General features: G+C 55.4%; 17 protein-coding genes and 2 non-coding genes across 32 annotated transcripts; 7 read left to right on the forward strand and 12 right to left on the reverse strand.

Moving 5' to 3' along the window:
• Positions 1-301: 301 nt before the first annotated feature.
• Positions 302-4,335, reverse strand: SDHD (succinate dehydrogenase complex subunit D). 2 transcript variants are annotated; one of them, XM_029076158.1, is made up of 4 exons: positions 4,249-4,335; positions 3,842-3,943; positions 2,146-2,290; positions 302-802 (listed from the first exon to the last, which is right to left on the reverse strand). In XM_029076158.1, exons 1-4 carry the CDS (start codon positions 4,298-4,300, stop codon positions 637-639), a joined length of 465 nt encoding a protein of 154 aa, XP_028931991.1. In that variant the 5' UTR covers positions 4,301-4,335; the 3' UTR covers positions 302-636. The 2 variants fall into 2 exon arrangements, with proteins under 2 accessions (XP_028931991.1, XP_028931992.1); XM_029076159.2 differs by lacking the exon at positions 3,842-3,943 and having other exon boundaries at positions 4,249-4,327.
• Positions 4,336-4,446: 111 nt separating this feature from the next.
• On the forward strand, positions 4,447-6,090 carry TIMM8B (translocase of inner mitochondrial membrane 8 homolog B). Its single transcript, XM_029076054.1, has 2 exons — positions 4,447-4,559; positions 5,852-6,090. Exons 1-2 carry the CDS (start codon positions 4,479-4,481, stop codon positions 6,017-6,019), a joined length of 249 nt encoding a protein of 82 aa, XP_028931887.1. The 5' UTR covers positions 4,447-4,478; the 3' UTR covers positions 6,020-6,090.
• On the reverse strand, positions 6,063-15,340 carry NKAPD1 (NKAP domain containing 1). Of its 5 annotated transcripts, none has more exons than XM_029076051.1 (6): positions 15,287-15,340; positions 12,685-12,811; positions 10,786-10,886; positions 8,700-8,849; positions 8,482-8,535; positions 6,063-8,177 (listed from the first exon to the last, which is right to left on the reverse strand). In XM_029076051.1, exons 2-6 carry the CDS (start codon positions 12,751-12,753, stop codon positions 7,661-7,663), a joined length of 891 nt encoding a protein of 296 aa, XP_028931884.1. In that variant the 5' UTR covers positions 12,754-12,811; positions 15,287-15,340; the 3' UTR covers positions 6,063-7,660. The 5 variants fall into 5 exon arrangements, with proteins under 5 accessions (XP_028931884.1, XP_028931886.1, XP_028931882.1 ...); XM_029076053.1 differs by lacking the exon at positions 15,287-15,340 and adding an exon at positions 13,552-13,592 and having other exon boundaries at positions 6,063-8,174; XM_029076049.1 differs by lacking the exon at positions 15,287-15,340 and adding an exon at positions 13,552-13,592.
• Positions 15,341-18,053: 2,713 nt separating this feature from the next.
• Positions 18,054-26,530, forward strand: PIH1D2 (PIH1 domain containing 2). The gene is made up of 6 exons (XM_029075246.2): positions 18,054-18,318; positions 20,632-20,755; positions 22,395-22,631; positions 24,759-25,015; positions 25,112-25,246; positions 26,375-26,530. The coding sequence occupies exons 1-5, from the start codon at positions 18,136-18,138 to the stop codon at positions 25,244-25,246; spliced, it is 936 nt and encodes a 311-aa protein (XP_028931079.1). The 5' UTR covers positions 18,054-18,135; the 3' UTR covers positions 26,375-26,530.
• DLAT (dihydrolipoamide S-acetyltransferase) lies at positions 25,865-43,610 on the reverse strand. Its single transcript, XM_029076108.1, is given in 15 exon segments — positions 25,865-27,528; positions 27,686-27,822; positions 28,234-28,396; positions 28,748-28,863; positions 29,702-29,809; positions 30,057-30,149; positions 30,645-30,712; positions 30,926-31,079; positions 31,443-31,630; positions 33,585-33,711; positions 36,001-36,163; positions 36,608-36,732; positions 38,032-38,088; positions 38,090-38,133; positions 43,589-43,610. Coding segments are annotated over 15 exon segments (1,695 nt in total). The 3' UTR covers positions 25,865-27,398.
• DIXDC1 (DIX domain containing 1) lies at positions 42,669-74,232 on the reverse strand. Of its 4 annotated transcripts, none has more exons than XM_029075085.2 (20): positions 74,115-74,232; positions 59,745-59,874; positions 59,456-59,581; positions 58,358-58,580; positions 57,589-57,696; positions 54,917-55,029; positions 54,224-54,357; positions 52,072-52,161; positions 51,754-51,807; positions 50,610-50,660; positions 50,000-50,104; positions 49,730-49,783; positions 48,382-48,474; positions 48,205-48,276; positions 47,995-48,069; positions 47,022-47,207; positions 46,738-46,801; positions 46,266-46,368; positions 45,617-45,725; positions 42,669-45,227 (listed from the first exon to the last, which is right to left on the reverse strand). In XM_029075085.2, the coding sequence occupies exons 1-20, from the start codon at positions 74,169-74,171 to the stop codon at positions 45,147-45,149; spliced, it is 2,028 nt and encodes a 675-aa protein (XP_028930918.1). In that variant the 5' UTR covers positions 74,172-74,232; the 3' UTR covers positions 42,669-45,146. The 4 variants fall into 4 exon arrangements, with proteins under 4 accessions (XP_028930918.1, XP_028930917.1, XP_028930919.1 ...); XM_029075084.1 differs by lacking the exon at positions 74,115-74,232 and adding an exon at positions 67,291-67,441; XM_029075086.2 differs by lacking the exons at positions 48,382-48,474; positions 74,115-74,232 and adding an exon at positions 67,291-67,446.
• Positions 74,233-77,305: 3,073 nt separating this feature from the next.
• On the reverse strand, positions 77,306-79,596 carry LOC114815048 (translation initiation factor IF-2-like). The gene is made up of 4 exons (XM_029075090.1): positions 79,477-79,596; positions 79,168-79,208; positions 78,992-79,053; positions 77,306-77,727 (listed from the first exon to the last, which is right to left on the reverse strand). The coding sequence occupies exons 1-4, from the start codon at positions 79,506-79,508 to the stop codon at positions 77,464-77,466; spliced, it is 399 nt and encodes a 132-aa protein (XP_028930923.1). The 5' UTR covers positions 79,509-79,596; the 3' UTR covers positions 77,306-77,463.
• A 2,032-nt stretch (positions 79,597-81,628) lies between these two features.
• On the reverse strand, positions 81,629-83,698 carry HSPB2 (heat shock protein family B (small) member 2). Its single transcript, XM_029075704.1, is given in 3 exon segments — positions 81,629-82,127; positions 82,129-82,211; positions 83,491-83,698. Coding segments are annotated over 3 exon segments (543 nt in total). The 5' UTR covers positions 83,585-83,698; the 3' UTR covers positions 81,629-81,761.
• Positions 83,699-84,369: 671 nt separating this feature from the next.
• CRYAB (crystallin alpha B) lies at positions 84,370-87,256 on the forward strand. The gene is made up of 3 exons (NM_001242752.1): positions 84,370-84,591; positions 86,355-86,477; positions 87,053-87,256. The coding sequence occupies exons 1-3, from the start codon at positions 84,370-84,372 to the stop codon at positions 87,254-87,256; spliced, it is 549 nt and encodes a 182-aa protein (NP_001229681.1).
• A 1,220-nt stretch (positions 87,257-88,476) lies between these two features.
• Positions 88,477-100,461, reverse strand: C11H11orf1 (chromosome 11 C11orf1 homolog). Of its 4 annotated transcripts, none has more exons than XM_029075170.2 (4): positions 100,364-100,461; positions 90,751-90,984; positions 89,668-89,734; positions 88,477-88,764 (listed from the first exon to the last, which is right to left on the reverse strand). In XM_029075170.2, the coding sequence occupies exons 2-4, from the start codon at positions 90,979-90,981 to the stop codon at positions 88,541-88,543; spliced, it is 522 nt and encodes a 173-aa protein (XP_028931003.1). In that variant the 5' UTR covers positions 90,982-90,984; positions 100,364-100,461; the 3' UTR covers positions 88,477-88,540. The 4 variants fall into 4 exon arrangements, with proteins under 4 accessions (XP_028931003.1, XP_028931002.1, XP_028931001.1 ...); XM_029075169.2 differs by lacking the exon at positions 100,364-100,461 and adding an exon at positions 95,244-95,378; XM_029075168.2 differs by lacking the exon at positions 100,364-100,461 and adding an exon at positions 93,253-93,432.
• Positions 95,417-102,859, forward strand: FDXACB1 (ferredoxin-fold anticodon binding domain containing 1). Its single transcript, XM_039913564.1, has 5 exons — positions 95,417-95,608; positions 98,773-98,932; positions 99,816-100,019; positions 100,412-100,570; positions 101,591-102,859. Exons 1-5 carry the CDS (start codon positions 95,437-95,439, stop codon positions 102,726-102,728), a joined length of 1,833 nt encoding a protein of 610 aa, XP_039769498.1. The 5' UTR covers positions 95,417-95,436; the 3' UTR covers positions 102,729-102,859.
• Positions 102,860-108,291: 5,432 nt separating this feature from the next.
• ALG9 (ALG9 alpha-1,2-mannosyltransferase) lies at positions 108,292-128,346 on the forward strand. The gene is made up of 15 exons (XM_039913491.1): positions 108,292-108,419; positions 110,302-110,440; positions 111,755-111,889; positions 112,669-112,739; positions 114,297-114,385; positions 114,682-114,817; positions 115,304-115,391; positions 115,612-115,717; positions 116,764-116,886; positions 117,547-117,701; positions 119,209-119,338; positions 119,921-120,068; positions 121,498-121,627; positions 124,052-124,182; positions 126,742-128,346. Exons 1-15 carry the CDS (start codon positions 108,298-108,300, stop codon positions 126,863-126,865), a joined length of 1,827 nt encoding a protein of 608 aa, XP_039769425.1. The 5' UTR covers positions 108,292-108,297; the 3' UTR covers positions 126,866-128,346.
• Positions 128,347-130,927: 2,581 nt separating this feature from the next.
• Positions 130,928-142,747, forward strand: PPP2R1B (protein phosphatase 2 scaffold subunit Abeta). 2 transcript variants are annotated; one of them, XM_001519445.3, is made up of 15 exons: positions 130,928-131,093; positions 131,990-132,080; positions 132,864-132,964; positions 134,856-135,088; positions 135,274-135,421; positions 135,776-135,931; positions 136,260-136,374; positions 137,042-137,112; positions 137,534-137,668; positions 138,305-138,478; positions 139,336-139,396; positions 140,659-140,813; positions 141,163-141,305; positions 141,737-141,828; positions 142,211-142,747. In XM_001519445.3, exons 1-15 carry the CDS (start codon positions 131,001-131,003, stop codon positions 142,225-142,227), a joined length of 1,785 nt encoding a protein of 594 aa, XP_001519495.2. In that variant the 5' UTR covers positions 130,928-131,000; the 3' UTR covers positions 142,228-142,747. The 2 variants fall into 2 exon arrangements, with proteins under 2 accessions (XP_001519495.2, XP_028931647.1); XM_029075814.1 differs by lacking the exons at positions 130,928-131,093; positions 134,856-135,088 and having other exon boundaries at positions 131,991-132,080.
• Positions 142,748-143,881: 1,134 nt separating this feature from the next.
• SIK2 (salt inducible kinase 2) lies at positions 143,882-199,800 on the reverse strand. Its single transcript, XM_029075423.1, has 15 exons — positions 199,642-199,800; positions 184,424-184,540; positions 182,668-182,731; positions 158,603-158,764; positions 153,076-153,200; positions 152,602-152,725; positions 151,614-151,834; positions 150,609-150,761; positions 149,843-150,028; positions 148,865-149,093; positions 148,462-148,746; positions 148,154-148,317; positions 147,487-147,615; positions 146,824-146,915; positions 143,882-146,214 (listed from the first exon to the last, which is right to left on the reverse strand). The coding sequence occupies exons 1-15, from the start codon at positions 199,774-199,776 to the stop codon at positions 145,629-145,631; spliced, it is 2,772 nt and encodes a 923-aa protein (XP_028931256.1). The 5' UTR covers positions 199,777-199,800; the 3' UTR covers positions 143,882-145,628.
• Positions 199,801-212,442: 12,642 nt separating this feature from the next.
• Positions 212,443-222,187, reverse strand: LAYN (layilin). Its single transcript, XM_029076109.1, has 7 exons — positions 222,094-222,187; positions 220,899-221,001; positions 217,248-217,405; positions 216,479-216,523; positions 215,807-215,887; positions 215,088-215,190; positions 212,443-213,010 (listed from the first exon to the last, which is right to left on the reverse strand). The coding sequence occupies exons 1-7, from the start codon at positions 222,185-222,187 to the stop codon at positions 212,599-212,601; spliced, it is 996 nt and encodes a 331-aa protein (XP_028931942.1). The 3' UTR covers positions 212,443-212,598.
• A 5,132-nt stretch (positions 222,188-227,319) lies between these two features.
• HOATZ (HOATZ cilia and flagella associated protein) lies at positions 227,320-240,461 on the reverse strand. Of its 2 annotated transcripts, XM_029074489.2 has the most exons (6): positions 240,263-240,461; positions 237,477-237,515; positions 236,010-236,080; positions 229,639-229,698; positions 229,421-229,473; positions 227,320-227,600 (listed from the first exon to the last, which is right to left on the reverse strand). In XM_029074489.2, exons 1-6 carry the CDS (start codon positions 240,444-240,446, stop codon positions 227,549-227,551), a joined length of 459 nt encoding a protein of 152 aa, XP_028930322.1. In that variant the 5' UTR covers positions 240,447-240,461; the 3' UTR covers positions 227,320-227,548. The 2 variants fall into 2 exon arrangements, with proteins under 2 accessions (XP_028930322.1, XP_028930323.1); XM_029074490.2 differs by lacking the exon at positions 237,477-237,515.
• A 3,836-nt stretch (positions 240,462-244,297) lies between these two features.
• On the reverse strand, positions 244,298-244,387 carry MIR34A (microRNA mir-34a). The gene has a single exon (NR_034808.1). It is a non-coding gene; the product is annotated as a microRNA mir-34a (primary transcript).
• A 1,617-nt stretch (positions 244,388-246,004) lies between these two features.
• MIR34B (microRNA mir-34b) lies at positions 246,005-246,063 on the reverse strand. Its single transcript, NR_127406.1, has one exon. It is a non-coding gene; the product is annotated as a microRNA mir-34b (primary transcript).
• Positions 246,064-259,905: 13,842 nt separating this feature from the next.
• On the forward strand, positions 259,906-264,082 carry BTG4 (BTG anti-proliferation factor 4). The gene is made up of 4 exons (XM_029074488.1): positions 259,906-260,166; positions 262,174-262,311; positions 263,379-263,574; positions 263,686-264,082. The coding sequence occupies exons 1-4, from the start codon at positions 259,994-259,996 to the stop codon at positions 263,878-263,880; spliced, it is 702 nt and encodes a 233-aa protein (XP_028930321.1). The 5' UTR covers positions 259,906-259,993; the 3' UTR covers positions 263,881-264,082.
• Positions 264,083-275,169: the final 11,087 nt, after the last annotated feature.

Raw genomic sequence — 275,169 nt, forward strand, 5'->3', positions numbered from 1 at the left:
AGTTCCAGAGTCTCTGTCTCTGGCTTCCTCCTTCCTGTTGCGGGGAGCGGGATGCTGCGAAGAGCCCTCTGAGCCCCAGATGAAGGGGCAGGGCTTTCTCCTGGCTAGAGAAACAGGCCAGGTGAACAGGAGCGAGAACGCTGCTGACGAGGCAACAGGCCAGCAGGAGCCCTCAGGATGACCCGTGCCTGGGAGGGTCCGGTCAACGAGGCCAGAGACCACCACCTCTCCTCCCCCAAAACTGGGTCCAGGGCAGACCCTGGCCAGCTGGGGCACCAAGAGAAAACCCGAAGGCAACACGTGACTGTGGTCTGAAATGTTTTATTGTGCGAATTAAACATTTTCCCCCTTTGTCGTAGGCTGTGGCGCTCAGGTAGCATTACTGGTGCGGGAGGAGCAGACTTGCGAGACACCCCATCCCAAATGCTGAGTCCCATACCCTAAATTCGGGGAAACTGAGGGTTCACACTGGACGGCCTGCAAGCTTGATGGGCCCCCCTCCCGCTCTCCAGCTGTCTCCCTCCAAAGTGGGGGTTTGAAGCCTCCCCCGAGGGGCCCCTTTGCCTTCATCGTTGGATCCCTTGGCCCCGCGGCGGTGGCAGGCGGCTGGGGGTGGGGGTGGGGTCAGGGTGGAGCTCAGAGGCTCCACAGCAGGGCGACGGCTTTGCAGATCCCCACGTCGTGGTAGTTGAAGTAGCAGAGGCCGGCGAAGGTGACGGCCGACAGCGCCAGGAGGCCGGCGTTGGCTCCTTTCACCAGCGCGTCCCCGTGGACGTAGTCGGTCACCACCTGCCCGAGACCCCTGGCGGCGGGGAAACGGACGGGGGGCAGAGGGAGACACAGAGACACAGAGGCGGTGAGAGAACCTGCCGGCTGGAAGGCAGGAAGGAGACGGGGAGAAGCCTGGCCCCCTGGGGTCCAGGGCCGCGCGAGGGGCCCTCTGAACTCCAGGATCCCAGAATCAGGAACCGAACCGCCGCAAGCCACAAAGTGGTTCCGGTCCCCCGGGGGGCCCTCCCCGATGACTCACGCGGCCGCAGCACCGGCCCAGCGGGGCCATCCGGGGCCGGGCGGGATGGGCCGTGGCGAGGAGAGGCGGCCCCGCCTCGGCAGGGGGTCGGACGAGATGCAACGGGCCCAGAGTTCCGCCCTCACCTCTGGCCAGACGAGGACGCCGCCTTCTGCAGCTCGGGACGCCACAGAAGCACTGTTATATCACACTCTCCCAAACGCTCGGTACAGTGCTCTGCACACACTAAGTGCTCAAAAGTTACGATCGGTCCAGCCGCCCCATACACCGTGAAGGCGAAGCGACACTGCCGGAATCCGGGACCATCTGCCGGTGGCACCCTGGCACCCTCACCCACGGGAGAGGGCCGTGGGTACCCGTGGCACTTCAAAGCACAGGTGGGGGCTGCCTGTGAATGCCCTCAGAGCCCCGGCGCCAGGCAGCCGATGGCTTCCGGACTTCCCCGAGTGGTCGGTACGGTGCACCCGGTGGGCCCTGAGTAGATAGCGTCCGCCCCCAACCCCACAGCCCAGTCTGTCCTTCCAAAGGGGAAGGAGCCAGCTGAAAGCAGAAGGAAATGAGCACTCCAGGGCTGAGGCTGCAGTGGCCTGTGGTACCCGGGGACCCAGGCGAGGGGCTGGCGCATCTCCCGACCTGCCCAACCCACACCCCCTCCCCCTCGGCACGAGGCCTCGTTAACCCTGTGAGCGACAGCCCCGAGGAGCCGCTTTACACGGCCCCACCGACGGTCAGCGTCACAGAGCCGCAGCGTTCCGGTCTGCCGGGGGATTGGGGCCTCAGACCGGGACTCGGCCGCTACCAGACAGTGACCCTCCGCCGCCGCCCAGGGGGACGGCTGGACTCTGGAGCCTGGACCCTGACCGGGCCCCTCCAGAGCTGCACGGGACTCCGCATCCCTGAGCACGCTCTCCCACCCCGCCCACCTCTACTGAGATGGCAGAGCGGTGGGCGGTGACACTTGGTGGGTTGCTGAAACTCCCTCTGCCTCTCCTCCGGGCCCAGCGGCCCCCACCTCCGCTCTGGCTTCACCACTCGAGGGCAGAGAAGGTTGAGGCGGGTTGTGGCTTTCCTCCGGAAACCGGGTGATGCCCCGGGGGGATCCCGGCTGAACTCACCAGTGGCCGTGCAGGGTGAGGGCGGCAGCCAGAGAGTAATCCATCACGGAGCTGGGGCTCAGGTAGGCGGCCGGGAGGAGGCCCAGGAGCAGGAGGCTCACGGCCCTCTCCGACGTCCAGTGGATGGACGCGGCCTTGGAGCCGGCTGAAAAGGGGACCAGACCGGTGACGTCGGGGGCTGAGGAGGAGTCCTCCCGTTGGGAAAGTCAGGGATACGGCGGTGAGGGGAGAGGGGGGCCGATGGGCAAGTTAAAGGAGACCGTGGGGAGGGTTCCTTCCAGCAGAGAAGAAACCTGAACCCCCATTCTCCCCTCCCTGCCTGTCTCTGCTGGGAAAGGCAGTGGCCGGAGGCCAGGGTGGGGCCGGGTTGATTTCTGCAGGTTACTGACACTGTTGGTGATTGGAACAGTGGTTAGAACACAGACGCTCCAAGGAGGGTCCTGGCAAGATGCTTTGAAAAACTGAAGCAGAATGGCAAGAGCCCGGGCCTGGAAGTCAGAAGATCTGGGTTCTAAACCCAACTCTGCCACTCACCAGCTAGATGACCTTGGGCACGTCACTTTTCTATGCTTCAGTTATATCATATATAAAATGAGGATTCAATCCCGCTTTCGCCAACTTAGACCGGAAGCCCGTTGTGGGATGTGGACTGTGTTCAACCTGCTCAACCTGTCTCTACCCGCAGTGCTTCGAGCGATGTTTTTACACATAGGAAGCGCTTAAAAATTAATTAATAATAACCGAAAGGTTCCTTCAGGAAGCGAATGGCATTCTTACTGATGGTTTCTCTGGCCCTGCTGGGGAGGTGGGAGATGGGGGAATCTAATTCCAGCGCTATCCAGGAGGATGATGATGATGATGGCATTTAAGTGCTATGTGCCGAGCACTGTTCTAAGCGCTGAGCGCTGTTGGACAAAGCCAACGGATTAGATCCATCGAGAGCCCGCCTGAGGTGGAGGAGGGGGCTCGCTGGAATCTGTAGGGTGGGGGTCCAGTGGGGGTCCGGGGAGGAAGGGGATATAATTCCATCGCTATCTGGGCAGATGATGATGGCATTTCTTAAGTGCTTACTATGTGCCGAGCACTGTTCTAAGCGCTGAGCGCTGTTGGACAAAGCCAAGGGATTTGATCCATCGGGAGCCCACCCGAGGTGGAATCCCTGGACTCCGTAGAGGGCAGGGGGGTCCAGCGGGGGTCCGGGGAGGAGGGGGATCTAATCATCATCCAGGAGGGTGATGATGGCATCTTAAGCGCTTACTATGTGCCGAGCACTGCTCTAAGCGCTGAGCACTGTTGGACAAAGCCAACGGGCTGGATCCACTGTAAGCCCGTCGGACGGCAGGGACTGCCTCTATCTGTTGCCGACTTGTTCATTCCAAGCGCTTAGTCCAGTGCTCTGCACATAGTAAGCGCTCAATAAATACTACTGAATGAATAGATCCAATGGGAGTCCGCCGGAGGTAGAGGAGGGGGCTCCCTGGCTTCCGCAGAGGGCTGGGGGGAGGGTCTGGTGGGGGGTCCGGGGAGGCTCTAATTCCAGAGGATGATGACGGCCTTGGTAAATCGCTTCCTATGTGCTTTGCTCTAAGCGCTGAGCCCTGTCGGACGACGCCAACGGGTTAGATCCGATGAGAGGCCGGCCGAGGGGGAGGAGGGGGCTGGGGGGAGGGTCGGGGGGGTCCGGCGGGGGTCGTACCGCAGCGGCTGGGGGTGAGGTGGGCTGGCTGGAGCCCGGGCCGGTCCTGCCGGGCGATGACGGCCAAGGCGGGTCTGGCCCCGGGGGCGCCGAGGAGGAGAGCTGGAGGCGGGACGGACGGACGGACGGACAGAGACGGAAGGTCAGACAGACGGAGAGGAGGACGGTCAGGGGGTGTCAGTGTCAGAGGGGGTGTCGGTGTCGGGGGGCTCATCCGGCCGCTCCCCCTCCCCCCCGCCCTGTCATGGCGGCCGGCCGGAGCCCCGGAGAGGAGGGGAGGGGAGGGGAGGGATGGGGATGGAGGGGTGGAGGCCGCGGCGCCCGTCCTCCTCCCCCTCGGGCCTCCCCTCGGGCCCCCCCTCGGGCCTCCCCTCGGGCCTCCCCTCGGGCCTCCCCTCGGGCCTCACCTCGGGCCCCGCGGGCCGCCGCCAGCGCGCTCAGCCGCCTCAGGCCCGCCATGGCGCCCCGCTGCCCCCAAGGTCACGGGCCCCACCGGAAGCGCCCGCCTCGCGCCGGAAGTCCCCGAGCCGGAAGAAGGGCGGGAGAGGCCCAGGCCGAGCCGGGCGGAAGCGGAAGCGGGGGGCGCGTGCGGGCGTGCGTGCGCGCGGGCGGGCGGGCGGGCACGCGCGCGCGGGCCATGGGCGAGGCGGAGGCGCCCGAGGCCGAGCTGCAGCGCCTGATGGCGGCCGAGCAGCAGAAGGCGAGGTTCACTGCGCAGGTGCGAACCGCCGGGACCGGACGGGCCGGGACTAAATCTGCTGCTTCTAAATCATCATAATCCTGGGATTTCTTAACGTTTACTAGGTGCTCTAAGCGCTGGGGCGGATACGAGGTCGGCCCACGTGGTCCACCGCTTCTAATCCCGCCTCCGCCCCTTGTCTGCTGGGTGACTTTGGGCAGGTCATTTCTCTGGACCTCAGTGACCTCGTAATAGTAATGTTGGTATTTGTTCAACGCTAGCGGTGTGCGGAGCCCTGTTCTAAGCGCTGGGGGAGATCCGGGGTCATCAGGTGGGCCCACGGGAGGCTCCCAGTTAATCCCCATTTTACAGAGGAGGAAACTGAGGCCCAGGGAAGTGGCAGAGCCGGGAGTCGAACTCTGACTCCAAAGCCCAGGCTGTTTTCCACTGACTCCACGCTGCTCATCTGGAAAATAGGGATTCATTCATTCATTCAATAGTATTTACTGAGCGCTTACTATGTGCGGAGCGTTAAACGCTTGGAATGGACAAATCGGCAACAGATACAGTCCCTGCCCATTGACGGGTTTACAGGGGTTAAGACTGGGAGCCCCACTCTGATCACCTTGTGTGCCCCCCCGCCTCCAGCGCTTAGAACAGTGCTCGGCACATTGTAAGCGCTTAAAAAATTTTATTATTGATGTTGGTATTTGTTAAGCGCTTACTATGTGCAAAGCACTGTTCTAAGCACAGGAGAGGATACAAAGTGATCGGGTTGTCCCACGTGGGGCTCCCAGTCTTAATCCCCATTTTACAGATGAGGTCACTGAAGCACGGAGAAGTGAAATGACTTGCCCAGAGTCACACAGCCGACAGGCGGCTGAGTAGAGATTTGAACCCATGACCTCTGACCCCCCAAGCCCATGCTCTTTCCACGAGCCACGTTGCTTCTAATCCCCATTTTCCAGATGAGATCACTGAGGCCCAGGGAAGTGAAGTGACTTGCCCAAGGTCACACAGCAAAACAAGTGGGAGGGGGGATTAGAACCCACAGCCTCTGACTCCCAAGCCTACACTCTTGCCACTAAACCACAGAGCATGGCGTAGTGGATAGAGCCTGGGCCTGTTAGTCAGAAGGTCATGGGCTCTAATCCCGACTCCACCACTTCTCTGCTGTGTGACACTGGAGAGCCACTTCACTTCTCAGGGCCTCAGTGACCTCATCTGAAAAATGGGGATGAAAACTGGGAGCCCCACGTGGGACAACCTCATTACCCCAGCGCTGAGCAAATACCACAATTATAATCTTCCCCTTCCCTCCACCCGGCCAGGTCCACCACTTCATGGAGCTGTGCTGGGACAAGTGCGTGGAGAAGCCGGGAAACCGGCTGGACTCTCGCGCGGAGGGCTGCCTCGCCAGCTGCGTGGACCGCTTCGTCGACACCACGCTGGCCGTCACCGGACGCTTCGCCCAGCTCATGCAGAAGGGCGGCCACTGAGCCGCCACCCCTCCCTCCGGAGGCCGCCGACGGACGAGACGCATTCAAAATAGAAAGTTATTTATTCGGAACTTCGAGCTTGTCATAATTTACCCTAAAAACCTGGGCTTCCTTCGGCGGCGTCCCCCACCCCACCTGCTTCTGCTAGTAAAAAGAGGAGGCCCGCTAACGCTGGCATGGCGCAGGCCCTGACCATCCCTCGGAGCATTAACTGCTACAGACAATTTAAAAGGACCAGACCCGGGTGGAGTCGTGTTTCTGCCCTGAAGGGGAAGGGGTTCAGGGAAGGGGTTGGACCTTAACCTAAAGACCTCCGCCCCCACCACCACCGACACACCCACACACCTTTTCACACCAAAAAACAAGGGCCCAGCCCCTCCCTCCCTTTACAGTCTCCCCTGTAAAGTTCCCAGCATGAGGCTACCCCTAGTCACCTCGAGGTAACGGTTTCTGGTCATAGGAAAACTGAAATCTGATATCTCAACTGGGGGCAGAGGGCGGGTAGGTGGAGGCAGGGACCGCAAAAGGCCGAGCCTCAGCCCTCAGGACCGAGTGCTCGGCTGGAGGAACTGATTTTAATGCTCGTGACTTCCCTGGGGGCCAGTCGGCCTCTCCCTTCCCCGATAGTCCCAGGGTGGGCATTCGGGAGGAGACGGTCTCCTCCCCAGGTTCAGACTCAGGGAGCAGCCAAGATTCACGCTTAACTTGGTGGCCAGCTCCAAAGGAGCTTTGATCTGCTTCATGTTCTCTTCTCCCCATTCTAGCCCCAGGAGCTCTCTCGTCCCCGTTCTGTAGTCCAAGAGACTGAGGCCAGGGAAGTGACGGGAATTGTCTGAGTTCCTCAGACAATTGTCCTCAGAGGTCTATGTCTCTCAGGGGCTGAGTTGCATCCGGTGGCGCTGACAGACATTGATCGTTTCCTCCCGTAGGCCAGCAGCCCCTTCCCCTTCCTAAACTCCCACCCAGCCGGCTGGGTGTCCTGTCCTGCAGCTGCCAGAGGGGCGGGGGTGGTGGAGAAATCCCTGAGAGGCCCGCCTCGGGGCTGCAGAAGATCCAGGCTCCCCTGGGGCTCAGGGGAGGGAAGACTGGGGATTCCTGGTGGGGGGTGGGTTCTGAGTGCAGAGGGGGCGGGGAGGGGGACCAAGGAACTGGCCATTTGGGGGGCACTTTGCCCCTGGCTGGTGGCAGCTGCTGTCTTTTATTGCAAGGGGGAGAGCCTTGGGGAGTAGGTTTCCCTACCTCGGAGCAGGAGGAGAAGCCTAATCTCGACAGGAGAGCCCCCCGGCCCCTCACCCCTACGGGAGGCGGTCGGGGGTTGAAGGCACCAAGGCTGCGAATGAAAGGCCGGGGGCGAGGACTGGGGGTGGGCGGGGGCTCGTGCTGGCTTCCTATGGAAAGCACCAGGAAAGCACCTCCCCACCCCAATCGCCCTCTTGGGGACAGCCCCCCCTCACCCCCACCCCCAGCTTCTGGCCTCTTTGGCTTCATCGTGCTCAGGGATCGAGGCTTGAACGGAACACGAGTCTCACCCCGAGATCTCGGTCGGCCCGAACCCAGGGCCCGGGAGGTTCTGCCCCAGTATGGCATCTCCCAGCGGGAGCCCGGGGGCCCGGGGCGGGACCGGCTTCCCCCTCACCCCCATCAGTCCTCGGAGCTCTCGTCCGACTCGGCGTCGGCCGTGGCCACTTTCCAGTTCTTGCGTTTGTCTGCCCTCCTCTCGCAAGGCTCGCTCCTCCTCGAACCGGCCGGCCCCCTCCGCTCCCTCTCGCCCCTCTGCCTCCGGGCTCCGCCGGGGACCCCTTCCTGGCCGGCCCTCGAGGAGCGCGCGTCGCCGTCGGGCTCGGAGGAAGAAGAGGAGGATGACGAGGACGAGGCGGGTCTCTTGGACCCCTTTTTCCTGGCCACCTTCTTGCGCGGGCGGTGCCGCTTCTCGGTCCCAGTGTCCCGTGGTTCCCGCCAGCCCTCGCTCGAGGAACTGTCCGCTCCTTCCTCGGGCCCCTTCTTGCTTTTCTTTGGCTTCTTGTGGGACCGTTTTTTCCGCTTCTTCTTGTGCGACTTCTTTGACTTCTTGCGCTTGCAGGCCTGGCGGGTAGAGGCTGCCTCCTGGAGTTCCCTCCCGCCGCCGTTGACCAGGGCTCGTGGCTCCTGCTGATCGCTGCTGCCAAAGAGCCAGAGAGGACCGTCGGGGGATAGGGGGACGGTGGGTCAGGGTTATGGAGTGGAGTGGAGCAGACCGCGTTGGGCCTACCACCTTCTCGTTTAGTTCAGGGGAGCTCAAGCCTGATCCCTCTCTGATGTTCCCGCTGTAGAACTAAATAATTGGAGGCAGGAATCCCAAGGGTGTCCCTCCCTTGGCCCCCCAACCCTCCCGACAGGAGTTGCTACTGTCCCACGTGGGGCAGCAGCCGTTCCCGGGGCAGCGGGCTTTGTCTGCTGGGGGCTCGTTGACCGACCGGCCTCACCTGTCCGTGTCAAACTCCTCGGGGTAGAGCTCCTTGTAGCCGCTGTGACCCCACCTGCAAAACACCAAGCACCACCCGTGAGGGTCCTGATCCCCGGGTCGGCCCAGAGGCGTGGGGCCTTGGACCCCGGCGAACCCCGGAACCCCGCGATTCCCGGCCACCACCCCCCTCCTTCCGTCCCTCCCCTCGAGCCGCTGGGCCCCGGCAGGGCCCCGCACCTGTCCGGCATGGCGGCCTCGCACTCGTACAGCCGCCTGTTCCAGAATCGGGCCCTGAGCGCGTCGTCCTCCGGAGCCCCGGACATCTCCCGTTGGACCCTCCCGTCCGCTCGCCGACTTTCCTCGTCGAAGCCGTCGCTGCGCATCCGGCTGTGGGACAGAACCGGGAAGCACGTGAGGCCGCGCCCAGGGACCCCGGGCCGCCGGGACCGACCGACCTCCGGGGGCCCTGCTGGTGCCGGTCCCGCTGCTGGCTGCCCTGGAAAGGTCCCGGGCCAGGAAGCCACTCGCCCCGAGAAAACCCTCCTCTGCCCATTGTTTGCCCAGTGAGGTCATCTCTGGCCGGGGGCCAGGCCCGCTGGGCCGACACTGACCGGCCGGGCCCCTCTCGGGCTTCCTCCGCTGCTGGCACCCACGAGAACCTCCAGCGGGGAAGCTGTGCCGGGGGCAGGGAGGAGGGCAGTGGGGGGGAGCTTTGGCCTGGACCCAGTCCCTCCAGACCCAAAACCCGGCTGGTACCAGGGACCACAGCACGTCCAGGATCGGCACTGCCCTGTCCTGGGTCCAGGGCAGTGCGTAATCAATGAGCTCTGGGTCTGGGGTGGCAGGTCCTCACCACTGACTTTAAAGCAGTCCCCCTCCTTGCCCCCTCCTACCTGACCTCGCTTCTCTCCTTCTGCAACCCAGCTGGCATACTTCGCTCCCCTAGTGCTGACCCTCTCACTGGGCCGCCATCTCACCTGTCTCGCTGCCGACCCCTGGGCCACATCCTGCCTCTGTCCTGGATCGCCATCCCTCCTCAAATCCGTCAGACAATCTCTCTCCCCACTTTCAAAGTCTTACTGAAGGCCCATCTCCTCCAAGAGGTCTAGCCAGACTAAGCCCCACTTCTCCTCATCTCATTCATTCATTCAATAGTATTTATTGAGCACTTACTATGTGCAGAGCACTATACTAAGCGCTTGGAATGTACAATTCGGCAACAGAGACAATCCCTGCCCATTGACGGGCTTACAGTCTAATGAGGGGGGGGAAACAGACAAAAACAATAGCAATAAATAGAATCAAGGGGATGTACATCTCATTAACAAAGTAAATGGGGTAATGAATTATATACAAATGAGCAGATGAGCACAGTGCTGAGGGGAAGGGAGAAGGGGAGGAGCAGAGGGAAAGGGGGCTTAGCTGAGAGGAGGTGAAGGCGGGGGACAGAGAGGCAGCAGAGGGAGCAGAGGGAAGACCTCTTGGAGGAGGTGAGCTCTCAGTAGGGCTTTGAAAAGGGGAAGAGAGTTAGTTTGGCGGAGGTAAGGAGGGAGGGCATTCCGGGACAGCGGGAGGAAGTGGCCCAGGGATCTACGGCGGGGTAGGCGAGAACAGGGCACGGTGAGGAGGTGGGCGGCAGCGGAGCGTGCAGGGTGGGCAGCAGAAAGAGAGAAGGGAGCAGAGGTAGGAGGGGGCAAGGGGATGGAGAGCCTTGAAGCCTAGAGTGAGAGGTTTTCGTTTCGTGCGGAGGTCGATAGGCAACCACTGGAGGTTTTTAAGAAGGGGAGAACAATGCCCAGAGCGTTTCTGCAGGAAGATGAGCCAGGCAGCAGAATGAAGAATAGACTGGAGCGGGGAGAGACGGGAGGAAGGGAAATCAGAGAGAAGGCTGACACAATAATCCAGCCGGGATATTATGAGAGCCCATACCAGTAAAATAGCCGTTTGGGTGGAGAGGAAAGGGTAGATCTTGGTGATATTATAAAGGTGAGACCGGCAGGTCTTGGTGACGGATTGGATGTTTGAGGTGAATGAGAGAGCTGAGTCAAGCACCCACTCCCTTCTGCATCACCCTGTCTTGCTCCCTCTGCTCTCCCCTCCTTGCAGCCTCACGGCACTTAGGTACCTATCTTTATTTCATTTGTACTGATGTCTGTCTCCCCTCTCTAGACTGTGAGCTCACTCTGAGCAGGGACAGTCACTCTTTATTGTACTATACTATCCCAAGCGCTTAGCACAGTGCTTTGAACACAGTAAACTCTTCATAAATGATTGAATGAATGAATGAATGAATAAGCCCTAGGGGTGGTCCCAGCTCCGGTACCTTGAGCGTCCAGGAGACGGTCGGCGTGGGACCCGCCTAGAAGACTCCTCCATCTGTCGCTCCAGCTCCCTTATCTTCCACATGTCCGATTCCTCTTGAATCTGCAAGGGCACCAGAAAAGGAGGCATCAGAAACAGTCTTTTCCCAACCCCCACCTTATTATTCATTAGTATTTACTGAGCGCTTACTATGTGCAGAGCACTGTACTAAGCGCTTGGAACGTACAATTTGGCAACAGATAGAGACCATCCCAGCCCAGTGATGGGCTCACAGTCTAAATGGGGGAGACAGCAAAGCAAAGGAAACAGAACAACACAAAACAACATCATCAAGATAAATAGAATCAAGGAGATCTACTCATTAACAAAATAAATAGGATAATAAATAATATATACAAATGAGCACAGTGCTGAGGGGAGGGGAAGGGGGAAGAGCAGAGGGTGGGGGGGGAGGGGAGGGCGAAAGGAAAGGAGGGGCTCATTCTGGGAAGGCCTCCTGGAGGAGGTGAGCTCTCAATATCCAGACTGTCCCACTCCCACCTCCACCAGCCCAGCAGTAGTGTTTCTGGGATGCTTCCTGGGTGCAGAACACTGAACCACACGCTTGGAAGAGCACGACCAAGACCCGGAGCCCCACCCTTCAATAGCATTTACTGAGCGCTTACTATGTGCAGAGCATAGAGAGAATTCGACAACAGAAGCTTGCAACCAAACCGGTCTGAGAAGGGATTTTCTACCTTTTCTGTTAAAGGAAGCAGTGTGGCCTAGTGGATGAGAATGCAGGCCTGCGAGTTGGAAGAACCTGGGTTCTAATCCCAGCTCTGCCACTTGTCTGCTGGGTGTCCTAGGGTAAATCACTTGACTTCCCTTAGCCTCAGTGACCTCATCTGTAAAACGGGGATTAATAATAATAGCAATAATAATGATGGTATTTGTTAAGCGCTTACTAGGGGCCAAGCACTGTTCTAAGCACTGGGGGAGATACAAGGTCATCAGCTTGTCCCACGTGGGGGTCACGGTTTTAATCCCCATTTTACAGATAAGGGAACAGGTCCAGAGAAGTGAAGTGACTTGCCTCAAGTCACACAGTGGACATGTGGCGGAGCAGGGATTAGAACCCATGACCTCTGACTCCCAAGCCCGTGGCTCTTTCCACTGAGCCACGCTGCTTCTCTTTAAGACTGTGAGCCCCATGTTGTACAGTGAATGTGTCCAACCTGATTAGTTTATATCCACCCCAGTGCTTAGTACAGTGCCTGGCACATAGTAAGCACTTCATACCACAATTCTTATTCTTGCAAAGGACATGGGGTTTCCTGGAGTCACTGGATCAATTAATGGTATTTACTGAGCGTGTCCTGTGTGCAGAGTATTGCATGAAGCCCTTTGGGAGAGTCCAATTCCAATCCAACAGAGTTAGCAGACACGTTCCCTGCCCACAACGAGCTTCCAGTCTGGATATTCCACAAAGTACTCTGCTCAAAAGCCCAGGACACCATCGGGCTTTTAGAGAAGCCGTGTGGTGTAGTGGATAGAGCACGGGCCTGGAAGTCAGAAGGTCGAGGTTTCTAATCCTGGCTCTGCGTCCTTGGGTGACCTTGGGCAAGTCTCTTCACTTCTCTGGGCCTCAGTTACCTCATCTGTAAAGGAGGGTTGAGACTGAGCCCCACATGGGACAGGGACTGTGTCGAAACCTATTAGCTTGTATCCACCCCAGGGTTTAGTACAGCGCCTGGCACATAGTAAACGCTCAACAAATGCCACAACAAGCACCGATTGAGCCACAGCGGCGCTCCCGCTCCCCACTCCCAGCCCCCCACGACCCCTGGGGAAAGGAGAGGAAAGCGAAGGGGGAAGGAAGAGGGGGTCGGACAGCCGGGGGCAGAGACGTGACCCTCACCTTGTTGTGGGCGTCCGTGTGCCGGATGACATTCCTCAGGAGGACCTTGCCCAGCGGCACCCGGGTCATCCTCGCCTCCGAGTTCCCGCACGATCACCGGGCCTCGTCCTCCAGCTCCAAGGGAAGGCTGCAGCCAAGAGAATGAGCGTCTTTGAGAATTTCCTCACCAGCTCGGTCTGCGACAAGGCAGCGAGAGCAGCAGCGGCGGCGGCAGCGTGTCTCTGCCGGTTGAAAGCACTTAACGAAACGCAACTATACACGGGGGTCAAATTAAAAGCGACAGCGAGGAGGGAATTTACCTGTTTGCTGCCCTTCTGCCTAATCCTGGGTCTGGATCCAAAGAGGGCTCTCCTCCCTCTCTTAACCAGACCCACCCCTCCTCCTGCCATTCCCCTCCCTGGTGACAACTCGCTGGTGGAGCCAGTGTGAATGCAGACACTTCACACCTAGTCAGGAGCGTGGGGTGGGGGAAGCTTGGATTTCTCAGTCGGTCTAGGTCTCCCTCTGTATGAGAAGCGGCATGGTGAAGCAGTGTGGCTCAGTGGAAAGAGCACGGGCTTTGGAGTCAGAGGTCATGAGTTCGAATCCCGGCTCGGCCACTTGCCAGCTGTGTGACTGTGGGCGAGTCACTTCACTTCTCGGTGCCTCAGTTACCTCATCTGTAAAATGGGGATGAAGACTGTGAGCCCCACGTGGGACAACCTGATTCCCCTGTGTCTACCCCAGCGCTTAGAACAGTGCTCAGCACATAGTAAGCGCTTAACAAATACCGACATTATTATTATTATAGAGCCTGAGCCTGGGAGGCAGAAAGCCATGGGTTCTAATCCCGCCTCCTGCTGTGTGAGCTTGGGCAAGTCACTTTACCTTTCTGTGCCTCAGTCGCCTCATCTGTTGTGACGTTGGGCAAGTCGCTCTACTTTTCTGTGCCTCAGTCACCTCAACTGTAAAATGAGGATTGAGACTGTGAGCCCCAAGTAGGACAGGGACTGTGTCCAACCCGAGTTTCTTGTATCCACCCCAGCGCTTTAGTACAGTGCTTGGCACATAGTAAGCACCTAACAAATGCCATCGTTATTATTATTACTGTGTGTGTGTGTGTGTGTGTGTGTGTGTGTGTCTCTCTCTTTCCCTAGAGCCCACCAAAGAAGCAGCGTGGCTCAGTGGAAAGAGCCCGGGCTTGGGAGTCAGAAATTGTGGGCTTTAATCCTGGCTCCGCCACTTGTCGTTACTATTATTGTTGACCGCTGGGCAAGTCACTTCATTTCTCTGTGCCTCAGTTCCCTCATCTGTAAAATGGGGATTAAGACTCTGAGCCCCACGTGGGACAGCCTGATTACCCTGTATAATAATGACGGTATTTGTTAAGTGCTTACTATGTGCCAGGCACTGTTCTAAGCGCTAAGGTAGATACAAGGTCATCAGGTTGTTCCACGTGGGGCTCACAGGCTTAACTTCCATTTTACAGATGAGGGAGCTGAGGCACAGAGAAGTTAAGTGGCTTGCCCAAGGTCACACAGCTGACAAGTGGCAGAGGCGGGATTAGTAGAACCCACGTCCTCTGACTCCCAAGCCCGGACTCTTTCCATTGAGCCATGCTGCTTCTCTATGATACCCTGTATCTACCCCAGCGCTTAGAATGGTCCTTGGCATATAGTAAGCGCTTAAGAAATATGACAATAATAATGATAACAACCGGGGGGAAGGGACAAGGAGGAGGTTTACTCTGCTGGCTGCCCCACTGCTGCCTAATCCCGGGTCTCGGCAGGACCGGCCTCGGGATGTGGGACACCCTAATTCCCTTGTATTCATCCCAGCGCTTAGAACGGTGCTTGGCACATGGTAAGCACTTAACAAATATGATAATAATAATGATAATACCCGGGGGAACTCTGCTGGCTGCCCCACTGCTGCCTAATCCCGGGTCTCGGCAGGACCGGCCTCGGGACGTGGGACACCCTACTTCCCTTGTATCCACCCCATAAACGCTTAACAAATATGACAATAATAATGCTAACAACCGGTGGAAGGACCAAGGAGCGGCTTACTCTGCTGGCTGCCCCACTGCTGCCTAATCCCGGGTCCCGGCAGCTGGAGGGAAGAGACGGAAAGTGAAATTACGGTGGAGTCCCGGGCCGGCGGGCTCCTGGGGGGGACCCTTTATTGCTATTGTTCTTGTGTGTGCGTCTCCCCCGATTAGACTGTAAACCCATCAGAGGGCAGGGACTGTCTCTATCTGTTACCGATTTGTCCATTCCAAGCGCTTAGTCCAGCACATAGTAAACGCTCAATAAATACTAATGAATGAATGAGTGGTCCCTTGGTGGCCCCCGAGGAGTCTCCCCCGGGCCGGTGGGGCGTCGCGGGGTCGGGGTGGCGCAGGAGGCCTGAGGGGGTCTCCGAGGAGAGGGATTTGAGCCCCCCCCCACCAACACCCCCCCATCTACACACCATATATCCCCTCATAACCATACAGCTACACAGATACACCCCATCCACATCTCTGCACACACACACACACAGAGCTGTGTACAGACACACGTGCATCCCGATGGGGCCAGGCCCGGCGCCCCCTCCCTCCCCTCCCTTCCCCCCGCAGTACCGAGGATCCGGAGGCCGGCGTGGCGGAGGCGACCAGCCCAGGGCGGGGGGGGCGGGGCCGCCCCCACAACCCGGAACTGGTGTCTCTCCCAAACCCTTCCCCCTGGAAACGCCGCCCTCCCCTTCCCTTCCTCCCCCCCCCCCCAACGGCGGCCGGTCCTTCCTGCCACCCTGCTGATTGAGGGCCCACTACTACCAAGCAGGAGGGCATTTGTTAAACCCTTACTAGGTGCCGAACACTGCTCTAAGCGCTGGGGGAGGATATAAGGGGATCAGGTTGCCTCACGGTCTTAATCCCCATTTTAATAATAATAATGCTAGTGTTTGTTAAGCCCTTACTATGCGCCAAGCACTGCTCTAAGCGCTGGGGGCGGGGGGGGTGTAAGGGAATCAGGTTGTCTCACGGTCTTAATCCCCATTTTAATAATAATGTTAGTATTTGTTAAACCCTTACTAGGTGCCATGCAGTGCTCTAAACGCTGGGGGGAGGATATAAGGGGATCAGGTTGTCTCTCGGACTTAATCCCCATTTTAATAATAATGTTGGTATTTGTTAAGCCCTTACTATGCGCCAAGCACTGCTCTAAACTCTGGGAGAGGATATAACTCAGTGGAAAGAGCATGGGCTTTGGAGTCAGGGCTCATGAGTTCGAATCCCGGCTCTGCCACTTGTCGGCTGTGTGACTGTGGGCAAGTCACTTAACTTCTCTGTGCCTCAGTTCCCTCATCTGTAAAATGGGGATTAAGACTGTGAGCCCCACGTGGGACAACCTGATTCCCCTAGGTCTGCCCCAGCGCTTAGAACAGTGCTCGGCACATAGTAAGCGCTTAACAAATACCAACATTCCAGCGCTTAGAACAGTGCTCGGCACATAGTAAGCGCTTAACAAATACCAACATTATTATATAACGGAATCAGGCTGCCTCACGGTCTTAATCCCCATTTTAATAATAATAATGCTGGTGTTTGTTAAGCCCTTACTATGCGCCAAGCACTGCTCTAAACGCTGGGGGGGAGGATATAAGGGGATCAGGTTGCCTCACGGTCTTAATCCCCATTTTAATAATAATAATAATAATGCTGGTGTTTGTTAAGCCCTTACTATGCGCCAAGCACTACTATAAGCGCTGGGGGGGTATAAAGGAATCAGGTTGCCTCACAGTCTTAATCCCCATTTTAATAATAATAATATGTTGGTATTTGTTAAGCGCTTACTATGTGCAGAGCACTGTTTTAAACTCTGGGGGAGATACAGGATAATCAGGCTGTCCCACGTGAGGCTCACAGTCTTCATCCCCATTTTCCAGATGAGGGAACTGAAGCACAGAGAAGTGAAGTGACTTGCCCAAGGTCACACAAGCGGCAGAACCGGGATTCGAACCCTCGACCTCTGACTCCCAAGCCCGGGCTCTTCCCACTAAGCCACGCTGCTTCTCTAATGATTCATCCATTCATCCATTCATTCAATCGTATTGATTGAGCGCTTACTATGTGCGGAGCGCTGGATTTAGAGCTTGGAATGGACACTTGGGCAACATATAGAGACCGTCCCGGCCCAATGACGGGCTCACAGTCTAAACGGGGCAGCAAAACAAAACAGAAGAAAACAAGCAGACTGGCATAGATATCATCAGGATAAATTCATTCAATAGTATTTCATTCAATAGTATTTATTGAGCTCTTACTATGTGCAGAGCACTGGACTAAGGGCTTGGAATGGACAATTTGGCCACCGATAGAGACCATCCCTGCCCAGTGACGGGCTCACAGTCTAAACGGGGAAGACAGACAGCAAAGCCAAACAGAACAAAACAAAAACGAGATCACAACACCAAGATAAAATTATTAAACAACGACTTTGATTCTATTTAATGCTATAGTTCTTGTCTGTCCGTCTCCCCCGATTAGACTGTAAACCCGTCAAAGGGCAGGGATTGTTTTTATCTGTTACCAATTTGTCCATTCCGAGCGCTTAGTACCGTGCTCTGCACATAGTAAGCGCTCAATAAATACTATTGAAGGAATGAATGACTCTCCCAAAGAGCGCGGGCTGAGGAGTCACGGTACCTGGGTTCGAATTCCCCTCTGCCACTTGTCAGCTGTGTTACCTCATCTGTAAAAAAGGGGATTAAAAAATGTGAGCCCCATGTGGGACAATCTGACTACCCTGTATCTCCTCAGTGCTTAGAACAGTGCTCTGCATATAGTAAATGCTTAAAAAATACTATAATAATAATTATTATTATGAATGGATGGATGGGTGAATGAATGGATGGATGGATGGATGGATGGATGGATGGATGGATGGATGGATGGATGGATGGATGGATGGATGGATGGATGGATGGATGGGTGGGTGGGTGGATGGATGGGTGGGTGGATGGGTGGGTGGATGGGTGGGTGGGTGGATGGATGGGTGGATGGATGGATGGATGGATGGATGGATGGATGGATGGATGGATGGATGGATGGATGGATGGATGGATGGATGGATGGATGGATGGATGGATGATTGGATGGATGAATGATTGGATGAATGATTAGATGAATGATTGGATGGATGGATGGATGAATGATTGGATGGATGGATGGATGGATGGATGGATGGGTGAACGATTGGACGGATGGAAGGATGAATGAATGGATGGAGGGGTGAGTGAATGAGGCCGGGCGGGGCCCAGGCGGGGCGGGGAGAAGACGGGTCCGGAACCACAGGTGAAGGTTTCGGGGGCGGCGGGCGGCGTTGAGCGGTGCACCGCGTCCTGTTGCCGTGGTAACGCGGCCGGCGGCGGGGACGGAGCGGCTCCTCCCTCCTCCGCCGCCAGGACCGGCCCGACCCGGGCCCGGCCATGGGGTCCCCGGCGGCGGCGGCGGCGGCGGCGACGGCGGTGAGGCAGATGTGGGCCCTGCTGGACGAGCTGGCCGACAGCCATCCCCGCCGCTACCACCGCTTCGTCCAACGACAGCTGGCCCAAGCCCGCGGACTTGGCTCCCCGCCGCGCCCAAACCTCCGTCTGCGGGCCACCGTCCTGGTCCGTGCCGCCCCCGCCCCCCGCCCTCCTTTCTGCCCTGCTGCTGCCTCGGGGGGCGGGGAGGAGGGGCGGGCAGAGAATAACAATACTAGTAATCATAATAAGGGAAGCAGCGCGGCTCAGTGGAAATAATAATAATAATGTTGGTATTTGTTAAGCGCTTACTGTGTGCAGAGCACTGTTCGAAGCGCTGGGGGAGATACAGGGTCATCAGGTGGTCCCATGTGAGGCTCACAGTTAATCCCCATTTGACAGAGGAGGGAACTGAGGCCCAGAGAAGTGAAGTGACTTGCCCACAGTCACCCAGCTGACAAGGGACAGAGCCGGGAATCGAACCCATGACCCCTGACTCCCAAGCCCGGGCTCTTTCCACTGAGCCACGCTGGCTTGGGAGTCAGAGGTCATGGGTTCCAATCCCCACTCTGCCCCTTGTCATCTGGGTGACTGTGGGCAAGTCACTTCTTGGGGCCTCAGTTCCCTCCTCTGTAAAACGGGGATGAAGACTGGGAGCCCCACGTGGGACCACCTGATGACCCTGTATCTCCCCCGGCACTTAGAACGGTGCTAGGCACAGAGTAAGCGCTTAACAAATATCAACATTATTATAATAATAATAATAATACTTGGTAAGCACTTACTCTGTGCCGAGCTCTGTTCTAAGCGCTGGAGGGGGCTACAAGGTCATCAGGTGGTTCCATGTAAGGCTCCCAGTCTTCATGAAGTCACTGAGGCCCAGAGAAGTGAAGTGACTGGCCCAAAGTCACCCAGCGGCCAAGTGGCAGAGCTGGGATTAGAATCCATGACCTCCAACTCCCAAGCCCGGGCTCTTTCCACTGAGCCGTGCTGAATAATAATAATAGGATTTGTTAAGCACTTCTTATGTGCCAAGCACTCTTCTAAGTGCTGGGGTAAATACAAGGTCATCACGTGGTCCCACGTGGGGGGTCACAGTCTTCATCCCCATTTGACAGAGGAGGGAACTGAGGCTCAGAGAAGTGAAGTGACTTGCCCAAAGTCACACAGCCCAGTGTCAGAGTTGGGATTAGAAGCCACGACCTCTGACTCCCAAGCCCGGGGTCTTTCCACTGAGCCACGCTGAGTAATAATAGTACTTTTTAAGCACTTACTAGGTGCCAAGCACTAGTTCTAAGTGTTGGGGTAAATACCAGGTCATCAGGTTGTCCCACGTGAGGCTCACAGTCTTCATCCCCATTTTACAGATGAGGGACCTGAGGCTCAGAGAATTTAAGTGACTTGCCCAAGGTCACACAGCAGACAAGTGGCAGAGCTGGGATTAGAACCCATGACCTCTGACCCCCTAGCCTGGGCGAGAGAGAGAGATTGTTTCATTCATTCAATCATCTTTATTGAGCGCCTACTGTGTGCAGAGCACTGTACTAAACGCTTGGAAAGTACTATTCGGCAACAGATAGAGACAATCTCTACCCAAGAACGGGCTCACAGTCTAGAAGGGGGAGACAGACAACAAAACAAAGCAAGTAGACAGGCATCTATACCATCAAAATAGAGAAATAGAATCATAGGTATATACACATCATTAATAAAATTCACTTCTCTGGGGCTCAATGACCTCATCTGTAAAATGGGGATTGAGACCATGAGCCCAGTGTGGGACAGGGACGGTGTCCAAACCGATTTGCTTGTAACTTTGCTTGTAACTACCCCAGCACTTAGAATGGTGCCTGCAAATACCGACAAATACCATTATTATTATTATTGTTGGAGCCTAAGGCCGCCAACCCCTTTGCCTCTTAGGAAAATGCCTCATCAATCAATGGTATTTATTGAGCATTTAGTGTGGGCACAGCACCAGTACCAAATGCTTGGGAGAGCATTCATTCATTCGATCAATCATATTTATTGTGCGCTCCCTGTGTGCAAAACCACTGTAACTAAGTGCTTGGGAGAGGACGATATAAGAATAAACAGACACAGTCCCCACCCACAATGAGCTTACAGCCTAGAAAGGGAGATGGACATTAGCCTCAATAAATTACCAATACGGATGTAAGTGCTGTGAACTTCCTTCACCCCCAGGTCCTTTATATATCTGTAACTAATTAATCAATCTATTAATTTACTTATATTAACGTCCATCTCCTCCTCTAGACTGTGAGCTTGTCTTGGGCAGGAATGTGTCCATTTGTTGTTACGCTGTACTCTCCCAAGCGCTTAGTACAGTGCTCTGCACAGAGTAAGCGCTCAATTGAATGAGGTCCCTTCTCTTCTCCCAGGACCCCGGGACACCCAGCCCCAGGCTCTCCCTAAAAGCAAGGGATTTCCTCCCCACAGAAACCACGAGAAGAAACGTTATTCATCAACCTGTGCGGGTGGGACCGAGTCCCCGCTCCGAAGTCGGCCGCGGACCCGGTACCTCTGAGGGCCGGGGAGCTGGAGGAGGCCTCTGACCCAGCAGGTACTGGGGAGGGTCCCGGGGGACCCCCGGGGAGTGGACGGGCAGGGTTTACTCTGGCCCGGAACCCGGCCCTGGTTTCGGACATTTGAGGAACCAGAGGCAACCGGAAGAGATCGGAGAAGGGGAGCAGCGGGGCCTAGTAGACAGAGCACGGCTCCAGGAATAGGTGCACCTGGGTTCATTCATTCCGTCGTATTTATCGAGCGCTTACTGCGTGCAGAGCACTGTTCTAGGCACTTGGGAGACTACACTATAACACACACATTCTCTGCCCACACCAAGCTTACAGTTTAGAAGGGGAGGCAGGCATTAATAGAAATAAATTACAGATCTGGACGTAAGTGCTCCAATCCTGGCTCCATCCCTTGCCCGCTGTGTCACCTTGAGCGAGCGTCTTAACTTCTCTGGGCCTTGGTTTACTCGTGCAGGAAACAAGTGAGGTAGAGAAGTAACTCTGGTGGGTGTCCGCGACAGCCAGAGGGCCGTTGGAGGAGCTTGAGAGCGGACAGTCAATGAGGCGGTCCTGGTCTGCAAGGAGCTTAGAAGCTAATGGTGTTGATATGGAATGGTGGGCAGGGAATACATCTACCAACTCCTTTGTATTGTACTCTCCCAAGTGCTCAGTTCAGTGTTCTGCACACAATAAGTGCTTAATCAACCCCATTGATTGAATGGATGGGAAATTGTGGGCCCTTCACAATAATAATAATAATTGTATTTAGTAAGTGCTTAGTATGGGGCCGGGGCAGATACAAAATAAGCAGACCAATTCCAGTTCCTGTCCCTCATGAGACATTCCACAAGCAATCACATTCCCCAACTTCAAACCCTTATTGGAGGTACGCCTCTTCCTAGAGGCCTTCCCTGACTAGGCCGTCCCGGACTCTGCCCATTTCCATCTGTGTCTCCCTTGCATTCGCACCCTATATTCACCCCTCCCTCAGTCCCGCAACACATATCCATATCCATTATTTATATTTCATGTCCATCTCCCCGTCTAGACTGCAAGTTCACTGGGGTCAGGGAACGGGTCTACCAACTCTGTGATATTGTACTTTTCTAAACATTTAGTTCAGTGCTCGGCACACATTAAGCGCTCAGTAAATACGAGTGATGGGCCTCACAGTCTAAGGAGGAGGAGAATCCTTATCTTACAGATGAGAAAACTGAGGCCCAGAGAAATTCAGTGACTTGCCCGGGGAAACCCAGCTGGCGAGGGTGGGGGGAGCCACCCTTTCACTCCAGGACTCCCGAGCCCCAGTCCCTACCCTCTAATCATAATAATATGGGATTTGTTAAGCACTTCCTATGTACTAGGCACTGTACTGAGCACGGGGTGGGGGATACAAGCTGATCAGGTTGGACCAGTCCCTGTCCCGTATGGGGCTCAAACTCTCAATCCCCATTTTACAGATGAGGTAACTGAGGCATAGAGAAGTGAAGTGACCTACCCAAGATCACACAGCAGACATGTGGCAGAGCTGGGATTAGAACCCATGACCTTCTAACTCCCAGGCCCGTGCTTCATCCACTACACCACGCCGCTAGGCCACGCTTAACGCGATTTCCCCATTTCCCACCCCGAGATGCAGCGAGCACTCATTAACCCCCTGCCCCCGACTGCCCCCGCTCTGGCCAGGTTCGCACCGGGAGGTGGTCGTGGCCTACAACGCGGACCTGCTGCGGGCCGCCGCCGAGGACCAGGCCGAGCTGGACCAGCTGATCCGCCTGGCGATGCGCTACGTGGAGGAGCGGTTCCAGCTGACCCTGGGCCCCTCCTACGGGCTGGTCCCCTTTCCAAAGTGGGGAAACCCCCAGAGGCTGGAAGAGAGTCTGATGGGCATCCAGGAGGGCGACACCCAGGCAACGGACACAGGTGAGAGGGCCGCGGGCGGGCGGAAATGGCCGCTCGACCCGAGTTCCGGGACCATCTCATCAGGACCTGGAGGGAGACAGGGGACTTGAGAACGGATCCAAGCCTTCTCCTCCTCCCCCCACCCCCCTTTTTTTGGAATGGTATTTGTTAAGTGCTTACTATGTACCGGGCCCTGTGCCAAGCACTGGGGTAGATACAAGCTAATTCATTCAATAGTATTTATTGAGCGCTTTCTATGTGCAGAGCACTGTACTAAGCGCTTGGAATGTACAAATCGGCAACAGATACAGTCCCTGCCTATTGACGGGCTTACAGTCTAATCAATCGATCGTATTTATTGAGCATTCACGTCCTAGGGGAAGCAGAATGGCGTAATGGATGGAGCAAGGGCTTGGGAGCCCGGCTCTGCCACTTGTCTGCTGTGTGGCCTTGGGCAAGTCACTTCACCTCTCTGTGCCTCAGTCACCTCAACCATAAAATTCATTCATTCATTCGTATTTACTGAGCCCTTACTGTGAGCCCCCCGTGGGCCAGGGGCTGTGTCCAGTCTGATTAGCTTCTATCTACCCCAGTGCTTAGAACAAGTGCTTGTTCAGAGCAGTGTTTATTAAGCACTTACTAAGGCACTGTTCTAAGCACTGCAGTTCTGTTCTGAGCACTGTGAGCACATGGGCTCACAGTCTTAATATATAATAACACAGAGTTGGTAGGCGGGATCTCTGCCCAGAGGGAGCTTGCAGGCTACAGGGGGAGAAGGATGAAAATAGATTATGGCTAGGGGGACTAGTAGATGCAGCGTGGCTCAGTGGAAAGAGCACGGGCTTGGAGTCAGAGATCATGGGTTCAAATCCCAGCTCTGCCACTTGTCAGCTGTGTGACTTTGGGCAAGTCACTTCACTTCTCTGTGCCTCAGTTACCTCATCTGTAAAATGGGGATTAAGACTGTGAGCCCCACGTGGGACAACCTGATTCCCTTGTGTCTACCCCAGCACTTAGAACAGTGCTCTGCACATAGTAAGCGCTTAACAAATACCAACATCATTATTAGTAGAGTATAAGGACATGTGCATAAATGCTTGGGGGCTGGGGTGGAAGTGCAAAGTCTTTAAGGGGTACACAGCCAAGGCACAGTCGATACAGAGTGCTCTGCACACAGTAAGTGCTCAATAAATACAACTGAATTCATTCGATCATGTGAGATTGAATCTCATATGAATTCTCATGAATTCATCAAATGAATCTCATTGAATGAATTCAATCGTATGAGACCTCGAATGAAATGAGAGTGCGCCTGGCACATAGTTAAGCACTTTACAAATACCATAATAATAATCATAATTATTAAATGAGGGCTTAGTCAGGGAAGGCCACTGGGAAATGTGATTCTGTTGGGTTTGAAAGCTAGGAAGAGTAGAGGACTGTCAGATATGAAGAGGCAGGGAGTTCCAGGTCTGAGGGAAGAGGTGGGCCAAGGTTTGGTGGTGGGATAGAGGAGGTGGAGGTACAGAGACAAGGCTGGTGTTAGAGGACTGAAGCGATCGGGAGGAAATCAGTGACGTCAGATAGGAAGGGTGAGCAGACTGAGTGGCTTAAAGCCGATGGCAAGGCGGCTGATGCTGAGGTGGATGGGCAACCACCAAGAGGTTTTTGAGGCGTGGGGAGACGTGAACCGAATACTTTTTTCAGAAAAAAGATCACGGCAGCAGTGTGAAGTAAGGAGAGGTGGGAGGCAGGGAGGTCAGTGGAACTTGTTAAGTGCTTATTTGTGTGCCGAGCACTGGGGGAGTTACGGTCCAATCAGATTCAGTGCTTAGAACAGTGTTTGGCAAATAGTAAGCGCTTAAGAAATACCATTATTATTAGACAGGATTTTCTTTTCCAACCCAACTCAGGGAGTGACTATCATTAGAAAGTCATGCTAATGTCCATCTCCCCCTCTAGACTGTGAGCACATTACGGGCAGGGAACAGGTCCGCTAATTCTCTTGTATTGTCCTCTCCCTGGTGCTTAGTACAGTGTTCTGTACCTAGAAAGCGCTCAGTAAATACCATGGATCGAGGGAAACAGGGTACATTTCCCTGCTGGTTGTGACAAGGGGGGCCCAAAGGTGTCTTTTCTTACCCCCAGAACCTGAGCCCTGGCAGCTGCCGAACAGCGGGGTGAGCCCCAACCTCGAGCTCCTGCTGCCGCAGGGCAGGACCCCCACCCGGCGCGGGGGGCTGATCGAGGAGATCCCCGGCTCCGAGCTCCCCGCGGCGCCCCAGATCCCGGCCTACGAACTGACGGTCGTCAAGGATCAGGATGGGAGATCGGTCCGGATCGACGTCAAAGTGGAACTGGCCCAAGTCAGCTCGGCGTCCGAGTGTGACCTCAGCGTGTCTGAGGTGAGTCGGGCCGGCCGGGCCCACCGGGTCGGGCCCCACCACCTGCCTCCCACGGCCCACGTGGGAGCCCCTCTTCGGACACACGTTTCTCCACAGGATGACCTGGTGGTCGAGGTCCCGGACAGATACAGGCTCCAGGTGGACCTGCCCGAGCCCGTGGACAACGACGCCACCACTGCCACGTTCGTCCCCGAGAAAGCCACCTTGCTCATCACCATGCCCATAGCTTAGGTAGGCGCTGCCCGCTGCCGGGGGAGCCCAGCCTCTGCGGGAGGGGGCTCGGTTCGTCAGCCGGAGCGTGGCCAGAGAAATGACCACCCCCATCTCCTCTTCCGTCGGCTAAGCCCCTCCCGTGGCTGATGGCTCAGAACGGTGGGAAAAATGGGCCTTCCGAGGTTGCCCATTCTCTCTCTGGGAACCCGACCCCTGCAGACCCCGGACGAGTCAGAAACCATCGGTCCTCGCTTCCGGTCAGGGGCGGCGCCGGCGACCACGGGACCTTTACCTCTGGGGAATCGTGGGGATGCCACCATCTGCCCCGGGAAAGCAGGGCCGGGGGCGGAGGAAAGGGCCTTTCCCGGATCTGCGCCGGACACATCCCATTTCCCCGGAGACCACGGGCCGCCCTGACAGTGGAGCGGACGGGCCCGGGAACCACCGAGATTCCAAGGCCGATAATATGGGCTCTGGCTCAGCTATCCCAAGGTCGAGTCTGGAGACATAAACAGATCAGGATGTAGCCTCAGGGAACCTTCTTAACCTTTGTCATCATTTAATCAGCTGCGCCCACAAACACACAAGACGCCCACGCCGACACACCGATAAGATCAAAAACCGGACCAGACACCCTGAAAATGGACGGCTGTCTTTAATCTTTAACAGACCGATTCTAATCCAGGAGTGTCCCTACTTTCTTTTTTTTTCAGCCTGGGGGTGGGAGGGGGAAGAGAACAGTAAAAGGACCGACTCCCGGCCCGTCACCCAGGTGCAGACTAGATGGAAGTGGCCCTCTGGGCGGCTTGCTCTAGTCACAGGGGTGAAAGGCCGGGGCGGGGCAGGACGGGACAGGCCTCTCGCAGTAGCAACAGCGGAAACAAAAAAGCCAACGAATATCGGTAAAGGTTCCAGTCACCTCTGCCCCTCTGTGATGGTCCCTTGTAACAGGCCGGAACCCCCCGGGGTATGCGGGGGGCTTGGGGAGGAGGGAGGGGGATGACCTCTCTGCTCGACCTTGACAAGGTCGGGCCGACTGGGGGACCGGGCCTGGCCCCAGTGGGCCGGAGGAGGGTGGAGGGAGGGGCACCGGGTTTCAGAGCTGTCCGTGGGCACCGCCTAAACTCCCGACTCGCCCTTGCGCAGGGTGTTTTACAACAGGCCGAGGCAGAGGCCACCTGGGAGCTGGGGCCCAACCACAGAGGAGGAGGAGGCAGCTGCAAGAAAGCACCCACCGCTCACGTTCATTTTCAAGTCGTGAACAATCCCATAGGTTTATTAAAATGCTGCCATTCAACAGAAGGCCTGGAGTTGGGGTGGAACTCTGGGGCAATTCATTCTACCACCCTGTGGGGAACGGGAGGAGCCCGGCAAAGACTTCCACGGCCCCCCTCCTCCTCTCCCCACCACCACCATCCCCCCTTGCTGCCGGGTGGCCCCACCCAGAGGCCCAGTGACCGGTGCGTCACTGAGGTACATGCTCAGCCCGGGGGGGCAGGAGGCGGTCAGTGCATTGTCCAAGTGGCTCCGGGAGTGCTTTCAGGGGAGCAGTCTTGGACGAGGAAGCTCCCCGTGCTGCCTGGGGGCCACGGGAGCAGGGCAGGGCCCGAGGGGGGTGGGTGGGAGACAGGGCAAGTACTCCTCGGAGGTGACCACTCAATTCCATCTGAACAAATGCCCGGCCCACCTCAGGCCAGCTGGCCTCTGGATGGTGCCTAATAATAATAATGATAATTACTATCATTATTATTATTACATCTTCCTGCAGCCCGTGGGGCCTTGGTGCTCACGGGAAGCTGGGAGAGCATGTCTGTCTAACAAGTTTACTGGACAAACCCGGGCTGGGCCGGGTCGGGGAAGGCAGAGGGTGCTGCTTTGCCCACCCAGCCAAAACCGGTGGGGTGGCCACGATCTCAACGGAGACCAGTTCCAAAGCCAGGGTGGGATGAAGACGCTGCCTTCGCCCACCTTCCCCCGGCCACCCTCCCCGCATGTCCCGGGCGCCCACCCGTTCTCGCTCCCCCGCCGCCCCCACGGCCCGCTGGTCTGGACAGCCAAAATAACGGGCGAACTTTAAAATAAAAAAGGGGGCCCCTCCAACAACTGAGACGAATAAATACCCGGTGCGGCCCCGAGGAGCGGCCGGTCCCCCACCCCCGGCGGGGGGGAATCATAGCAGCATGTTGATGGGCTTCTCCAAAAACTTCCGGAACTCCGCCAGCCACTGGGCTCCCACGGCCCCGTCCACCACCCGGTGGTCACAGCTCAGCGTGACGGACATCATGCTGGCCACGTCGAACCTGCAACGGGACCCCGCCCGTGAGGGGGTCCGGCCCCGCCCCATCGGTCCAGCCCCTCATCGCCGGTGGCTCCATCTAGAGCGCAGATCTGCCACCCCCCAGGCCCTGTGGGCCGGGGCTGGGGTGGGCATTGGGGGTGGGCCCTGTGGCTTCTTACCCCCTCTCGTTCTCTGCTGGCACCAGCCTGTCCTCGGAAGCCCCGATCGCCAAGATGCAGGCCTGAGGCGGGTTGATGATGGCAGAGAAGTTCTTTATCCCAAACATGCCTAAATTGGAGATGGTGAAGGTGCCGCCCTGCACAGAGAGGTTGGGGAGGAGAGAGAGACCCGGGGGGGGTAGAGGAGTGGGGCATGAGGACAGAGATCGGGTTCTTCCATCCAGGTTCCCAGCCCCTACTTAAATTACCAGGTGAAGACGTACTCCCCGACCCAGAGAATGCAGGGTCCCTGTTAATTCCTATCCCGTGCTCCAACAAATCCCCACCAGCCCCACACCTACCCCATTAGACCATGCCGTTAACCCCACCCCCGACCCCACCCACCCCATTTAACCCCCGGCCCTTCTACCCCATTACCGCCAGCCCCCCCACCAGCCGCCCACGCCCCATCAACCCCACTCACCCTAACCCCACTGACCGAGACCAAACCCTCAGTGCACTGGGGGGCAACGTGCACGACTCGTTCCTCCCAGGGGGCCGACGGGTACCTGGAACTCATGGGGCTGGAGTTTCCCCTCTCGAGCCTTGGCTGCCAAGGAGACGACGTCGTTGGCGATGGATTCCAACCCTTTGATGTGCGCGTTGAAGACGATGGGCGTGATGAGTCCCGCGGGGGTGCTCACGGCCACGCTCACGTCAACCACGTGGTTCCTGGAAGTCACGAGGGTGAGAGGGTGGACTGAGGGATGCACATGCCCACGGGGTGCTGGACAGTTCTTTACATCCCCCGACCTGTGCCAGGCTCTCCCCTTCCTCCTCCCACCCACAGTCACACATCCTCTCAGTGTCAGTCACACCCTCTGTGTCAGCTACACCTACCAAACATCCACACAGTCGCAGTCTCTCTCTCCCCTTTCCCTCTGAGAAGGTTCCCCACCCACCCACCGGTCAGCCCCCATTTGTCCCCTCAGGGAGAGGGAGAGCTCCTGCTTGGCAAGGGCCTTGTGCCACGGCTCCATGCCAGTGCCCTGTGCCAGGGCTCCCCACGGGGTCAGCACTTACTGCCGGATGACGGTGTCCAGCCAAGAGGAATTTGCTTCGGGCACCTTCAGGCAGGCCAGGGCCGAAGCCTTGATGATGAAGTCGTTGACCGAAATCTTACTGCTCCCCGCCAGCATCTGGAGAGACGCAGGCGTGCACACGCACACCCCCCGTTAGTTGCGTCAACCGCCCCCACAGCCTTGAAGCCCCTTGATCCCTGAACCGAATGGGGAACGGGGACACCCCCGGGGGGTGGAGACCTCGGGACACCCAACTCTATCGGGAATTCCGCCCCCGCCCTCACCCAGCCCATTCATGGAAGACTCCTTTCCGAGCTCCAGCTCAAATTCACGTCAGAGTCGCTTCTCCCGCCAGGAACAGAGCTCGGGGAGGCTCGGGTCGGGGAGGAGGGACACAATCTATCCCCCCGTCCGGAGTTAGTTAAGAGCAAGGGAGCAGAGAGAGAATGGGGGCAAGGATCAGCTCCTCCACCAACGCTATTGCACTGTCTTCTCTCGAGTGGTCAGTACACTGCTTTTATACAGTAAGAGCTCAATAAGGGAAGCAGCTTGGACTAGAGGAGAGAGCACGGGCCTGGGAGTGAGGAGGACCTAGGTTCTAATTCCGGCTTCACCATTTGTCTCCTCTGTGACCTTGGACAAGTCACTTCTCTGGGCCTCAAGAGTTCCCTCATCTGCAAAATGGGAATTACGACGGTGAGCCCCATATGGGCCGCGGGCCGTGTCCAACCTGATTTCTCTGTAACTACCCCAGGGCTTAGAACAGCGCCTGGCACATAGTAAGCACTTAAACACCAAATTAAATATAAGTAAAAAAATAAATATGCTGACTGACTGCTCTCGCTGTGCTCGCTGATGGCAGCGCCCGAGAGCTCCTGCCCTTCCAACGTGGCAGGCAGGGCCCGGCAAGTAGAGAACCCGCTTCGCCGACCCAACAGCGCCGACCTCCCGTCACCTTGTTGAGCTCCTTCCGGACCAGCAAAACTTCTCCCATGTTCACGTCCACGGAGAGGTAGTAGTGAGGGATGGTCTGCTTGGACTGCATCAGCCGCTGAGCGATCACCTGCCGCCGGACCCCGGGATCCCGTCTGACCCTCGGGCCGGGACCCCGGGATCCACATCCCCCAGCCCGCCTCCCAAATCGGGCAGCCCGGGTGGCCGACGGCAAAGCAGGAGAGGAGGGGCTCTCCTCGTTCCCTACCCGTCAGGCCTGTGAGTCTCTGGCCTGGCCTGCCCTAATCCAGCCCCTCCCCTCACCGCCCCCACCCCCTCCGCGGCTCCTCGACCCCATCGGGCATGGCGGCCCTTACTCGGCGAATGTTGCTGACCGGGATGTCGGTGAAGACGCCGGCGGGCGCGACCGCCACCTCGGGAGTCAAGCTGGGCACCGCCGCAGCTGGAGCCTGTGCCGAGGGAGGGAGAGAAGGGAGTCGTGACCCGGGTGGCGGGGAAAGGGGCGAGCTGTTGGCCGGCTATTCGGTCGGCCAGTCCGCCCGCTCACGGGCTCTCACCAGACGGTTCCCGTCCCCAGCTCACAGTCCGGGGCAGCGGGGCTCCCTGGACCAGGAAAGCACAATCCGTTAAGAGTTTCCACTACGTCCCGATCCAACACATCCCTCTTCCCTGCCTTCGACCGGGAGGAGACAACACCGTTTTCAATCCAAGGTCTGGGCTTTCTCCCGCACACCCAGGATCCCCAGCTCCGGTGGTATCTCCACCCCCGTCTCTGCCCCGGTCCAGCCTCTTGGAAAAACTGTAGCAGCCTCATTCCCAGCCCTAGGTGACCCCCGGGGACTCAGGTCCACCTGAGAGGCCGTGGGGGCCCCCCACCCCCACCGAGATGATGGCGAGGGTGGAAACGCCAGCCCCGTGCGCCCGCAGAAGCTAGCTGTACTCACGGGCGCGGCCCTGGAAGGCACGAATGAGTCGATGTCTTTCTTGGTGATCCTGCCATCCGGTCCGGTCCCTGGGGGGCATGGGAGAGAGGGGGTCACTGGCAGCGCATCACCCAGATGGGAATGCGAGTTTTTGGGGGGAGGGGGAGCTACCGCTGCAGCCTGGAAAAAAGGGCCTGCCCCATCCCACCCTGCTCCCCCTGGCTGGGGGCCGGAGTCCCTCCCCTCCCTTGGGGGCTCAGTCCTGGGCAGAGGGGTGGCGGGCAGGCCGTCCAGGCGCTTACCTTTCACCTGGGCCAGGTCGATGCCCTTCTCGGTGGCCAGTTTCCTGGCGAGGGGGCTGACGTAGAGCCTCGCCTTTGACCCAGCAGGGGCGGCGGGGCGGGCGGCCGGGGGGGCAGGCGAAGCGGGCTGCGGAGAAGCAGCGAAGGCTGCCGCCTGGAGAGAAGGCCCCGGAAGAGTCGGTGCCCTCCATCAAGTGCCCAGTTGGACGGCAGCGGGCCTCAATCTACCCCCATCGAAAGCCCATATCGTCCCTCCGGGCACTGGCAGCGGCCACGGCCACCGGCCGGTCTCCTGATGTCCCACAGGCCAACCAGCTGGCTCTGCACCAGCCCCGGGCGGCCGGGGGCCGAAGATGCAGGGCCGGGGTGGGACAAAGCCCATCTTGTCCCGAGGACCGCTCAGCCCCCGTGGGCCGAACTCAGAGGGTCAAACTGGCCGCCCGGAGGGACGAGACCAGACCTAAGGTCTCAGCCACCCCCGCTCCACCCCGCCCAAATGCCCGGGAGGGGCTCCTACCGAGGCCGGGGTGGATGGCGAGGGCTGGGGTTTCATGTCCACCACCGCCGTCGGCTGGTAGTCCGCGAACGCAGGAATGTCCGCCTCCTTCTCCACGATGATACACAGCGGGGTGCCCAGGGGCACGTCCCTCGTGCCTTCTGCCACCAGGATCTTCGCCAGGTAACCTTCCTCCTGAACCTCAAAGCCTCAAATGGGAAGAGAACGGGGCCGGTCGAACTCAGGGTAGGGGGAGGGGCAGGAATTTCGGCAGCCGGGCCGTCAACGACACCCTCGCCCGAGACGGCAGCTGCGGCGGGCACGGCAGAGCCACCGGGCTTGGGTTTCAGCTCCCGGGCTGGGGGCGGGCCTGGATACTCCGGGCCACCGGAGGCCTGACGCCCCCGCTCGGCTTCCCTCAGTCCCCCCCGGTAGCCCCACGGCAGCCGGGTTCAGGGTCCTGGATCGAGCCCGGCCCCGGGCTGAAACATCACAAACCTCAACGGTTTCAAGGAGTGGCCTCTGGTTGTCTTTTTTTTAAATGGTATCTGTTAGGCGCTTACTATGTGTCAGGCACTGTATTAAGCGCCGGGGTCGATACGAGCTAATCAGGACGCGTGTCCATGTCCCACGTGGAGCTCCTAGTCTTAACCCCCATTTTGCAGATGAGGGAACTGAGGCATGGGGATGTGCCTGGTCCAAGGTCAGAGAGGAACACAACGGGGTGGAACCAGAACTAGACCCAGGCCCTTCTGACTAGGCCAGACTGCGGCTGCCAGAGCTTCTGACCGTGGTGTCGGCTGCAATAGCAGCAGCCGTGCCTTCTCTAAGGAGGGGAAATACAGATCTAACCTGGTCCTCGGGCACTTCTTCTTTCAACCACCATCATTACCGCTGAGATACTATAATAACAGTAGTAAACATGGCATTTAAGAGCCTACTGTGTGGCCAGCACTGAGCTAAACACCGTGCTATATACATACAGGATAATCAGCCTCGACACAGTCCCCGACCCATATGGGGAAGGGAGAACAGGGTGGCTCAGTGGAAGGAGACCGGGTAAGGGAGTCAGAGGTCGTGGGTTCTAATCCCAGGCTCTGCCGCTTGTTCCAGCTGGGTGACTTGGGGCAAGTCACTTCACTTCTCTGTGCCTCAGTTACCTCATCTGTAAAATGGGATTAGACTCTGAGCCCCATGTGGGACAACTTCATTACCTTGTATCCACCCCCACCGCTCGGAACGGTGCTTTGCACATAGTAATTGCTCAACAAATACCAATAATTATTAATTATTATTATTAACAGGGTTCGAATCCCGTTTTACAGCTGAGGAAACAGGGGCCCAGAGTTGTGAAGCGACTTAGGCGAGGTGTCACGACAGCAGGCTGGTGGCAGAACAGAGATTGAACCTCCAGACCCTCTGTTCCCAGGTCCAGGGTCAATCCACCAGGCCACGTTGCTTTGTCAGTGTGAGTCTGTATACTTATTTGTTCAATTTTTCATTAGGCCATTTCATCCTGAAATGTCTGCTTCTGTTCTAATCTTGTTCTTCCTCCTGGCTCCCTCTGGGGGTAAATCGGGTTTGTCCATTAGTAAGCTCCTTATACATTTATTTATATTAGAGGTATTTGTTAAATGCATACTGTGTGCCAGGTGCTGCACTAAGCACTGGGACAGATACAAAGTAATCAGGTTGGACACAGTTCCTGACCCTCCTGGGGCTCACAGTCTTAATCGCCATTTAATGGATGAGGTCATTGAGGCACAGAAGTGAAGCCACTTGCCCAAGATCACGCAGCAGACGAGTGACAGAGCTGGGATTAGAAGCCAGGTCCTTCTGACTCCCCGGTCCGGGCTCTATCCACGAGGCCGAGCTGCCTCTTTTGAGGGTAGGGAATGGATGCCCGGCTTCAGTTGTACTTTCCCAAGTGCCCAATGCCCAGCACTCAGATGTTCAACAGACGTCGGCGACTGACCGATCGATCGCCTGAGGTTTTCCCTCCTCTCAGGGAAAACAGAAGCCAAAGCCCAGGGAACAGAGGAGCTTTTCCCCCTCCCTCCCGGGCTAGTCAGAGTGCCCGAACGGACTCGAGCAGCAGGAGGTCGGCAGAAGGCTGCCCGCGTCCTCCGGGCCTGCGTCAAATGCGGGAGGGTGAATTCTTACCGATGGTGGCCTTGTCGGTCTCGATCTCAGCCAGCAGATCCCCTTCGCTCAGCTTCTCGCCCACCTTCTTCTCCCACCTCTGCACGGTGCCCATGGTCATGGTCGGGGACAGGGCCGGGAGTTGGACCTGCCGAATTCACCAGTCTCGGGCCCACGGTTCCGGCAGGCCCGCCTTCCCCCATCACCTCCCCGGGAGCCCCTGGGGGAGCGAGGGGCTCGGCCGGGACGCTCGCGTGAGAGGCTCCGCTCCGGAAGCACCCGGAATCAGGACGTGACTCCATCCCGGGCTGGACCGAAGTGGCAACGGGGCTCCCGGAGGATGTGTGTTGGTTGCCCTCCTGGACACTCATCCTGGGGGTCAGGGATGGACCATCCAACACCCCGACTCTCCCTTCGCCATCCCTGCTTCTCCACCCCTTTCGTCCCTCCCTCTCCCTTCAGTGAGCCTCCGCCGAATGCTTCCCCGGTGGTTCTAGCGAAATCCCCTGGGATGCTGCTGGGGTGTCTGGCTGTTCAGCTGCTTCAGAAGAGTCTCCTACTCCCTCTCGCCCCTGCTGGGAAATAAGTGTCTCTTGCTGTTTGTTCTGTGCCCGCCATCCTCGAGTCAATGCGTGGAACCCTCTTCCCCTGCAGCAGGGGTGATCTGGGAGACACCACCGTTCTTCACCCTACCCACAGACTTCGAGATTCTGTTCACGCCAGTCCAGCCTCTTGGCCTCCCCTCACGGCCCAGAATGTTTCCACCACCTCTCCCGGGTCTTCCCCAGCTTGTCCGAGAGTGGAGTGTCTTGCCCAACATTTCCGGCAAGACATTCCTCTTTTCCTCCAACAGGCTGTCCCTCTAAAGTCCCGGCAGGGCCCACCAGAGAAGCAGCACTGACACCTTGGTCCCTCCCACCCCGCTCACTCCCTCCCGGGCCGACGTGCCCATCGACATCTAGCTCAGGGAGGGAACATGCCTGCTGATTCTCTCGCACTGTGCTGCCCACAGCGCTTAGTACAGTGCTCTGCACACAGTAAGCACTCAATAAATGCTTCTGACTGGGAGACACTATCTGGAGGGTGCAGGCTGGTGCCTGTGGGTGCCGGATGAGACAAGGCCGGATCCATCGGCTACCCTGGGCCACACCGAGCCCCACCCCGGGCTCGTGCCCGGCTTTTGGAGCCGATCCAGCCCGGTCACAGATCTCTGGACAGGTAGGAGAGCCAGTAGGAGGGGTGGAATGGAATCGGGGAAGCTCCAGCTCCCGCTCACCCTGACGCCTCGGCTGTGGAGCCTACTGACTGGGCCGACGCGAGAGCAGAGAGGAGGGAGCGCTCAGAACAGTGTTAGACACATAGTAAGTGTTTCACAGTCGCTGTTAAAAAAAAAAGGGAGTGGGGGAGTGGGCCTGCTGGAATGCTGAACCCTGCAGGGCAGACCTCGTCACCTGGGTCACGGGGCTCTACTTGTTTTGTTGTCTGTCTCCCCCTCCTAGACTGTGAGCCCGTTATTGGGTAGGGATTATCTCTATTTGTTGCTGAATTGTACTTTCCAAGCGCTTAGTACAGTGCTCTGCACACAGTAAGCGCTCAATAAATATGACTGAATGACTGAATGAATGCCAGGGCCAGCAGCTGGGAGTCGGCCCATGGCTTCCTTTGGGGCCTTCCGTCTCCCCGCTAAACCAGTCGAGGCCTGCTCCCCCCCCCCGCACCGCCCACCCCTACAGTATCTTCTCCTGTCACGGCCGGAGCGGGGAACAGAACAGTTTTACAAGGAGAAAATAAAATACACCCCACGGTCTCCATGTCCACAACACTTCTGTATAGGCCCCATAATTTATTTATTGACTTATTGTATTAACTTCTGCCTCCCCCTCGAGACTGTGAGCTCGTTGTGGGCCGGGAATATGTCTGTCAGCTCTGCTGAACCGGACTCTCCCGAGCACTCAGTACAGCGCTCTGCACGGAGGAAGCGCTCGAAAAATACCAGTGATTGGGGGATCCAGCACCAACGCCCCCGCATGCCGAATCCACCCCATTGAAAGCCAGCTCTGCAGCCAGGGAACAAGGACCCTTCTGTTTTAGGCCCAGACGGGACCCCCCCCCACCTCTTCTCCCCTCAGATGCTAGTTGAGTCCCGGCAGCAGGAGTTGCTGTCCCTATTCCACAGGTGGAGACAAGAAGACTCAGAAAGGGGAAGCAACCAAGGTCACACAGTGCCACGGAAATCCCAGGAGTTCCTCCCTCCCCGTGCGATTCCTCACACGGTCCTCCCGCCTCAGGACGGTCCAGGCAGTTTCGGGGGCCTGGCTTCCGGATCATCGCTCCCCCACCCCCGCTGCAAAAGGGGACCCCCTCCCGGGGCATGGTGCCGGCCCTGGGCTCCAAGGGTAAACCTCTTTGGGGGCAAAGCTCCGCGGCCGGGCCTTACCTGCAAATGAGGCGGGTAGGAGCTCCCTGGAGGCTGAGCGGAGGGTGGTGGGGCAGCTGCAGACGGGGGAGGAGGAGCGGGAGGAGCGGGAGGAGCCGCGGCCGCCGCTGGGGGCCCCGCCGAATCCAGAGTGTAGTTTTTAAAGGCTTCGATGTACTCGGGCCTGAAGGACACAAAAAGTAGCCTGCGCAAAGGGCTTCTCTGGGGCACTGGCACTCCAGGCCCTCCTTTTTCTCACGGTATTTATTAATAATAGCCATAATGATAGTGGTATCTGTTAAGCGCTCGCTACGTGCCAAGCACTGGGGAAGATACAAGTTAACCAGGTTGGATTGTGTTAAGCGCTTACTATGTGCGAGGCACTAAGGTAGATGGAAGTTAATCAGGTTGGAGACAGTCCCTGTCCCACATGGGTCCCCAGGCTCAGTCCCCATTTTTCAGGTGAGGGAACTGTGGCTCAGAGAAGCGAGGTGACCTGCCCAAGGTGACACAGAGGGCAAACGACGGAGACGGGATTGGAAGATTAGGTTCCTCTGCCTCCCGGGGCCGTGCTCTTGCTCCGTCCGCCCTCGCAAGGCAAGCTCCCGCCCGCCGACGGGGAACTGACTTTTCCACGGTGATGCAGATGATGGCCCCGATGGGCACGTCCCTGGTTCCCTCGGCGACGAGGATCTTGGCTAAGTAACACTCCTCCATGCTCTCAAACCCCACGGTGGCCTTGTCCGTCTCCACCTGCGAAGGGCATTCATTCGCTCGTTCATCCGATCGCATTGGAATCAACAGAGAAGCAACGTGGCTTAGTGGAAAGAGCGCGGGCTTGGGAGTCAGAGGTCGTGGGTTCTAATCCCGCCTCCGCCACTTGTCAGCTGTCTTTGGGCGAGTCACTTCACTGTGCCTCAGAGACCTCATCTGGAAAATGGGAGCTGTGAGCCACACGTGGGACAACCCGATGACTTTGTATCTACCCCAGCGCTTGGAATAGTGCTTGGCACATAGCAAGCGCGTAGTGAATACCGTTATTATTTAGGGAGTGCTTACTGTGTGCAGAGCAATACACTAAGCGCTTGGAATAGTGCTTGGCACATAGTAAGCGCTTAATGAATACTGTTATTATTTATGGAGCGCTTACTATGTGCAGAGCAATGTGCTAAGCGCTTGGAATAGTGCTTGGCACATAGTAAGCGCTTAATGAATACCGTTATTATTTATGGAGCGCTTACTACGTGCAGAGCAATGTGCTAAGCGCTTGGAATAGTGCTTGGCGCATAGCAAGCGCTTAATGAATACCGTTATTATCTACGGAGCGCTTACTGTGTGCAGAGCAACGCGCTAAGCGCTTGGAAAGTACAGTACGGCAATAAAGAGAAGCAGCGTGGCTCAGCGGAAAGTGCAAGGCCTGGGAGTCAGAGGTCGTGGGTTCTAATCCCGGCTTCACCACCTGTCCCGCGCGTGACCTGGGCAGGTCACTGGACTTCTCGGTGCCTCGGCGACCTCCTCTGCCGATTTAAATGGGGGTGAAGCCTCAAGTGGGACCAGCCCGGGGCAGGGAGGGTCTCCGTCACGCCGAGCGCTTAATGCAGTGCTCTGCACGTAGTAAGCGCTCCAGAGATACGATCGAGCGAATGAATGACAACGTGGTGACCCCCGCGTCTACCGCACCGCTTGGAAGAGTGCTCGGCGCTGAATAAAGAGGATTATTCTTAAAGAGAAGCAGCGTGGCTCGGTGGCAAGAGCCCGGGCTCGGGAGCCGGAGGTCGGGGGTTCGAATCCCGGCTCTGTCACTTGTCAGCCGTGGGGCTGTGGGCAAGTCACTGCACTGTGCCTCAGTGGCCTCATCTGGAAAATGGGGATGAAGACTGGGAGCCTCACGTGGGACAACCTGATGACCCTGGATCTCCCCCGGCGCTGAGAACAGTGCTCGACACATAGGAAGCGCTTAACAAAGCCCAACATTCCTCAAGCGGGGCGGCGGCGGGCGGGGTGGAAGGGGGGGGGTGAGGGAGGTGACCCCCCCCCCCCCGGTGTCCTCACCTCCGCAATGAGGTCTCCCTCGCGGATCCGCTCCCCTTCCTTCTTCTCCCAGCGGGCCGATGGTGCCCGCCCTGCATGGTGGCGACAGCGAGGGCAGGGCACCTGCGGGGACGGAAGGGGAGAGTGAAGGCCAGGCCGGGGGGTGACGGGGACGGGGGACGGGGCGCTGCGGGGGCTCACCTGCTGGTGCGGGGGGAGGCCTGTAGCGCCGCCGGGCCCTGGAGGCCGAGCAGGCGGAGCAGCAGGAAGCGGCGCCGCGGGCCGGAGCCCAGGCTGGCCCCCCCGCCCCCGCCCCGGACCCCCAAGGAGCGGAGCGGGGGCGGAGGCCGAGCCCGGGCCCCGGGCCCGGGACGCGCGGCGGGGGCGCGCTCCAGCCCCCGACCCCCGCCGCCGGGGCCGCGCCCGCGCCCGACGCGCGCACAACGCGCCAACATGGGACCGGACAGGACCGGCCCGGCCCGGCCGACCGCGTCTCCTCGGTGACCTCCCCGGCAGCCGCGTTGCCCCGCGCGCCCGTCAAGCGCCGCCGCGCCGTCCGCGCCGTCGCAAACTGTCGTAAACGCGCTCCGCGGAGCCCCGCCCCCCATTCATTCATTCATTCATTCATTCATTCAGCATCGTCATAATGTTGGTGGTTGTCAAGCGCTTACTGTGCCTGGGGGCCAGTCCCTAAACTTCTCTGGGCCTCAGTGACCTCCTCTGTCAAATGGGGATGAAGGCTGTGAGCCTCACGTGCGACCACCTGATTGCCCTGTAATAATAATAATAATGTTGGTATTTGCTAAGCGCTTTCCTGTGTGCAGAGCCACTGTTCGAAGCGCTGGGGAGAGCCCGACTCCGTCACTTGTCTGCTGGGTGACTGTGGGCAAGTCACTTCACTTCTCTGGGCCTCAGTTCCCTCCTCTGTCAAATGGGGATGAAGACTGTGAGCCTCACGTGGGACAACCTGATTGCCCTGTAATAATAATAATAATGTTGGTATTTGCTAAGCGCTTCCTGTGTGCAGAGCACTGTTCGAAGCGCTGGGGAGAGCCCGACTCCGTCACTTGTCTGCTGGGTGACTGTGGGCAAGTCACTTCACTTCTCTGGGCCTCAGTTCCCTCCTCTGTCAAATGGGGATGAAGACTGTGAGCCTCACGTGGGACAACCTGATTGCCCTGTAATAATAATAATAATAATGTTGGTATTTGTTAAGCGCCTTCCTATGTGCAGAGCACTGTTCGAAGCGCTGGGGAGATCCCAACTCCACCACTTGTCAGCTGGGTGACTGTGGGGCAAGTTCACTTCACTTCTCTGGGCCTCAGTGACCTCATCTGGAAAATGGGGATAATAATGTTGGTATTTGTGAAGCGCTTACTATGTGCCGAGCACTGTACTAAGCGCTTGGAATGGACAAATCGGCAACAGATAGAGACAATCCCTGCCCATTGACGGGTTTACAGTCTAATCGGGGGAGACAGACAGATAAAAACAATGGCAATGAATAGAATCGAGGGGATGAACATCTCATTGAAACAATAGCAATAAATAGAATCAGAGTGATGTACACCTCATTAACAAAATAAATGGGATAATGAAAATATATACAAATGAGCGGACGAGTACAGTGCTGAGGGGAAGGGAGATGGGGGAGAAGCAGGGGGAAGGTGGGGAAAGGGGGCTTAGCTGAGGGGAGGTGAAGGGGGGAAGAGAGGGAGCAGAGGGAGCAGAGGGAAAAGGGGAAGCTCAGTCTGGGAAGGCCTCTTGGAGAAGGTGAGCTCTAAGTAGGGTTTTGAAGAGGGGAAGAGAATCAGTTTGGCGGAGATGAGGAGGGAGGGCGTTCCGGGACCGCGGGAGGACGTGGCCCGGGGGTCGACGGCGGGATGGGCGAGACCGAGGGACGATGAGGAGGCGGGCGGCGGAGGAGCGGAGCGTGCGGGCTGGGCCGTGGAAAGAGAGAAGGGAGGAGGGGCCGAGGTGATGGAGAGCCTCGAAGCTTAGAGTGAGAAGTTTTTGTTTCGTGCGGCGGTCGATGGGCAACCACTGGAGGTTTTTAAGGAGGGGAGTGACAGGCCCAGAGCGCTTCTGCAGGAAGATGAGCCGGGCAGCGGAGTGAAGAATAGACGGGAGCGGGGAGAGACGGGAGGAAGGGAGAGCAGAGAGAAGGCTGACACGGTATCCAGCCGGGATTTTAGGAGAGCCCGTAACAGTAAAATAGCCGTTCGGGTGGAGAGGAAAGGGGTCGCCCCCACCCTGACCCTCTCTCCCCCTCACTGACCACGGCCCCTTCATTCCCTCCTTGGCCTCGTCCCTTCCCCCACCCTGACCCCCCTTCTCCCCCTTCCTGACCACGCCCTCTTCCCCTATCCCCCCTCATTGAATAATGTTGGTATTTGTCAAGAGCTTACTATGTGCAGAGCACTGTTCTAAGCGCTGGGGGAGATAGAAGATAATCAAGTGGTCCCCCGTAGGGCTCACAGTCTTCATCCCCATTTTACAGATGAGGTCACTGAGACCCAGAGAAGTGAAGGGACTTGCCCACTATCACACAGCTGACAAGGGGCAGAGCCTGAATTCGAACCCACGACCTCTGACTCCCAAGCCCGGGCTCTTTCCACTGAGTCACGCTGCTTCTCTAATAACTGACCTCCCCCCCTTTGTCCACCCCCTTTCTGACCACGCCCCCTTCTAAACACCCTCCCCGACCAGCCCCCCTCAGCCCAGCAGGCCGCCTTTAAAGAACCCGGATCTCGGTTAATTAACTAATGATGGCATTCGTTAAGCGCCTACTCTGTGCCAGGCACTGATCTAAGCGCTGAGGTAAATACGAGGTCATCGGGTCATCCCACTTGGGACTCACAGGCTTCATCCCCATTTTACAGATGAGGTCACTGAGGCCCGGAGAAGCGAAGCGGTTTGCCCAAAGTCACACAGCTGACGAGGGGCGGAGGCGGGATTAGAACTCACGACCTCTGACTCCCAAGCCCCGGCTCTTTCCGCTAAGCCTCGGTTCTAATCCCAACTGTGCCATTTGCCCGCTGTGAGACTCTGGGCAAGTCACTTACCTTTTCTGTTGCCTCAGTTATTTATTTTTTTATTACGTGCCACCGAGTCGTTTCCGATTCACAGCGACTCGGCGGATATGCCTTCTCCAGAACCTCCCATCCTCGGCCGTAATCTGCAACCTCCCTAACGGTTCTTCCGTCATGGTTGTTATGGCTTTTATCCATCTACCTCCGGTCAACTTCTTCCACATTTTCCCTGGACTTTTCTTAGCCTTAGTGTCTTCTCCAGAGAATCAGTCTATCAGTCCTCCCAATGATTTGTCCAAAATACGCTCAACTAAGTCACCTCACCCGTAAAATGAGCTCCACATGCCCCCACTTCCACCCCCCCATCCCTGGACTGTAGCTCCTTACGGGCAGGGAACGTCACCTTGTATTGTTGTACTTTTCAAGTGCTCAGTACATGGCCTTACACACAGTAAGCACTCAATAAATGTGACTGTATGATTGACATAAACCGTGTCTGAGAGACTTTGGGCCAATCTCACAGTCACTGCTTAAGAAGCAGCATGGCCTACTGCGTAGAGGATGGGCTTGGGAGTCAGAGGGAGGTGGGTTTTAATCCCAGCTCCGCCACATGACCGCTGTGTGACCTTGGGGAAGTCACTTCACTTCTCTGTACCTCGGTTACCTCATCTGTACAATGGGGATTCAGCGTTTGTTCTCTCTCCCCCTTAGATTGTTGAGCCGTGTGGGATGGAGGGTGGGTTGTTCCGATTAACTTGTACACACCTCGGCACTTGGGGGGGTGGTGCTTGACACCTTTCCAAATACCTATTATTATTTTATTATATGGTATTTAAGTGCTTACTATCTTCCAGGCACTATCCCAAGCACTGTGCGCTTAGTATAGTGCCTGGCACATACTATCAACAAATACCATTATTATTATTACACAAGATAATTAGGTTGGACACAGTCCATTTTCCACATGGGCTCATTTTACAGATGAGGTAACTGAGGCAGAGAAGTGGAGCGACTTGTCCACGGTCACACAGCTGACTAGTCACAGATCCAGGCTTAGAGGCTAGGTCCTTCTGAGTCCCAGGCCCGAAGGCCATGCTGCTTCTAGTACATCTCGTTGCTCATTACTCTTATTAGTGGAGCTACGCTTGGGTGCTGTGGGTGAGTCCGCGCTACCCAAACACGGGTAAACAGAGTCTTGGCCCCAAATCCATCCCTATGACCAGGTGGGAGTAAAGTTAGGGGCCGCTGTGCTGTGGATAGATGGGGGGAAGGGATGGTGTTTCAACATCTGCTGCAGACCCCACGCCCAGCTGGCCGGGCCTGAACTTCGACCTCAGCAGCCCGGTCTTGGCTAAGTCCCCTGAGGTCCAGGAATCAGGTCTAATTCTTTTGCGGTGCAGAGGCACCTAATAAATACAATTACCTCTACCTAGTCCTGTAGACCGCAGGCTTCTCCTGTACAAGAAGTTCCTTGTAGGTGGGGATCGCATCTACCCTCTCTACTGTACTCTACTTTCCCAAGGGCTTAGTACAGCGCTCTGCCCATAGTAAGCGCTCGATAAATACCATTGACAGAGATACTACCTGGAGAATCTGGGCCAGTGCCTCTGAAACAAAGGCCAGACAAAGGTTCCAGATTCCATTTTATTCAGGGTTACACAGGCAGAGGACCCCCACGATCTCATCAGAAATTCAATCGGAACGCGGACTCTGACTTGGACGGAGCAGCCTCGGGGCAGGAGGGTGGTCAACTTCTGTTTCTGAGAAAATTAAACCTCACGCGATGGGGCAACCAGCCTTCACAAGGCCCCCCCGCCCCCTTTGCAGGCCAACACTGCCGGGTGCAGATGAACTGTATGAATACTTGGTGAAACAACGTGGCACTGGGCTATGTGCTTTCTCGGGGCCGAAGTGGCCCCTGACTCCTGGAGCAGAGTGGGGAGCCATGATCGGGGCTGGACTCACCTCTAGAATCGGCCCTTGCCTAAGAGCCGCTGGGGCGGGGTAGTGTCTTGCTGGAAAGAGTTTCCCACTGACCCAGTGGCTCCTTAAAGCAATTTTTCTCATGGAGAAAATCGGGGGGTGGGGTGGCGGGGAGGGAGAGAGGGAGGACAGCCAGTGTCCATCTTGACCACTTAAACTTGCCTCCCCTAGAACGAGCTCCTTCTGGCTCCCCATGAACCCCATGACCCTGTGACCACCGAGCACTCCCCCCCCCAAGGCAGTGTGTTTCCTCTCCAGGCTTCTCCCACAGGGTCCACTAGACAGGCGGTCCCCACCCCAGAGAGACAGGGGTATGGGGCCTTACCCTGTGGACTCTGAGGAAACATTCTAAGAGAAGCAAGCATTCTTCCTCCCATCCAGCTTGACTTTTCTGAAACCCCCTTGGCTACCTGGGAGAGATGCTCCAGCTACACTGGAAGAGAGGGCAGAGGGAAATGTGGGCTTTTCCACTGACTTCCTGAATGGAGAAGGCCCAGCGCTGCCTCCCGTAGCTTTCCCTGAGCAAAGAGCTGCCCCACTCGCTCCTACATGCCCCTGCCCACTGCTGTATACTTCGACAGCCATTGCTCCCACACACCCCTTCTCTTCACGCACCAGGATTAGGGAATTGAGGTAGGGTGCGGGGTTGGGAGCCACGGCATCCGGACCCCCCAACACCCACCCACCAACGTAAGGCCATTACCTCCAGTTAGTCGGGGGGAGACGGTGTCCCGCCACCCCTCAACTCAACAATTAGGTCCCCCCTCGCAGACCTGTTCCCCTTTCTTCTTCTCCCAGAGGGTGATGGGGCCCGCCTACAAGACCCTGCCTGACCTCATGACCCTGTGACCTACCAGAGCCCCCCAGGTCAGTGATGCTGCTTCCCTCGCCAGCTTCCCAGGGCCTCTCCCTCAGGGTCCAGTAGACGGACGCCAAGAATCAGCCCCTAGAATCAGGCCGATTCCAGAGATGAGTAGACAAGAACCGAAACCGAGTGGGACCTTAGGGGAGTTTCCGAGCCCTCGTGTTTCCCGATGAGGTGGGGAGCGGCTCACCGGCAAGGCCCAGTGGTCCCGACGACTGGCAGGGCGGGGGCGGTTGAGGCCCCGGGATGGACTGGTAATCGGGCAATTTGGTAACCAAACCGCGCGCACCTGAAACTCATAGAAAAGCTGTCCGGATTCTTTAGAAAACGAGGCTGGCCTGGATGGGAGGAGAGAGGAAAACTCCCTGCCTGCCCGACCTCGGGGTTATAAAAATAGATGTGGACTGCAGCCAACCAAGCCAGCCCACACCCCGGGGAACGCGGTACAAAAGGGACAGACGGCGATCAAACGGTAAAACGTCGGGCCCCGCTGCTGCCCGCGGCGGCACCGGATCGAGGCGGGCAGGTCTTCCGACTGGCAGTGGACGTCGGCAGTGGTAGCAGGCTGGGTTGGTAGGAGGGAAGGGTGCCCGGCGCCTGGCTGTGCGAGTCCAGGTCTCTGAGCCCGGCGGCTCGCCCAGCCCGGTCCCATCCCGGCCCGCCGGGAGCGTGCGGTAGGAGGCTAGGGCGGGCCGGGATGTGCCGTCTCGGGGTGGGTCAGCGGCCTGGCCCTGTCCCGCCGGACAGGGAACCCTGGGAACCTGACGGCTGCTGGTAAAGCAAAGTCAAGGGAGGGTGGTGAGGGACCCCTCGCCGACCCCCGGGACCAAGGAGCCGCCCTAGCTCCTTCCGTATGCCAAGGCCACGGTCCGGGAGAGGAGAGTTGGAGGCCCCCACCAGCAGCAAGTCCGAGGGGCTTTGGAGAGCTGCGTTCTGCTCCCCCGCCCGGAGGCGGGGGTGCGAGTGCCGGGGAGGGGAGGACAGGGGAGACCCGCCCTCCTCGGTCACTCAGCCCCACTGGGGATCTCAGCACCGTGTCTGCTTGTCGCCAGCAGAGAAACAAAACCGTGTCCCTGCCATGCGGTGCCAGGCAAGTCCCCGGCCCCGGGCCGGGACTGCGTGCCAGGTGTCGGAGGCCAGGCGGAGGCGCCCAGGCCCAGGTCGCCGCCTTCAGAGACGCCCCTTCGGGCGGCTGGAGCCGGACCCCGCCGGGGCCTCGGGTCGGTCCTCGATGGCGAGGGGCGAGGGGAGGAGCCTCAGTTCTCTCCATGGTCTTCTTCCACCCAAGCCACGATTTTCCCTTCCCAGCCGGGAATGAGGTCGTTGTCGTGGAAAACCTGGGCCGGGAGGGGTGGGCTGAGTTGTTGGGGGGCTCTGAGCGTCACCCCAGCAGCCCTTGTTCAAAGTATTGAGGGGTGGGAGGAGAGACAGCCTCTGGGTGCTGAGGGAGAGAGGAAAGGCTGGGAGGGAGAAGAGGGTGAGGCTGTGGTTCTGGACCGAGCCTGCAGGCTCACTGGCAAACCCAGACGCAGCAGTGACGACCGGCTAGCTGGCTGACCAGGCACTGGCCCCCCACGCTGACTCCGGGCCAGCTGCCCACCTGGCCGGGACAGCCGACTGGGCCATTCCTGACCTGATTTTGGGCTGGAGGGGTGGGCGGGACAGGAGATCCTCCAGGGGAGGCTCTAAGGTGGCAGAGAGAGATGTCGGGCCCGGGGATGCTCACCTCCTCCTTGACGGTGCCAAACTCGGGGTCCAAGGCCTTGAAGTGATAGCGGAGATTCCCGCCCCGGTCAATGGCTGCTCGGAAGTCCCGGAGGGTCACCTCCCCCAGCCTGCAGTCCGGGGAGGAAAGGGGTGGGGTTCCGACCACAGAGCGGAGGGATGGGGCGGGCGCGCGGGCCACTGTGCCCCAAATCCCACCACACTTGGACCAGGACCGGCTCCTGGAGCTTCAGAACAACCCGGAGGCAGCGACGTGAACCCCATGGGGGTAAGGGGGCTTCCGTTCCTTTGGCAAGCCGGGGATACCGGCGAGGCGCAGAAGGGCTTGGGTCAATCTATAAGGGAGGAGGCAGGCAGCTGCTGGCCATCCCTGCCCGGTCGGTCCTGGCGCTGCCAACTGCTGTGGTTTCCCCGGCTGGGCCTGGTCATTCTCGAGCCTCCCTGAGCTTCGGTCCCGAAGCTCGTGCCCAGCGACGTGGGGGGTGGGGTGGCGGGAGGGGATGGGAGCAAATTCAGTGGAGAATTTGCCTCCAGACCGGGTCCCACCGCTCCCCTCACACCGACGCCCCACACCGGCATAGGCATCAGGTCCCCCTTCCCCGCCCGGCAAGAGGAGTGTGAGTCACGTAGCAGTCACGTGACCGACTCACCTCTTTGGTATGTTGACCGTGAAGGGCGTGAGCGAGCGGTCAGTGAAGTAGAGCACTTTGGTGCCGCTGCCGCTGGCCGGAGAGCTCGGCTCCGGGGGCAGGTCTGCGGACGGAGATCACCCCACGGGGCGTCAGCACTGACCTCGCGGTTCGCTCCCTGCCCCAAGGTCCCAGTGGCCCACGGGGTCAGCAGTGGGAGTGACCCCTTTGGTGCAGCGAAGGGATGGAGGGGAGTAGGCCGGAAAAGTGCGACCTCCTACTGAGCTGCCATAGAGCCGCAAGGCCAGAGAGCTGGAGTCCACCCACACCATCAGCCTCCTCAGGGAGGCCGGGAGCAGGCCGAAGGGCTTGGCGGTTGCGGCGGGTGGCCGAGAAAGGCATGAGCGCGGTGGGTAAGGGGACCGCGGATAAGGCGGGCCCTGTGGGTGAGGCGAACCAAGGCGGGGCCGGATGGGAACCAAGAGGCACTCACCGGGACAGGGAGGCCACGACTCCCGGGCTTCGCCCGCTGCTCGCCCCGGTGACCTCCCGCGAACCTGGGGAGCGAGCCCGACGCCGTCAGCCCTTCCGAGCTGCCCTCCCCCAGAGCACCCCCTGCGCCCCCAGCCCGTGGCCACATCCTGGGAGGGAAGGGGGGAACCTGGAGGCCCGGTGCTGAGCCCGAGGCTCTGGGGAGATCGTAGAGTCGGCTCCTGTGGCCCCTGCAGGCCCTCCCCCCTCCCCCTCCCCACCCCCGCCTCCGGAACCGCGAGTCACCCGTCTCTCGGGGCGTATGGGCAGCATCTCGGCGAGGTGCAGCCGCTCGACGAGGCTGGAGATGCCCTGCTCCAGGCTGTCGATGGTGTGGTGCTGCGGGTCGTGGTCGCCGAAGCTGTCGCGCAGGCTACGCAGGGCGTCGCGCACCAGCTGCAGGTCGCCACGCTGGCGCAGCGGGGGCGGGACCTGGGTGGGGCGGGGAGAAGCAGGTAGGGGGGCCTGAGAACAGGGTCGGGCCCGCGGTCGGCCACGGGGTCCTGGCCCGGATGGGGACGGAACGTGTCCGCTAAATTCTATCGTGGCGTACTCTCCCAAGAGTTTAGTACAGCATTCTGCACATAATTGGCACTCAAATACCGCCGATTGATTGGCTGGTTGGGGAGAGGGGAGAGGGCAGAGGGCAGAAGGGTAGCTTCCTGGGGAGGAATCCCAGAGCATTTATGTACATACCTGCAAATTATATATTATAAATCATTCATGCATTCATTCGTATTTATTGAACACATTGTGTGCAAACCACTGCACTAAGCACTTGGGAGAGTACGATATAGCAATAAACAGGCACATTCCCTCCCCCCAGTTTATTTATATTAATGTCAGTCACCATCTCTATACTGTAAGCTTGTTGTGGGCAGGGAACGCGTCTGCCGACTCTGTTGTATTGGACTCTCCAAAACACTTAGGATGGCACGCTACACACAGTAAGCGCTCAATAAATACCATGGATTTCTAGGGCTCACGCCTCCGGCCTCTGGGCCTGCACAAGGGTGAGCACGTGCGTGCAGCACCTTTGTTCACGAATGTCGGGACCCAGGAAGGGCTGGAGAACCCCACCGTTCCCCCTCTCAGAGAAACGTCTTCTGCCCTTCTCCCACGCTCCCCTGGCAGCTCGGGGTTGGGGTGAGGGATCAGGAGTCACGTGGTGAGGGACCCTCCCCCCGGCACCCAAGAAGTGGCCCGGGCCGGCACCTACCCCATGGGCCGCCGCTGCGGTGGAGGGGGCGGGGAGACCATTGCTCTGGAAACCGAGGTCGGGGCAGTGGGCGACCTGTGTGAGGAGGAGGCCGGTCCGGATGGGGATGGACAGGCACAGCGGCAACCGCCCCATCCTCATCCCGGGAGGCCCGGCCTGAGGCTCAGCTTGGCCCGGCCCCTCCCTCGTGCCCCGAGGGGCCGCCCCCACCTCATCAGAGTCTCTCTTTATGCTCCGGGACAGGAGAGCGTCCTTGTGCTCCAGTGCCCGCTTCAGCTCCGCCTGCGGGGTGGAAGGGCGGAACCGGTCGGTGGAGGGGCTGCGGGGAGGGGAGTGGCGGGGAGCCGCAGGGGGCCGTACGAGGGGAGTGGGGGGCCGAGGTCCCACCTGCTGGGTGTTGGCCTGGGCGAGTTTGCGCTGCAGGTGGTCCAGCCTGGCCTGGTGCTGCTGGAGGCAGCGATCCCGCTGACCCAAGTCTCTCTGCGACTCACAAAGGTGGATGGAGCCTCAGCCTCTGGGCCTGAGAGGAGGAGGGGGTGCTCCCCCCACAACCCCCCAACCTGCCCCACCCTTCCCCTCGACCACCGCCACGCCCCCACCTCACCGAGACATGGGGGGAGGGGGGCAGGGAGACCCGGGGGGGGCAGCTACCCTTCCCCCAGCCACCTGGGCCCCTCCTAAGCCAGGTCAGGTAATCACAGGTGACCGGATAGACACAGTCCCTGTCCCACATGGGATATGTGTGGGTCTGTGTGTGTTTGTGTAACTGTGCCAGGTTAGACTGGGTAACAATCATAATCATAATAAGTTGGATATTTGATAAGCACTTACACCATACCAGGCATCGGAGCAGATACAATACTAGCAGATCGGACACAGTCCCTGTCTCCCAAAGGACTCCCAGTCCGAGGGGGAAATGAGAGTTTCTCATCGCCATTTTTATAGATGAGGGGACTGAGGCTCAGAGGAGGGGAGTGACTTGCCCGGGGTTACACAGCAGGCAAATGGCAGAGCCGGAATTAGAACTTGGTTTTCCTGGCTCCCAGACCGGTGGTCTTTCCACTGGGCCACATTGCTGCACGGTGTGTATCTATGCTGGGTGGGACGTACATGAGTGCTTTTGTGTGTGTGATGGGGTGTGACTATGTTTCCAGGACCCCACTGGGCCTCTCAAGGGTGCAGGCTGCTTCTTCTAACATCCCAGTGCCCAGTGGAGGGCCAAGCTCCATGCTACGCTCGCTAAACTACGCTGGACGGGCAGAAGGACCGAGCTGGGTCGGTCCAGTGGGCACGATTCCCTGGCCAGAGGTGGCTATTTCGGGGGGTGGACTTGATGAAAGCCAGGGCCGGACGGAGGGGGGAGAGGTAGGAGAGGGAGGGGGCTGAGGTAATAATAATAATAATGTTGGTATTTGTTAAGCGCTTACTATGTGCCAAACACTGTTCTAAGCGCTGGGGTAGACAGAGGGGAATCAGGTTGTCCCACGTAGGGCTCACAGTCTTAATCCCCATTTTACAGATGAGGTAACTGAGGCACCGAGAAGTTAAGTGACTTGCCCAAACTCACACAGCGGACAAGTGGCCGAGCCAGGATTTGAACCCATGACCTCTGACTCCAAAGCCCGTGCTCTTTCCACTGAGCCAAGGTCAGACGGGGGAGAACAGGGAAGGGGGCAGGAGGGAAGGGGGCAGACGGAACAGCTGGACGCCGTGTCCCCATGGCCCTGGCTCTCACCTTGACCTCTCCCAAGAGCCGGTCCCTCTCGTCCACTTTCCTCTGCAGGTCCATCTGTGGAGGAGGGGGCGGGAGGAGGCAGGCTGGGCTGTTGATGTCTCCCTCTTCCCGGCCCCACTTCTCCCCATCACTTCCCACCTCCAAGGCCAGGCTGGCCCCGTGGACTGGTTCCCACCCTGGGGAGAGGGGGAGCCCAACTTACGCACGTGCATGTGCACGTTTTCTCTCTCTCTCTCTCTCTCTCTCTCACACACACACGCACACACTCACGTTCTGGTTTTGCAACTCATCCCTGTCCATGCTGGTCCTGAGCAGCTCTTGCTTGAGCTGCAGAACTGACGCGTCCTGCTGGGCCAGCCTCTGTTGCAAGGCATCCTGAGAAACAAACGTCAATAACTACCGCAGCAGAGCTAGCGACAGAGACACGGCTCAGTGCACTGGGGGCCGAGGGGAAGGGGCGGGGGAGGGGGGAGGCCGAGGAGGGCGGGGAAGGGGCACGGACCCCCCGAGACCAATCTGTCTCCCCTCCAACCTCAGGCCGGAGGGGCGGCTCCAGGCCACAGGGTCCCTTGTCCCGTGAGGCCCAGCTGACAGAGCGCCCGCTGGCCCCCGGGGAAGTGTCTCCACACCCTCAAGCCTGGAGCTGATGAGACGACTCCTCTCATCCTGGCACGACTGAGTCACAGCCGCCAGTGATAAACCTTGTGTGAGCGGAGATTCTCCCCGCCCGAGGTCCTTCCCCGTGACTTGAGGTCACCCAGCCAGCCGAGAAATAAGCTCAGAACCCAGGCGTTCCCTATCCCACCCCCATGGACACCCAAAGGGTCTCTGGTGCCCAGGGCCTTGGGGAAGGACTGGGGGGGTAGTCTCCTCTTTTTACCTTTATGCCCTGTAAAGTTCTGGCCTCCTGCTTGCACTTCAACAGCTCCTTCTGAAACCCAAAAACCCGTCAGCCAGATGGGCAGTCTGGTAGCCAGGGGAGGGGTAAGGGTGGGGGCGGGGGCATTCCCTTGCCGGTCCAAACCTCACCCGGCGGATGTAGGATCAGAGAATTTGACCTGGGCTGCCAAAGGTCAATCTATCCCTCCCCCTACCTCCAGAAAGGGCTGCATCCCCCTACTCCCTCCTACGTAAATTGGGAGCCCCATCTGGGACAAGGACTGTGTCCAACCTGATCTTTTTTTTTATGGTATTTAAGCTCCTACTTTATACCAGACACTATACTAAGCGCTGGGGTAGATACAAACTAATCAGGTTGGACACAATCCCTGTCCCACGTGGGGGCTCACAATCTTAATCCCCATTTTACAGCTGAGGTATCTGAGGCACAGAGAACTGGCTGCCCAAGGACACACAGCAGAAAACTCTGTATCTACTTCAGTGTTTGGTATAGTGCTTGGCACAAAGTAAGCATTTAACAAGTATGGTGACAATAACAATGTGAATAAGTTGAAAATAATAACAACAGTAATAATAATGATAAGAACAAATACCTGGCAGGGCAGACAGGCTCTGCTGCTTCTTCACTGGCCCCTAGTCAGTGACCTGAGCTTTCCAGGGCCCCATCCCATCCTACACTTCTCCTGACTTGCTCTAGGGCAGTTGGCCGTCCAGTCCTCCCCGCATTGGCCCTGGGATCCCTGGGCGCCCTCCCTGGAAGAACCGGCTTGGCCCGGTAGGGGCTACTTGGGGGATGGGGAAGGGAGCAAAGAGCCAGAGACCAGGCCTGGTGCCAGCAGGGCCAGCTTCCCCTGAGCCCCTGGCTTTGTTCCCTGGCCCGCAGGGAGTTTCCACCTCCGAGCCAGCCGCCAGTCGGCCCCAGCTCCCGGGCTTCCTGGGAAAGGCCGCGGGGCACCTCGGTGCAGGGATCAGCGGGACAGGCCGCAGAGCGAGGAGAGCCCGACGCTGGGCTTCCTTCCCGCTGGCTGAGGGGCCACACCCAGTGTGTCCGGGGAGCCAGAGAGAGGAGCTCCCTCCCTCCCCGGGCCCCGTGGGCGGGTGCCTCCCCATATCAGCGGACTCACCTTCAGCCCTTGGTTTTCCTCCGTGCTGAGGTCCAGGCGGCTGCGGACGATGACCTGGAGGGACAGTGGACGGCGGTTTTGCCCTGTGGCCAGGGCTGGGCCTCTAGACTGTGAGCTCATTCGTTCATTCATTCAATCGTATTTATTGAGCACTTAATGTGTGCAGAGCACTGTATTAAGCGCCTGGGAGAGTACAATACAACAGGGAACATACACTCTTCCCAGTGCTCTGCACACAGTAAGCGCTCAATAAATACCATTGATTGGTTGGGCCAAACTGGGGGTTGGGGCCAGGCGGAGGCGTGGGAATCTGCTCACCAGCTGCTCCTCGGGGTTTGCTCCGTGGTCGCCGATGGCCAGTGACCTCTCCTGGTCGTCCTCTGGCAACGAGCCGTGGAGCAGCAGGGCCTGCCAGGGAGAAAGGTTGGAAAGAGGCCCAGTTGGACAGGGGCCCAGGCTGACCTGGGCTCTGCCCCTCCCTGGCCCACAGCTGTTGAGGCCCTCGGGGTCACCTGGACCCCTCCAGCAGTGACCCGGTCCCCCGGTATCCGCTAGCCAGGATAGTCTGGAAGCCCTAGAGGTGCCCTGGCATCAGCGGCCGAGAGCAGGATGTTGCCTGCTCCTGGGGAGACGATTCGGGAATCGTGAGGAACGGGCCTGGGAGCCCCCCCTCCACATCCCTCTTCCCGCCCTCAAGGCTCGTTTTCCTGCCTAAGGGGACCCGGAGGAGGAAGCGTAGGCTAGATGGCAAGCTCCTCGTTGGCAGAAGGCATGTCATCTTCTTTGATTCTGCTCACCCACACACTTGGTGTGATGCTCAGTATATACTCTTAGCTGATTGATCATAGTAACGATAATAACAATAATAATTGGGGTATTTGTTAAGCACTATGCTAAGCACTGAGTTAGATGCAAGACAATCAGGGAGGACAAAGAACCTGTCCCACATGGAGTCCACAGTCTAAAGGAGAGGGAGAACAGGTACTACATTCCCATTTGGCAGATGAGAAAATTGAGGCACGGCAAAATGAAGTGACTTGCCCTAGGTCAAGTAGCAGACAAGTGGAGGAGTCGGGATTAGAATCTAGATCTCCTGACTCCCAGATCTGTGGTCTTTCCACTAGGCCATGCTGCTTCCAGACTGTAAGCTCGTTGTGGGCAGGGAATGGGTCTGTTACAGTGTCCTCTCCTAAACGCTTAGGACAGTGTTCTGCACGCAGTAAGCGCGCAATAAACACAGTTGCCTGACTGAGAAAGGAAACTGGGAGTTCCCCGCCCCACTCCAGTTGAGAGTCAGCCAATCGCTAGCTGGGCTCTCAGCCAGGGACTTAGTGGGTCTAACTCTGTGCCAGGCCAGGCCGGGCTGAGGCAATGCTGACCGGGAGAGGTCAGCTCCGTGGCCACTGAGGACGGGTGCAGGACCTCGTCCAGGATTCGCAGTGACCCCCATTCTTAATTGCCTCAGCGGGGAGAAGGGCCCAGGACTTGGGGACAACCCGGCTCTGGCCTAGACCTGACCGGTCATCGCTCTTTCTGTCCCGACCTGGGGAGCTGGGAAGCTCTGGGGCATCAGGACCCTGCCTGGACCTGGATCTCCCTTTGCTGTCAGGCTGATGCAGCCTGGGGGATCTCGGTTCCCCACAGCCTTTGCCCTGGGCAGGGGGGGCTTTGGGGGCCCCGAGGTTGGTGGCACATGGGTGGCCACTGCCATAGCCCCATGCTCCATTTCCTTAAGTGCTGCGGACTGGCAGAGCACCCTTGCCCGCCTGCCGCCCCTCGGGCCGGCCGGCTGCTAGTCGCCCCCACAATGGGGCCTTTGTGCCGGTCCACAGACTCTTGGCCATTCACAGGCCGACAGTTCCCAGAGAGCACAGAAAGGAAGACCAGGGGACAACTTCAGGGTCGTTGGAGCCCAGCTCGGGGACCCTCCCGGGCCAGGCCGACACACAAAAGCCAGGATGGGGGGAGGGGACGGGTCACACGGAGAGGGTCAGAGAGAGGGAGGGGCCAGGCTGGCCCTGGAGGGAGGGGCTGGGCATGAGAAAGGCGAAGGGGGGTGGAGAGCAGGCGGGGAGGGGGGTGGTTACCTGGCCTCTGACTAACATGGAGGCCTCTAAGCGGGGGTCCCGCAGCTGTGGGGGATCCGAGCCATGGTCCCCCAAACACCCATTTAGGGAGGGGTGAGGGAAGTTGGGACGACAACACTGCAGCTTATTCCCACCAGAAGGGAGCCGTGGGCACTGGGGAGGGGACCTGAGGCAGCGGGAGCCCAAAAAGTCCCTGGAGAAATTCCTGGGCATCAGTGATTTCCTGGCATCTCCACTCTGTGCGTGCCCCGTGTCCTTCCCTTTCAATGTTAACCTCCCACACGGCCTCCCACACTGGGGGATGTCCAGATGGGTGGGGGAGGGCCCGGCAGGTGGGCGAGGGCCCGGCAGGTGGGCTGGGGCGCCTTGAGAGGAAAAGCTACCTGTAGGCCGGAGATGAGCGATTTGGCCTCCTCCATCTCCTTCTCCAAGTGGTCCTGCTGCTCCAGCAGCTGCTCCTCCCACGTCCCCGAGCGCCCCACGTGCCAGTCCCGAGAAAACGGGGCGTCTGCCTCTTCTGCAAAAAGCAAACAGGGGTTACTGCCGTAGCTGGGAAGAAGGGAGGGGCCGGGGCACTGAGAAGCCACCTCCTCCTCCTCCTCCTCCTCCCAATTTAGGCATCATCTCTGCAGGGCAACCAGGCCCTTCCGGAGGGCAAAATCCCTTCTCTCTAGAGGAAGCAGCCGGGCCCAGGGTCCCCTCCCGGCTCCCCTGAACACCCAGAACTGGACGTCACCAGGTTTGGCCCGAGGAGCCTGGGGACCGTTTAGCCACCTTCTCCCAGAGAAAGCATCAGTCCCCACCCTCGAGGGGCACATTTCTCTAAGACGCCGGGGCCGGTTGCCCACCACATCACCCAGGTTTGAAGCAAGCACGTGAGGCTGCCCCTTTAGCCCGACGGCGGTGCCCGGGCCACGTCCTCACTGCCTCTCCAGGTTCCGACGCCTCCTTGGGGCCCTCTGAGGATCCTGGCTATGAGGGACGGTCCCAGAATCGCTGTCCTGTTATTTGTCCGTCCATCCATCCCCCGATCAACCGATGGCAAGTACTGACGGACAGCTGTCCATTTATGTTACCTGTCCTGTTCTCCGCTGCCTCACAGGGGACTATCACGAAGCTGGCTCGTTCCTCTGCCTGAGGGGAGGCCGACTCACTCTTGGCACTGTGGAGCGGACTGGAGGAGGTCAGGCTGCCGTGGAGGAGAGGTAGTTACTGTGCTGTGGGGAGGGGAGACTCCTCTTCCCCAGGGTGTCTGAGGGAGGGGGCCAGTCGGGGCTATGGCCAGGAAGAGGGAATGGCTCATCCCTGTTGAGGATCTGGGAGCCCTCCCCCTGGCTGGAGTCAGTCCCAGGCCATGGGTTAGCGGGGGGATGTGGATGGGAGGGAGAGGAGACAGCAGGAGACCTGGGGTAGGGGCAGGGGCAGGTATCGACCTGGCTCTGATCAGCCCTGATCTCTGTTGAAGAAGGAGGCCGCTCGGGGGCCAGAGACTGAGGAGAAGGGAGCCAGAGATTGAGGAGAAGGGAGCCTAGGGATTGGGCAGAAGGGGGGGGCACAGATTAGGGAAAGGAGGCCCAGAGACTGGGGAGAAGGGGCCCGAGAGCTCTCCCTCCTTCTGCGGAAATTGAGCAACGGGCCCGAGATGCTTGGGTCAGGAGCTGTCACCTCTGTGGCCTTCCTGGGGGCCACCGGCTGGGGTACCGGAGACCCTCTCCCTCTCCCGGTGCCGCCGGAGCCTCCCAACCCCAGCCCGTCCTCCCCCACAGTCCCTCCCTCCCTCCGCCTGCCCAGATGGGCACCGGGCCAGCCCAAGAGAATAACATCGGTGGTTCCTGGATTGAGACTGCGGGGGCGGGGCGGGAGCAGCCACAGGGCAAGGGGAGAGGGGGTGAGTCCGAGGCGACCCGGGGTTGGGGGGCCCGAGGGCAGTGCCGGGGAGCAGGTCGAGGCCAAGCCGTCCAGACGGCCCTCGGCCCCCCGTGCGGGGTGGACGCAGGAGCGTCTACATCGGATAAACGGGCTCAGTGCCCATCCGAAGCCCTCCCGGCCACAATCCCCGACGACCGGTGGAGTCAAAGGTCAGGACTATCCCTTGTTTTCCTCCCCAGTCCCTGGAGGAGGGAGGGGAGAGGACAAATTTCCCAGGGACCTGCCCGGCTCCCCGAATTCCCTACCGGATGGGGTCGGCCTGCTGCTTCTGTCGGGGGGGGGGGGGGGGGGGGGGGCGAGAGGAAGATGAATGGGGGAAGGGGCTCCGTGGGAGAGACCCCCCCCCCGCGGACGCGACGGACCGCCCGCCCAACCCACCGCCGGGTCCCGCTCGGCTGTCGGGCCCCCCCGGGGAGTGTCTTCTGGTGCGGCCGGCCCCCGGGGCCCCCTCCTCACCATTTGACCTGTCTGCCGCCCATGGTCTGCCGCAGGGTCGGTCCTCGGGGAGCCCGGGGGCGGGGGCTGGGGCTGGGGGGTCCCGCGGCCCGGCCCCGCCGCCCTGCCGCATCGCCACCGATGGAGCGGGGGCCGCGGGGGGCCGGGCCGGGCCGGGCCGGGGGGGCGGGGCCCGGGAAAGGAGGGGGTGGGGCAGGGGACCCCGCCCCCCTGTCACTCACACGCGCGCGTGCGCACACGCACCAACCCGCCCCCCGCCCTAATAGACAGGAGGAGGAGGAGGAAGGAGGACAGAGAGAGGGTGGGGGCAGGGATCCCTTTAGGTCGGCCGATCCGCGGCATTTATTGAGCGCTCGCCTTGCGCGGGGCCCCGCTGTACTGAGCGCCGGGGAGGAGTTAGCAGGGCCTCGACCTGCCCTTGCGGAGGCCCGCGGACGTCGGGCGAGGGGCGAGGAAAGGGAGCGGGAGCGGCGCCGCATGCCCCTTCCTCCCTCGTAGACGCCCCCGGGGTGGGGGTGGGGGTCTCCTTGCCGCTAGAACAGCCCCCGCTCCCTGCCGACACCGGACACCCAAGTGCCCCTGCCCGGCTCCCTGGACGACGACCCCCTCCCGCCCTCCCCCGCGGGGGTCCCAGCCTGGTCCCGACAACAGATTGAACGCCTTTCGTGATGGCGAAATGGTCACTTCCTCCGAGGGCCATCACTTAGGGCTGACCCAGTGGGGTGGGCGCCGCCCTTGGGGGACACAGGCAGGAGAGTGATTGGGGCGAAGACGAGCGCTTGGTACAGGGCTCTGCACACCGGAAGCGCTCGATAAATACAATTGAATGAAGAGTAATAATAATGATGGTATTTAAGCGCTTACTCTGTGCCAAGCACCATTCTCAGCACTGGGGGAGATACAAGGTCATCAGGTTGTCCCACGTGGGGCTCCCAGTCTTCACCCCCATGTGACAGATGAGGGCACTGAGGCCCAGAGAAGTGACTCGCCCAAAGTCACCCGGTTGACAAATGGCAGAGCCGGAATTAGAACCCACGACCTCTGACTCCCAAGCGCACGCTCTTTCCATTGAGCCACGCTGTTTCTGTCATTGTGGATGGAGTGTCATAGTGGACCACAGCAGAAGGAGCATTGGACCGCAGGAGGCTATTAAACTGTAAGCACGCTGAAGGCGGGGAATGTGCCTGTTATATTGTTACGCTGTACTCTCCCAAGTGTTTAGTACAGTGCTCTGCACCTGGTAAGCACTCAATAGATACGACTGATTGGGAGAGGGGAGCCGAAAGGCCGAGGGGGGACGGGGAGAGGTCCTGGCGGGGCTGAGTTGGGGTGCGTGGGGGGGCTGGGGAGGGGCTGCGTTTACCTGGGGGCGCTTCCCTCGGGCGGGACCCCCTGCTGCCCCTCGTACTGCTGCACCAACGCCCGCACGCTCCAGCACGGGTTCTCGATCTCCTCGTCCAGGCTGCTGCTCCTGGGAGGGGTTGGGAGGAGTAAGAGTAATATCAGTAATGATGATAATGATGTTGCTGTTTCCTAATCGCTGAGATAGATACAAGATAATAGGGTCAGACAGAGTCCCATGTGGGGCCCACACCCTAAGGGAAAGGGAGAACGGATATTTGAGCCCCATTTTCCAGTTGAGGAAACAGAGGCACAGCCAACTGGACATGCCCAAAGTCACACGGCAGGCAAGAGGAGTTGGAATTTATATTTTTTATGGTATTTGTTAGGCGTTTATTACGTGCCAAGCACCTTATTAAGCGCTGGGGTTACATGATAATCGGGTGGGACATGATCCCTGACCCTCACAGGGCTCCCAGTCTCAATCCCCATTTTATAGATTAGGTAACTGAGGCACAAAAGTGAAGCGGCTTGCCCAAGTTCACACAGCTGACAGATGGCAAGAGTCGGGATTGGTACCCAGGTCTCCTGGCTCCCAGGCCTGTGTTCATTCCACCAGGCTGTGTCAACCTTCTGGATTGACAGCCCCATCCCCCATCCGAGTTCTCCTTCCCTCCCATCCTGTACCCCCTTCCCCCCGACTTCTGGCTTGGGCCGCCCCAGGGCCAGGGGCTACCAGGGAAAGGAGCCCCCACCCTGGGTTGGTCAGGCCAGCCAGCGACGACGCTTACCTCTGGCGGAAGCGGAAGACCTCTCGCCCGGACCGCGACACATCGTGACACACCTCGGCCAGGGCGGCGGCGGCGGTCTGGGCCACGGCGGCAGCGCAGGGGGGCCGATAGCCGGGCTGGGGGGCCGGGCCACGCGCTGGCCCTTGGCCGGAGCCGGGCTTGAAGTGGGCCGCCAGAGCCAGGACCAGACGCATGATCGACTTGAGGTTCCCATCCACGATGTCTGGGACAGAGCAGAGGGCAAGCCGGGGTAGGGGTGTGTGGGGGGGGGGCCGGTGGGAGGGAAACACTCGGGCTCCCCCAGTCTCAGCAGTAGCCGAGACAAAGGGTCAGGCGGGCTGAAGGAGCGGCTCCCCAGATCCCCCTCGCGCTCCTGCTCTGGACAGAGAGAGGGGGACAGGGAGACGACTTTTGGGGAACCCTTGGTGGGGGAGGGGGGTCCATCAGAGTGGGCAATGCAGAGATCAAACTGGTCAGGGTCAAACGGGTCCAAGGGCTAGGGCCTCAAGGCACCCCCACACCAGCAAAGAAAGGAGCCCCAATTCCCCCAGCTCCACCCTCCCAGGCTGGACTCCGGGAGGCCATCCTTTGTTCGTCTCCCTCTCCCTTCTGCGTCGCCCTGACTCGCTCCCTTTCTTCATCTCCCCTCCCAGCCCCACAGCACTTATGTCCCTATCTGTCATTTTATTTATTTCTATTCATGTCTGTCTGCCCCTCTAGTCTGTAAGCTCGTTGTGGGCAGTGAATGTGTCTTAGCACAGGGCTTAGTGTAGTGCCCTGCTCACAGGAAGCGCTCATGTAGATGGACTGACTGCCTGACCGGGGGCCTAGGCCAGAGCAGAGACACCTGGGAAGACCCCCCTCCCCAATGCCAGCAGCCAAGCTCCGGTCCCCACGGACCCCCGGAAAGCCAGGCCAGACAGATACCGTCCTAAAACCGGAATGAATCCCTGCCGGGCCCTGCCCTCCAGCTCTCTGCGGTCGGGGCTCGGAACACGCCTTCTTCAGGCCATGAGATCTTGCGGCGGGATTTCTCCATTTGCCTTCGTACCCCTCCCTGCGCCCCCATATCCACCCCCGGCCGGGAGCCCCGCCGACCTTTGGCCGAGGTCTGGTGCATGCGGATCTTCCTGGAGGCCACGAACTGCAGCACCTTGTCCACGTTGGCCCGCATCTCCTGCTGGCTGCTGGGGCTTGCCTGGATGCCGCTCAGCTTCTCCCCGGCTGCGGGAAACACATCGTGGCTGGTGGGCGGGGGGGGGGGGGGGTCCGGGGCCCGGCGGGGATGGGGCGGGATCTGGGAGCCGGACCATCGGGCGCGGAGGGCAAGGGAGGGGGTTCTGGGGCGGGGTGTGACGGGGCGGCGGTCTTCCCCTCGGGTACCGACCCACAATCTCGATGAGACACGCCAGGACGACGCCACTGCGCAGGTCCTGCCGCAGGTCCTGCACGGGCCGCACCGCCGGCCTCTTCTTCAGCTGGCCGTTCACCCAGGCCACGTACGTCTGCAGCTGGTTCTGAAAAACGCCCAGAGGAGGGTTCAGTCCGACCTATTTATTTAGTCCTTACTCTGTGTGAAGCACTGTACTAAGAGCCAGGGAAAGGACAATACAGCAATAAACAGATACATTCCCTGCTCGCGACCAACCAACGGTCTAGAGTCGGAGGGAGGCTGGGAGGGCAGGAGTCCCCAAAGCCAGTATGGATCCGGGGTCTACCGGGATCTGGGTTCTTCCCGGTAGTGGTGGGGGGCGGGGGAGCTCCTCAGTTGTCTTCCCTCCTCCCTCGCTCCCTCCCAGACCAGACCCTCACCCCATTGGCTGCCCTCCAGGGTCTCTGTTAGTGATTCTCCCGGGCAATGGATCTGATTTAGGCTCAGCAGCCCCTGGGCACAGGCTTCGCTCTCCATTAGCTCCTATCAACTCCTCCTCCTCCTCTTCTTAATCATTGTTTATTGAACCCTTAATGCCTGGAGAGCCCTGTACCGGCTGCCTACTGTGTGCAGAGCACTGTACTGGGCACCTACTCTTTGCAGAGCACTGTCCTGGGCACCTACCGTGTGCAGAGCACTGTACTGGTTGCCTACTGTGTGCGGAGCACTAAACTGGGCACCAACTGGGTGCAGTGCTGAGTGGAGAGTCCTGTACTAAGCACCTACTGGATGCAGAGTGCTGAATTGGACTTTTGGAATATACAGAAGAAGCAGGAGACACAGAACCTGTCCTCGAAGAGCTTGCAGTCCAATAGAGGAGGCGAGCAGACACCAACTGCCGACGCACAATAGAGGAGAGATAGTCTGCGTGCGGTGACCCAGTGCAAACCCAGAAGCGCTAGGCTAAGAGCATCCAGCTGGATGTGATCACAACATATTCAATCCTGTCGGTCCAGCCTTCACAACATCACTATAATCGGCCCTTTCCTCTCCATCCAAACTGCTTCCATGTTAATCCAAGCACTTCTCCTTTCCCGCCTCGGTTACGTATCAGCCTCCTCGCTGACCTCCCTGCCTCCTTTCTCTCCCCTGCTCCAGTTCATACTTCACTCTGCTGCCCGGGTCCTTTTTCTACAGAAATGTTCAGGCCATGTTTCCTCATCCCTCAAGAACCTCCGGTGGTTGCCCAACCACTTCCGTATCAAACAGAAACTCCTCACCATCAGCTTTAAAGTCCTCGATTACCTTGCCCCCTCCTACCTCACCTCACTGCTCGCCTACTACAGCCTAGTTCACACACACCTTGCTCCCCTAATGCCAACCTACTCACTTTACCTTGAGCTCCTCTATTTGGCCACACCTTGCTCTCCCACACCTTGCTTAGGACCTGGAATGCTCTCCCCTTCTATTGGACAATGACTCTCCCCACCTCTGAAGCCTTATTGAAGACACCTCCTCTAAGAGGCCTTCCCTGACTAAGCCCTCATTTCCTCTTTTCCCACTCTGTCACCCTGACTTGCTCCTTTTATTCACCCCCCTCCCCCATCCACATGACACTTATGTACACATCTGTAATTTATTTATCATAATGTCTTTCTCCCCCTCTAGACTGTAAGCTTGTCATGGGCAGGGAATGTGTCTATTGTTGTGTTATACTGTTATACTCTCCCAAGTGTACAGCACTCTGCACATAGTAAGCGCTCAATAAATATGATTGACTGATTTGTCCTATGGAGACTGGTGACTGGGCAGGGTGGGAGGGCAGGGTGACAAGGGGCCAGCTTTGTCTCCTTTGGACCTGGACAGGACTGGAGGTGGGTGGGCTGAAGCAGGGGCTGGGGCAGGGCCTGGGGCAAGTGTTGGGCAGTCTGGGCAGAGGCTGACTGGGGAGAGACAGACAAGGCATGGTGGAGGCTGGGGCAGGGTTTGGGTTGGGGCAAGCTGCATCCCTCACCAGTGCCTGGCTCCTCTGCGGCCCAAGGCTGAGGGGCAGTGCAGTGGGCATCTGTGAAGAGCCCCCCAAGATGGCCCCAGGGGAGCCCTAATGGATCCAGTGACTGCCTCAAGGAAACCAGACACTCGGCAGAGTTCTCCAGAGCTCCCCGGGGAGGGCCAGACGTGTGTGTGTGTGTGTGTGTGTGTGTGTGTGTGTGTAAGGCACCTTGACCCCCAGGGTCACCTCTCCCAGCCCCTGAGGTCTGGCAGGCTGTTGCCCGCCTCCTCCCTGGGGAAGGGGCTCCACCAGCCAGACTCAGGGCAACAGCCATCCCTGAGGAGGAGCTGGGGTTGAGCAGGGAGAATTTCCTCCAGTTCGGTCCGGTGCCTGCAGCCCCTCGGGCTTGGGGGGCGACCAGGGGTCCCCCAGAGGTCACGGTCAAACCTGACACCTTGGAGCCCCGCAGCTTCCTGGAGGCAGTGTGGGCTGTGTGTGGGGCCTTCTGGGTGCAGTGAGGTTTCCTGAGTGCACAGAAATGCGCCGGGTGTCATGGTATTCACCATGTACAGTTTATTGTGGGCAGTTTACTATATGCAGGGAACTTTTTCATGTGCTGGGGTATATTCCCTGGGTGCACAGAGGCTTAAGTTGTGTGCGGCAAGGGTAACATGGACAGCCAAGTTTATCGTGTGAATTGTTTACTGTGTGTAGCAAAGTTGACTGTGTGTAGCACCATGTTTACTGTGTACAGCACAGTGTGCAGCGCAGGAGAAGCAGCAACCTTCTTCATGGCCAGAACCATGGTGTAGTGGATAAAGCATGGACCTTCCAGAGTTAGGAGGTCATGGGTTCTATTCCCGGCTCCGCCACTTGCCTGCTGTGTGACCTTGGGCAAGTCACTTGACATCTCTGTGCTTCAGTGACCTCATCTGGAATATGGGGATTGAGACTGTGAGCCCCACGTCTCAAGGGACTACGTCCAACTCGATTTGGTTGTATTCACTCCAGAGCTTAGTACAGTGCCTGGCACATAGTAAATGCTTAACAAATACCATCATTATAATTATTATTATTATTACTGTGTGCAGCACAGCTGACTGTGTGCAGTTGACTGCGTGGAGCGAGGTTAACTGTGTGACGTATTTCCTGTGGGCAGCTAAGTTGCCTGTGCAAAGCGAGCGGGGTTTTCCGCATGACGGGTTTGCTCTGCCCAGCAATGTCCACTGTGTCAAACGTTTTCTGCGTGCAGAGTCCGGCCCAGGGAATGAGCTCCATCCCCTCACCGGTCTTCCGGATCAGCTGTCCGATCCAGGTCCGGATCCCGGGGCGGCGAGTCAAGAAGCCGGGCCTGAGCTCATGGGGACCCCCAGAGTTGGGGGGCAGGGGAAAGAAAAGGGTGGGTGGGGCCCCAGCCCAACCCCATCTGGTTGGCTGCGTCCACCTTCCTGTGTCCCCCCTCCCCACGAAAGCGGCCACCGGGAACCGCTTGGGCTCCCACCCTCCAGAGCGAGGCCACGGCGAGGCTGCTCGGTCTGTGGCCCCTCTGGAAAGCGGGGGGCCGGAACCACGAGCCCGCTCTGCCTTCATCCCGGCCCAACAGAAGGCGGTGGCCTCCGGCCCGACAGCTTCCATCCAGACCACCTGCTCCGCTGTTCTGGCCGCAGCCCCCGTGGGCACGGAGCCAGGGAAGAGTCTGCTGAGGCGGCTGGCTGGGGAGGGGGAGGTGGGGCGGAGACCCTTTGTCCCCGCACAAGCCTAAACCGGCTGTCTGGCTCTTTAGCAGCAGCAGCAACAACACGGCCAGAGGGCAGATCTGGGTCTGGGCTGGAAGAGGCTCCCTGTTCCTCTCTATCTCGGGAGAGAGGCCTGGGGATGGGGGGTGGGGGTAAGGGCCCCCCGCAACTAAGTGTCCCCCAATAACCACCAACCCCCCTAGACCCGCTCCTTTTCCCGCTGCCCTGGCCTGGCCCTCATGGGCTGGGACTGCTTCCCAGAGGAAAGAGCTGGCCATGTTCATCAGGGTTGGACGGACTGCGGGGGTCGGGTGGAGTGGAGGAGAGATTGAAGGGGCCGGTCAACTAATCAGATCAATCAATCATATTTACTGAACACTTACTGGGGACGAAGCACTGTTCTCAACGCTTGGGAGAGTACAGTGCTTGTTGTGGGCCGGGAAGGTGTCCGCTTATTGTTGCACGGCACTCTCCCAAGCGCTTAGTGCTCTGCACACAGTAAGTATTCAATAAATACGATTGAATGAACGAATGAATACAGTACAACTGAGTCGGTAGGCACTTTCCCTGCCCACAGTAAGCTTTCAGTCTAGAGGAGGAGTCTGCTCCATTCATTCATTCAATCAATCGTATTTACTGAATGCTTACTGGGTGCAGAGCTCTACTAAGCACTTAGAAATAATTATACCAATGTTTCTGGGTGGTGCTTTTATTACCAAAGCATCTTACATTATTTATTTATTATCACCCCTCCCCCAGCCTCAGGGGCCCTTATGTCATCTCCATCTGTAATTTATTTTAATGCCCGTCTCCCCCTCTAGTCTGTTGAGCTCTCTGTGGGCAGGGACGGTCTCTACCTACTCTTTTGTGCTGTGCTCTCCCAAGTGCTTCGTACGATGCTCTGTGCAAAGTAAGCGCTCGATAAATACAATTGATCGATCGATCGACAAATATCAGTGATTGATTAAGACTACAGGCCTCCCTCTATCCCATGGGCCATCCCCCATCCCCCACCATCCACAGTTGGAGCCAGAGAACTTCTGACTTCCAATGCGACTGACCTCACCGCCCTCTCCTACTACAACCCAGCCCACACACTTCACTCCTCTAATGCTAAATTTCTCACCGTACCTCGACCTCGCCTATCTCGCCGCCGATCTCTCGCCCACATCCTGCCCCTGCCCTGGAACGCCCTCCCTCTTCGGATCCGACTGACAATTTACTCTCTCCCTCCCTGCAAAGCCTTATTGAAGGCACATCTCCTCCAAGAGGCCTTCCCTGATTAAGCCCTCTTTTCCTTTTTTTCCCACTCCCTTCTGCGTCACCCTGACTTGCTTCTTTTATTCATCCCCCCCCCAGCTCCACGGCAGTTATGTACATATGCCATTTTTATTTATTTATACTATTGTCTGTCTCCCCCTCTAAACTGTAAGCTTGCTGTGGACAGAGAATGTGTTTGTTATATTGTGCTCTCCCAAGAGCTTAGTTTAATGCTCTGCACACAGTAAGCGCTCAACAAATGAGATTGACTGGTTGACTACCCTTCTGTCTTCAGGGGACAAAATACCCTTGCAGTTGGTTACCCGGGGCCTGGAGAATTCTAAGGTTTGGGGTCTTTTTCCCGGCAGAGCAGACCGGGAGCCCCTCAGGGGACAGGGATTGGGTCTGGTCTGATTGTCTTCCATCTACTCCAGTGCTTTGCAGAGCATTTAGCACAGAGTAAGTGCTTAGTAAAGATCCCAGTTATTATGATTATTACCAGGCTGCTATATACTGGGGCAGGGGAGGAGGGCGTGTTGGCTGATCAGCCCTTTGTCCTCTCCAGGGGGGCAGGAGGGCTGTGTGGTTAAGGCTGGGCCGTGGGAGACCCAAACAGGAGAAACAGCCCGGGCTGACCCGGGTGATGGCAGAGCGGCCAATGTTCTCAAGGATGTCCCGGTGCGCCCCACGCAGGGAGGTCAGGGTCGGCCGGCCGGTCCGCCCGCCTGCTGTTTGCTTTGTCCCACGCTGGACACTGGGGAGGAAGGACAAATCTTATCTTTCTTCTCCCCCGCCTCCGTTTCGCCCACGGCACCGGCCACAAACGGGCCTGGGAACAGATGGGAAGCCGGGCTGCCCTCCCGCAGCCTTTGGGGAGGGGCCCTCTGGTCATCCTAGAAGGAAGGCCAGGTCCCTTCGACGCCCACCCCCCCCAGTCCCAATCCGCTCCACTGAAGGGGGGTGGGGAGGATTCTGCAGCTAGGCTGCACAGCCAAAACCCAGAGGCCGGCTGACCCAACAGACCCACCACGGCCAGAATTATCTGGGTAATTCACTGTGTGAGTCTCGCGCTCGATGTTGCTCAATCCTGTCGGTTCTACCGGCGCAACGGTTCTAGAATCCAGCCTTTCTTCTCCGTCCACCCCGATCCAAGCACTTATTCTATCCCGCTCAACTACTGCATCAGCCTCCTCGCCAACCTCCCTGCCTCCTGTCTCTCTCCGCTCGGGTCCATACCTCACCCGGCTGCCCGGATCATTTTTCAGAAAAACCATTCGGTCCATATCTCCTCTCTGCTCAAAAACCTCATCCATCCCCCACGACAAACAAAAACTCCTCACCATGGACTTTAAGGCACCCAATCAGGTCGCTCCCTCCTCTATCACTCGCAGATCTCCGACTAAACCCAATCCTCACATTTCACTCCTCTAATGCCAACCTACTCTCTGTACTGCCCTCTCATCTATCTCACCACCGACCCTTGCTCAAATCGCCCCTCAGGCCTGGAACCCCCTCCCCCTCCACATTTGATGACTAGTCCGCTGCTCTCCCCACCTTCAAAGCCCTCCTAAAATTACATCTCCTTCAAGAAGCCTTCCCCGACTACGTCCTCATTTTCCCTCTCCGTCCTTCCCTACTGCATCGCCTATGCACTGGGATCTATATCCCTTAAGGACTTGCTATAATAATGTGAATCATGTTGGTATTTGTTAAGCGACACCCTTAGTCCCACAGCGCTTATGCACAATACCATACCTTCCTCATCTGTAAAATGGACATTACATACCTATTCTCCCGCCTGCTTAGACTGTGAACCCCGTGTGGGACAGGGACTGCGTCTGGCCAGCGCTTGGTACAGGGCTTGGCACGGAACAGATACCACCATCATGGTTATTCTTATTTAAGCTGCGGGCCTGATGGCCCCGGGTGCCCCGAGGCGTCCCCGAGACCGGAGTGTCTCATCCTCTCCTTCTCGGCCTGCTGCTCGCTGACCACCGGCCCGTGGGAGCAGCAAACCGGCCCACAGAGGAGTTCACGCCCGACTAGCCTGACTGATTAGCAGCTCTGGTCGACGTGTCCAGAGTCGGGCAGGAAGGGGCCTGAGGCTCTGCAGGCAGGAATCCTTAATTGGAAACAGGAATTAAGGGGTGGGGGGGAGACAAGGCCTGGGCCGGGGCCGGTCCCGCAGCGGCAGGGGGAAGGAAAGGGGTCTCAGAACACCCTCCCCTAGAGGGGTTCGAGGAAGGAGAAGGCAGGGAGGAATCTCTCCCCTCCCACCCCGGTCCATCTGGGCTGGAATTTCGCGGCTCAAGGCGCCCCCTCCCCACAGCACCGTCCCTGAGGGCTCGGTCTGGGGTGGGAAGGGAGGAAAGGGGCTCGGGACCCCGGGGGCTGAGGGCGTGTACTGCCTAGGGGTTGGAAGGACCGGCCCTTCGGCGGTTTCCTCCCGCCCTCTGCCTCCCGCCGATGCTCCCCCCGGCAGCCGCCCAGCCCCCGACCCCCCACCCCGGCCCGCGGGGATCCTCGGGGAGAGTTGAGCCCAGTTTGCAGCCCCCGGGGTCCGGGGGGTTACCTCGGTTAAGCCCTCCTGCGGGGTGTCCAGGCCGCTCCCCCGGGTCAGGCAGGTCAGCATCGCTCCGACTCCCCCAGACCGGGCTGGGCCGGTCGCCTCCTCCTGCTCCTCCTCCAGCCCTCCTCCCGGTCCTCCCGGCGGCGGTGCCGGGCCCGGGGCGCTCCCTCCGCCCGGCCGGTGGCCGCGGGCCCCCAGACAAAGGCCGGGGCCTGGGTGGGCCGGCGGGGACCCCCCGGAGCCCCCGGCCCTCCGCCCGCCCCCTCCTCGGGCCGGAGCCCGGGCCTGGGCGGAGCGAGCACTGGGCATGCTCACCGGCGCCGGGACCCGCCGGACCCACCCGCGGGGGGGACCGCACCGGCAACGGGGCACGGGGGGAGGGACCGGCCCGGCCCGGGCACAGCCGCACGTTTCTATGGAAACAAGCCGGCTTGGGGGGGGGCGGGAGGGGGAGGCGTGCGCGCGCACACACACACACACTCTCTTACACACACTCATTCATTCATTCATTCATTCATTCGTCTTGATTGAGCCGCTTACGCGAATAATGTTAGCATTTGATAAGCGCCTGCTCTGTGCCGAGCACTGTTCAGAGCGCTGGGGGAGATCCAGGGTCAGCAGGTGGGTCCCACGGGAGGCTCCCAGGCGTCCTCCCCATTTGACAGATGAGGGAACTGAGGCACAGAGAAGTGAAGTGACCGGCCCACCGTCACGATGTGCAGAGCACTGGGCTAAGCGCTCGGAATGGACAATTCGGCAACAGAGGGAGGCCATCGCTGCCCAGCCACGGGCTCACAGGCTAAAGCGGGGAGACGGAGGGCAAAACGAAAGAAAACAAAGCAAAAACAAGACATTATCAAGATAAATCGAATCCAGGACATCTCTCTCTCTCGCAGATTCAAGACCACCAACCCCCGTCGGACCTATGGACCCACCCGGGCACACACACATTCCACGTGCGCTTCTCCCGCCCCCCTTTTCTTTCATTCCTTCCTTCGATCGTATTTATTGAGCGCCCCCCGTGTGCACAGCACCCAACGAAGCGCTCTGGAGAGCTCGATAGAACAATAAGCAGACGCCTTCCCTGCCCGCAACGAGCTGACAAGTCGCGGGCGGGGCGGGGGGGAGCACAAGCAGTGGCATTTATCGAGCCCTTACGATGCGCAGAGGACTGTAGTAAGCGCTCGGGAGGGTACGATAGGACACAGCGTGGCGTCGTGGAAAGCGCGCGGGTTTGGGAGTCGGAGGTCGTGGGTTCTAATCCCGCCTCCGCCACTTGTCAGCTTTGGGCAAGTCATTTCACTTCTCTGCGCCTCAGTGACCTCATCTGGAAAAGGGGGGTAAAGACTGTGAGCCCCAGGTGGGACAATCTGATTACCTTGTATCTACCCCAGCGCTGAGAATAGGGCTTGGCACATAGTAAGCGCTTAACAAATACCATCATTATTATTATTATTTCCCCATCTGAATCGTCCTCTTCCTCAGCTTCACCACACCACGTTCCTCCCCCTCGAGCAAAGCCCACCCAAAAAGCCACTTCCTTCCCACCCGCCAAGAGGCTTTCCCCAACCCCGAGCCCCTTCTGCCCTCCTCCCCCAGCTCTCAAGCAGCATGGCCGAGTGGATAGAGCACAGGCCTGGGAGGCAGAAGGTCGTGAGTTCTAATCCCGACTCCACCACTTGTCTGTTGTGTGACCGTGGGCAGGTCACTTCTGTGCCTCAGTTCCCTCGTCTGTAAAATAAGGACTAAGATAGTGAGGGCCATGTGGGGCAGGGACTATATCCAACCCAATTTGCTTGTATCCACCCCAGTACTTTGTGCAGTGCCTGGCACACAGTAAGCACTTAACAAATACCACAGTTATTATTTATTATGATTATTTATCCAGGGATTTATTGGGGAGAAGCCAGTCCACCCCTGCCCGTGGGGTTCAGATGGGAACACAAGAGAAGCAGTGTGGTTCAGTGGAAGGACCTTGGGCTTAGGGGTCATGGGTTCTAATCCCTGCTCCACCACCTATCAGCTGGGTGACTTTGGGAAGTCACTTCACTTCTCGGTGCTTCAGTGACCTCATCTGTAAAATGGGGATGAAGACTATGAGCCTCATGTGGGACAACCTGATTACCCTGTATCTACCCCAGTGCTTAGAACAGTGCTCGGCACATAGTAATCGCTAACAAATACCAACATTATTATTATTAACACAAACGGGCAGTAGTGAGTATCGGGCTTAGAGGCTACACTTGGGTACGGGGTTCGGGTTTGAGTCAGGGCCAGGGTCCGGGATCCTGCCCGAGTCTGTGGCAGAGGGGTCCAGAGAGGAGCCGGGGCCTGAGGGGCCGTGCGTTCCCCTGCCTGTCAGCCCAAGTGCTTAGTACAGTGCTCTGCACATAGTAAGCGCTCAATAAATATTATTAAACCAATGAAGCCCAGCGTCAGTCAGTCTGTCTGCCCCTCAAGACAGAGACAGGCCCCCTGAAGCTCGTCGTGGGCAGGGAATGTTCCTGTTTATCGTTATAATGCACTCTCTCAAGCGCTTAGCAGTGCTTTGCACACATTAAGTGCTTATTAATACTACTACTAATAATAGTATTTGTCAAGCACTGTACTAAGCAATAAATTAAATAATTTAAAAGTGATTTTAAATAATTATCAAATACGATTGACTGACTAAATAAATGAATGAACAAAATGGACGAGACGAATTGCCAGCTGCCCTCTTTCCCCGGGGACGGGTCTGTCTGGTCCGCTGGCCGGGAAACCGGCTGTTGGATCCTGATTCGTCAGGCTTGACGCGTTCACGTCACTGGGTTTATTATATTTTCCAGGCCACAAATGAGCCGCCGGCCGGCCCGCCTTTGCTTTTTGTCCTTCCGTCTCCCCTGATTAGACTGTAAGCCCGTCCATGGACAGGGACTGTCTTATCTGTTGCCGAATTGTCCATTCCTAGCGCTTAGTACAGTGCTGTGCACATAGTAAGCGCCTGCTAGGCTGCCGCCCCCAGCGCCATCTTCTGGACGACCTGGGTCCCTGCAGCCCGATGGTGCGCGCAGCCGGACCCGCCCCGCCCGCGGGGCGGCCAGATGAGGGCTGCTGCGACCAGCGACACCTGCTGGGCGGTCTGAGCCTCTGCCCCCTGAGCCTGCTCTCCTCCGCCGGGACCAGCGCCATCTGCTGGGCAACTCGTGTCCCTGCACCCTGATCCTGCCCGCCGCCGGGACCAGCGCCATCTTCCGGGCGGCCTGAGCCTCTGCAGCCTGAGCCTGTCCGCCGTCGGGACCAGCGCCATCTGCTGGGCACCCTGGGTCCCTGCAGCCTGAGCCTGCCCGCCGCCGGGACCAGCGCCATCTGCTGGGCGGCTGGGGCCTTCAGGCCTGATCCTGCCTGCTGCCGGCGCCATCTGCTGGGCGGCCTGAGCCTCTGCAGCCTGAGCCTGCCCGCCGTCGGGACCAGCGCCATCTGCTGGGCGACCTGAGCCTCTGCAGCCTGATCCTGCCCGCCGCCGGAACCGGCGCCATCTGCTGGGCGACCTGGGTCCCTGCAGCCTGAAATTGCCCGCCGCCGGGACCAGCGCCATCACGGAGGAACGGCCGTGAAACACGATGCAATAATGGGGGACTTTCCAGAAGCCCATTTCCACGGAGGAATTCCAACTGTAGCTAATGTTGGTATTTGTTAAGCGCTTACTATGTGCAGAGCACTGTTCTAAGCGCCGGGGTAGATACAGGGGAATCAGGTTGTCCCATGTGAGGCTCACAGTTAATCCCCATTTTACAGATGAGGCCCAGAGAATAATAATGTTGATATTTGTTAAGCGCTTACTATGTGCAGAGCACTGTTCTAAGCGCTGGGGTAGACACAGGGGAATCAGGTTGTCCCACGTGGGGCTCACAGTCTTAATCCCCATTTTACAGATGAGGTAACTGGGGCACAGAGAAGTTAAGTGACTTGCCCACAGTCACACAGCTGACAAGTGGCAGAGCTGGGATTTGAACTCATGATCTCTGACTCCAAAGCCCGTGCCCTTTCCACTGTGCCACACTGCTTCTCTTAACTGCATAACTACTTCTCTTAACTGGGGCACAGAGAAGTGAAGTGACTTGCCCACAGTCACACACACAGTCACACAGTCACACAGCTGACAAGTGGCAGAGCCGGGAGTCGAACCCATGACCTCCGACTCCGAAGCCCAGGCTCTTGCCACTGAGCCACGCTGCTTCCCCTATACGTAGCTTCCTCTCTCCCCCCAAGAAGCCCGTCTTGAAGATCAAAGTTGGAACCAGGGAATTAGCAGGGACTATGTCTACCATCTACCATGTCTACCATCTCCCAAGCACTTAGTCCAGTCCTCTGCACACCGGAAAATGCTCAGTAAACACCACAGATTAATTCATTGATTTCCCACAGTTAGCCTTGGACTTGTGAGCCTCATGTGGGATAGGGACCGACCTGATTATCTTGTATATATCCCAGTGGTTCAGTATAGTGCAAGGCACAGAGTGCTTAACAAATAACATTATCATTATTAATAACAATAATAAATGAACACTTTCAACCTGTGGTTAAGGATCCAGGACCTGAGGGGATGTTAGTGGGTGGGGGGAAGGAATGAAGTAGCATGGCATAATGGATAGAGCACAGGCCTGGGAGTCAGAAGGTCACGAGTTCTAATCCCAGCTCCACCACTTGTCTGTTGTAAGACCTTGGACAAGTCACTTCTGTGCCTCAGTTCCCTCATTTGTAAAAATGGGGATTGGGACTGTGAGCCCCACGTGGGACGGCGACTGTATCCAACCCAATTTGCTTGTTTCTACCCCAGTGCTTAGTATTCGTTCGTTCGTTCAATCGTATTTATTGAGTGCTTACTGTGTGCAGGGCACTGTACTAAATGCTTGGAAAGTACAATTCAGTCATGAAGTAGTGTACAGTTGTGAAGGTGGGACCAATAGGATTTGGTGACAGACTGAAGATGGTGCCTGGCCTATAGTAAGTGCTTAACAAATATCATTATTATTAGGATCTGGAGGAGGAAGAATTCCTGGACCAAAGTGGAAGCAGGAGCTCTCCCTGGTCCAGATCTGTCCAGTGCTGACCCCAGAGGCCCTAGGGCTGGCCGCACAAGCAGATGTGACTTAGAGAAACAGTGTGGCTCAGTGGAAAGAGTCCGGGCTTGAGAGTCAGAGGTCGTGGGTTCTAATCCCGGCTCCGCCGCTTGTCAGCTGTGTGATTTTGGGCAAAGTCACTGAACTTCTCTGTGCTTCACTTACCTCATCTGGAAAATGGGGATTAAAACTGTGAGCCCTTCGGGGGACAACCTGATTACTTGAATTGCCCCCAGTGCTTAGAACAGTGCTTTGCACATAGGAAGTGCTTAACAAATACCATCATCATTATCATTATTCCCAGACTGCGCCCCCCGCTTCCCTCTGCTCCTCTTCCTCCCCTCCCCCCTACCCTCTGGTCAGCACTGTGCTCATTTGTATATATTATTCATTACGCTATTTACTTTGTTAATGAGGTATATATCTCCTTGATTCTATTTATCTTGATGATGTTGTCTTGTTTTGTTTTGTTCTGTTTTGCTTTGCTGTCTGTCTCCCCCGTTTAGACTGTGATCCCATTATTGGGCAGGGATTGTCTCTATCTGTTGCCAAACTGTACATTCCGAGCACTTTGATGACAGTGCTCTGCACATAGTAGGCGCTCAATAAATACGATTGAATTAATCATCTTCCCTCCCAAACCCGGTCCTCTCCCAGACTTCCCTATCACCGTGGATGGCACGACCATCCTTCCCATCTCTCAGGCCCGCAATCTCGGTGTCCTCCTTGACTCGTCTCTCTTGTTCACCCCACGTATCCTATCCGTTACCGAGACCTGCCGGTTTCACCTCTACAATATCGCCAAGATCCGCCCTTTCCTCTCCACCCAAACGGCTACCTTACTGCTACGGGCTCTCGTTATATCCCCGCTAGACTACCGGGGATCGCCTTCTCTCTGATCTCCCTTCCTCCTCTCTCACCCCGCTCCGGTCTATTCTTCATTCCGCTGCCCGGCTCATCTTCCTGCAGAAACGATCTGGGCATGTCACTCCCCTTCTTAAACAACTCCAGTGGTTGCCTATCGACCTCCGCTCCAAACAAAAACTCCTCACTCTAGGCTTCGAGGCTCTACATCACCTTGCCCCTTCCTACCTCTCCTCCCTTCTCTCTTTCTACCGCCCAGCCCGCACGCTCCGCTCCTCCGCCGCCCACCTCCTCGCCGTCCCTCGGTCTCGCCCATCCCGCCGTCGACCCCGGGCCGCGTCCTCCCGCGGTCCCGGAACGCCCTCCCTCCTCAAATCGCCAAACCGATTCTCTTCCCCTCTTCGAAACCCTACTTAAAACTCACCTCCTCCGAGAGGCCTTCCCAGACTGAGCTCCTCTTCTCCCTCTACTCCCTCTACCACCACCCCCTTCACCTCTCCGCAGCTTAACCCTCTTTTCCCCCCATTTTCCTCTGCTCCTCCCCCTCTCCCTTCCCATCCCCTCAGCACCGTACTCGTCCGCTCAACTGTATATATTTTCATCACCCTATTTATTTTGTTAATGAAATGTACATCGCCTCGATTCTATTTAGTCGCCATTGTTTTTACGAGATGTCCTTCCCCTCGACTCTATCCATCGCCATCGTTCTCGTCCGTCCGTCTCCCCCGATTAGACCATAAGCCCGTCAAACGGCAGGGACCGTCTCTATCTGTTGCCGACTTGTTCATTCCAAGCGCTTAGTACAGTGCTCTGCACATAGTAAGCGCTCAATAAATACTATTGAATGAATGAATGACTTACCGATGGTTGGCCTGGCCGTGGAGGGCTAGTGGGCCCCATGACCACAGGGGTGGCCATCCCCAGGGGGCCAGACCCACGAAGTCACTCTTGGGACGCAGAGCTGAAGGAGACCCAGGGCCTGTGGAGATAGAGGGAGGGGAGGAAGGAAAGAGGTAGAGAAGAAGAGGGGAAGGAAAGGGAGAGATCCTTAGGAGAGACCGAGGACCTGACCCTGCAACTGGCGTAAGGGATGGGAGCAGGACTGTCCCACCCCCTAGGCCTGCAAGTCGATGGGCACAGGCCTCTACCAGTTGCCACCAGTCACAGGAGCAGATCTGTGGCTCAGGGAAGGTTCCCAGGTGAGTCAAGACAGACCCTAGCAGGCAAAGCTCCCTCAGTTTCTCCCCTTCACTGGGCCTCCCAATCTTTTCTTAACTCAGGAAAGTGATTTCCATTGTCCCTTAAATTGTAAGACCTTGTGCTCTGCCCTTTTTCAGATACTGACCCACCAGTGCTCAGGGCTCGGTGGGGTATGGACCACCGTGACCCCTCCACCCCCGTTGGGGGGAAAAAGCTTCTGGGTTGGTAGGGTGGGGCAGGGCCAAGTCTTGAGAGAAGCTAGGGCGACTTTACTAATTAGGTATGCTCAGGGCCATTCCACAAGGTCTGGGGCGGGACGGGCAGGACCCGGGTCTGGGAGTCGGGAAGGGAGCTGGGTTCTAGACCTGCTCCTGCTGGGTGACCTCAGGCAAGTGACTGAATGTGGGATTGCGTCTAAGGACTCCACTATATTGTGCTTTCCCAAGACGTTAGTGCAGTGCTCTGCAACACAATAAGCGCTCAACAAACACCACTGATTGATTGATTTACTCCCGGCTGTAATGATGATGGCATTTGTTAAGTGCTTACAATATGCAAAGCACTGTTCTAAGCACTGGGGGGGGGGGGATACAAGGTGATCAGGTTGTCCCACATGGGGCTCACAGTCTCCACCCCCATTTTACAGATGAGGTAACTGAGGCCCAGGGAAGTGAAGTGATTTGCCCAAAGTCACACCGCCGACAAGCAGCAGAGCCGGGATTAGAACCCATGACCTCTGCTTCCGAAGCCCATGCTCTTTCCACCGAACCACGCTGCTGATGCCTGGCCTCTCTCCTCCCTTCCCAGGACGATGGGAAGCAGTGTGGCCTAGTGGAAAGAGCACAGGCCTGGGAGGCCCTGGGTTCTAATCTTGAGCATGCTTGCTATGTGATCTTGAGCAAGCCGCTTAACTTCTCTGTGCCTCAGTTACCTTCTGTATGACAATGGGGATTCGATATCTGTTCTCCCTCCCTCTTAGATTGTGAGTGTGAAGAGAGATGAGGGACCGCGTGTGACCTGACTAGAAGCAGCGTGGCTCAGTGGAAAGAGCCTGGGCTTCGGAGTCAGAGGTCATGAGTTCGACTCCCGGCTCTGCCACTTGTCAGCTGTGTGACTGTGGGCAAGTCACTTCACTTCTCTGGGCCTCAGTTCCCTCATCTGTAAAATGGGGATTAAAAGTGTGTGAGCCCCATGTGGGACAACCTGATTCCCCTGTATCCCCCCCCCCCAGCGCTTAGAACAGTGCTTGGCACCTAGTAAGCGCTTAACAAATACCAACATTATTATTATATCTTTCCCCATGTTTGGTACAGTGCTTGATACATAGAAAGCACTCAAGAAACAGCACCATTACTACAAGTAATTATTACTTGTTGTTGTTATTATTAAAAATTGTGGGGAGCAGTGAGGGGGAGGCACAAGGCGCCCTGCTCTGGCCCCTTGGGGCCATATCCCAGCATGCTTTGCCCTATAGAGCAGGAGTGTGGCTCAGTGGAAAGAGCCCGGGCTTGGGAGTCAGAGGTCATGGGTTCGAATCCCGGCTCTGCCCCTTGTCAGCTGGGTGACTGTGGGCAAGCCACTCCGCTTCTCTGTGCCTCAGTTCCCTCATCTGTCAAATGGGGAGGAAGACTGTGACCACCTGATGACCCTGTATCTCCCCCGGCGCTTAGAACAGTGCTCTGCACCCAGTAAGCGCTTAACAGATACCGACATCATTATTATTATTGTCGGCTGCGTGACTTTGGGTGAGTCACTTCACTCCTCTGGGCCTCAGTGACCTCATCTGGAAAATGGGGAGGAAGACCGGGAGCCCCACGTGGGACCACCTGATGACCTTGGATCTCCCCCAGCGCTGAGGACAGCGCTTAACAAATACCATGGCCCTCATCACTTCACTGAGCCCGAGCGCGGTGGGCGTGGCTCGGCCCGGTACCTCCGCCGCCTCCTCCTCCGCCGCCGCCGCCGCCGGCCCTCACACTGCGCGTTGCGGTGCGTCCTCTTCCTTGGGTCTCCTCGGGCCTGGGCGGCGCCGCGTTGCCGTCGCCATGGAGACGCCGAGGCCGCCTTCCGGTCCCGCCCCTTCTCTTCACGCGACGGCCCCGCCCCCATCGGCCTCCGCCCTCGAGGCCCCGCCCCACCCCCATCGCCCCTCACCCCCGCCCTCTGACCACGCCCCTACACCGAGACCCCGCCCTCCCTCGCGCGTTGATCACGCCCCACATCGAGGCCCCGCCCCACATCGAGGCCCCGCCCATCACTCGCGCGCTGACCACGCCTTCATACCGAGACCCCGCCCCTTCCCTCGCGCGCGGACCACGCCCCCACCAAGGCTCCGCCCCTCCCGCGCGCTCCGACCACGCCCCCAATCGAGCCCCGCCCCTCCCCCGCGCGCGGACCACTCCCCATCAGGCCCCGCCCCCCACGCCCCGCCCGACTCCACCCCCCCGCATGCTGACCACGCCCCCATCGCGGCTCCGCCCCTTCCATCGCGCGCTGACCACGCCCCCACCCAGGCCCCGCCCCCTCGCTCACCCGAGCTGACCTCGCCCTCCCCCCGGCGCCTCGGTCCCCCTCCCCTCCCCTCCCCCCCCCTTCCGCGCCCTCCCGGACTCCGGCCCCGGGTCCTGCTCCGGGTCCAGGTCCGGGTCCAGGTTCCAGCCGTCGGACCCGCCTCCGCGCCGGTCGAAAAGACGGCAGCCACACCCTCGGGAGGCTCCGAGCCCCGTTTATTGCCCCTCCGCGGGGAGCTCCCCGGCTCCGGACCCTCCGTCCCGGACGGCGGCCGGCCGGTCCTCCCGGACCCCCCTACCGACCCCCCCCCCGGTCACCAGCCCGCGCCGCCGCCCCCCCCCCCGCCCCGAGCTGGACTCCGGGAAGCTCAGCTTCCAGCCGGGGGGTCCCGGGACAGTGCTGCGCCCCCGTCCCCAGGCCTCGGCAGGGGTCCCGTCCCCACCGACCCGCCGGCGGGCGGAGGTCTCGGGCCCGACGTGTCCTTCTCGTCCGTCCGGGCTCAGACCAGAGTCCCGGCGCTGCTGCTGACCGGCCGGGGGGTCCGGGCGGTCCGGGGGTCCGGAGAGCAGCGGATGTGGGCGTACTCGGTCTGGGCGGCATGGGCCGGGCGCGGGGGCTTCTTGGGGTCGGGGTCGGGGTCGGGGTCGGGGTCGGGCCGGTCCCCGCCGCCCAGCCGGATCTCCGCGTAGTGCAGCCCCTCGTCCGGTCCCGGCTCCGGCCCCCGGGGTCCGGTCGCCTCCCCGACCACCTCATAGGTGTGATCCTGCGGACAGCCGGGCGGGGGGCGGGGGTCTCAGCCGGACCCCGGGACGGACGGACCGACCGGGCCCGCCTCCGCCACCCCGGCCTCGCCAGGCTCCGGGGGCAGAGGCCCCTCTAAAATGGGAATTTGAGCCCTGACCCCTACTTAGTCTGCGGGCCTGCCCCTCGAGGAACACGGGCTGGTATCTAACCCAGCGCTTCCAACAGTGTTTGACCCTTTGTAAGCGCCTAATACATACAACATTAAATAACACTAATAGCGGGGGTATTTGTGAAGCGCTTACTGTGTGCCAGACGCTGTACTAAGCGCTGGAGTGGATACAATCGGGTTGGACACAGTCCCTTGCCCCATGTGAGGCTCACGGGCCCAATCCCCCTTTTACGGAGGTAACAGGCCCAGAGAGGGAAAAAAATGTACGGTATTTAAGTGCTTACTACATGCCAAGCACTGTTCTAAGCGCTGGGGTAGCTACAAGGCCAGCAATTGTCCCGCGTGGGGCTCACAGTCTTCATCCCCATTTTACAGAGGAGGGAACTGAGGCCCAGAGAAATGAAGTGACTCGGCCACGGTCGGTCACACAGCAGACTAGGGACAGAGGCGGGATTAGAACCCATGACTCTCCAGCCCCGGCTCTAGCCATTACACCCTGCTGCTTCTCTAATAAGTTATATTTTTATATATTGTTATATCTTGTTACTGATGCCTGATTACTTAGACTGTGAGCCCATTGTTGGGCAGGGATGGTCGCTATCTGTTGCCGAATTGTACATTCCAAGCGCTTAGTCCAGTGCTCTGCACACAGTAAGCACTCAATAAATACGACTGAATGAATGAATGAATATGGTTCTAATGGAGTCCCTTGTTGCAGTGCATTCTCCCAGGTGCTTAGTACAGTGCCCTGCACCCCGTAAACACAGGATTGATTGATTGATTGATTGATTGATTGACTGATGGGTGAATTGGTGAGTGTCCACACGGCCCCAGCGGCCGGTGGCTAGGTGGAAACAGCCCGGGCTTGAGAGTCAGAGGTCATGGGTTCTAATCCCAGCTCCGCCGCTTGTCAGCTGTGTGACTTTGGGCAAGTCACTTCACTTCTCTGGGCCTCACTTCCCTCATCTGTAATATGGGGATGAAGACTGTGAGCTCAGGGTGGGACAACCCGATCACCTTGTATCTCCCCCAGCGCCTAGAACAGTGCTTTGCACCTAGTAAGCGCTTAACAAATACCAACATAATTATTAGTATTATTATTATTAGCACCTACCGTGGCTGTTGTCTTGGGGGGCCGTGGCGGCGGCCGGGCCGGGGTCTCCCGAAAGCGGGTCTCTGCAGGGGGCGGAGGAGGGGGGGGAGAACACACGGAGAGAGATCGACCCCCCACCCCCGGAACCCAGAAGCCTCCCCCGACCCCCCGGCCCAGCCCCCGGCCCCCCGCGGTACCTGCGCTCCCCTTGCCCCTGACACAAGGTACCGGGCAGCACCTGCGGGGGATGGGACGGTCCTGGGTTCATTCATTCATTCATTAGTATTTATTGAGCGCTTACTATGTGCAGAACACTGTAGTAAGCGCTTGGAATGGACAATTCGGCTTGGTCGCCCCCTCCCTCCATCCCGGGGGGCGCGGGGCCGCGGAGAAGCCCCGCCTGCCCCGCTCCAGGCCCAATCCCGGCCAGGAAAAGAGCCCGGCTGGGGCGGTGGACCGATCCCCCCGCCCGCCCCTGCCTCCCCCGGCCCGGGGCCCGCGCTCACCGGCCGCCCCCGCAGCAGAGCCGGCCCCCCATGACCCCGCACCCCCGCCTCCCGACCAGTTGCCCCCGGGTCGAGTTGCCCCCGGGTCGAGTTGCCCCCGGGTCGAGGCGCCCCGCGGGAGGTGCGTTTCCTCGTTCCCGGGCGGGGCGGGACCGGGCGGGACCGGGCAGGGCAGGTCCCCTCCCCCCCCTCCACCTTCTACTTTTCCCCCCCTCCCCTCTGCACTGTGCTCATTTGTACATCTTATTTATTGCCCTATTTATTTTGTTAATGAGCTGTATATCTCCTTGATTCTATTTATCTTGATGATGCGCTCTTGTTTCTGTTTTGTTCTCTTTCGCTTTGCCGTCTCCCCCGTTTAGACTGTGAGCCCGTCGTTGGGCAGGGATGGTCTCTCTGTGTGACCGAATTGTCCAGTCCAAGCGCTTAGTCCAGTGCTGTGCACATAGTAAGCGCTCAATAAATACGATTGACTGTTTCTCCTCCGGCCACCGGCCAGGCCCGGAGAGCACGCCCCCTGCTGGACGAACCGGTCCCGGTCCGGTGAGCCCGACCCGGAGAGCACGCCCCCTGCTGGACAAACCGGACCGTTGAGCCCGACCCGGAGAGCACGCCCCCTGCTGGACAAGCCGGCCCGTTGATCCCGACACGGAGAGCACGCCCCCTGCTGGACGAACCGGCCCGGAGAGCACGCCCCCTGCTGGACGGTCCGGCCCTCCGGTCCGCACCTCCACTGCCGCCCCTGCCCGCTAAGTCCTATCATAAAATCATTTGTTAAGCTCTTACTACGTGCCAAGCACTGTTCTAAGCGCTGGAATCAATCATAACAGTAATAACTGGAGTAGGTGTTGAGCGCTTACTAGGTGCCAGGCACTGTACTAAGCGCTGGGGTGGATACAAGCAAATCGGGCTGGACACAGTCCCTGTCCCACACGGGGCTCATTGTTGGGGGGTCTGCGAGGCGGAGCTGGGGGCAGTGAGCGGGACGGGCAGACAGGGCCCACCAGGCTGCGCCCACCTGACGGCTCTGAAACACTCTCTGGGATCTTCTGGCCCAATTTGGAAGTTCTGGGTCCAGCCCGGACTGCCGTGGGGAATAATAATAATAATAATGGTATTTGTTAAGTGCTTACTATGTGCCAAGCACTATTTTAAGCACTGAATACAGTTCTAAGCACTGGACACTGTTCTTCATCCTCTCAGCCTCCATCACCCCCACAGCTGGACCCAGGGGACCATGGCCCATCACTCCCACAGCTGAAACCAGCGACACTGGCCCCATCGCCCCCACAAAGCTAGCCACTGTGGCCACTCCTACCCCGACCCTTGGAGTTGTCCGGTCTGGGGGGTGTCACGGCCCAGAAGAAGGTCAGAGCTGAGGGCTCTGAGGTTTGGAAGAGGTGGTCGGTGGCCATCTCTTCCGGGCGGTTTATTAAGAGTCAATTCTAAGAGAGATCATTTAGTGCCCGCTTCATCTCCCGCCCTCCAGGAACCTCCCACCCTCTCACTGGAAAATGAGTTTTGTGTTTCAGTGCTCTCGGATGCCGGGGACTTGAAGCAGCACGGCTTAGGGGAAAGAGCCTGGGCTTGGGAGTCTGAGGCGTTGGTTCTAATCCCACCTCCGCCACTTGTCAGTTGTGTGACTCTGGGCACTCTGTGCCCTCAGGTACCTCATCTGTAAAAGACCATAAAGATTAAGACTGTGAGCCTCACCTTGACTCTACTCCAGCACTTAGAACAGTGCTTGGCACATAGTAAGCACTTGAACACCATAATAATAATAATTATTATTATTATTGCTTTGGCTGTTGATGACCAGATGGGCAGGGTCAGAGGATCTCTCGCCCGCACCAAGCAGGCCAGATTTCCCCAGGGGCAGATGCTCCAAGGCCTCCACAGCCCCCCACCTCTCTCCGGACCCCGGCTTCGGCCTCCTCCCCCAGGGTGAGGGGTCGGCGAGGGGTCTGGGTGTCTGGAGGTTACCGCCACGAGGTCCATCCTCCATCTCTCTTGGAGGTCAGGCATGAGGTCCGGCTGAACCCCCATTGCATTGCCCAGCCATCAGGGAGGGGGCGAGCTGACCTTAGGGGAGCCCCTCTAGCATCCGTAGCCTCGACCTCCCCTCCCCGGCCCCCCAACAGAGAGCCGGGCAGGCGGGACCCTCAGAGAGGGGTTTTATTGATGCAGCCGGCCAGACGACGACCCATGACCTCCGACCCCCGACCCCGGCAGATGCGAGGCCGGCGGCAGGTCAGCCCCCCTCCCCGGGAGCCAGCGGGACGGGCTCAGGGCTCTGCCCCTTCCCCATCCTCGTCCGGGTCGGGCGGGGCGGGCAGCAGGGAGACGGGCACCTCGTTGACCTCGGTGTCCAGGCGTCGGCCGCCCCTCGGGGCCTCCAGGTGGAGGACGCCGTCGTGGGAGAGGGCGGCACGGAGCCTCCACGGGTCCACGTCGGGGGGCAGCACGTAGGTCCGGCAGAGCTGGCGGGACACGAAGCCGTGGCGGTCCGGGCGCTGCGGGTGCTGCGCGGACACCTCCAGCAGGTTGTCCACCGTCCGCACGGCCACCTCGTCCGGCGTGAAGTGGCTGACGTCCAGGAAGGCCTGGAACTTGCCCTCGCTGAGCCGCAGCTCCGACACCCCCCCCGCAGCCGCCCACCCCGGCCTGGGCCGCCCGAGGACGCACGTAGTAGCCGTGGAAGAGGGTGGGCGTCAACAGCTCCTCCGGGAACAGGCCTGGACGGACATTGGGGGGAAGGGAGAGAGGGGGACACACCGGTCAGCTCGGGGCAGGGTGAGAGATTGGGGTGTGGAAGGTGGGAGAGAGTGGGGAAGGGTATCCTGGAGGGAGAGATTGAGGAGGGGGACATAGGGGAGGTAAAGTTGTGGAGGAGCCAGGGAGGATATTAAGGGGTGAACACATGGGGGAGGATTTGGGGTGGGGGGCTAGCCAGGCAGGATATTAAGATAAAATAGATGGGGGGAGATTGGGGAGGGGAACATAGAGGGGGTGAGGTTGTGGAGGAGCCAGGGAGGATATTAAGGGGTGGAGAGATGGGGGTGGATTTGGGGCGGGGGGTAGCCAGGGAGGACATTAAGATGAGGTAGATGCGAAGGGATTGGGGAGGGATATACTGGAGGGAGAGATTGGGGAGTGAGACATTGGGGTGGGACAGACAGGAGGGGGAGGTTGTTGTGGAGAAGCCAGGGAAGATATTGGGGGGAGGAAGATGGGGGGAATTTGGGGCGGGGGGTAACCTGGAAGGATATTAAGATGAGGTAGGTGGGGGGAGATTGGGGAGCGGTATCCTGGAGGGAGAGATTGGGGAAGGGGACCTGGGGGGGTGAGGTTGTGGAGGAGCCAGGGAGGATATTAAGGGGTGGACAGTTGGGGGAAGATTTGGGGCGGGAAGTAGCCAGGGAGGAGACTAAGATGAGGTAGATGGGAAGAGATTGGGAAGGGTATCCTGGAGGGAGAGATTGGGGAGGGGGACATTGGGGGGTGTGGCAGAAGGGAGGGGGAGGTTATGGAGGAGCCAGGGAGGATATTGGAGGCGGGGGGAACAGACGGGGGAGGATTTGGGGTGGGGGGTAGCCAGGGAGAATATTGATAATAATAATAATAATAATGATGATATTTGTTAAGCGCTTACTATGTGCCAAGCACTGCTCTAAGCACTGGGGTGTCAATAAGGTCATCAGGTTGTCCCACGTGGGGCTCCCTGTCATAATCCCAATTTTCCAGATGAGGTCACTGAGGTCCAGAGAAGTGAAGTGACTTTCCCAAAGTCACACAGCTGACAAGTGGCAGAGGCGGGATTAGAACCCACGACCTCTGCCTCCCAAGCCCGTGCCCTTTCCTCTGATGGAGCAGATGGGGGGAAGATGGGGGAGGGGGGGAGATCACCCGTCCGTCCCGGGTCCGGGGGGTGGGGGTCAGTCCGGATCGGGGTGTGGAGGCGGAGGGGGGAGGGTCGTTAGAGGGGGTCAGAAAGCCGGGGGGTCTGTGCCCTACCGTCCCCGAAGCGCTGCTCGCCCAGGCGACTGGGGTTGGCGAACTCGTACTCGGCGGCCGCGGGGTGGGCGTGGGGCACCGAGCGGCCCGACATGGTCCCTGCGGGCGCTGCGGACACTGGCCGGACGCCCCTCCCTCCCGGACACTCCGTCGGACCCGGGGCAGGGGCAGGGGCAGGGCCCGGAGCAGGGGCAGGGGCAGGGGCAGGGCCCGGGGGGCGTCCGAAATAGTGCGGGGGAAGGGGGCGGGGTCGCCCCGGGACGGGGAGGGGGAAGGGGAGGGAGGGAACAACTGAGGAGGACCCCCTTTCCCCCCCTGCGACCCCCTGATCTGGGTTTAACTCGGGGCCGCCTCTGCCCCGGGGTGAAGGGTGAAAGGTCACTCCTCCAAGCCAGGCAAGGGGTCCGGCAGGCTGGGGCGGGGGGTCCAGGGGGCAGCCCCCACCCCGGCCCCCCACCCTACTCTCCCGGCCTCCCGCTGACAGTGACGCGAAGCCCCCAGCGCCGGACGCCGCCCCTGCCCGATATAGCCACTGGCACGAGGTCCTGGCACGAGGCCCTGGCACGAGGCCCTGGCACGCGAGCCGGCGGGGGGACGGGGACTCCTGGCTCCGGCCCAGCTGGGAGCGGAGGGGGCGGTCGGCCGGCCGGGGGCGTTCAGACGGACAGACGGACGGACGGACGGACTCCTCTCTTTTCTTAGCTCGGTGAGTCCCCAGGCGGGAATCACGGGCCGACCCAACCCCAGCTGGGCCCGCGGCCCCCGGGGCCCGGACTGACATCACCTTTCCAGAAACTTCACCGGGCGCCCGTATATAAGGATCCGGCCGGGGCCGCGGGCCGGACACGCCGCCCAGCCAGCCAGAGCCCCCCGACCAGCATGGACATCGCCATCCACCACCCCTGGATCCGCCGGCCCTTCTGGCCCTTCCCCACGTCCAGCCGCATCTTCGACCAGGGCTTCGGGGAACACCTCCTGGACTCGGACCTGTTCCCCACTTCTTTCCCGGCCTTCCCCACCTCCTTCCCGGCCCTGAGCTCCTGCTACCTGAGGCCCTCCTTCCTCCGGCCGTCCAGCTGGATCGACACTGGACTCTCCGAGGTCAGCGCCCCCTCCCCGAGCGGGGTCGGTCCTGGGTCGGGTCAGGTACTGGACGGGAGAGGCTCCATCCGAGGAGAGATCCTGATCAGACAGCAGGCCGGGCGGAGGGCGGTCAAAGGGTAGCTAGTGGAAGGACAGAGGTCAGACGGTAGTCAGTGGATAGAGTGGAACGGTGGTGAGATTGCGGACTGACGAGGTTCGGTCAGAGGAAAGACGGTGGTCAGACTGCAGAGCGAACAGAGAGCGGTCAGACAGTAGTCAATGGACAGAGTGGACCATGGTGATAGTGTGCTGGCAAGGGTCAGCCAGGGAAAAAATAACAGGCAGCAGAGTAAACAGAGTGATCAGACAATAGTCAGTGGACAGGGAGTGGACAGTGGTGGGATAGAGGATAGAAAGCACTTAGTGATCACAGAGTAGTCAGTGGACAGAGAGTGGACGGTGGTGACATAGTGGACTGACAAGGATCAGTTAGAGGAAAGATAATGGTCAGCAGACTGAACAGAGAGAGGTCAGGCAGTAGTCAGTGGACAGAGTGGACAGTGGTGACATAGTGGACTGACAAGCATCAGAGGAAAGATAATGATCAACAGAGGGAAGAGAGAGTGGTCAGGCAGTAGTCAGCAATCAGAGTGGACAGTGGTGAGATATTGGACAGACCAGGATCAGTCAGAGAAAAGATAATGGTCAGCAGGGTGAACAGAGAGCAGTCAGACAGTAGTCAATGGACATAGTGGAAGGGAGTCTGACAAGGGGCATTGAGTCAGGGAGACAGAGTAGGTACAGAGTGTTCAGTCAGTGGTTAATGGTCAGTGACTGGTCAGATAGTAGACAGCCAAAGGTCAGAGACCCTCCGCCATCCTCTCCTCCAGCATCTTCCTCTGGCCCTGGGGCTGGGGGGGTGGAAGGTCCAGGGTGAAGCTCCCAGGTGGTAGAAGGTAGAGGCCGAGTGCTACTGTCCCCCTGGACAATGGTATTTATTGAGTGAGCACTCCCTGTGTGCAGAGCACTGGACTAAGCCCTCAGGAGAGTACAAGACAATAGAATTGGTGGGCATGCTTCCTGTCCACAAGGAGCAGATAAGTTTCTTTTGCTTTCCAACCCTGTCAGGCTGTTCCCGGGATACCTCCCGCCGTCCTTTCTGGCTCTTTGCTCTCCCTCTCAACTTCCCATTATCCCCCTCCCCAATTCCCCCACCTGGGGAGACTGGGAGGGGCTGGGCTGGAAGCCTCAAGGCCCAGAGGAGGTCTGGGGTGGTCTCTGCCCCTCCTCCTCCAACCCTCAGCCATGCCAGGGGCTGGGGCTGGCAGAGGAGCCAGGTTAAAAATATCCACGGAAGCAAACAGAGGGCCTGCAAGGGCGTTGGAAGGGCAGGCTGGAAAACTTGTCGCCCGAGGAGGCCGGTGTGGGGGGGGGGGGGAAAGTGAGGGATGTCCCTTCCCTCTGGGTGGGGGTGGGGGGTTGTGATCACGTCATGGGCCATCTGGGCTCCCTCCCATCCCACCCCAGCTGATCAGGACAGGTTGAGTCAGGGGCCCTGTACCATCCCCCACACTCCCACCAGGGACCCCAAGAGTTATTTAAAGATTTCTGCAGCTGTAGTGGGGGATGACGGGTCCCAGGTGGGTGGGCCAGACTAGCTGATTTCAGGACACTCTGGGACCACCCCTCAGGCCTCGGGCTGGGTAGGGACAGGGTAGGGGGCAGAGCCCTGTGATCTTCCTCCTGACCCTGTGACACTCTTTTCCCTTGGCTCCCACAAGATGCGACTGGAGAAGGACAAGTTCTCCGTGAACCTGGACGTGAAACACTTCTCCCCGGAGGACCTCAAAGTCAAGGTGCTGGGGGACGTGATTGAGGTGCACGGCCAGCACGAGGAGCGCCAGGTAACTGCCCGCTTTTTGCCGCCCGCCTCGCCCCGTCCCCCGACCCCCTTGGGGTCCACTGGAAGCCGAGGGGATGGCAGGGGGAGGGAGATGGGGCTGGGACAGGAAGCTGGACACGGGCGCTTGTGGTGTGAGGTTCTGTCCGAGTTTCAGGGTGTTGGTATTTGTTAAGTGCTTACTATGTGCAGAGCACTGTTCTAAGCACTGGGGTAGATACAGGGTAATCGGGTTGTCCCAGGTGAGGCTCACAATCTTAATCCCCATTTTACAGATGAGGTAACAGGCACAGAGAAGTGAAGTGACTTGCCCACAGTCACACAGCTGACAAGTGGCAGAGCCGGGATTCAAACCCATGACCTCTGACTCCCAAGCCCGTGCTCTTTCCACTGAGCCACGCTGCTTCTCATGGGGATCGCGCTTCCCTGGTGACCCTCCCTCAGGGCCACCAGTGGGAGCGGACCACCTGGCCAGGCTCCTGGCCCCTGGATCTGCCCTGGGCTGAGGTGCTGGGTGGGGAGGCCGGAAGTGAAGGAGGGCCTGCCTCACCTCCTGCCTCCATCTGCTTCCCTCCCTAGGACGAGCACGGCTTCATCTCCCGCGAGTTCCACCGGAAGTACCGGCTCCCGGCCGACGTGGACGCCCTCGCCATCACCTCGTCCCTGTCATCCGACGGGGTGCTGAGCGTGACCGGCCCCCGGAAGCAGGCCGCCGGCCCCGAGCGCACCATCCCCATCAAGCGGGAGGAGAAGCCCGCCGTGACCGCGGCCCCCCGCAAGTAGGCCGACCTCCTCCAGCCCCGCCGTCCCTCCTCAGCCCAGGTCCGGCGGGAGGACGCAGGCCCCGACCCGGCTGGTGCCGGTGCCGAGGGCAGGTCCAGGGGACCGAACCAATAAAGCATCAGTTGTCAGCGGTGTCTGTGCCTGGTCTTTCCGGGGGTCCCGGGGGGCTGCCAGCCGTCTGGAGACATGGGAGGGGTGGGCGGGAGGGCGGGGGATAGAGCAGAAATCTATGTGCCAGGCACTGTACTAAGTGCTGAGATAGTTACAAGCTAATCGGGTTGGACACCGTCCCTGTCCCATATAGGGCTCACAGCCTTAATATAAGCCTCACAGTCTAGCAATGGAGGAGGGAGAGGGGCCAAGCCTGGAGTTGACATTTGTTTCTTAACGGTATTTGTTAAGCGCTTACTATGTTCCAGGTACTAAGGTCTGGGGTAAATACGAGTTAATCCAGTTGAACCTAGTCCATGTCCCACGTGGGGCTCAGGGTCTTAATCCCCCTTTTATAGAGGAGGGAACTGTGGCACGGATAAGTGAGGTGACTTACCCAAGATCACGAAGCTTTCAAATGATGGAGCCGGTATTAGAACCCAGGTCCTTCCGACCCCCAGGCCCGTGTTCTAGCCGCTAGGCCACCACCGTGTCCGCTGTGGGAGTGTGCGAGAGGGTGTGTGTTTGCGGGTATGTGTGCATACAAATGAGATGGGGAACAACACGACCACAGACACACAGTCACCGGCAGGTCAGGCAGGGCCTGTTTCTTATCTGTTTCCCATATGGGTCAGGAATAAATAATTAATAATTATGGTACTTGTTGAGTGCTTACTACGTGCCAAGCACTGTTCTAAGTGCTGAAGTAAATACAAGCTAATCAGGTTGGACACAGTCCCTACCCCACATGGGGCTCACATTCTTAATCCCCAATTTACAGATGAGGTAACCGAGACCCAGAGAAGTTAAGTGACTGGCCCGAGGTCACACAACAGACATGTGGCGGAGTCAGGATTAGAACCCAAGTCCTTCTGACTCCCAGGCCTGTGCTCTTTCCGCTAAGCCACGCTACCCAGCCCCAGAGCCCCTGTGGGGCAAGTGTGTGTGTGTGGGGGGGCCCGCCTGGACAGCTCTCCTGACCTGAGACCCCTCCCTCATTTCCAGGGTCTCGCTCTGCACTCTCTCGGCCCTGACTTCCAGGACCTAGAGGAGGAGGAATGGCAACTGAGAAGGCGGGACCGTCTGCCTTTATTTACCTTTGGTGACGGGGAAGGAGGAGAGCGAAGGCGGCAATCACAAGCCCACTCTCATGCCCGCCAGGGAGGAGCAGTCCCTCTGGGCCCTGGATCCCCGGGAGTTGGGGGGCCCCAGATCCGGGCTGCTGGCCGCCCCCGAGGGTGGGCTGTCTTGGGGTGCCGCGTAGTCCAGCATGTAACACGAGCGTGCGGTGGCCTTGTAGCGTGGGGGATCCAACTCGGGCTGGTGGGCCGGGAAACAGTGTGGCTCACGTTGAAACCCTGAAGGAGATGGGGGAGGGGACAGGCCCGCCGTGGGTCAGGGGCCTGCTGCGGCCGGACTCGGGGGGTTCAGGGACATGGGGCCCGGTCAGGGCCGGCCAGGGGGCTGTCAGGTGGGGCTGGGGGAGCGAGAGCCTCCAACCAGACAGTCGAACCCCGTCCACCCCCCAGATCCTAATGGTGATCATGATGATGATGGTATTTGTTCAGCACTTAATATGTGCCAGGCACTGTACTAAGCACTGGGGTGGATACAAGCCAATCAAGGTGGACACAGGCCCTGAGCCATTTCGGGCTCACAGTTTCAATCCCCGGTTTACACATGCGGTAAATGAGGAACAGAAAAGTGACTTAGCATGCCCTGGGTCATATAGAAGATGAGTGGCAGAGCCAGAATTAGAACTCATGACCTTCTGACTCCAGTGCTTAAAACAGTGCTTGGCATATAGAAAGCCCTTAAAAAATACCATCATTATCATTATTATTACCAGGCCCAACCGCTACCCATTACGCCACACTGCTTCTCTAGTAATAATGATAATAATAATAGTAATAATTGTTGTATTTATTACTATGTGCCAGGCACTGTACAAAGCATGGGGGGAAAATACATGTTTATCAAGTTGAACACAGTCCCTGTCCCACATGGGGCTCGGAGTTTCAATCCCCATTTTACAGATGAGGGAACTGAGGCTCAGAGAAGTGAAGTGACTCACCCAAGGTCACCCAGCAGACAAGTGGCAGAGCTGGGATTAGGACCTATGACCCTTTGACTCCCAGGCCCGCGCTCTATCCACTAGGCCAGCTGACCCCCAGGCCTGAAGGCTCCCGGGAAGGATGTGCCCCGTGTCCTGCTCGGGCAGCCCTTCCCACCCCCGCCCCTCGCCCTGCCCCGGCACCTACTCCGCGGGCTGGAAGTGGGAGGTCTGGAGTAGCTGGCAGCGTAGGTTGTCTCGAAGTAGTGAGCCAACTAGGAGGGAAACAGACACAGAAGGTGGCGGCGGGGATTGGGGCGGTGCCTGCAACAGCCGCGGGCCGGATGCCAGGACCGTTTTGGGGAAGAGACGCTGTGGGGTTGGCAGGGCCACCTGGATCTCACTGACCTCTGGCATGGCTGCCAGGGTGGGGAGGGGCTGGGGGGTGGAGATTGGTGGGGCTTGGGGGGATGGCGGGGCTGGGGGTAGATGGCAAGGATGGCAAGGTTCAGGGGGAGATCAGAGCTTGGGGGGAGATTCTTTTCCTCGCTAGGAGACGGTCAGGGGAGGAGCAGGAGAGCCCCGGCCGCCTGGCATGAGGCAGCGGGTGTCTGGACATTCTGTTCCTTAGAGGGTCTCCTGGGAGAGATTGCCAGTCACACGGGCCGAGATGGGGAAAGGGGGCTGGTGCTGGGGCAGTCAGTCAATCGTATTCATTGAGTGCTTACTGTGTGCATGGCACTGTACTAAGCACTTGGGAGAATGTGAGCCCCATGTGGGACAGAGCCTGCATCCAAACTGATTAACTTGTCTTTACCCCAGTGCTTAGAACAGTGATAGGCACCTGATAAGCACATAATGATAAGAGTAACGATATTTCTGAAGCGCTTACTATGTGTCAAGCACCGTTTTAAGCGCTGGAGTAGATACAAGCTTATCAAGTTGGACATAGTCCCTGTCCCACATGGGGCTCACATTCCTTATCCCCATTTTACAGATGAGTTAACTGAGGCACAGAGAAGTGCCAAGGTCACCCAGCGGATGGGTGGGGGAGCTGGGATTAGAACCCAAGTCCTTCCGACTCCCGGGCCTGTATTCTATCCACTAGGCCATGCTGCTTCCCACAAATACACCGTAATTATTATTATTATAGTATAACAATATAAGTACAATACAACAATATATAGGAACAGGGATGGGGGCTGGGGCCGGGGCCGAGGGTCGGAACTGGAACCAGGATGGAGGCCGGGGCTGGGACCGGGGCCAGGGTCCCGGGGGAGCGGGTGGCTACCTGGGAAGGGAGGGGCTGAGGCTTGACGATCTCCCGGAGGTCATAGCGCTCCTGGTTCCAGTTGCCCATTAGGGTACGGAGGGAATACGTGTCCTCGTTAGTGCCACATCTCCATCCGTACTGAGAGAACTTGGACATGGCGTTCCAATCCGTCCACACCTCAGCGTGGCCATCCGCATGAAGCAGGCCATCGCCCCAGTGCGGGTTCAGGCGGAGGCAGGAGAGGGACATTGTCTGGTTGGGAAGAAAATCCCATATGAGAGCATACAAATATAGAGAAGCAGCGTGGTGTAGAGGATAGAGCACGGGCCCGGGAGTCAGAAAGTCGTGGGTTCCAATCCCGGATCCACCACTTGTCTGCTGTGTGACCCCGGGCAAGTCATTTCACTTTCTCTGGGTCTCAGTTCCCTCATCTGTAAAACGGGGATCAAGACTGTGAGCCCTACCTGGGACAGGGACAGTGTCCAACTTGATTTGCTTGTATCCACCCCAGCGGTTAGTACAGTGGCCGGCACGTAGTAAGTGCTTAACAAATACCATCACTATTAAACAACCGCTACCTCTCCTCCTCAACTCCCTCCTTGACCCTCTACAATTTGGCTTCTACCCCCTTAACTCCACTGCCCCGCTCTCGTTTTTTGCCAATGGCCTCCTTTTTGCCAAATCTAATGGACACTATTCTAACCCTTCTTGAGTTCTTGGCTGCCTTTAACACCGTTGGGCCACTCCCTTCTCCTGAAAACTCCATCTAACCTTAGTTTTCCCAACTCAGTTCTCTCTCCAGTCTCCTCTTGCCTCTCTGGCCGAATCTTCTCCGTCTTTTTTTACAGCTGTTCCTCTGCCTCCCACCCTAAACTGGATATTCCATAGGCTCCATTCTGGAACCTCTTTCCTCCTCACTTGGCATTTATTTTCTTGGGGCGCTCATAGCTTCAGCTACCACCTATCTGAGAATGACTCCTAAATCTTTCTCCCAAACCCTGACCTCACCCTTCCTCAGCAATCTCACATTTCCGCTTCTTTCCCGGACATTTATGAGTGGAAGGTAACAATGGTAATTGTGGTATTTGGTAAGCGCTTACTCTGTGCCAAGCTCTAAACTTAGCACTGGGGTGGATATGAGAAAATTGGGTTGTTGGGTACAGTCCCTGTCCCGTGTGGGGCTCACAGTCTTAATTCCCATTTTATAGAAGTAACTGAGGCCCAGAGAAGTGAAGTGATTTGTCTAAGGTCACCCAGCAGACACGTGGCAGAGCCGGGATTACCTTAAGTGCAATGTGTCTAAAACTGAACTCCTCCCCTTCCCTCTCAAATTCTCTCTAGACTCTAAGCTCCTTGTGGGCAGGGGCTGTGTCTATTATATTGCTAGACTGTACTCTCGCAAATGCTTAGTACAGTCCTCTGTACACAGTAAGCACTCAATAAATATGATTGACTGGTCTTCCTTGTCCTCTCCCCTTTCTGTCAATCTATCTTTCCTATCACAGTTGACAACACTACCATCCTCCCTGCCTTTGAAACCAGCAGCCTCTGAATTTTCCTCTACAGTTCTTTCTTTCAACGCTCACTTTGTCTGTCGCTTTTTCCTCCACATCTCTTGGATCCTTCCCATCCTCTCCATCCATGGCAAGGGCCTGGTCCAGGCACTTATATCCTGGATAGACCTCTTTATTAGCCTCCTTGCTGATCTCCCTACCTCCAGTCTCTCCCCTGTCCAGTTCATTCTTGGAACAGTTGCCTGGACCATTTTTCTGAAATGTTGTTTTGCATAAATATCCCCCCATCCTTGGAAACCTCCCGTGGTTCCCCATTCCCTCCACATCAAGCAGAAACTTCTGGTCACTGGCTTTAAGGTACTCCATCAACTCTCTCCTTCTTAGTTACCCACTCTCTTCTCCCACCGGAGCCCAGCTCACCTCTTGTTACTGTCAAGCTAACCTACTCGATGGGCCTCATACTCGACCCTCCACCTACGACCACTTACTCATGTCTTCCCCCTGGCCTGGAATGTTGTGGGCAACTCTTGTTGTATTGTACTCTCCCAAATGCTTAATACAGTGCTCTGCACACAGTAAGTGCTCAATTAATACCACTGATGATGATGGAACTCTTTCCAATCTTCCAGACTTAATTTTTCCATCTTCAAAGCCTTGATGAACATCCACCTCCTCCACGAGGCTTTCTCCAGTTGATTTTTCTTCTCCCCAAGTCACACCCTCTGAAATTCCAGCTCAGTACTTTTGCGGCTTCTCCCCACTTACATCCCCCATAGCGTCTCTACACAGAGACTTAACGCATTTTATCTAGGCACCTACTTACTCATCCACATATCCAGTTTTCGATTCTCACTTTTCTATGTGTAATTCTTTTGTGTCTATCTCCCCCACAAAATTGTAATTTACTAATTAGCCTACTTATTCTCTGATGCCCTCCCCGAGTATGGTGTTTGGCACAGAGTGGGGGCTTACTTAATCAATAGTATTAATTGAATGATTGAGATACCGTCTTCAAGGAGTCACTCCCCTCATCCTCCAACCACTGGGGAGAGTCTTCTATTGGGGTGGCCTGGCAGGACTTAGTACAGAATTCATCCATCATGGCCCTCTTGTCTTGGTCTTCTGGCTTCTCAAACCCTGTTATCACGGGGGCCCCTGGGTTTATGGCAAGGCTTCAGCGGAGAGGCAGGGGACTTGCAAGGGAGACCTTTGCTTTGTGATGTCGGTAGCCCTGTGGGGGACTCGGGGTTTGGCTCGTAACTGGGGCAACAGCCCTGCCCTCACTCTGGGGCTGGCTGAAAGAAAGGTCTGAGGGGACCAGTGGAAGGGGGTGCCAGCATGGTGGTTCTTTAGCCGGGGAACCCTGCAAACTAGGAGGAAGTGCTTTTTTATGGTATTTGTTAAACACTTACTCTGTACTGGGCACTCTACTGAAGGAGTGTGGCTTGGTGAAGCAGCGTGGCTTAGTGGACAGGGCCCAGGCTTGGGAGTCAGAGGACATGGGTTCTTATCAGCTGTGTCAGAAAAGTCACTTCACTTCTCTGGGCCTCAGTTCCCTCATCTGTAAAATGGGATTAACTCTGTGAGCCCCACGTGGGACAACTTGATTACCTTGTACCTCCCCTAGCACTTACAGCAGTGCTTGGCACAGAGTAAGTGCTTAACAAATACCATCATTATTATTATTACTACTAAGCGCTGGGGTAGATACATGGTTGTCAGGTTGGACACAGTCCCTGTCCCGCATGGGGCTCACACTCTTAATCTCCCTTTTACAGATGAGGTAACTGAGGCCAGAGGAGTGACATCACCTGCCCTACATCATAAAGTAATAGTGGCTTCTCATTGGAAAGAGCTCGGGTTTGGGAGTCAGAGGTCGTGGTTTCTAATCCGGACTCCGTCACTTGCCAGCTGTGTGAATTTGGGCAAGTTACTTCACTTCTCTGGGCCTCAGTGACTTCATCTGGAAAATGGGGATTAAAGCTGTGAGCCTCACGTGGGACAACCTGATCACCTTGTATCCCCCCGGCGCTTAGAACAGTGCTTTGCACATAGTAAGCACTTAACAAATACCACCATTATTATTAAATTTTTCAAGCGCTTAGTACAGTACCCTGCACATAAGTGCTTGATAAATTCAACTGAATGAATGCTTCTTCGTGTAAGAATAATGAGGGTATCTGTTAAGCGCTTACTATGTGCAGAGCACTGTTCTAAGCGCTGGGGGAGATACAGACTAATCAGATTGCCCCACGTGGGACTCACATTTTTTTTAATCCCCATTTTTACAGTAATAATACTAATGTTGGTATTTGTTAAGTGCTTACTATGTGCAGAGCATGCTTCTAAGCGCTGGGGTAGATGCAGGGTAATCAAGTTGTCCCACCTGAGGCTCACAGTCTTAATCCCCATTTTACAGATGAGGTCACTGAGGCCCAGAGAAGTGAAGTGACTTGCCTGAAGTCACCCACCTGACAAGTGGCAGAGTCAGGAGTCGAACCCGTGACCTCTGACCCCCAAGCCTGGGGCACTTTCCATTGAGCCACGCTGCTTCTCAACTGTAGACCCACTGTAGACCACTGGGGGGCGTCGGGATTAGAACCCAGATCCTCCTGACTCCCAGGCCCTACCCACTGGACCCCACTAATAATAATAATGATAATAATGGTGATATTTGTTAAGCGCTTACTATGTGCAAAGCACTGTTCTCAGCGTTGGGGGGAATACAAGGTGATTGGGTTGTCCCACGTGGAGCTCACAGTTTTAATCCCCATTTTACAGATGAGGTAACTGAGGCACAGAGAAGTTAAGTGACTTGCCCAAAGTCACACAGCGATTCGAACCCATGACCTCTGACTCCCAAGCCCGGGCTCTTGCCACCGAGCCACGCTGCTTCGGGAGGCCGCCTCAAGCCCAGGCCGTCCTGGTGACGTCAGGGCCCCCCGGTGACGAAATCAACGTGCGCCCCCCGGAGGCGATTTTCTTTTTTTTTTTTACCTTCCCGGAGCCGTGACTCAGCGCGGCGCCACCAGCCATCGCGGCCCGCTGGGGAGCGACGCTTCTCTGGTTGCCAAGGAGACCGCGGGGGCCGTCGGCGTCATCACCGCGCGACGCGAGAGGGGCCGGCGCACGCGACGAGGGGACGTGATCGACTGAGCCGTCGCCAGTGGGGAGGGTCGGATCGAGCCTTATGGCCCCGCGGCGCCTCCTGCTGGTCGGGGAGGGGAACTTCTCTTTCGCCGCGGCCCTCGGCGCGCGCTGCGGCCCCGACGCCCACGTGACCGCCACCTGCCTCCAGGCGCCGGAGGCTTTAGCCGACCACCCGCTCGCGCAGGAGAACGTACGGCGCCTGCGCCACAGAGGTGCTCACCGGCCCCGCCCACCCCGTGACCTCTGACCCCTCCCTGCCCTAGGCCTCTGGTGGGGCGGGGGAGGGGGTTGGGGCATAATAATTATTATAATGATGACATTTATCAAGCGCTTACTATGTGCCGAGCACTGTTCTAAGCGCTGGGGGAGATGCAAGGTCATGAGGTTGTCCCATGTGGGGCTCACAGACTCCATCCCCATAATAATAATAATAATGATGGTATGTAAGTGCTTACTATGTGCAGAGCACTGCTCTAAGCGCTGGGGGAGATACAAGGTCATCAGGTTGTCCTATTTGAGGCTCACAGTCTCCATCCCCATAAAAATAATAATAATGGTATTTGTTAATAATAATGTTGGTATTTGTTAAGCGCTTACTATGTGCAGAGCACTGTTGTAAACGCTAGGGTAGATACAGGGTCATCAGATTGTCCCACGTGAGGCTCACAGTTAATCCCCACTTTACAGATGAGGTAACTGAGGCACAGAGAAGTTAAGTGACTTGCTCACAGTCACACAAGTGACAAGTCGCAGAACAGGGATTCGAACCCATGATCTCTGACTCCCAAGCCCGGCCACTGAGCCACGCTGCTTCTCTAAGCGCTTTGTTAAGTGCCAAGTCCTGTTCTAAGCGCTGGGGGAGATACAAGGTCATGAGGTTCCATGTGGCTCTCACAGTCTCCAACCCCATAATAATAATAATAATAATGATATTGGTATTTGTTAATAATAATGTTGGTATTTGTTAAGTGCTTACTATGCGCAGAGCACTGTTCTAAGCGCTGGGGTAGATATAGGGTCATCAGGTTGTCCCACGTGAGTCTCACAGTTAATCCCCATTTTATAGATGAGGTAACTGAGGCAAAGAGAAGTTAAATGACTTGCCCACAGTCACACAAGTGACAAGTGGCAGAGCAGGGATTCAAACCCATGACCTCTGACTCCCAAGCCCGGTCTCTTTCCACTGAGCCACGCTACTTCTCTAAGCACTTTGTTAAGTGCCAAGCACTGTTCTAAGCACTGGGGGGTTACAAAGTCATGAGGCTGTCCTATGTGGGGCTCACAGTCTCCATCCCCATAATAATAATAATAATGTATTCATTCATTCAATAGTATTTATTGAGCGCTTACTATGTGCAGAGCACTGTACTAAGCGCTTGGGATGAACAAGTCGGCAACAGATAGAGACAGTCCCTGCCGTTTGACGGGCTTACGGTCTAATCGGGGGAGACGGACAGACAAGAACAATGGCAATAAACAGCGTCAAGAGGAAGAACATCTCGTAAAAACAATGGCAACTAAATAGAATCGAGGCGATGTACAATTCATTAACAAAATAAATAGGGTAACGAAAATATATACAGTTGAGCGGACGAGTACAGTGCTGTGGGGATGGGAAGGGAGAGGTGGAGGAGCAGAGGGAAAAGGGGAAAATGAGGCTTTAGCTGCGGAGAGGTAAAGGGGGGATGGCAGAGGGAGTAGAGGGGGAAGAGGAGCTCAGTCTGGGAACGCCTCTAATGTAATAATGATAGTATTTGTTAAGCGCTTACTCTGTGCTGAGCACTGTTCTAAGCGCCAGGGGAGGTACAGGGTAATCAGATTGTCCCATGTGGGGCTCACATTTTTTTAATCCCCATTTTTACAGATGAGGTAACCGAGAAGTTAAGTGACTTGCCCAAGGTCACACAGCAGACAAGTGGCAGAGACAGGATTGGAACCCACGACCTCTGATTCCCAAGCCCCTGCTCTTTCCACTAAGTCACGCTGCTTTTTTACAGATGAGAGAACTGAGGCCCAGAGAAGTGAAGTGACTGGCCCAAAGTCACACAGCTGACAAGGAGCGGAGCCGGGATTAATAATAATAATAATGTCGGTATTTATTAAGCACTTAGTATGTGCCAAGCACTGTTCTAAGTGCTGGGGGAGATAGAAGGTCATCAGGTTGTCCCACGTGGGGCTCACAGCTTTAATCCCTATTTTACAGATGAGGGAACTGAGGCCTGGAGAAGTGAAGTGATTTACCCAAAGTCACACAGCTGACAAGTGGCAGAGCCGGGATTAAAACCCACGACCTCTGACTCCCAAGCCCGCACTCTTTCCACTAAGCCAGGCGCGTTGCCATCGTTATGATGGGATGGCTTTGTTGCCATGGTCATGCTGCCCCGCCGATGTTCTAGTCTCATTCATTCAATCGTATTTATTAATAATGTTGGTTTTTGTTAAGCGCTTACTATGTGCCGAGCATTGTTCTAAGCACTGGGGTAGATAAAGGGTAATCTGGTTGTCCCACGTGAGGCTCAATCTTAATCCCCATTTGACAGATGAGGTAACTGAGGCATTGAGAAGTTAAGTGACTTGCCCAAAGTCACACAGCTGACAGGTGGCGGAATCAGGATTAGAACCCATGACCTCTGACTCCTAAACCCGGGCTCTTTCCACTGAGCCACATTTCCGACCCACAATTAATTGTGCTTATATAGAGAGCGCGTACTGCGTACAGAGCATTGTATTGAGTGCTTGGGGAAGGATAGAAGCAGCGTGGTTTAGTGGCAGGAACACGGGCTTAGGAGTCAGAGATCGTGGGTTCTAATTTCGACTCTGCCACTTGCCTGCTGTGTGACTTTGGACAAGTCACTTCACTTCCCTGGGCCTCAGTGACCTCATCTGTAAAATGGGGATGAAGACTGTGAGCGCCACATGGGACAACTGGATTACCTTGTATCCACCCCAGCGCCTAGAAAAGTGCTTGGCACATAGTAAGCACTTAAGAAATGCCATCATTATTACTACAACAATAAAACAGGAATATTCCCTGACCACAACGAGTTTACAGTCTAGATGAGAGGAGGCTGACTAGTAAACTCTTTGTGGGCAGAGAACGTGTATACCATCGCCTTTGGATCGTACTCTCACAAGTGCTTAATAAAGTGCCATGTACCTAGTAAGGGCTCAATAAAAATACCTTTGGCTGTGGAACAAGTCTACCAACTCTATTAGATTGTACTCTTCAAAGTGCTCAGTACAGTGCTCTGCACACAGTAAGCACCGAATAAATACAAAACCGACTCCTCTGTACTGTACTCTCCCAAAAGCTTAGTCCAGTGCTCTGCACGCATTGGTCAGTAATTATGATGGATTGATTGATTGTCTTTTCCAGGGGCAGATGTGCGCTTTTCTGTGGACTGTACCCGCCTGGCGGACATCCTGGACCCGGATGATTCCTCTCCTTTCGATCGCATCTATTTCAACTTCCCCCACTGTGGGCGCAAGGCCGGCGTGGCCAGGAACCGGGAACTGCTGGCTGGGTTTTTCCGGAGGTGAGGATGCGCCCAGCCCTGCCTCCCACCACCCCAGCCCCTCCCCCACACTGCCCCTCAGCCCCTTGGGTCAGGAACTACATGGCTAGGTTTGTTTTGCCTTTTTTAATGGTACTTGTTAGCGCTTTCTATATGCCAGGCACTGCTGTACGCACTGGGGTAGATACAAGCTAATTTGGTTGGACACAATCCACGTCCCACATGGGGCTTACAGTCTTCATTCCCATTTTACAGATGAGGAACTGAGGCCCAGAGAAGGGAAGCGACTTGCCCGAGGTCACACAGAAGCAGACTAGTGGCAGATTCGGGATTAGAACCCAGATCCTTCTGGCTCCCAGGCCCAGGTTCTATCCACCAGGCCTCGATGCTTCTCACCGGCCAGTCACAAAGTTCCTGGTGCACAGCGCCGTTCAATTTCCCCGGCCAAAGGCCCTCCAGTCCCTGAGCCATCTTGCACACGCCCAGTCAATCAATTGTATTTACTGAGTGTTTACTGTGTGCAGAGCCCCGTACTAAGCGCTTGAGAGAGGACAATAAAATAGAGTTGGTTGCCACGTTCCCGGCTGACAAGGTGCCGACTATTGCCGTCACTTTGGATGATAATGATAATTGTGGCATTTTTTAAGTGCTTCCTATGTGCCGGGCACTATACTATGCCCTGGAGAAGATATCAGATAATCAGATCAGTCACAATCCCCGTCCCACAGTCTAAATAGGAGGGAGAACAGTTTTCCAATCCCCCTTTTACAGTTGAGGACACTGAGAAGTTAAGTGGCTCAGCCGAGGCCCCTGGCAGAGCCGGGATTAGAACCCAAGTCCTCTGACCCTCAGGCCGGTGACCTGCCCTCGGGGTGGGCCGGGGGGTGTCTGATCTCTTCCCCAGCTGTGTCGACGTCCTTGCCGAACAAGGCGAAGTGCACGTGGCGCTGTGCAGGGGGCAGGGCGGGACGCCCGCCGACCAGCCCCAGAGAGAGTGGCACAACAGCTGGCAGGTCGTGGCCATGGCGGCCGAAGCGGGACTCATCCTCAGCCAAGTCCAGCCCTTTCGCCCCGAGGCCATGCCCGGGTACAAGTGCACCGGCTACAGGTAGACACATAACGGCTAATGCCTCACCCTCCTTCCTCCTTGGCACCCTTCCTCTCCCTCCTCTGATGCTCCTGATAATAATAATAATAATAATAATTATGGTATTTGTTAAGCACTACTACTAAGCCCTGGGTGGATATAAGCAAATCGGGTTGGACACAGTCCACATGGGTTTCAGAGTCCCAATCCTCATTTTCCGGATGAGGTAACTAAGGCCCAAAGAAGTGAAGTGGCTTGTCCAGAGTCACACAGCAGACACGTGGCAGAGCCGGGATTAGAACTCATGACCTCCTCACTCCCAGGCCCCCTGTCCCTGCCAAAGATGCTTTCCGATGCAGCGTTACCTCAGACTTCAGCTCAGCGGGGGCCCTGTCTGGTGTGTGTTTTTCCAGGAGTCAGGACAAGTTGTTCGTCATCGAAGGGGCTTTGAACCACATCTTCATTCGAGGCCCGGCCTTCGGGAGTCCCCGGCCCACCTTCTTCAGAGTCAGAGTGGACGGGCAGTGGCTTGTCTTTCCAGTGCCAGAGGCTCTGGTGGACAAAATGGACAGGTAACCGGCCCGTGGTTGTTATGGCGACAGCCACCAGGTCGAGGGCTGGGGGCTGGGGAGGGGGCGTAGTCTGACCAGCTCCTGCAGTCACTTCATGAGGGTTTGATGACGAGCCCAGGATGGAGAAGAATCCCAGAGCGGGAGAATGGCAGAGAGAGTCAGAAATGGGAAGGGACAGTTGGATGGTCCATGCTCGATCACGGGAGGGAGAGGTGGGGATGTCTGGCGGTCCGTCTCTCAGTGTGTGTGTCCAGGAGACTAACCAATCTCCCGCTCCGCCAAGCATCCTGGGCCCCCTCTCAGAAATCGATCGATGGATTGCATCGAGCACCTAACCTATAAAGAGAGCTGCACTGAGCTCTGGGGAGAATATAAGAGAGCTAGTTGATGTGATCCCTGGCCTCAAGGAGTTTGCGGTCTACTCTGGGGAGATGAGCACCATAAGGTAGAGGGACACAGTAGAGCCTGAAGACAGGGACGTAAGCGCAATGGGACTGGGAGCAGAGCGGATAGAGTGAGGGGAGACCGGCGACCCCAGCTGAGATGGATTCAGCAGTTGGCATTCTGCTTTCTGAGCTACCAAGTTTCTTCTCCCTGAAGGACCCCAAGGCTGGCAAGGGTGGAGCTCCGTGTAATGTGTTCGCTCTTCCTTCCAGGAGCAGGTTTGGGCAGGGAGAGTTAATAATAATAATAATGATACTTGTGGTATTTGTTAAGCACTTACTATGTGCCAGGCACTGTAGTAAGCACTGGGGTGGATACAATCAAATTGGGCTGGACACAGTCTCTGTCCCACATGGGGCTTCCCATCTCAATCCCCATTTTACAAATGAGGTAACTGAGGCCCAAGGAACTGAAGTGACTTGCCCTAGGCCACACGGCAGACAAGTGGTGGTGCTGAGATTAGAACCCACGACCTTATGACTCCTGGGCCTGTGCTCTACCCGGCCAGGCTGGGCGGGTGGGATTCAAGGCCCAGCAGGGCAGGACCCCGTTCTGAGCCGGGTTTGTGTTGGACAGGGGTTTCCTCGCTGAGGATTCAAGCCATCCCATCAAGTCCATGAAGGAGCGGCTCATGGCCGAACTGGGCCGGGCCTTCCCCCTGCGCCAAGTGGAATGCCCTGCCCCGGTCACTGCGGGGGAGCCTCCCATCTGGAACGCAGACACCCCCTCGGCCGCCTTCTGGCTCTGGCCCATCCAGGGGAGAAGTCCCAGCCCTGAGCCAACGGCCGGCGGAAGGACCCTTGAGCCGGAAGAGTTCCCGGCTTCCAGCCTTCCCCTCCCCACTCAGGAAGGAGGCGGGAAGCCGGGGCCGTTCCTCTTGAGACCTTCCCTCACGGTCCACGTCCGGGCCGTCGCCCGCGGGCCGGGGTTCCTCCCCGGGGTCCTGCACGAACTCAGCGGGCCCGTCTTCAGAAAGTCCCTCGTGGCTCCTCTCACGCCGCCGGTGTTTCACCAAACTCTGCTGGTGCTTGGCTTCCCCTGGGAGGAGAGGGACGCCCGGCTCCGGGCCCTCAGGGCCCACCTCAGCGACTCCCTCGACCGCCTCTTCGGCCCCAGCGGTCCGGGGAACGCCAGGGTGAAGGGCTCGGTGACGTGGCAGCCCCAGCCCGAGGCCCGGGAGGCAGCGATCTGCGTGGTGTCTCCGGCCGATGACCCGGAGGGCACCAGGAGTGTTGTTATCGGGGCCATGGGCGTGGCCGCAGGGAACCTCGGGCCCGGGGACCTGGGTTTGGCATTGGTGACTCTGAACGTGGACCTAATGGTCATGCAGGCGTGGGGCGTCCCCGACTGGCGGGCGCTGTGGCCCTGGGATGGCCGTTTCCTGTCCCGGGGCGGCCCCGGGCAGGCAGATCCCTTCAGGAGCCCCTCCCTCTACCCACCGTCCTACGACCACGACGTCAGCTTCTGGCTGGACGGGGAGCGGGAGTTCGACGAACTGGAGTTCCACACGCTCGCCCGGGCCGTGTCCCAGGACACGGTCACGTCCATCCGGCTCCTTGGGCGTTTCCAGCCGCCCGGGAGCAGCCGGGTCAGCCTGTGCTACAGACTGACCTACCAGGCCTGGGACAGAGCCCTCTCTCGTCAGCGGGCGGCGGCCATGCAGGCCCGGTTGCGAGAGGAGATTGGGCTGCACCTGCATGTGAAGGTGCGCTAGTGCACCGGAGTGTGTGGGTGAGAGTGAGTTTAATGTGTGTGTGTGGGAGCACTGTTTGGGGGACACTTTCCTATATGTATTGATGTCTGTCTCCCCCTCTCTAGACTGTGAGCTTGTTGTGGGCAGGGACTGTCACCATTTATTGTTGCATTGTCCTCTCCCAAGCGCTTAGTACAGTCCTCTGCACACAGTAAGCGCTTAATAAATAATAATAATGTTGGTATTTGTTAAGCGCTTACTATGTGCAGAGCACCATTCTAAGCGCTGGGGTAGATACAGGGGAATGAGGTTGTCCCACGTGAGGATCACAGTTTTCATCCCCATTTTACAGATGAGGGAACTGAGGCACAGACAAGTGATTTAATGATAATAATTGTAATATTTATTGCATTTGTTAAGTGCTTATTATGGGCCTGGCACTGTACTGAGCACTGGGGTGGATACAAACGAATTGGGTTGGACACAGTCCCTGGCCCGCAGAGGGCTCACAGTCTTCATCCCCATTTTACAGATGAGGGAACTGAGGCTCAGAGGAGTGAAGCGACTTGCCCAGGGTCACAGAGCAGACAAGAAACAGAGCCGGGATTAGAACCCAGGTCCTTCTGAGCCCCATGTCCGTGCTTTATCCACCAGGCTGTGCTGTTTTTCAAGTCCGAGGCTCATTGGGTGACCTCGGGCAAGTCGTTTGATCTCCCTGGGCCTTAGTTTTCCTCAAAATGAGGATCCATCAGTCAATCAGTGGTAGTTATTGAGCTCTTCCTGTGGGCAGAGCACTGTACTGAGCATTGAGGAGAGGATGCTAGAGCAAGTAGACCCAGTCTCTGCCCTTAGGGAGCCCCTTCCTATCTCACAGGACTTGGGTTCTACTCCTGGCTCTACCACTTGTCTGCTGTGTGACCCTGGGGAAGCCACTTCATTTCTGTGGTCCTCAGTTTCCTCATTTATAAAGTGGGGATTAAGACTGAGCTCCATGTGGAACAGGGACTTTGTCCAACCTGATGATCTTCTATCCACCCCAGTGCATAGTACAGTGCCTGCTGCATAAGTGCTTAACAAATACCATTAAAAAAAATGGCTATGGAAGTGGTTTGGGAAAATAAAGCACACTGTTACAAATCCGAGGTGCTCTGATTAGTGTTATCATCAATCGATCAGTGGTATTTATTGAGAACTTTACTGCTTGCTGGTTTGGACAATGGAAAGAAGCAGCGTGGCTCAGGGGAAAGAGCACAGGCTTTGGAGTTAGAGGTCATGGGTTTGAACCCTGGCTCGGCCACTTGTCAGCTGTGTGACTTTGGGCAAGTCACTTAGCTTCTCGGTGCCTCAGTTACCTCATCTGTAAAATGAGGATTAAGACTGTGAGCCCTACGTGGGGCAACCTGATTCCCCTGTGTCTACCCCAGCGCTTAGAACAGTGCTCGGCACATAGTAAGCGCTTAACAAATACCAACATTATTATTATTATTAAGAAATTCAGTAAGTGCCTGGCTGAGAGCCAAACCCCAGCTGTTCTGCCAGGTGAACTTATTTTTTTAATATTGTGTTATATAAAAAATACTTTTATATTGTACTTTGGTATTGTTATATTGTACTTTTCCAGGTGCTTAATAAAGAGCTCTGCAGACAGTAATTGCTCAATAAATACGATTGATTGATTAATACTGGCTCCCCCTTGCCTACTGGGAGACCTTGGGCAAGTCGCTTCACTTCTCTAGGCCTCAGTTTCTGCCTCTGTAAAATGGGAATGGAATACTTGTTCACCCTCCCAGCTAGACTGTGGAGCCCCATGTGGGTCAGGGACTGTGTCCAAGCTAATTGATATTTCATCAACTTGAGGGCTTACTAGAGGGCTTGATATCCAATAAGTGCTTAACCAATAATAATAATGATGGTATTTGTTAGGCGCTTACTATGTGTCAAGCACTGTTCTAAGTGCTGGGGTAGATATGAGCTAATCAGGTTGGACACAGTCTCTGTCCATATGGGGCTCACAGTCTTTATCCTCATTTTACAAATGAGGTCACTGTGGCACAGAGAGGTTTAGTGACTTGCCCAAGGTCACACTGCAGACAAGTGGTGGAGCTGGGATTAGAATCCAGGTCCTGACTCCCAGGCCCGGGCTCTAGCCACTGGGCAACACTGCTTCTTATCTCACCACCACTGCTTCAATACCATACTATTATCATTAAGTGAGATAATAAAAAGGGTGAGATGGTGTGGGCCGCCTCTCACAACCTGTTCCTTTCTCTTCCCCCTTGGTCAGACACTTGGGGCTGGTGTGGCGAAAATCCCAGCACGGGCCGTCCGCGTGGCCAGAGGATAGTGGACGTGGCCAGAGCCACCGCCCTCTTCCAAGCCGAAACCTCAGCTTCTCCGGCCACGGGCGCTTGTTTCCGCCTCCTGCGTGTTCAGAGCTGGGCCCGAAACCCAGCGGGAAGGCCACGCTCCCGAAGGAGGAAGCGGCAGACAGAGGGCAGCCCATCCTGGGGGAGTCCGAAAAGCGGAGCTCCGCGTGCTGGGCCCGCGGTCGGTCTTTCCGGCCACCTGTGGCCAGGGCGTGTCCCAGCCTGGGGCCTCTGTCCTGTCCCAGTAATCCCCAGCACACACAGGGGACGTCCGGCTGTGGGGGGGCCACATGGCTTTACTCGGGACGGGCCTTAGTCTGGGATAGCAGTCATTTGCTCCGGAGAGACACTCCCATCCTCCTTTCTGCATCCAGCCCACAGTGAGCCCGGGCCTGAGGGAAACAGCAGCTGTGGCACTAGGCCGATTATCCACCTTCCTCCACTGGCGACCTTTCCCATCCCTTTTCCCCCTCACGGTGCCGTGGAGCCACATCTGCCTCAACCCATCCAGGTCACCTTCTATACTGAAAGCTCAATCACCTTGCCTTCTCTTACCTCACCTTGCTATTCTCTTACCATAACCCAGCCCCACCCTCGTGCCTCTAATGCTAACCTCACTGTACCTCGATGTCATCTATCTCACCGCCGACCCCTCACCCACGTCCTGCAACACCCTCCCTCTTCACAGCCGACAATTACACTCCCCACCTTCAAAGCCTTATCGAAGGCCCATTCCTTCCAAGAGGCCTTCCCTGGCTTAGCCTTTCTTTCCTTTTCTCCTACCCTCTTCTGCACTGTCCTGATCTGCTCCCTTTATTCAACCCTTGCCCCAGCCTTGAAGTATTTACATCCATATCTGTAATATATTTATTTCTATTGAGATCTGTCTCCCCATTTAAATTGTAAACTCGATGTGGACAGGGCATCCGTTAAACTGTTACACTGCACTCTCCCTAGCACCTAGTACAGGGCTCAGCACACAGTTAGTTCTTAATAAATACCACCGCGTGGAGTAGTGTATAGAGCATGGGCCCGAGATAAAATAGTGAGGGTATTTGTTGAGCGCTAACTATGTGCCAAGCAAAGTTCTAAGTGCTGGGGTAGAGACAGGTTATCAAGTTGTCCATGTGGGGCTCATAGTCTTAATCCCCATTTTCTAAATGAGGTAACTGAGGCACGGAGACTTGCCCAAAGCCACACAGCTGACAAGTGGAGGAGCCAGGATTACAACCCACAACTCCTGATTCCCAAACCCCTGCTCTTTCCACTAAGCCACACTGCTTCTCACACTGCTTCTGAGAGTCAGGGGTTCTAATCCTGCCTCCACTTGTCTTCTGGGTGACCTTGGGCAAGTTACTTCACTTCAATCTGCCTCAGTTCCCTCATTTGTAAAACTGGGATTGAAACTGGGAGCCCCACTTGGGACAGGGACTGTCGCTAACCCACTTAACTCGTATCCACTCCAGTGCTAAGTACAGTGCCTTGCACGAAGTAAGTGCTTAACAAATATCATAACAATAATAAATAATTGATACAATGTGCTTAAATATCATTTTAAAGGGGGGGTAATTATTAACAATAAATAATGATAATAATTGATACTTAAGTGCTTAACAAATACCATTAGAAAGGGGGCTATTTATTAACAATAAATAATGATAATAATTGATACAAAGCACTTAACAAATACCATTTAAAAGGGAGGTAATTCTTAACAATAATGATAATAATTGATACTAAATGCAGCGTGGCGCAGTGGAAAGAGCACGGGCTTTGGAGTCAGGGCTCATGAGTTCGAATCCCAGCTCTGCCACTTGTCAGCTGTGTGACTGTGGGCAAGTCACTTAATTTCTCTGTGCCTCAGTTCCCTCATCTGTAAAATGGGGATTAAGACTGTGAGCCCCACGTGGGACAACCTGATTCCCCTGTGTTTACCCCAGCGCTTAGAACAGTGCTCTGCACATAGTAAGCGCTTAACAAATACCAACATTATTAACCAATATCATTAAAAAGGGGGCTATGTATTAACAATGAATAAAAATTGATACTAAGCGCTTAACAAATACCATTAAAAGGGAGGTAACTATTAAAAATTTAAATAATTAAATAATTGGTACTAAGCGCTGAACAAATACCATTAAAAGGGGGCTATTTATTAAAAATAAATAATTGATACTAAGTGCTTAAAAAATACCATTAAAAGGGGGTTGTTTATTAACAATAAATAAGCAGCATGGCTCAGTGGAAAGAGCCCGGGCTTGGGAGTCAGAGATTATGGGTTCTAATCCCGGCTCCGACACTTGTCAGCTGTGTGACATTGGGCAAGTCACTTCACTTCTCTGTGCCTCAGTTACCTCATCCGTAAAATGGGGATGAAGACTGTGAGCCTCAGGTGGGGCAACCCGATGACCCTGTGTCTACCCCAGCGCTTAGAACAGTGCTCTGCCCAGAGTAAGCGCTTAACAAACACCAGCATTATTACCCCAGCGCTTAGAACAGTGCTCTGCCCAGACTACGCGCTTAACAAATACCAACATTATTACCCCAGCGCTTAGAACAGTGCTCTGCCCAGAGTAAGCGCTTAACAAACACCAGCATTATTACCCCAGCGCTTAGAACAGTGCTCTGCCCAGACTACGCGCTTAACAAATACCAACATTATTACCCCAGCGCTTAGAACAGTGCTCTGCCCAGAGTAAGCGCTTAACAAACACCAACATTATTACCCCAGCGCTTAGAACAGTGCTCTGCCCAGAGTAAGCGCTTAACAAATACCAACATTATTACCCCAGCGCCTAGAACAGTGCTCTGCCCAGAGTAAGCGCTTAACAAATACCAACATTATTACCCCAGCGCTTAGAACAGTGCTCTGCCCAGAGTAAGCGCTTAACAAATACCAACATCATTATTATTATAACGATGATGATGATGATCATCAATAGAAAGCGCTTGACAAGTGCCATTAATAAGGGAGGGCAGGGTGCGGGAGCGCCCGGCGCCTCCAGGGGGCGCCGCCCCCTTCTCTTCCTCGCGCCCCCCACCCCGTCCCCGCTGCTCGCGCGTGCGCCGACGGCGTGGGCTGAGGAGGTTTGTCCTCGCTCGGCCGCCGTCCTCCAGCAGCGCGCGGGAAGGGAGGGGTGTCGCGCGCCGGGCCGTGGGCGGGAAGGACCGGCGCGCCCCTCCCCCCCCTCCCCGCCCCTCAGCCGCCGGGGCCCGCGGCAGCCATGGCCGCCAGGGCCGCCCGGCAGCGGCCGAGGCCCGGCGGGGAGGCGGCCAGGCCGCGCGACGAGCCCCCGACCCCGCCACACGCGCCGGAGGCCGAGGCGGAGGCCGAGCCGCGGGCTGAGTAAGGCTGGCCCGCCCCGCCCCGCCCCGCCCCGCCCCCCAGGACCGGCTCCAAGCCCTCCCTCCCCCCTTCCTCCTGACGAGGAAGAAGAAGAAGAATAGCGCTATCGGTGAAGCGCTTACTCTGTGCCGAGCACTGGTCTAAGCGCTGGGAGAGATCCAGGGTCATCAGGGGGTCCCCCGTGAGGCGCCCGGTCACTTCACTTCTCGGTGCCTCAGTTCCCTCATCTGTAAAATGGGGATGAAGACTGTGAGCCTCACGGGGGACAACCTGATTCCCCTCTGTCAACCCCAGCGCTTAGACCAGTGCTCGGCACATAGTAAGCGCTTAACAAATACCAACATTATTATTATTCCCATTTGACAGATGAGGTCACTGAGGCACCGAGAAGTGAAGGGACTCACCCAGAGTCACGCAGCTGACAGGTGGTGGAGTCGGGATTAGAACCCGTGACCCCTGACTCCTAAACCCCGGTTCTTTGCACTGAGCCACGCTGCTTCTCTAAGGACCGGGGGTCCCAGCACTCTGAAAAGGAAAGGGGAGAATAATAATAATAATAATAGTTGGTATTTGATAAGCGCTTACTGTGTGCCGAGCACTGTTCTAAGCGCTGGGGGAGACATAGGGGAATCAGGTTGTCCCACGTGGGGCTCCCCATCTTCATCCCCATTTCACAGATGAGGGAACTGAGGCACAGAGAAGTGAAGTGACTTGCCCAAAGTCACACAGCTGACAAGGGGCCGAGTCGGGATTCGAACCCATGAACTCTGACTCCAAAGCCCGGGCTCTTTCCACTGAGCCACGCTGAAGGGGCAAGGGGGGGTAGAAAGCCAGGCAGTCCACGTGGAGTACCCGGGTTTTGTGGCCTGGTGGAAAGAACAAGCCTGAGTGCAACACAACCCTCTAGGCTTTAAGCTCATTATTTGCAGGGAATGTCTCTTTTGACTGTCCTGTTGTCCTCTACCAAGCCCTAAGTATAATCTTCTGCAAACAGTAAGTGCTCAATAAATAATAATAATAGTGTTGGTATTTGTTAAGCGCTTACTATGTGCAGAGCACTGTTCTAAGCGCTGGGGTAGATACAGGGTCATCAGGTTGTCCCACGGGAGGCTCACAGTTAATCCCCATTTTACAGATGAGGTCACTGAGGCACAGAGAAGTGAAGTGACTTGCCCACAGTCACACAGCTGACAAGTGGCAGAGCCAAGAGTCGAACCCATGACCTCTGACTCCGAAGTCCAGGCTCTTTCCACTGAGCACTTGACTGAGGCCGGGGACCTGGGCTCAAATGCCGGCTCTGCACTGTCCACACTTTGAGCAAGTCACTTCGCTTCTCTATGCCTCAATTACCTCTTCTGTAAAATGGGGATTCAATATCTGCTCCACCTCCTACTTCGACTGTGAGTTCTGTGTGGGACAGGGACCGTGTCCGACCTGATAATCGTGTATTTTTCCCAGTCCTCAGCACAGTGCTCGGCACATAGTAAGTGCTTAAAAAATACCGTAATTATTATTTTTATGAATCTTTCGACCTTCATTTCACCACGGTCTTCAGGTGATTAATTTGGGGGTGAATTCCTCAGTATTTCTTGGTGCGGCTAGCTGGCCCACCCCCTTGACCTGTTAGAGGACACCCTGAAACCAGGAAGTGAAAGAGCTTTTGGGCTCCAGATGTCCGCTTTACCTTTCTGTTTTTCATTATTGGAGCAGACTTCTGGTTCTTGCTTAGTTGGGGATAATTTTTACCCATTTTCTTCTCTTGATTTTTGACTTAGGAGCCGTGGGCTTTCATTACACGCACACTTCCCCTCTCCCACCCCTCGCCCCCCTCCTCTACCTTGCTAGACAGGTCATCCCTAAAACCGCTCCTTCTCCCCGGCAGGTTTCCCGGAAATAAAGCCGGACAGGTCTGGGCCCCCGAGGGCTCCACCGCTTTCAAGTGTCTGATCTCCGCCAGGTTCTGCGCTGCCCTCTTAAGTAACATCTCCGACTGCGATGAAACCTTCAATTACTGGGAACCGGTGAGTGACCTTGTGGCTCTGTCCAGAAAGGACAGGCGGCCGCTTCTCATAGAGGAGCTGCGTTGCCTAATAGATAGAGCACAGGCCTGAGAATCAGAAGGACCTGACTTGACTTGCCCAAAGTCACACAGCTGATAAGTGGCAGAGTCGGGATTAGAACCCACGACCTCTGACTCCCAAACTCGTGCTCTTTCCACTAAGCCACTCTGCAATGGGAATTAAGATTGTGAGCCCTATGTGGGACATGGCCTGGGTCCAACCCGATTAGCCTGTATCTAAACCAGCGCTTGATAGGGTGCTTGGCACATAGTAAGGGCGTACCAAATACCGTTTAAAAAAATACCATTGATCGATTCTCCTCCTGACTGGTTCAGGTGCCTGCCCGGATCTGGGTGTTACTCAAACAACTTAATTGTCTCTGCTGTATTTTTAGACTGTTGGTTTCTTGCCAGTGGGAGAGTTGGTTTGGCATGGCAGATGTCACCAGAGTGCAGTTTCTGCCCAGACGGGCACGTGTCTTGGATGGGGGGAATTGGCAGAGGGTCGAAACCCAGGAGGGTCAGATTGGAGTTTCTTGGAGGAGTCTTGCCAGGGCAGGCCAGTTCCACAGAGGGGAGGGAGGGGACCCAGCTGGGCCCGGATGGAGAAGGGACTGGCTGTTGCCAAGGTCGTGCCAAGGCGGGGGTGGGTCCTGGGCCATAGGAGTCGGGAAGTTCCAGAGCATGGTTTGCCACACCCTCTGGCCCCTCATGAAACCATCTGGGCCCTGTCACTCTGCCCTTCCCCTCCTGCTTCCACCCCTGCCCCACTCTTCCCGCCCCAGCCCTGTTCCTCTGCTCCTTCATGCTCCTCCCGCCGCAGCCCTGCCAGGCTCTTTTAATCTGGGACCGGTGGCTGAGGATCTTAGGGAGGAGCAAAGGCCTCAGTTGCCCCCTGACAACCACTGGAGACCCCTGACTCTCTATGGGGCGTTTGAAGCCAGGGGTCCCAGAGGGCAGCGGGTCCCCAAAACTCACCTATGCCGCACCTCAGGCGTCTCCGCGGGGCCAAATGGCCGCAGAGGGATACAGCTGTGGATAAGATGTGGGACTTCCTTAGGCCCCGAGGACCCAAAACGGGGTTACTTGAACTGAGGAGGGGAAGGGTACTCCTGCTGCCCCCTGCCCCGGCCAAGTCACACCCAGAGCCAATTCCCTTTCCCGTTGGTTCCATCTCTGTGCCCTCTCCTCCCCTCTGCGTCCACCCACCCAAAAACCATCACTTTTCAAAGGCAAAGCTGAACGCGTTTCTCCCCTCCGGCCCTGGGCCTGTCAGGTGCACTACCTCGTCTATGGGAAGGGGTTCCAGACATGGGAGTACTCTCCAGCCTACGCCATCCGCTCCTACGCTTACCTGTGGCTTCATGCCTTGCCCGGCGCCTTTCATGCCAAAGTCTTACAAACCAACAAGGTAAGGGGCGGGCCCAGCCCGCCATCTCTCTCCTTTGGGAGAAATGCTGAGCCCGGGGTGGGGACCGGTGGGTGACACTTCCTAGTCATGTAGGGAAAGGTGGAGCCAAGGCCAATGGGAATCAATCAGTTAATTTTAAGGGTCTAGGAGAAGAAGTCCAGTGTAACGGGGAAAGGGGAGGAGAGTTTTTGTCAGAGTGTTACAAACTGTGGATCCTCCCAAGCCTGGGGACGGTTTCCCATTTTCTTCCTAGATCCAACGGGTGGGTGGGAGAAGGTGGGGTGGAGATTTGTGGGGAGAGGAGCTCCCCTGCCCTCCTCAGCTTTAGAATCCAGTAGCGATGGGAGCGGGTGGGGTGGCAGCGGGGAAGTCCGTATTCAGACTCCTGTCTTCCTGCGGGACCAGCATGCCAAACTGGTCCGGAAAAGAGCCCTGGAGGAGGGGAGGGGAGATGAGGCGAGGCTGTGGGGACAGCGAGGTGGGGGGAGCCCCTTCCCGCCTCCACCATCCTGAACCGTGACCTGCCTCACTGGCCGAACAAAAACCAAAGGTGTTCCCGGCCTGTTCACCCCAGCCCACGGTAGCCCCCCGGGAATGCTAGCCAGAGCCCTACTTGGTTCAGCACCTTGTCTAACTCCCCCGTGTTGCCCGTAATCTCAAGTGTCCTCTGGGTTTCCACGGTTTCTTTCCTTCAATTGTGTGAGTTCGTGTTTCTCACTCTGATCTCTTGGGTTTTGCGGGGGTTGGGGGTTTGTTTTTTTTTGTTTTATTTCTTTCAGGTGCTTGTCTTTTACTTTTTACGCTGCCTCCTGGCTTTTGTGAGCTGTGTCTGTGAACTTTACTTTTATAAGTGAGTATCCAAAATGCTCAGCCTCTAGGGCTGCCCTGAATAGACGTCATCTGTGGGGCCTGGAACTGCCCCAATTTGCCTGGTCTCCCCCTCCACCCCGGGGATCGCCACGCCCTCGATAGAGACGTCTCAAGGGTCGCGGTTCATGCTGCCCGAGCAGGTTGTTGATCCTGGGTCTCTCTGGGTCTTTCCTGGGTGGGATCTCTTCCCCCTTATTTGGGTCCCCAAGATTCCCCCCGTGGGAGTCTTCTCCTGCCCCAGGACTCAGCAGGGAAACAGTCTCAGGATGGTGCTTTCTTCTCCTTCTCTTGCCACCTGTCTGCTGTGTGGCCTTGGGCAAGTCACTTCATTTCTCTGGGCCTCAGTTCTCTGTAAAATCTCTGTAAAATAGGGATTGTGACTGTGAGCCCCGCATGGGATAGGGACTGTGTCCAACTCGATTTGCTTATATCCACCCCAGTGCTTAAATACAGTGCCCGGCAGGTAGTAAGCACTTAACAAAGGCCTCAATTATTATTGTTATTATTTTCTTCCCCTTCTGCCCCCTCCCATCTCCTCCTCTCCTTCTTCTTTCTTATCGTTGTCCCTCCGCTTCTCTCCTCTCTTTTCTCCTCCCCTCCTCTCTCCTTCCTTTACTTCCCCCTTTGTCCCCTCCCACCTCTCCCCTCCCCTTCTCTTTCCTCCTCTCCCCTTCTCCCCCTCCTTCCTCCCCTCCTCTCCCTTTCCTTCTCATCCTTTCCCCTCCCCTCCCTTTCTTTCCTTCCCCTCCTTTCTCCAACCCATCCATCCCATCTAGAGGCCTGGCCGAGAGGCAACAGACCTCTTTCTGGCCACCTTCCCTGTAGCCCCTCCTCTAGATCCCTGGATTGACCAGGCCACAACCCTAGAGCATTTCTTAGAGTATGGGCTTGGGACTCAGAGGTCATGGGTTCTAATCCCAGCTCTGCCATTTATCAGCTGTGTGACTTTGGGCAAGTTACTTCTCTCTGCCTCAGTTGCCTCATCTGTTGAATAGGGATTAAGACTGTGAGCCCCATGTGGGACAACCTGATTACCTTATATCTCCCCAGTGCTTGACACATAGTAAGCGCTTAACAAATACCATTGTTATTATTATTATTATTCCTTGCTGCTGCTAGACTATAAACTCCTTGAGGGCAGGAGTCAGTCAGTCATATATATGGAAAGCTTATTGTGTGCAGAACTCTGTACTAAGCGCTTGGGAAAGTGCAACACATAGTGTGACACACACACTGCCGGTTGAGCCCATGGAGAGAATGCTAGAGAGATCGTATTTACTGAATGGAATGTATTTTCCCCCAGTGCTTAACACAGTGCTTGGCACCTAGTACGCGCTTCACAACTGTTGTCAGTATTAGAGAAAGAAGGTGGGCAGAGATGAGTCAGTCAGTAACAGTGGGAGGAAGAGGAGGCAGCTCCATTCCTCTGAGGCTCGGCGGCGGGCGGGGAGGTCGGGGGAGCCCATCGCAGTTGGCAGGTGGCTGGCCCTCGCTGGGCCGGGGGTCCCAGGTGATGTTCTCTCCCCCTCTCTCCTAGGGCCGTGTGCAAGAAGTTTGGGCTGCATGTGAGTCGGCTGATGTTGGCTTTCTTAGTGCTCAGCACCGGGATGTTCTGCTCAGCAGCGGGTAGGCAGAAGCTGGGTGGGCATCCAGACCATGGGGGATGTCTGACGGGACTCTGGTCGGGGCAGGGTGGATATGAGGGAAGAGACAAAGAGAGAGAGTGTTGAGCCCCTCTGCCCAGGTGTGGGTTTGGAAGCGTGTTAATTCCCAAGTGGTCGGTCTGGCGCTCTACACAGGGTAGGCACACAGTTCATCCTGTGAGTGGTGACGGCGATGACCCCCTGCCCGCGGCTGGGGTCGGGGAGCGTCTGCCGCCGGCCTCTGCTCATCACCACGTCTGCTTCTCCTGGTCTCTGCAGCCTTCTTGCCCAGCAGCTTCTGTATGTACACCACAGTGGTCGCGATGGCCGGCTGGTTCATGGACAAGACCCCCGTGGCCGTGCTGGCCGTGGCGGCCGGGGCCATCCTGGGTTGGCCCTTCAGCGCGGCTCTCGGGTGAGGAGTCGCGTCCGGGTCCCTCCAGCTCCTGCCTGCCCGGGAGAGCTGGGGGGCCAGAGGGATTGGATGCCCTTAGCGGTAGGGCGAGGGCTAGGCTGGGCAGCCTCTTACAGAGAGCCTGAAGTGGTGGAATAGCTCGGGGCGCCTGTAGTCTCCCCTTTTTGCCGGTGTTAGGGGTAAACTGCAGTGGGTGGACTGATTGGAGAGAGCACTGGGGTGGGTAGCAGGGAACATGGGGGCCTGGGAGGAAAGCCCTTACCTCTTCTTACCTCTTATCTTACCTTGCACCCGTTGCAAGGTGCGAGGAGCAGTGACCCGAATCCAAAAGCCACCCTTGCCCACGTTCCACCCCACCTCTTCCTGGCTCCACCCTCCTAGTTTGGGGTGAGGTCCCCGCCGGAGACCCCGGCTCCTCCCATCCAGGGCTGGCAGGGTCAGGGACCCCCCCCCGGCCATTCTCTGTCTCCCTGGTCCGGTTCCCAGGATACCCATTGCCTTTGATCTGCTGATCCTGAAACGTGAATGGAAAAGCTTCCTCTACTGGTCTGTGGTGGCCCTCATACTCTTCCTGGTGAGTTTTCCTTAGGCGAACCCGGAGGGCGTGAAGCTGGTCGGTGGAGGGGTGGGAGGGGTGGGGTGCTCCAAGGCTCTCAGTACAGTGTTCTGCCCACAGTCAGGGCTGGGAGGAGGTAGAGGGGAGGCGGAAGAAGGCAGGCAGAGGAGCGCCTTCTTTTGGAGCGGGGGGCGTGGTGATCCCCAGAGTGGGTTCCTGAGGGTCGGGCCACTCCTAGGTCCCTATGGTGATTGTCGACAGCTATTACTACGGGAAGCTGGTCATCGCTCCTCTGAACATCGTCCTGTATAACGTCTTCACATCCCACGGGCCGGACCTTTACGGTAAAGCGGCGTCGGTTCGGGGGCGGCTCCGGCATCGTTTTCGGGCCCCGTGGGGACGAGGGTTCTTCAGGATGGCAGCTTCTCGGTGGGTGCCAGCTGCTGGTTCCCTAAGGGGCTCTACCCCTTCCCGGCACCCGCCTCGGGAAAGGGCTTGGCCAAACCTGCCTCCCTCCCGCTCCCCGCCCAGTGCCACCCTCTTGCCAAGCTGGAGGCTTTGCATCCCTTTTCATCCTGCAAGGTGGCAGATGAGTAAGGAAAGTACTTTGTGTCACTGGGCCTGGCAGCGGTGTCCCGGTCCAGGAGAGGTGGGCCCGTACTGGGTGGAGGGGTATGTGGGGGTGAGTACGCGTCCTTGGAAGCTTGGGACCCCCGTGGATCGATCCCAGGAGTCCCCAGGCCTCACTTGGAGAGGGGACTTCTCCCCGACAATCCAGGCCACCTTCCTCTAGATTGTAAGCTTGTTGTGGGCAGGGAACTTGCCTGCCCTTAGACGTCTCTGAGTCCCGATAGCTGAACCCTGCCCCTTACTGGGTTCTGCGTTTGGTTTTCCCCTGTGCGCTGAGGACCAACAGTCTAGTCCGGCGGCGGGGCGGGGACATGGGAAGCAGCGTGGCCTAGTGGATAGAGCAGGGCCTGGGAGTCAGAAGGTCACAGGTTCTAATCTCGACTCCATCACTTGTCTGCTGGGTAGCTTTGGGCAAGTCACTTCACTTCTCTGGGCCTCAGTGACCTTATCTGTAAAATGGGGATTAAGACTGTGAACCCCATGTGGGACAGGGACTGTGTCCAACCCAATTAGCTTGTATTCACCTCAGTGCCTGGCACATAGGGGTTAACAAATGCCATCATTATTTCCTGGGCACCCCACCGTGGGCAGGGCAGGGTCCCGAGGCCTTGAGCTGGCCCATTGGCTTTATACAGGGCAGTATCCTAGGGTCATCAGCTGTGCCCGGCACAGTGGATAGAGCAGTGCACTGAAGGTGTGAGCTGTTCCCGGCCCTTGAAGTACGTACCCTAATTTCCATTTGCTTCCCTCTGTCCCACAGGCACCGAGCCCTGGTACTTCTATCTAATTAATGGGTTTCTGAATTTCAACGTGGCTTTTGTATTGGCCCTCCTGGCCCTGCCCCTGACCTCGCTCATGGAGTTCCTGCTGCAGAGGTTTCACGGTGAGGGGCCCCGCCGGGAATGAGGGGCTTGCCTCCCGACGGCGGGGGGCTGGGTCCCAGGGCTGAGGTGAGAGTAGGTAAGCAGTGCAATCTAGTGGAAAGAGCTCGGCCCTGGGAGTCAGAGGACCTGGGTTTTCATCTCGGGTCTGCACGTGCCTGCTGTGGGACCGTAGACAAGTCATTACACTTCTCTGGGTCTCATCTGTCAAGTAGCCAACGGGACTCAGCAGCTCCATTGGGCTGGATCTGGGGGTGTTGGGCGTCAGTTTGGGCATCCGCGGAGGCTTGGAACACCCATGGGACCGATCCCAGGAATCCCCAGGTCTCGCTTGGGGAGAGGACTTCTCCCCGACCATCCGGACCACCTTCCTCTAGACCGTAAGCTTGTAGTGGGCGGGGAATGTGCCAGCTCACTGTTGTATTGCAGTGTCCCAAGCGCTTAGTATGGTGCTGTATACACGGTAAGCTCTTAATAAGTATCACTGACTGACTGGCTTCCGGGCCTTTGGCCCTCCACCCCTGGTGCCCCCGATGCTGGAGAGGAGCCGGCATGGGTCAAGGGAGCTGGTGGGGTCAACGGTCCCTGCCCCTGCCCCATCCCCCACCAGTCCGGCCGTGGGTGGCATCTTCCTGATGTCGACTGTCTTCCCGGTCTTTCAGTCCAGAATTTGGGCCGCCCCTACTGGCTGACCCTGGCCCCCATGTACATCTGGATGGCGGTTTTCGTGGCTCAGCCTCACAAAGAGGAGAGGTTCCTGTTCCCCGTCTACCCCCTCATCTGCCTCTGCGGCGCCTTGGCTCTCTCAGCGCTTCAGGTGAGCGGCAGGGCCACAGCCGGTCTGGCTGTCCATCCGTCCTTTTGCCTGCCTAGGACGGTGGCTAGGGGTGTGTGTGTGTGTGTGTGTATGTCCGCACGTATGTTTCTGTGTGTTCTCATTGGGACTGTGTGTGTCAATCTGTGATTTTCTCTGACTCGGTGTGTGTTCACTGTCATATTTATTGAACTCTCACTATGTGCAGAACACTGTACTAAGTGTTTGGGAGAGGACAATGGAGCAATAAACAAACATATTCCCTACCCACAATGAGCTTATAGTCTAGAGGGAGAGACAGACGTTAATAGAAATAAATAAACGATGGATATGGACATAAGTGCTCTGGGGCTGGTAGAGGGGATGAATAAAGGAAGCAAGTCAGGGTGATGCAGAAGGGAGTGTGTGTGTGTGAGTGAGGGTTATTGATTGACTGACTGACTGATTGACTTATGAATTGACTGAGTGCCGGGGCCCTTCCTCCTCCCTCATCTACCTCCTCTTCCCTCCCCTCCTCCTGCCAGGCACCGAGTCTGAACAGATGAGCGGGTGGAGCATGGCAGGGTGCCCCAGCCCACCTGGTGCCGGGGGTGGCCACGGGGCTAGCAGGACCCGCTTGGGCGCGTCTGTCGGATTATCGGAAGCCCCGTTACCCAGAGCGCCTTGGGGATTTGTTTGCCGGGGAGCTAAGAGCCTGGCCCTGGTTCTGGTCAGAAGTCTCCCCTTCCTGCTGGAGCAGCAAGTGCTCTTGATGTCCACCCCCCACCCCCATCTCAACCTGGGCAGGAGGAGGTGGGGTGGGGTGCCACACTGCCGACCGCCCCCCCAGGTCCCCACACCACCACCAAGATGCCCCGAGCCTTCTAGCTAAGGGCAGAGGTTAAGCCTGTGGGCTCTGGACAAGATCAGAGAGGGATGGTGGACACATCATGGGGAAGACTGAGAAGCGGAGAGGTTAGCATAGGCAGAGAAAGGATCAAAGTCCTAGACATTTAGGGAGATTTACTGAGCACCTTCTGAGTGCTAGCCACCATACTACATTTATGGGAGAGCATCTCTGCCCCCAAACCCATCTTATCTGCACCCCCTGGGGGCTTTCCAGCCTAAAGGGGGAGGCAGGCCAACATTATTTCCAGATACCCTAAGCCAAAGGAAGAGCCAGGAGAAATCAGGAAGCAGTTTGAACTGATAAAGACTAAATAGCCCAACAGATCGTTGACCGTGCACACGAGCAAAGACATAAGCTACGAAATAAAAGCCAACGTGCACGTATGCAGGAGGCCCGGCTCGGACCCCCACTCCGGGGACGGGGAGAGGGGCCGACGGGGGGTTCCCGGAACCCGCCCGAGGTAGGTCCTGCCCCTGCCGGCTTCTCCCGTCCGGGTAGAGGGGTACCACGCCCACGTGCCGATCCGTCCGGCCCCTGCGGGGCAGCAGCACAGGCTCATGTGACCCGCGCTCGATCCCGGCCGGCGGTCACCTGGGCCCCTCCTCCGTTCTGTCTCCACAGAAATGCTACCACTTTGCGTTTCGGCGCTACCGCCTGGAGCATTACACCGTGTCCTCCAATTGGCTGGCCCTGGGGACCGTGCTCCTCTTCGGGCTCCTGTCCTTGTCTCGCTCGGTGGCGCTCTTCAGAGGTGGGTCAGCCGGGGCTGAGGAGGGGGTTCGGTGCTTTCTACCACCTCTCCTCCCTCCCCAAGGGGCCAAAAGCCCAGGCCGGTGGTGTCTGGATCCTCTCGAGGCCTTCGCTTCCCCTGTAATTGGAGGGAGAATTGGGAATTCCTTTTCAGGCCCAGCGGTAAATGGTTTCCCTCCCTCATGCCATTATCTGTAAATGGAAAGTTCTAATGAGGTCAGGAGTCCCTCCCTCAGGACCGTCAGTTGGGGCTAGGGAGAACTCTGGAGGCCTTTCTCGAAATCCCCTCTGAAACGGGGGCTGGGGAACAGGGGCGGGCTCTGAAGCAAGGCCAGAGGGCCGTGGGCACGGAGCAAGTCTGGGTCGAAGCTGGCGAGACCCCAGGGGCGGGAGTGAAACGGGGATGGGATCGAAGGCTGTCGGGACTGTGGGGTGGGAGCTCGGGCTGGGCCTAGAGCAGGATGGGGTCGAGGCTGGCCGGAGGCGAGGGCGAGGGTGGAATAGGATGGGTCAAGGCTGGCGGAGGCCCCGGGGCTCGGGGTGAGCGTGGGGCCCCGGGGCTCAGACTCTTCGTCTCCGCTAGGTTACCACGGGCCCCTGGACCTATACCCCGAATTCCACCACATCGCGACGGACCCGGCCGTCCACACGGTCCCCGAGGGCAGGCCGGTGAACGTCTGCGTGGGGAAAGAGTGGTACCGCTTTCCCAGCAGCTTCCTCTTGCCCGAGAAGTGAGTGGCCCCTGTCCACCCTGGGCTGTGAGGGGTTGCGGGTAGTGGGGACTGCCTTTTTGGGTCATGTGGGTCTGTGGCTGCCAAGTCCCTGGCCGGCCGGAGGGTGGATGTCCCAGGGCCCCCACCAGGGCCAGCCGGGGCATCCTGCCCTGAAATGTAGCTCTTGGCTGGGGCCGAGCCTCGGAGCCTGGGAGGGGGCGTTCGGCGCCTGGGTACTTGTGTTCAGGAATGGGCGGGGCAGCGCAGCCTGTGTCTTCGGCTGGGAGAGGGGCTGGATCGGGGTCTGGTTGCCAGTGGTGCTGGCCTGGGTAAGCATTTTGGGGTGAAGCCGGAGGCCTGGGCCTTTGGCAGTGCCCTGTGTTGAACGCCCCTGTGCCCTACTCCTTCACCGATCGCCCTCAGACCCTGGCCCGGATCAGACTCGTTACCCAGAACCCTCCCCGAAGAAGCCACGGCCTCGGGCCCTCCTGCTGGGCTCCCCCTGCCCGGCCTCCCTGCCCTCCCCACCCACCCCCAGAGCGGCCTGGATTTGCTATGTGGAATTCCCGGCAGGTTCCCGGAAGGACTGGTTGGTCCGTTCAGCTGGCCGTGGTGCCCCAGAGGGGAGAGAATCACACTCATTCAATTCATAAGTCAATCAGTCAGTCAATAGTATTAATAATTATAATAATAATAATGATGGTATTTGTTAAGCGCTTACTATGTGCCAAGCACCATTCTACACGTTGGGGTAGATACAAGGTCATCAGGTTATCCCACGTGAGGCTCACCGTCTTAATCCCCATTTTACAGATGAGGAAACTGAGGCACAGAGAAGTTAAGTGACTTGCCTTACAGCTGACAAGTGGCGGGGCCAGGATTAGAACCCATGACCTCTGACTCCCAAGCCCATGCACTTTCCACTAAGACATACTGTTTTTCAGTTGAATGCCTGTTGGGTGCAGAACACTGCACTAGGTGCTTGGGAGACTACAATAGAATTAGTAGACACAATCCCTGCCGTAGAGGAGCTTCTGAAATCCCCTCGCCTCTGGGTGGGCTTCCCCAATTAATCTCCCTGCTTTCTCTCCCCGACAACCCAACTGCCACTCTAGCATTTCTGGACCCCCGAAGGACTTGCCGTAGCCCCCGCCCCATAGCACTAACGTACACATCCATATATTCAATTATCTCTCCTCTCTGACATTTATTTTAGTGTCCGTCTCCCCTGCCGAATCGTAATCAGTCAGTGGTATTCTTGGAGTGTTTATTCTGTCAGAGCAGTGTACTAAGCACTTGGGAGAATACACTATAATCAAGTATATCCCTGCCCACGGGACACTTCCAGTCTAGCGAGGGAGGCGGTGAACTGAATGACAGGCCGGGGAAAGGTGTAGAGGGTAAGGCTTGGTTCGATGTTTTTTTTCCACATCTGTGCTCCCCACAGCTGGCACCTGCAGTTCATCCCGTCGGAGTTCAGGGGCCAGTTACCGAAACCGTTCGCCGAGGGGCCCCTGGCCACGCGAACCGTCCCCGCCGACATGAACGACCAGAACCGAGAAGAGCCATCCCGATATGTAAGGGCCGCGCTGTTGATTCCGGCCCCCAAGTCTGGTGGGGGTGGCGGGGGGAGAAGAGGGCCTCGGGGCCGGGATGAGGGGGGATCGTTGACCTTCAGCTAGAGATGCTCTCGGTTTGGTTTCCAGCCACCTTGCGTGGTTCGGCCTGTGGATTTCCCCAAGCACCTGCCCCCCGAGCCTTCGTGGGGCGAGGGCTGCCCCCCCGTCACCCGCCCCCCCAGGGACCACTGACCGGAGACTTCGGGGACTCCGGCCTGCTCCTTCCATCTCCGGCGCTGCCTTTCCTCGCTCTCTCAGCCACCGCTCCTCCCCCCAGCCCCCTGACCCCGAAGAGGGGTCTCTGGGCTCTTGCTCCCTGGGGAGGATCGGTGGGTGTAGCCGGGACCCCCAGGGTGGGCCTGACAGGCTCATCCTGAGGTTGGTGAGGTGTCGATGTGCCGGGCGGAAGGCCCGATGCCAAGGCTGAGTAGCCCAAGAGCTTGTTGGAACCGCGACCGGCAATTGGAGCAGCCTTTCAACCTTGCTCTTGATGATGGGAAATTGAAAGGTCCGTTTCTCGTAATAATAATAATTGTGGCGTCTAACCTAGACTGTGAGCCCCATGTGGGACGGGAATGCTGTCTGACCTGATCAACTTGTATCTGCCACAGTGCTTAGAATGGTGCTCAACACATAGTGCTCACCAGAGACCATATTATTATTGAAGCCCTTATCCTGTGCCAAGCTTCTAAGCACTGGGGTAAATACAAGATGATCAGGTCGGCTACCGACCCTGTCCCACACGGGCACACATTCTCAGGGGAGGGAGAACGGGTACTGAATCCCCATTTTACTTATGAGTTAAACCGAGGCCCAGAGAAGTAAAGTGACTCACCCGAGGTCACCCAGCAGGCAAGTGGCCGAGCCGGGATGTGAATCCAGGTCCTCCAACTCGACTCCTAGACCCGAGCTCTTTCCATTAGGCCGCCATCCCGCTTCTCTATTGACATGTCATGCATCCTGTGACATATATGGAGTATGGCTTTGACAGCTGTTTGATCCATAACCTGGGGCTGATGAAGCAAAGCCCAATCGGCCTTTAATGTGCCCCGACAATTTGGGGTTGCCCGATAGCAGGAGAAACCCTGAGAGGAGTAGTTTGGTGCAGTTGGAGGGTCACGTTGCCATCTGGACCAGCTCGTTTTCTGACTCGGGAGCTGCTGGCGTTCCCGGAAATGAAGGGGAGAAGACCTTTTCCAGGACTGTGACTCAAGCTTCTGGAAGAGTCATATGACCACAATCCCCTACTGGCTGGGCCCAAGGCTGACCTTAATGTGAGGGATTTACCTGGTGGAGTCGGTCAGTCAGTTGTACTTTTTGAGCGCTTACTGTTCATTCAATAGTATTTATTGAGTGCTTACTTTGTGCAGAGCACTGTACTAAGCGCTTGGAATGAACAAGTCGGCAACAGATAGAGACAGTCCCTGCCGTTTGACGGGCTTACGTGCAGGACACTGTACTGAGTGCTTGGGAGAGTACAAAATGACAATTTAACAGACACATTTCCTGCCCAGACAAGCTTACAAGTCTAGAGGGAGAAGGTGGAGCTGCCTAGAATGGCTCATTTTAGAAACTTTATTTCCCAGACCTTCTTCAGGAATAGGGGCCGGGAGTGTAGAATCTCTGGGCGTCCTTTAAATGACGGTTCTGGGCCCAATTCCTCCTCCTCCTCCTCTTCAGGCTATGGCAGGGACTGAGCATATAAGGTGTGCAGAGCTCTGTGCTCACTGAATTCAGGTTGGACATGGTCTGAACCCCTCCTTCTCTACCTCCTCCTCTTCTTTCTCCTGGTAGAATGGGGAAAGGAGAGGGATGAACAGATGGAAAGGTAGATGGGGAAAAGGAGAGGGAGAAGGAAAATGAGAAGTGGGGGGAGGAGGATCACCTCAGTAAGTCTAAAACATTGAGGCCTAGAGGAAAAAAGCCGAACCTGGGAGTCAGGCACCCTGGGTCTAATCCTGATTCTGCCTCTTGCCTGATAGGTGACCTTGGCCATGTCACTTCACTTCTCCGGACCTCAGTTTCCCATTTTCTGGTGGTAAAATCTTGGGAGCCCAGGAGCTTGGGGGCTCAGGCGGCAGTGGCTGACCCTGGGGATATCACACCCCTTGACCATTTTTTGAAAGTCAGTTTTTCAGACCCTACCGGTGGGCTGCCCTACCTCCCTGGTCCCCACTCCCTCCCCCGGCCCTCTCCCTTTGTAATGCCTGTCGGGGCAGGGGCCTGTGGCAATCCCCTCCCAAACCTCGGCCCCCCAGGCACCCATCGGGCCACGCCCGGGGGCCTGCCGGGGGCTGGCGGGACCATTGCTTCCCTCGGCCGTGGCCGTGAATGCCGACCCCCGGCCCACCCCCGACAAGGCCTCTCACCCCGGCCCTCTAGGTCGACCTGAGCAAGTGCCACTACGTGGTGGATCTGGACAGGGTCACGGAGACGGCCCGTGAGCCCAGGTTCTCGGCCCACCGGGAGGACTGGCTCAGCCTCGCCCACAGACCGTTCCTGGACGCTTCCAGGTAGGAGGACCCCCGCCTCAGCCAGCTCCCCACTCGTCCAAGAGCCCCAAAGTGGTTATAGTTCCCGCACCTCACCTGTTCGGACCTGCCCTTTCCTTCCCCTCCTCATCCCCCTCCCATTTCGAGCCCTGGAGCTACCCTGAGGGTTGCCAGGCTCTGCCCCCATCCAGTCGGCCCGTCCTGAGCCCCACAATTGGCCAGTGCTGGTCATTGAGAGTGACCGGCAACGGAAGATGGGCAGTACCTGGGCTAGTTGGTGCGGGGCAATAGCGGAGGACTGGGGAGGGGGTTCAGACTCAAGCTGCAGCCCACACTCGGGGCCTTGGATTGAACTTTGATCCTGCCTCCCCACCCCACCCAGCCCAAGCCCTGGAAGCCCCGTAAGGCTCTGTCCCATAGCAGAAGGGGCCAGCAGTCTTTTGGGAGTGGTTGGGAGCCCTTGGCCCGGAGTCTATCCTTCCCCCCCACCCCCGGCCCCCAACCCCGGTCATTGCCTGTGCCCTGGGGGTTGCTGTCACTGCTTGCGGGGCTGGCCCTGGGCTCACATCAATCAATCATTCAGTGCTACTTATTGAGTACTTAACTGTGTGTGAGCACGTACTATGTGCAGAGCACTTGGAAAAGGACAACACAGGAGAAATAAACAGATGTGTTCCCCGCCCGTAATGAGCAGACAGTCTAGAGAGGTGCATCCTTGCCACCTTGGTGCCCACTGCACACGCCTGTGCTCACGTGGGTGACCGCAGGCCCACGGAGCTGCTCGGGGGGGAAGGGCACCGGCAGGGAGGGGAGCTGGTTCCATCCCAGGCCCATGGCCGAGGGAGGCTCGGGCCGCTCCTGCCACCTCTGAGCCTCGGCTTCGCCTTCCCTCCCTAGAGAGGCCCTGCCACCCCAGCCCCCCGCCCACCGGGGCCCTTCCCGGTCCCCCGCCGGCCCTGCCGGCATCCTGGGAATCCGCCTCCCTCTCCAGCAAGGGAGACTCAGGAGATCTGATGAAAACAGGCCACCCGTCACCCTGGCTGCCGCAGGCCCAGCCTTTCTGTGAGGAGCCCAGGCGGGGGGGTGGGTGGAGGAGCAGGGCGGGGTGTTTGGAAACCAGCTGAAGGTGCCCTGATAAAGAGCTGGCACTGATGGGGGCCGGAGAGAGGAGGCTAATTCCCACCCGTTGACCGAGACCGCCCCGTCCCACCTATGGGAACACCCATGAGAAGCAGTGTGGCCTAGTGGATAGAGCACAGGTCTGGGAGTCAGGTGGACTTGGGTTCTAATCTGGGTTCTGCCACTTGCCTGCTGTGTGACCTTGGGAAAGTCACTTCACTTTTCTGAACCTCAGTTACCTCATCTAGAAAATGGGGAAGCTGCACGGCGCAGTGGATAGAGCTCAGGCCTGGGAGTCAGAAGGTCATGGGCTCTAATCCCGGCTCTGTCGCTTGTCTGCTGTGTGACCTTGGGGCGGTCACTTCACTTCTCCGTGCCTCAGTTACCTCATCTGTAAAATGGACTGTGAGGTCCATGTGGGACAGGGACTGTGTCCACCCCAATTTGCTTATATCCACCCCAATGCTTAGTAGGGTGCCTGACACCTAGTAAGTGCTTAACAAATACCACAGTCATTATTAAGACTGTGAGTCCCATGTGGGACAGGGATTGTTTCCAACCTGACCACCCCGACTGCTTAGTACAGTGCCAGCTCACAGTAAGCCCTTAACAAATACCAAAACTCCCTCTAAAAACAAAAAAGAACCTGCCTCAGGGATGAGGAGCCAGGGGTCCCAGAAATGGGGACGTGGGCTGGGATCCTGCTGCTCTGAGCCGGATCCAACTTCGCTCAGCTGCGTAGCCGATCTCTGCCCGGGCCCGGGCCCAGGTGCCAGCCTTGACCCGAACTCCCGGACCATCTGGCCTGTGAGTTTGGTGGCTGGACCTCGTGGAGCGAGCCAGCGGCCTTGTCCAAGCTGGATGGTTACTGGGCCCTCCTCGCTCCTCTCCCCTCTCCTGCCTCGGTGGGCCACGACTGGCCCCCAGGGCCTGGCCCCTGTCTGGAGGATGAGGAGTGAGGGGCTCGAAGACAGGTGGGTGGCGGGCGGGCGGCGCTCTAGCGGGGCCCAGTCACCCCTTTTGTTTGTTATTCGCAGCAGCGACTCCCAAAGGGTTAACCTGTTCCTATCTCCGAGCACTCGATCCGAGAGGGGTCTCGGACCTGAGGGACAGGATGCATACTGACATTGTGCTGTTCCTCATGACGCTGATCTGGGCCCCTCCCCTGCCCTGGGCCAGGGAGCAAGGAGCTGGGCATCGCCGCAGGGTCCTGCCGGGAACGGGCCGCCGTTAGAGGCTTCTTGGTGTGGCGGCTGTGGGGCTGCGGGCAGAGGGGCTCTCCCAGAGGTCGGTCAGCCCTCTTACAACCCACAGCCTTGGGGCAGTGGGTTTCTGCGGCTCTTGTCCATCTGGAGTACCGGCCGGCTGTCCCACGGTCTTTCGGCGCCCGAGGGAGAAGCTTGGGGTGGCGTCTGGGCGGCCTGTTGGTTCTAGAAACCCGTTTCCCTCTTTGCCTGTCAGGTCTTCCAGGTTCCTGCGGGCGTTCTACGTACCCTTCCTGTCAGAGAGGCACACGGTGTTCACCAACTACACCATCTTCAAGCCGCGCCGGGCCAAGCAGGCCCGCAGGAGAGCCTCAGGGTAGCGGCCCTGGGCCCCGGGGCCCCGCTAGTCGCCACCTGGCACTTCCCTCCCCGGTCCCGGTGCCCAGCTACCCCGGCCCTCAGGAAGTCCATTCCCCACTCTGTTTTCGTGGGCCTGCGCCTCCTCTGCTGGAAGAGCGGGCTGGTCCCGGGCAGGAAGGGGCAGGGGGAGCTGGTCTCCGGGAGAAGGAAGAAGAGCAAGAGGACACAAGGCAACAGAGACTCTCCTTGGTCCAGACATCGCTCCCTCCCAGCTGGGCCCCAGGGAATGGCCAGCTCCCCCCTGGCTGCCCCTTCCGCCGCCTCCTTCCAGACCGGACCGGTGGGGCCGGCGGGGCGATCCACCCTCTCATCCCACCGCCGCCTGAGGGACCAAGACCGGACCCGGCCAGTAGTGGCATTGTGGCTTCCAGTTCCGCTCTCTCTCACCCTGGCAGTACCTCCCCTTCCACCCCCACCACAGACACACCGTCTTGGGAATCTCACGCTCTCCAGATTCCTGATGGACGTTTCCTCCGAGTCTGGGCCCGGCCGCTTCCGGAGCGGCAGCGGGGCCCCTCGAGTGCTGGATTTGCTCCGTACCCCTGGGGCGCATCGGAGGACGTCAGGGTAGCGCCAGCGGTCACGTGGGCCAAAACGGCCTCTCGCCAACCTCCTGAACAATTGTTGGGGCAGGGGAAGCACGGCGAGCAGACCTGCTGCCCCCCTGCCACCCATCTCCCGCCTTCCCGCTCGAGTGTGGAGGGCTCCGACACTAAGATTGGTCCCCGCCCCGGCTATGGCCTCGGAAAGCACAAGGTGACTTTTGCGCCAAGGTGTCCGATGCCCCATTGACACCTGTGCCGGATGGGCTCCGGGGCAGGTGATCCGAAACCCAGGGTCCCTCATTCCCGCTCTCAAAAAGGAGCTGGGACCCTGTGGTCCTGGCCAGGCACCCCCTGGGCCGACCTCAGACTCCCCACGTGGCAGTCTGGGCCTCCCCTCGGACGCCCATCTTGTCTGCCGGGAAGATCTGCTCCGTCTTTTGAAGGAGGCTGAGAGTCTTTAGGCAGGTGGGGGTCGCCCGGGGCTTTGGCCTCTGGGAATGGGAATGGCAGGGCGGCGACTCCTTCTGAGAGAAAGGTTCGAGTGTCTGCCGTATGTCCATCTGTGTGCAGGTGAGTGCCGGTGTGTGTGTCTGGGCCCTGCCCGCCTTCAGGGCCCGGGGCCGGTGTGTTGCGTGGACTCGCCTGGGGCTGGCCAACGGGGAACTGCCTCGGGCCAGTCGGCGAATCTCGCCGGCCTCCCCTGGGTGAGGCACGGGTCAAGCCGCCGGGCAAGAGCGGATGGGCGGCAGTGAAGCCGGGAAGCTGCTCTGGGCTGTCGTGCCCGGCCTGGCCCGGGCTTTGATGGCAGCCTGCCCCCCGACTCAGCGCGGTGTTTACATTCCCGGGTGTTTACTGTGCGGGGAAGCCCAATAAAAGCTATTTGGCTTTAGACGTGACTCTACCGTGTTTGTGGTCTTAGGCTCCCCTCCGGCCCCTCTCAGCCGGCTGCCTGGCACCTGGGGGGCCTCGTGGCGGCAGGAGGGGTCTGCCGGGCACGCTGAGAGAAAAGACGCAGCAATGGCTACCACGGCCACCAGCCTCAGGGCCTGAGAGGGCTTTTTTTTTTGTGTGTGGTATTCGTTCGGCACTTACAATGTGTCGTATGCTATTTTTTTCTTCTTATGATATTTAAGCGCTTACTATGTGCCGTGCACCATTCTAAGCACTGGGGTAGATACAGGTTTATCGGGTCAGACACGGTCCCCGTCCCACGTGGGGCTCGCGCTCTAAGATGAAGGAAGGAGGATTTAATGCCCATTTTACAGCTGAGGAAACTGAGGCACATAGAAGTTAAGTGACTTGCCCGAGGTCACACAGCAAGCAATTGGCAGAGTCAGAATTAAAATCCAGGTCCTCCGAGTCTCAGGCCTAGGCTCTTTTCACTAGGCCACACTGCTTCCCCCAGCTTCAGGGGGTTATACGGGGCTGCTCTGCCCTGCCTTGCCCTGCCAGTTGGCTCAGAACCCCAATTCGTATTCTGCCCCGTGGGAAAGAGCAAGTCTTCCGTCCCATTTGGGTACGGAGTCCCCTCAGCTCCCAGGATGGGACCAGAAAGTTTCTGCCACCTTGCCACTTGAGCACTTTTTTTTTTTAATGGTATTTGTGAAGATCTACTTTCTGCCAAGCACTGAACTAGGAGCTGGGGGTGGGGCACCCCCAGCATCCCCCCTGATATTAGAGAAGCAGCATGGCACAGTAGATAGAACCCGGGCCTGGAAGTCAGAAGATCATGGGTTCTCTTCCAGCTCCGCCACCTGTCTGCTGTGTGATCTTGGGCCAGTCACTTCACTTCTCTTGGCCTCAGTTCCCTCAACTGTAAAACAGAGATTAAGACTGTGAGCCCTCTGCGGGACAGGGACTGTGTCCAACCTGATTAATTGTATCTACCTGAGCATTTAGAACAGTGCTTGGCACATAGTAAGCACTTAACAAGTACCATAATTATTATTACCAGCAGCCCTCTTGGCTCTGACTTGGGTCTTCAGCTTGTTGGATAGCAGACGGGCTCCAGGGCCGGATCGAGGCGGTCGGCGATCTCGTCGCCTCTTGGGGGACCCTTCACTTCTCACCGGTTCTGAGCTGTATCCTGGCCACAAGGGGTGGAGGAAGGGATTCGGAGAGCTGACCAGAGTCCGTTGCAGCTCCCAGGGTCCCAACAGCATCGTGAGAAGCAGCGTGGCTTAGTGGAAAGAACATGGACTTGGGATTTGGAGGTTGTGGGTTCTAATTCCGGCTCCGCCACTTCTCAGCTCTGTGACTTTGGGCAAGTCACTTAACTTCTCTGTGCCTCAGTTCCCTCATCTGTGAGCCTCATGTGGGACAATCCGATTACCTTGTGTCTATCCCAGCACTTAGAACAGTGCTTGGCACATAAGTGCTTAACAAATACCATCAATATCGGGCCTTGGGGACTCCAGGTGGGGGCCGGAGGAGCTGACCAGTTACCCCAGATCCATCCAGGCCCACAGTGTGGTTTGTTCTGGCCCAGGGAGGAGGCCCCAGGTGTGGCTGGCCCGGGGCCTCACTCCAGGTCAGGCTGAGGCTCGACCCCAGAAAGAAGTGGCTACCGGGCCCTGTCCGCCACCTGGCCCTGGCAGGTTGGAAACAGTCCGTGGCTCACATGGGGCTTGTTGTTAAAATAATAATAATAACGGTGGTGGTATTTAGCACTTACTGTGCATCAAACACTGTTCTAAGCGCTGGAGAAGATTTGAGATCACTAGGTCGGACACAGTCCCTGTCCCAAGCAGGCTCCACGATCTAAGAAAGAAGAACAGGAATTGAATCCCCATTTTCAGATGAGGGAACCGAAGCACGGAGAAGTGAAGTGATTTGCCCAAGTTCACACGGCAGGCACGTTGCGGAGGTGCAATTAGAACCCAGGTCCCGCCTCCCCAAGCCGGGCTCTTTCCACTAGACCTTGCTGCTCCTTAAGGAGGGAGAACAGGTCTGGATCCCCCTTTTCCAGGTGAGGAAACCAAGCCACGGAGAAGTGAGGTGACTTGCCCAGGGTCCCCCAGCAGGCCCTTTTCGGGGCCCGGACGAGAAGCCAGGGCCTCCGGCTCCCGGGCCTCGGCCGCTGCCCACCTTAGGGGGCTGCGGGAGGCAAGGGTGGCCTCCCCTGGGGTGCGAGGGCCTGGGTGGGAAACATTCATTCGTTCAATCGTATTTACTGAGCGCTTAGGATGGTGCAGGGCACCGAACCAGATGCTTGGAAAGTACAATTCGGCCACAGAGCGAGATAATGAGGGCGGGTCAAGCCGAGGGCCCGGGGGCTGACCAGCCACCGGCAACTGGCCGCTGGGGTTCGGACACTGGAGACGGGGCCCGGGCTGCGCGCGCATGCGCCAAGGGCGGGGGGGGGAGGGAAGGGGGGCTGTGTGCGCCTGCGCCAAGGGTGGGGGCGGGAAGAAGAGGGGGAGCTGTGTGCGCCTGCGCCTGAGCGGCGGGGGCGGGGGAGAGGGAGAAGGGAGGTGTCTGCGCGCATGCGTGGGGCGGTCGGAGGAGCAGCAGCAGCAGCAGCCGGAGGAAGAGGAGGTGTAGGAGGAAGATGGCGATGGCGAGCGTCGCGGCCGGCGAGGGAGACGATTCTCTTTACCCCATCGCCCTTCTCATCGACGAGCTCCGCACCGAGGACGTGCAGGTCCGGGGTGGGCCGGGAGGGCCCCGCCCCCTCTCGATCCCCGGCCTCGGACGGAGGGAGGCGGGGCGGGGCGGCGGAGGGAGGCACCGGCTTGTCCCCGCCGAACCCCGGCGCCTCCGGCCTCAAAGCCGCCCTCTCACGGGACCCCTCTCCCACACGCCCTCCCTCTCTGCCCGGCCCGCCTTTCACCTGCCCCTCCGTCCTTCCCCCCGTCTGTCCCTCCTTCCACCTCCCCCTCCGTGCGTCCCTCCCTTCTCTCCGTCCATTCCTTTCCCCTGCCCGGCCCTCCTTCCACCCGCCCCTCTGTCCTTCCCCCTTTCTGTCCCTCTTTCCACCTGCCCCTCCGTCCTTCCCCCTCTCTGTCCCTCCTTCCACCTGCACCTCCGTCCGCCCCTCCCTTCCCCTCTCCGTCCATTCCTTCCCCCTTTCTGTCCCTCCTTCCACCTGCCCCTCTGTCCTTCCCCCTTTCTGTCCCTCCTTCCACCTGCCCCTCCGTCCTTCCCCTTCTCTGTCCCTCCTTCCACCTGCCCCTCCGCCCGCCCCTCCCTTCCCCTCTCCGTCCATTCCTTCCCCCTGCCCGGCCCTCCTCCCACCTGCCCCTCTTTCCGCCCCTCCCTTCCTCTCTCCGTCCCTTCCTCCCGGTCTGTCCTGCCCCTCCCTCCCTCCTGCCCGGCCCTCCCTCCTGCCCGTCCCTCCTTCCACCTGCTCCTCTTTCCGCCCCTCCCTTCCTCTCTCCGTCCATACCTCCCCCCGTCCGTCTGTCCCCCTCTCCGACCTTCCCCCTCGTCCATCCCTTTCAAACCTCAGTTTTCCCCTCCTTCTCTCCTTCCCTCCCCGGCCTCAGGCCCCTTCCCACCTCCACGCCAAACTTTCCCTTCGCCCTTGTGTCTTTCCAGCTGCGTCTCAACAGCATTAAGAAGTTGTCCACCATTGCGTTAGCCCTCGGAGCGGAACGGACTCGAACCGAACTGCTCCCATTCCTCACTGGTGCGTCCCCACCCCATGGCCTACAACAAACAGGCTTTGTGCCCGTGACATTAATGAGGAGGGTGGTACTTTGTAAACACTTACCCTGTGCCAGGCACCGTGCTATAAGTGTCAGTCAACCGTATGTACCGAGCGCTTACTGTGTGCGGAGCACTGTATTAAAGGCCCGGGACAGTGCCGTACAACAGAGTTGGTAGATTCGATCCCTGGCTCACGTGGGGCTCGCGATCTGAGAGAAAAGGAGAACAGGCAATACATCCCCATTTAACAGAGGAGGAAACTGTGGTCCAGAGAAGATAAGTAACTTGTCCAAGGTCACATAGCATACCCTTTTGGGAGCGGGGTTCCTGCCCCGGTCCAGGTAATAGATCTGTGAGAGGTCCGTTTGTGGTTTTCCCAATGTCCGTGTCATGTGCTCGTCACATTTGCGTTCGGGGGTTTTTCAGGAAAGCTGTTCCAGCTTCTTTTTTTTTAAATGCTATCTGTTAAACGCTTACTTTGCGCCAGGCACTGTACTAAGAGCTGGAGTAGATACAGGCTAATCAGGTTGGACGCAAGCCCTGTCCCACATGGGGCTCACACTCGTAATCCCCGTTTTAACAGTTGAGGTCACCGAGGCACTGAGAAGTGAAGTGACTTGCCTGTGGTCACACAGCAGACGAGTGACAGAGCGGGATTAGAACGCAGATCTTCTGGCACCCAGGCCCGAGCTCTTTCCACTAGGCTACACCGCTTCTTGTCGGCCCACCCCTAATGGAGAATACTCCGTTGCTGCGATTTCAGATACGATATATGATGAAGACGAGGTGCTCTTGGCCCTTGCTGAGCAGCTGGGAAACTTCACCTTGCTGGTGGGAGGCCCCGACTACGCCCACTGCCTTCTGGTGAGTGGTCCTGGCCGCGGACCCTCCTCCGCACCGGGCTTGGGGGTGGGCTCTGCCCAGACCGACAGGTGGGTCCCCCTACCGAGTTACGCTTGAGCTCGATGTTTGCCCAAGAGACTTTGGGACCGATTGGAGGTCAGAAAAGAAGTCCTTGGGGGCCATCTCACAGTTCAAAAAATAATTTAAATTTTCCTCTCAGGATCGGGGTCTTTTCTCCCCCTCACCCCAGGTAGCGCTGTGGTTTCCCACAGAAAATAGTTTCAACTCAGTTCCCTCTAAGTCTCAGTGGAGGAAACAGAATTGATTAGTTTATTTTGATGAGCCTTTACGCTTGATTTCCTCACGTTAAAACGTCAGGGCCACCAGCCCCCCTTCTTATTTAAGCTTGGAGAAAGTTTGCCCGGATATGTGTTCTTTGGGTATGGCCTGTCGTGAGTAAAAAGTGTGAACGGGGTCATTTTGCAAAGCAGGATCCTGGTGAAATTCTCTCTTGAGACACACCGAGCGCCTCTTGGGGCTTCCCATTTTGGCCCTCTGCTTTACCTTCCCCCTCACGGCCCGTCTGTGGCCGGGGCCACTGGGGGGGTGGGGGGTTCTGGGGACGGCGATGAAGAAGCCCCCCGGCTGCCTTGCAGAAGTTGCAACTCTAAGAGGACCCGCCGTTTGCTTTCAGGGTGCCGGAAGTTGGAATTATTTGGCTCGTCCCCCCTTCAGGTCAATCAACCGTTTGTACTGGGAAGAGGCTATTGGGTGTCCTCACCGCTTTCAGGGCCCTCAGAAAACTCCCCTCCCATTCCCTGTGACCCAAGTCACATCAGCTTGCCAGACACCTCTAGCACAAGTGGTTTTTTATTTATACCCTCCCCCAGCGGGAGGGTTGTGTTTGTGTGTGTGTGTGGCTATTTATTATCCTTTTTCTCAGTGGAAAGAGCACGGGCTTTGGAGTCAGGGCTCATGAGTTCGAATCCCAGCTCTGCCACTTGTCGGCTGTGTGACTGTGGGCAAGTCACTTAACTTCTCTGCGCCTCAGTTCCCTCATCTGTAAAATGGGGATGAAAACTGTGAGCCCCACGTGGGACAACCTGATTCCCCTATGTCTACCCCAGTGCTTAGAACAGTGCTCGGCACATAGTAAGCGCTTAACAAATACCAACATTATTATTATTATTATTACTTTTTAAAAAATATGGTATCTGTTAAGTGCTTACTGTGTATCAAGCATTGGTCTAAGTGCTGGGGTAGATGCACGCGTTTCAGGTTGGACACTGTCCCTGTCCCACATAGGGCTCACAGCAATCCGTTTATTTCAGTGACCCTACTTGTAAATATTTTCTGTCCACTAATTGAATGTGGTATTTAAGTTCTTACTGTGTGTCAAATACTGTTCTAAGCGCTGGGATGGGTTTAGGTTAATTAGGTCAGACACAGTCCCTGTCCCACATGGGGCTCACAGTCTAAGTAGGAGGGAAAACAGGTATCCCCATTTTACAGCTGAGTAACCTGAGGTACAGAGAAGTGAAGTGACCTGCCCAAGTTCACACAGCCAGCGATTGGCAGAGCCACGATTAGAACCCAGGTCCTTCTGACTCCCAGTTCTGTGCTGTCTCCACTAGGCCACCTGCTTCTCTCCCCTGTTAGAACAGATGCTCCTTGTGGGCAGGGAAAGCATCATGTGGTTCCGTGGTCCTCTCCCAAGCGCTTAGAGCAGTGTGTTGTCACCGATCCCTTGACAGGGAGAGCTCCGCAGGGGTAGAAGGCACCATCCCCTGCCCGCAGGGAGCTTGTGGCGTGGAGCCAGGTTGGGGAAGGGGTGGCTTCCGCTTCCAGTTTTTTCTAGTTGAGCGGCTCCCCACCCTTCCATCCCCCCTCGGTCGGGATTCCCTCCTTCCAGCCTCCCCTGGAAAGCCTGGCGACGGTGGAGGAGACGGTGGTCCGCGACAAGGCGGTAGAGTCGCTGAGGCAGATCTCGGAGGAGCACACGCCGGGGGCCCTGGAGGCCCACTTCGTGCCGCTGCTGAAGCGTCTGGCCGGCGGCGACTGGTTCACTTCACGCGCCTCGGCCTGCGGCCTGTTCGGCGCCTGCTACCCTAGGGCCTCGAGCCCCGTCAGGGCCGAGATCCGGCAGTGAGTGGCGCCTTCTGGACTCCTCTTGGGCGGCTGGCGGCGACTCCTGCCTGACCCCTCGCCCGGGGCCGGCGGGGGGCGGCGGGGAAGGATAGTGACGGGCGGTCGGAGAGGGGACTGGAGGGTCAGAGTCGCTCATCTGCTGCCCTGGGCCCCCCGCCCTCCACCCGTCCCACCCCGTGCAGGCACTTCCGTTCCCTGTGCGCCGACGACACGCCCATGGTCCGGCGCGCTGCCGCTTCCAAACTCGGAGAATTCGCCAAAGTCCTGGAGAGCGAAAACATCAAAAGCGAAATTGTCCCCCTGTTCACCAGTCTGGCTTCAGACGAGCAGGTAAACAAACTCTCCGCTGGTGCCCGGGGAGAGGGCGTGGGGACCCCTTCCCCTCCTCCTCTTCTGAAGAGAGAGGCATATAGGCCGGGAGGAGGGGGGAGAGAAACAAGAACTCCGATTTTGAGGGCGGATTAAAGCCTCGGTGTGGAGCCGTGAAGCCACAGCAGGGCCAGTGGCTCCTGCAGATCTCTTGAGGGGGCTGATTTGGGGCAGGAAACCTGCCCCGGCCGGCACTTCGGGTGGGGAGACCCCGAAGTCTTGTGGCTAGAGCAGCTTCCCTGAGATTGTCTGGAGATGCGGGGGGCGGCGGGGGGAGCCCTCTGCACTCGTTCAGAGCCCCCGTCTGTTGGCCAGGATTCGGTGCGCCTCCTGGCAGTGGAAGCCGGCGTGAACATCGCCCGGCTGCTGGGCCGGGAGGACTTGGAGGCGCTGGTGATGCCCACGCTGCGGCAGGCCGCGGAGGACAAGTCCTGGCGGGTGCGCTACATGGTGGCCGACAAGTTTTCGGAGGTGAGGACACGGCGGGCGGGCGGAACCCAGGGACGCTGGGCCTCTGGGCCGGGGGAGCCGGCGCCTCACGGAGACCGCCCCGACGCTGACTGCTCTCCAAGTTCCTATCTGGATTCCCGGAGCCGGAGACCCCCTCCCCGCCCCAACCGCGGCCAGGCGCCCGAGAGACCGGGACCGCACGAGTTTCTCTTCCGCTCGTGGCCGCCTCCGCCTCTCAGCAGGGCCGGGGGGTTATCAATCGAACGGCCGACACAAAACCTTCCCCCGCTGGGCTCTGAGCCCCCGCCGAAGCGGCAACCCACTCCTCCCCGCCCCCTGGCTCTTTCAGCTCCAGAAAGCGGTAGGTCCAGAGATCACCCAGAGCGACCTGATCCCGGCTTTCCAGAATCTCCTGAAGGACTGCGAGGCCGAGGTCCGTGCCGTCGCCGCCCACAAGGTCAAAGGTCAGTGCGGGTGCCCGGGGCTCAGCCGTCGGGGGCCCTGTCTCGCTGGCCGTCGGTAACGGAAGGCACGGAGCCTTCCCGAGGGTCTGCGGGGATAGACGCCGTCTTCCTTGACCGGGCTGGGGAAGGACCCCCCGGAGCCAGACACCTTGACCGGCAGAAACCCGGAGAGTCGACAAGAGGCCCCTCCCCGCCTCTGGACAATGCTCCCTTTTGGTTCCTGTTCAGAGGCGAAAGAGGTTTGAGGGCCAAAGTCAAACACATTTGGACTAGCGAGAATCGTGCCTGTGGTGTCGTGACGCGCTCCCTGTGTGCCACGCACCGTACCCGGCGCCGGGGCAGATACAAGATCATTACATCGGGCACAGTCCCGCATGGGGCTTGCCGTCTCAGAGGGAGGAATTGAATCCCCAGTTTACAGATGAGGAAACTGAGGCCCAGCAAGGTCAAGTGACCTACCCAAGGCTAGTGGTGGAGCCGGGTTCCGAGCCCAGCAGCTTTCCTCCGAGGTCCTGCTCGCTAGGATGCCCGATATTTTCTAGCTGGGCTTTTTCCTCAGAGGCCGAGGAGGATCGCCCCCCGGCCTCCTTCCCTTTCCTCCGACCCCCCGCCCCACCACTCGTATAACTGCCTCGCCATAGGAGCACTCTGTCTCTGTCCCATCTAGAGCTCTGTGAGAACCTGCCGCCTGACGGTAGAGAGACCATCGTGATGAATCACATTCTGCCCTATGTCAAGGTAAGCCCACCTTCTGTCCCCTGGGGCTCAGAAACCGACTGACTCTTGAAGAGGGGAGGGAACGTCGAGGTCATGTAGTGTGTCCTAGTGGATGGAGCCTGGGCCTGGGAGTCAGACGACCTGGGTTCTAATCCCTTCCCTGCCATATGTCTGTTGTGACCTTGGGCAAGTCACTTCTCTGGGCCTCAGTTTCTTCATCTGGAAAATGGAGATTACGACTGTGAGCTCCTTGTGGGACAGGGAGTGTCCAACCCGACTACCTTGTATCTATCCCAGCGCTTGGCACATCATAAGCACTTAACAAGTATTATTATTATTACCATCTCTCGATTGGGTGGGAGAGGCCAGGTGGGCGGGACAGGGGGCTGCTGGGGCCAGCCGAGGGGAGAGGGCATTGGCCGGCAGGCATTGTCTTTCTCAGGAATTGGTATCCGACACCAATGAGCACGTCAAATCTGCCCTGGCCTCAGTTATCATGGGCCTGTCGACCATCATAGGCAAAGAGAACACCATCGAGCATCTCCTCCCCCTCTTCTTAGCGCAGCTGAAGGACGAGGTAAGCCGCTATGGGCTTATGCTAATGATGATGATAATTGTGGTGGTTTTTCTATAGCCCGCCCAGGCCAAACCGGGGTTGCAGGGGGGCAGGTGGACAGGGCCTCTGCCCCGGGGCCAGGCTGCAGTGGTGGAGTCGGTGTGGGAAATGGAGGGCCGAGGGGGAAGGGGAAAGCAAAGGGAGGTGCCCCAGCCTAGGGATGGCCCCTTCCCGCCCCCTTCCCTCCCCTGACAGAGTGAACTCTCCCGAAACCTGTTGTGGGGCGTGCCTAGACCAACACTCTCTTTGCCGATTCCCCCTTGCCCCTCCCTGTCCCCATCTCCCCACCCCAGGCCCTTCGGAGAATCAGTCTAGCGGGAGCCCCGCGCCCGATGGCAGAGAGGCCGGCCCTCTTGCGCCCAGGCCACCTTCGTTCCATGCGCGCCTCTTGCGCAGGCCTGGGGGCCCGCCTCGGGCTCTGCCCGTCTCGCAGCTTCCCTTCACCGCCTTTGCGGCCGCCAAGTTCTCCCTCCCCCCCGCCAGGGGTAGTTCCTTAGGATTCCGCTCCTCCTTCCCCCCGCCCTCCGGTAGGGAAGCCTGGGTCAGTCCCGGGGGTCTTCCCGCGGCGACGGGGTTCTGGACGGTTGGGTCTTGCAGTGCCCCGAGGTGCGGCTGAACATCATCTCGAACCTGGACTGCGTGAACGAGGTGATTGGCATCGGCCAGCTGTCGCAGTCGCTGCTCCCTGCCATCGTGGAGCTGGCCGAGGACGCCAAGTGGCGCGTGCGCCTGGCCATCATCGAGTACATGCCCCTGCTGGCCGGTCAGCTGGTGAGCCGGGGGGTCGGGGGACGGCGCTGGGGCCCCCGGGGCTTCCTCTCCGATTCCGGCGACCCGATTCCGGCGTCGGGCGCTTCGGCTCGACGGGCGACCGAGGGTGGTGTCGGGAGAGGGGAAGGGACGTGACGCTTCTGACGGACGGTATCGTGCCCGGGTGACGGGCCAGGGTTCCCGTGGTAACCGACAGTTGGGCCTCGGGGGGCAAGTCCCCGTGCTCCCTGGTGGCCTCATCCGTGGGTCTCTGCTCGGCCTGGGGCGGTGGGGTGGGCGGACCGCGTTTGCTGTCGGTCTCCCCCTTCGGCTTCGGGGCCTGGAGCGATCACCGTCCCCCCTGACAGAACCATGGAATTTTTGCCTCTCCTCCGAACTCCGGGTCGGGCACCGGGACTCTCCTCCAAGCTTCCTTGCCCCCGGAAGGGTTTTCTAGGCATACTCCCCGGCCTGCTCCGAACCAGGGCTCAGGAAACCTGAGGAAAATCTCAGAAGACATCTGCCCATTTTGGGTGGGAGCCATTTGACCCCCGAGAGCAGTGCGGGCGAGGCGCACGGTTCAGACTGTGAGCCGGGTGTCCGGTGCCGTAGTGCGGGAGCACCGGACTCTAGCGTGGCCAAGGGCGGCTCGGGTTGGCCGGAGGGCCGGGCGTGGGGGCACAGCGTGTGGATGTGGGTGGGTGTTGGGGCGGGGGGGGGGGGCGTTCCCAGAGGCCCACGATTCTCCCATCAGCAGGGAAGGGGACGAGGGGGTTCCAAGGGCTCAGTTGGGTGCAGGAGGTGCGGAGCGGCCGGGGCTGGCCGAGGGACGGCCGGGGGCGTGGGCACTGACTTGGCCGGGCCCTCTCCGTCCCCAGGGGGTGGAGTTGTTTGAGGAGAAGCTGAACGCGCTGTGCATGGCCTGGCTGGTGGACCACGGTACGTGACTTTGACACTGGGGCCGGCGGGTTTCTCCACTTTCCCGTGGCTTAAAACGAACGCAGACGCCACTGTCCCCGCCCGCTTGGCGTGCAGGTGTGTCCCCTGAGGGAGACGCAGCCCGAGCCTTCCTCCCGCGCCCCGCGGGGGACGGGCGCTGGCGCCCGGCCTTTCTGCGGGCAGGTCGTGGGTACCGGCGTGGGGACGGGCTGGCCCTGCCCTCTGCTGACCTGTGGCTCCCTTCACATCTGGTGACCGCCGGTGGTGGGGCGGGGGGCCGGGCTAGGCCATTGGGGACCCTGTTTGAATGTGGGGTTTTTTTTGTTGTTTTAATGGTATTTGTTAAGCGCTTACTAAAGTGCCGGGCACTGTACTAAGCTCCAGAGTTAGTACAAGCTAATCAGGTTTAACACAGTGCCCGTCCCACATGGGGTTTACAGTTTTAATCCCCATTTTGCAGATGAGGGAACCGAGGCCCAAAGAAGTGAAGCGATCGCCCAAGGTCACACAACAGACAAGTGGCGGAGTTGCGATTATGACCCGGGCCGTTCCGTCTCCCAGGCCTGAGGTGTAGCCACCAGGGCGCACGCTTGTCCATACTTGTCCAGGCTTGCACATCCACCCACCCCACCTGCCACTTGCCCCTGCCTTTGGAAATGGAGGACCCTGAGCCTCAGGCTTCTTGGTGCGCCTGGGGCAGCCCAGAGGTTATGACGGCGGGCGTTCAGCCGGGAACTGGGGATACGCCACGGCTTCCAGAAGGACCCCCGCCCCCAGGCACTCCGAAGCCCGAGGGTCAGGGGCTCACCGAGTTGGGCGTGACCAAGTGGGGCCGGGTGGTCTCCTCATGCCACGGCCCCCAGGAGAGCACCGGATTCTTTCCAGAGCTGAGATTCTGGGTCGGTGGTGGTGAGCTCCCAGGCGCTGGCCCTGGTCAGAGGGACACGGGGAGAGCAGAGTCCTAGGGGGCCCCAGCTGCCGGTTCGCCCCGGGAACCCCCCTCCAGGCAGTGACGTCCAGCGGCCGGACCTGGGCGCGGGGACCTTCGTTCCCCGGCCCGGGCGCACGTGCCGGGCCGTCTGCGGGCCTGGAGCCCAGAGATGGCTCGGCGGGCTGGAGCAGCGGTGTAGCCTCTTGGTGGGGGCGGGCTCCCCTCGTCACCACTCTGGAGGGGTGGGGCTCGGACCCCCGGGGAGAGACCCCCGGCCGGAAGCCGCCATCCGGACCTGCCCCCCAACGCTGCTTGCCCGCCTGCGTTCCAGTGTTCGCCATTCGAGAAGCGGCCACGAGCAACCTGATGCGGCTGGTGGAGAAGTTCGGGGCCGACTGGGCCCAGAGGGTCATCGTGCCCAAGGTGCTGGTGATGGCCGACGACACCAACTACCTGCACAGGATGACCACGCTCTTCTGCGTCAACGTACGTCCGCCGGGGGCCCGGCCCACTCGCCGGCTTCTGCCGCCCGGACCCGGGCCGGGGGGGGTATCCGGGGTAGACGGCCGGCTCCGGCTGGGGGTTCGGGTTTGGAAATCGGCGTCTCCCTGGGTTAGTCGGTGTGCCCCAGGGCCAAGCCTCTCCCGCGGGTATCTCTCTTCTCGGTAGGGTCAGACCCCCACCCCCAACTCCGCCCAGAAATTGGACCGGCCCGGTCTGTGACTATTTTTAGAAGCGGTCAGACCCCGAGGGGCTCACGCTGCCTGTCCCACCCGCCCCTCTGTACCATCCTGCCGGCAGGCCCGTCTGCTGACGCTTTCCTCCTTTCCCCCAGGCTCTCTCTGAAGCCTGTGGTCGGGAAATAACCACCAAGCAGATGCTGCCCATTGTATTAAAGATGGCAGGGGACCAAGTAGCGAACGTTCGCTTCAACGTGGCCAAATCTCTCCAGAAAATCGGACCGATCCTGGACAGCGGGTAAGCCGCGGGCGGGCGGCGGGGCTGGGTGTCTCCCGAGCTCTTGTAATTACGTCGCTCCTTTATTGTGGTGAATCTGGGGAGATTGACCCCCGAGGGTGGCTTTAGTCCCCGGTTCCAGCCTCCTGGGCACCCACGCTCTCCTAGCGTACGTCCGTCCAGCCTCGGCGGCGGGCGCAGAGCGTGCCCGGAGTCAGAGTTTGGCATCGGGTTGGTGGTGGGGTGCAGAAGGGTCTGACCGGTGGCTGGGGACAGGGGTGGACGGGTTCACTCCGGTCTGGCCTCCGGGGTCCGTGGCCCGACCGACTTTGTCGGCCACGGTCCGGGGCCGCGGCGGACGGGTCCGGGGTCGTTTTTGCGAAGGGTAGCCCCCTTGTCCGGCCAGGCCCCAGGCTGGGCCGGCCAGGCTCGACAGGAGTCCCGTGTTTCAGAGCGCTGCAGGGGGAGGTGAAGCCGGTGCTGCACAAGTTGGGGCAGGATGAGGACATGGACGTCAAGTATTTTGCTCAGGAAGCCATAAGTGGTGAGTGTTCCTCTCTCTCTCCCTCCCGTGCCGCCGACTGAGCCTAACTGAGAGAGAGGCTGGGGTGGCCCGGCGGAGCCGCCTCTGGAAGGCCGCACGGGCCAAGGTGCCCGGCGTGGGCACGGGGAGAGGCCGCAACTGCCCCGTTGACCCCGAGAACCTCCAGGTGGCAGGATGGACCCAGGCCAGCCTTCCCGGGGGGAGGCGGAGGGCGACCTGGCCCGGCCAGGCGGAACCGGGCGGCCTCTGCATCTCTCGGTTCGGACGGCACGTTCTCTTCAGGGGGGAACCGGGAAGAGAGAGATGGTGGGGTGATACGGAGAGATGTCTTGGGCCCGGAGGACGTCCTGAACCCTAACCCGCTTCTCTTTGGCTGTTTCAGTTCTCGCCTTGGCATGAGCCGGACCAGAGGCACAGACCCGGACCGAGTCCTCAGACGGGGCCGGGGGCCGCGGCCTCGGGAAGCCCGGTCGGGACGCCGCCCTCTTCCCCGGGACCCGTTTTGCCACATCGGGGACTCTGAGCCCGCCGACCCCACACCCCTTCCACGCCGGACCGCGCTCGTTCCCATCAGGGGCTCTGGGGTTCGGGCCTTCGGCGCTTTGGTTTTTCCGTTGCTCCATCTGGGTGATGACTGTGTCCCTCAGTCCACGGTCGCCCTCGGCTGGGTGTGAGGCCTCTGCCCAAGAGGGCCACAGCCTCCAGACTCCCGAGTGTGAGCTGGTCTGTTTGAGGTCAGGGGCCCGGAGCTCTGTAGGGTCAGAGACTTTGGTTTATCTTGCGGTGGAGCTGGCTAGGGTTGGTTTGTTCTGGACGGCGGCTTATTGAATGTAGGAGTTTGGGGCCCAATAGATCCTGTCTTTGTCTTTGAAGGAACTGAAAAATGACTTTATGCATTAAAGAAAGAGAAAAAGCTGGATTTTGACCCCGGGCCAGTCTTTCAGCCACAGAAGGGTGTAGACCGTTGTAGGACAGGCTGATGTCCCCAGCGCGTCATGGGGCATCGAGCCCCATTTTCCTCTGGTCTTTTCTGAAGCAGAGGTGTCCGCTTCATCCTCATCCGGGGCCCACGTCCCTCCCCTCCTCCCTGACAAGGTTTTCTGCCTCAGCTCATCCTTACCCACCTCCGTGGGGCCCAAAATGAAGCCGGAAATGGGACCGTGAAAGGCGAGTGCTGGGATCTGGCTGCGAGTGAGGTAGCGAGCAGTTCACGGGGGCCAGCTGCTTCTCGGCGGGACCATCGCACGTCCCCGCGGCTCTGAGAGACCCTTTGACGTTCCCCCTTAATCCCGGCTCTGCCACTTGTACGTTGCGCTACCTCGGGCGAGTCACTTCTCTGCACCTCAGTTTCCTCATCTGTAAAAGGGGGACTAAGTCCTACTCCCTCCTACTTAACCTGTGAGCCTCACGTGAGACAGGGACTGCGTGCAACCTGATGATCTTCTACCTGACCCAGTGCCGAGAACACATGGTAAGCATTTAACAAGTAGCCCGATTAATCACCTTGTAGGAAGCTGGCTGAGGATGCTTCTGGCTTCTCCCCCCGGGGGCCTGGCTCCGCAGTGGATCGGGGGAGGCGGAGTCCGTGTTGGCTGCCCTCTCCGGCCCCCCGTCCCAGCCGCCCCCAGCCTCTCCCCTCTCCGGTCTGTTCTTCCACCCTGCTGCCTGGCTTGTTCTGAAACGAAGCTCTGCCCACGTCCGCCCCAACACGCCAGCCTCCAGTGGTGGTCGTCCTTTCCTCCCTGCTTGCTGCGTGTTGGCTTTAAGGCACCCCTCCCTCAGCCTTCTCCCTCCCAGCTGCCCCCCTTCCCCCGGCTCTCGTCCTTTGCTTCGCCGCGCCTCTCTCTCTCTCACCCTCTACCGCCGGGGCTCCGGCCACTGGGCCACGCTGCCGCCGGAGTGCCCGCGGGCCGGGCGCGGGGCCGACGGCCGGGGCGGGGCACCGTCGTGGCGGCGGTGGTTTGCGGTGCCCCCGCCCGGCACTCCAGGCGATTCATCCCAGGGACTCCCCGCCCGCCACTCGACGCGCATCGGGGCGAAGCTGGGGCAGGGCGGCGTTTGAAAAAGGGGAACGACCTCCACTTTATTGAACCGACACCCCGTGACTGCCACCGTCCTACCCCCCGGCAAAGCCGGGGGTCGGCCCCGGACCCCTCCCAACCCGTCGGCGCGCACCCCCCGGCCCCGACCCCCCCCGACCACCGTCCCACCCGCGTATTGCACTTCTCTCCTCGGGTTGCTCCTCCTCCCCGCTCCCGGTCCCTTGGCACGTGTCCGGCGCCGAGCCTCCGAGCCCGTGGCCGCAGTAGTGTAGAGGGCGTTGCGCTCCCGGCCCCCGGGAAGGGTGGCGGGAGCGGCCGCCGGTCCCGGCAGGCCCGGAGGTGTCCTGGCCGCTTGTAGTGTTGTGCCCGCCCCGCCCGGGGCCCCGCCTTCAGTTCCCCAAGGGGGAGGTCGGGATCCGCGGCAGTCGGGGACCCCGACCCGAGGCCGGCCGGCAGCCCCACGGCTCCGACGGCCGCCCGCCGGACCCCCGGCCTTCCGCCCGGAGCCCCGCGAGGCGGCCGGCAGGGGCGTCGGGGTGGGCCTCTCGTGAGGTCTCGGGCCGGGGCGACCCGCCGCCTTCGGGCCCGATCTTCTCCCTCCCCTCTCCCTCCTCGGCGGCCGGGAGGGGCCGGCCCCTTAGCGTTCCCGGCTCCGCCGGTGCCGGGGTGGCCCGGGGGGTCACGGGGGACCGTCGGGGGCGAGAGGGAGGGAAACCGGAGCGGGGCAGGCCTCCTCCCCCGTGGCCCACTGGCCGGTGGAAGTCACTGCCGGAGTCCGGAGCCGCCCTTCTCCTTCGCCCAGGGAGGGGGGTGGGGGCAGGGGATGAGGGGGTGGTGCCTTGTGCTTTAACGGAGCTGCATTGTGCTTGGCACACTGGGCTGTGCTGCCCTCAGGAGGGATCTCCCCCCGCCCGGGGCCACCGCTACGGCGCCGGCCACGGCCGGGCCCTCCGGGCGGAGCAGGAAGACGCCGGCGCTACCTCTTGGCGGGGGGAGGGGGCGGGGACTGTGTTCTAACACTGGGTCTGCCGGGGCCGGGCAGAGACTATTGCTGTAATACTGGCAAGGCCCCAGGCGCGGGGAGCTGGGGGCCGGGGTGGAGGACGGGGGCCGGGCCCCGGCTCACCTTCCACACGGGTGACAGCAAACCCTCGAGCCGCCGAGGCCCCGGTGGCGGCGAAGGTTCGGAGGCCCGGCCCCCGGCCCCCAGGCCGGCCCCGCTCGGCCTGGGGACGGACGGAAGAAAGGGACGGCGTCGGTTCTCACGCTTCTCCCACGCCGCCGGCCCGTCGGCCCGGCCCACGACGGCTCAGACCGTGGCACCGAGGCCGGGATGACGGCGGAGGCCCGCGGTCTCCGTCTCCGCCCCACGCGTCCAGCCCCGTGGGTTTGGGGGCCGCCGCCGGGGCGGGGATCCTGAACGTCCGTGCCGGCAGGCGCGCTCCGAGGGGTGGGCGGCCCCAGGGCGGCGGGCGCCCACGGCAGCCCTGGGCCGGCACGGGGCCGGGGGCCCAGGGGCCGGCCGGGCCGGACCCGGTTTGGACGGGAGCAGCGGCCCCGGGCCGGATGGTGACGTGCCGTCCACGAGTCAGGCGGTGCCCCCGGGGTCCGGCCCACTCCGCTCCTAAGGCGGCTCGGCGGGCAGCACAGCCAGGCGGAGCCCCAGAGAGTCTGGGAACGCAACGCTCTTCCGAGTTCAGCTCTCTGCAGTTGCCGTGGGCCGCCCCACCGGTCCCGCCCCGGCCCCGGCCCGCCGGCTCAGTTCACCAAGACGCAGCCGCCGTGCTGCGGGTCCACGGCCTCCAGCATCTCACAGTCCAACAGCGCGGGCAGCTCGGCCAGCGTCAGGGCCTCGTAGCCGGGGGCCGCTTCGTGGGGCGCGGGGCTGGCCTCTGGGGGGCCGGCGGGGGCAGAGTCCAGGGCGTAGGGGCAGGGGGCCGGGTAGGGCAGCAGCTCGCCAGTCTGCAGGGAGAACTGGGCGGGGGGCGGGGCCGCCGGGGGCTGCGACTGCATCGGGGCAGCAGGCGGAGGGGGCGGGGGGCCGGGGCTGGGCCCGGGGGCCGGGGGCTGCAGCTGCAGGGAGCGGTACTGGCCAAGGAAAGGCTCGTACTGCATGGGGGTTGGGGAAGGCTCCAGGGCGGGGCCCAGGCCAAACGACAGCCCGGGCCGGGCCGGGGGCTGGGCCGGGGGCAGGGTCGGGGGCGGGGGCGGTACCGGGGGGTCCTGGCAGGGCAGGCCGTGCGGCTGGCCGGCCAGCGGGAAGGCGCTCTCTGCGATCTGCATCTGGTTGAAGTAGGCCTGCAGCTGCGACTGCTTCTGCAGGAACAACCGCTTTTGATGCAGCCTGGACAAGGAACGCACGCTGTCGGGACCCGGCCCCCGGTCCCCCGGCCCGCCGCGGCAGGAAGGTCCGTCTGGACGGACGGGTGTCCGTCTCTCCCTAGGCTCAAGACGAGATGCCCGTAGCGTTCTCTGGCATCTGGGAGCAGTATCGGGCCCAACGGGGCCCAGCTCCACCCATCTGCTCTCTCTCCCTTTCGACCAGAAGCTCCTCGAAGGCAGGGAGCGTGTCTGCCGACTCTGGGCTACCGTACTCTTCCAACCATTCGGTACAGTGCTCCGCAAACAGTAAGCGCTCGAGAAATACCACTGATTGATCTCCTGTTCTTTCCCGAGGGAGGGCACCGAGCGGGGAGGTCTGCCGGGGCGGCAGGCTCGGCCGGACCGGGGAGCAGCCGCCCTAGCAGAGCCGTGGGGAGACGGCCCCGACCACCTCGGGCAGAGGGGGAACAGGTGGGACTTCTCCGCTCCCTTCGGCCCGCGGACCCTCCGGATCGCGGGTCGGAGGTCGGTCGGGGCCAGAGCCTCGCGTCGGGAGCAGGCGGGACCCCGGGCCGGAGCGGGCCCGGCCCCCGCCTCCCCCTGGCCCGGCCTCCCGCGGGGTTGAGCTCACCTGTGCTCCTGGAGCTGCTGCTCCAGGCTGCGGGGAGACTCCTTGCCGAACATGGGCCGGCCGGTGGTGGGTGGGCCCAGCAGGCTGGGTTTCTGCAATGGCGCCAAGTGGGTTGAGGTGGGCGGGGTATCAGGAACGCGGACCAGCCCGGGGCACCGCCCGCACCTCTCCCGGAGCCCACGAGATTGCCCGCAATTCGGCCGGGGCCCCGGTGAGGCGGGTCTGGAGCTGGGGGACCCGGCAGGCAAAGGTAGGGGCCCCGGGCCTGAGGCTCAGCTCCGTCACGCCCCCCCCCCCCCGCCCTCCGAGACCAGGGGACCTGAGTGGCCCGGCCAGAGCTGACCACCCGGCAGAGCTGGGGGCTCCCGCTCCTCGCGGGGGCTGAGGATTCCAGTCGAGAAAATGTAGTCAAAAGGTACTTCCCTCTGGGGGTCCTCATCACTCCCGACCCCACGCCCCCGGTTACAGCCAGGAGAGTCCCCGGGGCGCTACCACCCAGCTCCCTGAAGGCAGAGGGCAGCAGACCCCTCCGTGGAGCTCGAAGCCGTCACCGCCGCTCCCCACCCGCTGCCCGGACTCGGGCATCCGTTTGGCGGGAGCCGGAGAGGCCTCCCTTGCTCATCCTTGAGGGGCCCCGGGCTCCGGGCGGGGCCGGGCTCTCACCTGGAGCCGGTGCTGCAGGAATGGGGTCTCCACACCTGGGCGCCGGGGCAGCAACCGAGGATGCGTGGGGGTGCCGGGGAAGGCCGGGGCCGCCGCCGCCCCCGCCTCCTGCAGCTGGGCGCTCTCCTCCTGGGGAGCAGGAGGGCGGGAGGGGCCGACTTCACTCCCAGGTCCGGCGGGTGGCCACCCCCACCCCCGATGGGCGGCACCGTCAGGGAGGGAATCCAGCCTCCTCCTCCCGCCTCGTGGAGACCCGAAGAGGCCGGGCCCCGGGGAGGCCGGGAGGCTGCAGAGCCGGCGCCGTTCCCGGCCCGGGGATGCCCCGGCGGGGAACAGAGCTCGGGGCCCGGTGGAGAGACCGGGCCCGGACATCGGGGACCTGGGTTCTCACCCTGGCTCTGCCACCTGCCTGGGACCACGGGCGAGTCGCTTCCGTGGGCCTCAGTTTCCTCATCTGTAAAACGGGGACTCGATACCTGTCCTCCCTCCCTTCAACCTGGGAGCCCCAGGTGGGGCAAGGACCACGACCAACTCGACGATCCCATTTCAACCGCCGCACTCGGTCCAGCACGAGGCGCGGCGGAAGCGCTTAGTGCCCCGCTTGTTATCGCTAGCCTGAGGAGCAGGCCCGCCTCCGAGCGCCCTGGGCTCTCCGGCCCTCTCTCACCTGGGCGGGGCTGCCGGCGAGGTCCGGGAGCGGGGGCGCGGCCGGCTCCGGGCCGGGCTCCGTCTCGGGTCCCAGCTGCCCGTAGAGCAGCTGCACCTTGTTCAGTTCCAGGATTCCCTTGGTGCGGGCCAGATGCTGCAGGTGCTGCCTGAAGGCCACGATCCCTGCCGGACGGGGAACATCCACAGGCCCCCGTGAGTCAGTCTCCAAGAGCGAGACCCCCGTGAGACCCTCCCCTCCCGCCGAGACTGCGCCTCGACCTCTGGGGACCCTGCCGGGGCCGGGCGGGCGGGATGGGGAGCGGGCACCTTGGGTGAGGGAGGTGTCCGACGCCCGGCGGCCCTCCCGGAAGCTGACCGGCGACCTGTTGTGGGCCTCTCTCTTCTGCGAGCTCAAGGCCTGCATGGCCGGGTTGGCGGGCGTCAGGCCGACGTACGGAGGCGTCGGACGGGGGCCCGGCTGGTTGGCCAACACCAGGTCCTTCAGGGAGAGGGAGTCCTCCAGGAAGGTCAAGCCGGGCTGGCCGCTCGCCAAGCCGCACTCGGTGTCCACGCTGCCCGGGGTCGGCTCGTCGCCGGCCGAGTATACGTTCCCTGGGGGAGAGACCGTGGCGCGGTAAGCCCCGGCGTCCCCGGCCGCCCCTCCCGGCCGCCCCGCGGGGCGTCGGCCGGGGGTCCCGGCCCACCTGAGGGCCCCCGGCCCGTCACCCACCTGCGGCTGGCCCCAGCCCCAGCTGGTTGGTCACTTCGGCCAGCGTGTGGCGCCTCTGGCCGCCGCGCGTCGCCTGGAAGGCGGCGAAAGCCCCCGTAGGATCCTCTTCCGCTTCCCCTCCAGCCTCGATCCCCTCGTCGATGGACGCCGCCATCACCGGGCCGGGCTGCGGCGGACACCCCATCCTCCCCGCCACGGGGGGGGCCGGGTCCCGCAAGCAGCCGTTCACCTGGTGGCAGGGGCAGGGCCGGGTGGGCCGTGAGGGTCCCTGCCGGCCCCGAGCCAGGACTGCGGGGCCAGGCCGGGGCTCGCAGGGGCGCCGGTGAGGGTGGGGAGCTGGGGCAGGGAAGAGGGTGGCACTCCCTCGCGTGGTTCACTTGAGTCCGAGGGCTCTCTTGGGTTTTCAACGCCCCCTCTAAGCTGACCGACTGAGTCAAGAAGCGGTCGGATTTCTGTCTTGATTCAACCCCCCTGCCAACCTGAGCGAGCTGCCAAGGGCCCGGGGCCGGAGGGCTGGCCTTGGGTTCCCACAACGGGGAGGCAAGGACCACCAACCTGTTCGAGACAGCGGCCGCTGAGATTCTGGTCGGGAGAGACTACCCACCCGAAAATACACTGGGCCGAGGAAGGGCGGAGCCCCGGAGGCAGGGGTGGTGAGGTCGGGGCGGGGCTTCCGGCCGGGGCGTGGGTGGCATCTCTACCCGGGCCGTCCCCGGAGGGCCAGGCACCCAGCGGGGAGCGGGAGGGCTGGCCGGGTGCCCGGCAGGGCGGGTGACTGAATACGGAAGGCCCGACGACGATCTGTCCCAGCCCGGTGTCACACCGGCCTCTCTGCGGCAGGGCGGCTTCCCCTCCCCCGGCCCCGGGTCCCGGGTCCCAAGGAGCCGACCCCGACCCCAGGGGCTGAGAGAGGGCAGCTGGGAGGGGAGCACCCGGCCCCTCCCCTCCCCTCCAGCCCCCCGCGGCTCCGAGCTGTACCTTTGGGGTGTCGACGTGCTCCTCGATGAACGCCGCCTCCGCCTGGCAGGCGGCCCCGGGGAAGGCGAAGCTGTCCCTGGGAGAAGAAGGCGGCGGCGGTGGAGGAGGAGGCTGGGGGAGGTCCGGGGCCGGCCCTAACCTCAGGGCCTGGGAGCTCAGAGGCGCCGGGGGCCCCGCCGGCAAGGCCTGGGGACACAAAGGGCAAGTCGGTCTTCAGAACCTTCCAAGGAAGGATCCCACGGCAGGGCCGACTCTGGGAATGTGGCCAAAGCCCCACCCTCGGGGCCCCCCAAAGGGGATGGGGCAACGCGCGGGATGGCCTAGAGATGCCTTCCAAGACCCTCCAGCCTGCGAAGGTCTGCTTTCACCTCGACCCCCACTCTGAGGGCTCAACCGTCAGCGGTGGGAAGCAGGAGGGAAGCCCCGCCCTACGTTTTGCAGGCTCTCCCTTTCACTTCTCCCCTCGGGGACGGGGGTGGAGGCGGAAATGGAACCCAGTGATCACTGGCTCCCAGCTGGGACACGGGTGCTCCAACTTGGGGGAGTCGGCTAGCCAGCTCGTGAAGAATTTCACAGTCTGGTTGGTAGGGTACCGGCCCTCCCCGACTGCCGGTGCCCCCTCCGGCGGCCTCCGGCGGGGTGAGGGAGGCGCACACTCAGGATCCACCAACAGAGGCCTCTGAGCCCGGCGCCGCCTCCCTGCCCTTTCACGAGTAAGGCGAGGGGGCCGCCAGGCGGCCGGGATCAGAGGCGAGCCGGACGTCACCTTGGCGACCGTCTGCTCGGCGACGGTGCTGGGCCGGCGCTGGCGGGAGCTGAGGCTCGGCTCCACGGGGAAGCTGCTCCGGTGGGATTTCAGCCTGTCCACCAGCAGGTAGTAGATAGCGGCGAAGTGGTTATAGCTCTTGTCCTGCAGAGACTGGAAGGGAACAGACGAGCTGGATGCGGAGACGCACTCTGCCCGGACTCCCCACTCCCCGCTTGGATAGAGGCTGGGGAGGACTCCCTCTCCAACTCAGTCAATTGCATTTATTGAGCGCTTACTGTGTGCAGAGCACTGTACTAAGCACTCGGGAAAGTACGATATAACAATATAATAGACGCATTCCCTGCCAACAACAAGATTACAGTCTCGAAGGGGAGACTCCTTCCCCTACTTCTTCCCCCGACCCCTCGTCCCCGGCCTGGGAGCGGGAGTTCCCAAAGCGGGGACCCATCGAGAAAGCCGGGGACTGGGCGGTCTTGGGACCGGGAAGGCCCGAAGGGCCCGGGGCCCCGTCTGGAAAGCCCACCCCCAAGAACGGGACGGCTCCGGTGGCAGACGGAGTAGGCTCCTCTGTGGTCTGGGAGTCAGTTCCCTCTCTCTGCCAATTAACGGGGAGCCCCCTCAGCACTCCATCCCTCAGACGCCGTGACCCGCACTCTCCGCGTCTCTGAGCCCCTCGGCCCTCTGTCCCTCAGGCACCGTGACCCACGCTCTTTGCATCTCAGAGCCCCCCGGCTTCCTGACCTCAGACACCATGACCCATATTTTCCGCATCGCCGGGTCTCCCGAGGGGGCTTCACTTACCTCCCACAGGTCCCTCCTTCGGTCCAATGGGATGGAACCTGTCGCCCTCCCTGTGACCCAGAGACCCCACCCCTTGGGGAGCCGGGGTCGGAGGTGGGGAGGGGCAAACATAGTCACAGAGGGTGGGTCTGGACCGAAAGCCCCATCCCGCCGCCCCACGCTCCGCAGACCCCTGAGGCTCGGCCGCGAGCTCCGCTTTACCTCGATGGTCTTCTGCTGGTCTATACCCAGGCCGTGCATGAGCCGCAGAACCTGCTCGTTATATTCCCCTAGGGTGGGGCCGTTCCCACGGCTCTGGGCGTACAGGGTCGGCCGCTGGACGGGCACTTCCGCCAGCATCCACTTGTGCTGCCTGATCTGCGCGATGGTCAGTCGCCGGGAGGGGTCGAGGACCAGCATCCTCCGGATCAGGTGCTCACACTCTAGGGGGAGCCGAGCGTCAGAGGGGCGCGTGACCCCCAAATTCGATGGGGGACACAGACGGGATGCCCAGAACCACCGGGCACTAGCCGCGCCTGTCAGCGGAGCCAATCTGGCCCCTACAGTAGCCCCCTTGGGGCTCACCCCGCCCCGCTGATACCCTGTCTCCTAATAATAATAACCATAACTGGCATTTGTTGTTTTTTATTATTAGTAGTAGTAGTAATAATAATAATAACTTAAGTGCTTACTATGTGCCAAGCACCGTTCTTAGCACTGGGGTAGATACAAGTTAATCGGTCCCTGTCCCACATTGGGCTCACACTCTTGATATTTGGGATTTGTTTAGTGCTTCCTCTGCACCTGGAATGGAAGCTGGTTATGGGCAGGAAACACGTCTACCAACTCTGTTGTACTGTATTCTCCCAAGCGCTTAGGACAATGCTCTGCACAAGGTAAGCACTTAATAAATACCACTGATGATGATGACAAACACTAGGAAAAACACAAGACAATCAGGACAGATACAGTCTCTGTCCCGCACGAGGCTCCCAGTCCAAGGGCAAGGGAGAACACGTATCGAAGCCACATCGGACAGATGAGGAAACTGAGGCCCCGAGAAGTGATGTGACTTGCCCAAGGTCCCCAGCAGACAAACGGTGGATCTGGGATTAGAACCCAGGTCCTCCAACTCTCAAGCCTGGGCTCTTTCCGGGCCGTGCCGCTTCTCCAGCTCTCCCCGCCGCCCCCCCGGCTTGCCGGGACTCACCTTCCGACATGAAGTACGGGATGCGGAAGCGGCCCTCCAGGACCCGCTGCCTCAGGATGGGGAGGGTGGGGCCGTCGAAAGGCAGAGCGCCACAGACCAGCACGTAGAGCACCACGCCCATGCTCTGAGGGAGACACGGCCGTCAGTCCTTGTCCCGGCCCTTCTCCAGGCTCCCCGCTGCCCCCCCCACCCCCCAAGCCAACTGGGATGACAGCTCTCCGTCCCGCATTTTGTGGAGACGAAAATGTAATTGGCAGAACAAAGGAGGCCAGGGAAACACCCTAAATAATGCAAGAGCCCCAGCGGGCTGGAAGGAGCTTGGCGGGGCGTGGACACAGGTCTGGATCAGGTCCCTCTGGTCGGCGTGGGGCTCCCCGGGGGCACCTCCCACACCAAAAAACCCAGTCCATGGGCCGGGGAAGACACGGGGTTCTAGGAACTCAGGGCCCAGTTACCCGGCAGCCCGCGGCTTACCCAGATATCCAGTTGGGGTCCTTCGTACTGCTGCCCTTCGAACACCTCCGGGGCGGCGTAGGGCGGGCTGCCGCACCACGTGGCCAGCGGCTCGCCGCTCTTGAAGAAATTGCCAAACCCGAAATCTGCCCAGACACAGAGATGCAGTTGCTGGGCACGATCAGGGCCTGATCGATCCTTCTGCCCCCAGAGCCCCCAAGGTGGAAAACCGGAGGGTGCCCGTGGGGCCGGCCCAGGGCACGAAACAGTTTGTGCAGAGTCCACCTGCAGGCAGAGGTGGGCACCAATGCCCGTGCCACATCCCTGATGCCCGCAGGGCCAGGGCCACAGCAAGTCCAGGGCAGTGGTCCCGGCACAACCCCCACGGGGGCTGGGCTTCTGCCCGGCAAGTAACCGGTAGCTGGAGGTCCGGGGTTTCCTTGGGCTTTTCCCCCTTCTCCGTCCCCGAGAGTGGACAGGGACGGGACCACTGCTCCCCGCGAGGCCTCGCTGGGTCCCCCGGCCGAAGACAACCACCTCATTCGTCGCTCCCTGCCCCACCTCCTTTCATTCATTCGGTCGTAATTGTTGGGTGCTTAATGTGTGTAGAACACTGTATGAAGTGCTTGGTACAGTACAGTATAACAGAGTAAGCAGACATATTCCCTGTCTACAACAAGCTTACAGTCTAGAGGGGCAGACAGACATTAATATAAAAAAGTAAATTACAGATATGTACATATGTGCTGTGGGGCTGGGGCGGGGAGATCAAAGGGGGTTAGTCCTTCCCCGCTGCGGGAGGGTGAGAGGCCGCCCGCAACTCACCGCGACCCCGTTTCCATCCGCACTGCCCAGTCTGGGCCACAGGGCCAACCTCCAGTCGGGCCGGGAGTTAACTTTGAGCCGCCCGTCGGCACGAACCTCTGGTCTGGTGGAGCCATTAAGAGCTCCGAGATTCCTGGAGCCCGGCGGAGGCGCCCGCCTCTCTCGAGGACTGTCCCAGCTATTCCGGGCCTGACCTTGGAGGGCTCTCACATGAGGTCACGAGCAGAACGGACACGGCTCCGCTGTCGGCCCCGCCGGCCCCGGGGACAAGCCCCCGACCCCACAGGTTAGGTCCCCGGCAGCAGAGCCGAAGCCCTATCCTTCTCGCCGTCCGTGGTGCCTGTTTTCTCTCAAATACTAGACGCTTGGGAGAGTACAATATAAACGACAGACACATTCCCTGCCCACAGACAGCTTACAGTCTAGAGGGGAAGACAAACACTAATATAAATAAATAAATTACAGATCTGTACAGAAGTGCTGTAGGGCTGGGAGGAGGGATGAATAAAGGGAGCAAGTCAAGACAGCGCAGAAGGGAGCGGGAGGAGAGGAAAGGAGGGCTTAGTCAGGGAAGGTCTCTTGGAGGAAATGGGCCTTCAATAAGGCTTTGAAGGAGGGACAGTCTCCATCTGTCAGATATGAAGAGGGAGCGTATTCCAGGACAGAGGCAGATTGTGGGTGAGAGGTCAACGGTGAGAAAGACGAAATTGAGGTACAGTGAGCAGGTCGGCATTAGAGAAGCCAAGTGTGCGGGCTGGGTTGTAGCAAGAGAGTGGTGAGGGGAGATAGGAGGGGATATCTGTAATTAAATTTATATCAGTCTCTCTCACCCTTTACACTGTAATGCCAACAGTTCTCTGCTCCTAGCTGGTCCGCAAATGCCCAGAGCCAGGCTTGTGGCTGCCACACCCCAGTGGCCTGCAGCTGCCCCCGGCTCGGGTCCGCCATACCCCAGGGGTGCCCGCCTGGGGTGGAAGATACCCAGCCTCCCCAGCCCCTGCCGGCGGGCACATCACTGACGGGATTTAATAATAATAATAATAATAATGATGATGATGTTGGTATTTGTTAAGGGCTTACTACGTGCAGAGCACTGTTCTAAGTGCTGGGGTAGATACAGGATAATCAGGTTGTCCCACGTGGGGCTCACAGTCTTAATCCCCATTTTACAGATGAGGGAACTGAGGCACAGAGAAGTTAAGTGACTTGCCACAGTCACACAGCTGACAAATGTCAGAGCCAGGATTCGAACCTGTGACCTCTGACTTCCAAGCCCGGGGTCTTTCCATTGAGCCACGCTGCTTCTCAAACCTCCGAGTGGCTTACGGGGCATCGAGACCTTTTCCACCTGCCGCATCCACCTTTTTTGTACACATCCTTCTTTAGCGAGTCACGCCAAAGCCTGACTGTAGGCGCTGGTGCCTTCACGCTTTTTTGGGGACTGGGGGAGTGGGGGAAATAAAGTAAAAACCAGCCAAGCAGACCCTGGATCGTTTTTCAGGCTGAGCTATGAATGCTATTTCAAAGATCCCAAACGGCCTCTGGAGGGACTGGGGGGCGTCCAAAAGGATGACCCGCTCGCTAATTTAGAATCTGAAAATCCTCCTCTCGGACCGAATACGGCCGGGTTGGATGGGGGCCCGGGAGTCCGGAGGGGGCGGACGTATCGTCAGGAGGGCGCCGGGAGTAGAGCGGGGGGTGGGCGGAGAAGAGGTGGGCCGGGGAACGAAGCTCGCCCTGGCGTTCAGGCAGCTCTGACGTCCAGGCCCGCTGGGCGCTCTGACCGCCAGGAGAGGAACGCGCCCCATCTCTGCCAAACAGCCACCCTCCTTGCTAGGCGGGGCTTTAGCCTCCGCTGGGACGGGGGAAATAGGCTTCCGGATGGGGCTGGGGGGGGCCGCTCCTCCCTGCAGCCGGAGCCCGGGGTGCTGGAAGCCAATATAATCGTCGCCTCGAGCCCCCGGGAGCTGCTGGGGACAGAAGCTGGCAGGGCCTGCTGACGCACCGGCCAAGAAAACCCCCAGGATGGAGCCCCCCCACCTCAGGCACCCTGATCCTCGTCCACTTTATCCGTATCCGATCCCCTGGTTCCTCCTCGCATTCGGCCCCCGAGCGGTGGAGCCCGGCTCACCACGTGGATAATCTGAGCGGTGCCCACGGCTCGACTGGATCATCGGGTCCAGACCTCTTGGGGGCCCGAGTGACATCAGCATTGATAATACTGATGGTGATGATGATAATAATAATAATTGTGGTATTTGTTAAGTGCTTACTTTGTGCCAGTCTTAATCCCCATTTTGTTATGAGAAGCAGCGTGGCTCAGTGGAAAGAGCATGGGCTTTGGAGTCAGGGCTCATGAGTTCGAATCCCAGCTCTGCCACTTGTCAGTTGTGTGACCGTGGGCAAGTCACTTAACTTCTCTGTGCCTCAGTTCCCTCATCTGTAAAATGGGGATTAAGACTGTGAGCCCCACGTAGGACAACCTGATTCCCCTGTGTCTACCCCAGCGCTTAGAACAGTGCTCTGCACATAATAAGCGCTTAACAAATACCAACATTAGATGCGGTAACTGAGGCATGGAGAAGTGAGGTGAGAAACAAGGTGGTCTAGTAGATAGAGCACGCGTTTGGGAGTCAGAAGGACCTGGGTTCTAATCCCGGCTCTACCACATGTCTGCTGTGGCACCCTGGGCAAGTCATTTGACTTCTCTGTGCCTCAGTTACCTCATCTGCAAAAGGGGGATTAGAGTGTAAACCCCATATGGTAACGGACTATATCTAACCTGATTAATAATAATAATAATAATGTTGGTATTTGTTAAGCGCTTACTATGTGCCGAGCACTGTTCTAAGCGCTGGGGTAGACACAGGGGAATCATTATTAATTAACATATGCCTCACAGGGGAATTAACACACAGGGGAATTAACATTTGCCTCAGTCCTGAGAACAGTGCTTGGCACATAGTAAACATGTAACAAGGGCCAATATGATTATTATTGACTTACCCGAGGTCACCCAGCAGATAAGCGGCAGCGCTGGGATTAGAACCCAGGTCCTTAGGACTCCCAAGCCTGTGCTCTATCCACTAGACCCCGCTGCTTCTCTTTGATCCAACTGACGGGCCGACTGACCCAGCAACCTTCGGCCAAGCCGGGCTGACCCACCCCAGGTTGGAGACGCTTGCCGGCCCCGAAACAGTCGATGTCTGAAGGAGGGCGGTGGGCAGAACCACCGCCCCATCCCCAAGCCACGCCCCCTCTCTGCCCTCCGTGCCAACGATTCCGAGACGGACTGTTGTGTTTCAGCTCAATGTTCACCCACTGGGCAGGGAGCCACGGGCCTCCAGGGGCTTGAAGTGACGGACAGTTCGGCTCTCACCCTTCCGTTCCCGAGCATGGTGCTTAACGAGAATCATCGCCACGGTATTTGTTACGCTCTGACTTCGGGCCACGCACCGTACTAAGCGAAGGGGTAGAACCAAGATAATCAGTTCGGACACAGTCCCCGTCTGCCATGGGGCTCAAAGTCACTGGAGGAGGAAGAATAGCTATCTTCTCCCCACTGGTTTAGTGACTTGCCCAAGGTCACACTGCAGGCAAGAGGCAGGTGTGGAGGAAAGGAAAATCACACGCGGCTCTGAAAACCCGGCTCCGAGCGAGGCTGCAACGCTGTGAACGGGAACCTCGAGCTAGGTCACCTGAGGGATTCTCTCCGGCCCCTCCGGCCACGTGTGGGATCCACGGTGTCCGGGAGTCCCCACCAGGAGGCCGGAGTTCCGGCTCGGAAGTTCCCCGCTGGCCCGGCTCAGTGGGGGCAAAGGCTGGTCTCTGCATGGCTAGAGAGATTTTCTGGCCACCCACCAGCTTCGAGGAGGTACAGAAATCCATCTCACCCCGAAGGTGGGCCCAAGGGAGTCTAAGAAATGTGAGCCGACGGGCACGGGTTTTAATCCCAGCTCTGCCACTTGTCTGCTGTGTGACCTTGGGCAAGTCACTTCTCGGGGCCTCAGTGACCTCATCTGTAAAATGGGAATCGAGACTGTGAGCCCCATGTGGGACGGGGATTGTCCAGCCCGATCTGCTTGTATGCATCCCAGAGCTTAGTAAAGTGGTTGGCACATACTAAGTGCTTAACTAATACTACTACTTTATTATTAGTAGTAATAATAACAATGATTATAGTGGAAAACCAATACACACCACCCGGCACGGAGGAACCCAACGGCCCCCTCGAGCCAGACCAGAGACCCTCCGCTCTGAGCCCGGACTTGCGTCTGGCACTTTTGGCTCCGAGCCACGGCCTCTGAAACGCCTCTCGAAGGAGGCAGGAGAAGTTCCCGCTTCCCCACACTCCTCCTTTGGCCTGAGGTGGTTCTGGATCCTTTCTAAACCTGCCACCAAAGACCAGTAGAGGGGAAAGACAGGGGCCGAGGTGGGGAATGTGGAGGCACACCAGGCAACGTGGGAAAACCGCTGAGGAAGAGTTAGCAGAGTCAAGTCTTGGGCTTTGCTTCCCGCACCTCCACCGGAATGGACACAGCCAGCGCAACTTCCCCGTGCCCACGCAACCCGCTACCGCACCCGGGGTCACACCAACTCCTCCTCTGGGAAGGGCCCCCGGATGCAGAGGGTCTGACGGACACGGGGAGTCTCGGTGCTCCTAATCGCCATGCCGCTGGGGGAGGAAGGGGCGCCACTCGGGACGGAGGCCGTGGCCGATTACCTGCTATTTTGATGTTCATGTTGTTATCGAGCAGGAGGTTTTCGGCCTTAAGGTCCCGATGCACGATCTTCTGGCTGTGACAGTAATCGACCGCGGACAGGATCTGCCAGAACTTGCGCCTGGCCTCGGGCTCGTTCAGCCGGCCGTGGTTGGCCAGGTAGTCTAGGGGGGAGGGAGCGATGGGGCGGGTTAGCTGGTGGGTGGCAGGGTGAGGGGTGGAAACTCCGCCGCCCCTCCCCGCCAATCCCTGCTCCTGGGACTCTCCTCCGGCCTGTGCCCCCAGGCCTGCCGTCGCCTGGGCCGCATGCACCGAGCCCCGCCCGGGCCCGGGTGAGATGGAGACGAAGGTCGGCGTGACCTAGCCGCCTTTCCGCCCAACCATCTTAATCAATCGATCGATGGTATTTACTGATTGCTTACCGTGTGCAGATCACTGACCTATCGGCTTGGAAGAGGACAATACAACAGAGTTGATAAACACGTTCCCTGCCCACAAGGAGCTTACAGTCTAGGAGGTTTAGAACCTGGAAATCCAGCCCGAGGCCACACCGGCCCCATCAGCCTGCAACGATCTGGGCACGTCACTCCCCTTCTTAAACAACTCCAGTGGTTGCCTATCGACCTCCGCTCCAAACAAAAACTCCTCACTCTAGGCTTCGAGGCTCTCCATCACCTTGCCCCTTCCTACCTCTCCTCCCTTCTCTCTTTCTACCGCCCACCCCGCATGCTCCGCTCCTCTGCCGCCCACCTCCTCACCGTCCCTGGGTCTCGCCTATCCCGCCGTCGACCCCCGGGTCACGTCCTCCCACGGTCCTGGAACGCCCTCCCTCCTCACCTCCGCCAAACTGATTCTCTTTCCCTCTTCAAAACCTTACTTAAAAATCACCTCCTCCAAGAGGCGTTCCCAGACTGAGCTCCTCTTCCCCCTCTACTCCCTCTGCCATCCCCCCTTTACCTCTCCGCAGCTAAAGCCTCATTTTCCCCTTTTCCCTCTGCTCCTCCACCTCTCCCTTCCCATCCCCACAGCACTGTACTCGTCCGCTCAACTGTATATATTTTCGTTACCCTATTTATTTTGTTAATGAATTGTACATCGCCTTGATTCTATTCAGTTGCCATTGTTTTTACGAGATGTTCTTCCTCTTGACGCTGTTTAGTGCCATTGTTCTCGTCTGTCCGTCTCCCCCGATTAGACTGTAAGCCCGTCAAACGGCAGGGACTGTCTCTATCTGTTGCCGACTTGTTCATCCCAAGCGCTTAGTACAGTGCTCTGCACATAGTAAGCGCTCAATAAATACTATTGAATGAATGAATGAATGAATGATTCCGATATCACCATGCCTGTCCCGCTCTGGACCCCCCTCAGCCACAGAGAATTCCTTAGCCGGCTCTGCAGATTGGCTGCCGCAACGGGAAACGTCCTTAATTGAGATGTTGTCAAGAGTCTTTTCTGAGTAAAGCTCTCAGTTACAAGCTACTGGGGGACGAAGGGGTGGGTGTGAAGGTCAGGCCCAGCGTGGGTAATAATAATAATAATAATAATAATGTTGGTATTTGTTAAGCGCTTACTACGTGCCGAGCACTGTTCTAAGCGCTGGGGTAGACATAGGGGAATCAGGTTGTCCCACGTGGGGCTCACAGTCTTAATCCCCATTTTACAGATGAGGGAACTGAGGCACAGAGAAGTTAAGTGACTTGCCCACAGTCACAGAGCCGACAAGTGGCAGAGCTGGGATTCGAACTCATGAGCCCTGACTCCAAAGCCCATGCTCTTTCCACTGAGCCACGCTGCTTCTCTAACAATGATTACCATATGGTAATAACAATGATTACCATATGGTAATAACAATGATTACCATATGCCAAGCACAGATTCAATGCCTGTCCCACATGGGGCTCACACTCTAAAGAGACAACAGGAATCTCATCCCCATTCTTACAGAGGAGGAAATGGATGCCCAGAGATACTACTGAAAATAATAATTATGGTATTTGGTAAGCATTTACTATTTGCCAAGCACTGTTCTAAGCACTGGGATAGATACAGGTAATCAGGTTGTCCCACCTGGGGCTCATAGTCTTAATCCTCATTTTACAGACTAGGTAACTGAGGCACAGAGAAGTGAAATGGCTTGCCCAAGGTCACACAGCAGACAAGGGGAGGAGCCGGGATTTGAATCCATGTCCTCTAACTCCCAAGCCCGTGCTAAGGCTAAGCAAAGAGCTCTGCACACAGTAAGCACTTGATAAATACTATTACTACTGCTAGTCAGTCAGCCAGTCAATCGTATTTATTGAGTGCTGACTGTGTGCAGAGCACTGTACTAACCGCTTGGGAGAATACAACAACAAACAGATACATCCCTGCCCACAACGAGCTTACAGTCTAGAGGGGGAGACTGTATTACCACTACTGCTAGGCCACGCTGACAGGAGCGTGGTTTGAAGCTGGGCGAGTAGAGCTTCCCTTCTGCTCCAAGTAGCTCCCCTCGAGGAAAGATGTTTTATCCCCAAATCTGAAACTCTTCAGCCACTCCGCGCGAGGAGTACGACCTTCTTTTCTCTTCCCTCCCTGGGAAACCCTGGGGACTCCCCCACTTGGGCCAGCTCACTGCTTCACTTGTCCGCCTGCCTTGGCCCCCTTCTGATCAATCACTCGATGGCATTGATTGAGTGCTTACTGAGTGCAGAGCCCTGATCGAAGCGCTTGGGAGAGTACACAGAGTAAGTAGACACATTCCCTACCCACAGGGGCACGCTCTCTGCCGCTCAGGAGAAGAAAACCGTCTAACGCCCCACACCTGACTAGAGTCACGTTTTCAGATGGAATCTCCAATCCCGGTCGGTCTAACCCGACGTCGGGATCCAATCCCGCTGCGACGTGATCTCAAGGGGAGGCAGGGGAGAAAGGAAACGGGGTTCCCGAGAGACCACCGTAGGGAGACCGTGGTGTGAGATGGGGGTCCAGAGTGGCCGCTTCAAACACCAAGCTCGCACTTTCCCGGGGAGGAGAAGGGCCGATTCTGGAGAACTAAGGAGAAGCAGCATGGCCTAGTGAATAGATCCCGGGCCTGGGAGTCAGAAGGACCTAGGCTCTAATCCTGGCTCTGCTACTTGTCTGCTCTGTGACCTTGGGGAAGTCAGTTCCTCTCTGGGCCTACCTCATCTGTAAAATGGGGGTCAAGACTGTGAGCCCCATGTGGGGCATGGACTGTGTCAGACCTGATTAGCTTATATCTACCCCAGCGCCTCATACAGTGCCTGGCACATAGGAAGCACTCAACAAATACCATAAAAAACCCCCCAAAAGTAACTGGGAATCAGGCCTGGCACACCAGACGGAATGCCTTGGAAGTCCAGGACTTTGGTGTCTTTGAGTAAGGGGGATCCAGGGGTGGGGATGTATGTGTGTGTGTTTGTTCATTCCACAGGAGCCTGAAAAAATGCCACATCAACTTGAGCTGTGTCCCCTATAATTGACCACGCTGCAGTCAGTCAATCGTACTTATTGAGCACTAACTGTGTGCAGAGAGCTGTACTAAGCACTTGAGAGAGTAGAATATAACAATAAAAAGACCCATTCCCTGCCCACAGTGAGGCACTGCTTTTGCTAACCTTTTCCTCCCTCTTGGCTAGAACCAGCCGGGGCTTCCTCATCAAAGGGAGATAAACGGCTGCCTCAGTGCCACTCGGAGAAGAAAATCGGGCAAGTGCCAAAGATGCTGCAGACAAAGCGGTGGACGTTTGGCTCAAATTCCCATGTTGTGCCTGGAGGGGAAGTTTAGCAAATCAGGAAACCCTTTTCATACTCTGTGGCCTGGTGAGTAAGCTTCTAGACAGCAGGAGACACCACATTGCCAAGGGTTTCCCTTTGGAGAGATGATTTAAAAAAAATGAATTTACAGCCACCGGGAAGTTTAGCTGTTTCCTACCAAGTAAGCTTTGAATGTCATAAATCTCTGGAAAAAAAGATGCCATACTTACCAAGGTACCACCAGCAATTTGATGGAGTCTCAAAGCACTAGACTGTAAACCCAGCGTGGGCAGGGAATGTGCCTGCTGATTCTGTTATACTCTACTCTCCCAAGCACTCAGTACGGTGCTGTACACATAGTAAACACTTAATAAGTAAACCTAGGAGTCATTAGGTCATGGGTTCTAATCCCGGCTCTGCCACTCGTCTGCTGTGTGACCTGGGGCAAGTCAGTTCACTTCCCTGGGCCTCAGTTACCTTATCTGTAATATTCATTCATTCAATCGTATTTATTGAACACTTACCGTGTGCAGAGCACTGTACTAAGTGCTTATGGAGATTGAGACCGTGAGCCCCATGTGGGACAGGGTCTGTGTCCAACCAGATTTGCTTGTATCCATCCTAGCGCTTAGTACAGTGCCTGGCACATAGAAAGCACTTAACGAATACCATAATTATTATTAATAAACACCAGTGACTGAGACAGAATCCATACCCCGATATATTGTGTGAAAATCATGAAAGTCGAGATTATCATCATCCTCATCATCACCATGGATTTGTTAAGCACTTACTACTGTGCCCAGCACTGTTCAAAGCCCTGGGGTAGATAAAAGGTAACTAAGTCGGGCAGTCTCTGTCCCTCAGGGGGCTCACAGTCTAAGTACGAGAGAGAACAGGTAATGAATCTCCTCTCCATTCCCCCTTCTCCCACTCTCTGCTCTTCCCCCTTCCCCTCTCCACAGCATTGTGCATATTTATTACTATATTTATTTTGTTAATGATGTGTACATATCTATGATTCTATTTATCTTGATGATATTGACGCCAGATTACTTGTTTTGTTTTATTGTCTGTCTCCCCCATTTACACTGTGAGCCCGTCGTTGGGCAGGGATTGTCTCTATCTGTTGCCGAATTGTACATTCCAAGCGCTTACTACAGTGTTCTCAATAAATACGACTGAACTGAATGAATGAATCCCCATTTTACAGATGAGGAAACTGGGGGCCCAGAGAAGTTAAGTGACCTGCTCAAGGTTACACAGCAGGCAACTCTCTCAATGAGCTTTCTGTAATTTTAGAAAACTGGCTTGGGTCCGGCTGGCTTCCACAATTTCAACTCGTTCTACATATCAGTCACTCCTTGTTGTCCTCCTTGCTTGAGAAGTGAGTTGGCCTAGTTGACAGAACATGGACCTGGGAGTCAGAAGGTTGGGGGTTCTAATCTCAGCTCCACCACTTGTCTGCTGTGACCTTGGGCAAGTCATTTCACTTCTCTGTGCTTCAGTTCCCTCATCTGTAAAATGGGGATTAAGACTGTAAGCCCTGTGTCCCCAACCCAAATATCTTATATCTACCCCAGCACAGAACAGTGCCGGGCACATAGCGCTTAATACTATTATTATTATTATTGTTATTATGTCCCATCCAAGTTTGGAAGATGGAGCCTTCACCGGGGACCTCGGCCCCACTGCTTGGGTGTGGATGAGGAGACATGATTGGTGTCAGACTGTCTCACCCCAATGGGTTTGCTATCTCAAATCAGTCCATCGATGGTATTTATTGAGCACTTACTATGTGCAGGGCACTGTACTAAGCGCTGAGAAGAGGAAAATACAACAGAATTAGCCAACAAATACCCAGCCCATAACAAATGTCTGTTCCAGTTTGCTTCTTAGACTTCTGAGTTTTCAACCAACAACTTTTCTGACAAACAGGGAGCCTGTGGTGTGGCTTATGTTGGGGACTATATGGGATGGGGAGCCAGAGGACCCGAGTTTGAGTCCCAGGTCTGCCATTGGCCTACTGTGTGATCTTGGGCAAGTCACTGGACCTCTCTGGGACCTCAGTTTTCTCATTTGCAAAATGGAGACGATGATAATAATAATAATAATTCTTATAAGGGATGGAGAAAGGAGCGCGAGGGGTGTTGGGTGGTCCATGCTGGATCACTGGGGGTGAGTTTTGGATGACGAAGGGAGAGTCGTGGGTGTTGAATGGTCCCTAACAGTAACGATAATAATAATAATGATTGTGGTATTTGTTAAGGCTTTACTGTGTGTGAAGCATTGTACTAAGAACTGGGGTACAGACAAGATAATCGGGCCCCACTTAGGGCTCACAATCTAAGTAGGAAGGAGTACAGGGAATTCAATCCCCATTTTGCAGATGAGGGAACTGAGGACCCAAAGTGAAGTGACTTACCCAAGGTCACACAGCAGGTACATGGCAGAACCGGGACTAGAACCTAGGTCCTCCGACTCCCAGGCCTGTGCTCTTTCCACTAGGTCACATGGCTTAATACTGATGTGTGCATTTCTTAAGCACTAGCTTAATAAGTCAGCACAGCAGGGGAGAAGCAGCGAGCAGCGAGCAGCGATGAGCTTGGCCGGCTTTGTGGCTCTGGGCGGTTTGACCTCCAGTGAGTGTGATATTTTTTCTTTCCCCATCCAGGCTGAGGTTCGGATATGCTCACCCACAGAGAGAGCTGTGCCAGGGGCAGAGGGGTACACGGCACCAGGATCGGGGGCCCGAAAAGAGTACACCTAGCAGAAAACCCAGCCTATGGTTTTAATGGTATTTGTAAAGCGCTTACTATGTGCCAGGAACTGTACTAAGCTCTAGGGTAGACACATGCTAATCAGGTTGGACACCTCCTGTTCCACATGGGGTTCACAGTCTTAATTCTCATTTTACAGATGAGGAAACTCAGGCACAGAGTAGTTAATTTGAAAACCTTCCTTAGTCATGAACCCACTGGTTTATTCATACTAATTTATTTGTCTGCATGGTTCTAGATCAATCTTTTGTTTTTAATGGCATTTGTTAAGCGTTTATTATGTGTCCAACACCATTCTAAGTGCTGGGGTGGATACAAATGAATTAGGTTGGACACCGTCCCTTGTCCTGAACGGGGTTCACAGTCTATATAGGAAGGAGAACAGGAGAAGTGAGGCACAGAGAAATTAAGTGACTCGCTCAAGGTCACACAACCAAGCGCTTGGCAGAGCCGGTTTGGATTCTGACTGCGGTAGGGACTTCCTCAAAAGTTGCAGCTCTTGCCAACTAGATATGAATGTCGGCCACAGACCACTGAAATAGTCGGGTTCCCTAGGGAAACCTGCCAACGGTGGGAGCCCCGGGGCCGAGAGGTGGAACAGGCAAGGAGAGTGACGGGTGATGAGCTTGGCCAAGATGGAAATCCTTTGGCTCGCTGGCCTCGAAGCCATCCCAGACTGCCGAGTCTGCCGGCGAAAAGCCTGCCGCTTTGAAAGAAGAAGTGCAGTGACGAATTTGGATCAAGAAATCAAGAGGGGCAGCAGTGTGTGGCCTAAAGGAAAGAACCTGGGAGGTGAAAGACCGTTCTAATCCCGGGCCCTGCAATTTGCCTGTCGGACGATTTGGGGCAAGTCGTTTAACTTCTCTGGGCCTCAGTTTCCTCATCTGTACAGTGGGGATTTAATCCCTGTCCTCCCTCCTCCTTAGACAAAGACTTTTTTTTTTTTATAGTATCTGTTAAGCACTTGCCATGTTAAGTACATTCCAGGCACCATACTAACTGCTGGGGTAGATACAAGATAATCAGGTTGGACACTCCCTGTCCCTCACGGGCCTCACAGTCTTAATCCCCATTTTACAGATGAGATCGCTGAGGCCCAGAGAAGTGAACTGACTTGCCAAGGTCACAAATCAGACAAGTGGCAGAGCCAGGGTGAGAAGCACAATCCGTCTGACACCCAGGCCCAGGTTCTATCTACTAGGCCACGCTGCTTCTCAGCTGGGTGAGGACTGGGTCCGACCCGATTAACCTGTATCCGGCGCTTACAACATCGCTTGACACATAATAAGCGCTTAACCAATACCCTAATGATTATCATCACGCATCTATCTCACATTTGGGAGCCCTGATAAGCGCGCGCGTGTGGACGTACACACGCTCACTCTGCAGGAATCATAATGGGCATCCATCGGCGACAGAGCTCTCCAGATGGTTTAGGCAGTTCCTGCATGGGTTTTTCGGCACTCTGGGCACAGACGTCGCTCTCTCAGCCACGCTGGGCCCTCCCAGACACAATTAGCTGCCCGGGGATTTTCCGACCAAACAAACCCATTGTCGCTGCCCAACCAGCCACGAAAAGGATGTGGGCCTCACCAGAAACAAGCCGGGATTTCCCAGGCAGCCTTTGCCTCCCGCAGTCCTCCCAGAGTTTCGACGATTCTGCCTTTTTCCAGAGGACCCCCTCTCGCCTCTGTCCCTCTGGACTGTCACCTCGTTGTGGGCGGGGAACGTGTCCACCAATTCTGTTGTGCCGCATTCTCCCACGCGCTCAGTACAGTGATCGGCGCACAGGAAGCGCTCAATAAATACAATGGATTGATTGTCCGTTTACAAGACCAGAGCGTTGGTTTCGTGGAGGTGAACCAACAGGGAAGTGGATCTGGGGGTCCAGACTGACCCGAGCCCAAAAGGAAGTAGCCTAGCTTAGTGGCTAGAGTCCGGGCCTGGGAGTCAGAAGGATCTGGGCTCTAATCCCGGCTCTGCCACTTATCTGCTGTGCGACCTTGGCCAAGTCACTTCACTTCTCTGGGCCTCGGTTCCCTCCTCTGTAAAATGGGGATTAAGAGGGTGAGCCCCATGTGGGAAAGGGACGGTGTCCAACCAGATTAACCTGTATCTACCCCAGGGCTTAGAACAGTTCTTGGCACATTAGTCAACGCTTAACAAGAACCATAATTACTATTATTTATTATTATTAACTGAGGAGCAAACACCACCCTGCCCGGTCACCTCACCTACCCGACGGGTGAAAAGTCGAAGCGGGAGGATCAGTGTTCTGGGGCAGTGTGGAGTTTGGACGGGCCCGGGCCGACTGATTCCTGTTCGGTCTCTCCACCTGGTGAAATTCTCCTCATTTTTCAGGTGTGGGACAAGGATGGGGGTCTAACCCCATAGAGGTTTGGGGTCCTGCTCGCCCCGAGGGGGGGTTCCCCCAGCAGAGGGAGATCAAACGGTTGGGCCGGCCTAGACCAGTACTTAGAACAGTGCTTGGCACATAGTAAATGCTTAAAAGTACCATGATGATGATGATATTCTGGGCCTCAGCTATCTCATCTGTCAAATGAGGATTAAAGTTGGGAGTCCTACATGGGACAGGGACTGTGTCTCACACGGTTGCCTTGTCTTCAACCCAGCCCTCAGTACAGTGCTTGGCACAATGTAAGCACTTAACAGACACTACAATTATTACCGATGCCAACCCTGGGAACGTGGCAACCCAGGCTCTGCCTGCATCATTCAATCCATCCATCACTGGTATTTATCGAGCACTTCCGGTGTGCAGAGCACTGTATTAAGCACTGGGGAAAGTACACTGCAGCAGTCGGTAGATGCGATCTCTGCCCACAAGGAGCTGCCGGTCTACACTCCTGCAGGACCCCCCTGCCTCCATCCAGTGCAAATCCCAGCCTGGGATACTTACCCGCTTTTCTCAGAGTAACAATAATGATGATAATAATAACTATGCTATGTGAAAAGCGCTTATTATGTACTAAGCGCTGAGGGGGGAAGGGCGTGTGGACACAAGCAAATCGGATTGGTCACAGTCCCTGTCTTGCACGGGGCTCATTTCCATTTTACGGAGAAGGTAACTGAGGCACAGAGAAGCGAAGTGACTTAATATCAAGGTCACACAGCAGACAAGTGGTGGAGCTGGGATTGGAACCCATGACCTTCTGACTCCCAGGTCCGTGCTCTGTGCAACACTGCCTCCCCTCTACCGCTATCTGTTGCAGGACCCCGTGAAAAAGGAGCTACATAAACCCTCCACTCTCATTACTACTACTAACTTTCCTAATTATCCTAATTACCGCCTGGCCTCTTCTGACATTTTGGGTTTTTGTGTGTGTTCGTCCTCACTCCCAAGATGACATAGTAATTTTTTAAAAATAGTATCAGTTAACTTGTCAGCTGTGTGACTGTGGGCAGGTCACTTCACTTCTCTGCGCCTCAGTTACCTCATCTGTAAAATGGGGATTAAGACAGTGAGCCTCACGTGGGACAATCTGATGACCCTGTATCTACCCCAGCGTTTAGAACAGTGCTCTGCACATAGTAAGCACTTAAATACCAACATTATTATTAATCCCCTACTTCACAGATGAAGGAACTCAGACCCAGAGAAGTGCAGCGACTTCCCCAAGGTCACATAGCAGTCAAGGGGCGGAGCCGGAATTAGAACCCAGGTCCTCTGACTCCCAGGCCCGGGCTCTTTCCATTAGGCCATGCTGCTTCTCATCGTGATTAAGGAATAATCATAATTTATCTTTCCAGGATGGGACTTGGGCCGAGGTGGGCAGTTGGACAGTCCTCGTCCACTGGTCACCAGGGAGGCACCTCGAAACCTGCCGCCAGGTCTCACTGAGGGATTCTTGTCTCTCATTCATCGAAAGGAAAAAAACAAAAAACAAGGACCGAACGAGACCGGCAAGAAGCACGGACGGAAGTGCGGAGAGGAGCAGGGCGGGACCGTGGCATGTGTCTGGGTTTCTTCTCCGGGATAATTCGGGAGACATTGGAAACCACCTTGGATTCAACGGGCGAACAATAGCTGGAATAAACAGGACCTTTCACTTGGGAATGAGGCATTTCCTGTATTCGTTTTCAGCAGCGGATTCCATATTTGGAGACATGAAACAAGTGGGAGTAGTAGAAGAGGCTGATATTTATTCCAAAGCCTGGGATCTCACAGAAACAATGGCAGTTCGACGCTCGCCTTCCCAACAGGGTAGGCTAATGATCATCTCTGTATAAAACACATTTCTAAACAGAGTTTGATTCCGTTTTTTGGGGTTTTTTCAGGTATTTGTTAAGTACTTACTATGTGTCAAGCAGTGTTCTAGGAGCTGGGGGAGAAACAAGTTAATCAGGTCAGATACAGTCCCTGTCCCACATAATAATGACTGTATTGGTTAAGCACTTACTATGTACCAAGCACTGTTCTAAGCACCGGGGTGGATGTAAGTTAATCAGGTTGGACACAGTCCCTGCCCCACATGGGGCTCACACTCTTAATCCTCGTTTTACAGTTGAGGTTAACGGAGGCCCAGAGAAGTGAAGTGACCTGACCAAGGTCATACAGCAGACACGTGATGGAGCCAGGATTAGAACTCAGGTCCTTCTGACTCCCAGGCCTGTGCTATATCCACTAGGCCATTGTGGGCACAGTCACGTAGGAGGGAGAACAGACTCTTAGGTGAGGGAGCCCCTCCCTTGGGTCCCCGGGGAACAAACCAGGCAGTTTATGGAAAAAAATTTACCCAAGGCCTCCCCTTTACGAACATAATCATTTCCTTAGGGTGATGTGTTTTCTTTTCATCTGACCAAGCCCCAAAGAAAATCTTTCTGTTATTGCTCACAGAAGCCAAAAGAATCTCAAACTGAATGCTCTTTTTTATGATATTGGTTACGCATCATTTGCCAGGACCTGTACTAAGCGCTGGGGTAGATACAAGCTAATCAGGTCGGACACAATCCCTATCCCACATGGGGCTCACAGTCTTAATCCCCAGATGAGGGAACGGAGGCACAGAGAAGTCAAGCGACTTGCCTAAGGTCTCACGGCACTCATCTGGCAGAGCCAGGATTAGAACCCAGGTCCTTCTGACTTCCAGGCCGGGGATCTATCCCCTAGGCCAAGCTGCTTCTCAATGGCGCCTCGATTCAGCCGCACCCCGGCCTCTGGATTGGAGATGGTTCTCCTGCTCACAGGTAAAATCCGCTTGGAGATGAAATCGATCCCTCAGTCAGTGGCATTTATTGAGTGTGTGCAGAGCATTGTACTAAGCACTTGGGAGAGTACTATACAACAATACAGAGTTAATTAATGTTGGTATTTCTTAAACGCTTACTATGTGCAGAGCACTATTCTAAGCGCTGGGGTAGATCATAATAATAATAATGTTGGTATCTGTTAAGTGCTTATTATGTGCAGAGCACTGTTCTAAACGCTGGGGTAGATACAGGGTAATCAGGTTGTCCCACATGAGGCTCACAGTCTTCATCCCCATTTTACAGATGAGGTAACTGAGGCACAGAGAGGTGAAGTGACTTGCCCAGAGTCACACAGCAGACAAGTGGCAGAGCCGGCATTCGAACCCGTGACCTCTGACTCCCAAGCCGGGGCTCTTTCCACTGAGCCACGCTGCTTCTCTAGCCACGCTGCTTCTCTCGCAAGATATGTTCCCTGCTCACTAGGAGCTTATGGTCTGGTGGGGTTCTGGACACCGGCATACGATTCTCACCACCTCCTCGAGACCGCTCACCATTCCAAGATGTCTGCCGGACCCAGCGTTCCTCAAAAGAAAGCTTGCTGTCGGGAGAGGTGTCAGCTTTCCATTTTGAGTGCCGGGGTGAAATGGGACTAGATATTTCAGGATTGGGGGGGAGGGAAGGACAGAGATTGTGGGCAGGGAATATGTCTGTTCACTGTTATACTGCACACTCCAAAGCGTTTAATACAGTGCTCTGTACGCAGTAAGTGCTCGACAAATACAACCGACTGGGAGAGGGCAGACTTCCAAGGGCCAACAGGCCAGAAAACCACCACTTTGGCTCTTTTCAGCTCTGACTGGAAGCTCTCAGGTCTCCCCCGGGATGCACAAGTCTAGGAGACCGGCTTAAAGAAGTACCCAATGGAGTGGGCCCCATTGCCAAACAGTCCCCTGCGATCCGCCAACACTGAGCAGACGATTCTTCCACAAAATGTCTTCGCAGAGCTGAGTCTCTCTTTCAGTGGCAGCTGTATTTATCTGGGGCAATGCCCTACCCCAGAGGCAGCTAGGCTGTTCTAGACCTTTCTGGACCCGTCCACCGGTGAAGCGGTCACCCTGTGCCCTCCCTCCCAGTTAGTCCGAGAACCGAGAGGTAACGAAGCAGAGTAGCCTAGTGGAAAGAGCCCGGGCCTGGGAGGCGAAGGACCCGGGTTCTAATCCCGGCTCTGCCTCTTACTTGCTAGGTGACCTTGGGCGAGGCGCTTCATTTCTCTGGGCCTCGGTTTCCTCATCCGTAAAACGGAGACGAGACACCTTCCTTAGACTGCGGATTCCACGTGGGACAGGACCGACCTGATGAACCTGTATGTGCCTCAGCGCTTAGTACGGTGTCCGGCACATAGTAAACGTTTAACGCACACCACAGTGATTATTTTTGTTGTTATCATCATCACCTGGGGGAATCTCTCTGACAGACACCCGGCAGATCAAATCCACGGCCCACAGAGAAAATGGCACATCGGCTGCTAGGATTCTGCCCTCCCTCTCTCCCCGCTGCCATAAAAGTACCGGTAACTTCCGACCGCAGATTCTGCCGCCTGCTTATCTTCCCCAGACTCTGAGACTCGAAATAGCCCGTGTTCTGAATCACGAATCTTTCGAATGCTCTGACGGGTTAGCTGGGCCCTGCCATGAAATTCCTCCCGGCACAATTCCAGCGCTCTCCCGCCGGCCCCCTTGGCCTGTCTCCGAGACTGCTCTCTCCTTGAGGGTCGGAGGAGGAAGACCCCCCAAGACTGAGCCGCACTCCCCTGTTCTGGGTCCGCCTCCGTGTTGCCCGCTATTTCCAGTCCAGGCAGGACACGGGGACCCTCTTGACGCCCCCCTACCCCGCCCCCCCCCGCAACCCCTGGTTCTATCTAGGGAACTTCAGTCCCGATCCCCGGGGACTGGGAGGTCCAGACGGGGTCACCCTGCCAAGTCGGCGTCTCCTGCACGTTGTCGGCAACTATTTTAAGCCCCAACTAGGCTGTTTTGTTTGTTTGTTTTTTAAATGGTATTTGTTAATCGCTTACCACATGCCAGGCACTGGGGTCAATACAGAGTAATCAGGTTGGACACAGTCCCTGTCTCACATGAGGTTAACAAGCTTAATCCCCATTTTAGAGATGAGGTAACTGAGGCACAGAAGTGAAGTGACTTTATAATACTGATAATAATTAATAATTGTGGTATTTTTTAAGCACTTACTATGTGCCAGGCGTTGTTCTAAGCGCTGGGGTAGATAAGAGCAAATCCCTTGTCCCACGTGGGGCTCACGGTCTTAATCCCCATTTTACAGATGAGGTACCTGAGGCACAGAAGTGAAGTGACTAGCCCAAGGGGACCCGGCAGACAAGTGGAGGGGCCGGGATTAGAACCCAGGTCCTTCTGACTCCCAGGCCCGGGCACTAGGCCACACTGCTATTCCAACTATTTGAGGACTCGTGCGAAACAGGGAAGCGGCGTGCCTTAGTGAAAGGAGCTCGGATGTGGGAATCAGAGGACCTGGGTTCTATTTCTGGCTCCGCCACTTGCCTGACTGTGGGACCTTGGGCAAGCTACTTCAGTGTTCTGGGCCTCAGTTTCCTCCTCTGCAAGATGGGGATTCAAAACCCGTTCTTCCTCCCATGGAGACTTTGATCCCCGTGTGGAACAGGAACCGTGTCTGACCTAATTATTGTGTATCTATCAATTAATCAATCATATTTGTGAAGCACTTGCTATGTGCAGAGCACTGTACTAAACACTTGGAAGAGTAAAATACAACAGAATTAGCCGAAATGCTCTCTGCCCATAATGAGCTTACGGTCTAGAGAGGGACGGACAATATTATGAGTAAATGAGTAATTTACAATACTTTTGAATAAATAATTCAGTGCTTAGTAAGGTGCTTGGCACAAAGTGAGCCCTCAAGATAATAATAAAGATGATAATATTCAATATTACTATTATGATTACTATTAATGAATAATAGGCACAGGACAGCCTTAAAACCCAGATTTTTTACCTCTTTGGATGGTTTTGTCAATGTACCAGAAGCGGTGACGATACTTTTAAGTGTTCACTGGGGATATCTGCACCATACTAAGCTCTTGGGAAAGTACAAGACACAGGGAGCTTACGCTCTAACAAGTGAGATGGGAACTCTCCTCATACATTTCAAAATGGTAAATAAAAAATAAAAAACTGCTTTCTCTCCAAATGTCAATCACAGGTATTTATTGAGAGCTACCATGGGCAGGGCACTGTATTAAGCACCGGGGAGAGTGCGATAGAGTAGGAAGAGATGCTCTCTGCCTTCAAGGAACTTACATTCTAAAGGAAATACAAGTATTTCTGAGCTGACCCGAGAAAGCCCGGTGATCAGACTAGCAGCCTGGCTTGGTGGAAAGAGCCCGGGCTTGGGAGTTGGAAGTCGTGGGTTCTAATCCTGGCTCCGCCACTTGTCAGCTGTTTGACTTTGGGCAAGTTGCTTAACTTCTCTGTGCTTCAGTTACCTCATCTGGAAAATGGGGATTAAGACTGAGCCCCATGTGGGACAACCTGAATACTTTGTATCTACCCCAGCGCTTAGTACAGTGCTTAACACAAAGTAAGCGCTTAACGAATACCATCGTTATTATTATTACTTCCTCTTGCAGCAAATTAATGCCTATGTGTCAAAATTAATGCCCGCCTCTCCATCATCCACTTAAACGTGTTGAAGAGATGCTGAACAGACCGAGTAACCCGGGATGATCTTGTATCTACTCCAGCATTTAGTTCATTGCCTGGCACATAGTAAATGTTTAACAAATACCATAATATATATATATAAGATATATAATGCATATCTTATAGATGTGTACATTAAGTGCTATGGGTTGGGGGGATGAATACCAAATGCCCGAAGGTCACAGATCCACATCCTAGACAATGTAGAAGGGAGACAGAACTGGGGAAAAGAAGGTTTAATCGGGGAAGGCCGCTCGGAGAAGGCGTGACCCCCCCTCCATCTTGTGATTGTGCAGGGAGGACAGTAGCCAGCTGGCCAAAAAGCTTTCCCTACTGAAAACTGCCCAGCTGGAGGCCACATGAGGTTGATGAGAACAGGGTTGAGAATCTGAATTCCGACATCAGAAAATGGCCACCCCGGACCATCCAGCACCCCTCCCTTTCCCTTCTCCTTCCGTGACTCTTGCCCTCACCTTCCATTAATAACAAGGGCACTTACTAAGCGCTTACTATGAGTCAAGTACTGTTCTAAGCGCTGGAGTAGATACAAGATAATCAGGTTGAACACAGTCCCTGCTCAAATGGAGCTCACTTTTAATCCCCAATTTACAGATGAGGTAACTTAGATACTGAGAAGTAAAGTGATTTGCACAAGGTCACCCAACAGACAAGTAGCAGAATTGGGCAAAGAACCCAGACCTGTGATTCCCAGGCCCGGATTCTATCCGCTAGGCCAGCTGTTACATAGTGGCCACATTTGTCAGTCAGTTAGTCAATCGTATTTATTGAGCATTTATTTTGTGCAGAGCACCGTACTGAGGGCTCGGGAGAGTACAATATAACAATACAACAGACATATTCTCTGCCCTCAACAAGCTTACAGTCTACATGAATCCTGTGAGCCGTTTCCAAGCCTTAGAAAAATCTCTCTCTCTCATCCTTGAGTTCATCTAAATCTCCTTCCCTAGCAACCCGTCATGGCTCCCCAAGGCTACCACGAAAGGTCCGTCTCGAACGGCTTCACCGGCATTCACAGCTGACACCAATCATTACGGAGAAACCCGGTGCTCCAGAAGCATCAGGTTTCAGACAAGAGGGCAGGCTGAGGGTAGGGAAAAGGCCACTGCAAAAATACCATTCGATGGTCACTATCTTTTTTTTTTTTTAATGGTACTTTTAAGCGCTTACTATGTGTCCGGCATGGTACTGAGAGATATAAGATAATCAGGTTGGATACAGACCCTGCCCCACTGGGATCTCAAAGTCTAAGTCGGAGGGAGGAGGATTTAATCCCCATCTTACGGATGAGGAAACAGGCACAGAGAAATGGAGTGACGTGCTCAGGGTCACATAGAAGACAAGAGGTGGAGTTGGTACTAAGAGCCTGGGCCTCTGACTCCCAGGTCCAGGCTCTTTCCTCTAGGTCACACTGCTTCCCCTTGGTCTCCAGAGCCTTGGATACATCTGGGGAGCAGAAGGGTAAAAGTCTTTTATAATGGTAATAATAATAATGTTAATAATAATAGAATTTGCTAAACAGTATGTGCCCAGCACTTACTAAGCCCTGGGGTAAATACAAAATAATCGCGTCCCATATGGGGCTCACGGTCTAAGTAGGAGGGAGAACAGGACTGAATCCCCATTTTGCAGATGAAGGAACAGAGGTACTGAGAAGTGAAATGACTTGCCTAAGGTCACACAGTAGTTGTTATAATGATAATAATAGTATTAGTTAAGTGCTTACTATGTGTCAAGTGCTGTTCTAAGCACTTGGGGTGATACAAGCTAATCAGGTTGGACAAGGTTCCTGTCCCACATGGAGCTCACAGTCTGAATCTGCATTATACAGATGACGTAACTGAGGTACAGAGAGAGGAAGTGACTTGTTCAAGTCACCCAGGAGAGAAGGGAGGGAAGACTGGGTGTTGGGGTTCCAGAAGGCCACAGGCTAAGTTGAAATGGAGAGGGTGAAGTGGGAGATGAACAGACAGGTAGAGTGGGAGCCAACTGGTTTCCGGAAGACTTTGAAGGCCCCAGGGCGATAGGTAGGTACGTGGTGGAACCAGCATTAGAACCCGGATCCTGTGATTCCCAGGCCCCTGTTCTTTCCACAAGGCCACGCCACCCGCTTTCTCTTCCTCCTCTCCCTTACCCCAGTAAACAACTACCCCCAGGCCAAGGTCGCCACTCAGGCCTTTCCTACAAAGTCACAGCGGCAATCGCTGTGGGGACAAGTTGATTGCCATTTTTTGGGTGCTGCCGGCCTGCTGCCCATTTCCCTTTGCTCTCCCTCAAATTCTCCAAGCGCCCTTTGGGCTCCGGAACATTAAAGAGTTTGGGGAACCTTGGCACCCACGGAGGGCCCCGGAGTTCTGGACATTAAGATCACTGTGGGGAGGGAATGTGTCTGTTTATTGTTATATTCTACTCTCCCAAGCACTTAGGACAGTGCTCTGCATACAGTAAGTGCTCAGTAAATACGAATGACTGGCAAACGTGTCCACGGTGAAACAGTGTGGCCTAGTGGATAGAGCCCAGGCACAAGGCTGGCTCAGATTTTTTTTTAATTTCCAAGCACAATTCTGCCTCTTTCCCTCCTCCAGAAGAGGCCAAACTGCGGCAGCCTTTTAGGAGGTCTTGGCCTGGAGGCAAACAGGAAAGAGTTCTTGCCAAAAAGAAAATGCCCCCAATGGTGAAGGAAAGTGAGATTACAATGAAGCCCACGTGCCCCCGAGGGGCAATCCTCCCTCTTTTCCCCCAGGGCGTGCCCAAATCACTTTCCCGTCTCTAGCCGTCTTCAGGGAGAACAGCGGGCTCCTTGCCATGGGGCACAATGCCCCTCCCCTCCCCCCAACGCATTCTGAGAATTAAATCCAATGGTAGAATTATTATTATTATGGTATTTGTTAAGCGCTTACTATGTACCAGCCACTGTACTTAGCACCGGGGTGGATCCAAGCAAATGGGGTTGGACACAGTCCCTGTCCCACATGGGCTCGCAGTCTCAAACCCCATTTTACAGATGAGGTAACTGAAGCCCAGAGAAGTGAAGTGACTTGCCAAAAGTCATGCCGCAGACAAGTGGTGGGGCCAGGGATTAGAACCCATGACCTTTTGACTTCCAGTGCTTGGGACCCAGTAAGCGCTCAATAAAATAGTTTTGATTGGTCTCTAGCCGTCTTCAGGGAGGACAGTGGGCTCCTTGCCAAGGGACTCGATGACTCCCCCGGCCCTCCCCACCCTCTGAGAGCTAAACCAATGCTGGAATTATGGTACAGTGGTCGGGACACAGTAAGCGCTCAATAAATACCTTTGATTGATGGGGGAAGCAGAAAAAGGAAGTGAGCGCTGACTAAGAGTCCTCATGTGCCGGGAAGGTTTCGGAGAGGCCAAGAGGTGGAAAGGAGCCAGCTTTCATTGACCGCTCCTCTTGGAGAAGCAACGTGGTCTAGTATATAGAACATGGACCAGGGAATCAGAAGGACTTGGGTGCTAATCCCAGCTCCTCCACTCGTCTGGTGGGTGACCTTGGGCAAGTCACTCCACTTCTCTGGGCCTTAGTTACCTCATCTGTTAAACGGGGATTGAGACGGTGAGCTGCAGGTGGGACAAGGGACTGTGTCGAACCCGATTTGCTTGTACCCACTCCGGTGTTCAGTACAGTGCCTGACACATAGTAAATTCTTAACAAATACCACAGATTATTATTATTACAGGCTTAACCGACACCACAGTTATGCTACTATTACTATTATTGAAGTAGCACGGCCTAGTGGATAACGCACAGGCCTGGGAGTCGGAAGGACCTGGGTTCTAATCCCTGCTCCACCACATATCTGCTGCGTTGGGCTACCGGTCACAGACTGAGAGAAGCTAAAACCAGAGATGGGATGCCCTAGGGTCATCTGAAAGCGGCCCTCTGCTCCCCTCCCCATTGCGATCCCCCCCACCCCCAGCACTCGATGCCCAACCCCACCGCCCATGGATGATGGCGATGGTCCCCAGAGCGGGGACCGGCGATTGAGATGCCCACCTGCTTCCAATGTCCACGGGCTTTTGAAAGTGACCCAACCAACTTGGACACCTGGCCCGGGAGTGGGAAGGAACTGGGTTCTAATCCCAGCTCCGCCCATGGTCTGCTATGTGACCTCGGGCAAGTCACTTCACTTCTCTGGGCCTCAGTTCCCTCATCTATAAAAAGGGGATGAAGACTGTGAGCCCCAAGTGGGAGAGGGACTGCGTCCAAACCGATTAACCTATATCTACCCCAATGCTTAGTACAGTGCCTGCCATTTAGTAAGCGCTTAACAGATACCATTATTAAACCTCGGCCCGGTTGCCCGCCGAGGACTCGCCGGGTTTCGAAAGGACTAGCCGGGCCGGGCCCGTCGGCCTCCCCTTCCACACCTTTCCCCACCGGGCGCTGCCGACGTCTTGCATCGGTCTGCCGGACGTGGATCTGCCCAACGTGAGGGTGGCAAGAGCGAGACATGTTCTCTGATCCGGCCCTTCCCCCCGGGAGCCTCCCCCTCTGACCAGAAAGGTTCTTGCTGACACAAAGATCAACTCTGAGTTCTGCTCCCCTGCCTCTCTGAGGCTAAGAAAACATCCTTGTGCCAATCGATCCATCAGGGCTGTTTACCCAGGGCTTACAGCGTGCAGAGCACGGACACTAATGCCTCTTTTATAGCCTCCCAGCCCTTGAGGTTCTCTGATGCCAGCTATCAAAGAAGCCTTGACGACGTGGAAGGGACCCCCTCCATTCGCTCCTGGATTCATTCGATCGTATTTATCATTCATTCATTCATTAGTATTTATTGAGCGCTTACTATGTGCAGAGCACTGGACTAAGCGCTGGGAATGTACAATTTGGCAACAGATAGAGACAGTCCCTGCCCAACAAAGGGCTCCCAGTCTAATCGGGGGAGACGGACAAAAACAAGACAACTTAATCATGATAAATAGAATCAAGGGGATGTACACCTCATTAACAAAAATATATACAAATGAGCACACTGCCGAGGGGAAGGGAGAGGGGGAGGAGCAGAGGGAAAGGGGGGAAAGGGGACTTAGCTGAGGGAAGATGAGCGCTTACTGTGTGCAGAGCACTGTACTAAGCGCTTAGGAGAGTACGATGCAACAATAAACAGACATAATCCCTGCCCGCAATGAGCTTACGGTCTACAGAGTACCGTACTTGTACCCCCTTTGTGGTATTTGTTAAGGGTTTACTATGTGCCAGGTACTATACTGAACGCCGGAGTGGGTACAAGCTGGGGTAGACAGACGTTAATAGAAAAAAATCAATGACATATGTTCATAAGTGCTGCAGGGCTGGGAGGGGGGGATGAATGAAGGGAGCGAGTCAGGGTGAGGCAGAAGGGAGTGGGAGAAGAGGGAAGGGGAGCTTAGGCAGGGGAGGCCTCTTGGAGGGGAGCCCTGGAAATGGATGGTTCAGAGCCCTGGGCGGGCTTGGGAGAGCCTACGGTCAATGAGGTAGACCTGACGCCGCCGCCTTGCCCGTCTCTCAATAAATACTATTGAATGAATGAATGTACTAAGCGCTTGGGAGAATCCAATATAACAGAATAGGTAGACAGGCTCCCTGCCCACCACGAGCTTCCAGTCTCAGCCCAGGTTCTGCCTCCCCTGCCGGGCTTGGCACTATCTCAGTCAACCACTTCCGCTTGGTTGGCAACAGTGGCCGTGTTCCTGCTACTCCAGTGCCACGAGACAGCACCGCGCCATAATAAAATAATGATAATGGCATCTGTTAAGTGCTTACTATGTGCCAGACACTGTACTAAGTACTGGGGTGGATACAATCGGGATGGACAAAGTCCCTATTCCGCATGGGGCTCGCAGTATTAATCCCCATTTTACAGATGAGGTAACTGAGGCCCAGAGCCGTGAAATGACTTGCCCAAGGTCACACGGCTGACACGTTGGCAGTAGTGGGAGGAAAAATACGGTTGTGTTTGTACTGAGCGCTGTACTAACAGCTTGGGGAGATGCAAGATAATAACAGGGTCTCTGTCCCAGATAGGGCTCACTGTCCAAGAGGATCAGAGGACAGGTATTGAGTCCCCATTTTACAGATGAGGAAACTGATGCAAGGAGAAGTGAAGTGACTTGCCCAAGGTCCCACAGCGGACACGTGGCTGGGTCAGGATTAGAACGCAGGTCCTTCTGACCCTCAGGTCCGGGCTCTATCCACTAGGTCACGCTGCTTCTCTGCACACACTAAGCACTTTAATAAATAGTATGACTTCACCCTCGCCCAGCGTGGCACCTCGAGGCAGCGGGGTCAAACGTTCGGTGAGCCTCGCTCTGGGGTGTTCCTCAGCCCGGAACCTGCCAACCGCCTGCCAACATCTTATCGGCCCCGCGGCTGGTCGGGGCCTCTGGCTCTCCAACCGCCGGGCCCATCCGGCCGGGGGCCCGGGGGCTCCCCGAAGTCCTCCTTCGATCTCCCTCGTGGCCACCCCTGTGGAGGGAAGCAGCCTGAGGAGGTTTAACTCCAAAACTTCCCCAACATTGGTTACTTCTATCCACCCTCTGGCGAACTGTGCCTTTCGCCACGGAGACGTGCGGGAATTGGCATCGTGCCCAACCCCTTTTTTTAATGGCATTTATTAAGCACTTACTGTGTGCCAGGCACTGAACTGAGCGCTGGGGTAGATCTAAGCTAATTAGGTTGGACACAGTCCCGGTCCCACACAGGGATCCCGATATTAATCCCCATTTTACAGATGAGGTCAGGTAGTAATCAGCGTTTAGTACAGTGCCTGACACACAGTAAGCGCTTTATAAACTCCATCATTATTATTCTCTCCTCCGTGACTGGCTGCCCGCGTTGAGCCCGGCACAAGCCCTTTTGGATACTCTCTCTCCTCTTCCCAGACACCAAATCCTTCAGCTAAAGGGTTTCCCACTTGGGCTGCAATTTGAGCTTTTCCGGTAAAGTCGCTGTCCGTTGGTGGGACACAAAACACAAAAACCTCAAGCTGAGTCAGGCCGGCCTACGGGGCTGACTCTCCACAGGCACTTGGAAGATATCCTTCCCTCTAGACTGTAAGCTCATTGTGAGCAGGGAATGTGCCTCTTTACTGGTGTATTGTACTTTCCCAAGCGCTTAGTACAGTGCTCTTCACACAGTAAGCTCTCAATAAATGCGACTGACTAAATGAATGAATGACGAGCTTCTTGCACATAGAATTGGCTTCCCAAATCCACTCTCATCACACTCTGGACCGGTTAGCCAGGGCGGGAGGGGAGGGGTGGAGGTGGGAGGGGGTCTACTCAAGCTTCTTTAGCCTTCTTATAATACTAATAATAATAATAATTGTGGTATTTGCTGAGCACTCACCATGTGCCAGGCACTGTTTTCTGAGCACTGGGGTAGATAAAAGATAATTGGCTCTAATTTATTTATATAGCCTTAATTTATTGATTCCTATTAATGTTTGCTTCCCCCTCTAGACTGTAAGCTGGTTGTGGGGAGAGAATATGTCTGTTTAATGGTAAACTGTACTCTCCCAAGAGCTTAGTACAGAGCTCTGCACACAGTAAGCGCTCAGTAAATATGAATGAATGAATCGAATGAATGGGCTGGATCCAGTCCCTGTCCCACGTAGGGCTCACAGTCCTAATCTTATTTTACAGGAAACAGGCTCAGAGAGGCGAAGTGACTTGCCCAAGGTCACAAAGCAGACGAGTGGCAGACCCGGAATTAGAACCCAGTTCCTTCTGACTCTCGGGCCCGTGCACTATCCACTAAGCCGTGCTGCTTCTCCACTGCTCGAACTTTTCCCTCTCATAACCCATTGTGGGAAGTTTTAAAAAGCAATTCTGCTAAAACACCAGATAAAAATAGACAATGGGGAACTTTACAGCTCTAAAATATACCAAAAAGACTCTCTCTCCACAGCTCTCCTTGTGGTTAAAGACAATCGAGACCTCAAGAAGCAAGCTACTTTTTCTTTTAAAATGCCATAACTGGTGTAATTGGGCATTTCATAACAATTCATTATGGAAAATTCCCACATCCCCGAACGAATCTAAAACAACATCACCATGTCTATTGCATAATTACTTTATCGGGATTAAAGAAAACTGATTCCCCTCCCCCCTTACAAGGCCAACAGTCCCAAAAGAAATGAAGTGGAGATGGGGAGGGAAACCAGCCGACTTAACCTCTAACAGAACAGGTCTCCCCCAGCTAGTAGGAAAGGCTAAAGTCTAATTTCCTAAAATACCACTCCGGACATGACAACCTCCACGATCGTATGTGAACATTTAAGATTCAGTTCAAAGCAGCACATTTTCAAAAACACTGCAGCGTACCAGAAAGGCATTCAAATTGACTCTTGAAAATGAAATATATCTTCCTACACATCATTTCCATCGAGCAGATTAAAATGCCTCTTTTAAATCCCAAACCCTCGGTTACGTTCTTCCCCAATGAAGAGACCCAAAATTACAGCCTTACTGGGGGGAAATATGCTCAGAAGGACAGTGACCGATTCAATCTTTTGCAAACGGAGGAACGCAAATACGACTTACCAAAAATCTCTCCATTTTTGGCATATTCGGTCACGAGGTACAACATGCTTTTTGTCTCCATCACCTGTTGAGGGACCAAAAATCGTATGTTAGTTTATTGAACCGTAAACCCTAGACTGTAGACTGTAAGCTCATTGTGGGCAGGGAACGTATCTGCCGATCCTGTTGCATTATACTCTCCCAAGTGCTTAGTTCAGTGCTCTGCAAATACTAAGCACTCAGTAAGTACCACTGACGATGGCACTGGAGAATCATACCTATCGTGGTATCTGTTAAGTGCTTACTACTTTGCCAAGCGCCGTACTAAGCACTGGGGTAAATACAAGATCATCGGGTCCCACATGGAGCTCACAATCTAAGCAGGAGGGAGGACAGGTCTCGAGGATGGGGAGTCAGAAGGACCTGGGTTCTAATCCCTGCTCCACCACTGGTCTGCTGTGTGACCCTGGGCAAATCACTTCGCTGGCCTCAGTTCCCTCATCTGTACAATGGGGATTAAGATTGTGGGCCCCATGGGACAACCTGATTACCTTCTATTTACCCCAGCGCTTAGAACAGTGCTTGGCACATAGTAAGCGTTTAACAAATACCATCGCTATTCTCTGGCCTCAGCTCCCTCATCTGTAAAATTGGGAATAAGACTGTGAGCCCCAAGTGGGATAGGGACTGTGTCCAACCTGATTATCTTGCATCTCCTCCAGTACTTAGAACAGTACTCAACACAGAGTAAGTGCTTAACAAATACCATCACCATCAATATTATTACTAAGCTCTTGGGAGAGTACGATACAACAGAGTTGGTAGAGACGTTCCCTGTCCACAACTCACACAAATCGGTTGCTTCTTTTACCCAGCTCGACTAAATAACTTATTCATTCATATTAATGTGTCTCTTCCTCTAAACTGAAAGCTCATTGTGGGTGGGGAATACGTCTGTTAATTCTGTCGCATTCTCCCAGGCGCTGAGTAAAGTACTCCACACATAGCTAGCGCCCAATAAATACCACCGATGGAGTGATTGAATAAGATCAGGGAAGACACGCCCATCGCTCTGGCTTCGTTCACGACGCTCTTCGGACTACCTCAAGGGTTTCTCATAGTTGTCTCATTTTTTGGAACTCACCCGAAAGCCTAGAAAATCCTTGACAGGAGGTAATAATCTTAATCCCCGAGTTCTCGAGAGAGCCAGTGGCCTGTAAACTCCTTGAGGTAAAGATGTTGTCTACCGACTCTATTGTATCATTCTCTCCCAAGCGTCTACTTTGGTGCTCTGCACATAATAAGCGCTCAATAAGAGCCACTGATTGGCTGACCTGAAGATGTCTGACAACCCCTCGACTGTAAGCTCCTCGAGGGCAGGGTTCGTACTCTCCCAGTTGCAGTAGGTGCTCAAAAAATACCACTGACCACTGCAGGACCTCGGCCCCGCTTCGACCAGTCCAACCTCAAGCCCTCTCTCATTCTCAAAGGGGCGGACGCCAGTCAAACAGCATTCATTCAATCGTATTTATTGGGCACTTACCGTGCGCAAAGCACTGTCCCAAGCCCTTGAGAGAGCCCAGTACAACAACAGACAGATTCCCTTCCCACAGCGAGCTCACCACGGAACGGTTCCTTTCCTGGGGAGCCCACGGTCCCTCTGGAGCCGTAAGGAGAACCCAGGATTTCAAGTCCCGACCCCACGGGACAGCCGAAGAGCCAGTCGACCGACCGCCCCCGTACCGAGCGGCTCAGAGGTGCCCGGGGGGAAACGTACCTGATAGAGCTTGATAATGTGAGGGTGGTCTAGCATCTTCATGATCTGGACCTCGCGGTAGATTTTCTCCAGGTTCACCACATCTAGCTGAGATTTGTCTATGATCTTTATGGCCACCTGCATCCAAAGACCAAGAACACCGCCCGGCCCCGGTCAGACTACGGAACCCGGCTCTCTCTCCGGGCCGCGGCGGAACCGATACCCAGCCGGTTTAAAGGTTGGTTGGTTTGAGTCTGGCAAAGGGTCGTGGCTGTCTTGGGGAGAATCTCGGAGCTGATGGATTTTCCAGGTGCCCGCTTCCTCTTTCATTCAATTGTTATTTATTGAGCGCTTACTGTGTGCAAAGCACTGTACTAAGCGTTCGGGACAGTACGCTACAACAACTGTCACATTCCTGCCCATGACAAGCTCAAAGTCTAGAGGGGGAGACAGACGTTAATATAAATAAATTGATAAATAAATTACAAATAATAATAATTGTGGTATTTGTTTTAAGCACTTACTATGTGCCAGGCACTGTACTAAGCACCGGGGTAGACACAAAAGTTTGGACACAATCCACATGGGGCTTAGGATGGAGTTCAGAAATAATAATGGTGGTATTTGTTAAGCGCTTACTATGTGTCGGGCACTGTACCGAGCACTGATATTGATAAAAGCAAATCCGATTGGACACAGTCCCTGACCCACATGTGGCTCACAGTCTCAATCCCCATTTTACAGATGAGAGAACTGAGACTCGGAGAAGTGAAGGGACCTGCTCGAGGTCACACAGCACACAAGTGGCAGAGCCAGAATTAGAACCCAGGCCCTCTGATTCCCAGGCCCATGCTCTATCGGTGTTCTAGACCTGAGTTCTAGTCCCAGCTCCGTCACTTGTCTGCTGTGTGACCTTGTGCAAGTCACTGAACTTCTCTGTGCCTCCGCTCCCTCAACTGTAAAATGGAGATTGGGACTGTGAGCCCTATGTGGGAAAGGGAATGTGTCCAACCCAATTGGCCTGTATTCACTGCAGCGCTTACTTAGAACAAGACTTGGCACATACTAAGTGTTTAACAAATATAGGTATTTTATCCCAGTTTTAAAGATGAGGAGACCGAGGCTTGGTCCAATCACCTTGTATCAACCCCAGCTCTTAGTTCAGTGCCTGGCACAGAGTGAGCCCTTAAAGACCATTAAAAAAAAAATCAGAATCCTGTAAAAAGCCAACCGAACCACATTCACGTGAGGTAAGCGCTTGGCTATTTTTACATTTATTAAACTTTGAGTGGGATCCATTCTGGGCCAACTTCTCTATTCGGAGCATTTTTCCAATTCATCTTTCAGCTCTCAACACTCATTTCCTCCTTCCAAACCCTAGACTGGTGGAGGTTAAGCGGGGTGATGGAGGCCGTACTTCGGAGGGGCCGAGAGCAGGCGTCGCCGGTGCCCGTCCCAACCAAGCCACTTGGTCGCGAACATTTCTTTAGGATGGAAAAAAAAAAAAAATCGGGAAGATGGCTCTACTGGAGCTCTGGAATCCATTTAACTCCAAAGGAAATCCATCTCTAACCTACGGCCTGCCCCCAAGTCCGATGATTCCGTGTGAACTCAAGGAAAAAAGAGGTAATTCCAATTATTGCTCCATACATGTTTTCTAGTTGCCTGGAGATGGACTCTCCCGAGAGAGGGATTCGCCCTTGGAACATATGAAACTCTCGGCTTCGGACCCCTCGGGCCTGGTCAACGGGAGGGAGTTCAAAATCTCCACCAAATAGCAACGTTTTCCACGACTGCTTGGTTTGCAAATGCATCTCTTTCCTCTGAAAAACATTTCGACTGATATTTAGAACACGGTGTTTTTCTTCATGGTACTTGCAAAGGGCTTACTACGTGTCAAACGCTGTCCTACGCGCTGGGGTAGGTACCACAATTAGGTTGGACACAGTTCCTGTCCCACACGGAGCACCCCTATTTTGCAGATGAGGGAACCGAGGCACAAAGAAGTGAAGCGATTCGCCCAAGCTCACACGGCAAGCAACAGGCAGAGCCGGGACTTATTTATATTGGTGTCTGCCTTCCTGTCTAGACCATAAGCTTGTTGTGGGCAGGGAGTATGTCTGTTTATTGTTATACCGTACTCTTCCAAGTGCTTAGTACAGTGCTCTGTACACAGTAAGCGCTCCATAGATACGACTGAGTGAATTAAAGATTGATTAGAATCCAGGTCCTTCTGACTCCCAGGCCTACGCTCTCTCCGCTGAACTGTCAACTGTCACCGGAAGAGTTAAATACCACCAGCTTGCCCTATGCAGAATGCACCCCTATAATGAGAAACTACAATACCAAATCCCATTGGGGAGTAAACTGGTTGAGGGCAGTCACTTCTCAGTGCCTTGCCTTCCGAGAGCTTAGCACAGTGTGTTGAACGGGGTGGGCACTCGATACATATTCTTACAATCACAACTTCTAAGAGTCTAATTTTGGTGTGACAAGTGAATTTTTAAGCACCCCAGAAATTATTTTGAAGCAGCACTGGAATTCGTCCATAGGCCAGTCCAACAATCAAGATGAGTGTCATCTGGTGAAAATGCCACCGGGGCCTCTCAAACAATCCATCAATGGTATTTACTGAGCCCTCACTGTTTGCAGAGCACCGTACTCTACAATGTGCAATGGAACGACATAACAGATACGATTTCCTGCCCACAGCGAGCTTGCAGTCTAAGTTTACAACTTAAACTTCCCTGTTGGTCTCACACCTTCAAGCCCGTCACCACGTCAATGAGCCCTCCTCCGTCCTTTCCTCCACTGGCCCCTGTTGCATCCATCCATCAATCAGTGGTATTTACTGAACCCTTCCTGTGTGCAGAGCACTTGGGAGAGTACAATGTAACAAAGTTGGCAGACACATTCCCTGCCCACCATGAGCTTTTTTTTCCTCTATTAAATGGTATTTGTTAAGCACTTACTATGTGGCAAAGACTGTTCTAAACAGTGTGGAAGATACAGAGTAATCAGGTTAGGCACAGTCCAGGTCCCACGTGGGGCTCACAGTCTTCATCCCCAATTTACAGATGAAGGAACTGAGGCACAGAGCAGTTTAGTGACTTGCCCAGGGTCACACAGCAGACACATGGCAGAGGCAGAATTAGAACCCAGGTCTTTTGACTCCCAGGCCCATGCTCTATACACCAGGCCATGCTGCTTCTCTAAGCTAGTCTAAGTTTACAGCCTGCTAAGATCCTCCCAGTGCTCAGTACAGTGTTCTGCACACAGTAGGAGCGTAATACCTACAATTACTACTACTGCCGGAGTAGTCCATCCTACTACTACTACTAATAATAATTATGGTACTTGTTAAGCGCCTACTTTGTGCCAGACACTGTTCTAAGCACTGGGATAGATTCAATATTTTCGGGTTGGACACGGTCCCTGTCCCACATAGGGCTCACAGTCTTAATCCCTATTTTACAGATGAGGGAACTGAGGCACAGAGAAATAAAGGGACCTGCCCAAGGTCACACAGCAGACAAGTAGTGGTGCCGGAATTAGAACCCATTACCTTCTGACTTCCACTAGACCACAATTACTTCTCATTAATACTAACATTAGTACTAAAAGAAAACATTTCCACGTTGGAGCAAACTGTGAAACTCAACCTGATCGTAAAAAATAACTGAGGCTGCTGTTTACGTGCCAAGCCCTGTGCTAAACACTGGGGTTGCTACAGCGTAATCGGATCAGACCCAGTCCCTGCCCCACATGGGGTTCGTCCCGAAAACAGAGCCCCCAAACCTCGCTTCGTGGCAAGTAGCTTGTATTTCCCTTCGGTCCTTTATTTTCCTGATGTAGGTCTGCTTTTTCAACCATTTTGGAAGCCATTCTACTTTTATCCTAGGGGTGTGGTTTACGATTATCTTTTAATAAATGCCATATTACTCCAAAACAAGATGGAGCTTTGGAACTATTTTTACTACAGAACCCCAGGTCGTCTGAAGACCGATGTTACATTAAGCAGACGGCTCAAAGCTGTTCTGCCAACCCCTCCCGCAGTGGAAACTTTGGGGTCCACCTCCCCATCGATCGATCAACTCTATTTATTGAGCGCTTATTGTGTGCGGAACACTGTACAAGGCACTTGGGAGAGTACGATATGACAGTTGGTAGATAGGAGCGAGCTGACGGTCTAGAGGGGGAGATGGACGCTCATATAAATAAATGACAGACAGGGATCTAAGAGCTGTGGGGCTGAGGGAGGGGTGAATAAAAGGAGCACCATCAGGGTGATGCGGAAGGGGGTGGGAGAAGAGGAAATGAGGGCTTAGACGCATTCCCTGCCCACAACGAGTTTACAGTCTAGAGGGAGAGACGGGTGTTCATATACATCAAGAAATGATGGATAGGGACATAAGTGTTGTGGGCCTGAGAGAGGGGTCAATAGAGGAGCAAACCAGGGTGATGCAGAAGAGTGGGAGGAGAGGAAATGTGGGTTTAGTCAGAAACAATCCCTGCCCACAATGAGCTTCCAGTCCTCTGGGTCTGCAGTCATGGCTGGCTGCTCCTCGGTAGGCCGAGAAAGTACGTACGTGCTTGCGTATGTGTGAGCTGAAATGAGTGTGACAAAGCCCTAATGAGATCACGAGAGAAAGATTCACCTTGTTTTACACCCATAACCACCTGACTGCATTAGTTACGGCCCCCTTAACAACTGTGCTCTGCGCTTAGTGCTTATTAATTGCCAAGCACTAGACCGAGAACTGGGGTAGACACAAGACCATCATGTCAGACACAGTCCCTGCCCCACACGGGGCTCACAGTCAAAGTGGAAGGGAGAATGGATCACCATTTTAGATGAGGGAACTGAGGCACAGAGGAGTTCAGTGACCTGCCCGAAGTCACCCAAGCAAGCGACTGGCAGAGCCAGGATTAGAACCCAGGTCCTCTGACTCCCAGGCCGGGGCTCTTTCTACTAGGCCACGCTGTTTCCTTTATTACCGCACTACTTCCTCCATCTTGCATTTGGCCAGGTACACTTTTAATCCTTCTTGGCGCTGTCTGAAGTGATTCACTCCCTTCCTCAAACCTCCCCGGTCAGAGTTCCCCATTGCTCCCTGTGTAAAACAAGATATTAATAATAATAATAACAATAACAAGAATAGTAATTGTGGTATTTGTTAAGCGCTTACTATGTGCCAAGCTCACCGTCTAAGTAGGAGGGAGTGCAAGTTTTGAAACTCCCTTTTAGAAATGAGATGAATGAGGCAGAGAAGTGAAGTGACTTGCCCAAGGTCACACAACAGGCAACAGGCAGAGCCGGGATCAGAACTCAGGTCCTCTGACTCTAAGGCCCCTGCTCTTTCCACTGGGTGCCGAAGCCACCTCTTCCAGGAGGCCTTCCCTGGTCGATCCCTTCCTCCCTCAGCCAGACCGTCTCCTCGGCACAAACGTACTTCTCAATCAATCAAGTCTGGAAATGTCGTCGGTCTCCCAGCACCAGAGCTCTGCTCACCTTGATACAGTTCCGCTGGGTGGGTCGGGTGGAAAATAAGTGACAGAGGGAGACCCCTAAGAGTTGCTGGATGGGACGGCTGAGGGGGGAGACCGAGAGAGGGCAGAGGAAACATTTCAAGGACACGGTCCAATAAAACCTCCCACAAGGGCCACATCCCAGGCGAAAACTGGAAGTCGACTGCTGAAGGCGGGTCGGCAGCAGGAACTGCTAGCAATCCATCGGTGGTATTTTTTGAGCGCTTGCTATGTGCGGAGCACTGTTCTGAGCCCTTGGGGAGAGTACAAAGTAATGGAGTTGGCGGACATCAAGAAAGGAGCAGCGCTCTTCGAGCAAAAGCTTTATAGGGAAGGAGAGATGAGGGAGCAAAAGTTTTATAAGAAACAAGAGACGAGGGGGCAAAAGAGAAGACAGCACCAGACGCCGCGGTCATTAAGACTGACAACACGAGGGACGGCTTCACGCAACGTGGCTGGGGCTGTGGGTCCCACCTCGGTTTTTCCGGCCACAATCACTCACAGACGAACTTCATCGTCTTCGAATACGAAGGCCAAATATAGCTTCACTTGGTTTCATGCTCTTAGCTATTGTTCATGTGTCAATGCATGCTTGCTTGTCTTTCCTATCAAAGCTGTAAGATCCTTGAGGGCAGGGTACACGTTCTGGGCTTCTTCTTTACATCTCCCAAGTGACAGCTTCCTCCACAATAGGCGGCCATTCGATATCGTTGACGGCGATCTGACTAAGTGGGAGAAAGTAGAGTGAGGTGAAGTGAAAGAGAGTTAATGAAGAAGAGAGTGAAAGAGAAGGGGTAAAAACTCCTAGAGGGCAGGGAATGTGTCTTGGGTTTCTTAGGAGAAGCAGCATGGCCCAGAGGATACAGTTCAGTCCCAGGAGTCAAAAGATCATGGGTTCTAATCCTAGCTCTGCCACTTCTCTGCTTTGTGACCTTGGCCAAGTCACATCACTTCTCTGAGTTTCAGGTATCTCATCTGTAAAATGGGGATTGAGATTCTGAGTCCCCCACAGGACAGGGACTGTGTCCAACCCGATCTGCTTATATACATAGTGCCTGGCACATAGCAAGCACATAAATATCACTATTATTATGTCTCCCAAGTGACAGCTCCCTCCACAGTAGAGGGTAATTCGATACCACTGATGGCGATCTAAGAGGGAGAGGGTAGAATGAGGTGAAAAAGGGTTAGAGAGGAAAAGAGAATTAAAAGGGTAGAAACTCCTTGAGGGCAGGGATCTGTCTACCAACTCTCTTGTACTGTACTCTCCCAATCGATCAATCATATTTATTAAGCGCTTACTGTGTGCAGAGCACTGTACTATGCGGTCGGGAGAGTTCGATGTAACCATTGGTAAATACATTCCCTGCCAGAAGGAGCCTAAAGGGGAAGCCAGACTTAAATATAAATAAATGACAGATATGCACATAAGTGATGTGGAGCTGAGGGTGGAGTGGATAAATCATTTAGTACAATGTTCTGCATATGGAGAATGCTCATTAAATAGAAGTAGTAATCATTCATTCATTCAAAAGTATTTATTGAGCGCTTCCTATGTGCAGAGCACTGTACTAAGCACTTGGAATGTACAATGCAGCAACAGATAGAGACAATCCCTGCACAATGACGGGTTCACAGTCTAACCAGAGTGACCCAGTAGATAGAGCACAGGTCTGGGAGTCAGAAGGCCCTGGGTTCTAGTCCTGGCTCCGCCACTTGTCTGCTAGGAGACCTTGGACAAGACACTTTATTTCTCTGTGCCTCAGTTCCCTCATCTGTAAAATGGGGGCTAAGAGTGTGAGTTCCATGTGGGTCATGGATTGTGTCCAACCTGATTACCCTATATCTACCTACTCTAGGGCTTAGAACGGTGGCTGGTACGTAGTGCTTTACAAATACCATTAAAAATAAAAAAAAGAGCACTTACTGTGTGCAGAGCACTGTACTAAGCACTGGGAAAGAATACACAGGTGGGAATCAGACTCAGACCCTGTCCTTTGGGGCACTCATGATCTAAAAATAAAAAGGGCGAGAGGGGACTGGTACCTACGGAGAGATGAAACAAAACACAATGACAACATGAGGAGAACGATAGGGTAGGCAGGGAGGGGCAGAATTTCAGGCTCCACGTGGTTGAGAGTGAACAGTCACGACCATAGTGAAAGCTCTGGCCACCACAGTCTCCCCGAGGTTTTTCGGAGGTGGCTACGGGCCGCGCCTGCTCTTCTCCTTCCCGCCGTGTCGGGGGGAGGCAGGTTTGGATGGAGGTTCCTCGGTGATGGGGAGAAGAACCGGAGCGGGGGTCCGGTGGAGGACGCTGACGCCGAGGGCCCTGGGAGCCGCATCGTGCTCGTGGCTGTCCGGTGGAGGGGGCCGGGGCTCTATCTGTGGCCGCTTAAGTCCACTCAGGTGACCGGTTATATACGGGACAATAAATTCCACTGATTGACTGATTGAGCGGAAAGGGGAGGAAGTGAAGGTGTGAGAAGAAAGGAGGGGAATGAGCGGGATTTGTGGGGTAGAATTGTGTTTGCTTTCCAAAGCAATTTGGTGGAGTCCAAACTTGAGTAACGGTTCCAAGAAATCTTGAAAAGAGAGTAAATGGCAGCGGTTCATGACGACAATAGTGCTCTCTGCTTCGGGTCCTCTAGGTCCCAACTTGAAAATGTGCGACTCGGCGAAGGGAAAGTTTCCGTTTTCAGAGTGGGAGCTTCTTCTTGCAATTGGAGACTGTGATGCTGGCTTGTTTTGAACTTCCAAACGCTTAGTACAGAGCCCTGTTGGACAAGTACTCTTGCCATTACTGGTATTTCTACTGTCTGAATGTGTCGGTTTATTGTGATATTGTACTCTCCCACGGGCTTAGTACAGTGTTTTGCATACAGTAAGTGCTCAGTAAATACGACGGAATGAATGAATGAATGAATGATCTGCTAAAACTCAGACCCACCCAAGGAGAATGAGGGCACAAAACCGGACTTGACCAATCCACTTCTCAACAGGACTTTTGTGAGTCAAACGAGAAAGGCCTGGGAAGCAGTGTGGCCCAGTGGATAGTGCCTGGGCCTGGGAGTCAGAAGGACCTGAGTTCTAATCCCAGCTCTGCCCCTTATCTGCCGTGTGACCTTGATCAAGTCCTTTCAACTCTCCGGTCCCCTGTAAAAACTGGAGATTTAGAACTGTGCGCCCCATGTGGGACATAGACTGTCCAACTTGATTATCCCTGCACTTAGTACACTGCCTGGCACCTAGTTAGCTCTTAACAAATACCATTAAAAAAAAAAGGCTGATGAGCATTTAACGGTGCAAACTTCACTCCCTCATTCAAAGGTCTTAAGGCCTCTTATCTCTAGGCCTCAGGAATTTAGTGCTTGGGGTTTTTTTTCCATTTTCTCACCTCCACCTGCCAGCCACCCTCACATTCCTTCTTGGGGCTGGAGCAGAGCCAGAGGATTGGAGGGAGAGGGGAGGGCTGCTCCCCACCCCTCTGCCCCTGGAGACTCAGCATCCACTCTGGCCCTCCTAAACCTTCTATGGTTCTCCCTGTGTGGGGGAGGAGAGCTGGAAACGGTTCTCTCTCAGTAGCCAAAACAAATCCCGCTGCTTCTCTCCCGCTGGGTGCCCCTCGGTCAGTCCGTGCTGCTTTCTTTTCCCCACCCCGGGCTGTTGCCATGGCCTCACAGGAAGCAGTGCTGCCTAGGGGACAGTGCACCGGCCTGGGATTCAGAGGACCTGGGTTCTAATTCTGGGCTCCGCCATTTGTCTGCTGCGTGATCTTGGGCAAATCGCTTCACTTCTCTGAGCCTCAGCTTCCTCATTGGTAAAATAGGGATTCGATCCTGTTCTTCCTCCTCCTGAGACTTCCTCCAGAGACTGTGCCTGACCTGATTATCCTGTATTTATCCCAGTGATCAGTACAGCATTTGGCACAGAGTAGATGCTTAACAAAGACGATGATGGTGATCATTTTGTTGTTATCACCATCATCAACCCCTTGCCCCGATCCTTTTGTTCTCTGGGTTTGGGTCTGGAGATGGAGAGGAAAACTCTTCTCCCCATGAGTTGCCCCGTAAACTTCAACAGCAATGAGACTGAAAAGCAGCATGGTCTAGTGAATAGAGCACAGGCCCGGGAGTCAGAAGGGCCTGGGTTCTAATCCAGGCTCTGCCCCTTGACTGGCATATGATCTTGGGCAAGTCATTTCGCTTCTCTGCGCCTCAGTTCTCTCATCTGTAAAATGGAGGTTAAGACTGAGCCGCATTCTGGGACAGGGACGCATCCACCCTGATTAGGTAAAATTGACCCCAGTACTTAAAATAGTACCTGGCACACATTAAGCACTTAACAAATACCACCTCCAAAAAATTTTTTTAAAGTAGGACAGGTTTTAATGGGGTGCTTGCCAGAGCCTAATAATTATGGTTATTTGTTAGGCACTCACTATGTGCAAAGCACTGTAAAAGCTGTAGAAGCAGCTGTAGAGGTGCTGTAGAAACAGCAGGGCGTAGTGGATAGAGCACGGCTTGGGATGCAGAAGGGCGAGGGTTCTTATCCCGGCTCCGCCACTTGTCTGCTGTGTGATCTTGGGCAAGTCACTTCACTTCTCTGTGCCTCGGTGCCTCATCTGTAAAATGGGGATTGACACTGTGAGCCCCAAGTGGGAACGGGAATGGGGTCCGACCAATTTACTTGTGTCCACCCCAGCGCTTAGTACAGTGCCTGGCATACAGTAAGTGCTTAACAAATGCCACAATTATTATTATTATTATAATCCTGGCTCTGCCACTTGTTGGCTGTGTAAGCTTGGGCAAGTCACTTAAATGCTCTGTGCCTTAGTTACCTCATCTCTAAAATGGGGATTGAGACTGTGAGTCCCACATGGGATAAGGGTCTGTGTCCTACCCGATTTGCTTGTATCCACCCCAGCGTTTAGTACAGTGCCCCGCACATGGTACAGCTTAACAAATACCAAAATTATTATTATTGTTAGTGGATAGAGCAAGGGCCTGGGAGTCAGAAGGTCATGGGTTCTACTCCCGGCTCTGCCACTTGTCTGCTGTGTGATCTTGGGCAAGTCACTTCACTTCTCTGGGCCTCCAGCGTTCCCTCATCTGTAAAATAGGGATAAAAACTGTGAGCCCTATGGGGGGAAGGGACTGTGTACAATCTGATTATCTTGTACCTACCGCGGCGGTTAGAAAGGTGCCTGGCATATAGCATGCGCTTAACAAATACTATTACTATTATTATTATTAACATTATCATTATTATTAAAAGCCTGGGTTAAAGGACCTGGGGTTTGGTCAAACGCAGAGGGAAAAATCGCAGCAGGATCTGCTGTAGCTCCATCCGTCAGCTCAGTACAGGGAGGTATTGACGTGCTTGCCTTGCCTGCCCCAATCCCCGCTCTCCAAGAGGCCCGTAAACACGGGCCGCCCTGGGCCCGTTCTAAATGCCAAGCACCTGACAAGTGGTATCTTTGTTTGACTAGTAAACTCAGCCAGCATCTGTGGAGCCCTGAAAATGGCACCCTAGAAAATCACCGCGGGCCGGAGGAAACAAGAAACCGATTTTATGCCGTTGCCCTTCTCCCTCCAATCCGGGAGCTCCTAAATTTGGCCACCTCGAGTCAATCTGTACATCCCCACAATGGCACGTCAACAGCCCGGGGTCCTTCTGGACCGGGGCAAAAGAGTCCGAACGTTTGGGGTGCCAAATTCTGCACGGGAGAGATGGTGGAGGATAGGGGTTCGGACGTGAGCAGTGCGACTGCTGGGGCTCGGAGTCCCAGCGAGCGGCCGAGGAACGATGCCCGGCCGGGATCTCTGCCCTCTCGTGCATGGTGATAACCACGGCTGTGTTTGCACGCAAGAAGCGTCCACCACTCCATGCCCGCCCTCACTCCCAATGGGGACGGGTGGGTTACACCGGCCTCGACTGACTCTACGCTGGCACTCTGTCAGGGCACCAACCCACCAATCTAATGGGGAAACTAGATTCTTTGGTTCAGTTCAGTGGGGGCAACTGGGATAGCTATAGATTCATACAACACCTTAGAATTCCCCAAAATGTGCACTGAACATTTTCCTCCACACCCATTTTTTTTTTGCTTGGGGAAGGAGAAGAGGAACCAGTTAAAAATAGACACTGTTCAGTGGTTTAGTACAATGCTCAACCACTCGAAAAAGGGCTCAAGCACTCGAAACGGGGCTCAAGCACTCGAAACGGGGCTCAAGCACTCGTAACGGGGCTCAAGCACTCGTAACGGGGCTCGAGCACTCCAAACGGGGCTCAAGCACTCCAAACGGGGCTCAAGCACTCCAAACGGGGCTCAAGCACTCCAAACGGGGCTCGAGCACTCCAAACGGGGCTCGAGCACTCCAAACGGGGTTCGAGCACTCCAAACGGGGTTCGAGCACGCCAAACGGGGCTCGAGCACTCAAAACCAGGCTCAAGCACTCAAAACCAGTACACGGTAAGGGCTCAATAAATATGAGTGATTGACTGATTAACCATGCAGATGCTGGAATGAAGTACTGCTTTGGGTTCAAATGTGAGAAAAGTAAATGTCCCATCTAAGTTCCACACTCCTCTCAGATTCAGAGAAAACAACTTTGTGAGGGAAGTCGGAGTGGTTGCCCCAGAGCCCCCGCTGCCTGGGAGCCCCTTTAGGAGGGCATCGAGCCCCCCGCCCCCTCCCTCAGAGCCAACCGATCCAGCCCTGGCAACACCAGGGATGGGGGAGTGCGAGGGTCAGAAGGACGGCGAGCATGATGACAGTGAAGACAAGAATGAACTCTCTGCATCCTCCTCTCATGACCCACACGAGGGGAAAGGAGGAGGGAGATGGGCTAAAAGAAGAAAAAAAGAGCCCCCAAAGCTGGTCTAAGCCCCAGGGCCATAATTCCACACCTGCTTAAAGCTGCATAATCCAGGATCCCAACCAGAGAAACCTCTTGCATAAAATGTAAATAGCGACGCTCTTCCCAGTTCAGTTACAAATGGAGAACCCAAACCAAGGGTAACTTGCAAAAACCGGTGGCACCGTTTCTCTCTTTAGTAACATTTTCTCCTGGGAGGCCTGTTAAATCCTAAGGCGGTTTGAAAACTGAAAACCTAGGAAGGAAGGGATCTGTCATGGCTGATCCTCACCCCACTCCCACCTATTCTGGTCACAGGTAAACAACACTCTCCTTCGCAGCTCTTAGGTGAGCGTTCCTGAGGCCAGCTGACCCATTCCAATCCTGTCCACCAGAAATCTAACTCTGGAAGTTAACCTATCCTCTTGCATTTCAGGCTTACTAGTCTTCAGGATCAACACCACCATTCCGGATAAGAAAACAGCATCCCTAAGATTTCAAAGCACCTTCACGACACAGGCAGCGTGAACGAAAAGCAACGGGGCCTGAGAGCCCGATGGATCTGGGCCTCTAATCCTGGCTCCCCGAATTGTCTGCTGCTGTGTGACCCTGGGCAAGTCACTTCACTGTGCCTCAATTCCTTCATCTGTAAAATGGGGATTAATCAGGCGTCCAACCCGATTATCTTGTACCTACCCCAGCGTTTTAGTACAATACCTGGCACACATTAAGCGCTAACGAGTAACATAAAAAGAAATCACAAGACCTGATTTATCCTCTAGACTGTATGTTCGCTTTGGACGGGGAACGTGTCTACCGACTCTGTTCTACTGTACTCTCCCAAGCGCTCAGTATAGTGCTCTGCACACAGTAGGTGCTCAATAAATAACCCTGCCTGGCAGCACAGGTACCACCAGTTCTCTCTCTCTCTGCCTCGGGTGGTACAGGACCCAAAGTCGTCACCATCAGGTATCTATCTCGCTTGCGGCAGAGAAGTCTGAGCTGCCCTGGTGAGCTCCTCCTCTCATCTGCTGAGTGACCTTGGGCAAGTCACTTCACTGGGCCTCAGTTCCCTCATCTGTAAAATGGGGATGGAGACTGTGCACCCCACACAAGGGACCGTGTCCGACCCGATTTGCCTGGGCCCATTCCAGTGCCTGGCACATAATAATACTAATTATGGTATTTATTAAGCGCTTACTAAGTGCCAGGCACATAGTATGCGCTTAACAAATACTATAATAATAATAATTATGGTATTTGTTAAGTGCTTCCTATGTGCCAGGTGCATAGTAAGCGCTTAATGAATACTATAATAATAATAATTAGGAGCTGCCAAGAGTGGGCAGCTCCTGGAAGTTGGCAGCTCTCTGCGGGGGGGGAGGGTGTCACCTAATAATTAGATGGCACATAGTAAGCACTTAACAAATACTATAATAATACTAATTAGTAGATGACCCCCCCCAGAGAGCTGCCAACCTCCAGGAGTTGCCCACTCTTGGCAGCTCCTAGGGCAGCGTTGCCCATGTGCCAGGCACACTGTAAGTGCTTAACAAATACTATAATAATAATTAGGAGCTGCCAAGAGTGGAGGTTGGCAGCTCTCTGGGGAGGGGGGGTCATCTAATAATTAGATGGCACAGAGTAAACACTTGAATCCCATAATAATACTAATCTCACCGGAAAAAGTCCGGGCTTGGGAGTTGGAGGTCATGGGTTCGAATCCCAGCTCTGCCACTTGTCAGCTGTGTGACTGTGGGCAAGTCACTTAGCTTCTCTGGGCCTCAGTGACCTCATCTGTAAAATGGGGATTAAGACTGTGAACCTCACGTGGGACAACCTGATGACCTTGGATCTCCCCCAGCGCTTAGAACAGCACTCTGCACATAGTAAGCACTTAACAAATACCAAGATTATTATTATTATTATTATTAGATGACCCCCCCCAGAGAGCTGCCAACCTCTAGGAGTTGCCCACTCTTGGCAGCTCCTAGGGCAGCACCACCCGAGGCCAAGCTGATAAACGTGGCTCGGTGGAAAGAGCCCGGGCTTGGGAGTCAGAGGTCATGGGTTCGACTCCCGGCTCTGCCCCTTGTCAGCTGTGTGACTGTGGGCAAGTCACTTCACTGGGCCTCAGTGACCTCATCTGTCAAATGGGGCTGAAGACCGTGAGCCTCCCGTGGGACCACCTGCTGACCCTGTATCTCCCCCAGCGCTTAGAACAGCGCTCTGCACAGAGTAAGCGCTTAACAAATACCAACATTATCAGGATTATAATGGAGATTAACTGTGAGCCTCCCGTGGGCCCACCTGCTGACCCTGTATCTCCCCCAGCGCTCAGTACAGCGCTCTGCACAAGAGTAAGCGCTTAACAGATACCAACATTATTCTAAACAAAGAAAAAGGTCAACGAGCTGTCAGGCCCCTGCAAAACTTGGGGACCGTGCCCCAGGACGGCGCCTTCTTCTGCATTTCCGACCCCTTCGGGGGCAGGGGGTGGGGAGCCTCCCGTCGGTGCGGGGCCCGTGAGGGAGGCGCCGAGGGGGTGCGGGACACTGTGCGGAGCGCTTGGGAGACCCCACCGACCATCCCCGGTGCCGTTCCCCGCCCGCGAGGACGGGCCGGGGTCGCACGTGGGTTTCCGGCCCCGTCGGGGGGGGGGGGCGGCGGGGCCGGTCCTTGCGGCCCCATGCGGACAAGCGCTTCGGACAGTGCTCCGCACCCCCCGGAGGCAGTGTGCGGGGAGGACCGGGGGTTCGGGGGGGGGCTCCTCGCGGGCGGGGCTGGCGGTCGTGCGGCCCCCCCCTCCGCCCTCTCCCGTCCCTCCCCCCCCCCCCGCCCCCGGCTCGCCTCGCTCTTCGTGATGCGGTGCCGGCCCAGCTTGACGACGGCGAAGTTGCCCTTGCCCAGCGTGCCCTCGATGTCGTAGAAGCCCACCCGGACCGGCCCGCGCTGCGGGAGCCTCGGGACATCGGCCATGACCATGCTGGGCGGCGCTGCGGGGGGCGGGGGGCGGGAGGGGGGGAGGGGACCGGGGAGAGCGGCGGGGCCGCCGCCGGGCCTCAGGAGGCCTCCGCCGGCCGGGCCTCGGCCGCGCGCGCGCCCTCGCGCTCGCCCTCGCGCTCTCCCTCGCGCTCGCCCTCGCGCTCGGCGGGGCCCGCGCCGGCGCGCGCCGCGCCGCTGACGTCGCCGCGCGCCCCCGCCCCTCCCCGTTACCAAGGCGACCCCGGCCCCCGCTGACGTCAGCGCGAGGCGCTGCCCTCAGGGCTCCGCCCCCTGCTCCTCGGGGGCCGGGGTCGAGCGCCCCCTGGCGGCCGGGAGGGGCGTGGCTCCGCCCCCGTTCATGTTAATGTCGGTGTTGGTTAAGCGCTTCCTATGTGCCGAGCGCTGTTCTGAGCGCTGGGGGAGATCCAGGGTCAGCAGGTGGTCCCACGTGAGGCTCACAGCCTTCATCCCCATTTGACAGATGAGGCCACTGAGGCCCAGAGAAGTGAAGTGACTCCCCCACAGTCCCACAGCTGACAAGGGGCAGAGCCGGGATTCGAACCCATGACCTCTGACTCCCAAACCCGGGCTCTTTCCGCTGAGCCACGCTGCTTCTCTAATGGTATTTATTGAGCGCTTACTATAATAATAATAATAATTATCATTATTATGCTGGTATTTGTTAAGCGCTTACTGTGTGCCAAGCACTGTTCTAAGCGCTGGGGGAGACACAGGGGAATCGGGTTGTCCCACGTGGGGCTCACAGTCTTCATTCCCAAGGGATCCACTGTGAGCCTCACGTGGGACAACCTGATGACCCTGGATCTCCCCCAGTGCTTAGAACAGTGCTCTGCACATAGTAAGCCTTAACAAATACCAACATTATTATTATTATTATCCCCATTTTACAGATGAGGTAACTGAGGCGCAGAGAAGTTAAGTGACTTGCCCACAGTCACACAGCTCACAAGTGGCAGAGCTGGGATTCGAACTCATGACCTCTGACTCCAAAGCCTGTGCTCTTTCCGCTGAGCCACGCTGGAGCATTCCTTTATTCAATAGTATTTATTGAGCGCTTATTATGTGCAGAGCACTGTGCTAAGCGCTGGGAATGTACAAATCGGCAACAGATAGAGACAGTCCCTGCCCTTTGACGGGCTTACAGTCTAATCGGGGGAGACGGACAGACAAGAACAATAGCAGTCGTCGTCTTTCCTGAGCGCCCACTGACAATGTTCGTAGTGTGGCTCAGCGCTCGCTGGGGGCCAAGCACTGTTCTAAGCGCTGGGGTGGATACAAGGCCATCAGGTGGTCCCACGTGGGACTCCCAGTCTTCATCCCCATTGTCCAGAGGAGGTCACTGAGGCCCAGAGAAGTGAAGTGACTTGCCCACAGTCACCCATCTGACAAGCTGCGGAGGCGGGATTAGAACCCACGACCTCTGACTCCCAAGCCCGGGCTTTTTCCACTAAGGCACGCTTACTAGGTACAGAGCACTGGACTAAGCGCTTGGAATGGACAATTCGGCAACAGAGAGAGACCATCCCTCCCCAACAAGGGGCTTGCAGTCTAAACGGGGGAGGCAGATGGCATAACAAAACAAGTAGACTGGCATCAATATAATAATAATGTTGGAATTTGTAAAGGGCTTACTATGTGCCAAGCACTGTTCTAAGCGCTGGGGTAGATACAAGGTGATCAGGTTGTCCCACGTGGGGCTCACAATCTTCATCCTCATTTTCCAGATGAGGTCACTGAGGCATAGAGAAGTGAAGTGACTTGCCCAAAGTCACACAGCTGACAAACAGCGGAGCTGGGATTTGAACCCATGACCTCTGACTCCCAAGCCCGTACTCTTTCCACTGAACACATCCCACGGGGTCTCGGCTCTCCTCAGCTGCTCCCCGCGGGGACCCAGAGCTCCCCACCTCCCAGCCTGACACTCCAACAGAACACATGAAGCGCTACTCAATGCAGAAGCGTGGCTCAGTGGAAAGAGCCCAGGCTTGGGAGTCAGAGGTCATGGGTTCTAATCCCGGCTCTGCCGCTTGTCTGCTGTATGACCTTGGACAAGACACTTCACTTCTCTGGGCCTCAGTTACCTCATTTGGAAAATGGGGACAAAGACTGTGCACCCCACGTGGGACTACCTAATTCCTTTGTATCTACCCCAGTGCTTAGAACAGTGCTTGGCACATTGTAAGCGCTTAACAAATACCAACATTATTATTGTTATTATTATTACTCTATGCTCAGAGCTATTCTCTGCCTCCACCCTTTGGCCTTGGGGCCTTTTCGTCCTTGTTGCTTATGGTATTTGTTAAGCTCTTACTATGGGGCCAGACTGTAGCCCTAGTCCCTAATTCTAGTAGGCGGGGAATGTGTTTGTTTTATTGTACTCTCCCAAGCGCTTAGTACAGTGCTCTGCACAGAGTAAGCGCTCAATAAATACAATCGAATGATTGAATGAATGCACTAAACGCTGGGGTAGATATAAGCTAATCAAGTTTGAAACCATCCCTTTCCCACATGGGGCTCTCAGTCTCATACCCCCTTTTGCAGGTGAGGTAACTGAAGCCCAGAGAAGTGAAGTGGCTAGCCCAAGGTCACCAGCAGACAAGTGGCAGAGCCGGGATTAGAACCTATGACCTCCCGATTCTAGCCACTATGCCATGCTGCTTCTCTAAGCACTTGGAAGAGAACTAAGCTGTACTAAGCGCTTGGGAGAGTACGATACAACATAAACAGACACAGTGAGCTTACAGTTTAGAGGGGAGGGAGGCAGAGAGTATGAATAAATGACAAGTTGCCATTGTTTTTATGAGATGTTCTTCCCCTTGACTTTATTTATTGCCATTGTTCTTGTCTGTACGTCTCCGCCCATTAGACCGTAAACCCGTCAAACGGCAGGGACTGTCTCTATCTGTTGCTGACGTGTTCGTTCCAAGCGCTTAGTACAGTGCTCTGCACATAGTAAGCGCTCAATAAATACTATTGAATGAATGAATAAGTGCTGTGGGGCTGGGAGGGGGTAAAAACAGAGGGTGATGCAGAAGGGAGTGGGAGAAGAGGAAAGAGGGGCTTAGTCTGGGAAGGCCTCTAGGAGGAGATGGGCCTTCAGTAAGGCTTGGAAGTAGGGGAGAGTCATTGTCTGTCAGATTTGAGGAGAGAGGGCATTCCAACAACAACAATTTTGGTATTTGTTAAGTGCTTACTATATGCAGAGCACTGTTCTAAGCGCTGGGGTAGATACAGGGTCATCAGGTTGTCCCACGGGAGGCTCACAATCTAAATGCCCATTTTACAGATGAGGTAACTGAGGCAAAGAGAAGTGAAGTGACTTGCCCACAGTCACACAGCTGACAAGTGGCAGAGGCAGGATTTGAACCCATGACCTCTGACTCCCCAGCCTGTGCTCTTTCCACTGAGCCACGCTGATTCCAGGCCAGAGGCAGGATGTGGGTCAGGGGTTGGAGGTGAGACAGGCAAGACCAAAAAACAGTGAAAAAGTCAGCACTAGAGAAGCAAAGTGTGAGGGCTGGGTAGTAGAAAGAGAGTAATGAGGTGAGGTAGGAGGGGGGCAAGGTGGTGGACTGCTTTAGAGAAGCAGCGTGGCTCAGTGGAAAGAGCCCAGACTTGGGAAACAGAGGTCATGGGTTCGAGTCCCAGCTCTGCCACTTGTCATCTGTGTGACTGTAGGCAAGTCACTTAACTTCTCTGTGTCTCAGTTACCTCATCTGTAAAATGGGGATTAACTGTGAGCCTCATGTGGGACAAGCTGATGACCCTGTATCTACCCCAGCGCTTAGAACAGTGCTCGGCACATAGTAAGCGCTTAACAAATACCAACATTATTATTTAAAGTCAATGGTGAGGAGTTTTTGCTTTACACGGAGGCGGATGGGCGACCACTGGAGTTTTTTGAGGAAGGGGGTGACATGGCCTGATCGTTTTTGAAGAAAAATGATCTGGGCAGCAGAGTGAAGTGGGGATTGGTGTGGAGAGAGACAGGAGGCTGGGAAGTCAGCAAGGAAGCTGATGCAGTACTCCAGGCGGGATAGCTTGAGCGATTGTAATAACGGGGTAGTGGTTTGGATGGAGAGGAAAGGGCAGAAATTAGCGCTGTTGTGAATTAAGAGCACTGTACTAAGCACTTGCTAACATAAAATACAACAGAATTAGAGACACTTTTCCTGCCCATAACAAAATCAATCGACCAGTGGTATTTATTAAGTGTTTAGTCTGTGCAGACCACTGTACTCATCACTTGGGAAAGGACAATCGTTCAATCGGTGATATTTATTGAGCTCTTACTACGTGCAGACTACCGCACTGAATTCTTAGGAGAGCACTGTAAAGTAGCTGGTAGACTTGTTCTCTGAAAGTCAGAAAGTCAATCGTATTTACTGACCTGAGGTGAGTGAGATTGGGGATCCAACTCAGGCAGTTTTGGCTTCTCCCCCAAAACTGAAAATGCATAAGAACTCATCAATCAGTCAATCAATAAATCAGTGGAATTTATTGAGCGCTTGCTGCATGCCGAGCACTGTATTAAGAGCTTGGGAGAGTCCAGTATAACTATATAAGAGAGAAACCGAATGTGTGGAGTGCCTGGCTAGAGCTTCTGCAAGAAAAAGCCACTCACCCCCACTTAATAATAACTGTGGCATTTGTTACTACTTACTTTGTGGCTTACTCTGTGCCAAGCACTGTTTTAAGCACAAGAGTAGATACAAGGTAATCAGGTTGGACATAGTCCCTGTCCCACATGGGGCTCAGAATCTTGATCCGAATTTACAGAGGAGGTAAGTGACTTGCCCAAGGTCACATAGCAGACATCCAGACCCAAGCTCTTTCCCTAGGCCACACTGCTCTATCCGTTCAAACCTGAATGGTTCGCCCACTCATTCATTCATTCAATTGTATTTATTGAGCACTTTTTGTGTGCAGAGCACTGTACTAGCGCTTAGGAGAGTCCAGTACATCAATAAATGGACACATTCCCTGCCCACAATCAGCACTCCCTTCTGCAGCACCCTTGGACTGGGATTTGGTCCCTCCATTCACTCCTCCCTCCGCCCCACAGCACTTATGTACGTGCCCGTCATTTATTTATTCATATAAATGTCTGTCTCCCTTTCTAGACTGTAAGCTTATCGTGGGCAGGGAACGTGTCTACCAACTCTGTTATACTGTTATATTGTGCTCTCCTAATCGCTTAGTACAGGGCTCTGCACACAGTAAGTGCTCAGTAAACATGATCGACTGATTGAATGGTCTTGGTCAAATAATTTAGTGCCTGCAAGGGCGTAGACTTGGGGAGCTTTGAGGATTTTTTTCTTCCCTTTTCTGGGTGTGCTTTTTTAAAAAATGGTGTTTGTTAAGCACTTTCAATGTGGTAGGCACTTAACTAAGCACTGGAGTATATATAAGCAAATCAGGTTGGACAGTCCCTGTCCCACATGGGGCTCACAGTTTTAATCCCCATTTCACAGATGAGGTAACTGAGGCACAGAGAAGTGAAGTGACTCACCCAAGGTCACTCAGCAGAGAAGCAGCAGAGCCGGGATGAGAAATCAGGTCCTTCTGACTCTCCGATCTGGGCCCTATCCACTGGGCCATGCTGCTTCTCTAGAGCTCCTGAAAGAAAGAACCACTTACCCTGATCCAAGCCCAAATGGTCATGGTCAATTAGGATTCATTTAGGGTCTGCAAGGGCGTAGTCAGACTATCGTATTTATTGGGCGCCTTCTGCACTGCAGAGCACTGTACTAAGGGGTTGGGAGAGTACAGTCTAACAATATAAGGCATGGGGAACGTGGAGGTTTTTTGTCTTCCCAACCCTGCGTTGTCCTTTTCCTTCCCGGGGCTGTCTGGATCCCTAAAGACCCCAAGGGCCCGGAGAATGTGGCTAATTTTCGTTTCTGTCAAGCCCCAGCTCAGCCCAGGGCCTGAGAGAGTTCGATTCCCAGCTCCGTGACTGAGCGAGCCCTCTTGGAAAGCTGCTTCGGAACTTCCCCGCCCAACTGGCAGAGGAAATCCAAGTCCAAAAGTGAAGGCTGAAATAGGCGAGTCACATGGCAGGGCACGGGTTGCTGGAGAAACGGGTTACAGAGGAATGAGGAAAACCAAGGAACTCGAACACTGCAGCTGAAATAATCATCTGGGGGTGGGGGGGGTGGGGGGGAGGAGAATGGAGATGGCCAAAAGCTTGAGGAGAGAAACGGAGATGAGATTTGTCCTGTGGCGAAAAACGCAGACTTTCCTGGGGTTTAAATTCTAGGTTTTGGTTTTTTTTAATCTTTTTGCATTCATGGGAGGTTTGGGCTGTACTGAATTATGGTCCTGGAGGGTTTCCCAGTGGCTGGAGAGTCTCAAACCTTTAAGGTCACCAGATCCTAAATACAGAAAAAGCCCAGGGGAGGGAAAGATTACTTTTGGAGCCTAGATTTTCACTGTGCTCTTTTGACTTTGCACCCACGATGGCTGATTTTTCAATGTCTACTTGGTAAATGCTTTCTACTCATGGTGGAATCGATCAGTCGATGGTATTTATTGAGCGCCTGCTGCGTGAAGAGCATTTGGGAGAGTACTCTATAGCAGAGTTGGTAGATGTGTTCCCTCGGGGCAGACAGACATTAATATAAATAATCTTGTATCTTCCCCGGTTCCTAGTACAGTTCCTGGCTCATAGTGAGCACTTGACAAATTCCATAAAAAAATGGATTGCGGATATAGAGAGAAGTGCTGCGGGGCTGAGGGAGGGGTGAATAAAATCCAAGAGCAAGGGCGACACAGAAGGGAAAGGGAGTAGGGGAAATGAGGGCTTAACCAGGGAAGACCTCTTGGAGGAGAAGTCAGTGGAAATGTTCTGGGCTTGGTAGCAGTGGGCTGCCAAACAAACAAACAAAAAATTCTAAAATTCCGCCCTGCCCTCTCATCCTTAAAAACGAGACACTGAGAGAGTGTAAACTTCCCGAAACACTGCTTTTGATGGGGAGGGGCCACTCTACGGGTATGTTGGGCAACGGGACCAGGCGTAGGGGAGGCCCTGCCCTAATTCCAGTCCTGCCGCCGGCCCACTGAGTGACCTTGGACTCGTTCCTGAACCTCTCCAGTCCTCTATTTCCTTATCCATAAAATGGGGCTAAAAAGTCAGTTCTCCCTCCTGCCTTAGACGGGGAGCCCCTTGTGGGAGGGCGATTCAGTCAGTCCTGATGAACCTAGCATGGCATAGGGGATAGAGTATGGGCCTAGGAACCAGAAGGTCATGGGTTCTAATCCCGGCTCTGCCACGTGCCTGCTGTGTGACCTTAGGCAAGTCACTTCACTTATCTGTGCCTCTGTTACCTCATCTGTAAAGTGGGGAATAGACTGTGAGCCCTACACGGGACAGGGATGTGACCAACCCGATTTGCTTGTATCCATTCCAGTGCTTAGCAAAGAGTAAGCACTTAACAAATACCATAATTATCATCTCAGTACTTAGCCCAGAAGTGTGTGAGGAGGATAATTTTCGCTATCGCTAATCCCAGCTGCGCTTGGGGAAACAGACCCCACCCAAAGACCCAAGATGCCCTGATTCCTTTGCCAGGGTGGTTTCAGCATTTGTGCCAGTCAGCTTGAACTTTCCATGCCATCCGGCTGTGACTCTGAGCCTGGAATTAAGTGTTCTGCCCACAGTCAAGGCTCAGTAAATACCACTGATTGATTGGTTGAGTTGTTCTGTTTGTTCAATTCAGTGTGTTAAAAAAAATCCATCTTTTGTTGCCCTTTAAGCACTCAAATACACTCCACCCTCAGCCCCACAGCACTTCTGTCCATAACCATCATTTCTTTTAATGTCTGTCTCTCCCTCTAGCCTGTCAGTTCCTCGTGGGCAGGAAGTGTGTTGTATTGCACAGAAAGGGCTCAATAAATACCATTGATTGATATGGTAAGCAGCGTGGCTTAGTGGAAAGAGCCCAGGCTTGGGAGTCAGAGGATGTGGGTTCTAATCCCAGCTCCGCCACTTGTCTGCTGTGTGACCTTGGGCGAGCCACTTAACTTCTCTGGGCCTCAGTGACCTCATCTGTAAAATGGAGATTAAGCCAGTGAGCCCCACGTGGGACAATTTGATTATCTTGTATCTACCCCAGTGCTTAGAACAGTGCTTGGCACATAATAAGCACTTAACAAATTCCATAATTATTATTGCTAGTTTGTCTCAGCCTTTATTAAGCGCTTTAATATGTACCAGGCACTGGACTAACTTCTGGAGTATTCATTCATTCATTTAGTCATATTTATTGAGCACCATCTGTGTGCACAGCACTGCACACAACAATAGAGACAACTCCTGCCCATAATGGGCTTACTGTCTAGACAGGCATGACAGACATCAAAACAAGTAAAAAGGCATCAATATAAATAAATGGAATAATAGATATATACATATATGTACATAAGTGCTGTGGGGCGGGGTGATGGGGGAGAGCAAAGGGAGGGAGTTGAGGTGATGTGGAAGGGAGGGGGAGCTGAGGAAAAGGGGACTTAGTTGGGAAGGCCTCTTGGAGGAGGTCCACCTTCCAGACCCAGTGTCGGACTCACAATCTAAGAGGCAGGAAGACCAGCTATCTTATTCCCACTTTACAGATGGGGAAACTGAGGCTCAAAGCAGTTAAGTGACTTGCCCCAGTTCACACAGCAACAGAAGGACCTGATGTGAAGGACAGAGCACAGCTGTGCTTCTGCTGCCTGAATAATAATAATAATCAAAGCCATAATTGCAGTATTTGTTAAGCGCTTGTTACGTGCCAAACAGAGGTAGATACAAGATAATCAGGTCCTACACGGAGTCACAGTCTAAGTAGGAGGAAGAACAGATGTCTAATCCCCAATTTGTAGATGAGGGAACTGGGGCGCAGAGAAGCGAAGTGACTTGCTCAAGGACACACAGTGGATGAGCAGGGGATCCGGGATTAGAACCCAAGTCCTCTGACTCACAGGCCCAGGCTCTTTCCTGGGGCTTGAGGAGCAGCGTGGTTTAGTGACAAGAGCACAGGCTTGGGAGTCAGAGGTTGTGGGTTCTAATCCCGGCTCCGCCACTTAGCTGTGTGACTTTGGGCAAGTCATTTAACTTCTCTGACTCAGTTACCTCATTTGTAAAATGGGGATTAAGACTATGAGCCCATATGGGACAACCTGATTACCTTACATCTACCCCAGCGCTTAGAACAGTGCTTGGCACTTAGTAAGCGCTTAACAAATACTACCCATCATTATGAGTAGTAGTATTATTATTTCAACTAGGTCACGCCACTTCAAGGGGATGAGCTGGCAGGCAGAGACCAGCGAGGCTCTGCAAGCTTTGTTCCAGCTCAGGAATAGAGCACAGGAACTCCCCGCCCGGCCCCGCCGCCAGCCCTTACCCATGGAAGGTTGGCAGGGGGGCTGAAGGGGCAGGGTGTGCAGGGAAGGATTGGATTTTGGGGTTCCAGCACGGCTATGTCGCTGGGTCATAGCGCCTCATCCGCCACGGCCTCTCGCCCTAGCCTGGCTCCGATGGTCCCTGGGAGGTCTCGGGCGCAGGAGAGGGGCCACCGACCGGCCCGGGGCCCCGAGTTCCAGTTGTGCCCAGTCCCGGGCTCCGCGGGGTGACAAGCGCCGGCCCTGGCCCCGGCAAACGGGCCGCGGAGAGCCAAACTTTCCCCCTTCCACTTTACGAGTAAAAATAGAGCCAAAGAGCTAAAGCGACGGAGAAATATTTTTTTCTCAAACATTTGCGCCAGGCGAGTCCGGCCCGGGCCCGGGGCCTCTCCGGCCCAGGCGGCTCCGGGCCCGCCTCGTCCCGCCAAGGGCCTCTTGGCCCGTTCACCCTTCCCGGTGACTCCCCGGCGTCGGGCGGGGGGCCAGCCAGTCCCATGACTATCTGTTGGATTTTCCCTCGAAGCCCCAGAGGGAAAAGCCGACACCTTAACCGCCGTTGTGGCTCGAGGCGTCCAAAGAGCGCCGTGAGGCCTGGAATCTGGGCAGAGAATTTGGGTTTTTCCCTGTGCCCGTGGGGGCTCGGGGAAGTGCCCCCACCCTCCCAACACCCCGTTGCCCCTTTGGATAGTCCTGGGGCGGACGGGCAGGTTGCCCCTCTCATCCGTTCGAGGCCCAGAGGGGTCCTGGCTCCTGAGGGGTGACCAGACCCCCAGATTTCCTCACTGGGCCCAAATGGCGGCCTGGCCTCGTGGTGGTGGGGGGGGCGCAGGGCCGGGAATCGCCTGGGCTTCCGGACACCGCCACCTAGTGGCCAACACCGCTCAAGACGCCTCCGACCTCCCCTTCGGGACAACGATGATGATGATGTTGCTATTTGTTAAGCGCTTCCTATGTGCAGAGCACTGTTCTAAGCGCTGGGGGAGATACAAGGTCATCAGGTGGTCCCACGTGAGGCTCACAGCCTTCATCCCCATTTTACTGAGGGAACTGAGGCCCAGAGAAGTGAAGTGACTTGCCCACAGTCCCACAGCTGACAAGTGGCAGAGCCTGAATTCGAACCCATGACCTCTGACTCCCAAGCCCGGGCTCTTGCCACGGAGCCACGCTGCTTCAAGGGATGGTCTTTGTGTGAATAAAACGCAATCAGATTTGTGAGTCTGGCCCTGGCCCTGGCCCTAGCCCTGGCCCTGTTTGGACTAGTTTTCCCCAGGCCCAGCTTCTGGGGCTTTGTGTGAAGCTCTCTGCCCAGCCCCGAGAGGAAGAGACAGAGAAGCACAGAGAGAACACACTCTAGCCCACCCCCAAACCCCTCTCCTCATCACTGGTATTTGTCACTCTTAGGCTCTGTCTTGCCCCGTGCGGACCGGTCGGCTCCGACCCATAGTGAAGCCACGGACCCATCTCTTCCAGAATGTCTACTATTAACCAGTCGGTCAGTGATGTTGACTGAGCCCTTACTATTAGCGGATCACTGTACTAAGCGCCAGGGAGCGTGCCATATGACAGAATTAGCAGGCACGTTTCCTGACCGTGATATGCCAAATACACTACCAGCTCTAATCAGATACAACACCCTAATTAGATCACAGTCCCTGCCCCATCTGTGTCTCCCAATCTAGAGGGGAGGGAAAACAGGGATTTACACCTACTGTTACTACTACTACTAATAATGATGATTATTATTATAATTGCACCCTTTTGTCAAGCACTTACTATTTGTCAAGTACTGTGCTATATGCTTGGCGTGGCTTAGCAGAAAGAGCATGATCTTGGGAGTCAGCGGTCGTGGATTCTAATCCCGGCTCCGCCACTTGTCTGCTGTGTGACCGTGGGCAAGTCACTTAACTTCTCTGTGCCTCAGTTACCTCATCTGTAAAAATGGGGATTAAAAAATGTGAACCCCATGTGGGACAATCTGATTACCCTGTATCTACCCCAGCGCTTAGAACGGTGCTCTTCACATAGTAAGTGCTTAACAAATACCATAATTATTATTATTATAGACAGAGGATCATCGGGTCCCACATGGAGCTCACAGTACGTTTTACAGACGAGGAGGTAGGTTATTTACCTTGGGACATATGTATCTTTACAGGAAAAACTGTGTCTGTACGAGGGAGTGTGTAACTTCTCTGGTGAGTGTGTATCTGCCCTGGGGAATGTGTATCTACTCTGAGGAGTGCTTAGGTGCATCTGCTCTGGGGAATGTATATCTACATTTGGAAGTATATAACTGCTCTGGGGAGTATGTATCTGTGCTGGGGATGAATATCTGCACTGGGAAGGGTATATCCACTCGGAAAAGTGTCTCTCTACACTGGGGAGTGTGTATCTGCTCTGAGGAGAGTGTATCTGCCCTGGGAAGTGTGTATGTTCACTGGGGAGTGTGTATCTGCTCTGGGGAGTGTTTACCTCCTCTGTAATTACTCTGGGATGTGTGAAACTGCTCTGGTCGGGGGGACATTTCCTCTGGAGGGTCTGTACATGCTTGGGGAAAGGGACACCTAACTATGTCCCGAGGCCCACGACTGGAGAACAAGAGTAGCTGAAACGGCAAGAACAGAATTTATTATGGCTTGACCCACCTGAGCAATGGCAGGTAAATTCCTTCCTTGATCCCAGCCACTCTCCAGCTTTGCTCTCTCGGCCTTTTGGGAAATGACTTTTGCAAGAATTTTATCAAGTCCCAGATCTGCCCCTCCCTTCCCTGCCCCACCCCCCAGGCCTCAGGCCTATTCCTCCTCAGCCCACCTGTGCCACCATCTCATAGCAGCTTTTCTTCTGGGGGCTTGGGGCCAAAATCCTCCCCCTTCAGGGAGATAGTGGTCAAGTGGGGGGCGGGGTCACTGGAAGAGGTGGAAGAACATGTCCTGGGACAGAGGCCTGGAAGCCAGTGGGTGCTTTTTATTTCCAAAAGCAAAGGTGCTTCGGGAGCACAGGCAGAGGCTGCCAAAGAAGAGAGGCCCAGACCCAGGAATAATAACAATAATATTAATAATTATCATGGTACTTGTTAAACGCTTATTATGTGCCAAGCACTGTTCTAAGCGCTGGGGTAAATACAAGTTAATCGGGTTGGACTCAGTCCCTTTCCCACATGGGGCTCACAGTCTTTAACCCCCATTTTACAGATGAGGTAACTGAGGCCCAGAGAAATGAAACGACTTGCCTAAGGTCACACAGCGGACATATGATGGAGCCGGGATTAGAACCCAGGTCCTTCTGATTTCCAGGCCCTTGCTGTAGGATTCGGGAGGGGATGGGGGGCCGGGGAGTGTCGCTCTCCAGGTCCTTTTCCTTGAGAAATGGGAGCCAGAGATGCCCAGACCTGCAGCCCGTGGGGAGAAAACCCTCTCACTTCTCCTTTCGACTCGGCGGCGGCCTGTTGGAACTCTGCCAGTCTGGCTCGTAACCATAAATATCATTTTCCACCCAGGCGGACTGCTTGCTCCTCCCCCGCTGGTCGTGGGACAGCTCGTAGATGTCATTGGTCACGAATCCACTCTCCGCGCTCACCGGCGTCCCGAGCCCTGCTTCGGACAGGCCCCGGGCCTCGGGGTGGCCAGCCCCTGGAGGACCGAGGCGGGGCCCGGTGCCCGGGCGGGGGAGGAACGAGATGTTCTTGGGGGCCGGGCGCGCCCCGGCCAGGTCGGCTTCGTCCTGTTTCCGGATGACGTTGTACACCTCCAGGTTGGGGCTGCTCGGGGCCGGGAGGGGAGCCCCGGCCCTCTGCTTCTTCGGCCTGGGGCCGGCCCCCTCTCGCCTCCTAACCACACGGAAGCCGGGATGAGTCCTCTAGATGGTAACCCCTTTGTGGGCAGGGAATGGGTCTACCAACTCTGCCGAAGCACACTCTCCCAAGTACTTAGTACAGTGCTCTGCACACAGTCAGCGCTCACTAAATAACCATTGATTGGGACGTTTTGGGTGCAAAGTCAGCCATATGGAAGCCAGGGTGAGTCCTCTAGATTGGAAGCTTTGTTGTGGGCAGGGAATGTGTCTACCGACTCAGATGAATTGTACTCTCCCAAGTGCTTAGAAGAGTGCTCTGCACACAGTAAGCGCACACTAAATACCACTGATTGATTGGGGCGTTCTGGGGGCAAAGTCAACCACACGGAAGCCGGGATGAGTCCTGTAGATGGTTAATCCCACTGCGGGCAGGGAATGGGTCTATCAACTCTGTCAAACTGTACTCCCCCAAGCATTAATACAGTGCTCTGCAAACAGTAAATGCTCAATAAATACCACTGATTGATCGGGGCATTTGGTGGGCAAAGGTGGCCACATAGAAGCCTGGATGAGTCCTCTAGACTGGTAGCTGGTTGGGGGCAGGGAATGTGTCTACCAATTCTGAAGAATTGTATTCTCCCAACCACTTAATACAGTGCTCTGCACACAGTAAGCGCTCACTACGTACCACGGATTGACTGGGGCACTTTGGGGGCAAAGGCGGGCCAGGGCACTGACTCCAGCCCGCATGACTGTCGACCAGGGTTAGGGTTAAGGTGGGGGCCCGAGATGGGGGTAACATTTGCTGTGCTGAGACCTCCTGGGGACCCAGACACTCGGGGTTACCGTGCTGGTCCACTGGGGGAATGGACAGGGAAAGGGTTAGAGGGAAATCAACAGCCAAACCTGAGAACCGACAGCCGGAAGACCGATGGAGCAAAACTAATGGTCTGGGACCAGCCTCTGCCCACCCGCTTCTGCCCTGTGGTCACTCATCTGGAACCTAGGGCAGACCTCTGCCCAAGCCTCAGTTTCCACATCTGGAAAACAGGAATGATAACCCCCGTCCCTGCTCTGAAGAAGGGAGAGCCAGTCACGCTAGGCAAGCTCTGAGCCCTGACACTAAGACTTCTAGTAATAATAACTATTATTATGGTATTTGATAAGCATGCCAGATACTGCATTAAGCACTGGAGTGGATACAAGGAAATCGGGTTGGCCAAGTCCCTTGTTCCACGTGGGGCTCATTGCCTCAATCACCCTTTCACAGATGAGGTAACTGAGGCACAGAGAAGTTAAGTGACTTGCCCAAGGTCACACAGCAGACAGGTGGCAGGGCCAGAATTAGAACCCATGACCTTCTGACTCCCAGGCCCGTGCTCTATCCACTACGCCATGCTGCTTCGCAAATGCTTCTCATTCTAGACTGTAAGCTCACTGTGGGCAGGGAATGTGTCTGTTATAATGTTATATAGTCCTCTCCCAAGCGCTTAGTACAGTGCTGTGCACACAGTAAGCGTTCAGTAAATATGATTAACTGACTGGTGCTGCCCCTAGGAACAGGGCAGGCATCATGGCAAATCTCTTAGGTAGAGAATTGATCACTCTTCAAGCGCCCCACCCAAAAGTCCAGATTTCCCTGAAGTGGACATTGGAGACTTCCCTTTATCCTGACCAAAATTACTCTGAGGACACGGAACTCCCCCTAGGCCTTACCACAATCTACAGACTGCGACTGGGGGAGAGGGGGAGGACGCACAGCCAGGGCTGGGAAGGACACCTGGGTTCTAGCCCCCGTTGTGCCTGGAGCTGGCTAATATGGGCAAAGGTCACACACGCACTTGGTAACGTGCCACATCTCTGCCCACCTCCTCGTTGCACACCATGCCCCAGCGAGGACGCACGACACCACCCAAGCCATTAATATTTTCATCAATTCCTCCATGCAGACCCTTGGCCTTGAGGTGTCAGGATGGAGGTTGAGCTCTTGTTCCTGAAGGGAGAGTCCCCAGAGACAGCCTCGGGATGCCCGCCCCGCTCCCACCCACGTGTGGCTACCCCCGATTCTGAGTTCTCCGCTTTCCCCACGGACGACGGACGCTTTCACCTGCCTCTTCACACCGATCCAAACACAGCCCACGGCTGCGGTGGCAGCCAGGAGGAGGAGCAGGGAGATGCTGGGAATGAGGATGGAGAGGATGTTCAAACCGGCCTCTGGAACCACAAACGCTCGTTTCACTCTGGGCGCCCGCTGATACTTCGGCCGTCGCCAACGAGCCTGTGGTGCCCACCCGACCCAGGGCGTCCCGGGGAGCCGCGGGCGGAGAGACAGAGAGCTCCCGTCTACCCCTGCCCCTAACCAGGTTAGGTCAGGCCGGACCTTGAGGCCCAGAGTGGGCGGCACAAAGAAGCGGGAGCGTTTGGGTCTCAAATTCAGCATTTCTGGCTGAGCTGGGATGCCGACTAGAGTGGAGCTGGCTCAGTAGGGTTGCAAGAGGGCCCTGGCCCTCCTCACTTCACCAGGCTGGCCGAGAAGGAGCAGGACTGGGACAGGGTGCCAGGCTGAGAGGTGAGAGGGGGACTGAGGGGCGGGATACTAGGCTGAGGGGTGGCAAGCCCAGCTGAGGGGCGGAGAGCTGATCTGAGGAGCGGGGAGCTGGGCTGAAAGGCAGGGGTCAGGGCTGAGGGGCAGGTCTGTCCCTCTCAACTGTCCCCCCTACTGCCCTGCCCTCCCCAGCTCGGACCAGAGGACGGGAGAACCGGGGCCAGCAGACACTCTGGGCTGGGTGGACTTGGGTGGGAGGCCACGGGGTCAGTGTCCCGTGGTTACCTTTGGTCTCTTTCAGCGTTTCGTTGGCGTCTCTCCGGGACTGGCCTGGCAAGGTCGGCGTCAATAGCTCGGGCCCCTCCCCTGCAGCGGTGTGCAGGGTCAGGGTCTCAGGACAGACCAATAGCCCCAGTTGGCCCTTCTCTGTCCTGGGAACATCTCCCACCCTGACTACCCCTTGCTCTGCAGGGACCCATTTGCGCTTGGATCCCCCTCTCCCTCAGCTTTGCCTAACCAAGTCCCTCCCCTCCAGGTGGCTTTCCCTGTTGAAGCCCCCAGCCCTGAGTCCCTTCCCTCCTCCCTTCAAGCCGGGGTATCCTGTCCTTAAAGCCTGTGTGGGTTGAAGGAAGAGAAAACAAAGGGGGAAGAGGAGGGTGAGTAATGGGGCCCGTGCTTCTCCCGCTCCCCGATCCCATGCCAAACAGGATCTCCCTGCGTCATGATCTCACTCCAAACCCTTCCCTTAGGGCCGGTGGGAACGAATAGCTCAGCTGAAGACTCCCTCCGGTTCCACTTGGGGACCTCTGTGGCCCCTCCGCCATGACCCCCTCCTCCAGTGGGGCTCATCAAAGCCCAACTCAGCAAAGGGCATTTCCATAACTGGGAGGGGAGAGAAACAAATGGGCAAGCGGGGGCCTCTCCGGTTTGTTTGACCCGATTGGTGTGGCGGCTCACCCCTACGCCCAGGTCCCCATCCCGTCGAAGCAGCTGTCGTTCTCTCTGCAGGGAATAAAAACTGTCCATGTCAATCAAACCTGAGTTTGGAGAGACCCAGCACCGCCAACCCTACTAGCCATCCCCTTGCTGCCCAGGCACCAACTGGAAAAGTGCGAGTGTGTAGGTGACTGGGGGAGGGGAGGGGTTGTGATGGGTTGCATGTGTGTGTGTGTTTTTAAAGGTGCCCCAGTGCAAGTCATCAATAAATACCACTGACTGACACTGATTAATTGATGGATCACCAGAAAGGGCTGTGGTAGGTGCTCCCCTTTGAGCTATTTCAGGAGAGGAGAGGGAGTGGGGAGTCAGGGCTTTTGGGAGTGGAGAAGGAATGGGTCCAGAGTGCAGATAAGGGGTTTAGATGGAGATGGAGATGAAGGAGATAGAGTGGGGAGGAGAGGAGGAGGAGGAAGAGGAAGAGGAGGAGGAGGGACAGCTCCTGGGAGGGGGCTGGGAAGGAGGAGCATGTGGGCAAGGGTTTAGGGGAGAGCCCGGAGTCACCAGTGGGCACTGAGGAGCGGGAGTCTGATGGTAGAGAAAGGTGTGCTCTGGAGGTCTGAGGCAGTGGGAAAGGCTAAGCAGGGGGAGCTGATATGGGGGAAGAGTCACCATCAAATCGCCCAGGTCTGGACAGAGGAGGTCGGGGGAGACCAGAGTGAACCAAAGGGGAGTCCACCTGACTCTAGACTAGATTTCCCCCACAGCCAGGAGGGGCAAGAGCCGTTACCATCTGAGTATTTGCAGATGAAATTGTTCTTCATGTGGCACCGGTCATCATTCCACTGGAAGAGGTAGGGGCCCCCGGGGCCGGCGGGCGCCGACGGCTGGTGGTAGAGGACCACGCAGACCTCGTTCCCACAGGACGGCTCGTCCGCGTACCATTTCCTGCGGGAGACAGGGTGGTGGATGACATGCCCGGGGTGGGGGGGGGGGGGGAGGTACGGGTTGGGGGGGTGGCTGGAATGGCCCTGCCCGGGCCCGAGAACCTGAACCTGGGTTCGGGAGGCTGAATCTTGGCCCGGGAACCTGAACTTGGACCAGCAACACAGGGAGTGAGCAAGAGAAATGACTTCGGCAAGCAAACCAGGTTAAAATACTCACTCATCCTATTCCTCCTGGATTACTGCATTGGACTCCTTGTTGACCTCCCAGCCTCCTGTCTCTCCCCACTCCAGTCCACACTTCACACTGCTGCCTGGGTCATTTTTCCACAAAAACACTCAGGAGATGTCATTCTGCTGCTCAAAAAATCCCAGTGGTTGCCCATCGACCTCCATATCAAACAAAAACTCCTCACCATTGGCTTTAAAGCGCTCGATCACCTTGCCCCCTCCTACCTCATCTCGTTTCTCTCCTTCTGCAACTCAGTCCGCACACTTCGCTCCTCTAGTGCTGACCTTCTTGCTGTGCCTCGAACTTGCGTGTCTCGCCGCCAACCCCTAGCCCACGTCCTGCAATGCCCTCCCTCCTCTAATCCTAGACAACCACTCTCCCCCACTTCAAAGCCTTATTGAAGGCCCATCTCCTCCAAGAGGCCTTCCCAGACTAAGCCCTGCTTTTCCTCATCTCCCTCTTCTTTCTGACTGACTTGCTCTTTTTGCTCTTCCCCTCTTCCAGCCACAAAGCACTTATGTACATATTTGTAATTTTATTTATTTGTATTGATGTCTGTCTCCCCAACTCTAGACTGTGAACTCGTGGGCAGGGAATGATTGTATCGTACTTTCCCAAATGCTTACTACAGTGCTCTGCACACGGAAAGGACTCAATAAATACGACTGAATGAATGAATGAATGAAACATCAGAAGTGAAGTAGTATGGGCTGGTGGAAAGAGTCCGGGTCAGAGGATGTGAGTTCTAATCCCTGCTCTGCCACACATCTGCTGTCTAACCTTGGGCAAATCACTTCACTTCTCTGTGCCTCAGTTACCTCCTCTTTAAAATGGGGATTAAGACTGGGAGCCCCACCTGGGAGTCCGACCTGATTAGTGAAGCAGCGTGGCTTAGTGGAAAGAGCACAGGCTTGGAAGTCAGAGGTTGTGGGTTCTAATTGTGGCCCTGCTACTTATCAGCTGTGTGACTTTGGGCAAGTCACTTAACTTCTCTGTGCCTCAGTTACCCTCATCTGTAAAATGGGGATTAAGACTGAGCCCCACACGGGCTCAGATTACCTTATATCTACCCAGCACTTAGAACAGTGGTTGGCACATAGCGAGCACTTAACAAATATCACAATACTATTATTATAATAAGTCAGTTCCTCAAGGTTTAACACATTTTCTTCCCAATTTCTTTTCACTGGTCTGAGGTGCTGGACCAGTGAGACTCAGGGAATGACAGGCTACTGTAGCAGGGGTTTGGCCCTGTTCAGCAAAGCCTGGCCCTGATCATCCCAGCCATAGCCCAGAGTCAATAAATCAATGATATTTGCTGAGTGCTTTCCGTGTGCAGAGCACTGTTCTAAGGACCTTGGGAGAAGACAATACAACAGCATTGGTAGACGTGTTCCCCGCCCACAAGGAGCTTACAGTCTTGAGGTTGAGTTTCCTTCACCTGTGCCTGGCCCTGACTGTCTCATCTGTGGTCCTTACTAGGAAGGGGAGGGAGGAACGTGGTGGACAAGGAACAGATACAGAGCATTGCCCCCTGTAGCTGATCACCCTGGCCAGGCCCCTCAAACAATCAGTCCTATGTATTGAGTTCTTCCTGTGTGCAGAGCACTGCATTAGCTTGGGAGAATACATTTTAACAGAGTTGGTAGACATATTACCTCCCCACAACAAATTTAAAGTGTATAGGGGGAGAGAGACATTATTATAAATAAATATATTATGGATACAGTGCTTAGCACATAGCCGGTTTCACCTATACAATATCGCCAAGATCCGCCCTTTCCTCTCCACCCAAACGGCTACCTACTGCTACGGGCTCTCGTTCTATCCCGGCTAGACTACTGTGTCAGCCTTCTCTCTGACCTCCCTTCCTCCTCTCTCGCCCCGCTTCAGTCTATTCTTCACTCCACTGCCCGGCTCATCTTCCCGCAGAAACGATCTGGGCATGTCACTCCCCTTCTTAAACAACTCCGGTGGTTGCCTGTCGACCTCCGCTCCAAACAAAAACTCCTCACTCTAGGCTTCGAGGCTCTACATCACCTTGCCCCTTCCTACCTCTCCGCCCTTCTCTCTTTCCACCGCCCACCCCGCACACTCCGCTCCTCTGCCGCCCACCTCCTCGCCGTCCCTCGGTCTCGCCCATCCCGCCGTCGACCCCCTGGCCACGTCCTCCCGCGGTCCCGGAACGCCCTCCCTCCTCACCTCCGCCAAACTGATTCTCTTCCCCTCTTCAAAACCCTACTTAAAACTCACCTTCTCCAAGAGGCCTTCCCAGACTGAGCTCCCTTCTCCCTCTACTCCATCTACCACCCCCCCTTCACCTCTCCGCAGCTAAACCCTCTTTTCCCCCTTTCCCTCTGCTCCTCCACCTCTCCCTTCCCGTCCCCACAGCACTGTACTCGTCCGCTCAACTGTATATATTTCCATTACCCTATTTATTTTGTTAATGAATTGTACATCGCCTCGATTCTATTCAGTTGCCATTGTTTTTACGAGATGTTCTTCCCCTCGACTCTATTTATTGCCATCGTTCTCGTCTGTCCGTCTCCCCCGATTAGACCGTAAGCCCGTCAAACGGCAGGGACTGTCTCTATCTGTTGCCGATCTGTTCATCCCAAGCGCTTAGTACAGTGCTCTGCACATAGTAAGCGCTCAATAAATACTATTGAATGAATGAATGAATAGTAAGCATTTAACCAACACCACAGTTATTAATATCATAATTGTTATTGTTAAGCACTTACTATTTGTCAGGCAATGTCCTAAGCACTGGTGTGGACACAAGTAAATTGGGTTGTCCCTGCCCCACATGGGGCTCACAGTCTCAATCCCCATTTTACAGATGAGGTAACTGAGGCCCAGAGAAGTGAAGTGACTTGCCCACAGTCACACAGCTGACAAGTGGCAGAGCCGGGAGTCGAACCCATGACCTTGTGACTCCCAGGCCCATGCTCTATCCACTGCACCATGCTGCTCCTCTAAGGTTTGTGGGACTGAGGGAGGGGTGAATAGAGGAAGCAAACCCAAGTGCGAGGGTGATCAGAAAAGGAGTGGAGAAAAGGAAATGAGGGCTTAGTCAAGGAAGGCCTCTTGGAGGAGATGTGTCTTCAGTTAGGCTTTGAATGTGGGGAGAGTAAATCGTCCCACCCCTCAGGCAAACCGACCGACTCAGTGGGACAGGGCGGGTAAGGGATCCCGGGTCCAGTCCGGTCCGTCCCCATAGGCGAGGCGGGGCTCGGAGCCCTCCCCCCTTCGTTACCGTTACCGGAACCTCGCGGGCTGCCGTCCACCCAGGCGTACAGCTCCCCGCAGGCCGGGCCGGGGCCTGCCTTCTCCTCCATCCGCCGCCGCAGCCCGATCCAGAAATCCCCATCAGAAGCCGCGAGGCTCCGGATCAATTCTCCATCAGGCTCTGCTCGGCCTCTGACTCGACGCTGACCAGCTGACCGCCATCCCTGCGGCAGGCCGCGCGGGCCTCTCGAAGCCGAACCCTGCGCGAAGCGTCGTGGAAGTAACGATTTTGTAGCAGGGTCGCTGGTCCCACCCCGGCACACCGTCTGTCCTGGAGAGGAGAAGCCTGCTGTGAGAGGTGGGGGGTGGGATGAGAGGGTGGAGTGGGAGGGATGAGGGGGCGGAGGGGGAGGGGAGCAGGCCTGGAGCCTCGGACAGACTCCGGGCCCGTGGACCCCCGGCACTGACCCCAAAGCCGCTTCTGGTTTCAGGGTCTCCTAAGAGTTTGGAGGTCCCCCCCCGAGCAGAAACCTGGCTTATCTCCGGGGGGCTGGCCCAGCCCTCTACAAACAGAGCCAGGAGTCCCTGTCTGACTGTCCACCTGTCGTTCCGGCCTGGGGTTTCGCTCGCCAGAAGGTTCCCGCCGGGGCTCCCCGGGTCACCGTCTCCACTCCGGTCCAAGCCCCTGTCCCAGGGTACCCCACGGCCATCCCGTCTCTGCCACAGCCAAGGGCCTGGGATAGACTCTGGGGTGGGGGGTGGGGGGAATGTGGGGCCAGACTGGCCTCTGGCTGAACTGGCCCCACTGGACAATGCAGACGTTACTGTGGCTCTCTCTTTTCTGGGCTTAACGGGTGGGGGCGGGGGGGAGGGGGGGAAGAGAGGCTAATGCTGAAACTTGGCCGGCGGCTCTCTCCCCTCTGCCCTCTCCTCCTGGGGGGGTCTAAGAAGTGAAAGGGTCTGGGGTCGGGAGGGGAAGGGGAGCGACCTGCTCTGGCCCAAACTGGGCATCCCTCCCCGCTGCGGCTCCTCTCCCCGTCCCCCAGTTCCCCCCAGTCCCCCCAGTCCCCCCAGTCAGAAAGCAAGAGACCCAGGGGACTCGGGACGGGGCAGCCTCGGACAGGACAGTACTGGGCCGGTCAGCCCCAGCCCGGGGAGTCCCGGGCCGGGGTCGCCCCCCCCGCCCCTCCCCAGGCTGCCGCCCACCTCCCCCCCGGCCCCGACCTCACCGCTCTGCAGCCGGGCCCGTCCATCCCGAGGCCCCAGCAGGAGCGCGCTCAGCACAGCGGCCAGCAGAGGGGTCAGCGCCGCCGGGGGCCGCATGGTCCGGCTCCGCTCCCCTCGGGCCGGGCGGCAGCCGCGGACCGGCGGGCCGGGGGGTGGGGGCGCCGGCCCCACCCCCACCCCCTGACGTCACGGCGGGGGAGGGGACTCCTCCGGACCCACCCCAGCCCCCCGCCCCTTCTCCTCCCCTCGATCGTCATGCATTCCTTCACTCCTATTTATCGAGCCCTTACTATGTGCAGAGCACTGGACTAAGCGCTCGGAGTGGACAATTCGGCCCCCGGTCCCAAGATCCCAGACCACCTGTCGCCCCCCACTCTTCCCCCCATTAGTCGGTCATTCAATCGTAAGCAGCCTGGCTAGTGGCAGGGGCCCGGCTCGGGAGTCAGGGGTCGTGGGTTCTAATCCGCCTCCGCCACTTGTCTGCTGAGCGATTTTAGGCAAGTGGCTCCGTTCATCATTCGAGTAGTATTTATTGAGCGCTTACCAGGTGCAGAGCACCGTTCCAAGCGCTCGGAATATACAATGCGGCAACAGATAGAGACAATCCCTGCCCAATGACGGGTTCACTGTCTAATCGCTCCACTTCTCCGGACCTCAGTGACCTCATCTCTAAAATGGGGATGAAGACTGGGAGTCCCAAGTGGGACAATCCGATTACCTTTTATCTACCTGTCAGCCTTTTCTCTGATCTCCCTTCCTCCGTCTCTCCCCGCTCCAGTCTATTCTTTCATTCCGCTGCCCGGCTCATCTTCCCGCAGAAACGCTCTGGGCCTGTCACTCCCTTCTTAAAAACCTCCAGTGGTTGCCTATCGACCTCTGCAAGAAACAAAAACTTCTCATCTGAGGCTGTTCCATCACCTTGCCCCCTCCTACCTCTCCTCCCTTCTCTCTTTCTGCTGCCCACCCCCCGTAGGCTCCGCTCCTCTGCGCCACCTCCTCACGTCCCCCGTTCTCGCTATCCCGCCGAGATCCCTGGGCCACGTCCTCCCACTGTCCCGTAATGCCCTCCCTCCTCACCTCCGCCAAACTCACTCTCTTCCCCTTTTCAAAGCCCTACTGAGAGCTCATCTCCTCCAAGAGGCCTTCCCAGACCGAGCTTCCCTTTTCCCTCTGCTCCCTCTCTGCCCCCCCCTTCACCTCCCCTCAGCTAAGCCCTCTCTTCCCCCCTTCCCTCTGCTCCTCCCCTCTCCCTTCCCCTCCCCTCAACACTGTGCTCGTCTGCTCATTTGTATACATTTTTATTACCCTATTGATTTTGTTAATGATACATCCCCTTGATTCTATTTATTGCTATTGTTTTTGTCTGTCTCCCCCGATTAGACTGTAATCCCGTCAATGGGCAGGGATTGTCTCTATCTGTTGCCGAATTGTACATTCCAAGCGCTTAGTACAGTGCTCTGCACATAGTAAGCGCTCAGTAAATACTACTGAATGAATGAATGAATACCACAGTTCTTAAAACAGTGCTTGGCACATAGTAAACACTTAACAAATACCATCATTATGATTATTTATTGAGGGCTTACTGCATGTAGAGCACCGTCCTAAGCACTTGGGAGAATACAACAGAATCAGCAGACACATAACCTGCCCGCGACGAGCTTACAGTCTACAGGGGGAGACCGCCACTAATAGAAATAAACACAATGACAACTATGGACAGAAGTGTCGTGGGGCTGGGAGGGGGAATATGAAGGAGGCAAGTCCGGGTGGCACAGAAGGGAGTGGAAGAAAGGGAAAAGAGGGCTTAGTCTGGGAAGGCTCTTGGAGGAGGTGTGTCTTCAATAGGACTTTAAAACAGGGGAGAGTCATTGTCTGTTGGAGAGGAGGTAGGGCGTTTCACGCCAGAGGCGTAGACGAGAGGTTGGTGGCTAGATGGAATGACTAGGTTGGCATTAGAGGATCGAAGTGTGGAGGTTTGTGTTGGAGGAGAAGAGGAATGAGATGAGGTAGGAGGGGGCAAGGTGATGGAGTGCTTTAAAGCCGATGGTGAGGAATTTCTGTTTGATGTGGAGGTGGATGGGTAGCCGCTGGAAGTTCTCGAGGAGTGGGGAAACATGGCCCGAACGTTTCTGTAGAAAAATGGTCTGGGCAACAGAATGAAGTATGAACTGGAGTGGGGAGAGAAATGAGGCGGGGAGGTCAGAGAGGAGACTGATTCAGTAATCCAGACAGCCCATTAGGGCCAGGCCCCTGCCTCCAGGCAAGTGGGTGCCAAATCCACCAGGACAGGGGTGCTAGGCTTCCTTGAAGATTCCCAGGGAGGACGAGTCACACCACGTGCAGCCCCTCTCAGTGTTTATCCCCCCCAACGCCCACCCCTGACAGGCAGGAGGTTCTACTCTGTGTCCGCCAATAATCACTTCTGCTGCACCTTCAGCCCATCTCTTCCTCATCTGCCGCAGAACTGCTGGTCAGTGCCCCCACAGAAACTCAACCCCCGGGAAGGCCAATGCCGTGACCTCAACTCTCTAGCCCATCTGTTCATTTAATTCCTTTTTCCTGTTTATCACTGGGATTCAGCTCCTTATAATAATGCTGGTATTTGTTAAGCGCTTACTATGTGCACAGCACTGTTCTAAGCGCTGGGGTAGACACAGGGGAATCAGGTTGTCCCACATGGGGCTCACAATCTTAATCCCCATTTTACAGATGAGGTAACTGAGGCACAGAGAAGTTAAGTGACTTGCCCACAGTCACACAGCTGACAAGTGGCAGAGCCGGGATTCAAACTCATGACCTCTGACTCCAAAGCCCGTGCTCTTTCCACCGAGTCACGCTTCCTTATCCTTTAGCCGTTCTAGGTTTGGCAACGTGGATCTGCGAGTCTCCCCCATTTTGATGATAAGCTCCTTGAGGGCAGGGTCCTTGCCTTTTGCTTCAATTGAATGTTACCCAAGTGCCCCATATCCCATCCTCCATCCTCTAGGAGCTGCTGTTGGTGAACTGGTGTTTTTTAAGGACTCGCTGATCTGATCCTTCAATAGACTAAACTTTTCCATCCCCAGTTCCTTCCGACTTCTCTCCTAAGATCTTCCGTCCTTCGATCCACTTCTGACGTGGTCCAAACGAGGCCCAGGGCAAATCCAGTAAGGGGAGAAGAGGGAGAAGGATTAGAGAAAACTCTTGCCTGTCAGTGGCTCCCAAAGCTGGACCTCAGGCAGGCTTCATTAGGAACAGCAGTTCGCTTTGTTCTGCAAAAAAGCTACCCTAACCTTTTAGACCACCTGGCAGGAAATCGCAGACTTGTATGCTGTTTTTCCCCCTCAGAGTGGCACCTGGAGAGTTTCTAGTACTCTACCAGTCTTGGCTATGGGACAGAGAGTCAAGCAGAGGCATACCTATTTCATTCCTAGCTTGGGCAGTGGCTAGAGATTGGAAAGCCATCTGCTACAAGTCAAAACCACCCCCGTGCTGGGCAGCAGTGGCATGGGAGAGAGTCGAGGGTGGAGACTCAAGTTTACTGTGGGGAAGAAGGCAGTGGTAAGCCACTTATATATTTTTATCAAGAAAACTCTATGGATCCACCAGGAGAATGATTGCAGAGAGAGGTGGGGCATTCTGGGAGAGACGTGTCCGTGCAGTCGTTTTGGGTCGGAGACGAGTCCGACAGCATAAGACAAGACAATGCTGTTTCTGTTCCACTCTGACCTCCAGATCCTTTTATGCTGGACTTTGTCCCGGCTGGTCTGTCACCATCCTAGATTGGGGCTGTGTGGTTTTCATCCCCATATGCGCAGCCTGTCTCTGGTAGGTGATGAATGTCATCCTAGTTCTGTGGGATCATTTCCCAGATAATCCAGCACTTTCAGATTCGGTTCTGTTATACCCCCCACCCCCCCACCCCCTGCCACTTTGCCTGCTTGGCTAAGTGCGCCCAAACATTCTCACCCTGGGGCATTAGGAGAGACAGACAGACACCTCCCCACCCCACTTCACTATGATTTGATCCTCTCTGAGCCCCTCCAGCCTGCTGCAACATGATAGAGACCAGAGTCCTCCCAGCTAGTCAGTAGAAGAAGGAGAGAGAAGAGCCCCTGGGGATGCAAAGTGGCCTAGTGGAGAATTAGTGTGGCCTAATATAGAGTACAGGCTTGGGAGTCAGAAGGACCTGGGTTCTAATACGGGATCCAACACTTCTCCGCTGTGTGCCCTTGGGCAAGTCACTTAGCTTCTCTGTGCCTCAGTTCCCTCACCTGTAAAATGGGGATTAAGACTGTGAGCTCTCTGGGGGACAGGGACTGAGTCCAACCTGATTAATTTCTATTTACCCCTGCATTTAGTACAGTGCCTGGCACATTGTAATGCTTAACAAATACCATAAAAAAAACCAAAACCAAGGCCTGGCAGTCAGGACACCTAGGTTCTAAATCCCAACCCATTACTTGCCTGCTGTGTGACTTTGGGCAAGTCATCCAATCTGATTATCTTGTATCTACCCAGTGCTTAGTATAATGCCTGGCACATAGTAAGCACTTAACCCACAAACAAAAAAAAACAAACACATATCTAGCTCAGTTTCCTCATCTGTAAAAAGGGAATGAAAGACCTTTGTTCCCACCCTCTTAGCCTGCAAGCCCCGTGTGGGAAGGGACTGTGCCTGCTCTAATTACCCGGTATCTTAGTGTTTGGCACATAGGCACTGCTTAATCAAGACCATCGTTATTGGAGAGATTCATCAATTCCACATCTACATAGCCTAGTCATCTCCCTTCTGGGAGCTCTGTCACCCTAGCCGGGGTCCAGAGCCAGTGACTCAAGCTCCCTCCCGGGAGGGGCTTCTCTTGGGGAGGGAGGAAAGGGGGAGGGTCGGCCTGGCACGGGGCCAGCTGCGGAGACACTGGAACCGTTGAGTCTGCGGTTGGGAATCGCTGACCATCCGTCTGCGGGGTAGGAAGTGGTTCGGCGGCGGCAGCTGTCTTCAGCGTCTCCGGCCCCGCTGGCTGCAGGTGGAGAAGTGGCAAAGCCAACGTGAAAAGGGTCGAAGAAGAGAGGGGTGGGGGTCCGGTGCTGCCGGCAAGAGTCCTGGGGGGATAACCGGTCCAGGCAGCCCAAATAATAATAATAATTATGGTATTTGTTGAGCGTTTACTATGGGCCAGGCCCTGTCCCCAAACCAAGTCCACCCTCAGTCCGGTCCCGTCCCAGCCCATCAGTCCAGACCAGACCAGTACATGAAGCTCTCTTTAAAGACAGTCGGATGGACAGCGGCTGCTCTGACTTAACCCAGAGACAGGCGGAAGCTGAAGGTGGGAGTCCACCCACCCCAGGGTCCCTGCCTCAGGTGGGCAAACTCGAAGAGCTGCAAGTAGGGGTTAGGGAGAGTGTCCAGGCTTCGGGCTCGGGCTTGTTTCGGTAGGACAGGGCTTTGGCTGCTCCATCTGTCCTCAAACTGGTTCAGGGCCTCCACGCCTGCTGTTCTTCACCGTCCAAAACAACGGCCGCCATCCTGTGGGGAATGCAGGGTCAGGGAACAGCCACAGGCCCCTTCTAGACTGTAAGGTCGTGGTGGGCAGGGAATATGTCTGGCTTATTATTCTATTGACTCTCCCAGGTGCTTGGTTCAGTGCTCTGCACATAGTAAGCGCTAATAAATACGATTGAGTGAAGGAATGAAAAGCCAGCCCAGTCCCGTTCAGTCAAAGCTCCTCTCTTGGAGGAACTGCAGGGAGCTGGTCAGCACCAGCACCCAGGAAGCCGTTGCCGCTGGAAATGGTCCGGGTTCGAGACTCTGAAGACCCCCATGGGCGAGAGGCCACACTGGGGTCACCAGATGGGAAGTCGGAGGTCAGACGTTCCAGGGGCCAGGAAACGGGGCTGCCTCTAGGATCGGCCTGTCCCGGGGCTTCCGCTAATTCCTTTGTGTTGTACTCCCCGGGAGGGTGTCAGGACAAACCAGGAAAACTTTAACATCTCATTTTGAGTTGGGTTTGGCCTGAAGTGGAGACATAAATCAGGTCTGGATCTCCCAGGGGCAGGCGGGCCACCCCCTCTCTCCGCTTGCGCCCCACGCCGCGAGCTGCCGCCAGAGCAGAATCTGGATTTCCTGTTGAGAATTTCCGGCCAGCCGGTCCCGGATTCCCAGCTGGCAGGATAGCGGAAGGACGGGCAGTTACTCTGGAGCTGGGACCCGAAGTTCCCGGCCGCTGTCACGCTCTCCGACCCCTCCCAACGGGTAAAGCCCCATTATCTCAGCTCTCTGCATCCCCTGGGCGTCGGCCTGCCGTCCCTGGGGTGGAGCCAAGGACTTCCCATGAGATCCTTTTCCTCCAGGCCATTTTTTTTTTAATGGTACTTGTTAAGCCCTTACTATGCACTGGACACCATACTGACGCTGGAGTTTACGCAAACTAACCAGGTTGTACATAGTCCATGTCCCACAGGGAGCGCCCAGTCTTAATCCCCATTTTACAGATGAGGTAACTGAGGCACAGAGAAGTGAAGTGACTTGCCTGAGGTCACACAACAGAGAAGTGGCAGAGCCCAGGCGAGAACTCAGGTTCTCTGACTCCATAGGCCACTCTGCCTCTCATCCCTGGTCTGATCTCTTGCCAACGGCACCTCATGGACCCAGAGCCTCAGCAGCATGGTCAGTGAAAGAGCATACGCTTGGGAGTCAGAGGACATAGGTTCTAATTCCGCCACTTGTCTGCTGTGTGACTCGGGCAAGCCATTTACCTTTCTGTGGCTCAGTTACCTCATCTGAAAATGGGGATTAAGACTGTGAACCTCCCGTATGACAAGCTGATTACCTTCGTATACCCCAGTGCTTAGAAACAGTGTTGGCACATAGTAAGTCGCTTAACAAATACCACAGTTATTATTATGTTTCCATGTGAAATTCTGCTCATGCGTTTGAATGGGCAGAAATAGATGGAAACGGAAAAACAGGATGAGGTGTCTGGAGGATGGACATGTCAGGGCTTCTGATCTCCCTCCCTCAGCCTCTGCGTTCGTGGGTCGTGGCTCAACTCATCAACCTGTAGCTATTGTGTATAAACCCCTGAGGACAGAGTTCTTGGCTCTATCTACTCTGTTGTATTCGTGCTCTCTCAAGTGCTTAGTACAATGTTCTGCACACAGTAAGCGCTCAATAAATACCATTAACTGATTGATCTATTCCAGCACTTAGCGCAGGGCTCAGGTCTGGTAGGCCCTTAACAAATAGCATCATTAAATACCAACAGGGGTCTGAAATACTCTTCTTCCAATCTGCCGGCCAGGAGACCGAGACCGGGTTTGGGGGAGGTGGCTCTGCTTTTAACTTACTTGGCTTCCATGACCTTCATGCTGGGCTTCTGCCGAAGGGCAAGTTGTTCTTTCTGAAAGGAAAATTTCACTTCGCCCCGAATCCACTCTCACTGGACTCGGGCTGGGTCTTCACTGCTCCATTCCACGCCCAGAACTGGCCAATCGGGGGCCCGATCTCGACAAACCCACCTCATGGTCAGCCCCCAGGACAGCCCCCAGTGGACCACCAGCCTCACCCTGATCCTGTCTTCTCTCTGTTTTCTCAGAAGAGCCAGAATATCTTCCCTTCGCTTCGCCTGCAAAGAGAGAAAGCAGAAAGCTTTGGGCATAGGGAGGTGAGGTTTTAGGGACACTGAGTAAAAACCTCAGTACTTTAATTTCAGGGAACTTAGTTTGTGGGTACAGGAAGAGTGAGAGAGAGTGTGTGTGTGTGTGTTGGGGGAAGAGGAGAACTCCTGCAGCTTCAGGGTCCTTCCCGACACAGATGGACCATCGTTCGGCACTCACCACTTTCTGACTCCCAGAGGCACTGGCCCACACAGGCCAGGATGAGCTAGCAGACTCCCGATTGCCCTCCCTGGAATCGCGGTATTTGCTAAGCACTTACTAGGCACCAAGCGCTGTGCTAAGCACTAGGGTAGACACAGGGTAAACAGATCAGACCTAATCCCTCTCCCATACGAGGCTTACAGTCTAAGGGGGAGGGAGGGCAGATTCATTCATTCATTCATTCAATTGCTTAGTAGTTGTGATTTGCCCAAGGTCACACAGAAGTTAAGTGGTGGATCTGCTTTGTGTTGGATCTGAGATTATTATTATTATTAATAATAATAATAATGGTACTTGTTAAGTACTTACTATGTGCTAAGCACTATACTAAGCTCTGAGGTAGATACAGGTTAATCAGGTTGGACATAGTCTCTGTCCCACATAGGGCTCACAGACTCAATCCCCATTTTACAGATAAGGGAACTGAGGCCCAGAGAAATGAAGTGACTTGCCCAAGGTCATACAGCAGACTTCTGGTAGAGCCGGGGTTAGAATTCAGGTCCTTCTGACTCCCAGGCCTGTGTTCTCTCCACTAAGCCACACTGCTTCGAACCCAGGTCTCCTGATTTCCCGTCCTGTGCTTTTTGGAGGAGGAGAGTTCCTCAACGCCAGTCCAGGATTTAGGCCTGGGGCCAGGAGGCAGGCGGCCAAAGAGACCATCCGACTGGACACCCCGGCTCAACCAGATGGCCCCGGGGCTGGCTTGGGTCTTCCCCGGGCTGCAGGGAGTCCTGGGAGAAAGTGACCCCTCCCACCCTGGGCCCAGGAGCTGCTTCTTAACCACGTCTCAGATGGGACAGTTGCCGGGTTTCAATACCCTGGGGTTCGGTGCTACCCACTGGCCCCTCGGGCAGATTCCAGGCGCCAGTTCTCTATGCTTATAAAAATCCTCCTGAAATGCTGTTTGGCTTCTGTTTCCTGGACATGCTTCCTGGAAATGAATAACAGACTCGCAGACTGGGATAAACAGTGGTGTGCTCCAGACTGTTCTCAGAAACCACTGAAAATTTCCCAGTCCAGACATCATTCCACCCCTCCTGGAGGTTGGGGGCCGGGGGGCCGGGGGACCGAGGGGCGGGGAAGGGCATAGCTGATGAGTGACACGGCCGCTGAATGGAAGGTGCTTTGGACGAGGAAGACAGAGACAGCTGGACTGGGGAGGCAGACACTGAACCCACACAGACCAAAACGTTTCCAGACAGACCCCCAGGGTGGGTATTTAATAAGTGTCCCCACAGCCTGCCATTTGCAAGTCCCTTATCTACCCTTCATGGAACAATTCCCCCACTCCTCTCATCACGGCCATCTGCACTGCTTGGGATGCCGGACGGTAGATGGGAGCTAGCCAGAGAGGGTTATTCTTCGGGGGGACTGAATTGGAACAAATTTCCACAGGGATGGAAAGGGATGGGGAGGCAATAAGCAGAGAAATTTAACCAAGGGGACTGGGATACTAGTCAGCATCAGTGTCAGTAAACAAGAAAAAGACAGAGACAGCACCCCAGATTCTGGGACATCAAACGAGAAAGTGTGGATGGCTCAGCACAAACCATCACCAGGTCCGCAAAGCCAACTCTTAGGACATCCCCCTTCCTCTCTGAGCCATCGTTCACTGCGCACTGCACACCCAAATTGCAAGGAGCACCCATAAGGAGCACAGCTATTTTTCTATGGACACCGCGTGCAAGTGTGGAAGATTCTCTCAGCAACCATCAGACTCACACTCAGTCAGCAGAGTCGTCTTCCAATTGAAAAACCCCGTGCCGCTGCTGATGCTCTGGCACCAAGAGAAAATGCTGCTTAGTCCCAATTCCTCCCAACGTTCTCCGGAGCCTCATGGAATTTCTGGACCCGGAATCTGTACGACTGCAAAACCACTTGACACACCCCATCCAATGTAACCACAAACGGTCTCCTTTGACTTGACTGCTGGTGGGGGGAGTATACTAGGTCTCGCCTGATGCTTGTTGTGACCATGCCAAATTAGGTTTTACCTTTCGAATAAGCCTCCCTCACCCCGACATAGTCTGAGGCTCAAACCCCCAAATTTGAACACAACCCAGCCCTACTGCCTCTAGAAGAAATGGCAGTCTGTGCTGAAGGACAGTAAGTCAGTCAGTAGTATCGGCTAGAGCACGGCCAGGGAGTCAGAAGGACCTGAGTTCTAAACCTGGCCCCACCTCTTGCCTGCTGTATGACCTTGGGAAAGTCATTTCACTTCTCTGGGCCTCTGTTACCTCATCTGTAAAATGGGGATTGAGTCTGTGAGCCCCATGTGGGTCAGGGACTGTGTCCAACCTGATTTGCTTGTATCCACCCCAGAGCATAGTACCATGCCTGGCACATAGCAAGCGCTTAACGAATACCATTATTATTATTATTATTTATTGAGTGCTTACTGTGTGCAGAACACTGTACTAAGCACTTGGAAGAGGACAATATAACTGACACATTCACTGCCTACAAAGAGCTTACAGTCTAGAGGGGGAGACAGACATTAAAAGGAATAATAATTACACTGCTGGGCTTCGTTTCAGAACTGATGTATCTCAGTGTGTCTGAATGTGTCCCACAGTACGTACGAACATATCTGTAATTTATTTATTTATATTAAAGTCTGTTTCCCCCTCTAGACTATAAGCGCGCTGTGGGCAAGGAATGTGTCTACTGTTAGAGTGTACTCTCCCAACCTCTTAGTACAGTGCTCTGTACATAGGAAGCATTCAGTAAATACGATTGACTGACTGACTGAATTTTTCACGGAAAATGAAGACTCGGACACCTGTGGCCTATCGCCCGGGAGTGTCTCTGGGCTGGAAGGCCCGGGCAGAGCCCGACTCAGTTTCTCTCCTGGAAAGGGGATCGATTACTCGTCCTACATCCGAAGGTAGCTGGTAGATCCAGGGGCAGGCGAGCCACGCTGGAAGTCTGTGTTCAGGGAGGTGGGTGGTCCACGCTGAGTCACTAGGGGAAGTGTCAGATGGAGAGGGAAGAGCCAGGGATGTCCGATGGTCCACGCCGGCTCACTTTGGGGAGAGGCAGGGATGGAGACAACGTGAATTCCTGATAAACCCATCGGAGGTGCCAATAACTCGAGGGATTGAGGATGCTAGAAGCCAAATTGGGGCTGTCCATCTCGCCCTGGGTCACAGGGTCAGTAGCGGGAATGAAACTGGACCATTATCCCAGTAAATTGTTTCCATAAATCCCCACATTAGTTGCTGAGGAAAGTTAAATCTGGGCCAAACTACTCAGCATTAATCAGGATACGATTTCCAGCTCAGCACTTTAGACTCTCAGTCCCGTAATATGTATATAAATAATAGCTATGTAACTGCTACAGGTGCCAGCTATGCAGGGGCGATGGGGCCGGTGGCCAGTCGATCGATCAATCGTATTTATTGGGTGCTTACTCTGTGTGGAGCACCCCAGCACTTAGAACAGCGATCAGCGCTAAAAACAGTGCTTGGCATATAGTGAGCTCTTAACAAATATCATAATTATTATTATTACTAAGCACTTGGGAGAATACACTATAACACTTGGTAGACACGTTCCCTGCCCATAACAAGCAGCGTAGCCTAGTGGCTAGAACACGGGCCTGGGAGTCAGTAGGACCTGGGTTTGAATCCTGGCTCCGCCACTTGTTGCTGTGAGATCTTAGGCAAGTCATTCAACTTCTCTGTGGCTCAGTTACCTCATCTGTAAAATGAGGGTCAAGACTGTGAGCCCCATGTGGGACAAGCACTAAATCCAATCTGATTAACTTGTAGCTACCTCAGCGCTTAGAACAATGCCTGGCACACAGTAAGCGCTTAACAAATGTCATCATCATTATTATTATTACAGTCCAGAGGCCGAGCCCCCTGAACAGGTAGGTGTTCAGGCTGGGCTTCAAGTCCCGCTCACCCCATGGCTCCGACAAAGCCCGAGAGCTTCAGAGCAGGGTGAAGACTCCAAATTAGGTGTTTTGGACTCATTAATTTTCTGCAGCCTACCTGACTCCGCTCTCAAGCCCCATCCTGCTTTGCCCTCCAAAGCCCAGCGATGAACGTGAAAAGTTGTCTCTGGTGATACGTGATATCGACGTAACAGATGAAGGAAACCATTCCCTAGCCAGGTTTGTGACCATCTCTCATGCAGTCGGTGAATCCTGCCCTGCCTCAAAATGCGATGAGTGGGTGCAAGACACACCATCTTCACTGAATTCATTCAATAGCATTTACTGAGCACTGACTGTGTGCAGAGCACTGTACTCAGCGCTTGGGAGAGTACAATAGAACAATAAACAGACACGTTCCCTGTCGGCAATGAGCTTACACACCTCCTCCTCTTGCTCCCACTCGGCCCGTCCTACCTGTAGATCACCCCAACCACCCCTCTGATCAGTGAGCCACTTTGTGGGAACAAACTTTTAACCGTGGTGATGGAAGTTACCCCTCAGAGGAGTGAATTTCACTCCTCTACTACCCCTAGAAACTTTACACCCAACCGCTTTCCTTTCCAGCAACCTTACTTAGTGGAAAAAGCCCAGGCCTGAGAGTCAGAGGACCTGTGTTCTAATCCCAGCTCTTCCACGTGCCTGCTAGGTGACCTTGGGCAAGTCGTTTCACTTCTCTGGGCCTCAGTTTCCTCATCTGTAAAATGGGGATTAAAACCCTGAGCCCCATGTGAGACAGGGACCGTGTCCAACCTGTTTAGCTTGTCTAAAATGCCAATGCCTAGAACAGTGCTTAGCACATAATACACGCTTAACAAATACCATCATCATTATTATTATTACTTCTCTGGGCCTCGGTTTCTCCATCTGTAAAATGGGAATTCAATTCTATTCCCTCTTACTTAGACTGTGAGCCCAGTGTGGGACACGGACTGAGTCCAACCCGATCATCTTGTATCTACTCCAACTCTTAGTACAGATTTTGGTACATGATAAGTGTTTAACAAATAGGATTTTTTTTATTATTAAAACTAGCCCTGCCCCAACCGATCACACCTCACTCCTTCTTTACCTCCCTCAGCCTCTCCTCACCCTTCACCCTCCCTGCACTCTGCCCATACCCTCTTCTATTCCAAATCCTCCCCGTAACTCCCCCCCCCCCCCCCCCGACTGCTCCACTACTTTGGACACCACTACCTGCCGCTGCCCCCGTCCTCCCTCGCCCTTGCAAATGGATTTGTTCCCTTCAGTCACCCCTCCCTCAGCCCCACAGCACTTATCTATATATTCTTAATTTATTCATTTCTAGTAATGACTGTCTCCCCCTCTAGACTTTAAGTTCCTTGTGGGCAGGAAATACATCTACCAATTCTGTTATACTGTACTCTCTGAAGTGCTTAGTACAGTGCTCTGCACACAGTAGTGCTCAATAAATACGATTGATTTGTGCTAAAGCAGGGAGTTATTCTCCAATCAATTCGAAGAGAGTGGAAATCACCCCGCCGAGGCATGTGAGGGAGTCGGTGTGAGCAGGGGCAGGGACCTGAGCCTCCGGCTGGCATTCTCCACGCCTGGGGGACTTGGTTTAACCGCAGGGAGGATCTACACCAGGTTCGCAGCAGCCCCCTCCCCTCCAGAGCACCCCTGCTTGCCAAATACTGACCGCTTGGGGATGGTGGCTCTGTGTCACATACTCAAAGTAGAGAGAAAAGCATGGGAAGATCATTTTAATTGTGGTATTTGTTAAGCGCTTACTATGTTCCAGGTACCGTACTAAGCCCTGGAGTATATACAGGCAAATAGGATTGAACACAGTCCCTCCTTGTCCCCCGTGAGGCTCACAGTCTCAATCCCCATTTTCCAGATGAGGTATTTCCAGAGAAGTGAAGTGACTTGCCCAAGGTCCCACCCCGACAGTTGGCGGAGCCAGGATTAGAACTCATGACCTTCTGACTCTGTTCGGCTGGGTGGTGCCTTACCAACACCACCAGGGCAGTCCCAACATCACTGTCCCGGCGACGGCGGATCTCTCTGTGAGCCCGGAGTGGAAGAAATGAGCGCTAATCTACAGTGAGTTTGTTTCCGCTAAACCTCGTGAGTTCCATAATGTGACCCTACCTTCTGAAAATACCATTCTCTCGCTTCCTCTTCTTGGGCTCGGTGGGCTTCCACGATGACTTGTTCACTCTCTAAAGGAAGGAATCAGAATCAGAACCCTCTATTAGATATGGACATGGCTTGACTGCCGGGGAGAGGACAGCGGGCCCAGGCCTGTGCTTCCACTTCCAGCTTCAAGGGCCAAGTCCAGCTGCCTAATCAATTGAATAATAATAATAATAATAATAATTACAGTACTTGTGAAGCACTTACAATGTGCCAAGCACTGTTCTAAGGGCTGGGGTAGACAAATTCATCAAGTTGGACACACTCCCTGTCCCTCATGGGGCTCACAGTCTTAATCCCCACATTACAGATTGAAGTAACTGAGGCCCAGAGAAGCTAAGTGACTTGCTCGAGGTCACACAGAAGATATGTGCAAAGCAGGGTGGCTTAGTGGAAAGAGCCCGGGCTTGGGAGTCAGAGGATGTGGGTTCTAATCCCGACTCCGCCACTTATCTGCCTTGTGACCTTGAGCAAGCCACGTCACTTCTCTGGGCCTCAGTTACCTCATCTCTAAAATGGGGATTAAGACTGTGAACCCCATGTGGGACAACCTGATTACCTTGTAGCTGCCCCAGCGCTTAGAACAGTCCTTGGCACATAGAAAGCGCTTAACAAATACCATAATTATTATCATTATTATTATTATTATTCTGACTGGCAGCCCCATTTTCTATCCACTAAGCCAAGCTGCTTCTCAGTAGCAGTGTCCGATAGGATGGGGGTGGCCTCACTGGGGCTTCAGGGAAAGTTTCCTGGACCCTCCAAAAGAACATGTCAGGATGCCCACAACCCAGTGGTTTGGAGCAGGGACTGCCAAGGGGCTGGGGAAGTGGGGCAAGGGGGGGAACGGCTCATTACAGCTGGGGGTGGAAGTGACTTACTACTTACTAGCTACGAATCCAAAAGAAAACTTTTCTGTTTGAAGCTAATCCTGTTTAAGATGTTCACCGCACTCCTTTCATTTAAAAAGGGGCCTTTTTGTTCTAAATGCACAAGGGGAAGTCAGGAAGGACCAGTCCCCTACCCACTGGACGTTGTGAAAGGGAATAGGGGAGAGAGACTGGGAGAGGGGAGCAAGCCTGGGGACGACTTGGCGTCTGGTCGGGGTGCAGGGTGGGATGGAGGGAATAGCAGGCAGGATCTTTTGGATTTTTCCAACCCGTCTTGGAAGCTCTCTGAGGTTTGATGAGAGGTGAAGCTGAGAGTCCAGTCCTGCCAGCCATGGCTTCGCCCCCACAGAGGGGACCTGATCCCCTCTGCTCGGCAGGAGCTAGGTTTCCTTCCCGGAGGAGTAAGGGGCACTAAGATGGCAAGGAGGGCCGGAGGTTTAGGGGATGAACGTGCCCCGCAGCCCAGCCCAGCCCACCCTCCTCTCCGCCCCTCTCCCTCTCCGGGAAGGTGGCCAGCAATCGATGCACTTACTGGGGTCCAGCATGGAGAGCGATTGGGTCAGGTTTCTCTCTAGGAAAAGAAGCAGGGCGAGTCAGTCCATCCAGGGGAGGGAAGCCAAGGGGAGGCCGGCCCCAGAGCCTCTCCTTCTCAGCTCCATCTCGACACCCCCAACCCTCCTCTCACCACCGGGCAGTGGAGGCCGGGGCTCTGGGGTTCTGCAGGGTTAGGACCCCCACCCCCCACCTCCAACCCCACCTCCAGCCCAGGTGGTCTCTATCGGTTGCCGAATTGTACATTCCAAGCGCTTAGTACAGTGCTCTGCACATAGTAAGCGCTCAATAAATACTATTGATTGAATGAATCTACCCAGTGCTTAGAACAGTGTTTGGCACATAGTTAAGCGCTTAACAAGGAAAAAAATCTTCATTCATTCATTCAATAGTATTTATTGAGCACTTACTATGTGCAGAGCACTGTACTAAGCGCTTGGAATGTACAATACGGCAACAGATAGAGACAATCCCTGCCCACTGATGGGATTACAGTCTAATCGGGGGAGACGGACAGATGAAAACAATAGTAATAAATAGAATCAAGGGGATGTACATCTCATTAACAAAATGAATAGGATAATAAAAATATATACAAATGAGCCGACGAGCAGGGTGCTGAGGGGAGGGGAAGGGAGAGGGGGAGGAGCAGAGGGGAAGGGGGGAAGAGGGGGCTTAGCTGAGGGGAGGTGAAGCGGGGGGCAGAGGGAGCAGAGGGAAAAGGGAAGCTCAGTCTGGGAAGGCCTCTTGGAGGAGGTGAGCTCTCAGTAGGGCTTTGAAGAGGGGAGGAGAGTTAATTTGGCGGAGGTGAGGAGGGAGGGCATTCCGGGACAGTGGGAGGACGTGGGCCGGGGGTCGACGGCGGGATAGGCGAGAACGGGGGATGGTGAGGAGGTGGGCGGCAGAGGAGCGGAGCGTGCAGGGTGGGCAGTGGAAAGAGAGAAGGGAGGAGACGTAAGAGGGGACAAGGTGATGGAGAGCCTTGTAGCCTGGAGTGAGAAGTTTCTGTTTCGTGCAGAGGTCGATAGGCAACCACTGGAGGCTTTTAAGAAGGGGAATGACATGCCCAGAGCGTTTCTGCAGGAAGGTGAGCCGGGCAGCGGAATGAAGAATAGACTGGAGCGGGGAGAGAGACGAGGAAGGGAGATCAGAGAGAAGGCTGACACAATAATCTAGGCGGGATATTACGAGAGTCTGTAGCGGTAAGATAGCCCTTTGGGTGGAGAGGAAAGGGCGGATCTTGGCGATATTATAAAGGTGAGACCGGCAGGTCTCGGTGATGGATCGGATGTGAGGGGTGAACGAGAGAGACGAGTCAAAGGGGACACTGAGGTTGCGGGCTTGAGAGACGGGAAGGATGGTGGTACCACCCACAGTGATAGGGAAGTCAGGAAGAGGACAGGGCTTGGGAGGGCAGATAAGGAGCTCAGATTTGGCCATGTTGAGTTTTAGGTGGCGGGCAGACATCCAGGTAGAGACGTCCCGGAGGCAGGCGGAGATACGAGCCTGAAGGGAGGGGGAGATTTGTGTGTCATCTGCATGGAGATGATAGTTGAAGCCTGGGAGCGAATGAGTTCACCGAGGGAGTGAGTGTAGATGGAGAACAGAAGAGGGCCGAGAACTGACCCTTGAGGAACTCCTACAGTTAGAGGATGGGAGGGGGAGCCTGCGAAGGAGACGGAGAATGAACGGCCAGAGAGATGAGAGGAACCGGGAGAGGACGGAGTCCGTGAAGCCAAGGTGAGATAAGGTTTGGAGGAGAAGGGGATGGTCGGCAGTGTCAAAGGCAGCTGAGGGGTCGAGGAGGATTAGGATAGATGAGACATTGGATTTGGCGAGAAGGAGGTCACGGGTGTCCTTAGACAGAGCAGTCTCGGTAGAATGGAGGGGACGGAAGCCAGACTGGAGGGGGTCCAGGAGAGAATGGGAGTTAAGGAATTCTAGACAGCGAGTGTAGACGACTCGTTCTAGGAGCTTGGAAAGGAAGGGTAGTAGGGAGATAGGGCGTTAAGTGGAAGGGGTAGTGGGGTCGAGAGAGAGTTTTTTTAGGATGGGGGAGACGTGGGCATGTTTGAAGGCAGAGGGGAAGAAGCCATTGGAGAGTGAGAGGTTAAAGATAGAAGTTAAGGAGGGGAGGAAGGAAGGGGCGCTGGTTTTTATAAGGTGAGCGGGAATGGGGTCTGAAGCACAGGTGGAAGGGGTGGCACTTGCGAGGAGGAAGGAGATCTCCTCTGAGGATACTGCAGGGAAAGATGGGAAAGTAGGGGAGAGGATTGGCGGGGGGAGGCAGACGGGGGAAGGGGGACTTTGGGGAGCTCAGACCTTCACTTTTCTGTGCCTCGGTGACCTCATCTGCAAAATGGGGATGAAGACTTTGAGCCCCAAGAGAAGCAACGTGGCTTAGTGGAAAGGATCAGCTTGCATCTTCCCCAGCGCTTAGAACAGCGCTCTGCACATAGTAAGCGCTTAACAAATTTCATTCCAAGCGCTTAGTACAGTGCTCTGCACATAGTAAGCGCTCAATAAATACTATTGAATGAACAAATACCAACCAACATTATTATTATCATGTGGGACAGGGCCCGTGTCCAACCCGATCAGCTTGCATCTCCCCCAGCGCTTAGATCAGTGCTGGACCCCTAGTAGGCGCCTAAGAAGTACCACGACCATGATTATTATAGAGCAGCGCTCAGAAAGGTGCTTGGCCCATAGTAAGCGCCTAATAAGCACCATTATTATTATCTTAGCAGGCTGGGCGGGACTCACGGGGGAGGGGTGCGGGCGGCGGGCTGAGGCCGGGTCCGGCTTCCGATAGCCAGAAGGTCTTGGCCAGGGTGACGTCCCGGGCGGAGGAGCCGGCGAACAGCAGCAGCCCCTCGGTCTCGTCCGCCGAGCTGCCGGGGCTCCGCTCCGCGCTGCCCCGCCGTCCCCGGGACCGGCCCGTCGCCATGGCAACGAAGGATGCTCCCAGGGCCAGGCCCCGCCCCCCATCGCGGGGGGCCCCGCCCCTCGCCGGAGACCTCGTCCAATCGCCGGAGGCCACGCCCACCGACGGTGACCACGCCCCCATCTGAGCGAGGGCACGCCCTCATCATCAGATACCACGCCCACTGCGCGAGGCCACGCCCCCACTATTGACCGACCCGTTCCATTCCCGGAGGCCACGCCCATCAGCAAGGCCACGCCCTTTCGCTAGACCACGCCCCTCTCGCCCGGGACCACGCCCTCATCTCATAAAGGCCACGCCCCGTCGTCGGACAAGGGGCGGAGCCGAGATTTCTTTAATAATAATAATGTTGGTATTTGTTAAGCGCTCACTATGTGCAGAGCACTGTTCTAAGCGCTGGGGGAGATCCAGGGTCATCAGGTGGTCCCACGTGAGGCTCACAGACTTCATCCCCATTTTCCAGATGAGGGAACTGAGGCCCAGGGAAGTGAAGTGACTTGCCCACAGTCCCACAGCTGACAAGCGGCAGAGCCGGGAGTCGAACCCATGACCTCTGACTCCGAAGCCCAGGCTCTTGCCACTGGGCCAGGCTGCTTCCCTATTATTGATGATGGTAGTTGTTAAGCGCTTACTATGTGCCAAGCACTGTTCTAAGAGCTGGGGGAGATACAAGGTGCTCAGGTTGTCCCACGTGGGGCTCACAGTCTTCATCCCCATTTGACAGATGAGGTAACTGAGGCACAGAGAAGTGAAATGACTTGCCCAGGGTCACATAGCTGACAATCGGCGGAGTGGGATTCGAACCCACGACCTCTGACTCCCCAGCCCGGGCTCTTTCCACTGAACCACGCTGCTTCTGGATGCCACGCCCCGTTTCCAGAGACAACGCCCAATCACCGGAGGCCACGCCCTCATCACTTAAGGCCTCGCCCCATTATCAGACAAGGGGCGGAGCTGGAATTTCTTTATACTAATAATGATGATGGGGTAGATACAATAATAATGTTGGTATTTGTTAAGCGCTTACTATGTGCCGAGCACTGTTCTAAGCGCTGGGGTAGACACAGGGGAATCAGGTTGTCCCACATGGGGCTCACAGTTTTGATCCCCATTTTACAGATGAGGGAACTGAGGCACCGAGAAGTTAAGTGACTTCCCCAAAGTCACACAGGTGACAAGTGGCCAAGCCAGGATTTGAACCCATGACCTCTGACTCCAAAGCCCGTGCTCTTTCCACTGAGCCACGCTGAGATACAAGGTCATCAGGTTGCCCACAGGGGCTCACAATCTCCATCCCCATTTGACAGATGAGGGAACTGAGGCCCAGAGAAGTGAAGTGACTTGCCTAAAGTCCCCCAGCTGACAAGCGGCAGAGTCAGGATTAGAACTCATGACCTCTGACTCCCTAGCCGGTGTTCTTTCCACTGAGCCACGCTGTGCTTCTCTATGTACTATGTGCTAAGCACTGTTCTAAACGCTGGGGTAATAATAATAACACTGTTGGTATTTGTTAAGCACTTACTATGTGCCAAACACTGTTCTAAGCGCTGGGGTAGATACAGGGTAATCAGGTCGTCCCACGTGAGGCTCACAGTTAATCCCCATTTTACAGATGAGGTCACTGAGGCACCGAGAAGTTAAGTGACTTGCCCAGAGTCACACAGCTGACAAGTGGCAGAGTCAGGATTCGAACTCATGACCTCTGACTCCCAAGCCCGTGCTCTTTCCACTGAGCCACGCTGCTTCTCTACAAGGTCATCAGGTTGTCCCACGTGGGGCTCACAGTCTTCACGTCCATTTTACAGATGAAGGAACTGAGGCCCAGAGACGTTAAGTGACTTGCCCAAAGTCACCCGACTGATAAGTGACAGAGCTGGGATTAGAACCCACGACCTCTGACTCCCAAGCCCATGCTCTTTCCACTGAGCCACGCTATTATCTATTTCTATTTGTATTCTATTTCTACTTCTTTATCTATTTACTTTTATTAATGTCCTCGACCCCCCACCCCCTCCCCCAGACTGAGTTTACTATGGGCAGGGAATGTGTCTGTTTGTTGTTCTATTGTACTCTCCCAAGTGCTTAGTACAGTGCCTAGCACAAAGTAAGCACTCAATAAATACGATTGAATGAATGAATATATTTATGACAGACTACTTGTTTTGTTTTGTTCTGTTTTGTTTTGCTGTCTGTCTCCCCCGTTTAGACCACGAGCCCGTTATTGGGCAGGGATTTTCTCTGTTACCGAATAGTACATTCCAAGCACTTAGTACAGTGCTCTGCACATAGTAAACATTCAATAAATACGATCAAATGAGTATTAATAATAATAATGGTATTTTTTAGGGGCTTACTACGTGCCAGGCACTGTGCTAAGCACTGGGGTGGATGCAAGCAAATCGGGATGGGTACAGTCCCTGTCCCACATGGGGCTCAGAGTCGTAATCCCCATTTTACAGATGAGGGAACTGAGGCTCAGAGGAGTGAAGTGATTTGTCCAAGATCATACAGCAGACTAGGATTAGAACCCAGGACCTTCTGACTCCCAGGCCTGTGCTCTGTCCATGCTTACTGTGCACAGAGCACTCCACTAAGTGTTTAGGAGAGTACGATATAACAGTGTAGCAGACATATTCCCTGCCCACAGGGAGTTTACAGTCTAGAGTAAAATCTCCTTTCAGTCAGTTGGGCAAACTAACTGACTCCACCCCGTCTCCCCTTCCTCGAGAGATGTAAAAGTCGGCGGCCTGTACCCTGATTCTGCGGCCTACACCGATCCTTAAAAGTTGTCATCCCCTTACCTCCTGATAAAGGATCTAGGCTAAAAGCTTATTGGAGGTTCAAATACATTTTTAAAAAGTGGAATATTTCAAGGGGGAATAATCTAATCAAATCCATCTTTCTGGAAGCATCAGGTGCATCCGGATTCTTTTGGAAGGAAATCATTTTGTCAATTCCCACTCTTAAGAACAGCTCGGTAGTCGCTAAGATTAGTTAAGCTTCGGTTAAGATCAATCTGTTGGTCAATGCTATTCAGAAATGATTTATGCATTTTTACGTTTGAGGTACTTTAATTAGATTTCATTTGACCTGAGACATAGAGTACACATTAACCTAAGTATATCAGTGTTTTAGAAAGGAATACTTGTAACAATAGTACTATAATGACTATAAGTATTATATTGATATTTAATATAATTAATACAATAATTAATGATAATAATACTTGGACAGCAACCATGCTCACATAGAGGCAGAGAGTTCACATGGAAAACCAGAAAATATAGAGAACAGTGACTGGCACATAGTAAGCGCTTAACAAATGCCATCATTATTATATATCTGTCACTGTCTCTGTTGACAATTTGTTTATATATTTTATATACAATACTATATATCTCCTAGGGAAAATCATAACTCACTTTTGGGTCCTCAGTAAGCACTTAGTAATAATAATAATGTTGGTATTTGTTAAGCGCTTACCATGTGCAGAGCACTGTTCTAAGCGCTGGGGGAGATCCAGGGTCATCAGGTTGTCCCACGTGGGGCTCACAGTCTTAATCCCCATTTTACAGATGAAGGATTGAGGCACAGAGAAGTTAAGTGACTTGCCCACGGTCACACAGCTGCCAAGTAAATACTATGACTATTACTGTAGCACCCAGGTTCATCAAAGGAATTTGGAATATACCATTAATTAAAAATCAGTAGCATCTATCCATCTAAGAAGAAAAGTGCTTCATTTTCTCTTGGCTGGGTTTAATTGATGGTATTCCCTATCACATCATAAATCTTCCCTCTAGCCTTTAGCCTAAAATTTTTGGAGTCTTTTACCGTCTGTTCGCCGAGACGAATTGCAGGTCTTTTTACCTGGCTGTGTGGCTAGTGATTGGTGTTAATAGCAATCAGCTAACTACACTGCCTAGTAACTAGACTGATGGCAAATCCAGTTGTTTTTCAAAATTAGAGACTCTGATGTCGAAGGCGCCAATAATACTAAATTGGGAAGAAAATGTGAATAAGACGGGAGGTGAGATTTTTGTCATTCATTCATTCATTCACTCATTCATTCAGTCATTCAATTGTATTCATTGAGCGCTTATTATGTGCAGAGCACTGTACTAAGCGCTTGGAACGGACAATTGGCCAACAGATAGAGATAATCCTTGCCCAATAACGGGCTCACAGTCTCACAGCCCCACCCAGCGTCTGGATTGACTCACAATATCCTAACGGCAATGAAATTGATTTCCAGGGCCGTCCATCCTGAATGCACGCTATTACCATAGCATCATGTCTCCAAGCCACTCAAAGAGCTCTGTAGGTTTTTTTCTACCATTACGATCCTTCATTGTGGGGGGTTTCTCAAGAAAAGGTAGCAAAAGGTAACAAATGAATTCAGACCTTCTAGTTTAAAACTCGAATAAACTAAATTCATTCATTCATTCATTCAATAGTATTTATTGAGCGCTTACTATGTGCAGAACACTGTACTAAGCGCTTGGAAGGTACAAATCGGTAACAGATAGAGACAGTCCCTGCCCTTTGACGGGATTACCGTCTAAACGGGGGAGACGGACAGACGAGAACAATAGCAATAAATAGAATCGAGGGGATGAACATCTCATGAAAACAAGAGCAAATAAAGAGAATCAAGGCGATGTACATTTCATTAACAAAATAAATAGGGTAATGAAAATATATACAGTTGAATTGCCACGACTATCACCGTCTCGGTTGTCGGTTGTCAGCCGAAGCTCCTTCGGCAAACCCACCTGGCAGCCTCAGAGGGAGAGAAAAAGGGAGGAGGGAGAGAAGACTGTGAGCCTCATGCGGAACATGGATTGTATATCAGCTGATTAACTTGTGTCTATCCCAGAGCTCAGAATGTTGCTCAGCCCATAGTAAGCACTTAGCAAATGTACTAATACTCGTCAGTCAAATGTATTTATCATTATTATTATTAATAAAATGATCATTACTATTATGATGATGATATTTGTTAAGCCCTTACTATGTGCCAAGCACTGTTCTAAACACTGGGGTAGATACCAGCTGATCAGGTCGGACACAGTCCCTGTCCCACATGGGGCTCACGGTCTTGATCCCCATTATAAAGATGATGTAACCGAGGCACGGAGAAGTGAAGTGATTCCAAGATCACATAGCAGACAAGTGACGGAGCCGGAATTAGAACCCACCTCCTCGGACTCCCAAGCCCTTGCTCTTGCCACTAGGCTGGAGTTACTGCGTGCAGAGCATTATGCTAAGTGCTTGGGAGAGTACAATATAATGGACACATTTCCTGCCCCCACTACTACTAATAACAACGACGACGACAATAATAATAATAACAACAATGAGGAGAAGGAAGCAGGTGAGTAGACGTGTGAGGGTCGGCCAGCAGGTAGGCCAGCAGGCAGGCGGTCAGGTAGTCAGGTAGTCGAGACACTGGGAAAGGTGCCTCTGGACGGAAGTTGGCGGAGTTGTAGGGCCTAACGGGGCCCGGTCTCCAACTTACCTAAAATCTGGACGCGGGAGATGAGGTGGTGCCTTGTTTTGATGGCAGTGGAGTTAGTGATTGCGGGCGGGATGGTCCAATCAGCTAACTACACTGCCTACAAACCGAGCACTGGCCGCTAGGGCAGCTCCACCGCCCCCCAGGGGAGTCCGGGGGCTCGGGGGGAGGGGGTGGGCCCGGGCGGATCCCAGAGGCTGGTGGTCCTGTCCATGCGGAGTCCAGCCTGGCCTCTGCTTTGGCCCCAGGCTGCACTGGCCTCCAGCCGGGCCCCGGGCCTTTGTATACCCCTGTAGCCATGGTCACCGGGCGGGGCGGGGGCGGCCCAGGGCCCAGAGCCCCCCCAGTCTGCGGGGAGCGCGGTCGTCTCCAGGGGCGACACCGGGACGGCTCCCCGCTCTCCCCTCCTACCTGGAGCCACCCGATTCCTCGGCCCCGAATCCCGGCCTGTCTCCTCAGGCCCCCGACCTCGGATCTTCGACGGCCTCAGGACCCTCGGCCAACTCCTTCCTCTCAGCCCGCTTTCTACCAGTTCCTTCTCTTCTCAGTCTGGGGACCACCGCCCCCCTAAATTCGGCCCACGGGACCCTCTCCCTCCAGCTTCCTTTCTTCTTAACAATAATAATGATAATAACTGTGCTATTTGTTAAACGCTTACTATGTACCAGGCACTTTACTAAGCTCTGGGGTGGATACGAGCAAATCGGGCTGGACATAGTCTCTGTCCCATTTGAGGCTCACGGTCTCAATCCCCATTTTACAGATGAGGTAACTGAGGCCCAGAGAAGTGATGTGACTTGCCCGAGGTCACACACCAGGCAAATGGTAGATCCTGGATTAGAGCCCATGACCTTCTGATCCCAGGCCCGGGCACTATTCACTAGGCCATGCTGTTTTCCCCTCATCCCCAAGACTGGCCTTTCCTTCCCCCTCTTCCAGATAAATTGGCCTCCCCTCTCCCCCCACCCACCCACAGGCACCTCCCTCAAAGGCTGATGGAACCTGCCCCGGGGCGGGGTTGGCACCTTGCAGAGCAGATGGAGGTTTCAAGGCAACCCTGGGGAGGGGAAAGGGAGCATGCCTGGGGCCCCGGGGAAGGGCAGGGGGCCAACGCTGAGGAGTTGGAGACTGCGGGCGGAATGGCTTGCGGGCACGGTGGCCCCGTCCCTGACCTTCCCTCAGCCAAGCGTCTGGCCATTGCTGGTGGGTCCCGAGTTTGGGTCAGGCCTCCGACGGGCGCCAGTCACAATACCCGGTGCCATTTTGGCAAAGGGACAGGGCCACCAAGGGGATCATGGGGTCGCAGGGGTGAAGAGGGGGCAACCTGAAGGCCCAGGTCCCTCAGATAACAGCCCCCGATGCCTCCCACAGACCCCTGCCCCAACCTCTGCCCTCAGCCCAAAAGGAAATGGGCCCCAGGGGACAGTCCAGAACCAAGAGTCAGGTGTGAACCCTGAGCTTGTTTGGAGCCAGAAACTCTCTTCCCCCAGTCCCTTGAGCAGCAAATGTGCTCTGCTGGGCCCAGCAAGGGAAGGACAGGCTTTCCTCAAAGGCAGAAAGCCCATAGAGAGCCCTACCCAAACTATTCCCACCTCCTCCTCCCCACAGCCTCCCTCTCTCCCACCAGCACGGCCCTCCGCGACTCCTGCAGATCTGTGCGTTTGGTTGCCCCGGTTGGCAAACAGCTCACTATAGGGTGAGACTGTGGTCAACCCCTCTGTGAAATGACATTGTTGTGCACTAACCCCGTTCCTAACTTGGATACGGCTCACCGTCCTGGGCAGCCGCTTTGACCTACATGCTGCATTGATAATAATAATAATAATTACGGTGCTTGTTAAGCTCTTACTGTGTGCCAAGCACCGTTCTAAGCCCTGGGGTAGATACAAGGTAATTAGGTTGTCCCACGTGGGGCTCACAGTCTTAATCCCCATTTTATAGATGAGGTAACTGAGGCACAGAGAAATGACCTGACTTGCCAAGGTCATATAGCAGACAAGTGGTGGAGCCAGGATTAGAACCCATGTCCTCTGACTCCCAAGCCTGTGCTCTTGCCACTAGGCCATGCTTCTTCTAATAATAATGATGGTATCTGTTAAGCGCTTACTATGTGCCAGGCACTGTACTCTGCGCTAGAGATAAGCAAATCGGGTTGGATATAGTCCCTGTCCCACGTGGGGCTCACAGATTTGATCCCCATTTTACAGATGAGGTAACTGAGGCACAGAGAAGTGAAGTGAAGCACAGCAGAGACAAGAGGCAGAGCCGGGATTAGAACCCATGACTTTCTGACTCCCAGGCCCGAACTCTATCCACAATGCCATGTTGTTTCCAATCAAAGTAGCCTGCGGCCTAGCAACTAAAACAAACTAATGGGCCGCCTAAACCACAATTTTGGGAAGCAACTGTCCCTCAAATTCTTAATCATTGCCTAGATATTTTTTCCAATATGTTACATTGTTAGTTTATCTCAAGGAGTCTTACCTGCTGTGATTGCCGTGCCCTGCCCAGTGCACTGATATGGATAGATGCCTTGATACATTACATAGAAATCAATTCTTCAAAGCAAAGGAAAATAAAATAGGAAACCTAAACTTAAAGAAAAAAAAGAACCCACCATGGTACAATGAAGTGAAGGTGAATTAAAATAATCCAAAATAATGCAGTTTGTTTACAGTATAGCAGGCACCACGCAATGAAACAACAACAGAAATGTGTGTGACCTAGCCCTAAATGTTTAGAAAAGGAACTCTCAATCTGAGGTTGTTTGGCCTGTAGTTACTAGAGAAACTCCGAGGGAGACATTCCCTTTATGGGTCAAGCCTAGGCTTGCCTGGAGTCAGGGAGACCCAGAATTTAATCTAAGTAAAAATGCCTGTGGTGCTTTAGATGCCCAAATGGAAGGTTGCGTGTTTCTCAGGCAGAAGTATGAAGTCCTCCTTCTGCAGCTGTTTAATTAGAGAAGCAGCGTGGCTCAGCAGAAAGAGCGCGGGCTTTGGAGTCAGAGGTCATGAGTTCAAATCCCAGCTCTGCCACTTGTCAGCTGTGTGACTGTGGGCAAGTCACTTAACTTCTCTGTGCCTCAGTTACCTCATCTGTAAAATGGGGATTAAGACTGTGAGCCCCACGTGGGACATCCTGATTCCCCTGTGTCTACCCCAGCGCTTAGAACAGTGCTCGGCACATAGTAAGCGCTTAACAAATACCAACGTTATTATTATTATTATTATTAATTGCTTGTGGAAATGTTTGGGGACGGGCCGCTGAGAAGTCAGGGTGTAACTCACATGCGTTAAACATGAACGTTAATTCCTCTAGATTATAAAATCATCATGGGTAAGGAGAGTGTCTACCAACTCTGTTACTTTGTACTCACCCAAGCGCTTAGTACAGTGCACTGCACACAGTAAGCACTCAATAAATACCATTGGTTAATCACATCATTAGATGTTAAAACTTACTTCCAATTTGGTTGGGAGATATTTGGCTTTTTTTCCAACAATATTAATAGTATTTTCTCCAGATACCTTGATTCTGAGGCTTCTGTAAGTGGTTCATTAAAGCAAAAAAATATTTTCTAGAAGGAAGGATCATGTGGATTCGAGTTACTGAATAAGGATATATTTCTTTATGTGTGGGAATAGGGCAGGATTGAAGTTAACGCTGGGGCCTTTAAAGAACCAGAAATCAATGAATGACTAAGAAAAGTAATTTTCCGCCCAAACGCAATGGACTGTCACCGCGTTTTTAAATTCCTTACTTTTAGCTTTCCCTCTGATTTAAAGACATGCCTCTAGACTGCTGAATTAGCTGGTCATTAAAAACTTTCCATCCAGAAACTTTCAGTGAACTTAGACTATAACGTAATATATCTCCATATGCCCACTGTACTCTAAGATGCCACTGACAATAAAGTTCACCTCTGTGTAGCTGAAAAGATTAATGCAAGACCCCCATTGCTGACCACACCATGCACCCATACGGAATGTCGATCAAAAAGTAATAGTATTTATTGAGCACCTATTGGTTTCAGAGCAGTGTACTAAATGCTTGGGAGAGTACAGTCGAATTAGTAGATGTAATTCCTGCCCTCAAAAAGTTTTCAAAAGAGTGTGGGGGAGGAGGGGGAACAACCACTAAAATACATCTCAGATCGTCTCGTTTTGTTTTATGCTGTCGAGTCGAATCCAAATCACAGTGACGCCATGGTCACATCGCCCCCAGAACGCCCCACCTCCATCTGCAATCATTCTGGTAGTTAATCCACAGAGTTTTAGAAGTAATAGAGTGTAGAGGATAAGTGCATAAATGCTAAGGGGATGATAAGTATTTAAGTGCTTAGGTGTCCCAACCTTTATGTCAGTCAAAGATGATCTAGCCAAATATTGCATGACCTTTGGGATAAATTTCAAGTTGCCAAGAATTAAGTTACCCATCAAATTCAGCTCTTCACTGATCTTTCCAGGTGTATAACCTTTCTTTTACAAGGATATGAAACATCTTCCTAGTGCCTTCTTGCTTCCTCGGGTGACTCTGCCACGAATACAGGGACTGACGGTATTATTTTCATTCTTTTTTTTCACCAGAACCTCTGTTAGATTCAGGGTCCAGTAGGGACCCATCAGCCTCGTCACCTAGGTTCCACAGTCACTGTTCTTAGAAAAATTCCAGGGCTAATCCTCTTTCCCTCCATCCTGTGAATGATCTGCTTACTGTTCCCCAACTCTGGAAGCACTTCCTCAACCTTGGAATCTCCCGGGAATTATAGAGAACTCCCAGAGGCAGCAGATCTGCTTGGGAAATATGGCACTTGAACAATACCAGTCGGGGAACGGGATACAGGGAGAGCAAAATAGTATGGGGAGGGGGCGGCAAATAACAGGATAAGCTGGAATATATTTGCCCCCTGTAGAGAACCTGTTTTGTTTGCATTATATTCTCCCAGGCATTTAGTATAGTGCACTACTCTCTGCTCAATAAATAACACTAATTGATCGTACATACAGCCACAGGAGGGTCTTGTAAATCGAGACAGTATATACAGTACACCTCTGCAAGACAACCTATGAAGATTGTCTAATTCACTCCCAAAATAGAGAAGGAGGGTCCCCTGAAAATGTACTCATCTAGAATCAGTGAATCAATTGTATTTATTGAACGCTTACTGCGTGGAGAGCACTGTACTAAACGCTTGGGAGAGTATGATATAGAGTTGGTAGGCACGTTTCCTCCCCACGGGGAGCTTGTCATCTAGAAGGGGAAACAGCCTTTAATATAAATGAATAAATAAAATAAGGATATGTACAAAAATGATCTGGGCCTGAAAGGATTAGGATAGGGTGGATCTAGAAGGGATTAGAATATAGTCTGTTCTCCTATAACTCGTGTTTTTAAGTGTTTTGGGTAGAATGTTGTTGGGGAATAAGGGAACGTTCTTCTCCCCGAATATAATGTGAAACGATGTAGGTAGTGAGAATAAAAATAATGGTGGTATTTGTTAAGCACTTACTATGTGCCAAGCACTGCATTAAGCACTAGGAAGGATACAAGATACCCAGATATGAGTTCCTGTGTAGCTCACAGTCTAAGTAGGAAGGAGAACAGATATTGAATCTCCACTTTACAGATGAGGAAACCAAGGTCCAGAGAAGTAAAGTAATTTGCCCAAGGTCACAAGTGGCAGAGGTGGAATCAGAACTCAAGTCTTCCAACTTTATTAAGAGCTGGGTGCAAAACACTGTACTAAGGACTGGGCAAGAATGCACAGTTGGGAATTAGACATGGTCTCTGGCTCTCTGGGGGAGGGAGCGCCGGATCTGAAAATAAAAAGAGGAAGAAGGGACCCGGCGGTAGACACGTGGGAAAAGATGAAACAAAACACTAGAACAACATAAAGGTAAAAAAACGAAGATCAGTAGGGTACCGTGATCAGAGGAGCAGAATTTCAACCTCCTTGTCCATGTATATTAAAATGGAATGTGCGCTAAAATGCAAATTTTCCTTAATTTATTCAATCGTATTCGTTGAGCACTTAATGTGTGCAGAGCACTGTACTGACCGCTTAAATCCGGGGTCTGTCAAAAGTATAACGCCTGTATTATCGGAGAAGCAATGGTACTCTGAATTTTTTGTTGTGTTTTATGTTGTCAAGTCATTTCCGACCCATAGCGACTCTGTGGACGCATCTCTCTCAGAACGCCTCATCTCCATCTGCAGTCATCTGCTAGTTGAGCTGTAGAGTTTTCTTGGTAAAAATACAGAAGTGCTGCTGCTGCCCAGCACGGGTGAGTTTTGATGTATAGCAGATGGTCAGCCGCTCGCTAGCCACTGACCAAGCTAGGAATGGACCGGACGGGCCTCGGCTTGACTCTCGCTCCCGTAGGCGAGACTGGTAGAGGACTGGAAACCCTCCAGGTGCCATCCTGAGAGGAGGCTGAATTTCTTACTGACCAAAAAACATTCTAGCTGGATATCTTTAGTTACCCTATCTGGACTAACAACCACAAGACTAAATTACTTGATTAGATGTTGAGATGTTAAAGGTGATGTTCTTGAAGAGATTTGTACATCCCCACCACCATCAGAATTTACTGAGCTCCCACTGTATACTGAATGCGTAGCTCAAGACTGTAAGCTCATTGTGGGCAGGGGATGTGTCTGCTAACTCTTATATTGTACTCTCACAAACGCTTTGGTATGGTGGTCTGAACATAATAAGCGCTCAATAAATACCACTGACTGATTGATAACCCTGAACCGAGCAGCTGCTCTTTGGAGAGTACAAGGTGTTTGGGAATATACAATAGAAATGAAGTAAAAGACAATTCCTACGCCCAAAGAGATATATTACAGTTTAATGAGATGGGGGATGAGTAAACACAAGTTGCAAGAATACAACAAGTGGAAGGGTAAGAGCATGGATAAACGTGTACAGTGCTCTGCACACAGTAAGCGCTCAGTAAATATGATTAAATTGAATGAAATCTTTTAGACAGCGAACCTATTGTTGGGCAGGGATTGTCTCTATCTGTTGCCGAATTGTACCCTCCAAGCGCTCAGTTCAGTGCTCCGCACCCAGTGAGCGCTCAATAAAGACGATTGAACGAATGAATGAACGAGCCCCTCTCAGGGTGGCACCTGGAGAGTTTCCAGTCCTCTACCAGTCTCGGCTACGGGAGGGAGAGTGAAGCAGAGGCCTGTCCAGTCCATTTCTAGCTTGGCCAGTGGCTAGAGAGTGGCCGGCCATCGGCTACAAGTCAAAACTCCCCCGTGCTGGGCAGCAGCGGCACGGGAGAGAGTCGAGGGCAGAGACTCAGGTTTACTGCGTGGAGGGAGGCGATGGTAAACCGCTTCTGGATTTTTACCGGGAAAACTCTACGGATCCACTACCAGAACGATCGCAGATGGAGGTGGGGCCTTCTGGGAGAGATGTGTCCATGGCGTCGGACATGACTCGATAGCATAAGGCAAGGCAAAATCTCATCAGCAGCTACACACGTGGTAGGTTGGTGCTTAAGGCGGTTGATGGGATAAGATAGAGATTATTTTAGACTGTAAATCTCTAGACTGAAAGCTCAATATGGGCAGAGAAGAAGAATAATAATTTTGGTATTTTTTAAGCGCTTACTATGTGCAGAGCACTGTTCTAAGCGCTGGGGGAGATACAGGGTAATCAGGTCGTCCCACGTGAGGCTCACAGTTAATCCCCATTTTACAGATGAGGTAACTGAGGCAAAGAGAAGTTAAGTGACTTGCCCACAGTCCCACAGCTGACAAGTGGCAGAGCCGGGAGTTGAACCCATGACCTCTGACTCTGAAGCCCAGGCTCTTTCCACTGAGCAACGCTGCTTCCCAACATTGAGAACATGGCTGCTAATTCTGCTGTACTCTCCCAAGTGCCTAGTACAGTGCTCTGCACATCGATTAGACTTTAAGCCCGTCGTTGGGCAGGGATTGTCTCTATCTGTTGCCGAATTGTCCATTCCAAGCGCTTAGTACAGTGCTCTGCACATAATAAGTGCTCAATAAATACTCTTGAATGAATGGTCAGTAAATACCACTGATTGATTGGTGATACAGAAAAGCTCTCTGAGGGGGCGGCTTTCTAGAGGCTTTGAAAGTGGGGAGGGATGTGATTTGATGGATTTGAGTGGGAAGAGAATTTATCTCTATTTTTAAAATTCTGAACAGATATGAGCGATTTTATTCTTACTCGCAGAATTAAAAAAACAAAATTCAAGCAGTGAACTACAGAGCCGGCTCTTTCCATTCTTAGCTTCCATGATATAGGTGGAAGTGGATACTTTTGGCCATTTCCATGGGAATCTGAACACCAGGCTTGTTTCTGTGGGGTGGCGGGCGGCGTTTTAACTGGCAAATGCAAACAGCTGCTTCGATCAAGGTAGGTCAGCTAGCCGGAACAAAGGGATGGGATGCGGGAAGCTTCGCTTCTTACTGACTGTTCCTCTGGAGAATCCAGAGCCGTTGCTATGTGACTGCTCCACTTCTGAACACCCGGGACTTGCCCGGGCCTGTGGAAATAGTAACAGGAGGGGTCTGTTCCAAGTCCCATCAGCTGATGTAGGTCAACAACCCAAACCCAACCGTAGTTCAACCAGGAAGCGGAAGAATGAAATTCAACTGGTCGGAGCCCAACTGGCTTGAATCCAGTTCTCCATTTTTGCTTTGTTATGGTATTTGTCAACCGCTAGCAGCGTGGTTTAGCGGGTAGAGCCCGGGCCTGGGAGTCAGAAGGATCTGGTTCTAATCCCGGCTCTGCCTCCTGTCTGCTGTGTGACCTTGGGCAAGTCACTTCACCTCTCGGGGCCTCAGTTCCCTCATCCGTAAAATGGGAAATAAGACTGTGAGCCCTATGTGGGACAGGGACTGTGTCCAACCCGATTTATCTTGTATCTACCTCAGTGCTTAGAATAGTGCCTGGCACCTAGCAAGCACCTAACAGATACCATTATTGTTAAGCACTGTTCTAAGCGTTGGGGTCGGTATATGTTTATCAGGTTGGACACGGTTCCTGTCCTGGATGGGGCTCACAGTCTATATAGGGGAGTCGAATTTAAGGTCCTTTTTACAGTTGAAGAAACTGAGGCACAGAGAAGTGAAGTGACTTGCCCAAGGTCTCTCAGCGGACAAGTGGCTGAGGTGGAATTAGACAGACAGGCAGGTATTTGTTAAGCGCTTACTATGTGCCAAGCACTATTCTAAGCACTGGGGAAGATACAAGGTAATCAGGTTGTCCCACGTGGGGGCTCACAGTCTTCATCCCCATTTTACAGATGAGGGAACTGAGGCACAGAGAAGTTAAATGACTTGCCCAAAGTCGCCCAGCTGACAAGCGGCAGAGGCGGGATTAGAACCCATGACCTCTGATCCCCAAGATCGGCTTCACTTCTTCGGGCCTCCGTTACCTGATCTGAAAAATGGGGATTAAGACTGGGAGCCCCGTGTGGATACCACCGTGTTCGAGCTGATTAACTTGTATCAAACCCCAGCGCTCAGAACAGTGCCTGGCCCCGATTGAGCATTTGAGAAATAATAATAATAATAATAATAATAATAATGTTTGCATTTGTTAAGCGCTTACTATATGCAGAGCACTGTTCTAAGCGCTGGGGTAGATACAGGGTAATAATAATGTTGGTATTTGTTAAGCGCTTACTATGTGCAGAGCACTGTTCTAAGCGCTGGGGTAGATACAGGGTAATAATAATGTTGGTATTTGTTAAGCGCTTACTATGTGCAGAGCACCGTTCTAAGCGCTGGGGTAGATACAGGGTAATCAGGTTGTCCCATGTGAGGCTCACAGTCAATCCCCATTTTACAGATGAGGTAACTGAGGCACAATGAAGTGACTTGCCCACAGTCACACAGCTGACAAGTGGCAGATCTGGGATTCGAACCCATGACCTCTGACTATACCATAAACAAAACCAAGCTTGGGTCTGAAGGGAAGGAGAGGGAGGCGAGGCAGAGCGGGCCGTCTGTTGTGCTGGATCGTGCCATGAGAGGGTGACCCAGGCTGTGGAATGGCTGAGTCTGCCCCTGCTGCCGAGCCAATTAACAGCGCAACCCAACTGGCAAGGAGAGAGCAGTTAGTAGATGACTTTAGCTCCTCTTTTAGGGAGAAAGGACAGTTGCCTTACAAGCCCTGCAGACCCCAAGTTCCCTCTAGACTATAAACGTGTTATGGACAATCACTCATTCTATCCCAGAGTGGCTTAGTGGAAAGAACACGGCCTTGGGAGTCTGAGGAGTCTTGGGAGTCTAATCCTGCCTCCGCCACTTGTCTGCTGCGTGACGCTGGGCAAGTCACTTAATTTCTCTGTGCCTCGGTTGCCTCACCTGGAAAATGGGGATTAAGACTGTGAACCCCACATGAGACGACCTGTTCACCTTGTGTCTACCCCAGTGCTTAGAACAGTGCTTGGCACATAGTAAGTGCTTAACAAATACCATCATTATTATTATTATCCCACATAGATGACCGCATCAGCCTCCTTGCTGGCCTCCCAGCCTCCTGTCTCTCCCCACTCCAGTCCATACTTCATCCTGCTGCCCGGATCATCTTTCTACAAAATCGTTCAATACACGTCACCCACCCACCCCCGTCCCGCCCCCTCAAAAATCTCCAGAGGTTGCCTATTCACCTCGGTATCAAACAAAAACTCTTCACCTCTGGCTTTAAAGCTGTCCATGCCCTTGCCCCCTCCTACCTCATCTCCCTTCTCTCCTTCTCCATCCCATCCCGCGCTAAACTTCTCACCGGGCCCCCATCTCGCTTGTCTCGCCACAGACTCCTGGCCCACCTCCTGCCTTTGGCCTGGAATACCCTCCCTTCTCAAATCCAACAGTCAATGACTCCCCTTCAAAGCCTTCCTGAAAGCCCATCTCCTCCAAGAGGCCTTCCCAGACTAAGCCCCACTCTTCCTCATCTTCCACTCCCTTCTGCATCACCCTGTCTTGGTCCCTTTGTTTTCTCCGTCCCCCCCGCAGCCCCACAGCACTTATGCAGTATATCTGTCATTTTATTTATTTGTACTGATGTCTGTCTCCCCCCCCCTGACTAGACTGTGAGCTCGTTCGGGGCAGGGATTGTCACTCTTTATGGTTGTACTGTACTTTCCCAAGCACTTAGTACAGTGCTCTGCACACAGTAAGCGCTCAATAAGCACGACTGAATGAATGAGCAACAGGGAATGCATCCTCTGATTCTGTTGTAGTGGACTCTCCCAAGCGTTTACTACAGTGCTCTGCACATTGTAAGCACTCAATAAATACCATCAATTAGTTGGAAGCAAGAGCCAACCGGGCTGTAAGCCCACTGTGGGCAAGGACTGTCTCTCTTTTGGCTGTATTGTACTTTCCAAGAGCTTAGTACAGTGTTCTACACACAGTAAGCGCTCAATAAATACGATTGAATGAATAGGTGAGTGTGGAGGGGAGGTGGGGGAAGAGAGGTGGAGGGGTATCTCCGAGGCAGGGGGAGTTTACACCTGTCCCAGAACTCTTTGGTCTCCAAATCTTGGGGAGAGAATCAAGAGAGAGTGGCTACAAGAAGAAGGTAATCACAGCATTTATGTTTATATCTGTCATTTTATTTATTTATAGTGCTGTCTATTTGTATTGATGTGTGCCTCCCCCCCGCCCGACTATGAGCTCATTGTGGGCAGAGATTGTCACTGTTTATTGCTGTAATGTACTATCAGTCATTCATCCAATCGTTTTTATTGAGCCCTTACTGTGTGCAGAGCACTGTACTAAGCGCTTGGATTGTACAATTCGGCACCAGATAGAGACAATCCATGCCCAACAACTGGCTATTTTCCCAAGCACAGAGAACACTGCTCTGCACACAGTAAAAATGATAATAATTATGGCATTTGTTAAGTGCTTACTACGTGCCAGGCATCGTACTAACAACGGGCTCGCAGTCTAAACGGGAGAATTTAATCCCCACTTTACAGATGAGGTAACTGAGGCCCAGGGAAGTGAAAAGACTTGCCCAAGGCTACATAGCAAAGTAGCAGAGCCAGGATTAGAACCCCTGACCTTCTGACTTGGGGCCCATGGGCTATCCATTACACCATGCTGCCTTACCAAGAAAGTTAGACATGTCTCCCCCCATTTAGACTGTGAGCCCGTTGTTGGGCAGGGATTGTCTCTATCTGGTGCCGAATTGTACTTTCCAAGCGCTTAGTACAGTGCTCTGCACACAGTAAGCGCTCAATAAATACAATTGAATGAATGAATGCATGAAAGTTGTAAGCGTTGAATAAATACGATTGAATGAATGAATAAAAGTACTATGTGTTGAATAAGTACGATTGAATGAGTGAATGAAAGTAGTAAGCATTGAATACGATTGATGAATGAGCATAGTAAGCGTTGAATAAATACAACTGCATAAACGAATGAATGAAGTAAGCATTGAATAAATATGATTGAATGAATGGATGAACGTAGTAAGCGGTCAATAAATACGATCGAATAAACGAATGAAAGTAGTAAGCATTGAATAAATACGATTGAATGAATGAATGAAAGTAGTAAGCTTTGAATAAATATGATTGAACGAATGAATGCATGAATGTAGTAAGCGCTGAATAAATTCGATTGAACGAATGAATGCATGAAAGTCATAAGCGTTGAATAAGTATGACTGAATGAACGAATGAATGAAAGTAATCAGCGTTGAGTAAGTACGACTGAATGAATGATTGCATGAAAGTAGCAAGCGTTGAATAAATACGATTGAATGAATGATTGCATGAAAGTAGGAAGCGTTGAATAAATAGGATTGAATGAATGAATGCATGACAGTAGTAATAATAATAATAATAATGTTGGTATTTGTTAAGCGCTTACTATGTGCCGAGCACTGTTCTAAGCGCTGGGGTAGATACAGGGTAATCAGGATGTCCCACGTGAGGCTCACAGTCAATCCCCATTTTACAGATGAGGTAATTGAGGCACAGAGAAGTTAAGTGACTTGCCCACAGTCACACAGCTGACAAGTGGCAGAGCTGGAATTCGAACTCACGACCTCTGACTCCCAAGCCCGTGCTCTTTCCACTGAGCCACGCTGAATAAGTACGATTGAACGAATGAATGCATGAAAGTAGTAAAGGTTGAATAAATACGATTGAACGAATGACTTAAGTGTTGAATAAATACGATTGAATGAATGACTGCATGAAAGTAGGAAGTGTTGAATAAACAGGATTGAACAAATGAATGCATGAAAGTAGTAGGCGTTGAATAAATGGGACTGAATGAATGAATGCATGAAAGTAGTAAGCGTTGAATAAATACGATTGAATGAATGCATGAAAGTAGCCAGCGTTGAATAAATACGATTGAACGAATGCACGAAAGTAGTAAGCGTTGAATAAATAGGATCGGACAAATGAATGCATGAAAGTAGTCAGCGTTGAATAAGTAGGATTGAACGAATGAATGCACGAAAGCAGTAAGCGTTGAATAAATAGGATCGGACAAATGAATGAATGAAAGTAGCCAGCGTTGAATAAATAGCATTGAATGCAGGCAGGACAGTAGTGAGCGTTGAATAAATAGGATCGAACAAATGAATGAATGAAAGTAGCCAGAGTTGAATAAATAGGATTGAATGCAGGCAGGAAAGTAGTGTGCGTTGACTAAATAGGATCGAACAATGAATGAATGAAAGTAGGCAGCGTTGAATAAATAGGATCGAATGCAGGCAGGAAAGTAGTGAGCGTTGAAGAAGTAGGATTGAATGAACGAAAGCAGGAAGCGTTGCAGGGGCAGGATTGCATGCCAATGGTTTACACCTGTTGGGCGACTCCAATCCCGAAGAGCCGCCCCCTCCCCGGGGTATATAAAGGCCCGCTTTGGGCGAGGCAAAGGATGGAGGTTGAGGGGGGGGGGAGGAAGGGGGGGGTCGTGCCGGAGGTCAGAGGTCAAGGGCCTAGCCGGTGGCTGGGGTTGCAACGCGCGGAGGGCATCGGGGTGGGAGCCCCGGCGGGCGGCGGGGATGCGGGACGAGATCGCCGCCACCGTGTTCTTCGTGACGCGGCTGGCCCGGCGGCACGGCCGTCTGAGCGGGGACCGGCTGGACGACTTCGCCGCCCGGCTCAGCCAACTGCTGCTCGACGCCTACGGCGCGCACTGGTACCGCCACGACCCCTGCCGGGGCCAGGCCTTCAGGTCAGCCCGCCACGCCGGGGGGGGGGGGAGGGGAGGGAGAAAAAAAAAAACCACACCCACGCCTGCGCGCCTGCGCGCGACCCGCTCGCGGAGGGCGGGGGAGGGGCGGGGGGAAGGAGGCGACCCCACCCACGCCTGCGCGCCGGCGCGCGACCCGCTCGCGGAGGGCGGGGGAGGGGCGGGGGTCAAAGGAGGCGACCGCACCCACGCGCCTGCGCGCGATCCGCTCGCTGAGGCCGGGGAGGGGCGGGGGAAAGGAGACGACCCCACCACGCCTGCGCGCGATCCGCCCGCTGAGGCCGGGGGGGAGAGAAGATCCCATCCACGCCTGCGCGCCACCCGCCCGCCGAAGGGAGGGAGGAGCGGAGGAAGGGAGAATAAGAATAATGTTGGTATTTGTTAAGCGCTTACTATGTGTCGAGCACTGTTCTAAGCTCTGGGGGAGATACAGGGGGGGACAAGTGGTCCCACGTGGGGCGCACAGTCTTCATCCCTATTTTACAGATGAGGGAACTGAGGCACCGAGAAGTGAAGTGACTTGCCCAGTCACACAGCTCACAAGAGGCCGAGTCGGGATTCGAACCCATGACCTCTGACTCCAAAGCCCGGGCTCTTCACCGCGCGCCTGCGCGCGACCCTCCCGCTGAAGGCGGGGGGGAGGGGCGGGGGAAGGGGAACGGTCACATCCACGCATGCGCGCCTGCGCTGGGGGGGGAGGGGCGGGGGAAGAGAGATCATCACACCCACGCATGCGCGCGATCCGTCCCGCTGAGGGGGGGGCGGGGGAAGGGAGAGGATCACACCCACGCATGCGCGCGGCCCGCCCCGCTGACGGGGGAGGGGTGGGCTTGGCGAAGCGGCGTGGCTCAGTGGAAAGAGCCCGGGCTTGGGAGTCAGAGGTCATGGGTTCGAATCCCGCCTCTGCCCCGTGTCAGCCGTGTGACTGTGGGCAAGTCGCTTCACTTCTCTGTGCCTCAGTTCCTTCATCTGTAAAATGGGGATCAACTGTGAGCCTCCCATGGGACAACCTGATTCCCCTGTATCTCCCCCAGCGCTTAGAACAGTGCTCTGCACATAGTGAGCGCTTAACAAATACCAACATTATTATTATTATTATTACCCCAGCGCATAGAACGGTGCTCTGCACATAGCACTTCACAAAGACCAACATCGTTAAGTATTGATTAATCATTGATTATTTCATTTAATAATAATGGTGGTATTTGTGAAGCCGAATTGTACATTCCAAGCACTTACTACAGTGCTCTGCCCATAATAAGCGCTCAATAAATGCTATTGAATGAATGAAGCACTTACTATGTGTAAAGCACTGTTCTAAGCGCTGGGGGGATACAGGCCGATCAGGATGTCACACGTAGGGTTCAGTTTTAATCCCCATTTTCCAGATGAGGTCACTGAGTCACAGAGATGTGAAGTGACTTGCCCAAAGTCACCCAGCTGGCAAGCGGCAGAGTAGGAATTAGAACCCATGACCTCTGACTCCCAAGCCCAGGCTCTTTCCATTGAGCCACACTGCTTCTCTGACTGTGTTTAGGCTGTGAGCCTGTCATGGGGCAGGAATTATCCATTCCAAGTGCTTAGGACAGTGCTCTGCACATAGTAAGCGCTCAATAAATATGATTGAAGGAATGAATCATTATTATTTGGTGAGGGGGCGAGGCTCTGGTGACTCTGTAAGCCATGAGGCCGGACCCCCCCCCTCCCCAACACACCTGGTGTGTGGACGTGGGTGTGGGCCCCGGGCTCCGGTCCTGCCCAACATAAGGTGCGGCGCCTTGCATGGAGCCTGGTGGCCGAAGGGGATGGAGAAGGCCTGAGTGGGGTCTCCCCTCGAGGTCACCGCATTCATTCATTCGTATTCATTGAGTGCTTACTATGTGCAGAGCACTGTCCCAAGCGCTTGGAATGGACAATTAGGCACCAGATAGAGACCATCCCTGCCCCATGACGGGTTCACAGTCTAAACAAAGGCCCTCCCTCCTCCAGGTGCATCCGGATTAACCACCACCAGCAGGTCGACCCCCTCCTGGAGCGCGCCTGTGCCGAGAGCCGCGTGGACTTTGCCCACCTGGGGCTGCCGAAGGAGATGACCATCTGGGTGGACCCGCTGCAGGTGTGCTGCAGGTGAGCTGGCCGCCCTGCCTCCCCCATCCCCGATCCCCTCGGCCCCCGAGCAGGGGAACAGCTCGGTGTACAGTGCTCTGCACGCAGTAAGCGCTCAAATAGAAATGGATGAATGAATTGAACATAACAGCTCTGGGAGGAAAGTCGGAGCCTCGGGTGCTGCTGACTTCCTAGAAGCGAGGAGACATAATAATAATTATGGTATTAAGCACTATGTGTCAAGGTTGTTCTCAGCGCTGGGGCAGATATAGGTAGTTCCACATGGGGCTCAAAGTCTTAATACCATTTTACAGATGAGGTCACTGAGGCCCAGAAAAGTGAAGTGACCGAGGCCCTCATCCCCACCCGCTCACTCGCTTACTTAAGGGGTCGCGGACCACAGAGTTGAAGGGGTCACTCAGCCTGCCTCATTGGGGAGCAAGGTGAAGGGGACTCTAAGCCTGTGTGGGCAGGGAATGTGTCTGTTCATGACTGTGGTATTAAGTGCTTACTGTATAATAATGATGGCATTTGTAAAGCACTGTTCTAAGCGCTGGGATAGATACAAGGCAATCAGGATGTCCCATGTAGGGCTCCCAGACTTCATCCCCATTTTACAGATGAGGGAACCGAGGCCCAGAGAAGTGGTGACTTGCCCAAAGTCACGCAGCTGATAAGTGGCAGAAGTAGGATCAGAACCCATGACCTCTGACTTCTATACTAAACATTGTACTAAGCGCTGGGGTGGTTACAAGCAAATAGCACTGGACACAGTCCCTGTCCCACAGGGGCTTACGGTCTCTATCCCATTTTACGGATGAGGTAACTGAGGCCCAGTGAAGTGAGTTGCCCAAAGTCACAGAGCAGGCAAGGGGCAGAGCTGGGATTAGAACCCATGACCTTCTGACTCCCAGGCCCGTGCTCTATCCCTTACGCCAGGCGGTTATATTGTACCCTTCCCAAGTACTTTGCCCAGTGCCCTGCACACCGAAAGCGTTCAAATACAATTTAAGGAATGAAAGGGGGTCGGTTAGTGGCCCGAGACCGAGGGTCACCCTGATGGTCTCTGCCTCCCTTCCATCCACCAGGTTCGGGGAGAAAAACCCGCCCTTCCCGGTGGCCAGCCTGGCCGGCAAGGCCCGGTGGGAGATCTCCCAGCAGATCAGCCGGGCCGTCGACAGGGCCACGTCGGACTACGGTTCCGGCTCCTCCTCGGACGAGGAGACGTTCAGCAGGGAGCCGCGGGCCATCCCCAAGGTCCGCAACCCCAAGAGCGTGTACCAGGTAAGACCAGCCCGCTCCGCCGGGGGCCTGGATGGTGCCCGGGCTGGGGGTGGGGGGCGCGGAGGCCGGTGGTGGCCGGCCCAGGGCCAATCCCCTCTGCTTGTCTGCCAGGTGAACACGTTGGCCCTACCCGCCCTGCACCCGTGGCTGCAGTATTCCCGCAGGAAGGGGCCGCCCGACGGCCGCCCGCACGCCTCGGCCGGGCCCGGCTGCGTCCTCCACAAGGGCTACAAGGGCCACCGAGTGGCCGCTGCGCTGGCCGGACCCCGGCTAGATCGGTACCACTGGGTCAACACCAATCACTGAGGCCGCGGCCGAGCTTCGCCCCGGGTGGGGCGGTGGTCGCACCCCGGTCCCCGGCGGGATGGGAGGCGGTTTTAGACTGAAGAGATGCTTTTAAATGAGGTTTTACGTACGATGTGTTGTTTGTGGTCGGGGGTGAGGACGGCCTCCCGCCGCCGACGGGTGAAAAGTAAAATGGACACTAATAAATGGCATGTGACTTTTAGCCGGCGTCATGGGTTGGGTGCCTGGTGAGGGGGGCTTGGGTGGGCTGTGCCCCTGCCATCGCCTGGCACTCGTGTTTCTGCTCCCTGAAAGGCAAAAGAAGCTGGTGCAGGAATGAGGAATTGAGACTGAGCCCTCCTGTCTTGGACTTTTTTTTTTTTTTTCCCCTGTGGTGGTAAGCATCTGCTCTGTGCCAGGCACTGTTCTAACTTCTGTGGTAGATAAAAAGCAATCAGGTTGGATACAGTCATTCAGTGATATATATTAATAATGATATTTGTTAAGCGCTTACCACGTGCCAAGCACTGTTCTAAGCACCGGTGTAGATATAAGGTTGAGGTTGTCCCACTTGGGGCTCATAGTCTCAATCCCCATTTTACAAATGAGGTAACTGAGGCCCAGTAAAGTGACTTGCCAGAGTCACCCAGCTGCCAAGTGGTGGAGTGGGGATTAGAACCCACAACCTCTGACTCCCAAGCCTGTGCTCTTTCCACTAAGCCATGCTTCTTTTGAGCACTTACTGTGTACAGAGCACTGTAATAAGCAGGTGGGAGGGTACGTTATAATAAGCAGACCTATTCCCTGGCCACAGTGAGCTGACGGTCTAGAGGGGGAGGTCCATGGGCCCCATGGGATTCAGTTTTAATCCCCATTTTCCAGATGAGGTAACTGAAGCACACAGAAGTGAAGTGACATGTCCAAGGTCACCCTGCAGCCAGGTGGTGGAGTTGATGACGATATTTGTTAAGCGCTTACTATGTGCCGAGCACTGTTCTAAGCGCTGAGGTGGATACAAGGGAATCAGGTTGTCCCACGTGGGGCTCACAGTTTTAATCCCCATTTTACAGATGAGGGAACTGAGGCACTGAGAAGTTAAGTGACTGGCCCAAAGTCACACAGCTGACAAGCGGCAGAGTTGGGATAACAATTTATGGTATTTAAGCGTTTACTATGTGCCAGCCACTGTACTAAGCACTGGGGAGGATACAAGCAAATGGGGTTTGATACAGTGTCTGTTCCCATGTAGGGCTCCATCTCAATCCCCATTTTACCGATGAGGTAACGGAGGCCCAGAGAAGTAAAGTGACTTGCCCAAGGCCACAAAGACAAGTGGCGGAGCTGAGATTAGAACCCCTGACCTCCTGCCTCCCAGACCTGTGCTCTATCCACTATGCCATGTTAGAACCCGGGTCCTTCTGACTCCTAGGTCCATGCTCTATCCACTAGGCCACAGTGCTGATCTCCCCTCTCCCCCTGTTTCTCCCTCCTCTCCCCCAGCTCCTTCGGGTTGCTCTGCGGGCTGCCCTCTTACAGAAGCAGCGTGGCTCAGTGGCAAGAGCGTGGGCCCCGGAGTCAGAGGTGGTGGGTTCTAATTCCCACCCCACCACTAATCAGCTGTGTGACTTTAGGCAAGTCACTTCGCTTCTCTGGGCCTCAGTGACCTCATCTGTAAACTGGGGATTAAGACTAAGCCCCACAGGGGACAACCTGATTCCCTTGTATCCACCCCAGCGCTTAGAACAGTGCTTGGCACATAGTAAGCGCCTAACACATACCATGATTCTTATTGAAGGCCGCAGGGCGCCTCCTAGTGGCGGCGGGGTGCAGCGCCTGCCGCAGACTACAATTAATAATAATAATAATAATGTTATTTGTTAAGCGCTTACTAGGTGCAGAGCACTGTTCTAAGCGCTGGGGTAGATCCAGGGTCATCAGCTTGTCCCACGTGAGGCTCACAGTTAATCCCCATTTTACAGAGGAGGGAACTGAGGCACAGAGAAGTGAAGTGACTCGCCCACAGTCACACAGCTGACAAGTGGCAGAGCCGGGATTCGAACCCGTGATCTCCGACTCCCAAGCCCTTGCTCTTGCCACTGAGCCACGCTGCTTCTCTACAATTGATTGAAAGCCCTGGGCTGGGCTCTGGACCATCCTCCTCGATGGCATTTATTAAGTGCCGACTGTCTGCAGAACGCTTGGGTGAGTACAGGAAAACAGTTGGTAGACAGGCTCCTTGAGGGCCAGGAACTTAGTCAAGAGGGGAAGACACGTTAGAATAACTTATGACCACATGACCTCTAGACTGTAAGATCACTGGGGGCAGGCAATGTCTCTTGTTACACACAGTGTCTCTATAATAAAATGGTGGTATTTGTTAAGCGCTTACTATGTGCAAAGCACTGTTCTAAGCGCAGGTGGATACAAGTTGATCAGGTTGTCCCACGTGGGGCTCACAGTCTTAATCCCCATTTTACAGATGAGGTAACTGAGGCCCAGAGAAGTTAAGTGACTTGCCCAAAGTCACACAGCTGGCAAGCGGCAGAGCTGGGATTCGAACCCATGAACTCTGACTCCCAAGCCCTGCCTGTTGCCGAATTGTCCATTCCAAGCGCTTAGTACAGTGCTCCGCACATAGTAAGCGCTCAATCAATGCTATTGAATGAATATGGGCAAAGCTCGGTACTAAGCACTTGGGAGAGAACAATCTAACATAGACCTCTTCTGTCCTCAGCGAGCCTGGAGGCCAGGAGAGGGACAGAATCCCTTCCATGCTGGGTGGTGAGAGTAACTACTCAGATGTGGTATTTGCTATGGGCCAAGCACTGTGAGAAGCACTGGGGAAGGTCCAAGACAAGCAGATTGGACACTAATCCCTGTCCTGCGTGGGGCTCACAGGGAGAAGAGGTATTTAAATCCCCCATTTTACGGAGATAAGACGCAAAGAACCTAAAATCACACAACAAGCAGGATTAGATTGTAAGCCTTCTGCTACCTAGGCCCCTGCTCCTTCCTCTAGGCCATAGTGCTCCTTATAGCCGGTACCCTTCACTCGATCGTATGTGAGCACTTACTATGTGCAGAGTGCTGTGCTATGTGGAGAGCACTGGTCACCGAGCAGGCCTTTCCAGCCCCGCAATGGCAGTTGACGATCAGAATGATGCTATCCAGCGGGGCTGGAAAACCCCCTCCAGCCTCAAGTTTCACAACCATCTCAGTGGTTGGGGCTGGGGCAGCTATGTGATTGCCCTCCTCCTGCCTCACTGGCTTTCGGCCTCTATTTTTAGAGCATCCTCCTCTCTTTTCTCTGCTTTCCACCCCGGTTTCCTCCAGCCACTTGCTCACGCCACCCCCCTGGAACCTTACTTCCTTTCTCCAGACATGCTTGCTCTCAACTAGAACTTAGCGACTCTGCCGGAGGGGCTGGTTCTCTGGTTCCTGGGGAAATCCAGATGGGCAGGAAAGGGTGGCCTGATGGCCTCGCTCTCAGTAATAAGAATAATAATAATTATGGTATTTGTTAAGCATCTAACTGAGGACGGCTGAGGGGAGATCCATCAGGCTGATGTCTACCAGCTGCCCTGCTCTTCCTTCTGCTCTGCACCAGGACTTTACCTCCATTAAGTGGCTCCCACAGCCCTCACTCATTCAGTGGAATTTATGGAGTGCTTACAGTGTGCAGAGCACTGTACTAAGCACTTGCGAGAGTACAATACTACCTAACCCAGACCTCAACTGTAACACAACCACCCAGGCCCTGCCCTTGAACGGGGAGACAGGACCCCATACTCTCACACACCACCTTGCATCAAGTGCTGAGAAGCAGCATGGTGTAGGGGCTAGAGCACAGGCCTGGGAGTCAGAGGGTTATGGGTTCTAATCCCCACTCTGCTACTTTCCTGCTGTATGACCTGGGGCAAGTCACTTCACTTCTCTGTGCCTGTTACCTCACCTGTAAAATGGGAATCGAGACTATGAACCCCATGTGGGACAGGGATGGTGTTGAACTCAATTTGCTTGTATCCGCCCCGGTCCTTAGTACAATGCCTAGCACAGATTAAGTGCTCAACAAATTCCATCATAATAATTATTATTAGAATTATCGTGTGCTGGGGGAGGAACGGAAAGCAGAGACAGCATCATCTCTGCCCTCAAAGGGTAGAATGAAGTAGGAGTGAGGGGAGAGAGTGATGGTATTTTCCGTAGTCACTTTGGGCGGAGCACTGAGTTAAGACCCAATCAAACATATTAAGTGCTTACTGTGGGCACAGCACTTTACTAAGCGCTTGGGAAAATACAATACAATAAAGTGACGATCCCTGCCCACAACGCACCCACAGTCTAACGCGGGGGAGACAGTCATCAATACAGACAAAATGACAGATATTCATTCAATAGTATTTATTGAGCGCTTACTAGGTGCAGAGCACAGTACTAAGCGCTTGGAATGGGCAAATCGGTAACAGATAAAGTCCCTGCCCTTTGATGGGCTTATAGTCTAATCGGGGGAGATGGACAGACAAGAACAATGGCAATAAATAGAATCAAGGGGAAGAACATCTCATTAAAATAATAGCAAATAAATAGAATCAAGGTGATGTACATCTCATTAACAAAATAAATAGGGTAATGAAGATATATACAGTTGAGTGGACGAGTACAGGGCTGAGGGGATGGGAGAGGGGAAGGAGCAGAGGGAAAGGGGGGAGAAGAGGGTTTAACTGCGGAGAGGTGGGGGGGGGTAGAGGGAGCAGAGGGGAAAGGGGGGGAGCTCAGTCTGGGAAGGCCTCTTGGAGGAGGTGAGCTTTAAGTAGGGTTTTGAAGAGGGGAAGAGAATCTAGTTTGGCGGAGGTGAGAGGGAGGGCTATGGAGGCGGGGGAAGAGCAAAGGGAGCAAGTCAGGGTGACACAGAAGGGAGTGGGAGACGGGGGGGTAAAAGTGGGATTTAGTCTGGGAAGGTCTCTTGGAGGAGGTGTGCCTTCAGTAAGGCTTTGAAGCGGTGGAGAGTAATTGTCGGATTAGAGGAGAGAGGGCATTCCAGGCCAGAGGCGGGATGTGGGCCAGGGGTCGGAGGACAGACGGAGGCCCACTGAGAAGGTTAGCGGCACCCGAGGAGCAGAGTGTGCGGGCTGGATTGTAGGAGAGAAGCGAGGTGAGGTAGGAGGGGGCAAGGTGATGGAGAGCTTTAAAGCCAGAGGTGAGGAGTTTTTGTTCGATACTGAGGTGGATAGGCAACCACTGGAGATTTTTGAGGAGGCGAGGGTGACATGTCCTGAATGCTTTTGTAGAAAAATGATCCGGGCAGCAGGGGGAAGTATGGACTGGAGTGGGGAGAGACAAGAAGCTGGGAGGTCAGCAAGGAGGCTGATGCAGTCACCCAGGTGGGAAAGGATGAGTGATTGTCCGTAACACGTTTCTAGTCTAGAGGGAGCTTAGAGTCTGCAGGGCTTGTAAGGCAACTGTCCTTTCTCCCCTAAAAAGGGAGTCAGGGCGGTTCGCTGAAGTCGTCCACTAACTGCTTTCTCTTTGCCATTCGGTTGCAAAGTTCATTTGGATTGTATTGACTGAAGAGTGGAAATAAATCAGAAGGCCCCTGTCCCACGTGGGCACACCACTGATGGGGCAAGGACAGAAACAGAGAAAAGAAGTTACAGAGAAGGGGAGCGGTGAAAAATACCAGAAGAGGAAATTTAGGAAGAGGAACAGACCATGGAGAGGCAATCCTGGGGTTCCTCCCCGCCTCCTCCCCCAGGCCTCGGGGGTTGGTTCCAAGATGCCGTGACCTCCGTCACGCACAAACGGTTCTCGAGCCTGCGGTGCCTCCACCAGCTGAGGGTACAGAGGGTTGACTCTCCTCTCCTCTTTAGACTGCAAGCTCCTTGTGGACAGGGAATGCGTCTGTTATTCTACCGTACTCTCCCAAACACTTAATACAGTGATGATGGTATTTGTGAAGCGCTTACTATGTCAAGCACTTTACTAAGGGGTAGATACAAGCTAATCAGGTTGGACACGGTCCCTGAACCACAGGGGGCTCATGGTCTTAACCCCCATTTTCCAGGCGAGGGATCTGAGGCACAGGGCAGTTAAGCGACTTGCCCAAGGTCACAGAGCACATTTTTGAGACTAGTTTCTATCTGGATCTTTCAAGAAATAACCTTCGATTTACTTTTTTCTTATTTTAGTTACACACAGCGTTCAATAAATATGACTGACTCTTCTGGCATCGTTGGATGCTTTCCAACTGTGGCATAGTGTACTCTCCCAAGTAAACTCTCTGCACACTGTAAGCACTCAAATATCACTAACTGATGGATTGATTTAGGGGTGGGGCTGCTCTGGGCCACTGATTCCCCAAGGACCACACACCCACAAACTGTGTTTTGGGGGGCAGGGGCGGCGGGGGGGGGGATGGAGACGGCCCCAAGGGGCCGGTGATGAGGTGGAATCGAAGCAGCGGGGCGTAGTGGATAGAGCTCGGGCCTGAGAAGGTCGTGGGTTCTAATCCCAGCTCTGCCACTCGTCTGCTGTGTGACCTTAGGCAAGTCCCTTTTACTTCTCTGGGCCTCGGTTCCCTCATCTGAGACCGTAAGCCCCACGTGGGACAGGAATTATGTCCAACCTGATTTGCTTGTATCTACTCCAGCACTCAGTACAGTGCCTGGCACATAGCGCTTAACAAATACCGCAGTTATTATGGGGGAGGCAACGAGGCCGGCTTCAGAGGTGGGGCCGGCTCCCCGCTTTTTTGCCTCACCGCACCGTGGATGTGTGCAATGGACGTAATGACATCGTGCTACATTTGGAAGAAGAGCATTTTGCTATCGCATGCCAGGGGCCTCCAGCCTTTTGTTCGGAGCTACGGGGTCAACTCGGGGTGGAGTTTGGAAGGGGGAGAGGAGGAAAAGAGGGAAGGGATGGAGGAGAAAGAAGCAAAACATTTCAAAAGAGGCCCACTGCTTCTTTCTCGGCCACCCCCTGGTCCTCATCTGGCACCGGTGCTGGGCTTGGGCAGAACCCAGCTCTCACTTCGGAGGAGGAGGATGGTATTTGTCAAGCACTGTTCTAAGCGCTGGGGCATTTACAAGGCATTCAGGTTGGACACAGCCTCTGTCCCACATGGGGCTCACAATCTTAATCCCCACTTTACAGATGAGGGAATTGAGGCCCAGAGAATAATAATAATAATGTTGGTATTTGTTAAGCGCTTACTATGTGCAGAGCACTGTTCTAAGCGCTGGGGGAGATACGAGAAGCAGCGTGGCTCAGTGGAAAGAGCCCGGGCTTGGGAGTCAGAGGTCATGGGTTTGAATCCCGGCTCTGCCACTTGGCAGCTGTGTGACTGTGGGCCTCACTTCTCTGGGCCTCAGTGACCTCGTCTGTAAAATGGGGATGAAGATTGTGAGCCTCATGTGGGACAACCTGATTACCTCGTATCTACCCCAGCGCTTAGACTAGTGCTCTGCACATAGTAAGCGCTTAACAAATACCAACATTATTATTATACAGGGTAATCGGGTTGTCCCACGTGAGGCTCATAGTCTTAATCCCCATTTTACAGATGAGGTAACTGAGGCACAGAGACTTTAAGTGACTTGCTCACAGTCACACAGCAGACAAGTGGAGGAGCTGGGATTAGAACTTTTGACTTAGGGGCCCAGCTTCTATCCACTAGGCCAAGCTGCTTCATAATAATAATGATGATTATGGTATTCGTTAAGCACTTACTATGTACCAGGCACCATACTAAGCGCTGGGATGGACACAAGCAAATTGGGTTGGACACAGTCCCTGTCCCACGGGGGGCTCACCGTCTCCATCCCCCTTTTCCAGATGAGGGAACCGAGGGCCGGAGAAGTGAAGTGACTCGCCAAGGTCACCCAGCAGACCCGTGGCAGAGCTGGGATTAGAACCCAGGTCCTTCTGACTCCCAGGCCCGTGCTCTATCCATAAGTCAGGCTGCTTGATTAAATCCATCGATGCGACAAGGCGCGGGGAGCCAGCGGAGGAGAGGACAGACGAGGTTCCGAGCGACGTTTCAGGAAGGGGATCCTTGGCGTAACCGCAAGGGTAGACTGGAGGAGCGACGGGCTTGAGGGGGTGAGGCCAGCAGGGGAGTTTAACGCAGTCGTCTAGCGGAGACACAGCTAGAGCTTGCAGTAGGATGGCAGCGGCTTGGGCGGAGAGGAAGGGGCGGATCTGGGAGGTGTTACGCAGGAAAAACCGGCAGCGTCTGGCAGTCGGCTGGACGTGAGGGTTACTTGATAGCAAAGAGTCACAGACGACACCGAGGTGGCCGGCTTCTGGGCCGGGGAGGATGATGGTCTTGTCAACGGGGAAAGGAAAGCTGGAGGGAAGAGCGGGCTTAGGGGGAAAGAGGAGTTCAGTTTTAGAGTTGGTGTGTCGAAGGTGCCGGCAGGACATCCACGTTTTGGTTTTTTTTTTCAATGATATTTAAGCGCTTATGATGTGCCTGACTGTACTAAGCGCTGAGGGAGATACGTTTCCAGGTTGAACCCGATCCCTTTAATTCATTCATATTTATTGAGCATTTACTGTGTGCAGAGAACTATACTAAACGCTCGGGAGAGTACATTACAACAATAAACAGACCCGATCCCTGCCCACAACAAGCTTACAGTCTAGAGTCCAACCTGGGGCTCACAGTCTTAATCCCCAATTTACAGGCGAGGTAACTGAGGCCCAGAGAAGTGGTGACCTTCCCAAGGTCACACAGTAGACAAGTGGCGGAGCTGGGATAAGAACCCGGGGCCTTCTGACTTCCAGGCCCAGGCTCGAGCCACCAAAGCCGCGCCGCTTCCGAGTCCCGGAGGCGAGAGGAGAACGCGGCATTCCCGGGCAGATGAGAGGTCGGGGCTAGCCAGAGAGACTTAGTAGCTCCTTCTGGACAGGGAACCAGTCTTCCCGCTCTGCCCTACTGTCCTGTCCCAAGCACTTAGTACAGTGCTTTGCACCCGGTAAGCACTCAGTAAATACCACTGACCGAGAGGAGGATGAGCTCCCTGAGAGAGTGAGGGTAAAGTGGGAAAGGCAGAGAGTTTAGAAAGGCAGATTAGGAGCCCTGACGCTTGCCTTCGGGATGGGATGAAGTGCAGAGCACTGTACCAAGGAGGAAGAAGAGGAACCAGGGAAATACTGACAGCAAAATCGTCCCTCACTCACACACTCCCCCCCCCCCCACCAAAAAAAACCCATATTTTTCGGTCCCTGTAGGACACACACACAAAAATAAGACCTAAACAAACCCCAAACTCATGGCGTAGTGGATCGAGCACGGGCCTAGGGGTCAGAAGGTCATGAGCTCTAATCCCCGCTCCGCCTCTCGTCTGCTGGGTGACCTTGAGCGAGTCACTTCATTTCTCTCGGCCTCAGTTACCTCATCTGGAAAAAGGGGATCGAGACTGTGGGGCCCCACTTGGGACAGGGACTAGGTCCAACTCGATCTAGGCTGTGAGCTCGTCGTGGGCAGGGAACGTGTCTGACGTTCTCTCGTAGTCTCCTAAGCACTTAGTACAGTGTTTGGCACATTGTAAGTGCTCAATAAATACGACTGAATCAATCTCTGTGCCTCAGTTCCCTCATCCGTTAAGACCAAGGCCCATGTGGGACAGGGACTGCGTCCAACCTGATCAGCGTGTACCTACCCCAGCGCTCAGCACAGTGCCTGGCCCATAGTAACAAATACCGGAAAAAAACCGATTTCACCTATGGGTGCATGTGTAAAATTGAAATCATATATTATAAATGATTTATTCACATTAATGTCTATCTCCCCCTCTAGACCATATGCTCATTATGGGCAGGGAACGTGTCTACTAATTCTGTTGTACTCTCCCGAGTGCTTAATACAGTGCTCTGCACACAGAGCAGTACGACTGAATGAATGCTCTGCACAGAGCAAACGCTCATTTAATACCACTGTGTCGCTGAAAAGCCCAGTGAGGGACTCACAAATCTGTCTGCGGTTTATTCACGCAAAGACCATCCCTCGAAGCAGCGTGGCTCAGTGGAAAGAGCCCGGGCTTGGGAGTCAGAGGTCATGGGTTCAAATTCTGGCTCTGCCACTTAGCTGTGTGACTGTGGGCGAGTCACTTCACTTCTCTGTGCCTCAGTGACCTCATCTGTAAAATGGAGATTAAAAACTGAGCCTCTCGTGGGACAGTCTGATGACCCTGTATCTCCCCCAGTGCTTAGTGCTCTGCACATAGTAAGCGCTTAACAAATACCAACGTTATTATTATTATTATGTTGTCACGTTGCTGTTTTCAGTCCATGGCACCGTTTTCACTTGGGCCTCCTTGTTGCAAAACCCTTCTGAAGCGTCTGGATAATAATGTTGGTATTTGTTAAGCGCTTACTATGTGCAGAGCACTGTTCTAAGCGCTGGGGTAGATACAGGGTAATCAGGCTGTCCCTCGTGAGGCTCACAGTTAATCCCCATTTTACAGATGAGGTAGCTGAGGCACAGAGAAGTTGTGACTTGCCCACGGTCACACAGCTGACAAGTGGCAGAGCCGGGAGTCGAACCCATGACCTCTGATTCGGAAGCCCGGGCCCTTTCCACTGAGCCACGCTGCTTCCCCTAATGGATGGATGGTCTGGATGAAAAGAGCCGCCTTAGTCTCGATCGCATGTGCCACGCTGGTCGACCCGTGGCAAACGACGGCTGGTTTTCACTTCACGCAGCGGTGTTGGCGCTATTGTTTACTACATCTTTAAAACGGATTCCTCTGTTCTCCTTGCTTTCAGTTTCCCAATTTCGGTGCCTCGGGCTGTTTCACCCTGCTTGTATCCCCACAGCATTTGTGTCTAGCGTTTTTTTTTTCTTTTTTTAATATGTTAAGCGCTTACTATGTGCCAGGCACTGTATTAAGCGCTAGGGTAGCTATAAAGTAAGGGCTCGTTAAATGCCCCTGCTGGATGTCCCAGCCCCCAAGAGGTGGCCAATATGACATCCTTCACGAAGTAGGCACTCAGTCTACGGTTCTGCACACGGCAGGGTTCACGGTACTAGAGGAGCAGCGTGGCTCAGTGGAAAGAGCCCGGGTTTAGGAGTCAGAGGTCATGGGTTCTAATCCCGGCTCCGCCACCTGTCAGCTGTGGGACTTCGGGCAAGTCACTTCACTTTTCGGTGCCTCAGTGACCTCATCTGTCAAACGGGGATGAAGACTGTGAGCCTCACGTGGGACAACCTGCTGACCCTGTATCTCCCCCAGCGCTTAGAACAGAGCTCGGCACAGAGTAAGCGCTTAACAGATACCAACATCGTTATTACTGTGCGACCTTTTC

The sequence above is a fragment of the Ornithorhynchus anatinus genome, chromosome 11, assembly GCF_004115215.2.
Source record: "Ornithorhynchus anatinus isolate Pmale09 chromosome 11, mOrnAna1.pri.v4, whole genome shotgun sequence".
Classification (NCBI taxonomy): Eukaryota; Metazoa; Chordata; class Mammalia; order Monotremata; family Ornithorhynchidae; genus Ornithorhynchus; species Ornithorhynchus anatinus.

Coding starts and splice junctions, on each gene's coding strand:
- SDHD (XM_029076158.1), bottom strand. CDS start 4,300: ATGGCGGGCCTGAGGCGGCTGAGCGCGCTGGCGGCGGCCCGCGGGGCC. Junction 2,291..3,841: donor CCTCACCCCCAGCCGCTGCG/GTACGACCCCCG, acceptor TCCCCTTTTCAG/CCGGCTCCAAGGCCGCGTCC. Junction 803..2,145: donor CTCACCCTGCACGGCCACTG/GTGAGTTCAGCC, acceptor CCCCGCCGCCAG/GGGTCTCGGGCAGGTGGTGA.
- TIMM8B (XM_029076054.1), top strand. CDS start 4,479: ATGGGCGAGGCGGAGGCGCCCGAGGCCGAGCTGCAGCGCCTGATGGCG. Junction 4,560..5,851: donor AGGCGAGGTTCACTGCGCAG/GTGCGAACCGCC, acceptor CCACCCGGCCAG/GTCCACCACTTCATGGAGCT.
- NKAPD1 (XM_029076051.1), bottom strand. CDS start 12,753: ATGACCCGGGTGCCGCTGGGCAAGGTCCTCCTGAGGAATGTCATCCGG. Junction 8,536..8,699: donor GAGGCCGCCATGCCGGACAG/GTGCGGGGCCCT, acceptor GGTGTTTTGCAG/GTGGGGTCACAGCGGCTACA. Junction 8,178..8,481: donor GAGGAGTTTGACACGGACAG/GTGAGGCCGGTC, acceptor GCTCTTTGGCAG/CAGCGATCAGCAGGAGCCAC.
- PIH1D2 (XM_029075246.2), top strand. CDS start 18,136: ATGGGGTCCCCGGCGGCGGCGGCGGCGGCGGCGACGGCGGTGAGGCAG. Junction 20,756..22,394: donor GGAGGCCTCTGACCCAGCAG/GTACTGGGGAGG, acceptor CGCTCTGGCCAG/GTTCGCACCGGGAGGTGGTC. Junction 22,632..24,758: donor CACCCAGGCAACGGACACAG/GTGAGAGGGCCG, acceptor TCTTACCCCCAG/AACCTGAGCCCTGGCAGCTG.
- DIXDC1 (XM_029075084.1), bottom strand. CDS start 67,350: ATGCTGACCTGCCTGACCCGGGGGAGCGGCCTGGACACCCCGCAGGAG. Junction 55,030..57,588: donor CCCGAGGGAAGCGCCCCCAG/GTAAACGCAGCC, acceptor CCTCCACGGCAG/CCTGACCTCCTCCAGTCCGC. Junction 48,070..48,204: donor TAAAGAGAGACTCTGATGAG/GTGGGGGCGGCC, acceptor CTCCTCACACAG/GTCGCCCACTGCCCCGACCT.
- LOC114815048 (XM_029075090.1), bottom strand. CDS start 79,508: ATGGGGGGCCGGCTCTGCTGCGGGGGCGGCCG. Junction 79,209..79,476: donor CTCTGCTGCGGGGGCGGCCG/GTGAGCGCGGGC, acceptor CATCCCCCGCAG/GTGCTGCCCGGTACCTTGTG. Junction 79,054..79,167: donor CAGGGGCAAGGGGAGCGCAG/GTACCGCGGGGG, acceptor CGCCCCCTGCAG/AGACCCGCTTTCGGGAGACC.
- CRYAB (NM_001242752.1), top strand. CDS start 84,370: ATGGACATCGCCATCCACCACCCCTGGATCCGCCGGCCCTTCTGGCCC. Junction 84,592..86,354: donor TCGACACTGGACTCTCCGAG/GTCAGCGCCCCC, acceptor GGCTCCCACAAG/ATGCGACTGGAGAAGGACAA. Junction 86,478..87,052: donor GCCAGCACGAGGAGCGCCAG/GTAACTGCCCGC, acceptor TTCCCTCCCTAG/GACGAGCACGGCTTCATCTC.
- C11H11orf1 (XM_029075168.2), bottom strand. CDS start 93,348: ATGATGGATGAATTCTGTACTAAGTCCTGCCAGGCCACCCCAATAGAA. Junction 90,985..93,252: donor GGAGTGACTCCTTGAAGACG/GTATCTCAATCA, acceptor CTTCCCAACCAG/ACAATGTCCCTCTCCTGCCT. Junction 89,735..90,750: donor CTCAGCCCCTCCCTTCCCAG/GTAGCCACCCGC, acceptor TTTCCCTCCTAG/TTGGCTCACTACTTCGAGAC.
- FDXACB1 (XM_039913564.1), top strand. CDS start 95,437: ATGGCCCCGCGGCGCCTCCTGCTGGTCGGGGAGGGGAACTTCTCTTTC. Junction 98,933..99,815: donor CTGGCTGGGTTTTTCCGGAG/GTGAGGATGCGC, acceptor TCTCTTCCCCAG/CTGTGTCGACGTCCTTGCCG. Junction 100,020..100,411: donor TACAAGTGCACCGGCTACAG/GTAGACACATAA, acceptor GTGTTTTTCCAG/GAGTCAGGACAAGTTGTTCG.
- ALG9 (XM_039913491.1), top strand. CDS start 108,298: ATGGCCGCCAGGGCCGCCCGGCAGCGGCCGAGGCCCGGCGGGGAGGCG. Junction 121,628..124,051: donor GAGAAGAGCCATCCCGATAT/GTAAGGGCCGCG, acceptor CCGGCCCTCTAG/GTCGACCTGAGCAAGTGCCA. Junction 124,183..126,741: donor CCGTTCCTGGACGCTTCCAG/GTAGGAGGACCC, acceptor TTTGCCTGTCAG/GTCTTCCAGGTTCCTGCGGG.
- PPP2R1B (XM_001519445.3), top strand. CDS start 131,001: ATGGCGATGGCGAGCGTCGCGGCCGGCGAGGGAGACGATTCTCTTTAC. Junction 132,965..134,855: donor ACTACGCCCACTGCCTTCTG/GTGAGTGGTCCT, acceptor CCCTCCTTCCAG/CCTCCCCTGGAAAGCCTGGC. Junction 137,669..138,304: donor TAGCGCAGCTGAAGGACGAG/GTAAGCCGCTAT, acceptor TGGGTCTTGCAG/TGCCCCGAGGTGCGGCTGAA.
- SIK2 (XM_029075423.1), bottom strand. CDS start 199,776: ATGGTCATGGCCGATGTCCCGAGGCTCCCGCAGCGCGGGCCGGTCCGG. Junction 151,835..152,601: donor CCCGTACTTCATGTCGGAAG/GTGAGTCCCGGC, acceptor GGCTCCCCCTAG/AGTGTGAGCACCTGATCCGG. Junction 147,616..148,153: donor TCGCCGGCAGCCCCGCCCAG/GTGAGAGAGGGC, acceptor CCTGCTCCCCAG/GAGGAGAGCGCCCAGCTGCA.
- LAYN (XM_029076109.1), bottom strand. CDS start 222,187: ATGCGGCCCCCGGCGGCGCTGACCCCTCTGCTGGCCGCTGTGCTGAGC. Junction 215,888..216,478: donor ATGGGGACCTGGGCGTAGGG/GTGAGCCGCCAC, acceptor ACACCGCTGCAG/GGGAGGGGCCCGAGCTATTG. Junction 215,191..215,806: donor AACGCTGAAAGAGACCAAAG/GTAACCACGGGA, acceptor TTGTGGTTCCAG/AGGCCGGTTTGAACATCCTC.
- HOATZ (XM_029074489.2), bottom strand. CDS start 240,446: ATGGCGACGGGCCGGTCCCGGGGACGGCGGGGCAGCGCGGAGCGGAGC. Junction 229,474..229,638: donor AGAGAGAAGACAGGATCAGG/GTGAGGCTGGTG, acceptor TTTTCCTTTCAG/AAAGAACAACTTGCCCTTCG. Junction 227,601..229,420: donor ATGAAGGTCATGGAAGCCAA/GTAAGTTAAAAG, acceptor CATTCCCCACAG/GATGGCGGCCGTTGTTTTGG.
- BTG4 (XM_029074488.1), top strand. CDS start 259,994: ATGCGGGACGAGATCGCCGCCACCGTGTTCTTCGTGACGCGGCTGGCC. Junction 260,167..262,173: donor TGCCGGGGCCAGGCCTTCAG/GTCAGCCCGCCA, acceptor TCCCTCCTCCAG/GTGCATCCGGATTAACCACC. Junction 262,312..263,378: donor CCGCTGCAGGTGTGCTGCAG/GTGAGCTGGCCG, acceptor TCCATCCACCAG/GTTCGGGGAGAAAAACCCGC.